The sequence below is a fragment of the Rhipicephalus sanguineus genome, chromosome 1 (genome assembly GCF_013339695.2).
Source record: "Rhipicephalus sanguineus isolate Rsan-2018 chromosome 1, BIME_Rsan_1.4, whole genome shotgun sequence".
Lineage (NCBI taxonomy): Eukaryota > Metazoa > Arthropoda > Arachnida > Ixodida > Ixodidae > Rhipicephalus > Rhipicephalus sanguineus.
The window spans coordinates 152,729,254-153,017,611 of record NC_051176.1 but is presented as its reverse complement, the minus strand read 5'-3'; the positions used below and the strand labels follow the sequence as shown (position 1 = coordinate 153,017,611).

The following is a 288,358-nucleotide window of genomic DNA, read 5'->3' as shown; positions in this document are numbered from 1 at the left end:
ATTTACTCAAAATCAATTGGTATGGCACACTCGGTAGTTACTGCGGCCGCCGCGGTAGGCCGCCACCTGCCCGCGCGCGCGTGCGATCGCAGTGACAGTACGCCGCACGTTCGAAGGGAAAAAAAATAAAGTGCTCAAGGTCACGAGCACTTTGCTGGTCATATGCTGTTTTCAGGTGTATGTTTACTTCTGCTACCATAAATGTTTGACGATGATCATGGACGTTAGTCGTCGGGCTGGAGAAGTGCCCCTAGGCGTGAACGTGGGTGCATCCACGTCAAACGGTGCTATAGCTGCCAAACACCAATAGGCATTGTACAAGCTCATATAGATCAATGCACGCTAAAAAATCAACTACTTCTGTGAATGCATGGTTCACTTTCGTGTTATAGTGATTCCTATGACGGAGGTATCAACCTTTTTTTTACGATAATGGCGCCCGAAGGACCCCTGCGTTAAAATCCAAGAACTGTGCACTTCACATGTTTACTCCTGGAAGGCCACGAACCAAGGGAATACCATTGTGAGAATCCCGTCATCGCTTGATTTTCATTTTGTCATCCATTGTGAAGCATGGTATGTTTTGGATACGACTAACAGGGAGGGGGGGGGGTCTGCGATGCAACTCCCCCCCCCCCCCTAGCGACGAACCCTGCGCACGACTGTGCTTTCACCGGAGGATGGATGGCTTATCTCCGCACTGTACAGTGCAAAGTAGCAGTCTTCTGCTACCTTCACCGTGTCCTTGAAATTGCTGGCAATATTGCCATGCTTATCTTTTAGTGTAGAGCGAGTATTTTGCTCCGTCTCAAAAATTTAATTTTAGCTGTTTTGATGTTGCCGCCTTTTTTTACTGCTGCTTCTACCTCCTTGACGTTGTAGTTCCTCATGTCACTGGCCTTCTCGTTGATCAGCTTTGCTTGCTCAGCGAATTCTATTTCTGATTTCGAGTTAGTCGCTTTCATGTGTTGTCGTTTCCTTATTGAGCCTTTTGTGGTTTGGGAGATTCTGCCTGCGCCCTTCACTCGGTGCTTTGCCTCCAAATTCTATCATTGCTTCAGACATCAGTCTACTTATGGTTTCGTGTGTTAACCCTATGTCAGTATTTTCTTCTTCGTCTAAAGCTTCGCATTCGTTCTCAAGGGTAATCTTAGATTATTTTGCCATTACCCTGCCTTCATATAGGACGACCTGTTTTTTTCTTTTTTTCCCCTTTTTTTTAGTGGTTGCCTTTGCTCTCGTTCTTCTCAGATTGAGGGCTATTCTCGCCCTCACAAACCTATGATAACTGCATTTTACCTTGCTTATTACTTTTATGTTCTGTACTATTCTTGGGTTACCGCTTCATATAGAATCTATTTCGTTCTTTGCTTCTCCGTCCGGGCTTTTTCATATACACAACCTCTTACTATCTTTTTCGGGAGAAGGTGTCATTATGCGGAGTCGAATGGGTTCTGCGAATTACATTACCATGTCTCGTATATTATTCCTAGAGTCAACACCAGAGTTACCGGTTGCTTGTTACTGATTAGGAGGAGAGAGAGATAAACATTTTAATGAAGCTGGAGATGTTTGCCTGGCTGTTCGCCTGGCATGCTACTTCAGGTGCTGGGTGACGATTATGATATATACAGTGATAACCACATAACACATACAGTCACACAAGTTTCTTGTGTGATTAGGAGGAGAGTTACCCTCCTCCTAATGATCTAAATGGAGGCTCCAATTCTGCTCCATACCTTTACTCAGTCGGGCCTTTCACGTCAATTTTTAATGCGCAGGGTTATGGCAGCGCATGTTATTATTGTGATAGTAGTTATATGGACACTTTTGGCGGGTTTTTGCCGTCGGCTTCATGTTCCGTATATATATATCAAACCTGCTACCCCTTGCTCCGTAGCGCACCGCGTTAAACTCCGCCACGCAGCGTGCGTCCTCCAGCATACTAACAATGAGCTATTTATATACACCATTTGCCGCTAGGTGGTGCTTCAGTGCGGCAGAGGCTTGTTCACTATCACTCACGAGATAGCGCGAAGGGCGCGCTTTAAAGGTCGTCGCCCCGCTCGCGTTTCGCCGTGGTTGGGATGCGCGCCTCCGACCTGTACTTTGACCTACAGGGCGTGGTCGCCCGTGCGTGCTCGCGCATTCATCTCGTGAGGGGGGAGGTTTCTACGTGTTGTGCTTTCACCGCAAAGGTTGCGTTGAAGCTATAGACCGCACAAAGGTCACTTCGCTCGCTGCAGCGACCGCATTTGCGAAAAAAGTGAGCTGCTAGCTAGAAGAGCCAAAGTAGGGGCTATTAACCTTGGTTGGTCGTGCATATAGACACTTGCAGCGCACTGCTCAAATACAAAGGACTAACAACTGTGACAGATGTTAGTTCGCGCTCATCCTGTGCATACCTGTGTGTTCTTTCCGTGCGTCCTTCTTTGTGTTTGAACAGCGGGCTGCAAGTGTCGAACTGTGATAGTTTTTATTTCGCGCTCGTCCTGTGTGTTCTTTTCGTGCGTCCTTTGTGCTTGAATAGCGCGCTGCGAGTTTCGAGCTCCTTGCCGTTCTTTGTGTGACATTCCAAATTGTTGCTATCGCATTCATTGCTTCGCCCTTGCGGTGAAACTTACAAGAGCTGTTTACATTTGCCCGGATAGGCCAGGGACCAATGGCAGGCCTTCGTGAAAAGCACGTCATCGCTTTATTTTTATTTTTGCATCCATTGCGGAGCTTGTTTTCTTTCGGACTCTACCAAAGGAGCAAGGGGCAGGGGGCAGCTGTAGTGAAACTCAGCCCCCCCCCCCCTCCATCCCTTATGGAGAACCCTGCGCCGTTGTGCCGTCTTGTCCGGCCGCTTTTCCCTGAGCGTATCTTGTATGCCCTTTCTGACCTCATCGATAGCAGGCGTGGGACATCATTCTCCTGTTCTACTTTTATTTCACTGAACGTTGGATAGCATTGCGAATTACACAGTTCGGAATAGAAGTCCTCTGCCACGTCACTCTCATTGAAACAACTGATAACATTGCCCTGCTTATCTGTCACTGCGTATATCTTACGCAGTAAAATATTTATTCATTGTGTTATTCAGCTTACCTCAACACTAACTGGGAGTAGGATTAGGTCGCCTGCCCTTATCTGAATAACGTACCTGTACCCCAACTCTTTCTTTGCTGCCACGTGTTCTGAACTAATTATTCAACTACTTCGCTAAGTTGTGCTTTCGCAGATGTCCAGAAATAGCGAGGCTCTCACTGACTGCACAAATTGCGAAATTTATTACGCTACGAGAAAATTTCACAGTGGCTAAGAAAAACAATTCTTCTCTAGTTTTGTGTGCTCCATTAATTCATAAAAAAAGTGATCGCGCTAGCACTGCCATTGATTCCTGCTCAAGTTTAGAACAAACAAAATAAACAGTTCTTCTGAAAGACATAGTTTTTTTTTTCGAGAAGCTGATGCGGGTGCATTTCATAGCACAATATTGCAATTAGGTAGCATTTTAAAAGCAATGAATCAGGAACGGGAGTCATATGCAGAGAAGCACACAGAACATGAGCGGAACTAACACCCGAGATTTCATTTCCATCAGGGTTAAGTAAGTTCAAACAGCCGATCTGGGTTGGCACCCTCACGCTATACTGGTATCTACCTCGTCTTTCGGTTGGTTTGGTTTGGTTGGTTTGGTTGGTTTTAATGGTGCATAAGCAACTTACGCTGTCATGCACCAAACGCATGGTATGGTTCTCTTAAAATGTCTGAATACCTCGCCGAGTCTTTGTCTAGGCAAGGGCCCCGAGGAGACCAACAGGCTAAAAATACCTCGATCTTCTTCTCAATACTGAGAAGCTCATCGAGGTGTCCCTGTGTATTTAGACGGCACAGGCAGTGGATTTATAGTTTGTCTAAAATGCCTACTTCTCTTAGGAAGCCAAAAACATGCGAGTTATCAACGAGCGCGTCTTCACTTAAGAGCAATGCAGGATGAAGAGGTACATGTTCTCTGTAAAATACGGTAAAATGTTTTGTTCTTAGTTCTTCCAGTTTAGTACATGACAGTAAAATGTGATTCACTGAGAGCTCACCTCCGCATATCTCACACATAGGTTTGTCGTCTTTTGCCAGTAAGAAATTGTGCGTGAGGTGTGTGTGCCCAATGCGTAGGCGACATAAAATTACTTCTATGAAACGCTCCTGGTGTGAGCATGATTTCCATTCTTCTATGGTGGGTTTTACAAGGTGGAGCTTATTATTTGCTTCTAACTCCCATCTAGACTGCCATTTGCTTCTGAGTTTGTGGCGGACTGATTTTATGACGTCTTTGTAGGGGATGCTAACATTCTTGATTTCTTTATGTCGTGCTTTCGCTGCACATTCATCTGCCTGCTCATTTCCACAGATTCCTACGTGGCTCGGAACCCAGCAAAGCTTTATGTTGCGTCCTTTTTTTATAACTCTTATTATGTTGTGTAGGATTTGGCCTAGTATTGGTACACTCGCGTTTCTGGGCTGAAGTGCTGTTAGTACGCTCAACGAGTCTGTGTAAATTATACTGTTCTCGATATTTTCATTTGTTATTTTTTCTAAAGCCACTGAGATTGCGTAGCTCTCTGCGGTAAAGATGGATGCGCAATGGGGTAGCCGAACTGTTTTTTCCCAATGATTGTGTATTACCGCACTTCCAACGTATCGTGTTGATTTGGAACCGTCGGTGTAAAATGCTGTGTGTTTTGAATATTTTGCCTGAAGTGCTAAGGATTCCTCTAATATATGCTCGCGGGGTGTTTGCTTTTTTTGAAATTGTGTCAGCGTGAAGTCACATACAGAGGGTAGACAGTACCAAGGTGGGAGCGCATTGGGTCTCTCTGCGATCTTAGGCAATGTGTCCTGTATATTTAACTCTCGGCACATCTCTTCAAAGCGAAGACTGAGTGGTCTTACTGTTTGGGGTTTGTTGATAAATAGTGTTCTAGATGGGCAGTGATTTACTATAGGATGACAGAGGTGGTTCGGCATTGAACGAATCTTTAGCACATATGAGTATGTGAGCATGGTTCTTCTGTCTGCCAATGGTGGCTCATTGCTTTCTACGTACGGACTGTTTATGGGTGACGTTCTATATGCACCAGTTGAGAGGCGGAGGCCGAGATTGTGTACCGGATCCAGTCGTTTCAGATATGAGTGTCTCGCTGACCCATATACTATGCTGCCATAATCTAATGAAGATCGTACTACTGAACGGTAAACTTGTAGTAGGCTTGCCCTATCTGAACCCCAGTGTTTGCGTGAAAGGACTTTCAATGTGTTCAGAGATTGGGATGTTTTTTTTTTCTTTAGCGCATTTATGTGTGGAAGAAATGTAAGCTTCTTGTCAAAAATTACACCCAGAACTTGTGTTCATTTTTTACTGGTAATTCAATTTGGTTTAGATGTAAGACAGGATCTGTCTGTATGCCGCGTTTGATAGAGAAAAGAATGGCCACTGTTTTTTGCGCAGAAAAGCGAAAACCGTTTCTGTCTGCCCATGTTGCCAATTTATTAATTGTTAACTGTACCTGTCTTTCGCATGTTGATGTGTTGCAGAATGTGCTAGCTATCTGGAGGTCGTCAACGTAGAGTGAATACATGATTGACTTCGGTATTATTTTGCTGATTGAGTTCATTTTCACGACAAATAGCGTTGTGCTTAAAATGCACCCTTGTGGTACTCCATTTTCCTGCGTGAAATTTTTTGATAGCGTCGAGCCTAGGCGTACATGAAATGAACGGTTAGATAGGAAGTGTTTTATGCAGTTCAACATCCTACCACGGATTCCTAGCTCAGCCAGGTCCTGGAGGATTCCGAACCAAGTGGTGTCGTATGCCCTTTCTAGATCGAAAAAGACGGCCAGACAGTTTTGTTTGTGTACAAACGCTTCACGGACAGTATTTTCGAGGCGTACTAGGTGGTCGGTTGTGCAGCATGCTTTTTTAAAACCACACTGATGAATGTCGAGGAGTCTGCAGGAATCTAACACGAATGACAACCTAATATTAAGAACACTTTCAAAGGACTTCGCTAGACAGCTGGTGAGAGCTATAGGTCTGTAGCTACTAGGATCTGTTGGTGGCTTTCCCGGTTTCGAAAAAGGCACGATAATGGCCTTCTTCCAGGCTTCAGGTAATTTTCCAGATATCCACACTTTGTTAAAGAATGTCAAAAGTGTTCTTGTGGCAGGTTCGGAGAGATGGGCTAGCATTTGATAGTGTATGTCATCAGGTCCGGGTGCAGTCTGCTTACCTGCAGCCAATACAGAGTGGATTTCTTGAAAAGTAATTAAGCAGTTGTAGGGTTCGTTTGTATTGCCGCTTGTTGGAAGCCCTTGTTTTTCGGCTGTATGTTTGTGTTTCAGAAATGATTGTGTGTAATGAGATGAGCTGGAAACAGCGCAAAAGAATTCACCCAGTATATTTGCCTGTTCTTCAATACTTGTCTGTACGCCAGGGGTTGTGAGCAAGGGTACAGCGAATGGAGAAAAACTGCCGTCTATCTTTCGGATCCGTTCCCACATTTCTTTTGATGTGCAGGTGCTGTTTATGGAAGAGATGTATTTTTGCCACGACGATTTTTCAGCGCTGCGGCGGATGTATCTGGCTTTTGCTCTGGCCTTTTTAAAATTTACAAAGTTTTCCGGTGTTGAGTACCTGCGGAAGGTTCCCCAGGCTTTGTTTTGCTTCTTTTTTGCTTCTCTGCATTCGTATGTGTACCATGTTTTGTGGTTTTGTTTCACCAGTCCAGAGGTCTGCGGGATGGATAGGCGCGCAGCTGTAATGATACAGTTTGTGATACACTCGTTTAGTTCATCTATGTTGAGGTTGTCTGACTCTATATTTTCTAGGCTAGCCTTTTCTTGAAAGAGGGCCCAGTCGGCTAAATGTAGCTTCCAATGTCGTGGTTTTCGTTGGATGACTTCAGGTGAGGTTGTTAGGCTGATTACTATGGGTAGATGATTGCTTCCGTATGGGTCATTTAGGACATCCCATTTGAAATCCATAAAAACAGAAGGTGAACAAAAGGATAAGTCTATGCAGCTCATTCTTCTTGAGCTAGGAGAACAGTATGTTGGTTTTCCTGTGTTTAGTAGACAAAGGTTATTGCTTAATATAAAATCCTCAGTTATTTGGCCTCTAGTATCAGTTTTTTCACTACCCCAAAAGCTGGAGTGCGCATTAAAATCTCCGACTACCAGGAAGGGCTCTGGCAACTGTTCTATCAGGTGTTCTAAATCGCAGATAGTTATTTTAAGATGCGGCTCCAAGTATACGCTGCACACTGTAATCGTTTTAAATACATGTATGATGGCCGCCACGGCTTCTATTTTTGTTTTAAGTTTATGTTCCCGCGCTGGAACTCCACTCCTTACTACAATAGCAACACCCCCTGAGAGCCTACTTGCCTGCTCTCGGTCGTGCCGGAATCCATTGTAGTTTTTCAAGATGTTTCTGTGTTTAGGACCTAAGTTCGTTTCTTGTAAACACAAGGCTACTGGTGATAGCGTGGCTAGTATGTCCTTTATGTCGCTTAGGTTATGTAGGAGTCCCCTGCAGTTCCAATGTATAAAAGCCATGTTGTATTATATGGGTAGGGTAAAAACCTAGGTTTTCCTTTCAGGCCCAGTAATCCTGAGCTTGTCTTTTTTCCGATCCAAGGAGTCCCGTCGTCCTTCTGACGTCGACGGCCCAGGACTACCTTGACTCGTGTCCATCGCATCGCCTGACGCGCTGGACGTCCGTACTGTATGTACAGATTTGTTTGCGTTTAGCCTCGCCACGTGGGGAGAGGCCTTGGGGCTCGCTGACACTGGGGTCCGCACAGCCTGCATTCTAGACAGTGGTGCAGCGCGAGCTGCGTCCACTTTGGGCGCTGGATGCCCTGCCCCGGCGTCACTAGGTGTGCCCTGGGCAGGCGCTGTAGGCCGCTGTGTTGCCGCGCCCTGTTGCAGCACAACGGCATAGCTTCTGCTTTCAATGAGCGAAAGACGCTTCCGCGCTTCTCTGAAGCTGATGTTTTCTTTAACTTTGAGTGTGACGATGTTTTTTCTTGTTTCCATGTTGGGCAAGCTCGCGAGTAAGCAGGATGACTACCCTCGCAGTTCACGCAGTGGTGTGGTTCAACTTTGCAGTTTTCAGAAGTGTGTTCGTGAGAAGCGCACTTAGCACATGTGGTTTGGCCTCTGCAGCTCTGTGAGCCGTGGCCGTATCGTTGGCAGTTAAAGCAGCGTCGCGGGTTTGGTATGTATGGGCGTAGTTTGAGTTTGATGTAGCCAACCTCCACAGTGTCCGGTAGTATGCTCGATGCGAATGTCAGAACGAAGTGCTTTGTTTCGATTTCCTTGTTTTCTCGTTTGATTTTTATTCTGTACACATTCGTGACGTTTTGGTCCTTCAGTCCATTTTGAAGTTCTTCTTCAGTCATATATTTGAGGTCATCGTCAGAAATGACGCCTCGAACGGTGTTTAGTGATCGGTGCGGTGTAATGGATACTGGAATGTCTTCGAAGGCTGTGATTTTTGAAAGGTTCTCGTAGTGATGTTGGTAGAGCACTTCTAGAAGAAGGTCCCCGTTGGCTAGCTTCTTTATTTTACATCCTTGCCCTAAGGTGTCTGTTAGGGTTCTGGAGACCTTGAAGGGAGAGACCTGTCTAGCTGTTATTTCCGAATGCTCGCTGTGAATCACGTGGAATCTGGGGAAGGTGCTTTTGTTGTTCGTTAAGAACTTAGCTGTTACGTCGGTGCGCGTCCTCTTCTGAGGGTGGCGATCAGGTGATGAAAGCGAAGTGGCCATCAAATTTGTATGTGTTTCAGCCGCGGTAGCAGCCGCCCACCACGGAGCCCAACGAGGGGACGGGACAGAAACTCACGAAGAAGACCTGCCCGCGCCAGCCGTATACCGCGACTATAAGCAAATATGGCTGACCTCAGGGTGGTTAGCCACACAAGGTTAACCCTTGCCGCCGGGAACATAGGAAATAAACTGAAGATACGAGAAGACAGGAAAGATTAAAAGTGGGAGAAAAGACGAAGATGTGAGGGGAGAGAGAGACAGGAAAAGGCGACTGCCGATTTCCCCTGGGTGGGTCAGCCCAGGGGTGCCGTCTGCGTGAAGCCAGGGCCAAAGGGGTGTGTTGCCTCTGCCGGGGGGCCTTAAAGGTCCAATCACCCGGCGTCGGCTCAACCCCCAGGATCCCCTTTTCCCCGGACACGGCAAAGCCACGCATGGCTAGGCGTGGGAGGGGGTCGAAACCCCCTCGTCACTCGGGTCCGTGGTGTCGCTACACACCAAACGCCTGCTTGCGCAGACGCCCCTGCGGGGACCTCGTCTTTCGACGGTGGTGGATTCGCAATCAAACTGGTTGATCCATGGGATGGAAATTCAACGCACATGCTCCTTATGTGCCTGATAATGACATACGTTCTTTGAAAAAATTGTGCGAAAACCATCGACAAACATTGTCGATGCATGCCATTAGCCATACGCTTTCAGAAAACCATTTCCTATGAATAAACGCTGCTCATGCATGACGGTATATATTTGTTGCGGTGAGAAGCACATCGCAACCGTTGAGAACAAATGAATTTTGGACAGCTTATCGACTGTCTAAACCCATTTTTAGACAGTCTATAGACTGTCTACATACATTTTTGTATGGGAAGCACATAGCAGTAGCATATACAGACAATATGCGCGCCTAGAACACCTCTAACAATTTTCGTGCGGCCACGAACGCGCTCCGAAACATGTGCGTTTCGAAGAGTTGTAACAGCTCGCATTCGGTGACGAACGCGCCTCGAAACACGCATCATCTGGTGTTTCAACCGAATACATTAATATGGTATGCCGTCTGCGGTATGGCTTTTTCTTTGTTCCAACCGAATAAATTAATACGGTATACCGTCTGCGGTATGGCTTTTGATTTGCTGTGACATTGGCTACAGAATCAGCGCACTAACTACAGTTGGCCGGTAGTGCAAATAATACAATACTAAAGCGACACATTACTGGTGACGGACCAAGCAGGCGCACCAAACCACAAAACCCGGTAAAGGTCCTAGAGAAGTTTGCTTTGTTAAAGGAATTAGGCTTTTGACGAAAGGTATTTCTTGCACTCAGTTTGTTCGCTACCGTTAGTTGCTGAACTTTGTAGTTGTTTGGAGATCGCAGTGAGCAACTAGCGCGTTTTTGGGTACGTTAAATGAAGAAACACATAAACCGCACGCGTACGCCGTTCAGTGCACGTGGATCCAGCGTTTATGTCGTCTACAGTAGAACCTCGGTGATACGATCACGGCTCGTGAATTTCTGGGTGATACGAATTTTTCTGTGGTCCCGGCCAAGTCCCATTAGCCTGCATTGTATTGGAATACGGTTGTTGCGAACTGATTTGCACCCCGTGACGTTTGATATGAACGTACGCTAGCGCACGGGTACGAACAGGTGCAGCCCGCGCTGTCGCGGAAGACGCGGTAGTCACGTGCGGGCGCGGGCATGCGCGCTCCACGACCATCAACAGTGCGTCGTTGCCTCCGAGATAGTTCGCGCGAATCTTGGAGGCCTTTAGGCGCCTTCTCACTTAGATTACAGATGACGTTGGCGTCGCGCTTTATTTTTTTTTTCCCGACACGTTGACGCGTGCTCCTGTGCTCGAGGCAGCAGCGTCTTTGTACTGTGTTAGCACGTGCCTGCCACGTCGATGCAAGCCATGTCCCCGCAATCACACGTCCTATGAAACAAGACTGAAACTTGGGCTGCGGGTCCGTCATGAAGTCCCATTAAAGGTGGACGAAGACCCCAAGAGACGAAGCGGACGGTCTTGGCGTAGGAGCTTGGCCTCTATCTATCGAGTGCAAAGCGCTTCTTAAGTCACTTTTGCCGCAGTACTCTGGTGTAATTCAAAAAAGCGTAGTAAGATTAGGAAGGGGCTACTAGCGGTCACGGGGCAAAACACATCTGGTTTATTAATTACACTCGCGCGCATGCACCGTATATATACGAGTACAAGTATGATCATTGACGTCTAAAAACTTTACTGGCAATCATTCAGAGCTGTTCATGACGTCGCTGCGGCCCTGAGAAACACTTAATCTAAACGTATGCCAACTTTCTTTTGTCGCATACTAATTTTCCATATTTTCTGGTGATACGAATTCAGATGATACGAATGTTTTTGGTAACCCCGCGAGATTCGTATCACCGAGGTTTTACTGTATACCGCGGCGGGCACGCAACGGGCAGCGCCCTCTGGTGCTTTTGGAATGAATGGAGCTGCTAATGATATGACGTACGGCACTGATGTGATGACGGCGTTTAATGAGAACAGCGAACGCAAGCAAACATTTACAATCAAAAGTGGCGAAAACCGCTGAATCAATGGCGAATACTCAGTTTGCTATCCAAGAAGGGTCATACCACGCCAAACGTCCCAGCCATTTTGGCGACCATCTCAAATACACTCGGATAAAAATCATGCCGATTTCTTTCATTGAAAACAGTGAATTTCTAGAATATTTCGGAGATAAAAAAAAGTTTGGTCATGTGGGAGCCTTCCGAATTTTGCAGAATATCGTATGAGTGTTTTTTGTTGGAAATATTATTCTGAGATAATCGTTTCTTGTTTCAGTACCAAATTTAGCTTAGATATTAAGCAAAGGCATTTTTCTGAAGTGTTTTCGAAGCTCAACAATATTACAGCAATTTTTCAGTCATATACGCCTCCAGGAAACTTGCCAAAATGTTCAATGTTTGAATTTTTTTCCTTGTAATATCGCGCTATGTATGAATATATCAGTAATGAATACTTACTCTACAGAGGGTATATTTTGCGTCAAAAATGTTTTCAGACCACTGATGTTTCTAAAGTTTACGAAAAAAAATAACAAATTTGGGAAAATCATCATTTTTCTCCACATTGAGACGCAATTCACACCACGTGGTGCTCCAATTAAAAATCAGCTTAATGCCTCAATCGAAAGGAAATAAATAGTTCTCATGTATCAAGTTCTACCATTACAATTTTCGTTTTACGGAAGAAAATAATTTTTGAAGCTTCCCATTGACGGCTATCTTCCCATTTATTTGTTCATACGGCAGCTTCCTTGCTGAAGTTCCCCATTGCCGTTAATGCGAAAATTAAAAAAAAAATTAAGTTTCCCATTATCAGTAGTCTGAAAATATTTTTAACGCAAAATTTACCCTCTGCAGAGTAAGTATTCATTACTCAGATATTCATATATAGCGCAATGTTATAAAGAAAAATTTCAAACATGGAACACTCTGGCGAATTTTCTGGAGGCGTCTGCGACTAAAAAATTGCAGTAATATTGTTGAGCTTCAAATACCTTAGACAAACGCCTTCGCTTAATATCTAAACCGAATTCGGTACTGAAACGAAAAACGATACTCTCAAAATAATTTTTCCGACAAATGACAACACTCAGGCAATAGTCTGCGATGTGACCAAAATATTTTTTTCTCTCTGAGATATTCTAGCAATTCACTGTTTTCAATGCAATAAATCAAAATGATCTTTTTTTGAGTGTGTTTGAGATAGCTCCCAAAATGGCTGGGGCGTTTGGCGCGGAATGACCCAGAAGTGTTGTTCGCGACGAAACAGTTTACATCCCCATGAAAGACAATGCGCTGACCGATGCGATTACCGCGTGAATTTAAGAATGTTGTTGTGCTGGCGTACCATTTTGTTAAGGCACTTGCCACTCTGTCTGATATCCACTATACTGCACGACAGGGGAATGTTGTTAACCACGCTATAAACACAAATAACAGGACAGTTATATACCGACTACAGGTTTTTTATTTATTTATTTATTTATTTATTTATTTATTTATTTATTTATTTATTTATTTATTTATTTATTTATTTTTGCGACTCCCCTGTTGTCGTCATCGGCTTAAGAAGAATACTAGGGGACTTGATGTAATTTTTTTTTTTCAGCTCGGCAAAAAGTCAGACGTGCCTACGAGAGAGCTGGACTGTACGCATTTTCCCCCCGATTGCAATAAATCAGTTAGTTGTTAGTTCAGCGCCTTTCTAGTGTAGTTTTCTGCCTTGCGTGTCGTCCCTACTTTACAAATAACCAACAGCTTCGACCAAGCCCAGCCTATCAAAGGAGATGTTTGAATTCATACACGGGCACAATTATCGACTGCTTTTATTGGCCTCACGCCTAAGTAATTTCTCCGACGACAGAAGCCTCCCTTATACGTGGTTTATAGACTACATAGCTTCAGGACATAGCCAGGATATTTTCGCAGTGTCGCAGTACGTTTTTATTTCCAGGTTCCTTTCGCTAACTGGCGCATGCGCCGAGGTGTCCATACGTAATCATTATTATGGAAAAAACAACCTAATGACTGCCTTTATACTTTCAACTTCATGGCCATCTCGAGCAGCGTGCTTTGCAGCTTATTCCACCGGGCCATGTCGCAAGGTGCTCTGCATGACGACACAAGGAAGAAACATGGCAGTTGTTGCCGGCAAGACTAGCGTCACAATCCTAATTATCACTCTTCTGTTCCTATAAATCCTGTTGTTAACTGGCAATGTATGGATAAAGGTTCTTCAATTCGATTATTTCGTTTCGACTGCTTCGCAATCTGCGGCTCGCTTTTCACAGCAATTCACAGCATAGACAGGATGCGCCAACACATCCTGTTTATTCCACTGATAGCCACTGAAAGCCTGGAACGCTAACCAACTCATTCCCTTTATTATTTTTTCTTCAAGCAAGCTTCACGCCAGAAAGCAACGAAGGCGCTAATGAAGTTTCTGCGAGCGACCCGCCTCGTTGAACGATTGTGACACTCCTGTGTGTGTGTGTGTGTGTGTGTGTGTGTGTGTGTGTGTGTGTGTGTGTGTGTGTGTGTGTGTGTGTGTGTGTGTGTGTGTGTGTGTGTGTGTGTGTGTGTGTGTGTGTGTGTGTGTGTGTGTGTGTGTGTGTGTGTGTGTGTGTGTGTGTGTGTGTGTGTGTGTGTGTGTGTGTGTGTGTGTGTGTGTGTGTGTGTGTGTGTGTGTGTGTGTGTGTGTGTGTGTGTGTGTGTGTGTGTGTGTGTGTGTGTGTGTGTGTGTGTGTGTGTGTGTGTGTGTGTGCGTGCGTGTGCGTGTGTGTGCGTGTGTGTGTGTGTGTGTGTGTGTGCGTGTGTGTGTGTGTGTGTGTGTGTGTGTGTGTGTGTGTGTGTGTGTGTGTGTGTGTGTGTGTGTGTGTGTGTGTGTGTGTGTGTGTGTGTGTGTGTGTGTGTGTGTGTGTGTGTGTGTGTGTGTGTGTGTGTGTGTGTGTGCGCGCGCGCGCTTCCCTCCCTCCCTATCCCATCCCTCTCTTTCTAACTTTTCTGTCTCCCCTCAACCCTTCCCCAGTGCAGGGTAGCAAACCAGATATGTTTTCTGGTTAACCTCCCTTCCTTTCCGCATTACATTTTTCTCTCTCTCAAGCAAGCTGCAGCATAACCAGTTATAGTTAAGGCTTCCGCATACATTCCAGCATATTACACACAAAACGGGGAACACCTCCCTTGAAGCTTCTTGAGAGCCAAGGCTATAAATAACACTACTTGAACTTAACTATACCCCCGTCCACCATGCTTCATGCACCTAAGTTCCCCCCGCTGTAACGTCTATATCGTACGTATAAGTGCAAACCTTGCCTAAATATGATACGGAATGCCATTCGTTGAGCAGGCGCCATGTTTTAATTAGCTGCGACGTAGAAAGCACCGACCGCGCTAATTACGACGGACACCAAGCTAACCAAATTCGCGAGTCTGACAGGCGCGCCAAACTACGCCAGACGAGCTCCGACTCTTTGCACTTCTTTTTCGGGGCAAGGCCGAAACTCAGGTATATTTACGTTGCTTCTTTCATTTACTGTATTTTGTAGCGTTGACAACAGTAGCTTACAGAGCGAGCGAGAGAGAGATGCTTCAATGAAATGCTGGCGATGTTAGCCTGGCTATTCGCCTGACATGCTACTCAAAGTGCTGGCTGATTATTATAATATACACGCTGGTAAACACATGGCAATACCTACAGTCACACACACACACACACACACACACACACACACACACACACACACACACACACACACACACACACACACACACACACACACACACACACACACGCACGCACGCACGCACGCACGCATAGTTTACACTATTTACAAAGTTTCGTTAGGGCTCGCGGCCAGCAAGAACGTCAACAGAGCTTTCGCGGCGCGTAACGCACAGGTGGTGCTTTGCGATGGGCCGAGAATATGCCACATTTCTAATGATGGTGTTTAACGTCCCAAAACCATGATATGACTATGCGAGACGCCGTAGTAGAGGGCTCCAGAAATTTCAACCACCTGGAGATTTTTAACGTGCACCTAAACCTAAGTACACGGGCCTTGAGCATTTTCGCCTCCATTGAAAATGCGGCCGCCGCGGCCGGTACTCGATCCCGCGACCTGCGGGTCAGCAGTCGAGCACCATAATCACTAGACCACCGTGGCGGGTATGCCTCATTTCGAAGCTAGAGTCTTGTCGAAGGTGTAATGCCGCCTTCAGAGACTGCCTCTCTGGTGCGTATCGCCTGCATGCAGTCACACAGAACATGTTGCAGGCCTTCTCTGAGCCCGCGGGCGCCCTCGCTCCAAGGGGCGCTCCCTCTCCAGGCTGCGCTTCCAAGAGTTTCCCAAAACCTGGGCGGAACGAGCCAAGCCAAGTCCGGCACAGCAGCCAGCACAGGTAATGCACGCGGCACTGCCAGAGCAAAAGGAAGATCCTAGGATCGCATTTTTACTTCATAGAAACGCCAGCTTAAAAGCTCAGCTTCATCAGATGAGGGTTGAGTTCGAAGCTCTCAAAAATTCAGCACAGGCCCCGGTGCGGCCTTCGTCAGCAGAGCCGCGGCCGGCTAAGCGAAGGATAGGTACGGAAGGAGAGGTTGCGGCGGCGTCCGACTCGGCCTTCCTTGGAGCCATCAGGGATTTGCAAAAGTCGCTAGCGCGGCAAGCGGAATGCTTTGACCTCGTAGCATGTAAAGTCGCAATGATCGAAAGCAGGCTTGGTCTAGGCGAGAACTCTTTTGTCCCGGTGACGCCCGTCTCGCTGGTTTCCCCGGCGTACCCCGGTATGCCACTAGCTCAGGCCCCCGTAACGAAGGACGTGCCGGGAAGTCGGCAAACCAGTGCTAGTAGTCATGGCTCCCAACGCAAATGAGTTTGTCATTTGGCAGTGGAACTGCGCGGGGTTTAGGAAGCGTAAGGCCTCCCTCCAGCAGTACATTGCCCCATTGGCGGTTAGGCCGCATGTAATTGCTTTACAGGAAACCATTGACGCGGCGGTTGCCTTGCCCGGCTATCGATCTGTATCGGTTAAGGGAGACAGGCAACGTGGTCTGGCTGCCTTGGTTTCAAGGAACTGTGCGTTTTTACAGCACAAGCTTGCGCTAGGCAACTCTACTTTGGAGGCCCAGCTCGTCGAAATCATTCCGAATAATTGGCTTAAGGGCAGCATATTCGTACTGAATGTTTACAGCACCCATCGGAATCACAAGCAGGCGTTTTCCTCTGTGGTCGCAAAGGCGGCTACCCTAGCGTGCAAGTCGCCGCTTGTAGCTGTCGGGGAATTTAACGCCCTCCACTAGGCCTGGGGATATCCAAAAACCACTGTTAAGGGGAGAAACCTTGTTCAAGCTATGACGGACTGTTCCTTGGAGCTGGTCACGGATCCTCAGTTCCCCACTAGAGTGGGTAATTCCGTTACGAGAGACACCACTCCGGATCTGGCATTTACCAAAAACGCGGTGGGAGTACAGTGGGCTAACTTGCAGGAAAGCCTGGGAAGCGATCACTTTATCCTCTCGGTCACGCAGGAAACCCGGGTGGCTCCACATAAGGAGTACAAGGTGACGAACTGGGACGAGTTTAGAAAGCGCCGCAAGGCTGATCAGGCCAAATATGACACGTTGGAGGAACTCTTCTCGCTATTAGCGGAGGATGCGCTCCTCGCAACCAAGACGGTCCAGACTGACCTACAGATGGATGCAATGGACTCGCGTCTTGCGCATTTGTTGGAGGCTAAAAAATCGCTGGTTGAGAGATGTCGCACACAGAAGCTCAATAGGAGGCTGCGTAAGCGCATAGCGCGCCTCAATAAAGAAATCGAGGACTACAGTCAGGAGTTATCTAGGCAGCAGTGGAATGAAATTTGCTCAAAAGTAGACGGGCAGGTGCGCACAGGTGGCAAATGAAACCTCTTGAAGGTACTCCTCAATAAAACTAACTCGAAAAGTAATTAGAGGTTGGCAATTCACCGATTAGTCCGAGCACAGAGGAGCAGTGGAGTCGATGACACGACTGTACTTAAGGAATTGGCAGAACGATACCTTCCGATTGGCCCCTCCGGGAACTGGGATTACCCGGACTACCGGGGAGGGCCGCTGGAACAAATCGACTCGCCCTTTACGAAACTTGAGATCGAAGAGGTCCTTCATGCGCTTAATAGTCGCTCAGCCCCTGGTCCTGACGGAATTACGAACAGACTGCTGCGTAATCTCGATGCTAAGTCCATCGATAAGTTAACCGAGGAGGTCAATCTCCTCTGGGCGGAAGGCCGAGTGCCGGAGGCCTGGAAGACCGCCTCGGTGGTACTCATTCCCAAGTCGGGCAAGGCACTCGCCAAGGAGAACCTACGTCCCATCTCCCTTACATCTTGCATAGGGAAAGTGATGGAGCATGCGGTACACAGTAGGGTCTCTCGGTATGTCGAGGATAAAGAGCTCTTTCCACACAACATGGTAGGCTTCCGGCCGGGTCTGTCCACCCAGGATGTGATGCTCCTGATTAAGAGGCAAATTATCGACCGAAAACCCTAGATGTTCGGGTAATATTGGCCCTAGATCTCGCCAAAGCGTTTGATACTATTTCACATAAGTTCATCCTGAAGGCGGTCGAGAGCATGGGGTTATGAGCAAGGTTCCACGCCTATGTTCGTGCCTTCCTCAGGGACCGCAAAGCAACCACAAAAATTGGGCAGTCAAAATCGGGAACCTTCACCCTGGGTGCGAGGGGCACGCCGCAGGGAGCGGTCATTTCACCTCTGTTGTTCAACATAGCCATGAAAGGCCTCTCGGAGCGTCTTTCCACTGTAGCCAATACAAACCACGCCCTATATGCCGACGACATTACTGTCTGGGGCATTGGAGGTTCGGATGCTGAGGTGGAGGAAGCGCTCCACTCGGCACTGTCTATCACAGAAAGTTTTCAGGAGGGTACGGGGCTTCGGCTTTCGCCCTCCAAATCGGAGTTGCTTCTCTACAGACCTGTTCGGCGTGGGAGGAGGCCCCACTCACCGCTTGATCAGGTGCAGATTACGTTAACCACAAGGGACGGGCAAGCAATTCCCAGAGTGAACTGCATTCGGGTATTAGGCTTCCTTCTTGAATGCAACGGCAGAAACACACAGGTTTTGGCCCGCATCACCTCCAAGACGGAGAACATGATTCGGCTTATTTTACGGGTTTCAAACCGCAGGGGAGGGCTGAGGGAAAGTAATCTCCTTCGGCTCTACCACGCGTTCCTCATGAGCCATATTAATTACGTCGCATCATCTCTAAATTGGTCTAAACGCGAGGAGGATAAACTCGACACTTTAATGCGAAAAAAATCACAGCATATCCACGGAGTGAATGATGATGAGTGGGCGAAGCTGCGGAGGTTCATCGGTAAACCGTGAATCTTCCGTGAATTCTGCCCAGTACATCATCACCGACGTGAGATCGGGCGCGTTTATACTAAAGGTTAGATGAGTTATGACGACTTGCAGCTCACTTTAATTTTACATGTACGCTGTGAATTTTCATTGTTTAGAAAACCATTGCTTTCGAAAAATCTGGCGTCTTTCGTTAAGCAGCTGGCGTCTTTTCGTTTTGCTTTAGAAACATCTGGCGTTCTTTCGTTTCGCTTTTACAAAATATCTGGCGTCTTTCGATGGTTTATTTCATCAATCAACGGCGTTTTGAACAAAATTTTTATTGTTTAATCACGCACAGGAGAAATCTCACCAGGCACTACCTTGGAGGTAAACAATGGCTGCTAATGGGAATGAGAGACAGAAGAAGTCGGCTTTTAGCTAACACTTACACTTCTACTTCTACTAACGTTTCCTACTGGAACATGCCAATGGCTGCTGATGGGGAATGAGAGACAGAAGAATTCGGCTTTTAGTTAACGCGCATGCTGCGAATTTTTTATTGTTCAACAACGCACAGGAAAAATCTCCCACCGGCACCACCTTGGAGGTCAAAGCGTAAGACTTGTTACGGACTACGGCTACTACTACTGCTGCTACTACGACGACGACGACTACGAGGGACGAACGGGTGCCGCCCTAAGGAGCTTCGCCCCTAAAAGTATTAAAAGGGTGCTAGGACTCCCCATGAGTACCGGCACGGACAGGCTCATGAACTTGGGCATGCACAACATCCTCTCGGAGATGATTGAGGCACAGCAACTAGCTCAGGTCGCGCGGCTCTCCTCCACCAAGGCTGGGCAGCGTCTCCTACAGTCGCTTAGATGTCATCACACGGGCAGTGCTGAACAGAAGATATTTTTATCACAAACAATGGAGGGTACATACGAGGTGGAACCTTCCCGCGTAATGTCCATCCGTGGTACAATGTTGGCCGGCGAAGGGCACGGGCCAAGTCTCTGCTTGACTTCGTAGCTAAATCCCCGGGAAAGGTGGCTTTCGTCGATGCGGCGCAGTATGGCCGCTCGGACAGCTTTTCGGCCGTGGTTGTTGATCATCGCGGTCGCGTACTCAACTCATCTTCCGTTAGGAAGGTGTCTGCCTCCGTATCAGAGCAGGTAGCGATAGCTCTAGCTATGAAGGACCCTTTGCGTCCTGAGATATTCACCGACTCAAGGGCTGCCCTCCGGGCCTTCGCTTCGGGTGTGATCTCAAGAGAGGCTGCCGCTATTCTCAGTTCGAGGGGTGTAGGAGGCTTTCACACAATTACCTGGTTCCCGGCTCACATGGGCTCAGGGGTTCATCCAACAGTTCCCAACGTCAACGAACTTGCCCATAACCGTGCGCGAGAAATCACGTGCCGCGGCGGTCCAGGCGGGTCCGGAGGCGGCTTCACGGAGAGCTTCAGGGATCCACTTGGCACCTTCAACGAAGTTACTTCGCAGGCGGCGATACCCCCTCCCACATTCCAAGCTTACTAGGCCGCAGTCGTCGGTTCTCCGGATGCTGCAGGCAGGTTCCTTCCCGTCTCGCAGCACATTTAGCCACTTCACTGAAGACATAAATCCAGGATGCCCTAGCTGCGGGGCGGATAATTGCACACTCGCTCATATGCTCTGGCAGTGCCCGGCGTTACTTAGCGCAAAGTTCAGCACAGAAGAGGACTGGGAGAGGGCTTTTAAAAGCCGCGAACTCTCAGTCCAGCTGTCGGCAGTCCAGGAGGCCTGCGAACGGGCGGAGGGCCACGGTCTTTCAGTACCGGCAACTGCGGCCAGCAACTGCGCCGGACCCCCCTTCGGGGGTTGTCTGATCGGGGTTCTCCAGGACCAAATAAAGTTCATTTCATCATCATCATTGGCGAGTCAGACAGCTTAATCTTGCTCTTGAAGTAGTTCGTGTAGGCGACGTTTAATCTGATGTGGTGTAGGCATGTTTGATCTTGTCTTTGAAGGTCGCGCGCAGCATGTAGAAGTCACATGATGGATCAGTTTGGTATAAACGTCCGTACTGGTGACTTGAATCTGTCCAGGGGGATCACTGGTAGCGCCAAGCGTGTGCTGATACGAGGGTGACCGCGTCTTTTTTCGAGAAACAGGACAATATGTGAAACGTGGTCAACAACCTATGATCTCGCTTGTAAGTTGGAAACGGCCGCAAGTGACGGTGAATATGCTTTCTTGAGAGTTTGGCATACTGCAGACGTTGCCGTTGCGAATCAGAAAGCATCACCACCACCCGTGAGTGAAAGATGACGAAGGTGGTCGTCCAGGCAAAACACCACGACGCGCAGAAGTTGACGAAGCACCGAGAATGTTCTAAGGAACATGACGACGCCTTGCCGGTGTCGAATGTGTCGACGGCAGCAGAGACGCCCCCTCTGGCACCGTCAATTGGAACGGCTCGCAAGAAGAGGAAGAGAAACAAAAAGAGAACGAGCGAGCACCGCAAGAAGGGGCGCAAGCGCGACACGATTTAAACAGGATAGGAGGTTGCATTTGAACGTTTGAAGTGTTTTGAGTTCGAATATGTTCTATTGTTATCCTGCCGACGTGCTACGTGCCCGGCCCATCTTGATTTCAACTATGATGTCCTTAACCCCCGTTTGTTCCCTGACCCACTCTGCTCTCTTCCTGTCTCTTAAGGTTACACCTATCATTTTCCTTTCCATCGCTCGCTGCGTCGTCCTCAATTTAAGTTGAACCCTCTTTGTAAGTCTCCAGGTTTCTGCTCCGTAGGTAAGTACCGGTAAGATGCAGCTGTTATATACCTTCCTCTTGAGTGATAGTGGTACATTACCATTCATGATTTGATAATGCTTGCCGAATGAGCCCCAACCCATCCTTATTCTTCTAGTTATTTCACTCTCATGGTTCGGCTCCGCGGTTACTACCTGTCCTAAGTAGACGTACTCCTTTACAACTTCCAGTGTCTCGCCACCTATCGCAAAGCGCTGTTCTCTGCCAAGATTGTTCCACATTACTTTAGTTTTATGCATTAAGGTCATTAAGGGTAACTGACTGGATTCCAAGAGATAGCAAACGCGTGAGGGGGAGACAGAAAATTAGGTGGGTAGATGAGATTAAGAAGTTTGCAGGTATTACGTGGCAGCAGAAAGCACAGGACCGGGTTGATTGGCGGAACATGGGAGAGGCTTTTGCCCTGCAGTGGGCGTAGACAGGCTGCTGATGATGATGATGTTCTATTGTTATATCCTGTGTCATTTGTGTATGGCTAGTGAGACCAAGTGTCGTATTCGTGGAATTATGTGTGCTATTGATGTAACTGTATAAGCGTTGTAAATGAAGAGCTTTGTTTTGTGCGTTCGCATTGTTTATATGAATGTATGTTGGTGTGTTGTACTTATGTACTTTAGTTTATCTTTCATATGTCGAGACATTGGAATGCCCTATGAATTGTATTAAGAGTTCTATTATGAATTTGATGCGCATTGTTTGTGGACTGAGTTATGGACTCTGTATGTGGGACATTTTTGGTTGTGTATGTGCGCGCTCATTTGTGTTGTTTGAATATTATGCGAAAATATTCTTGAAGTGGGGGCAGTGTCACGAACGAGCGCATTGTGTAAGCGCGCGCGGCCGCTTTCAAACGGCAGCAGGAGAGAACGGCGTGAGCCGCTCGTTCAAGAAGCGCGAATGACGAAAAAACAAGCATCAAAAGACGCCGACACGCCGCATCCTCCTCGCCCACTGGCAATCTCAGATCAAACGCCCGGCAAAGCCTGGATGTTTCTAGAGGGAAGGGGTGACGCATCGCCGAGCGACGCCGCCGCGATTCGAACCTACGAGAAAGCTCTCGCCCTTTTCCTAGCTTTGGCTGTGCTACACGCCGGAGAATGCTCCCGACGCTTCTATAACCCTGGGGAGAGGAAATAAAAGAGTGCGACGACGACCAGTGAGTGAGTGAGTCAGTCAGTCAGTCAGACGGCCCGGAGACGGTGAAGTTATGCTGAGTGTGGCTCTGTCAGCCAGAGAAGACGTGTTTATGATGATGTGCGGTCAGTCGATCGTCGATCTGGAAGAATCCGATGACGACGTCGTATGAGCCGTGACAAGTTACGACGACGGTTGAACTACGACGGTCAACGCTGGAGCTGGCGTGAATGTTTCCTAGAAGAGAAGCATTCGATTACCGTCCAAGAATAGTGGACTGGACACGCCGTTGTATATTGGGGACTTTAACTGTCCTTGAATAGTTGTAATGCATGCGATTGCATTTGTAGCGTGTGATCTGTTCGTTTAGTTCCCGTTGTGGTAACACCGTGTGAGTTATATTGTGAAGCTGTTACTGGTACCCGCCGAGTGTGCATGCGTTTGTGATATTTGTACTGTCTTAACTGAGAACCTATTTCGTTTGTGTTATCGACTCTCGGCTCTGACTCAGTCTTTGGAACACAACCGGCGTTCGCTGGCGCACTAAAAGGACCAACTCTAAATTGTCCGCGCTTTCGTGGTGCGTTTGCGGAGGGCCGAGACGCCAGCCCTTGGAATCCGCCTGGCGATTGCCATCCCCATTAACGGGACAAGGGACAGAAGGATACAAGGAGTGAAGGTGCAAGGGTTCTGCCTTTGCAAATGTGGAAACGGTCGGAAACACGAATGAACTGCATTAAAGGGCTTATTTGCGCCGGTTGGTACATGTCCATAAAAAACGGGAAACAGCGCGAACAGCAAGATAGAGATGGACTAAGCGCTAAAAAATGAAATGTTCATTCTAGCTGCCCAACAACTAGCGCTCTACCAGATATATATGCGATATCCGGACTACATACATGTCTATACAGATGGCTCCAGTGTACCAAAATTTTCCACTTCGGCATTTATTATACCGCACCTCAAGGTACAACATTCATTTAAATTATCTCGCGTTAAGGAGGGTGTCAACTTGAGCTTGTTGGCATGGCTTCATCTTCGGAAACAGCGCGAGCACACGGGACAAGAAAGACAGACAGGACTTTGCGCTGGCTAACAACATGAGCGTTTATTTCGTGCGAGCACATATATACGCTTCCTTGGAAATAGATAAACAAGAGAGGATGAGGGAAAGGGAAAGGGGAAGCCCTACGCCTGCGCCGTGACTAATGCATGAAAAAGCAAAGATCAATCACGGAGGTAATTAATCTCCTTGTTGGTTAGTGCGATGGACGGTGCGCTTACACATGATGGCCCGATGGAATGAATCGCGAACGCTTCATATATTTCCCGGGTGTGGCAGTCACGATATCTGCGTAAGATACGCGTCTGATCGAAACTCGGAGTGCAACCGCACTCGGCACAGTGGATTGCCAGATTGCTTCCAGTCTTGTCCTTGAGATTGTTCTTGTGCTCTCGCAGCCGATCATTAACGCAACGCCCTGTTTGCCCAACGTAGCGGCCACCGCAGGACGTTGGTATCTCATAGACGACCTCAGTCCTGCAGGGCACAAACCGCGTCGCATGTTGCTTCTTGCAGATGGAAGGATTTGGGAGAGGGGCGTTCACTTTTCTGCACAATGATCCTAGTTTGATTGGCGCAGAGAACACCACCCTCACGCTGGCACGTGCGGCAGCCTTCTTGATTTTGTGCGAAACACCGTGCAGATAGGGTATGACCGCCACTCTTGCCCTGTCATCTACAGCCCGAGGTTTCGCCGGCTTACGGTGCTCCTTGAGGATGACTTCGGCCAACCCCGACAGGAATTGGTCAGAGAAGCCAGCCTTCTTCAACCTGCACACTTGATTGGTGAAGCTTGAGGCGATTTGATGCTGACATGACCTAACAAGAGCATTCTTCATAGCGGAGAGCGCGATGGCCCTTTTGACAAGCTTAGAATGATGAGATGAAAATGGAAGCAAGTCTTTCTTTGAACGAGGTGAATACTCCCAACACGTGTGCTCTGCACTAAACTTCATCTTGAGGTCCAGGAAGCGTAGTTGACCGTCCTGCGGAAGCTCCCTCGTAAACGAAAGTCCAGGAAAGTTAGCACCAAAGCACTCGAAGATCTCTTCAACCTTGCTACGGCTTTCTGCCGAGTTCTCACGATAAAAAATCAAGAAGTCGTGAGAATCGTTTATCGTGAGAACTCGGCAGAAAGCCGTAGCAAGGTTGAAGAGATCTTCGAGTGCTTTGGTGCTAACTTTCCTGGACTTTCGTTTACGAGGGAGCTTCCGCAGGACGGTCAACTACGCTTCCTGGACCTCAAGATGAAGTTTAGTGCAGAGCACACGTGTTGGGAGTATTCACCTCGTTCAAAGAAAGACTTGCTTCCATTTTCATCTCATCATTCTAAGCTTGTCAAAAGGGCCATCGCGCTCTCCGCTATGAAGAATGCTCTTGTTAGGTCATGTCAGCATCAAATCGCCTCAAGCTTCACCAATCAAGTGTGCAGGTTGAAGAAGGCTGGCTTCTCTGACCAATTCCTGTCGGGGTTGGCCGAAGTCATCCTCAAGGAGCACCGTAAGCCGGCGAAACCTCGGGCTGTAGATGACAGGGCAAGAGTGGCGGTCATACCCTATCTGCACGGTGTTTCGCACAAAATCAAGAAGGCTGCCGCACGTGCCAGCGTGAGGGTGGTGTTCTCTGCGCCAATCAAACTAGGATCATTGTGCAGAAAAGTGAACGCCCCTCTCCCAAATCCTTCCATCTGCAAGAAGCAACATGCGACGCGGTTTGTGCCCTGCAGGACTGAGGTCGTCTATGAGATACCAACGTCCTGCGGTGGCCGCTACGTTGGGCAAACAGGGCGTTGCGTTAATGATCGGCTGCGAGAGCACAAGAACAATCTCAAGGACAAGACTGGAAGCAATCTGGCAATCCACTGTGCCGAGTGCGGTTGCACTCCGAGTTTCGATCAGACGCGTATCTTACGCAGATATCGTGACTGCCACACCCGGGAAATATATGAAGCGTTCGCGATTCATTCCATCGGGCCATCATGTGTAAGCGCACCGTCCATCGCACTAACCAACAAGGAGATTAATTACCTCCGTGATTGATCTTTGCTTTTTCATGCATTAGTCACGGCGCAGGCGTAGGGCTTCCCCTTTCCCTTTCCCTCATCCTCTCTTGTTTATCTATTTCCAAGGAAGCGTATATATGTGCTCGCACGAAATAAACGCTCATGTTGTTAGCCAGCGCAAAGTCCTGTCTGTCTTTCTTGTCCCGTGTGCTCGCGCTGTTTCCGAAGATGTATCTCGCGTTACATCGTCTTCAACAGCTGAACTATTCGCTATTCTAAGTGCTATAAAATTTATCATTTCTGTAAGAGATGCTCAGAAATGGGTAATTTTCAGTGATTCGCAGGCGGCACTAACATCACTCTGTAGCACAAAAGCAGAAACAATTAATAATAGTCTGATCTACGAGACACTTAAAGAGCTCACCAAGGCCGATCAAAAGCATCATGAAATAATGTTCCAGTGGATACCGGGACATTGCAACATTCCTGGCAATACAGCAGCTGATGAAGCAGCACGACAAGCACACCGCAAAGATATCGTTTCTATCCCAATATCGAAAAATGAATTGCGAAGCATTTTAAAGACACAATCTTTCAATATGTGTAGAAATGCGTGGTTCGACGAAAATTCTAAAAGCTGTGATTTATATCATGTAGATCCACTTATCGAATTTGAAATTCCGTTGTCTTTAGACAGAAGTGTGGAAACCCTTATTCACCGATTAATGCTAGGAACTGCCTACACCAAGCATTTTTTACACAAAATTGGCCGCGCTGAAACTCCTGAATGTGATTGTGGATTCGTAGATGAAGACATATATCACCTCCTTCTAGAATGCCCACACAGCACGATGCACCAAGACGCCGACTTCAATCATCGTCAATAACATTAGACCGCAGACCACTAAGTTTAAGCAAACTTTTGGGCCCGTGGCCAACAAGAGGCTTACAGAAGTGTGCTTTAAAAGCATTGAAAATTTTTCTTGGAGAGAGTGGCATCCTTGGCCATTACTAGCGCATTTAAACTTTGTTTTGTATTAACGGCAGAGTGTATATTTATGCGTGTTGACTATTTTTGTCTTGGATATGTTATACAACAGTTGCTGTTCTTTTTTTTAACACCACCGTGTGTACACATGTATGTGATTGTTGAATATGTTGTTTTGACTGTTATGTTATGTCTTGACTGTTACGCTAAGTTGTATATTGTATGTACTACGGGGTAATTGTGATTAGAAATTTGGACACTATGTACTTTGTGTTTATGAACCCTATGTACTCTAAGAGCTAAGGAGTAGCCGGCGCCTTATTTGTGCGCCAACATCTCCTTACATCATGTCAATAAAAAAAAAGCGCTGACTTGTAAACCCGTCTCTGTCCTGTTGTTCGCGCTGTTTCTCATCTTCAATGGCCGAAAACACGTCACCTTACCGTAAGCCACAGATACCGTGACCTCCGGCGCACCATCTCCAGGCTTGGAGAGCGTAGAGGGCGGTCTGTCACAACGCACCGGAAGTCGCTTTTAACCGTTAAGTTTGCGCGGAGCGCAATCTGCCGGCTAGAGCTCGCTAGAGCTCTTTAGCTTAACGCATCCATTCACTATAGCGGCGGTGGCACAGGCGAAGTAGCGCATGCGCTGTGAGTCCGAAGCCCACACCAGTATTGTTTTCTCGCTCGCTGCTGTGCTCCTCATGCTTCCGCTTTACCGTCCTCCGTACTTTCCTCGTCTCGCTATTTTTGCTTTCGCTGTCATTCGATCAACTCAGCGTTCTGCGTTCGCTCTCTTTCATCCTCCCCTATGCCAATCGTTCGATCGCTAACGACGAGGACGACGCGGAGCCCACGAACGGGCTTACAGCAGCTGCACTCTAAAACACGCGGATGCCGCTACATCCGTCAGAGATTCGAAGCTTTCAAGAAAGGGAGCTCTGAAGAAAAGAAAAACGCGCTCGTGGGTGCAGCTGCAGGCTTTGGCGGCTCGTTTCCAGCACCGTCACATCGGAAGCCTGAAGGTATAATGCAAATATTTGAATGTAGGTTTAGACGTGGGCAGTGATTGATTCTCTGGCTTAACAAAAAAAAAAAACTACTTGCTTCAACAAGCGAAAGTCTTTGCGATATCGGCGACCAGTAAGGATACTTGCGATTCACGCCCGTGTGAGTGGACTCATGAATCCGGCAGAAGAATTTCTCATCCACGTGCCCCTTTCTAAAGCTTGCGTCTTTCCCGTTGGCTGTGCCGGTGCAATGCCATCGGTGTTTGGCCTCGCCATGACACATTGGTTCGTATACACGGACTGTCTTACACAATGCGGCCCGCGACGCTGCCACGAGATGAGCATTCTGTGCTTTCTGCTTCCTGTATCCCAGCAAACTCCCTATACCAGTCGCAGCTTTAGTGAAGATGAAAAGCTTTTCAGATTCCTTTTGACCATTCTGAATATTATGATAAGAAATTAGTACAAGGAAGCGTTCCACAAAAGGCTTTAATAAGAACACCAACCTCGCAGTGTTTTATTTTTTTTTTTTTCTGTTGCACCGTCAGTATTAAAAGAGTATTGCCGTTGGACAAAATTGCGCAATCACATATGATATCTACGACAGAAATAAGACGCACCAATGTCAATCAAGTTCATATTAAGGTTTGGTGCACCATATGACGACCTTATGAGGAAAAAAACTCTAGTTGGCAAAACCCAATAAAAATTAGAACGCAGAGCAGCGGTGCATTACAGCAAAGTGACGGGTTCCAAGAAATCCCACTGCGTAATCTTCAGACGTTACACCCCAGAACTTACTTGAGTGCGCAGATGCCTCAAAAGCCGTTTGTTTCACGTCATCGAGCCACGGAATGCGCGGCAAATCTCATGTACTACTCTGCATTTCTAGCCACTGAGAGTTGCGTAGATGTAAGTTGAAACATGTCTCAAGTTCGTCTTGCAGCAACGCAATCTTCTTGTTTTCGTTTTTATCATTCCCGTCCTGTATTTCCGTGTTTACGCTTGAGCTACTACATAAACCTCCACGTCCCTCTACTAGTGATGCAGAACTATCGGTAAATTGACTATCGATAGCATGGATAGTTTTTTTTTTAACTATCGATAGTGTAAACAAACTATAGTGTAAACAAACTATCGATAGTACTACTATCGACAGACTATCGACAGTGCAATCGCTAGTACCATCGGTAATATTACTAGCGATATTACTGCCACGCGTGTTTATTGCTTTGTTTTTATGTATTTGGGTTCCACCCAAAAAGACTGTTAGCAACGTTGGACGCAGACCGCACCACAATGTTTGAGAAGCTTCACGATTGTTTGAGATCATTCTCTTAAGATTACGCGCCGGACGCAAGTAGTCAGGTTAATTCGAGAGCTTACGCTAGCACCAGCGATAACGCTGCAAGGTTTCTTGACTGATGTATAAAGGACGACACGTTCCACCGATGATCGGATTATCGACGGCCGACGTTCTCTTCCCCGATATCAGTGTACAGCGGGTATCGCTTGTATTTTGATTTCTGATTTCCTGGGCACAAGTTCGCACAAATAAAGAGCTCCGTATTTCCCAGCCTTGCTGCCATTCTTCACCGTCACAGCCACGTGACAATATGTTCATTAATAAATTCATATTCAAATGCAACCAGTTACACCTCACAATTAACAAACTTAGCCCCTGACTTTTTATTATTATTGAAATCTTAAAATGTAATATAAATTTGAAGCCGCGCAGTTTCACCACATGTAACGGCTTCCTTTCCACTACAGCTGAACAGTTTAACTTCATGATCATGTGTCAGCAAAGCACTCTTGTGAAGAGCGTAATCATATCACCTTTCTTGCCCTTCAGCCTGCTCCTCCGGCTCCCCCATATTTGCCAAGCGCAGGGAACCAAGTTTATGCTTCAATGAGTTCGCGCTGTTGATCTTCTAGTATCGATAGCACCATAGAATTTACTATCGAAAGCGCTATCGATAGTATTTTTTACCATCGATAGTTTGATAGTGACTCAGCTATCGATAGTATTGATACTAGTACCATTGATAGTTCGGCATCACTACCCTCTACTCTGTATAGTATTAACCGATTGGCTAATGCGTTCCTGAAATGCTTCTCAATGCTTGTGCGCGCCACCATGGCAATTTCCTGCAGATGTAAATAGCGAGAGCTTCAGTGCCTGTGAAGGCATTTCTCTGTTTTCCAGACGTAAAAAAAAAAGAAAATGACAGGCTTCTAGCGGATAATCGATTTGCTTGACCACAATACAATCAAAAGAAAACATTACAACACCTCTGCCGTTTTTTCAGTGAACAGATGAAACGAAGACTCGCCGATGCTTTTTAAATATGATTTTTAATCATTAAATTCACTTAAAGAACCCCTGATTATTAAAATTTATAAAGTATTATGAGTTATTTATTGCGTTTGCACAGTATTTGGACAATGAGTTATTGTCGATGTATTCGAATAAGGACATGTTAGAAATTGAAGTAGCACCCAAGTATTTGTAAAGTACCACAAGGACAATGATTATTGGAAATGGCTTAGCTGGAGGAAGTTTAAATAAGAGAATATGCAGCGGAAAAACGGTGGCACCAGCTTTGATTCCACAATCAGGACATTTCATTTTTCTCTACTTTCTGATAAACCCGGAAACCCGCTCATATTTTCTCTGTCGTTTCGTCTTACTTAAGGGCGGATGACAATCTCGTTTTTTAAAATAATTTTCCTCATTTCAAGGCTTTCGCAGAAGTCGCAAACTTTCAACTTTTCATCCAGTTCACTGCTCACCAAATTTATGACTCATGACTACACTTGACGCAGCTGTACACAAGCAATTAATGAAAAAAACTTTTTTTTTCAGTCCGACAAGCCTCAAAATACCGGTGGCAACACATCCCCGTGGTACGAGCATAAATATCGACTTCCAATGCTATATCGATCTTAAGCGGATACCGTTCATGTCTGTCGTGCTTTCTCGGCGTTTCACAATGCTTCTCTGTCAGCCGTATCGTTCTCCTAGAAGTGAATGATATTTTCTTTAGCTAACTTTATCTCGTATTTTGCTGTAGTCTCAGCTTCTTCACTCCTTCGCTTCCTATTTTTGTTTTGTTTGTTTTTTTCGATTTCATTACATTTCTTCCCGCACCTTGGCTTACTCTTTCTTCTATTCTAAGGAGTGCAAAACTTCAATCTATCATGTGTCATGGGAAATCTTGACTGAGATTTTTTTTTTTTTTCACGCATGTAATTGAACCGCAGCCGCGAAACCGAGTGGTTTGGTTCTTTTCCAGGGTCTTGCGGGGAAATTGCTTCGACGACTTTATTTTTGCTAAGTTCTGCATCTTCTTGGCACGTCTCTCGCACGCTCTCCCACAGCGCAGATATCAGGTGTGTGATGCATCCTCCTTCAAAAACTATGACGTCTGTTTTTCTGAATTCTTTGATATCAGGCTGTCAGCTCCGGCACACGGCATCCTGGACTAGGGACGCCACCCACCTTGAAAGACTCTGCCGTCGACTCGCTCTAGTGAAAAAAGTTTACTCCTCCTCTTTTGATATTGTTCGATCTCCGTATTTTTAGTATACTTGTTCATTTCTCGTGCAGTGGTCTATGTCATGAAAAAAAAAGAGGGGGGGGGGCTTTATCATGGCACTGTAAGCTAGAGATACTGTTGCATATTTTCTTCACTTCTGGCATATACACCCCGGCACTGTAAAATGTAGACTGGCATGTGCACTTCATTTTACGTTCGTGCAAATGCCAAGGCGTGCTGTCCTCGGATCGGATTTTTATAGTAACGTGTGTCCTGCTGACTCCTCTGCGCTGCTCGTGTGGGTTTTGTCATTCTCCACTCGCCCTTCGTGTTGGAGGATCCCGAAATGAATTTTGTCGGCAAGCGTCCTATATCACTCGAATGAGCAACTTTCATTTTGTTCGCCCCCTAACGGCTAGTGGGTGCGGAAAGATTGTTCGTGCACGTTCCCAGTATATCATAAGTGTTCGGAACTGTCAAAAACCAGTAGTGTAAACCAAATCTAAGCCACTAGGCTTTTGCAGGAGAGCGAAATCCCGACATACAAAGAAAAACGACCCTTTAAAAGTCACCTTCTTTCCCTCATTCATAGCGAGGGTCTCGTTCAGGCAGACTTGGTGCCTTCAGGTAGTATGCGAGGGATTATTGGTCAGCTGCCAGCTCGTAAAAAAAGGTCACTTGCTACGTGACGCCAAAAGGCAGAAAAAGAGTGTTCCACACTCGCCGCCATGGCTGTGATCGGCGCTAACACTCCTAGGTTTAAATGCACCTGTGTACGCTATGAAGTGGACGGGGTATGACCGCCGCCGTAGCTCAGTGGTAGAGCATCGGACGCGTTATTCGAAAGTCGCAGGTTCGGTCCCTGCCGGCGGCAAGTTATCTTTTCGTCCACTTTACTTTCTTCACATTGATATCCCAATTATTGCAAATAACATCCTCTATACTTTCCTTGGCATTATTGTCTGTTAGTTCTAATTAATATTGCGGGAAATAGAGTGACATGAGTTTCTGCCTCCCGGCTAGAAAAAACAGCAGCTGCGCCAGTATACTCCGCAGGTTTTACCTGATCTTTGCCTTAACACGGCGCCGCTCACACCTTTTCAATTGTGCGTACATCCTGAACTGTGAGCGCTATCTAGTCTACCAGACATTACAACATAAATTTCGCGACTGTCCTTCCTTCTCACAGCAGAAGACGGGGGCCTCTAGCTGAAAGCTGTATTTCTCCCTAAATATGCGACCATACAGTATTGCTAAATGCTACAAGGTCACTTCTTCAATAGTAATTCACTGGATGCTAGACGTTCGGTAAACCGACGCGTAAAGTTGCGGATTACATAAAGGGTCTATAAGACCCTTTTCACAATTCGCGAGTGCGCATTCCTGCGCTACATTTTCTCTCAACTAATGGCAGCAACTTTCGTGCTTCAAGAGGAGACGAGGTCGTAGTTGCGCATGCTGGCGTTTGTCTATTATGCGTGTTCGTGTCAAGAGAGCCGAGTCTACACTTTCCGCGTCCCAGCGCAAGCAAACCGCGCTTGGACACTCTGTTTGAAGAAGTGACTAGCTACCATTAATTGGGCTAACAGCATCATAGGAAAGTTAGCTCAACAATTATGAAAATGGTATATACCCTATAAGACTGACAGTTGGGCTAGTTGGTATACAACATAATAAAAGATGGTTACTAGCGTCCTTCTCCTCTTTACGCTAGCAAACGTGTATATTATGTATATACGGATTACCTACTCATCTCCCCATCATCGTACTTCATCACTCTTTTTGCCCCGTTGCGTTTTCCCTGGTGCAGAGTAACAGGCAGGGGCGTACTAGCTCAGGCCTCCCTTTCTGCCTTATAATATATTTTCTCTGTCTCTTTCATTTTTAAACAATATTTATTTGCTAAAGAGTAAAACAGAACGGCACTAAGAACCAGTGAGGAAATAAGCAGCACATATTACAATGCCGCACTTACACAAGAAACGAGTAAAATCTGAGGGTTGAATAAAATACAAAGAAAGTTGCGATTGACACTACAGGTGACGAAAACTACTCGTTTATCAAATGTAAGCAGACATCCGTTTATGCGGCAACACGATGAAACACCGCGGCAAAAACCAAACACGAACAAAGTAAGCTACAAGATGTTGCCCTGGCACGTATGAAATTTACAGGAAAGAATAAACTTCTTTGTTGAAAGTTGGCGAATCCATGTGCTGCTTACTTTCTCAACAGTCCCCTTTTGTTTTGTTTCATGGGGTTGCTGCTCCGAACCACATGCTTTTTTCTACAGAGCGAAGAAATGTCAGTTGCCCGAGATGCTCGGGCGACAACCGACACCTCCTTTGGGTCGCCACACATCCAGCACGCGAAGAGAGGCGCTCGGATGCTACTGACGTTGCAGGAATTGGCAAATACTCCATTGCAACGTCAAACACATGATCTAGGCCAGTTCGCATGCTGGGCCAAGTCTCAAGTGGGTTCGGATTGGTGCGGCGATCGACTACAGGGTTACTATAGTATGTCTTGAACTGAGAAGGCATTTAGTTCATCGGATCGTACTCCAGTGCAACGTAATTTCGTAGAAGTGCGCGATCGACGGCATCCCAAGTAGAACCAGAAAAAGTAGTTGTATTCGGCTTTGCAACTTCCTGCGTCTAAGGATAGCGTTCAGGATCTGCGTCTCAGGATAGCGCGCCTCGCAGTCATGCGCTCCGGCCAAGGGGCGAGGTTGGGGGCGGGAGTGGGGGATGCCGTAATCGATTAATCGAATAGTTTTAATCGATTAATTTATTTAATCGAAAGGCACAAATCGATTATGATTAATCGATTAATTGTGGACCTTTCATCGATTAATCGATTAATCGTTCATCGATTTTACCATCCCTAGACTCACAACAGTGGACGTATTGCATAGAAAGATATCTACCCGGTTTATTCCGCACATTGCGTTGTGCACATGCTGGCGCAACTTATCACATAGACAGCAGCCCATCTGCTCACCAACAAGCATAAAAAGCAGCAAGTGCACAGAGTGCCGCTCCTATACCATCGCTATCGGCTTGTGAGGACGAGAACTGAGGCGTGTTCACAGCTGTCGAGAACATACATTGTTTCTACCTACGGGCCACAAAGCAGTCAGATGTAGCGGTTGCTATACTGTGGTGACCGTGGGGGTGGTGATGTTGCAGCAGGCTGGGTTGGCCTAGAATACATAGCGGGCAATTGTTTATCTTGAGCCTCTCGTTCATCGATCGCGGGGTTGTCATCAGGCGTTCAACAAACCCTTGTCTCGCGGAAAGGCAATCAGCAGTCGATAAATTATCTTTCTGAGTGCGGCAGGTTACTTGCTTTGTCATTCAATATTTGACCGCAATTTTCGGCGATCTCACTTTATATAACAATATCTCACTAACATGTCTCAGCATGGCAACATTAAAAAAGATACGCCCAATAATTTTGCAGTAGCCTACGCGTATAGAAGGATACCAGAGAATTTCATTTAGAGAGAAGCTAACTGACAAAGCTGTTACAAATTACAAAGTAATATTTGGAATGAACGTGTTTAGTGAATAAGAAATAATAGGGCTAATCATTCTCACGCGACGTGCGTCCACAGACCAAGCCTTCTAAAAACAAAACGGAAAAGAAAACGACATGCGCCGATACTAGTAATCTGATATAAAATAATTCGCCGTTTGTCTCCCGAGCAATGCTATTACGTACTATCCGCGAACGATGCAAACCGACCAGACTACACTCGCGAATCTCGCTCTTTTACAGCGAAAGCTGTTATGAGATCATTTCACCGGCCGTTTTTGGCGCCGTAGTTGTCCGCCGCCGCCGCCGGTGTCCGTAACCAGTATCGCTCGAAATAAGAAAAAAACGAAATAAGAAAAAATTTCCAGGATGGAACGAGGTTCGAACCTAGGCCCTCTGCGTGGGAGCCCAGTATTCAACCTCTGAGCCATGCCGGTTCTTGAAACTGCTTTGCAAAAAGGTCCTATACAGGCTTCATGTCGGGAAGGAACCACATTAGCATATGCAATATAGCGTGGTAGAAGTATAAAATAAGCACCAAGCGTTGCACAACGCGAATTCTGTAACCAGGCGTCGCACAATGCGAATTGCGCAACGAGTAGGTTGTTGAATGCTTCCAACCCATTACAAAGGACTCTGCCATAATTCTTCATCGTCATCAGGCACAGCATCAATAAAAGTGCGCATAAAGCCTTACATGCGTTTAGCAGGTACCAACGCTGTCCGTAGAATGACGAGAAATGGCACAGTGCCTGCTGCCCTACTTCTCAAAAATTACAATGATTTCTAGCGTAGTGGGTTCCTCGCAAGTGCACTTGTATTGGTTGCCAAGGAAGCTCATAAGCGCATGATCCACTTCCTCGGGGTCTCAGTAAAGTTCTTCGCCCCCCCCCCCCCGTCTCTCTCCCACGTCAACGTATGTTATACAGCATGACGGGAGAGGGAAATAGCGACCGGGCGTCGCCCAATGCAAATTACATAACTGCTGGGCCGTTTAAAGATTCCAACCCATTACAAAAGGCTGAGCCATAATTCTTCATCGTCATCAGTCTTCGCTTCAAGAAAGTGCACATAATGCCTTACAGACGTGTAGCTGGTGCCTCGCTTATCCGCAGAATGACGAATAATGGCTTAGTAGGTGCTTCCCAACTTCACAAAAATTGTGATTTATGGCGTAGTGGGTACCTTTCTAGTGTACTTGTATTGTAGCCCCAGGAGAGCGTGCTCTAGAAACGCCGCTCTTCCAGCTTTCGCTGTGACTGTGCTGCGGTTTCAGCGCAGGCCTGGCGTTTTCTTTTTTTTATGCTGTGCTTCACCACACTGTTTGTCACTCACGTCTGTACGGAATTTTACTTACAAATTAGTGTGATTGGTAAAGTTTGCTTTTTTTTTATAACTTCCACGTGCTGTATAGTCCAGGTGTATGTACGGAGGGAGAAATATCACATTGGATTTGTGGCACGCTTTCAAATATGATTTGTGCAACGCTTCATTTGGTCCGTACTGTCAATGGCATGAAACTAGAGTCGGCTAATACCTGTGCATAGGCGCTACAACATGCCAAAGTGAAAGAACTAGAGGACACGCTCTGTATATTAGTCGCATTGCATACACTGTTAAACAGTGGAGAAAAAAAAGTGCGCACCGCGTCCTAGTTAGACAGCGCCCCGTTTTATCTGATGTAATATTTCGCTCAAGGTAAAGAAATTCTATGAACAACACAACGCGCACAATTTACAAATTAGCCTTGATATCTTTTATCGTAGTTAGAACTTTCCGCGTTCCTAAAGCATTTTAGATTCTTGATTAGTTTTTTTTTTTTTTTCGTGAGAACGTTCCTAGTTTAAGCTGCAATAAAAGGCGCCAAGTCAAGCTTGTAGATAGTGGATGATGTTTTCTGTATAAGATCAATTTGCCTTGCGTCAAATATATTACGTTGGTCAAACGTAGTGCGGTCTTAATGACACATTCTGCGACACAACAACAATGTTACAATTAAATCACAGATTCCGCTCCCTTTGCTACTCATTGCAATGTCTGCAAATGTGCCCTTGAATTAAATCAACTGACTGTTACTGGAATTCACCATATTAAGCCTAAACGTGAAATAAAATGAGCTGAAGCTATAGAAAAAAAAAAGTCACACGGTCCCTTACGCATTTGCCTCAGACGACTGGAAGGCGAAAGCCATATATTTTTTTTTCCTTCTCAGTCGATTGTATTGATCCTGCCCGGAAGCTTTCCGCACGAAACGTTGCTTTGCACTGCCTCCGGGATCCGAGGAATTGGAAGCTTTCCGCACCTCACGAGGTTCTCGCAGTGCCTCCGTGATCGGCCCACCGTTGACCAAGCGACGATGTCATGTGATGACATCACCACGTGACGTGATGTGACGTCATGATGACGTCACATATTTTGGCGAAATTTGACGTCATGATGACGTCATGTGGTGACGTCATCACATAATCATGTTTTTTGCATCACTCGCGTCGACGGCGCGCCGACGCCGACGGTCACTTTTCGCGTTTGATGAGCTAGACATCTAAGGCTTTCGTCTTAATATGAAGAGTGTGTAAGCTTGCTGTCTTTCGCTTTATAGTGCAAAGAATTGGCGTTGCTTTGTCTTCCGGCCCACGCTCAATGCGTGTCTGTTGTTAGTTCGACGTCATAAACTCATGGCGTCTAGTCTATCTGTGTATTTTTGTCGCATTTTGCCTGCCACAGACGGTCAATGCGACACTTTCCCTGGGATTGTCCATGAGTTATACAAATGCACTGATAGCATTTAAAACGGCGCAGAAGTTAGTAAGATGTGCGTGTTCGAGATGACGGAAGGAACATGTGTTCCACGGTCCGAAAAAATGCTTACACGTTCACTAAATGTAGTTTTAATTGAAAACCTCATATTCATTCATTCTTAGTTCGCAGTTATATCGGAGCTGCCTCTTTTAAAGTCCTCGTGATACATATTGCTTCCTAAAGAAAAGTAAGCTTTAAGAGTGGTTTTAGACAGTAACCATAAAGGTAGTATTGCTCCAGTTCTGCTTATGAATAAGTGCCGTGTAATGTCCAACTAGAATTATCATTTAACACAGAAAGTGATCAAAGAAATTGCACTTTTATCCTTCTGTCGCAGAGAGTTACCGAAACAAGACGAGTAAATTGAAGTACCTTTTTTGTTAGACAGATTCAAGCGAAGCCAACATATAATGAAGCCAAGGAATGAAGAATAAGGAACGTTATTGGTAGTTTTTAGATGAATAGAAATAATTATGACATAAAAGGAAATAAAAGCGCGCAAAAAAGAAAGTTGCCACTGGTGGAGACCGAAACCACAACCTTCGCATTATGCGTGCGACGCAGTACCAGTTGTGCTACAGCGGCGGCCGTTCACCCGTTGACTTTCTTGGGTATTTGTGCGTATGTAAACCCGGTTTGTTAACCAACGCCATTCGTAAAGCGAAGGAGGTGAATATGAAATATTGTTTTGGCCAGGTGGCGTCGCGTAGCAATATCTCTGTTTTTACATTACAGCAGTGTCATGGTCGTACGCGTCGTCATTCAGGGCGGGTGCCGTGTCACGTTTTACCTGTCATCCATTTCCTGTTGAAGGAAACGTTTGCTAGTTGAATTGAGGCAATAGTATCGACATGAATAGCAGGCGACCGTAATAATAAATGAGTGAATAATCTCTCAATGAGAAATTCATGACGATATTAAAAGTCAGAGTACGAGACAAGCGGTCTAAATTGTGATAAGGGGCTATCAGCCATTGAAATGACTGAGAGCACCTTACGCGGTTGCGGCGAAGCAATAGCGCACTTTCTCTGCGAGTGCCCCCGTTTTGACTACCAATGTGAAGCCCTCTCAGCCGCCCGCTCACAAAAAGCAAAATTCTTAGGCACCAGCCTAAACAGACTTCAGCGCGAGTCACGATAACGGCGTTTCTGCACTTTATCAGAGAAACCAAATTGAAGTACACATTGTGACTGTACACTGATAGCATTTTTCTGCATTATTTGGACATTGCTATAATCATAACGGCCTTGTGATGTCCTCAAAGATTGTTCTCCTCTTCCATTCTTTCATACCTCTTTTCCTTTCCCCAAGTACAGGGTGGCCAACTGGAGATCACTAATTAACCTCTCTGTCATTTACCTTCTCTTGTCTCTATCTCTTTCTCGCTTTACTTTGCCAGCAATTAAGAACTCGAAACTGAGTCTGCGGTGCCTGTCTGGCCGTCTTTCCTGTTGCGGCATCACGCTAGAATTTCAGCCTAAACCAACGCATGCTGAGAAAAAAAAAGTAAAATATTACCCTACACCGGCAGTCGCGTTCGAACTTACGCGCCTGTGGCAATGGACACTTGAAAGTCAGATGTGCTAACCGCTGAACTATGTTGCAAACTTTGTGTGGCTTTTCGTGCGCTTTACATGCACTCAGAGTGGCGGTGTCGGTGAATATATTTACTGGAGGCAACCGCAGGCACTATACTGTGACGTGCGGAGACGCTGTTGGGCGCATCGCGAAGTTTTTCTTGGGGCGATGGTTCTGTGCGCTGAGAGAACATGCTGCTATCGCAGCAAAGGAATTTAGAGCAGGGGGAATCGGTAAAGTGGTCTACTTTTGCTGCACGCATGTGCAGATAAGGTGCCCCGTCCCAAAAAGTAACGTTTCTTTTACAGCTTGCCCAAACGATACGAAAAAAAGTATGTAATATAAAGTGAGTGTCGATGCTAAAATAAATCAGGCGAAAATAACCCAGTAATGCAGGCAGTGCTGCCTGGCGACGTTGTTCTTGCTGTGAAAAGTTCGAGACGTGGAAATCGTGTGCCTAGCTGTTTGGCAGCGTAATGTTATGTACCAGGTGGTTAAGCTTTCCTGCTCTGCGTACTTCTCTTTTATCCAGGAGATAAATCTTGCTGCCACATTTGTTTTGACAGGTTCAGTTCGGTTGCAAAGTCCTCTAGCTTGCTTGTTTGTGAGACATTTCGAACAAAATAACACTGCTGAGGTGTGAATGCGAAAGAGCTTGTCAAAGTGTGTCCGAAGTGTTACGCGTACTTGATGTTTGTAAGGTGTGATATCTGACTATAATGTGGTTTCGCGAACGACCGGCGGTTCTTTAAGTGGAAATGCAATCCAAATGCACCCCAGCGCCTGAAGACTTCATTTCCGCCAGTCACACAGTCAGTACCGCAGACCGTCTCAACGAAGTTCTTGATAAGGCATCTGAGTTCGGGTGCCATACAAAAGCTGTGCGGAGGACGTTAAACCGGTAGCGCGTACACTTGGCGCCCGATTTCGAAAAACGGTGCAAGAATGAAACATGGCAACATTTCAGTCTTCGAAATCAAGCAAGATTCTTGCGGTGGAAGAAGTGGACGCCTGAAGCAATGCGTTCCCTTGTATAGTCCCGTCCATCTTCCTTTATTTATTTTCGGTGCAGCTATAGCTTGTACGCTCTTACTCCTGAAAGATCGCCGACTCGATACTTTTCACTGCTTCGTGGCTGCGTCACGACAGCTTAAAAGACGCATGCTATGAAACGTTATTTCAATATTTATATCCTATGTGAGTACGATAAAGGTTGGGTGGTCTGGCACGTTTCCTGTCACTTCGCCTCAATTGTGTCCATAGTGTATATATGTTTTTTTTGTTTTTTTTTTTTTGCGGCATGGTGTCTGGACGACGTGAATGCGCGACTGCACGTCGCGCTAGATTTTATTACGATACCTCCCTGCTCTTTCTTTGTGTGTGTGCTTGTGTGACTGAGTAAAACTTACTAAAAGTTTGATCTGTGTGCCTAGGGGCTGAGAGCAATAGAAAATTTTTTTTGTCGCAGCGCAACTGTCGCGACGACCCACGAATGCTCGCTAGAGAAGTGAGTGTCGCGGCACGAATGCATGCACTTCCGATAAGTTTAGTGAACACATACTATAAAGGACCTTCAGAATAGTGCTTGCCTGAGCTAGTTGGTTGCACACCGTGAGGAAGGTTTCCAGCCAAACGCATTGACCAGGACACAGCAAGCGGCGAGTCGTCTTTCTTCCTGTGTCCTTCTGAGTGCATTTGGCTGGAAACCCTCCTCACGGGGGTTTCGACATAAATGGGGGAAACAATAAGTTTCCCCCAATTATGTCGAAAACATAAAACTATATTTCTTGCATGAAGAGAGAGAGAGAAATGTTTTAATGAGAAACTGGAGATGTTAGCCTGGCTATCTGCCTGACATGCTACTCCAGGTGCTGGGTGATGATTATGATATATACACTGATAACCACACAACTCATACAGCCACACACATAGACTACACTGTTTACAAAGTTTCGTTCAGGCTTGTGGCCCGCAAGAAAGTCAGCAGCGCTTTCGTGGCGCGTAACGCATGAAGATTATTGAACAAAACAGGGGCACTTCCATCTAACCATGGTTGTGCAAGAATGCTTTCATGCTGCCAATAGTGGGAATCCGGTGTATATGAGCAGCTCATATCGTGAGCTACCTCGACTGGCGTCGTCACCTCGCGAAGCCAAGTTAAGCTTAGTCGACACTACTTAAGCCTGGTTGAGTCATCAGCATATGCAGGCTAATTACGCCAAGTTTAATTAAGGCGAGCGTAATTAGGAATAATTAAGTATGATTAAACTTAACTGAGAGCAATTAAGCCTAAGTTAAGCCTAATTAAGTTATTCCTGGTTAAGCTATTTCTAATTGTGCCTAATTAAGTCTTATTGAGCTAACTATAGTTAAGCCTAATTATGCCTAATTATTCCTAATAATAATAATAATAATAATTGTTGGGGTTTAACGCCCCAAGACCAGGATTCGATTACGAGGGACGCTGTAGTGGAGGGCTCCGGAAATTTCGACCACCTGGTGTTCTTTAACGTGCACCTAAATCTACATACACGGGCCTCAAGCATTTTCGCTTCCATCGAAAATGAGCGTAATTATACCTAATCATGCTGAAGAGAGGGAAAGACAGAGAAAAAAAGAGAAAGCGAGAGAAGTAAAGCATACCACAGCTTGCTGTATGACATACTGCCGCTAGTAAAAACACACACACAAGAGAGCCACGAACAGGACGACAAAAGGGCAGCACTTCCAACTGATTTATTTCAGGCATGAAACATAGCGATATATACATGTGACACACACATGCGCAGAATAGCCAGCACTGCCTAACCTACCCACCTCTCAAACAATCTAATCTCAGAAGACCGCAGCTGTATGAACGTGTCACTTATACACTCATATACGTCCATACAGCTGCGGTCTTCTGAGATTAGATTGTTTGAGAGGTCGGTAGGTTAGGCAATGTTAACTATTCTGCGCATGTGTGTGTCACATGTATATATCGCCATGTTTCATGCCTGAAATAAATCAGTTGGAAGTGCCACCCTTTTGTCGTTCTGTTCGTGTCTCCCTTGTGTGTGTTTTTTTACTAGCGGCAGTATGTCATACAGCAAGCAATACCAACTAGGCCAAGAAGTTCTCCTCAAGCATACCACAGCCATGAGAAGCAAGGGGGCGAAAAAGGGAAGTGATGGTGAGGAGGAGGGAAATAAGAAGGGGAGAGGGTAAAGCATATCATAGCCATGTTCACTACAGTATAGCAAGGTGGGAGAAAGGGAAGTGAGGGCGAGGTAAAGGAGGAGGACAAGGCCGCGGCCACCAGCCCCGCTGTCTCCAGTCTTCGCACCGCTAGTACGTAGCCGCCCGAATTTTCTTTAACTCCTCTATGTTTCTCTTTATAATGATTTAACTGATTTATGATTTACGAGGTTATTTAATTATGCTGGCTAACAATGTACCTAAACAATCGAAGAAGAAGCGTATCTCGCTCCGTCACACAATATCTACGTAGCTTCGTTTTCTTTTAGTGCATAGGATTCTTTTCGAACTTACAACAACAACAACAATAATAATAATAATAATAATAATAATAATAATAATAATAATAATAATAATAATAATAATAATAATAATAATAATAATAATAATAATATCTGGGGTTTTACGTGTCAAAATCACGTTGTAATTATGAGGCACGCCGTAGCGCAGAGCTTCGGAAATTTAGAACATCCGGTGTGCGACAGCCGCGACTGGTTTCAACCTTCGTTAAGGTCATCACTGACAACGTATATGCAGCCATGCTTACAGAGTGCGAAAGCGTATTGCTAGAGGTTTCATAATTATGGGACGTCTGATAATTATACTACATTCCTTCAATTCAAAGAGCAGCGGTAATCATTAGCCGCGGCCAAATAATCTACAAGACCTCTAATATTAAGCACTTGGGACAATGCATCTTACATGGAAGCATCTGGTCGTAACTTCGCAAAGCCTCGTATGGCAATCTCTGGCGGTTGCCTAACGCAGCTTATCTGAGCACAAGCGACGGCGTAGTATACAAGTTGGCTGGTGTTCATTATGGATAGATGTTAAGCCGCACTGGTACGCACACAGAAATAACACAAAAGCAGACCGGACAGGACTGTGCGACACATTGGACACTGAATATTGCCCAGCATTCCAGTTCTGACAATAAAAAACGCCTTCTCTACTCGTTAACCCAGTTGAAAATGAGGGCTTTGCAGCGTGACTTCGGCTTTCAGCTCGGTTGTGTAACGTTACAAATTAATAGTACCTATGGAGCCTTGTATTTCAAAGCCCACACACATCCAGAGATTCCTGCCAGACTGGTTTGCCTCGCCTGTTCTTATAGCCCATCCTGTAAAGCAATATGAGCGTGAGTGCGCGGTGTGTGCGTGTGTACTCGTGAGTTCGTCATACACATACATTTCCTAATAGCTGTAACGGCACTACGCTGGACTGGCGTAATAGTCTTGGACCACATGGTGTGTCTGTCTTACAAGAAATATTCCCTTCAAAAATGTATGTCCACTTCACGGATTGCCTGTCTAAGCAAGAAGTTTCGGAGATTAAGCACAACGATCCCATTACCACCATTTATTGATGACCTCTATAGCTGCTATTATACGCATTTCATGTCTATTATCGCCACCTCTGCTGCCATACAGGCGAAGATGTCAAAAACAACGATTTAATGAGTAAGAATTCCAAGGACATGAAATTCCTTGCTCTTGGGATGCTTAGAATTCCTGTTCCTTTCCATGGCGTAATCTCCGTACACTGCTTATTATATAGGGTTCCAGAGCGTCACCCATCATATGACTTGCAAAGCATAGCGATTGCGTGGAACTCCCCATCAGCTCCAGACAAATCGCCAGAGGAGGAAGGCCGGCATGTCGTAGGCTGCAGGCTCCACTTGATGTTTGCGTGCTCTTTACTGACAGCTCAAAATTGCGTTACGAGTACTGACTGCCTTTTATCCAGCGCCTGCATGCCTTCAGTGGACTTCATCTGTTTTAGAAAGCGAAGATCCTAGCGCCAACGCCGTGCGTATTATGCTTGAAGCAGAAACTGACGAGAACATTCCTGAAAAACCACGAGTAAAAAAATTGCCAAGAATATATATTAACATAATGAGTGTAGTCGTGTGCCCGTGCAACTATAGTGCTGTGTGTCTGTCACTCTGTCCCACTTCAGCCATCCTCCGTTGTAAAACAAATTCGTCAGTTCGACGTGCTACACATTCCATACACCGATGCCGACACAAGGAAAGGTAAGTTTTCCTGTCATGTCGTTCTTTCTTCAACAAAAGTGTTCTACGCTAGCCTTCGTGATTATTTACATCTAAACGGGTTTCTTGAAGACATCTTCTTTTCATTGGGCTTTTTCAGGCGTGCACTTAAAAAAAAGAGCATCACATATTTGTACCCCACGTAATAAGCGGACAAAATCAGGCCATATGATTGAAAATAAGTTTGATAAACAGATTAACATTTTCTCAACGTGTGCTTATAACTTACATCACCTGCATCTGTGCGAAGGTTGATGATTCTGTTTATACATTTTATGTATTTTTAGCGTCTCTCAACGTTTGAGATGGAGTGAAGGTGTCCAAGCTAGGGAACTTCATCGACAGTATTTGAGAAGTGAATTAATCGGCAGAATGTCGTACGGCTGCTGTGGAGGTACCGTGGCTACGGTGCCCGGCTGGTGACCCAAAATACGAGTCTTCGATCCCGGCCGCGGCGGTCGCATTTCGATGGAGGCGAAATGTTAGAGGTCGCGTACTTAGATTTAGGTGCTTGTTAAAGAACCCCACGTGGTCGAAATCCGGACAGACCTACTATGGCGTACCTCATAATCATGTCGTGGTTTTGGAACGCAAAACTCGAAGAGTTATTGTTATATTATATCGGAGTCAAGTGTTCACTGATTTTCTTCTATTTTCAGTGGTCGTAACTGTTTGAGGCGACGTTCAGCAGCGCTGGGTGACTCAAATTTGCTTGTCGTCAACTTCACTGAATAGGTATTCTGAATGGTAAACAAATACACCGCTTGGATGGATTTGCATCCACATCGACAACCAAACACACCTACGTGAGAAAATATATTTCCGCATACCAGGTGGCTGTTCTAACCACTGTTGAGCAATTTCTGTTGATGCGAGAGCTTGCGGGATTACTGCCAAACGAAAAATAATGTCTGTGGTGCAAGTGGTAGATATCATGAACTGCCGGACGACGGTGTTACACTGGTGGAAAGGTCGAGCGCTGGAAAACTTCGAAAAATGTTAGGTTTCATATGAACAGTGTGCCTGAAACTCAACGTCTGGCGTGCAGTTGCCTCGTTCTGCAACCTGACCTTTCGACACAAAACCACATTTCATGCTATTTCGTTGAGCCATAGGATTTCCTGATTGCATTATACAGTCAGGTTTCCCGCTCTAATCATTCAACCCCGATGTGCGTTCTGGAACTGCGCAAGTTCATTTCACAGTCTTCGTTACGAAGCTAATTTTGCTTTCTCGTTGTTCAAGAGGAGTTCGCACTTTGGCGGCTTGCTTGTTTTGCTTTGCTCGCTCCGGCTGTTTCGATCGAAGCACGGTAGCGCATGAGCGCAGTCATGTGGTTTTATTTCGTATTTCGCGGTTTTCTTTAAACGCCGGAAAAAAACTCACCACGCAGCATCTACGTTACCTCAAAAAAATTCGTAGGTCTTTTTGGAATGCTCTCTCCAACGCAACGAAACTCATTTTGCCCTGAGTGAATATTAAAATTTTTGCATAATTTATATTAGTTAATCAACAAATTAAGCGCAATATGAAAAATACCCTGGGCAACAAGCGCCACATGCGAGCAAACCATATGTCGTTGGTTGTATTCAGTTTCGGTTGGCCAGCTTTTTTTTTTTAACATTTGATTCTTGCTACGTGAAACACACTGTATATATAACATATTGTGAAATAGCCGACTTCCTATATTTCGCGCATCCCTTATTGTGGGCTTTCTTCCAAGGCCACGTGATCCTGTAGATGACACCACCCTCCTTAATAAAAAATATTGGGGTTGTACGTCCCACAACCACAATATGATTATGAGGGACGCAGTAGCAGAGGGCTCCGGAAATTCCGACCACCTGGGGTTCTTTAGCGTGCACCTAAATCTGAGTACACGGGCCTCTGGCATTTCGCGCCGCGGCCGGGATTCGGGAACCACTAGACCACCGTGGCATTTGACACCGGCCTCCTCCTTCCTCGTTTATCCCCCAGCGTAATCAGAACGAAGCATTGCAGAATTCACATTAATGTGAAGAACACAAAGAGCCGTCATATCGGGCATTTTTTCTTTATTGATCTTACACACAAAGACACTCCAGACAGTTCGGTTAGACGAAAATAGTACCACTTAGAACTGCATGAGGCAGTGAAGTGTGCACATTGTTACGTGAATAAATTGATAGTGTGAGGCTATTTGCTGTTTGAGAGATTGCACTTGAGACAAAAATACATATGGAAGTGAATAACACATATTTGGAATCCGGGAGTGATATTCCACACACAAGTGTCAAAAATATCTCCGTATTTACACAAACTGTAGGTGATCATATTGTACACAATAATATTTTTTTAATGTTCTTGTTCTCTTTTTCATCACCTACAGTGCGCAAGTTTCCGTAAACTATACTGTATGCTCCAAACTGCCACGTTCTTTGATAGTTGTGAGCTTCTATTCTTTTTAAAATATTATTCGTGGGTACCAACGCCATTAATGGGAACCGCCCGGAAAAATATCATTACTCTGGTGGCTGCTGTCACTTGCGCAAGCGCTGAGACAATCGTCCAAGTCCGAAAAAGTGCTGCCACTTAGAGAATTGAACGAAGGCAAAAGTTACTGCAGCAACGCTGTTTAAAACAACCACTAAAACCCCCTTCCCAATAAAAAAAAACGGCGTTGTGCTTTACACTAAATAAAACTAAACTTTAATTTAAGAGCTCATTCCAACGAATGGCGAAATAGGTCCTTCTTTACGTACATACAAACAAGAGCAAGAAGTCAACTACAACAACCGACAAGCCGGACGCCGTCAGCAAAACATTTAAAAAAAATAATGTACGTTATGTTTTATTGCACAAATAACGAAGCCACACACTGTTTCACACAAACTATGTCCCGGTGAAAACTGAAGTTAAGCTTTTAATTCGCTATTCATCGCTGCAGCAGAAATAAGACCGTACGTACCATAAGCTGAAGTTTTGAAATGATAATGTGCCTTAACGTGTAATTCACGTTGCTGATGGATGACGGTCAAAGTATGCCTTTACCTTTGGAGGTTCCAAAAACTGCTCGTCTTAGAACAGCACGACCACATTCGTTACGCAGGCACTTTCTGAGAGAACGCTGTCAGGTTGACACTAACCACCAGGGAAGCAATATCTGAAAGTCAACGACTCGCGCCTAGACGAAACTACCAAAGCTACTCACACTCTCGCTTGAGTTACTGTGCTGCAAGCTGCCGCGTGAGCGATATCATGTGACATTTCGTATCACACGCATGGTCCCTGAGGCAATGCACCACGTTTACGTCTTTTTATGTTGTTTGTGAAAATAAGATCGCGCTTCTATCAGAAACTAATCAAAACACTCAAGTAGCCTGTAACAAGCCTTTACATCATTAGAACCTAGCTTCACTCTCGTGATGATGTTAAGTCTTCGAAACAATTATGAATACATGTGCTGCTTAAACAAAGGTCTTGCACTTTCAAAGCCCGTCATATGAATTTCAATAAGTGTTTAGATGTTCCATACAGCAAGCATCATATATTCCTTATTGCATCCCACTTTAAGCTTGAAACGTTCCGTACATCTACATGTATACTCTGCCATGTCCCATGAGCTATGCAACACGCAGGCTTCCCCATGTTCGTGATGACTCTCAGGAACGTTAATGAACTTTTTCATCGTCGTCGACGTCATCGTCATCACTACCAGCTCACGTTTACGTCCTCTGCAAGTCGAAGGCTCGTCTCAACGATCTCCGATTGCTCATTTCTTGAACGCACTGGTTCCATTTTATACGTGCGACTTTACAAGTTTCATCACGTCCCCTAGTTTCCTGCCGCCCTTGAATGCGTCTACTTTCACTTGGTACCTATTATGTCTTCCCAATAGACCACCATTTATTTGCCTTACGCCGTGCACAGCCTGCCTACCTCCACTTCAGCTGGCGTAGCCACTACTCCCCATCAATGCTTTCACCCAAAGCACCGTCCTCCGGTCTATTAACTTCGCGCCTAACAAATCCCGTCCTGTTGCGTGGTCCTAAACTTGTTCTCAGGTTTCTTAACCTCCATAGGTATGAACCTAAGTATTTTGTATGAGCTCTCTTGTAATCATCAATAGTGGATGTCGCCCCCTCAAATAAGACTGAATAGTTTTGAACAAATAAATATTTTAATCACGATTCATTATCGCCTTTTGCAAGAAAAAATAAATTATGAGCCTTTCTATAGCAGCCTTTACTGTCGTCCAAGAGTTCAGCGCAGCTGCTATTTCAAACTTAAGTTCACCGAAAAATTGTACCAAGTAAATGCGTTTCTTGTGGGTTTTATTTTTTTTTTTTGTTCCGTAAAACATTTTACAATTCCTGAACTTGATTTTAAGCGACATTTCTTGGTCACCACCTTAAGTGCCCTCGTCACATGGCATGGTTTCACGATTGCACACTTGCTCAATCTTTCTTGAATGTAGAACAAATAGCGAATATGGAGCCTTGAAGTCAAACGATAGCTTGACAGCAGACTAGTCAGTTGGACTAAGATTCCAAATTGTCTTGTTCGAGTTACTCTAGGCTTTCTTCTGTTATTTGATTAATTAGAGAGCAACCTCGAGACTTTTAGTCATTTCGTCATCCATTATTTGCATCCCGGCTTGAAGTTTTATGACATTAGACGAGTACGTTGACTTCAGTTGCAACCCCAGCTTAATCATCTGAAGCTCTGCGCCATGCGAGGACAAGCTTATGTCCAAGCATGTAATATAGTTTTACAAAATTACCCGCAGTTTGGCTATACCTATCTCTAGGTGCAGTTAGTGGCGCTGATTGGCCAATGCGAGCGATACCTGGGGCTCGGATTCGTGCTAGCTAATGAGGCGAGCAAAATAAATTGCAAATAATCGTTGCAAAATATGCTACCCTTTTCGAGTTGTTGCTCCCGTAGATTCACATCGCTTTGATGTTCGGTGATATATAAACGTGTCGACAATATTGATGCGTCATGTACATGACTTCATACCATAAAGGAGTGATTACGTTGCCACGGGAGCGTCAAGCGTAAATGGTCGCGTTCAGTCCCGTGTCTCCCTCAAATTATTGGAAAGCCGGAATAAGCGAGTCATGCTTGTTATAGCGTTTTCCAGCATAGCGGTTAAGGTAGATGCTTGCCGTGTGTCGTAGATAGAAAATTATCGTCAACATGAACTAGCACGCGCTGGCTTCGTCCTCTTCTTCATCGCCTTCCTCTTCTTCCTGTTGTGCTTCGCTCCCAGAAGACGTGCGCCTTTTTTGTGCGGCATGAGATGAAATAACTCTGATGGGCGAGAGAACGAGCACAGAGAGAGAGAAAGAAAGAAAGCGGCAAAGAGAGAGAGAGAGAGAGAGAACGAGAGAAATCCTTTCTGAACAAAATTTCTTGGTGAGACGAGATTCGAACCCGCGTCCCCACGATCCGAAGGCAAGTGTCGTAAACACTCGGCTATCCAGGTACGCTAGCAGAGCGTAGCATAGCCTTGTATAGTATAGTATAGCAAGGGGGTTGGAAAGGGAAGTGAGGGTGAGGAGGATGAAAAGGCGGAAGAAAGAACGCGTACAGAGAGAGAGATAGAAAGAAAAAGAAAGACGTAGACAGAACAAAAGGGAGAAATAGAGAAAATGATAGAAGGTGACAGAATGATTACAGAGAGACAGACACAGAACGAAAGAGAGAGAGAGAAAAAGGGAAGAAAGAGATGAAAAAGTAGAAAGACAGAGCAAAAGAAAAAGAGACCTAAAGACACAGCATAGCCATTTATAGTATAGTATATGAAGGGGTGGGAAAGAGACAGGTGAGAGGGTAAAAGCCTAGCCAAGCCAGGACCAGTTGGGTACCCACCAGCTCTGCTGTGATCAAGTCTTGCGCAACCTAGTGCAAGCTAAGCTAATTTTGTTCGTCAAGCTTCTGCTGGCTTCACAGCACATGGCTCCTCTCTGGTGTCATTGTTTGCCTTAGAAAAATGGTATATGACACATTGCGTTTCGCGTCGTCACAGGCTTCATGTTGGAAATATGATGCGTTACACTTGTCGATTTGTCAGCAGTCACAAAAAAAAAAAAAAAGACGTTCGGCGATGACGTGTCCTTGAACGTTGTAGGGACTGAAATGCTGAAATACAGACATTCCTTAAAACTGCTCATTTGCAGTGACTGCGCAGTGCAGTTTTTGTAGGGCTAAATTTTTTCGCCCCGAGAACATATTTGCACAATGTCAGTGTATATGCACGTTTTTACTTGTTGGGATTACGGTGAGCACTATTTGTGCCGGGGGTGTTTTTTTTTTTCACATCTAGATGAAGGACTGGGTGCACGACTAAGCGTTTTAATAACTTCATTAGCGAAGAGGGCAATGAATGAATGAATGAATGAATGAATGAATGAATGAATGAATGAATGAATGAATGAATGAATGAATGAATGAATCGGAAATCTGAGTAAATGATTGGTATCAATGAAAGATCGGTGAACGATACCCTGAAACAAATAACTGTCGCTGCCTTCATCCGGGTACAGCGAAATCCAATGACTCGGCACTGACACGAACGTGACCAACGGCAATGTGGTAAACTTCGGCTAGCATTTTTTTTTTTCTTTTTACAAGTTCACTTATTTCATTTGTTAAAGCATGGCACTGAACACTGTGGAGACTTGACAGGCAACGAGTTGCAGATAACACAGACGGCACAAACTCCACAGACTGTATTATATCGCTCTGTGTTCGAACAGTAATACACAAAATGTACTTGGACGATATTCCGTCCACTTTTCACTCACGTAAAACGTTGTTGCGCTGCATATTTACACGTTTGACATATTCACATGCACAATCCGGAATTGCCTACCTGTCCTTTTTATTTGTTAAGCATAAGTTAAATAAAAAAAAGAGAAGTAAAGAGTAGTCTGCACTGAGAGGCATTTGAACTTCGATTATACGCACAGAAATGTCGTAGAAACAGCAATTAAAAATATCCTCAAAATATTGAGACGTGGAATGTTACTTGTAAGGTTTCTTTCACCTTGAACTTGAGTATTCTGTATATATTGCTTTTAACGCAAAGCCTAAAGTTCTGGACAAACGGGCAACTAACTGGTGTAAGTCGACCACTTTCAGAATGATGGGGCAAAGAACACTGCCTTGCTAATGTGAAAAATAGAGTGCCGACGTTCAGCGAGCGATTGTTTAAGTTGAACGTGAGTTAAATTTTCTTCCTTTCATTCTTCTATTTCATTCATTCCTTTGTAAGAATAATGTTTGCAGTTTCAGTGTGTACTAAGTAAACTGCTGAGACTCACCTCATTTTCTCGCCATACTTTACAATATACGAAGTGCTTTCAGTAATTAAGTGCTGGAAACAGTCATGCCTTATAAGAATTACTGGTGCAAGAGCGTAGGATTCTGGAGAAAAGTATTAAAATATTATTCCAGCAATTTTCGGTGTTATTCACGGTAGTTTTGACTGAATACGCATAGAGAATAACTTCCCGCCTCGGCAACTGCTGAGCTGGTACTTGAAGTGGCACAAAATAGTTCAGCCTTGAAGTACATCCCGTGACCATTGTCCATTAAACCCTTATTCTATTAAACAATAAAGTTTTCTCATTATTGTAGCTAACTAAACCCGTCAGTAACTTTCACAACCAATCACCTGAGACCGTCTACGTACGCTTACAAAAACGCCACATGTCAGACAAGCAGGGCGCATATTTTCCCCTTGGCTGCAGGAACAATATGGGCGCCAACTAGCTTCGCCGCTGTTGAACCGCTGTTCAACCGCTGTCGTGAGCACAGCATCATGTGAGCAATGTTCGAAGTAAAAAAAACACCGCGGTCTGGCAATGCGACTAACACGTCAGCGTGCCGTGTGGTGCCTCTATGACTAGAGGAAAATGGAGCACGCTCTGGAGCCACTTCGACACAGCACCATCCTTCGAGACACCGCACACGTGAGTTTTAACCTACACGAGACGACCAGCCCGTCTGCAGGAATGCGCAACGTTGTCCGAGCTCTTTTTTCTTTCTTTTTTTTTTCTCCATTCACACAGTATGGCTCGCTCGTTCGCACTCTGAACACTTGACGCAGCGCAACTTTTCAAGCCTCGCTACGCAAAATAATAACGCAGAACAAGCGGCATGCCTACAAGCGTAAAGCCTCCGCGCGCAGGAAGTGCGATTCGACAGCGTTCAAGAAATGTTTTCCGCTTTCTAACAGTTTGCATCCCTCGTTTCCGAAAACGTTGTGTGGCGTCTGGGCAGACAAATCACACCATGCCTCGGAAATGCGAAAAGATGTTTGTCGTGAAGCATATGATCGACTATATATTGCGATCAACTAGCCCGATCTACGACAGAAAACACGCGCACCTACACGTGTGCACGTGCACGTTACATCTTGGTGCGCTAATACATTGTATTATATCGCTAAGTCACCGTTGTCAAACGAGGCTCAACCAGAATCTGTGCCTCTGTGGCAATGTCAACCCTCTGCATTAGGGGTGTGCGCGCGCATTCACATTTTCTGCAGTGAAGTAGCAATCCGAGTAAGTTGTTTACGTTCTCGAGTTAACAATGCATAATTATTTCGTTAGTCGTTGGATGCAGAAGACTTGGTAACATCCTTGGAAGCTCCTGTGACTACATGGGCTCAAGTGGCTGTCATATTAAGGTCGGCTCCCATCTACTCGTTACTTCTCAACTTACCGTGCCACCAAGCGACAAGCCGCCGTTGTCGCGCGACGGTTCTGCGTGTCTAAACGAACCTTGTTAGACAACGAGTATGGTTAAGAGAGGCATCTGAGTTAGATTAGTGCTCTAACTGCTTTTCAAACTGACAACTCGCCAGTGATTTCCGTCATAGATTCTGGGAAACTAAGCGTGTTGACAGGCATGTCACAGCACGCCTCTCGGATGATTGCCATAAAAGTGTTTGTTTTGTGTAATTTTGCCCAAGCAGGCAGCAGTGCCCTAAGGAAAAATCTCAGTAGACGATGAAAACAGGATTACTTGGCTCCCGCGTACAGGGATACTTTGGCAAACCTTTATAGCCCCTTGCTTCAACCGATATAAAACGGAAACCTTTTGGATGTTGCTAATCAAGACTTTTAGCTTACATTGCTGCTGCGTCAAGGAATTTTCTTTAAAGCAGAGCCGAACCTTGTCAACGTCCCGCATTCCTGGGGCATGTGGCGCTGTCATCACCTGCGATTGCTCTACGCATACGCGACATCGAAGCTCGTTTTTTGTTGGCGGAGCGGCTAGATCACAGGCCTCCAAGAACGACCGCGGTGTTTTTTCGCACGTTTCAGGACTGCAGTCGCACAGACAGCTGTGTCATGATAGATGAATGTCCGTAGACGATCTCTTCATGGGGTCGGCGAGCGCAGCAGCGGATGCGAGCCTGAAACTCGGCGTTGAATTTCTCCTGCAAAATAAGAACAAAAAAACATAAGCAAGGGTCAACACAAACGTCGCACAAATACTGATAGTACTGTTTAGATGACTTGTTTTTGCTTTTCCACGCAAAATTATATTTAGCAATTGTGGAATTGTCTTGTAGAACGTGCCCGCTGCTATGCAACCATTATCAAAATCAAAATGGATTCGAAATCAAATGAGGAATCTCATCGTTTCCATATATATATATATATATATATATATGATGGTCCTAAAGATGGCGCCACGACAAATCCCGACAAACTAGAGGCAAACAACTTCGTTGTAAAAAGTCGTTTGGATTGACTTGAGGGAATAGACATGTTCCTATTGTTCGAAGCGTGCCCGTTTCCCTTGGAATCGCGCACTTTTTTTTGCTCCTTCTCTTATCGCGGCGCGTGTAATAGAACAAGTAATTGTTGCAGCAACCCTCTTCAGTACTGCAGAAACGTCGAGATTCATCGAGCGATTTGGTTAGTGCACTATATCGCAGGCTAGATTCACTTGGACGTGCAATGTCATTGAGCAGCGGACACTGAATCTGCTTCGCAGTTTTTCTGCAGCGAAACCAGGCCAAGTTCCAATAATTCTTGAGTTGGCTATAAATTTAAGATACGAAGAAAACTACGGATGATTTTTATTGGTGCCACTAACTGATGGCCATATTCGATGTCAGACAGCCTAATATTGCCTCGATTTATACTAAGTATATGTGCAGCGCAAAGAAACGAGGACAAAGGGAAGACACATAAGCGACTTCCCCTGTCTCCGTTTCTTTAATAATAATAATATCTGGGGTTTTACGTCCCAAAACCACGGCATGATGATGAGGGACGCCGTAGTGGAGGGCTCCGGAAATTTAGACCTCCTGGGTTTTTTTAACGTGCACCTAAGTACACGGGCCTCTACCATTTCGCCTCCATCGAAATGCGACCGCCGCGGCCGAGCACCGTAACCGCTATACCACCGCGGTGGACTTCGCTGCGCTGCACATACTTAGCATATATCGAGACATGTACCAACTAGCCCACCAGCGGATTCTTCTAGCTTCATATTGCGATTACAGCCCACGGGTCACGTCGTGAGTCTGATAACTCAATGTGGTAATGTGTGCAAGACATTGAGGATTCCGTCAGCATAAACATCTAAATGTTGATACTGAAGAAAAATTTCCCATTAGTTATTTCTTTTTATTATATCTAAAATGTATTGTCAAACTAGTGAAAAAGTGTCGTTTTACGCTTGCGCTATCTCTTACACTTGGCGTCTTGCATAAAACAGTTTTTCTTTAATGCAGAACCTGTGCGGGAAAGCACAAAACGAGTTTTGAACTCGGGTGAAAGGAGCAAGGCATACATGCATGTGAATGAAGAAAAATCGCCGCTAATAAATGTAAACTACGGTAGCTGGTACAGAGGCGAACAAATTGATTCGTTGTCTAACGAAGAATGAGATGTTTTCCTTGGTTCGCATTTTCGTGCAAACACTGAAACAAACAAGGAGGGCATTGAGGGAAGGAGCAATGGAGAGACTAAGGCGAAGGCGGGAGTAGGAGGGTGGGGGCGATTTAGTGAGATAAATGGGCAACTTCGCGCTAATACACGCGCGACGCGAGACATCCATATTCAGAGCACTGCACGCACTATAACAATGTTACAGACGAGGGCAACAAGGAAAGGCGTGATGCTACTTCCCCTAATAAATCTTCGTCCCGAACAATGACAAATGCCGTAGTATACAAAGTAAGCAGGCGCTCTGTACGTGTTCTAATGAGAGCTACGTGGTGACTTGTGCTTGTCGTGGGCACTTTGTGTGCGTTGTCTGTTCTCTGTTTTGTCGTGCGTCTAATATGCCTCATTGTGGTCTCCCGATCGCAATGTACATATTTTCCCGCTTAGTACCATTAAATGATATGACAAAATGTATACTCAGAAATCATTCCGCTTCGGCCTGCTGTGCTGATAGAAATTAAAGCAAGCTTGGAAGTCAAAAGGATAAAAGCCGACTTCGCCTAAACTTCGATTGATAAATAATCAGTGAAGTTGCGAAACATTTTTTTGTCTATAGGAATTTGTCTCCTAGTGAAACATTTTGCCCTACAACACTCTTAGCGACGACTGCGGCAGCGAGGGGACCTTAAAATACATCTTCTGCCACTACCCTCACTACAATAAGCAGAGGCGATCGCTCGCCATGGCTCTAGCTTGCCTTGACCACAGGCCGATGTCGGCAGCAACCATTATTCAATGTTGCTCCGAAAAGTCGTTGTGGATGAAAGCGACGAAGACATTGTTAGAATTATGAAAGAAAACAGACTTGCACAAGTGGCTGTAGGCTAATAGCGATGTCGTATACCGCTCAAGACTTACTTACTGTGACGCTGTGTATGTGCTCCCTGTATATATATATATATATATATATATATATATATATATATATATATATATATATATATATATATATATATATATATATATATTGTCAAGACGTTTATTAACGGGCACTCAGCGACGGCGCACGGCAGCGCCAGTCAAAGCGGGGCCGACTCTCTGCACGAGGAGCGTGCTCTCAGAGAAGAGAACGACCCACTGGAAGGCGCTCGAGAGGACGACCCATTACTGAGTAGGAACGCTTCGCTACAATTACCCCGGCTACGAAAAGGGAGCCGCCTGGCGACCTAGCAGCTAGTCACTATGAGCGGGTCATGGTAGGGCTTCAGACGCGCCACGTTGACAATGTCGCGCCCTCGACGGCGCATGTCCGAAGATGGGTCGATGGGTTCGATCAGGTAGTTGACCGGGGATGTGCGTTCGACGACACGGTAGGGACCTTCGTATTTGGGCAGTAGTTTGGAAGAGAGGCCAGGTGCAGTGGTTGGGACCGAGAGCCATACGAGCGCTCCAGGAAGGAACGTGGGCACAGAACTGGTGGTGTCACCGCGAATGCTTTTCTGCCGCTCTTGGCTATGCGTAGTAAAGGTCTTGGAGAGCTCGCGACACTCCTCAGCAAGTCTGGCTGTGGCAGAAATAGGCGCACATTCAGATCGATCCGGCTTGTAGGGAAGGATTGTGTCGATGGTGTGCGACGGGTGCCTGCCATACAATAAGAAAAATGGTGAGAAACCAGTAGTGCTCTGAGGAGCGGTATTGTAGGCGTACGTGACGAAGGGCAGAATGACATCCCAATTCGTGTGGTCGGCGGCGACGTACATCGAGAGCATGTCGCCTAGCGTGCGGTTGAAGCGTTCGGTGAGGCCATTCGTCTGCGGGTGGTAAGCAGTAGTTTTGCGGTGAACAACGTTGCACTCTTTGAGAATGGCTTCGACGACTTCCGACAAGAAGACACGGCCTCGATCACTGAGCAGCTCCTGGGGTGGACCGTGACGCAGCATGAATCGGTGGAGCAGGAAGGAGGCCACATCGCTCGCTGTAGCCGCAGGGAGGGCAGCAGTTTCAGCGTATCGCGTGAGGTGGTCTACAGCGACGATGGCCCAGCGGTTACCAGCGGACGTCAGGGGAAGTGGCCCATATAAATCGATGCCAACGCGCCCAAACGGTCGGTCAGGGGAAGGTAGAGGTTGCAGACCTGCCGGCGACAGGTTCGTTGAAGTTTTGCGGCGCTGACAATCGATGCAGGAGCGAACGAACTTCTCCACGTAGCGGTACATTCCTCGCCAAAAGTAACGTTGGCGAATGCGGTGGTATGTTTTCGATACCCCAGGGTATGCACACTGCTGATCAGAGTGGAACGACTCGCATATATCATAACGCAGAGTGCGGGGTATTACTAGAAGCCACTGGCGGCCGTCGCCGTTGTAATTGCGTCGGTGGAGCAGGTCGTCGCGAACGGCGAAATGGTGGGCTTGACGACGCAACAAGCGAGTGGATGGTGTGGCCGATGGATCAGTCAGCAAGTCTATCAGTGAGGCAATCCATTGATCCTTGCGCTGCTAGGTAGCGATGGTGTGAATATCGATGGAAGAAACGACAAAGTGAGACGCTCAGTTGTGGGCATTGTCGTCAGGCAAGGGAGAGCGCGACAGGGCGTCGGCGTCAGCATGCTGACGTCCGTTGCGGTACAGCACGCGGATGTCGTAGTCTTGTAGGCGAAGTGCCCAACGGGCAAGACGGCCTGAGGGATCCTTCAATGACGACAACCAGCACAGTGCATGATGGTCGGTGACGACATCAAATGGGCGACCATACAAATAAGGTCGGAACTTTGTAAGGGCCCAAATGATTGCCAGGCATTCTTTCTCCGTGACGGTGTAGTTGGTCTCGGCTTTAGTAAGCGTACGACTTGCATATGCGACGACATATTCCGGGAACCCAGGTTTGCGCTGCGCAAGGACAGCACCGAGGCCAACACCGCTGGCGTCCGTGTGTACCTCTGTAGGGGCCGTAGGGTCGTAGTGGCGTAGAATGGGAGGAGAAGTCAACAAACGACGGAGCTTTGCGAATGCGTCGTCGCACTCTGACGACCACGAATTGAGGGGCCCGTTACTTCCAAGGAGCTTCGTCAGCGGTGATAGGATAGTCGCGAAGTTTCGGATGAAGCGCCGAAAGTAGGAGCATAGTCCTACGAAACTGCGCAGTTCTTTGACGGACGTAGGTGTGGTGTTCGCGTGTGTAATCGGTTTCGGTTTCGAAATTCCATGTAAAGATGCCAGGGGGCGCCGCTCTGGTGTCGTTATTCAACCGGCGCACTTGTAAATAAAGTCAGTGTGTGAGCAGTACTCGTTGAGTGCGGACGTCTGTTCCTTTCTTCGGCGCGCGGCCGGCGGGGACGCCGTCCAGCCCCGAACACGCGGGTTGGCGCGAAGCGCCGAAGAAAAGAAGAACGTCCGCTCTCAACGAGTACTGCTCACACACTCTTTATTTACAAGTGCGCCGGTTGAATAACGACACCAGAGCGGCGCCCCCTGGCATCTTTACATGGCATTTCGAAACCGAAACCGATTACACACGCGAACACCACATCATGCCCTCCTCGAAGAAAGTAGACATCAGTTAACCTGCAATGCGGCACACAGAATGCACCTTATTACATACACGGAATGTACCTTAATACAGACACTGAACACAGCACTACACATTGTCGATGCACATGGATAATACAGTTCACATTACTTGAATGAGTGCTGAACACTGCGCGGAATGAAATGCACAGAATGAAATGCACAGAATGTGACAACAGTGTACAGAGCATTATTGCATGAATAATGTACATGGAGTCAGTCCACTGCACGTAATGAAGATTACATAAGAAAGAACCTATTATGACATTAACTAATAGTCCTCATAACGTCGAGGCTTGTGACGCTTCCGCTTCGAGCGGCGCCTTTGCGGTGTTGAAGCAGGTGACTGGGCAGTTTGGTCACTTGTGCTCTGATGTGACGGCTCTAAAGGAGCGTTTGAATTCGAGGCATCAGCACTTGGTGTATTTGTGCCAGCTACACCTACTGGTAAGTCCTCCCCCCTTGGCGAAGAAAGTGTTCCACACGCTGAATGTTGAGGTGCAGGTGAGGCAGGCCTGACTGGCGGACGCGTCGGCGAAGTGGACCGAAGCACAGGAGCCCGCACAGCGACAGGCATGGCTGGCAGATGCATTTCGGAAGTACACTGAAGCACAGGCACACGCACAGGGTGCACCGCACCAGGCGAAGCACACACATTCACAGGTCGATCCGGCATCGACGAAAAAGATGTCTCCGACGCCTTAGGCGGTGACGCAGTGGACGGCGCAGAAGCCGTGGGACTGGAAGACTGTGAAGCAAGAATGGTCGACACAATCGACGAAGGAGATGGCGTTGGAGCCGAAGACAGTGTAGCAGGCATCGTCCCATTTGGTACCGGAAGAGTTGTCTGGGATTTAGAAGAATAACTTTGCAGTGTAGCACCGCATATGGTGATGCCGAACAACCGAATGGCATCAAGGCCAAGAAGAGATCGGCCACATGGTGTTACAAAGAATGTTATCGGAGCCTGCACTCCTGCGTACGTGACGTTGGCCGTGAATTGGCCGAACTGGCGAATGATCCCCTTTGAATATGAGTGCAGGACGGTAGACGAGCGTGCCAACTGCATGTGCGGAAATGAATGCTGAAAGTCGTCGGCGTTGATTAACGAGACTGAAGCGCCTGTGTCCACCAGAAAAGACAACGGCACATTGCCCACTGAAGCTGTAACACGTGGCTCGGAAGAAGTGTGGAGACCATCCACGTTTAGAACTGTGACCGTATTGGTCTGAGCAGTGCTCGAAGGAGCAGATGAAGAACCTGGTTCAGGAAGATTTACTCGACGGGAATTGCATACGGACTGAAAATGCCCGATTTTTCCGCACGCAAGACAAGTGCGGTTTCTCGCCGGACACTGCGCAAAGTTGGCTAAATGCCGAGAAGATCCGCAACGAAAGCAGTGTGCGGTTGAACTATGTGAAGAAAAATGCGGACGCGAGCCCAAAGCTCGATAATGATCCGGAAAGAATGAATTCGGCGACATGGGGTCGCCATGTTGACGGCTTCCTCGACCCCGCGACGCGGAGGGGCCGCCATGTTGACCGCCACGAAAGGACTGTGCAGGCGGGCGGCCATGTTGACCACCGCGCCGAGACGAAGAAGAAGGGCCGCCATGTTGGCGCGTCCCGTGAAACAAAGGACCGGCGCCATGGGCCCCCGCAGCAGAAAGTTGCTGCACTGAGTGCGGAGCGAATTGCTCCAACTGCACACGGACAAGTTCATCCTCTCGCGCAATCGAGAGGGCTTCTGAAAGAGTGATGGACGAGCCTTTTTGGAGAAGTCGGCAACGGACATTCTGCGACGCGACGCCAATAAAGAGCTGCTGCCTGATCATGTCATTTTCGAACGCGCCGAACCCGCAAGACGCGGCTAGCGACCGGAGACTAGCTATGAAGTCTACCACGGGCTCACCGGGAAGCTGACGACGCTCTTGGAAGCGGAGGCGCGCGACATAATCATAGGATGCGTCTTTAAAATGGTCGTCGAACAATGCGAGTGTGGTTTGGAATACGTCAGACGACGCAGGCGTCTCTGACGCGTTGACGGAACTCAAAGTCCGATAGAGTTTCAGGCCGGCGTGGCCCAACGCGTTAAGCAGAAGGGCCTTTCGCCGCTCCGGTTTGCGGGCGTCATGCCCGATAGCATCCACGTAGCCTTCGAAAATGAGCTTCCAATCAGCCCAAGGGATCGGCGGATCCCCGGGTGTGGAGAGAAAAAGCGGTGGACATGGGCGTCCGGAGGGGGGTGCAAGGGGGGGCAGCTGCCCCCCCTTGGAATTTCGGATAATATTTTTCTATGCAGTTGCGATAAGCTACACAGCTGGATTAGCACACTCAGGTCCTGGCCTTCAGGTTTGCCATTCAATTTCGCAACTTACAAACTACTGACTAATCTTGCCTGTCATGTCACGGCAGTTAAAGAAACGCTGCCAGTGCTGAATGAACCCCCCCCCCCCTGCGTATGCACCCCCCTGCAAAAAGTTCTGCGGACGCCCTTGGCGGTGGAGGTATGGGAGACGCCATCACAAGAGAAAAACTCTACACGAAACGAAGAAAAGAAGAAAACGAGAACGAACGAGAAACACCAACGCGAAAAGGAAGTCCGCAGTGTTCACGAATAGACGCGGAGCCGCTCGATGGGGAAAGGCAGAAGAGACGCGACGCGGCGGCCGCTACGGAGAACAAAGAAGCGATGGCGGGAAACGCCGAAGTAGCGTCGCAGCAGAATGGAATCATTGAGGCGGACCGGCAAAAAGGAATACGAAGGAAACTGTTCGTACTTCACCTCGTCGCCATTACTGTGTCGGCGGCTGGTGGTCCCGACGAAGGAAGCAGGCGAAGACGACCGGCTTGACGAACGCGGCCGGCGGGGACGCCGTCCAGCCCCGAACACGCGGGTTGGCGCGAAGCGCCAACCCGCGTGTTCCGCGTCTATTCTAGAGCGGCTCCGCGTCTATTGCCACGTCTATTGCCACTCCGCGTCTATTGTCTAAGTGCCACCTCTCATACTTATACTTATACGGCAACCAAAGGCAACCACTCCTTCAACTATATATATATATATATATATATATATATATATATATATATATATATATATATATATATATATATATATATATATATATATATATATATATATATATCTTTTCCCTCAAACTTTCAAACTCCTCTATCCCTTTTCCCAATGTAATGTAGCATACCGGTTATCCTGAACTAGTGAACCTCCCTACATTTCCCCTCTCTCCTGTTTCCTTCCTTTCTTCCTATGGCTCTCTTGGCAGCCATATCGCTGACTCGTTGTAGTTGCATAAACTGCGTACACACGTACCGATGAATTCGAGTACTTTCCTTTTACGTAGGCTAAACAACTCAAATTTATACTATAGCAGACGCTAGCTGTTGCATTTTGGTGCGAATATATTCATAAGTGATTGAAATGCGAAAACATGTCCAGAAGTCGCAGGCGTTCAAGGAAAGCGTGCTGCTCGGCAGAGTTGTTCGTTATTTGGGTGAAAAGCCTGGACACTAGAGCCTGGTTAACTGGTTAGCTGGCGAGTGTGTAACACCATCGCTTTCTGTGAATCTATATGTGTGAGCAGTTATATTTGGCGAATCTTTTTGCGAAAGCAACGTCGTGTGATTACACCTTACTGCAGTAAACGAGAGAGAGAGAGAGAGATTGGAGGGGGTGCTAATTCGGTAAGCTTGTCGTTCTGTGGTTAACATAATATAATGAACGGAGTTCACTCAAGCCAGTCGTTTTTAAAAAGCGCAAAAGTGCCTTCATTGCCTTCTGCGCCCATAATTGGTGGGGGCGTTGTTTCGGTAGCGTCTGTACAGATAGTGGACGATCGTCTAGTCCTGGTGATGCGCTGGATATTGATTTTATTGCATTTTTTATTTTGTTTTTTATTTCGAGAGTTTGCCCAACGGCATACATACTTAAATATACAGATAGAGATACAGATACAGATACTTCCAATCGATGACAATGGCACAATAGGCACTCCACTTTAGCGATTATGAGGAGATGATTGAACGCCTTCTGTCCCACTGCCCGTCTTACCAGACTGGCCGACGTGCTCTGGAAGCTAATCTCCATCCCCTTGATGCAAAATTACTTTCGGAAAACAGTATCCTGGGACCTTGGCCTACGCCTTCGTACATGCACAAGGCCACAAAAGCCCTATTGCGCTTCTTGATGTCGACCGGACTTGACGAACGTTTGTGAACTGCTAGCGTGTTTTTGTGTTCTGTGTATTCAAACTAACTGCGCATTTGTTATTTTTCCTACTTTTATTTTTCTTCTCTATCTGATCTATTATTCGCCTTTCCCCTTCCATACGTCAAGCGGAGCCAACCGAGCACGTGCTCGGTTAACATCCCTGCCTTTCTCCTATATATATATATATATATATATATATATATATATATATATATATATATATATATATATATATATATATATATATATATATATATAAAATCAATTATCATTTGCAGTTATCGACAGTTTTTTTAAAGCAGCGGTTGCCCCCAAACCTAAATGCATAACGCACGTAAATCCTCCCTGCGCATGCTCGTGTCAGTTGTCAATATCTGGTTTCCGAGGTTTACGAATACGCTATGTTAACGTATGTTACTTCGCGAGTTTAGCGTACCTAATGTCCGTATACGCTAAAAAATAACGCTGTTGAACATGGCGGCACCCATGGCTCCCGCTTTATCCTCAATTTCTCATTTTGCGTGAGCAATTATATGGACACTCTCGACGGGTTTTTGCCGTCGCCATAATGTTCTGCATAAAGTAAAAAATCGATAACATCGCTCCGCGCATCGTATGTTCTACGCGCGAATAAAAGCACGCGGGCGGGGGCGACGAACGCTGCTGACGCAGAGGCAAAGCGAGCCGGCCATCTCCTTCGCACGCGGGGCGCGGCGATAACATCACCCCGCGTGCGAGGCATGCCGTCGATTGCTGCTCAAGTAGAGAGGAAACGCCCCGCCCGTCTTTCCTCGGACGAAGGAGCATGACGCCGGGGAAAGCTAGGGGTGGGGCTGCGTCGCTCAAGTAGCAACTGTGAACTTTCATCAGAAGGGCGCGCGCGCTATCTCCGCAGAGATCACCAACCAGCTCGTATACCCTTCTACGTGCTGTGCTCTCACCGCTTCACGTTGAGACAACAGACTGCACGAAAACCATTTCTTTCCCTGAAGCGGCCGTATTCCCTTAAAGCAGCGTTTTACATCGGAGCTGTTAAAGGCGAGCTCAAATGGGCGGAGTATCGCCCGCAGCCTAGCGAAGGAGGGTGAGAGGGAGGAAAAAAGTGAAACATAGCATTCGCAGCATAGCGAAGCAGAGTGAGGAGGAGGGAAGAGAGGAAAGCATAGTGTAGTCATGTATAGTATATTATACCAAGGGGATGTGGGAAAGAGGAGTGAGGGTGACGGGTAGTGATGTGAGGGTGAGAAGGAGGGGAGGTGGTAAGAGCATAGCATAGTCATGTACAGTGTAGTATGGCAAGGGGTTGGAAAGGAAAGTGAGGGCGAGGAGGATGGAACGAAGGAGGGAAAAGGGTAAAGCAAAGCCTTGTTTACTATAGAGCAGTGGTTCTCAGCCATGGATGTTTCGGGGACCCCTTTTGGACTGGTGGAAGTCATGAGGGACGCCTTGCAGTGAGAGAACAGGAAGGGGGGTCACAAATTACAACATGCAGCGTGAGATAGGTGTCATTTGTTTCTCCCTGGCAAGGAATGGTCAAATGCCAATTCGACCTCAACAGCTAGTCAATAAGTTACCCGCGTACCCTCGATCCGAAGGCGAGCGTCCAAACTACTCGGCTATCCAGGCACGCTATCAAAGCATAGCATAGCGCAATATAGTATAGTGTAGCAAGGGGGTGGGAAAGGGAAGTGAGCGTGAGGAGGAGAGATGTGATGGTGAAGAGGAGGAAATCCCACTACTCACCACTGGTTCACTAAGAGAGAAAAAGCTATAGAAAGAAAGAGAAAGAGAAAATTGAGAGAAATAATGGGAATAAAGACATAAGTGATAGAAAGACTTCGCACGACTAGTACGAAACTCCCATAATAGGGAGCGGGAAAGGCAACGGTGGCTGCGAGAAGAGGCCGGAGCGATGGAAGCCCTGCGCTAACGGCGACGTGTCCGTAGATCTATGAGAGGTGCAAACGCTCGGTTCTGGAGTTTGGGCATCCGCGCCGTGACTAACCTAGCTGAAGCCTAGCAACAACTTAGAAGCAGCCAGATTAGACTCTAGAATCTTCCAGTTTCGCTGTTTCAAGCCTTGTGCGACTTAGTACAAGCTTAGTCGATTTTTTTTTTCGATAACGAGTTTCGCGGACCCCAAAAATGGCTTAGCGGACCTCTTGGGTCGGCGGACTCCCATTTGAGAACCACTGCTATAGAGTAACGAGGGGTGGGAAAGGGAGGTGGAGGTGAGTAGGAGTAATGTGACGGTGGGGAGGAAGGGAAGGAGGAGGGAGTGTATAGCATAGTGTAGCGGAGGCGAGTGGAGGAGCGAGATAAGTTGGAGGTTGGTGACATGCAGGCGGTCAAACGGAGAGAAAGTTCCTTGAGTGCTAAACCATGCCCATGTTCACCTAGCTTTGCATCACATTGCATTTCATCGTTGAGGCTTCCCCTCAGCTCCGCTGTACATTGGCCTTTACGACCTTAAGTCAGTTAAAGCCACGCATTTATTGTAGAGTTACGCGAGATCGAATCCAAACGAGCTGGCTGCTAGCCCTACTTCGTATACATCACAGTTTGTTGCTATCGCATTCATTGCTTCGCCCTTACGGCGACACTGAGATTTTTTTATGCTACGCTCTGGCTATCACTGATCGCCAGGAGCTATTGAAACGAGCCTTCGATTCTTGTAAACTTGCCTGTAACGTTAGTTATGGGGAAACAGCCCATCCATTTTCTGACCTTGTTCTGTGATTCAGGCGTCCGTAGTCCTAACGGACGGTTGCTAATGGTTGCTAATGAACAGGTTGGTTGTCTTGACTTGGACGCCTCTGGCACGAGCCATTAGGTGGTGCCCTGTTTTTAACTGTTTAGGGGCTCGCATTGTCCGTTGTCCTTGATGTCACGCTCCCACCTGGTATCCAGATAAGATTTCCCACGGTTTCCCCGCTGTGTGAAGAGAGGGCACCACAGCCTCACAAAACTGAACGCTGGCGCGGCTCAGAGCGAGCCAATGAGCGCGCGCCAGGAGGTGAGAAAGAAGAATGGAAGGAGAAAAGAAACAAGAGCGCGAGCTTCAGGCGGTATTTCCCGCCATGGTTTCCGTTCGGGCAGGGGGCGTGAGTGCGCTCGCCTGTGCCGCCCAGGACGCAGCCACCCAGCAAACATCCGATACTGAACGTCAGAACGCAAGCGCAAGCGCGCTCGCGCGGGAATGTAAACGCCGGCGAAGTGTCAATAATCCCTCGGTGCTCGCTAAGCAAGCAGCAGTGCTACGCCAACGAAGACAGGCTGATCCCGAGCTTAGGGCGGGAGAAGCGGAGACGCACTGTAAGCGTTCAGCAGCAAATGAGAGTCAAGAAGCAGAACGAAGGCGTCAGCGAAGGCAAGCGAACCCTGATATACACAGGAGACAAACGGAGATGATATGCAAGCGCGCACAAGAGAACACCAAGGTACAGAGAAGAGAAGCGGATCGGAAACGCCTGCAAAGAGCGCTCCTCCAGACCGTAGGCGCAAACGCCCGTTTCAACCGACACTTCTTCGGCCGCTCCTTTGGGCACATCTGTAGAGTTTGTGACCACCTTTGGTTCGATGACAATTTAATTTGTATCAACAACGTTCTGCCCATGTGAAATCTGAAGAAACAGTGGAGATGCTCTTTTCCGGTGTTTCCGTAAGAAACGTGAACCGCACATCATAGGTTACCACAACGTAGTACATACGTAAAAGCAAGAGAATAGAGAATACCTGCAAAGAACAGAGGATACAGCAGAACCACAGCTTCGCTGTTTCTTCAGATTTCACATGTGTGGAACTGGGTTCAACTTTTTTAACATGATTTTTGCGTTCCCATATGTGTTTTAAGCTAAAAATCTTGAACGGACGCGCACTGTAACGTCCCTCAAAGGTGCATGCGCTGAGCATCCCTAAAGTTACAAACGTTATTATAAGAATGTCTTTTGTCAACCCTTCCCATTTGCACTTCACAAGTTCTCGTGAAGGCAACCCTCAAGGCCTCAACCACAACCAGAGAGGCGTCGTGTCTCTTCAGTCAGTCGATCTAAGTTGCAGCGAAAGGTTTATTAATTTTAGCTTATGCACTCTGGTATGCCTTATCGTATTCGCCTTTTCGGTCAGTTTCAAGATTGCGATAGCAGCAGCACGTGTTGCACCCCAAGAAACTTCCGGTCACTTCAATTATCACTCTAACGCCAAAGCAGAAAGCATGTTTTTTAAGTTGTGGCAGAGTAAGGAAAGACTCTTTTTCCGCTTTCAGGTAAAAGGAAGGCGCTTAATGTTAAGGACTAACTCTTTTAATGTTCTGTGTGGATTAAAAGAATATTTATTTTAAATATTTGGCCAGACACACGGAGAAAATTGTTGAATATGTGCGGGCTACTCGCTAAGGCATTTGTTCCCCGCCAATGCTGCTAGGCTACGCCGGCGCACAAAACTGGAAGCCGTCCAGGACCTGTTTTTGTAAACAGCGAAAGGGTCTATATGGAGTATCCCTAAACGGTGAATGTTCTAGAAAACTGAGCTGTATATTCAGCTTAGCGCGATACTAAGACATCAAATAAAGCTAATAAACAATGGCCACAGAGTTCGCCGTGATTGATTGATTGATTGATTGATTGATTGATTGATTGATTGACTGATTGATTGATTGATTGAGTGAGTGAGTGAGTGAGTGAGTGAGTGAGTGAGTGAGTGAGTGAGTGAGTGAGTGAGTGAGTGAGTGAGTGAGTGAGTGAGTGAGTGAGTGAGTGAGTGAGTGAGTGAGTGAGTGAGTGAGTGAGTGAGTGAGTGAGTGAGTGAGTGAGTTATCATATTAATACTTCATTTAATTAGAGATAGCCGCATTAACAAATACTTCAAAGCAAGTCAAACCGCGGTTTTCAACTTGCTCGACCTCATTCGAGTAAGAGTTCAACAGGAAGTATGCCGACTTTCTTCATGCTGCATTAACCAGCCGCCGTCGCCGCTCTTTCACTCACGTGTCGAGGCTTAGAATGTTTAATTAAACTCTGCAGGCTGAAGGGCCGAAACCACGGTATGTTCTGAGGCACAACATAGTGGGAGACTAATTTTGCTCACCTAGTTCTTTAACGACTTCCTAAACAAATTTACGCGGACGTTTTCTGCATTTCATCACCCCTTATTCAATCGAAACGCCGCTGTCGTGGCTGGGATCCAGCATGCACTTTCGAGCTCAGCAGCGCTTGCGTCGTATGCAGTAAGCTGCCTCGGCGGGTATCTCGTCATGAAAAATGGTCACGTCGGCAAAATGCAGACAGGGTGTCAAGAAACGTTTTAATACCGGGCAACCAAAGGCAGCTAAACACTTAATTCACTTAGGACGAATACGTCACATATTAACAGCCAGTTATTAGGGGATAAGGTGATCCTACAGATTTGATCGAAGTAAGCGGGAACATTGCGCTGACTGAATGGCCCCTTCCACGGCGACTTTGAGTGTTCTTTATAGTCTTGTTTTTCAATATTCTTAAAGCTTTTATCTTGTGTGGGTGCTGTCTGGGATTGGGTCATCGCCACGGTCTTCGTATCGTTAATAGGTAGAATCGATGTGTCAGGTATTGAGAAAGTTATCTAACTTCAGAGAAGTTATATGCATACAAGTCCTGTGCGGCGTTGCTTATATGACAAGACTTAGTCGAATACAGACCCCATACTGCATTGCGAACAGAAGGCGGTGCTAAATACTTACACTGTAGATGGCGTAGATGAACGGATTGTAGCACGAGTTGCTCATGGCCAACCAGTGACAGCAGAACCATATCACGTTGATGTAGCGATATCTGCATGAGTAAAAATAAGCGAGTCAGCAAAAACGGGAACTACAATCACGATGTCTTCTTTCGAAGGTTCAAAGAGTAATTATAGTCTCGGCGTATTTCGTAGTGAAAAAGACACCATGAAAATTGTCACCATGACCTATATGGCCACGGCATAGTTTTCGCGTCACATTACTTGATTTACAGATATAATAAATTGCCAGTGATGCCAGCTTATTTACAACCTTCGAATGCGACACAGTGCCTCTTCAACAGAAGCTTCACTCGTACCTTCGGACAATACACATAACCTGTACGTACAATACCAGTGTTTGGTGATATAAAAACAAATACCTTCATTTAGGTACTATATATAAGCAGTTCATTATATGTGAACACGAAATTTCTGATAAACATTTTAGAGTTGCACGTTATTACCGATATCTGTTCCGCGATACCCTCCTCGCTCTAGTCGCATGCGTCATGCGACTAATGAGTGTCGTGCAAAATGGATTCCAGAAAAAATGCGCCGCTGCCCGGACCAGTTCAAGCCCATTTATTTATTTTTTCACTGTTAGTTTTTATATTTCACTTGCAGAATCCCTACAGATACCCCATAAAAATTTACGACTTCCTCTCATCAACAAAATCGTTCGGCGTTTCTATACAGACAATACGCTTTAACGAACAACGTAACAAAGCGTTTCACGTCATACGATAAAACAGCGCTGGATTGACCCTTGGCATGATGTAAATTCAAGAGCACAGATGCCGTAGAAAAACTTCCAGCCTATCATTCACATCCGGCATACTCAAGGCGAACTGCATTAAAGTCTCATCAGGTGAGGCATTTGCGTAAGGCCGACATCCGATGGAGCTGGTAGGAATGCACCACGAGTCAGTGTAGCGCGGCAAACGACTACGAGGGAAAAGGAAATATACAGCAAAATATTGTGCGATTTCCTTGATTTTTACTTTATCTGTCGAACGGTATTATAACTTATAAAACATCTACTTAATAGCGCATATAGTGTATAGAAAGTTCAGCGCGTTATTCAGATGGAACTGAGCATTTGGTTCCAGGTACAGTCGTTAGCTCTATCCTGCGGTTGCTTCGTCAGTCTTTCCTTTCTAAACATCCCGTGTATTGTATTAACAAATGTACAGAAAATACATCTCATTCGTTCTGAATTTCTCATCCAAATGGCGCAGCAATGCAGGTAGCGCCCATCGAAGCTTGCGGCATACAAAAAAGAATAGGCAGCGGTTGTCGTTTCTCAATATAGTCCTGCCTTTCCTTTAGTGTTCGAGGCAAATCACTTATGAACGCTCAATATACAGATTGAATCGCCGTGTAGTTACATACAAACGTTTCTGCGCTATTTTTAGTAGGATGTTTCAGATGTTCGATCATATAGGTTGCGCCGGCTGCTCTCCTCTGAAGTTGTAATTGCGCTCGAAACAATGATCATAATATAAGCGACAGTTAGAAATTATCAAGTGATGTCATTTGTAACGTTTACTGTGCAAAGCAGATGCTGCTGGGAGTTCAGAAAGTATAAACCGTCCTGTTCTTGCAAAAGTGGTCGCTCTCGATTGCCACATTGCAAGCATGACCCCGGCGAATGCTGACTCATTATAGCCACGGACGCTAAATCTGACGCTTAATTGTTCATTGGGGTCATCTGCGCCGCTTCGGGTGGAGTTCAAGCGGACTCTTTCGCCTTACTCAGCAAATACTCGAACACAACTCAGCAACGCTGCGCAACCACATGCGGACTGTTCGCGAGCCGTCGTGATATCTGCTCACAGTAATACTGGCAATACGTCGTCCGTGGAGACGCATCCACTTCTCGCGGCCTGGAAAATGGACTGACGCGAGCTGTGACGAATATTTTTTCTTCTAGCTGAGCAGTTTAAACTTGCGAAGGCCGTTTATTAAAAACGAGTTTCCGGCGGCATCCATGCCATAACGACGAGACATTTCCAGCACGTGCGGCTTAAGTGATAACGCAGATGGCTCTTGCGAAACGACCTGGCGCATCAGGAGAACAACAGCTCCCGCCTGGGACAAATCGCCCAATAGCCCACTGGCTTGCGTGTCATGACTGTTTGCCAGTAGTTATATCTTCCGGATGTGCAATATGACAGGAATTTTTGAACCATCGTTTCTGATGCGCTTGCTCCATTTTTTTTTTTGCATGTGTGTTTTTCTTTTTCTTTTTTTTTTTTTTTTTGAGAGGACAAAGGCTCTGACTCACTGGCACGTGTACCCAGTACAGCCAGAGTGACTGTCGGTGCGACGGTCTGTACGACGTTACGAAAATGTAGCTCCCAAATGTGTGCTCATAAGCTGGCCGCTTGAGTGACACGCGCTTGTAGATTCGTAGATTCATTATGGTGACGTCTTTCGTAGGGGTTCCTTTTTTTTTTCGCTGTGATATATTCTGACTTTATTATGGGACATGCTTTTGAACGCAGCAGCTATCGCAACTTCCTAAAAAAGGCACAAAAGGAATGAAACTATACGCCTACAAAGCGCAGCACATATATTCTGACGCAGTACTTCCATAGTAGTGACAAATAAAAATATCGCACTTCAAAGGAATAATAATAATAATAATAATAATAATAATAATAATAATAATAATAATAATAATAATAATAATAATAATAATAATAATAATAATAATATTTGTGCGGGTTTAACGTCCGAAAACCACGATATCATTATGAGGGACGCCGTAGTGGAGGGCTCCGGCACTTTCGACCACCTGGGGTTCTTTAACGTGCACCTAAATTAAGTGCACGGGCCTCAAGCATCTTCAAAGGAACAACAGACACTGACGACAAAAAGCGCATGGTATTATAAACACCGCTAGTACTAAAACTATGGCGTGACGTCACTGATGCTCACACGGACACCAACACATGTGGCAGAGCCACAAACACAAAATCGCTCGTTTCTGTTCGCAGCTCAAGAAGCTAAAATCACCGAGCAAAAGAAGTAAACATGATGCTGAACACGAAGGACTTCGACTTAGTTGCCCGTTGCAACAACCCAGTTTTCATAAGCGTTTTTTTTTTTATCAAAATATAAAATAAATGAAGGAGTTGTTGTCACCATTGCTTGGTGACGGCTACCCCTTTCCACATAGTTGTTAGGATAACAAAATAAATAAAATACAGTCCTACAAGTTCAAGAACTCAGTAGCCATCTCAAATATTAGTATCTTCTTTCATTCACCTGGCTCGGACAGAGAAGAGGCTCTTTACTGAGGCTCCAGCCTTTTAAAAAAGGCAGAGCTTTGCCTGAACAAATAACCCTTACTTTAAAACAAGATAAACGAGGGAATGTCGAGGCTATCACGTGCACTTATTCTGAACATGACATGTCAGTGGTGTGCAAGGCCTTTGAGCTTTCCAACGTCCGGGTACGAGCCTAAAACAATCGCACCACAGCGCCTTATCTCCCTGCGCATAAACTGATCTTCTTTTGTTGCCTTCATGAAGTTACGGAGAAGTGATCTTAACCCATATATGCCCAGTGTCCTACAAATAGGACGCTTCTTTGATGCACTCTAACATCGCTTTTCTTTAGCTGATGACTAGCGCCATCTACAGCACATCAAGCAGCCTTCATTCTCAACAGTTGCAAGCCTAGACATTGCTTGCTTTTCATGCTGCCACGTGCCGACCGCTTTCTCCGGGCAAACGCGTGCTTTGTATGAAAGACGCCATCGAGAGGAAGAAGTGCAATGTCGGTGTGCACGTGAAATGTTTCAAGGCTTACCACACCCGCACATAGCACCCCTAATGTCCAGTGTCCTATATGTATAGGACGGCTTGAAAAGCAGTGTTGCGTTTACCTGGCAGTAAATGAAGAACTTGTGCTTTCTTTTGAGGGTAGAAATACACTTTTTCTGAAAAAAAAAAATTTGTTTTGTCGTTTTTTCTGAGTTTGGGCCACGGTGTAAGAATAAGTTAGGTGCTGACACTCACCCCTCCGCTTGAGGAGAGGGCGCGGGCAGATTGTGTTCGCCGATGACCTTGAGCCACGAGTAGTTTTCGCGGCGCGCGTTGAGATGGCGCTACAAAATTGCGTCTCAGGGGCTCGCGCTGCGCTCATTCTGAAATTCGCGCGAAAAGAAAGATCTTCCTGAAAGGTTTTAGTGCATGGCATTCTGTGATTTATAAACGCCTTGCCCTGTCCCGTGAGCCCTGTCAGTGCATTTGTTTTGCTGATTCGCGTATTGTGATTGAATGTACGTATACCTCGACGCTGTGTATGATGCCCAGTACCCTTTAGCGGCACTGTCGCTGGCTGCGCCTCGAAATGGGCAAAAAATGTTTTGTCCCGAATTTCAAGGCTTGTACGGAGCGTGTGTCGCTATTCAAGGTTCTGCGTGAAACAGAGCGCTTAGATAAGAGAGACGACAGGTGATTCCGAGAGCAGACAGAGTTTTGGAGCCTACTGACCATGTGTGCGCGAAGCATTTCCCGGAAGAAGCGATCTCTGCAACATATCATGCAGAGTACAAGGGAAATGTCCTGTTGCACGCCCGAAAGAAACCTACGCTCTCTTCGGATGATGTGCCTAGAATTTTCCACGGCAGCGCAAAATACATGACCGTGCAGCAAAGAACCAGGAAACCTCCGCGAAAACGGCAGGCTCTACTGCCGACTTCTCTGAAGCGACGGGGGCCAAAAGGTTCAACTGCTTCGGAAGTGCCTTACCCAACCGCTGAATGTACGCCAAATTTATTGCACGTAGAAACAGCGACTCCGCGGCATGGCGATGCTGAATCAGCGGGCACGCAACGCAAGAGGCCGGGCTTCGACTTCTGCAGCGACGAGCCCCCTCCACGTGAAGAACGGGAGACTTCTGAACACAACACTGATCGTGTGAGTGGCCTATGCGCCTCACGTCGTCATCAAGCCGGAAAGGTAAATTCTTGTTTTAAGTTCAGATGCCACTTTCTGAGCTGCCTCATCTACGCTTATTAGGACCAAGAAACATTAAATGTTGTGGAATAATCAGTGAACAGATAGTTTCGTGATACATTGGTTGAAACTTGTCTGAAGGAGTTTTTTTTCGTTAAGTTTGCTAAGCATGCAACTAGAGCGCAACAGCGATATCTCACACTCACGACACTCACACACATGCGCGCACACACACCACATACACAAACACGCACGCGCACAAACACGAACGCACGCAAATGCACACACCAACGCACATGCCCTCGCGCACACACACGCACGCGCGCATGCACTCACACGCACGCAGACACACACGCGCGCGCAAGCACACACGTACACACATACATACGCACGCACACAAATGCACACAGGCGCGCACTCATACGCACGCACGCAAATGCACACACACGCGCGCACATACACACGCTCACACACGCGCGCGCGCGAGCACACACCCGCAATACACACACGCGCGCACACACACGGGCACGCACGCAATACACACACATGCACACGCACGCACACAAATGCATACACACACACGCACGCAAATGCACACACACGCACGCACATGTCCTTACACACGCGCAAGCACACATGCACTCACACACACACGCAGGCACAAATGTACGCACACACATGCACACAACACACGCTCACACATGCGCGCGAGCACACACTCGCAATACACACACGGGTGCACACACACGAGCACGCACGTAATACACATACGCACACACATGCACGCGCACGCACACAAATGCATACACACGCATGCACACAAATGCACACACGCACATGCCCACAGACGTGCACACATACGCACGCGCGCAAATGCACACACGCGCGCGCACGCACTCGCAATCGCAATACACACGCGCACGCGCGCACACGAGCACGCACGCACACTATCGCCTGCCTTATCGCTAGCGTGCCTTCGCTCTTCGGTTGACACTGCCTGCCGCAAGGTAGGCCAAACCGCAAATGCCCTCCAGCTGCTATCCTTCGAGCTGCTATCCTTATTGCAACTACCTCGAATTTTCACTCACGGCCAACGCTGCATTTTTGCTCAGAACCAAAGACGCCGACGCCGCCGACACCGTCGATATCGGAATTAAGCGAAACGAGCTCTTTAACGCGGTCGCGTCAAAAATGCGACCGCTCTCCAGACCAACGTTTGCTGCTGTCGGAACAACACCGTGGTCGGAACATTTATATGAGAAGAACGCTTTTGGGAAATAATTTTCATATACAATTAGAAAATAAATTTCGTTACTGCAAATAAATTTCGTTACTGCAGAATCCCAGTGTACTAATTTATTCACATCTATGTGACATAAGTATATCGCGCGTAATAAACAAGCGAGGCTCCGCAACAATAACCTACTACGCGCGGATCGCCGCCTTTCCCCAATGAGCCCCCGTCTGTTTGCGCTACCTGTCGCAGCCAAAAGGAAACAGCCAAGGCGGCGAACATAATCTGGACGCGGCGCCGGTGGTAGAGTCATCACCTAACTTATTCTTACACCGTGGTTTGGGCATATATGGGTTAATGGCGCAGGTCCTAGAAAACGCTATTCTATCACTGATACCCCGATTGCAGTATTGAAACCATTTTACTGGATATTTCAAGACATGGCTCAATGCCGAATTAGACTTATTTTGCCCTTTTGCCCAGATTTCGAAGCACTGAGCATACTGCGTTCCCCGCCACGGTGGTCTAGTGGTTATGGCGCTCGGCTGCTGACCCAGAGATCGCGGGATGGAATCCCGGCCGCAGCGGCTGCATTTTCGATGGAGGCGAAAATGCTTGAGGCCCGTGTACTTAGATTCAGGTGCACGTTAAAGAACCCCAGGTGGTCGAAATTTCCGGAACCCTGCACTACGGCGTCCCTCATAATCATATCGCTGTTTTGGGACGTTAAACCCTAGATATTATTATTATCGATTGGTGCGTTGCTGGCACATGATGTTCTAAGCGGCTAGTGGTGATATCTAATATATTCCCGGAAAGTTCAAATCCAATGCGAATGCGCCAGAGGATCGGTCGGATTTTTACCGGTACTGATGCGCAGTCGTAGCCAAAAGAGCAGACGATGCTCTTGAGGGGAGGAAGTGGGTCCAAAGTAAGTTGTTTTTCTTTCTTCTTTATTGCGATCGCAAATATATAAACACTTTCGGTGGGTTTTCGCCGTCGGGATCGCCGCCGCCGTGATGTTTCGTATATACTCCGAATCGATAACACCGCCCCGCGCGTCGTATGTTCCGTGTGGGAATTAAAGCGTCCGAGAGCTGCTGTTGATCGCTGCTCTAGCAGAGAGGAAACACCCCGCCAGCCTTTCGTCACGCCAAAGGCGCATAGAGATAGGAGCCGGAGGGTGGGCTGTGTGCCTCCGGGAGGAAAGGCGTACTTGGACTTAGATGCCGTAGTTGCCCGCAGTGGCGCTTGTATCTCTAGATGGTATTAGCAGGTGGCTCGTACCTTTGCACATGTTGTGCTCTCATCGCAAAATTTACGTTGAAGCCATAGACAGCACGAAGGTCACTTCACTCGCTGCAGCTGCCGTGTTTCCTAAATGAGGGAGCTGTTCAGCCTTTTTTCGTATAACGATCCAATTTATTGCTGTCAGATTCATTGCTTCGCCCTTGCGGGACAATTGTGGCTTTTTTAATGGAATGTATAAATGTAGCACCACCGTCATCGACGCGCGAAACTACACGCGTCTCGTCAGAAACCCTACCATAGCGGCGTGGAGTGCGTTTTCAATGTGTGAAATTTATTTTGGTACCATTTCAAACTCCCTTATTGCGGAAACGAGGTCACTTCAAACGTCGATTTGATGAAATATAAAACATTTTGAATTCACCTCACAATTCCGCGATGTGCCATTTCTTTTTTCTTTCGTTTTTTTTTTCAGACAAACGTCGAATGCCATTCGTTTTAATACTTGAGCGGTTTCGCTACATATATGTGAGAGCCGATTTTATGCACTAGTCACGAAAAGTTGCTGCGCTTTGGTTACTGCCATCCCGTGAAGCAGCAATAAGCACGGAATGTTTGGCACACCACTTTGCAAGATCTCGCCCAACGCGCCTGTTACATACGATAGAGCATGCGAGATGCCGTGGCTACCGGCATCACATCAAAGTTTAACAGTGTTGACGGTTAGATAGCGCATATTATGCATCTCGACATGATGTAGATTATAATTTAATATGAACGAATGGTTACTCTGTGTGCGAATTACCGCTGTTTTGAAAGAAATCAGTGTCATATAAATAATAATAGATATAAAATATTACCTCTTTCCGCTAATCAGTTGATAGTTTTTAACGTTATTGGGCACGGCAGTTTTCCGGGAAGGTAATGGGGTTCGCGGAGCCAACGGAACGAAGTGGAGGAATGTCGCTACCTCGAAAACTTGTTCTTTAGAGGGACCTTACTTTTCATTGCACTGAGACCCCTCATAGTTACGTTGCGAGAAACTAAATAGTCGTCGTCGAACCACCCTGACGGCAGACCGGCAAGCTACATCAAGCGAGCTGAAATGTATTGTTGCGTACTTCTGAGATGTTTAGTAACATTCGTTTAACAGCAAATTACGCCATCCGTGTGGCGAGGAGTGTTGACTAAATCAAGAGGCCCCGACGCGTGCGCGGTCCTTGCATCGTAAACGATGGCCCCTGCCTCGCGAGTCTTTCCGACGATGTGAGCGAAAGTCACCTCTGGCATCCACGGCTGCTGCTACGCTGACACCAGCGAATGTGTGCACGAGCAGTGCCACAAAAATATAAGTAAAGAAGCGACACTTAATCGATTTTCGTCATAATGTTATAGTGCCGTAAACGCTGTGGTAACCAGACTGTACCACAGCGCTCTTGTTATTTTGGATGTAAACTAAACATGTTCTACGCCCGGTTGTAAATAACGTTGCGCGATTGCTCGTAGAAAATAAGCGAAGTGCTCGTGAGTCGTGCATCATGCATTTTGGCAACACTCACGTGTTTATTTCCGGGTAGATCTCGGTGAGGATGTTGTATGTCTGGTATGGCAGCCAGCACAGCGCAAAGATGGCTACCACAATGAACATCATCTTGGTCACCTGGAACGAAACAACAAAAAAAAATGTTCGTTAGAAGCTGGGGCATTGAGCTCACTGCAACTCCTTCCGTGTTCGCTTTCTTTCAAGAAACAAACATCGAAGCATCTATCTCACAAGAAAAGACAAGGACAGAGTTAAAAACCGACGAACACGGGCGCTAAACGAATATACCCCACCAACAATCTCACGCTGAACGCGAACAGCATCGTGGGACCCCGCGTAAACGTTGCCCGATATTCGCCATTCAGTGTCAACTGAAAAACATTTATTCTAGAAGTGATCAACAAAGCAACGACGTTGACGCAGTTTCAAAAGCTTTATTCAACTCTGGGGCACCTACACATCATAAAAAACATGCAGTGAATGGTAGTTTCAAAAACCTTCAATATACGGCTTAGAAATTTCGCCGCGCCAGATTGCTTTTGGGTGGTTCCTGCGTGTGGCAAACACTTGCTTTTCTAAAATCAGTGGCTTTTCTCTATCGCACCCCTGAAACGTAAAGTGTCTGCGCTTCTGGTTAGCAGCCTAGAATGGCTTGAATGAAGCGGCAGCAAAGCCTTTTTAGTTCTTGTGGAGTAAACCAAGCACACGTGGCTGTCGTCCTGTAAAGTCAGTGTTAGATCTAAAAACTTTAATGCGCTTTTCTTGAGGAAGCTCAAAGCTAAAGTTTATGTTGTCAGAACGTTCTTCAAATAAGAAAGAACGTCTACCGCCACAGCTTCCAAGCAGTCTCAGGGCAAAGACCATAAAATCATAAAGTCATTTACGTATCGGAAAGGGCGAAGCACTCTATCGTCGTTTGCTGTGATTTATTTTAGATTTTGTTCAAACTTAGACAGAAAAATCATACATAGCATAGAAGCCACAGGTAAGCTACTGCAGATAACTTGCTTCCGAATAAAGTGGCAGTCTCAAAGATGTCTTCCCCCTCTGCTTGTCAGCTGCGGCGGAAGACATTAAAACTAGGGGTGTGCGAATAGTCCATTGTAGAACCGAATCGAATGTGAATCGAATACCGATGACTCCGAATCAAATACGAATACGAATCGAATACTATTCGATTAGTTTTCGAATAGTAGACAACCATTTTCAAAGCCACCCTAGAATGGTAACGTAACCATTTTTGAAACAGCCTAAAAATTTCAGAACACTTTATCTGCAACAAATATTCACCACCTTTAACAAAATAACCTTATGATTACTTTTAACGGCCAAAAAGAAACGCAATTTTGTAAACTGGGGCAAGCTTGTATACAGCAGCAACTAGAGCCTTAAAATTTGGTAACAAAATGCAGGAGTGGCTACACTACTCAAGGTGGCATTTTGTCAACAGCTTTTAAATAAAACTTATGTATAAATATTAGACAATATTCATGAGTCAACGTCATCCTAACTGTCATGATGAAGATAGTGGATTGACGATTTTGTCGCTTCGGCGACACTGGAGTTTTAAGGGGACACTGGAGTCACAAGAGCATAGGACGATCGTTGAGGCCCTACATGTCAAGCTTAAAAGGAAAAACCAAGCAATTCTAGAATCCGACAAAAACAAAAGAAGAAGAAAGGTTCATGTGATATTCGTAGTTTCGCAAAATATCAAGAAAGTTGTTGGGAAGCATGGAGCACAAGTAGCGTTTACCGCTCAGCGCGAGCTGTCAGGCATGGGCACGCGCATAGCAAATGCGGGAAAGAATGGTGCCTGCAAAACGAAGCATTTGAACAACTATGTAAATTGTTCAACAAGAGGCCGTTACATCGCTCTCTTTTTACATAACGTGGCGAGATCCCCATTCGCAGTAAACGTGAACATTGGGTAGCACCAGTTTTGCTCTGGAAAAGATGGCATTGGGGCACCAACAAAAAAAAAAGAAAAAAGAGACTCGTTTCGCCTACCAATTCAGAGGAACGTGTTGCTGGACGAGTTGGTGTTTGCTAACAGACGTTTTGTAGCGCTGAAGCACGATTACAAAAAAGGAACACAAGACGACAGGACAGGCGCTTCAGGTCTGAACAGGGGCTTCCGCGCGCGCGGAGTTATATGTAATGTGAAGAAGAAGACGCGTCGCCGGTCAGCAGTATCGCCAACGCTCGCCTCGCGCTGCTTGTCGCTGGCATCTTTCTGGACGGTGCTCTGCCCCGACTCGCTGTGTTTGTTCAGAGCGTCACCACAGGAACGCACCGCCAATAAACCTCTTCTCAATTGGTGGAGGGTGCTGAGGGTCCCCGTCAACTGAACCTGGAGCTGCGAAGCAGAACACTTCCGCCCGTCATGACAACCAACGTCGACCAACCGGCCCCGTCCGCCCAGTCCGGCAGCGGCACCGGAGTTCCTCGGCTGAGGGACCCCAAGGTTTTCAGCGGTGCCGGTGAGACCGACGTAGAAGACTGGTTCACAAACTACAAACTGGTGAGCGCACACAACAAGTGGGATGACGCCGACAAGTTGACACACGTCGTGTTTTATCTCACTGACGTTGCCGAAATGTGGTATCACAACCACAAAAGCGACATCCCGACATGGTCAGTATTCAAGACGTCTTTCGCTGAAGTGTTTGGCCGACCCGCTGTCCGTAAATTCCGCGCCGAACAACGCTTGCGCAGACGAGCACAGAAGCCGTCCGAAACGTTCACAAGTTACATTGAAGACATCATCGATCTTTGTAACCGTGTCAACGCCGCCATGCCTGAGTCGGACAAGATTCAGCACATCCTCAAAGGGATCGACGATGGCGCATTTCAGATGCTCCTGGCCAGGAATCCTCGCACAGTTTCGGAAGTCGTCACTTTATGCCAAAGTTATGACGAGTTGAGGAAGCAGCGCGCCCTGACTCGGCCATTTTCATCGCACGCCGACTCGCTCTCGAGTCTTGGTACTGTTCCCGAGCACTCGCCGACGCTTCAGGAGATCAAGGACTTCGTGCGCGAAGAAGTTGCTCGTCAACTTTCCTTGGTCCCCTTCACACAGGAGCCGCCCTCTCGTCTGCCGCCAACGCTCCGCACTGTTATTGCCGAAGAGGTCGCTCAAGCCGTTCCCGTCGCTCACCATCAGCAGTCCGTGGCCGCGCCTCTTACATATGCGCCGGTTATGCAGCCCGTAGCCTCACCTATTACGTATGCCCAGGTGGTGCGTAGGCCTCCCCAGCAGCCTTACCCACCTATGCAGCAATATGCCCACCGATCTGCACCTCTTCCTACATCTTGGGCCGAGCCGCGAGTCAGCACTTCTTGGAGGACTCCTGACAATCGCCCCATTTGCTACGCCTGCGGTACTCCAGGGCACGTTGCTCGATATTGTCGCCGTCGCTTTCAAACATCCAGCGACGCTACCCGGCCGTTCCAATACGGAGCTCATCCCATGCGCCCATCTCCTACCGGACCCTCACCATCGGATGCTTACACTGACCACCCTGACTTTCCGTCGCGCCGCTCACCATCTCCTCGACGGCGATCGCTCTCCCCAATGCGTCGCCGACCCGGACCCTCGAACCAGGAAAACTAAACGCCGCAGTTCAAGAGGCAAGAACTGCGCCATCTTCGAACTGCCCAAGTCCTCGCACTTCCCCTGCTAACGTAGTCGCCGTATCTGTCGATGGTTTTCCTTCATTTGCCCTTGTAGACACCGGCGCAGCCGTTTCTGTTATAGCCGCCAAGCTCTGCCGTTCACTACGCAAAGTGACCACGCCGCTCTCTGGACTGTCGCTACGCACGGCCAGCGCACAGCACATCACACCTCTCGCATCCTGTACTGCCCGCGTATTCATACAAGGCACTATGTACGTCGTGGAGTTTATTGTTCTTTCTGCCTGCTCGCACGACGTCATCCTCGGGTGGGATTTTCTATCACGTCACAATGCCGTCATCGACTGCGCACGCGCTGAAGTTGAATTTTCGCCGCTGTGTGCAGAGCCATTCCACGACGCTCTTGTTCAGCTGCCTAAACTCGTCGTGCGCGAGGACACCGACATTCCGCCTGCCTCTCTTGCCGTTGTCCCTGTCTTTTGCGGTGGCCTCAACGATGCTACGGTCTTGTTCACACCTTCCGACACCTTCATGAGTCGCAGAGCCGTCCCACTGCCTTTTGCTGCTCTTGACATCGCTGCCGGCCACAGCAATATTTTTGTCTACAATTCCCTCTCCGCACCGGTTACGTTGCTTGTCGGCGAATGTCTCGGTCGCGTGGAAGAGCTTGACCCTTCGTTCTTTCTGAACGTGCCAGACGAATCGTGTCATACTGACTCGAGCGACCTTCTTGCCCTTTCAACACAGGAGGGCTCGTCGAGTGAAATATTCACGAGTTCAATCGCTGATACCCTGACTGCCGAAGAACGCGCCGCGCTTCTTCGACTTCTCCAACACTTCACGACTTCGTTCGATGTTTCTCAGCCGCAGTTGGGCCGCACGTCGGAAGTCCACCACTACATTGACACCGGTTCGCACCAGCCGTTGCGTCAAAGACCGTACCGCGTCTCTGCTGCAGAACGTCACGTCATCAACGACCAGGTCGAAGAGATGCTACGCCGTGGCGTTATTCAACCATCCCACAGTCCTTGGGCATCTCCTGTCGTGCTAGTTCGCAAGAAGGACGGGTCTATTCGTTTTTGCGTCGACTACCGTCGCTTAAATAAGGTGACGCGGAAAGACGTCTATCCTTTGCCGCGCATCGACGACGCCCTTGACAGCCTCCAAGGAGCAGAATTCTTCTCGTCCTTAGACTTACGTTCTGGCTACTGGCAGGTTCCGATGGCTGAAGCTGATCGCGAGAAAACTGCATTTATTACACCTGACGGGCTGTACGAATTTAACGTGATGCCCTTTGGCCTTTGCAACGCACCTGCCACGTCTGAACGACTCATGGACAACACATTGCGTGGCCTCAAGTGGTCTATGTGTTTATGCTACCTCGACGATATTGTCGTTTTCTCTCCCGATTTTCCTACCCATCTACATCGGCTCAGACAGGTTTTGACGTGTTTAACCAACGCTGGACTGCAACTCAACCTTAAGAAGTGTCGCTTCGCCGCGCGGGAGCTGACCATCTTAGGCCACATAGTATCTAAGCACGGTGTTCTACCCGACCCTGCGAAACTTCGTGCCGTCGCCGAGTTCCCGAAGCCTGTTACCATCAAAGAGCTTCGAAGTTTTGTCGGACTATGCTCCTACTTCCGGCGCTTCGTCCGAAATTTCGCGTCCATCATGTCGCCGTTGACCCAGCTCCTACGCGGCGACACAGACCTCTCCTCCTGGTCTCCTGAGTGCGACGTCGCGTTTGCTACGCTCCGTCGTGTGCTCACTTCTCCTCCCATCCTTCGCCATTTCGACCCAACAGCTGCAACTGAAGTGCATACAGACGCTAGTGGGGTCGGTCTTGGCGCTGTCCTCGCCCAACGTAAGCCCGGCTACTCCGAATACGTCGTCGCCTATGCGAGTCGTACGCTGACAAAAGCAGAGACCAATTACAGCGTCACTGAAAAGGAGTGCTTAGCTCTAGTATGGGCGCTTACCAAGTTCCGCCCGTATTTGTACGGTCGCCCGTTCGACCTGGTAACGGATCACCATGCCCTTTGTTGGCTCGCCACGTTGAAAGATCCGTCTGGCCGACTAGCCCGTTGGGCACTCCGAATTCAGGAGTACGATATTCGCGTCATCTATCGCAGCGGACGCAAGCACTCTGACGCGGACGCCTTGTCTCGTTCGCCTCTACCTCCAGACTCGGCCTGCGCAACGAACTGCACACACTCAGTCACATCTCTCGACATTGACTCCGTAGCTACTGAACAACGCCGTGACCCATGGATCGCTTCTCTTTTCGGCTATCTGTCGGGAGCCTCGACCACTCCTGCATCCCGATCTCTCCGCCGCCAAGCTGCCCATTTCGCCATTCGTGATCGGCTGCTACACCGACGGAACTACGCTCCCGCAGGCCGTAAATGGCTCTTGGTAATTCCCCGAAGCTTAAGATCACAAATATGTGCTGCCTTCCACGACGATCCACAATGTGGCCATGCCGGAGTTTTCAAAACCTATGAACGTATTCGCCATCGCTACTACTGGCGCGGCATGTACAACTTTGTACGAAAATTTGTTCAGTGCTGCCCCGACTGTCAGCGTCGCAAATCACCGCCTTCACGCGCGTCTGGAGCCTTGCAGCCACTTCCGTGCCCTGCCAACCCCTTCGACCGCGTCGGCATAGATCTCTACGGCCCACTTCCAATGACACCGGATGGCAATCGGTGGATCATAGTCGCTGTGGACCATTTGACACGCTACGCCGAAACTGCTGCTCTGCCAAGTGCCACTGCGCGGGACGTAGCGTCTTTCGTCCTACGCCAATTCATCCTTCGACATGGCGCACCTCGGGAACTCCTTAGTGACAGAGGTCGAGCCTTCCTCTCGGAAGTCGTCGAAGCGCTGCTTTCCGAATGCCACGTTGTTCATCGACGGACCACGGCATACCACCCGCAGACTAACGGGCTCACCGAACGATTCAACCGCACCCTCGGTGACATGCTCGCGATGTACGTGACATCTGATCATGGTAACTGGGACCACGTTCTTCCCTTCATAACGTTCGCATACAACACCGCGACACAGGCTACCACGGGATTCTCACCTTTCTTCCTCCTGTATGGCCGCGAACCTTCGCACACCATCGACACTCTCCTACCATATCGTCCGGACGCTTCCGAATGCCCACCTGTGTCCGAAGCTGCCCGACAAGCGGAAGAGTGCCGCCAACTCGCGCGCACCTTTACATCCCAAGAACAACAGCGCCAGAAGGAAAATAACGCCGACTCACTTCCAAGTCCCAGCTATTCCCCTGGATCTCTTGTATGGCTGGCTGTTCCGTACCAAGCTCCTGGGCTTTCCTCAAAGCTCGTCCCAAAGTACGAAGGGCCTTACCGTGTTTTGGAGCAAACATCCCCGGTGAACTTTATAATTGAGCCAGTTTCCCCATCTGACGACATGCGCCGGCGTGGACGTGACCTCGTCCACGTGGCACGTCTCAAGCCATACCACAGCCCTCTGCCTCCAGACTCCTAGGTCGCCAGGATGGCTCTTTTCCGGCGGGGGCGAATTGTGAAGAAGAAGACGCGTCGCCGGTCAGCAGTATCGCCAACGCTCGCCTCGCGCTGCTTGTCGCTGGCATCTTTCTGGACGGTGCTCTGCCCCGACTCGCTGTGTTTGTTCAGAGCGTCACCACAGGAACGCACCGCCAATAAACCTCTTCTCAGTAATATTTGCTTGGAATGCTTTCAATACACCGCCTTTATTGATGCTAACTATTTGTGCTACATAGTCGAACCCGCATATATCGAACTATCAAACAAAGCGGGAATTCGATATATTGCATAATTCGATATAAAACTTCGGAAAAAATTTGCTGTATTTTCGATGCGAATTTCAGTGCGCAAGTTGTCTTCACGGTACTGCTCTAAAATAATGCAAGTGAGCCGACTTCATGGCAATACGCGGCATTTTTTTTAGTTTTTATTTTTACGTGTTTTCTAGTTGGGGTGCCGGTTATATGCAGAGGCGGGTTATAAGAGATAAAATGCTGTATCCATGTAAACAGCGCAGTTGTGCATACTCGGCGGGCGCTTTGACCCTATTGTCGGCCTTGTTCTTCAATATCGTACTCGGTGCGCTTCTTTGGATGCTGTACGCAGTGGTGACATCAGACATCTGTTCTTCTACGACTTGGGGTTCACAACACCATACGTGAACTAATTGAAGCGCATTTTAACAGCCAAATTGAACGTCTGCAGCGGACAAGACAGGGTTGTCTCATTCTCTCTCGGTTGGGATACAGCGTGCCAAACAAACCGCAACAAGAGCCCAAACATCTTTCACTAGATATCAGGAGGAAAATTCAAGTAGCCCCCATACCCCGCAATATGCACCCTGATCGACATAAAGGCCGGAGACGAGCAAGAGTAAAAGCTCTAATGCGAATCGTAGGTGACGGCACATCTAACGCACCAGTCCTTTACACTGATGTGGCCCGATATCCACAAAAACGGGCCATGTGTCTGGTCGTAGTGGACAACACCGATTCTGTAACGGTGTCGGCTACACTTAAAACCCTGGACAGCGGCACGGCAGAGGAGGCTGCTATCGCCCTGGCTATTCTACACGCTTCACAATTACCAGCACCGGACGAACCAATTACCGTGGTTACCGATTCACAAACTGCCTGTCGGAACATAGCGAAAGGAATGGTCACACCCTACACACACCGTATCCTGACATCAATACACCCCACTTTGTTACACAGGGTGCGTATCGTCTGGACACCTGGACACGCCTCTCTCCATGGCAATGAACGCGCTAATGCGGTAGCTCGAGAGCTCACAAACCGGGCGCCATCGGAAGAGCTGTCCAACCCAGACAATGCACCAACAGCACCACTCAACTACACTGAAACGCTACAACACTACCGACAAAGCCGCATGTACTTCCCACCACCACACAAATCACTCAACCGAGAAGACGCTGTTGCCTGGCGGCAGCTTCAGACTAATTCATTCCCCTGCCTTTACATCCTTCATCTCTTCCACCCCACACAATATCCCTCATACTGTCCCTATTGTGGAGCGAAGCCCACGGTGTATCACTGCACCTGGGAATGTCCACAACCACCGGGCTGCCGCCCTATTCCTTCACCCTCACAATCCTCTTGGGAGACTGCGCTGACCAGCTCAGAGCCGCAGGAGCAGCGTCGGCTGATCCAGCGGGCACGTGGTGTGGCGCGAGCCAATGGGGCCCTGAACTAAGGGCTCCACCCAACGAGGATAATCCTTGAGGCCTTCACAAATAAAAGTTTTCTCTCTCTCTCTCTCTCCACGTTCGACTGTGGTGATTGCAATCTGCTTGGCGGAGAATAGCAGGTTCACGGCAGCCGTCGCGTTCCCAAAGGGAGCGGAGGATCGCGGAGGAGCCAACGGCGACCCCGGCGGCCGCGCGCGACGACGAGGAATTATGGGAGAAAGCGCGTGACGACAAGCGGTAGTTTCTACTCGCTTCGTGCGGCGCCCTCCTAATGACACCTCTCGCTCTCTGAAAGTAATGTGAGACAGTCCCCATCCGTGAGGAAAAGCCAACTTCTTGGAGTGTTTTGCGTTGCCCGATGTCCGTCATATGAAGTGTTCCGGCTATTTTTGTTTGTTGTAGCCGTAGATTTTCCTACGCATCGACGTTAAACCATCATCTTGTTCGAAAATAGTTCGATGTAAAGAATAATTTGATTTACCCGAGTTTGGATATAGTCGAGTTTGACTGTAGTGTGAATATGATAGGTTATCAAAGGGGGGCCAAATGGAAACCTTTGCTGGTTGAATATTTTGTGTAGTAGAGCCTAATTTGACTGAATATTCCGCGCAGTCATGAGCCATGGATAGCATGGAAAGCTATGGAAAGCTGTTTATAACCCCAAAGAGCCTGACGCCGCGTCCGAGAGCCCCCCACCGGTGGTGAGCACCACCGAACGCGTTTTTTCTTACCTTTTATTAGCATTCTTTCTTTTCCGCTGTAGAACTAGCAAAACGAACGGGTTTGCGTCATTTCTTTTTCTTATCAGTATACCCCGTGGTTATTCTGTTAAAAGCTACCACGACGTCTTGAAAATAAGCAGTGAACTAGTACCTCATTTCCCTGTAATCGATACCTGGTTTGAAGCATGTTGCATCTCCGGCGCCCACCGACGCACACTGCTGCGCGCTTCATGGCTACTACCATCTTTTCGTCGACCTAACTTATACACCGACAAAAACCTTGTTATTCAAGCGTCCTTTGCATTCAAACTGTGAGACAGTATTCGATACTTGTGGTGACTCGTTTTTTATTCGACTCAAAGCATCACCACACACGGCCAAGTGAGGCCACTTCGCGGAATCGCATGCACAAACCGCGCTGGTGCCATGAAAAAGCAAACATATATTCCCACCATTTCAAACCGACGGAACAATGTATCTTTATTTTACACCAAAACATGCTTCCAACCGCTTAACTCATTGCCGCAATTACCTCGCATGCATGCCGCTGTGCCCTTTCCAAACTAAAGGTGAACGCTCAGCAGATACCTGCCTGGTAGGCGACAAATGGATTAAAGAAAAGGAGGGCCCCGTCGAAGTTTTGTTTCTTTTGCATACCTCGACGTTTCGTAGTCCGACCGGCTCCTCTTTGGGGGTGAAATGGCGTGGGGCGTAGCAGCATTTAAATGCGCTTCTGACGCTTTGACGCTATGAAAATGTCCCGAAAGCGACTCGTACCGCCAAGGCGGTCCAGAGATATCAGGCCTGAAACACCCCCGAAGCATAGTCACTTAGCCAACTAGTCCACGTTTCCAAGTTATGTTAGGAGAATCACGGGTTCGAGTCACGCTTTCGAATAGATTTAGGCAGAATATACATCTGCGTTCTAAATTAGCATGCTCGAGTGAAATGCAGACGAAGTTCGCGCCTTGGAGATGATCGCCTTTCGCTCAGCTCCCAGGTAGACATTTGCATAGGCAGCGGAGATCGCATAACCGTTGCACAGTAACCGCAAAGGCATGGAGGCATCTTACAGGCAGTACTGCTATTGGCGTTGCATAAGCGGCGAAACACAGGTACGGTAAAATGGAGTCTGCACTACTAACATAAATGCCGACATGAAGCAAAATCTGTTTATTGAAACACGCGCATGTGAACCCGGATAAGGAGCAATTAACATTCTGTAATATCTTAAGGACAGTTCCTGGATCGAGCGTAAGCTTTCTTCGCGGGATTCGCACACCTTCAGCGTTCGTAATGCGCGCGCAATGCAACGCGCCTGAAAGCGCAGCCCGGAAACCGCACACTCTTCGATGAGTGGAGTGGCGGTTCTGTGCAAATTCCGAGCATCGCGAAATTTTTTGCAAGATCGCCCTCAGGAGCCTTAAGCATGAAATGTCTTGGTGCAATTTCGGCGCGCGTGCGTATCCACTCTTGCACCATGCAGCGTAGCAGCAGTTCAGACGTTTATCGAGGCTCATAAATGCGTTAAACGTGCTTTAAAAAATGTTCTGCCGGCGTTATACACTTGTAACACAAGAAGGCAAAAGCCTTTCTGCACTCATGTAAGACGAGATGAGCCACAATGAGCTGTACATATGCATTACAATAAAGTGGACCCTTTGAAAGCCTTATGCGAGCCCTTTTTCGTTCACGAAGTTTTACCCTCCACAAGAATTCCGCATGGTGGTTAGCTAACCTCATCCAAATCGGCGTGCAGCTGCTTCTGGCGGCGACCGTCACGAAGAGTAAAGCTAGTTGTGGCTGCTATAATTGTGGCCAGGCGAAAGCTGATAAGCCGACAACAGCGTGCAATATTAATTTTGCTTCTTACACAGTGTTCTCTTCTGAAGGCTGAAGCATTTACGTCCAGTGTTGCTCAAAACTTAGTCATTTATTCGTGTTTCATTTAATGAACCAAGTTATGCAAATTATTTGTAGCCTCGTTTGCAGGAGCATTACTCACCCATAAAAGCATAAAAGTGGTACTTTCAAAAGTGAGCCTTAAGTGTGGTTTTTGAAACTTTCCCGAAATTTATCTCGAACTTTTCTAGTTCTTTCATAAGTAAACTTCTCGCAAAAGTTAAGTTCTCGTCTTGAATTCGGGGTTTAAAGCCTTACAATAAATTGCACCCTTTACGCAGAAAGCTTAAACAGTTCTGCTAATGCTCCTAAGGACTGGCTCTACCGCAGTGCTTCTCAAATGGGGGTCCGCGAAGCCATTTTTAAGGGTCCGCGAAACCGATCCTTGAAAAAAAAAACAAAAAAAAAATGCGTTTTCTGGAGGCGCACTAAATCCCGTGCCAGCGGCCTCTTCTGAATTTTTTTGTATGCTTCACCACATAACAATCTTGCATTGCAGAGGAGCTGACTTATGTTTCCCCTTCTCCATGGCTGTAGAGCTTTTGTTGCAGTTTTCTGCGACATGTTCACGCAAGCATGCTTTTTCCAGGATTGCATACATGAAGAGCATACATAGCTAGAAACAAGCTGAATATGGACGCAGACCTCACAACTTATTGACAAGCTGGTGAGATGCAATTGGCGTGGCACTTTAGTCTGACCATTCTTTTCCAGGGAGAAACAAAAGGCAGCTATTTCGCGCTGTATGTCGCGTTAATTTATGACCCCTCCCCCCTTTTTCTTTTCTTTTCTCTCACTACAAGGGGTGTCTGATCACTTCCACCAGTCCACAAGAGGTCCCCGAAACATCCATGGCTGAGAACCACTGCTCTGCCGACTCAGTGCGTTAATACAAATTTGTCAGTACCGTTTCAGGGTCCGCGTGAGACGTCTCTGTTTTTACGGCTTTTATGTTTTTATGGTCTGCAAAATAAACACCATACTTTCATTGCTTGCTATGGTTACTCGAACTACTCTTCACACCGACTGCGTTCACAAAAGCTAAGCTGTAAAATAAACGGGTCTCTGTTCCTTGCCATATCTGCGTTGTCTGTGCTCTCCGGAGATGGAGTAGCCTTATTACCAAGTCGTAAATAGTCTGGAAAAGCTTAGTTGTATATAAACCGGTTTCATGGACCAGTTCTTTCCATACACCAGTTCTTTCATTGTCACTAGGTTCCTAATGAGGAACCTTGGCGCATAATACAAAAGTGTGACCACGTCCGCGGGCAATATTATTACGTTCACTATACTCATTTCTCATGGAAGCAAACTTTGTTAAATTTGTGCGTCGTCTGCTTTGGAAGTGACTGACTGACTGTTTCTGCATGCTTCGCAGATCTCTCAGCTGTTAAGACAACACAACCTGGCCTAACGCTGGCGCATCGTCGTCGACCTGCGTTCAAGCGCAGCTGGGATGAGTGAGCTGGTGCGTGTTTCTTACTTGCCTTCGGTGGTTTGCTCTATGTTTCCTGAACCCTGCAAGTCAGGACTGCTCGCTCAACTTAGATGAATACGGCTTGTACCGTCAACAGCTGTCGTATAGATATTATAAATTTTATTTTATTTCAGTTTGTACACATCATGGAATTACACTAAATAATGGTGAATATTCCGGAAATATTCTCGGAAAGAAAACCTTAATTTTTAAGAACTACTGTGAAGGATGCCTGCAAATGGGTTATTCATGTTCGTCATACAATCACGTCGCGCAATACCAATTTTGGTATATATCAAGCTAGGAAAACGGCCGCGAATGTATCATGAGTGTGGCTTGCAAATCATGTCGTACATGATCTGCATGTCATGATTTTCATGTTACCACCTCTAATTTACGTTCGTCATACAGTCGCGTCGTGCAATACCAATTTTGGTGTATATCGAGCCCGCAAAACGGCCGCGAATGCACCATGAGCGTGGCATGTAAATCATGACATGCATGTCATGGTTTTCATGTTACCACCTGTTATTCATGTTCTTCATACAGTCACACCGCGCAATACCAATTTTGGTGTATATCAACCTAGCGAAACGGCCGCGAGTGCGTCATGACCGTGGCATGTAAATCATGACATACATGACATGCATGTCATGGTTTTCATGTTACCACCTGTTATTCATTTTCTTCATACAGTCACATCGCGCAATACCAATTTTGGTGTATATCAAGCCAGCGAAACGTCCGCGAATGCACCATGAGCGTGGCATGTAAATCATGACATGCATGTCATGGTTTTCATGTTACCACCTGTTATTCATGTTCTTCATACAGTCACATCGCGCAATGCCAATTTTGGTGTATATCAACCTAGCGAAACGGCCGCGAGTGCGTCATGAGCGTGGCATGTAAATCATGACGTGCATGACACGCGTGTCATGATTTTCATGTTACCACGTGTCAGTTATGTTCGTCATGTCGAAATGTCTCGTCGTACCAGTTTTCGTATATATCCAATCATTTAAACGGCCGCGAAGCGCCCCGAGACCATGTCATGTAAATTATGCCGCACATGACATGCGTGTCATGATTTGCACGTTAGGGCCCGTCATTATGTTCGCCATGAACTCTTGTCACGTCATACCAGTTTTGGTATATATGAAATTACCGGAATGGCTGCAAGAGCCCCAAGGCCGTGGAATGTAAATCATGCTGTTCATGACATGCATGTCATGATTTTCATGTTATGACCTGTTATTTATGTTCGTAATACGATCATATTATTCCATACCAATTTTGGTAAACATCCGATTAACGAAACGGCCAGGAGAGCACAAAGTCGTAGGCGGCTATAGATAGAGATAGATAGATAGATAGATAGATAGATAGATAGATAGATAGATAGATAGATAAGATAGATAGATAGATAGATAGATAGATAGATAGATAGATAGATAAGATAGATAGATAGATAGATAGATAGATAGATAGATAGATAGATAGATAGATAGATAGATAGATAGATAGATAGATAGATAGATACGCTCAAACTCGCAGAAGTTCGCTAAGAAATGCTTCGCATTTAAAAAAAACTGGAGGCAGGTGGGTTACGAACCCACGTATTCGCAATGCTGCCCACGTAGCAGGTGATGACTGCGGTACACAACATACCACATCCACCGTGAAAGTCACCGCGCTAAAGGGTGATTATGTATTCGCTTCATATGAATGGAGCCAACAGAAAAGAGCCAGGCTATTGATCTGTTCCACTATTCTCGTTCATTACATGGCCATGGTCCCGATTCGAGCGGCTTGAATGCCGGCAGGAAGCACACGACCAATTGCCGTCAGTGCATGTTCTAGCCCCACCTCCCAGGTCACAAGTGATGGCACCGGCAAGTATTAACAGGGGTATATTTAACATACATAAATGTCCAATAAGCTGGACTGACAAATAGCGCCGTGGTAGCTCATTTGATGAGAACATCGCATGCATAACGCGAACACGTGAGTTAGAATGCCCCCTGTCACGTGTCAATCGTTTTTAAATGCGAAGCAGTTCTTAGCGAACCGTAGGCACTTTGAGCGTTTCTATCTATCTATCTATCTATCTATCTATCTATCTATCTATCTATCTATCTATCTATCTATCTATCTATCTATCTATCTATCTATCTATCTATCTATCTATCTAGCCGCCTACGTCTGGGGGCTATCGTGATCACCTCCTTAACTTGTGTAGACGAAAATTGGCATGGGAGGGTAAGAGGATTTGACGAATATGACTGTCGGGTCATGACGTGAATAACGTGAAAATCCTGTCGCGTACGTCTTCAAACCCTTTCCTTCAGACACGTGTGGCACATACCCGTTTACCACGGGCCGCGGTGTACGGGTATGCGCAACAGGTGATTGAGAGTTTATATCTACCCAGGAACGGCGCGAACAGACATTGGAAATTTAAATGCGAGAGCGTTAGGAAAAACCGACATCGGCATGCAGCGTTGATCCGACGAATGCAAAGAATAAAAAATAGGATCCCAGCAGGAATTGAAACCAAGCATTCTGCGTGGCAGTCAGGCATTCTACCACAGAGCCACGCCAGGTCTAGAAACTGCTTTGGAGACACACCCTATGCAGGCGTGATGTCGGTGCAACGTCAATTGTAGTTGTGGTGCTGGCTATCTAATTTTATAACAAAGAAAATAAACACTACATATGCACTCCTACGATACAGGCGTCATGTCAGGTTAACGTCTGTGGTTCCAGTGTTGGCTCTGCTTTTGTAGCAGTCTAATAAACATTACATTTGTATTCCTATAATTCAGCAAGCTATATTCAAGCACCGCTCGACCCCGGATGAATACGCTAACGAAAGTTACGTATGATATTCACATCATCGCACCGTAAAGTGCACTTCGTTTCGATAATACTGACGTATGTGCTCTAACATGAGTGCTGACGTTTCGTCGGACCATAAGTTACCCTTTAAACGCCAGTGTTGTCGACGTGCCTGGTAAGCCCACGATGCGCAAACAACTACTTTTCTTACAAAAACACGTCGATACACCTCGTAACGCTTGACTCAAAGCAAAAAAAAATGCAGCATAGAACTACTCGCTGACTGCTCCGCATGAAATCGATTCCCTCCCGCAAGGCGTGGGATCTGCCGATTTTTTTCCCGCTCTCATTGCTATTCACTTTAATATCTCAACTAGTTTCAACTCAGTAAACAAGCAATCTGTCATACTCTTCCCTCGGTTTCAAGGGTTCGTTCGATTCATACAATTGCGTAGGACATGTGGAGAGAGCAGGGTACGTTTCTCAAGAAACTTGAATAAATATATTAGAGTCCCCAATGAATCTGCTCTGTCATCTTTAACGCTCACTGGCAGCGGCAACCCCCGAAAAACTCAGCGCCGTCTTTGGTCATCAATCATCCACTCTAAGAACTTCAAGAATTATTTACATGGTTCCAGCGGGCCATTAAACGGGCCCAATATTATGTTTTCTGTGAACGACTCGTTCTGATGTAAACTTTGGATGAAATAAAGCCTAGCAGACAGAGCCCCGATCAACAGACATGTGCTCAAACAAATATCCGTGTCCAAAAACGTTGGTCCTCTTCAATATACGCTGTCCCACTGTGTAAAAATGGATTGTTGTTGTTGTTGTTGTTGTTGTTTTCCTTCTGTGTTCTTATGATGCAGGAAGAGAGAGAAACCCAGGCAAAACTCGCACTAAGCTCCTCGAAAACCTTCAAGGATGAGTGGTCGCCCTCTTTTTGCAAAAAAAATATATGTGTGCGTATTTGCATGTGGCTGCAAGACATGTCACAAATATTACAAAAGAAAAAGAAAATTTAGTTAGCACCAGATTTTCGAGAACACCTCGCGCTGTCATGTACTCCAGAGCATTGTCCTAAAATGTAAAACAGTGCTTGGTGCTCCGTGTGTTGACGTAAGCCGTTACCTCACTTTAATTTAGTGTCCTGTTTCAACAAGGATGCAGGGACGCACGATTAGGCAGCCATCGATCAACGCTTGGGAAAGCGTGCAGCAGCTTTTCTGGGAGCTTCTGGCTGTCATTGTAGAAAAAAATCCACGCATCTCCACGAAGCGAATCATGACGAGTGAGCGAACTCTGGGTATCGTATGGGTAAGTAACCGTATGTTACCCGAGCGTTACCCCATATAATGTAAATTGAGTGACATAAAGTGACATAAAGAGTCGACGACAAAGCTCGGTCCTAAGGTCCATAATGTGTACGTTGAAGTCGCCGACTAGTACCAAGGGTTTGTGCTTGTAGGCGTGGTATATTGCTCTGTCACAATTATGATTGATGTTCTTCTATTGTAAACCTTTTTTTTATTCACATACACACATATGTTTCGATTATAGCAACAGTTTTCTATATACCGTGACAGCCGACAGTGAAAGTCGACAACAAAGCTAGATCCTAAGGTCCCTCATGTATTATGTGGAAAACTGTGCGAAAAACGTAGACAAAGGAAGAAACGGACAACACAATGCGCTTGTGTTGTCCGTTTCTTCCTTTGTCTATGTTTTTCGCGCAGTTTTCCACATAATGCATTACCAATTCGCCCAACAGTCTGTTCTTCTAAGTCCATAATGTGTCAGTTGAAGTCCCCGACTAGTATAAAGGGTTTGTGCTTGTAGGTGTTTTATATTGTTTCGGCGCAATTATGATTGATATTAGTACACTGTTAAACCTGGTACTTCGATTTTACACGGTGCTGTGCCGGGAGCACGGACAACGCACAACGTACAAGCCTCGACCCTAAGGTGCTTCGCCCCTAAAATAAGAAAATCTTCCTTTTCTGCCGGATTTATAAATGCACACCTCCGAGCGTAATGAAGGCTCATATACCGAACAATAAACAGATGCGTGCACGTTCAATTCGCTGCCCACATTAAAAGCAAGGCGAATATTCATGAGGCAGCCCTGAATTTTTTATCCGACACGCATTCAAGGCGGAAAGCGTAGCGTCCAGTGTTGCTTAACGCCATAATACACTTTGGACTGTTGGACACACACTTTGTGGGAAAGAGCGAGAGATTCGTGCCATACAGTGAATTCCGTCTTTTGAGGATAATGTGGCGCAATTGTTTCCCTCAAGTGCTTGTAGCCACCAATCCTGTGCTTTTCTTTTTCATTGTTTGCATCCACACGTGCCCATAATAAAAGAGCCATAAGGTAGCTTGCAACTTTTCTGTAGGACAACCTAGCCCTCAGGCGAACACACACACACACACACACACACACACACACACACACACACCACACACACACACACACACACATACATATATATATATATATATATATATATATATATATATATATATATATATATATATATATATATATATATATATATATATATATATATATATATATATATGGGAGAGGCCTTTGTCCTGCAGTGGTCGTAGACAGGCTGATGATTATATATATATATATATATATATATATATATATATATATATAATATCGCATTTCCCTGATTTTTGAGGATTTGGGACACATTTCTTGAAGCACCATATATATATATATATATATATATATATATAGAGAGAGAGAGAGATAATCATCAGCCTGTCTACGACCACTGCAGGGCAAAGGCCTCTCCCAATATATATATATATATATATATATATATATATATATATATATATATATATATATATATATATATATATATATATATATATATATATATATATATATATATATACATATATACATATATATATATGTATATATATATATATATATATATATATATATATATATATATATATATATATATATATATATATATATATATATATATATATATATATATATGGTGCTTCAAGAAATGTGTCCCAAATCCTCAAAAATCAGGGAAATGCGATATTTCTTCGATGCCTTCACAGTTCCTTCTGGTGTAGCCGCAGGCATCTTACGGTGGCTAAAGACATCATTTAGGACAGTAATTAAGAAAGTTCAATTAATTTTTTTAAATAGTGGAGTTAGGTGGTTATGTCAAACGGGAGAATTGAAGTCGTTCATGCGAAGAACCCATTGCAGCTTTGAGATTTCGAAGAAGCGGCCTCTAGCAATAATTGCGAAGCAATGAAATTCACCCAAATTCCGCGGCTAAACCAAAACCGAAACGCGGAAAAGCGCAACTGCATACTCTTCTGCGACGTCCAGAATGAGTGAGCGTCGTTATATGAACCATCAACCGACTTCGTTGTGTTGGTGTGCAGGCTGCGCCTGCAACTATAGCACGCATGGGGCACATACGAGGACGAACGCGGAAGAACTACACCTCTGTAATCGTTGTCTTGAACAGTGACGTCATTCCGGTCGTCTGCTTGTTGCGCTCATCGGTGCCTCGATTTCGGTTTCGCCATTGAATTTGATTGAATTTCATTACGCCACAATAATTATCACAAGCCGCTTTTTCAATATCTCAAATCTGCGATGGGGTCTTCGCATGAAGGACTTCAATTCTGCCAATTGCCATAACCGCCTAGCTTTATTAAATAAAAAGTTAATTAATTTAACTTTTTCATTACTGACTCAAACGATGTCTTTAACCATCTTAAGGTGTCGGTCGCTATAGAAAATGTATTTGTGAAGGCAGCGAGCAAATATCGCATTTTCTTGATTTTTAAGGATTTTGGACACATTTCTTGCAACACCCGGTATAGCCGCGCCCCCTTGTTTCTTTATTTTGATATGATCGGGTTCCACCCACAAGTACTGCTAGCACTGCTCGGCGCAGATCACGCCGCTATGTTTGGGAAGCTTTGTGATTGTTTGAGGTTGTTCCTTTAAGATTATGCGCGGGACAAGAATAGTCAAGTCTTTTAGGAGTTTTCGCGAGCACCAGCGATAACGCTGGAAGGTTCGCTCACTGAAGTATAAAAGACGACGCGTTCCGTGGATGACCAGATTATTCGACGACCTACGACTGCGTGAGCCGATATCGTCGCACTTTGAGTGTAATTCTTTTTCTGGGCATAAGCTCGTCCAAAAGAGTTCCATCTTTACCGGCTGCGATTCCTTCCTTCACCGTCACAACCACGTGACATCTGCTGGAGGTGCTGGTTCGTTCATGTCCCGGAGGTCCACAAAAAGCCGTGAACCAAGCCCGAGCCGTGAAGAAGACTCTAAGGACATCCCGGATCGTCGAACTAGCCGCAGGCAGCAAGGACCACCACCCCAAAACGGACCTCTTTCCGAAAACACCCGGCAGTCCAAGTCCTCGACCCCGACAGCAACCACGATGACCGCCCCAATGCTTTCAACATCAATCTTGATACAGCAAGCCAGGGAGCCACAAACTTTCCGCGGGTCGTCCCTCGAAGATCCGGAAACCTGGCTTGTAACGCATGACCGTATCGCCGCCTTCAACAACTGGAACACGGAACACAAGCTGCGTCGCGTCTACTTCTACCTGGAATAATATTATTATCTGGGGTTTAACGTCCCAAAACCACGATATGATTACAAGAGACGCCGTAGTGGAGGGCTCCCGAAATTTCGACCACCTGGGGTTCTTTAACGTGCACCTAAATCTAAGTACACGGGCCTCAAACATTTTCGCCTCCATCGAAAATGCAGCCGCCGCGGTTCTACCTGGAAGACGCAGCAAGGACCTGGTTCTAAAATCGGGAGTCCTCACTTCAAACCTGGGCTCTCTTCCGCAGCGCATTTCTGGACACGTTCACGAGCGTCGTCCGCAAGGAAAGGGCCGCTTCTTTGCTGGAGGCACTGGTGCAGCTAGCGAACAAAAACGTCATCCTGGCCGACACTGTCATGCCCGAAGAGAAAAAAGTTCGCCTGCTTATGCGGGGTGTAAAACAAGAACTGTTCGCAGGACTTGTACGCAACCCGCACAAGACGGTCACCGAATTCCTCACCGTGGCTACAACGATTGAGAAATATATGTACGGAACATCATGACGACGGCGAAAAAGCGTCGTGAGTCTCCATATAATAAAGTTGTACGTTCATCACCGTTTAAGTGCGTGTTAAATAGTCCCGGATGCTTGACGTCGTTTCTACCAGGGCAGGTGAATGTCGATGGCGATAAAAAGGGGAAGAATATAATTTTTCTTCTTGCATACCTTCCGTATTAGTAAGACGCAGACAAAATCGTGCGAGTAGTTACCGGTATTCATGCAACGTTTGTCACAGCGCTGCCGTTAGGCATACTGCACGCTTTTTTTTATGTTGACGCTAACATAAGTACACAAGTCACCTTGTGACCGCAATCAATCAGTCAATTAATCAATGCTCTACTTTACAATGCTGAAAGATGTGTACAAGACTACTTCGGCAAATAACCTTTCCCTATAGTATCTGGTCCAATTCAAAAAGACCACTGTAGATCACCCACCGGCCTATTAGAAACATACATTTGAACAAAGGCAACTGAAATTCGTTTCACCGTTGATATTCTCGCTTAAGCTTGCTTGGTGAGTCGCTCTGGTAACTTGTGCAAATTAATAGCAATGAAGACGAAGAAAGAAAATACGCATTGACGGCGTTCTTCCTCTGTTATTTCTTCGTCTTCGTCGTTCGCGTTGCCCGTTCCACTGAAACGAAATCAAGTCGCCCAGTGTTCCGTTCTTTTGCACTGATTGTGCTGATCTCCCTATTTATCTTCCTTGAACTTTTGTTTCGTTGGCCACAAAAAGCTGCACAACGTACTCTGCTGTTGCTGTGGATTTTTTACATCCCACGTACGTTTGCTAAAGCTAGTGTGTTACATTAATGGCTCTCATCACCGTACGTTATCAACTTTTAATTATTTTATACTTGTTGAGGAGCCGGTTACAGTATAAGTAAAACCTCGGTGATACGATCACGGCTCGTACGAATTTCGGGGTGATACGAATTTTTCTGTGGTCCCGGCCAAGGCCCATTAGCCTGCAATGTATTGGAGCACGGTTGTTGCGAACCGATTTGCACCCCGCGACGTTTGATACGAACGTACGCTAGCGCACAGGTACGAACAGGTGCTGCCCGCGCTGTCGCGGAAGACGCGGCAGTCACGCGCGGGCGCGGCCATGCGCGCGAATCTTGGAGACCTTTAGGCGCCTTCGCGTTTAGATTAGAGATGACGTTGACGCCGCGCTTTTTTTTCCCGACACGTTGACGCGTGCTCCTGTGCTCGAGGCAGCAGCGTCTTTGTACTGTGTTAACACGTGCCTGCCACGTCGATGCAAGCCATGTCCCCGCAATCACACGTCCTATGAAACAAGACTGAAACTTGGGCTGCGGGTCCGTCATGAAGTCCCATTAAAGGTGGACGAAGACCGCAAGAGACGAAGCAGGCGGTCTTGGCGTAGGAGCTTGGCCTCTATCTATCGAGTGCAAAGCGCTTCTTAAGTCACATTCGCCGCAGTACTTTAGTGTCATGCAGAAAAGCGTAGTAAGATTAGGAAGGGGCAGCTGGCGGTCACGGGGCACAGCACATCTGGTTCATTAATTACACACGCGCGCATGCACCGTATATTTACGAGTACAAGTATGATCGTTGACGTCTAAAAACTTTACTGGCAATAATTTAGAGCTGTTCATGACGTCGCTGCGGCCCTGAGAAACACTAAATCAAAACGTATGCCAACTTTCTTTTGTCGCATACTAATTTTCCATGTTTTCTGGTGATACGAATTTCGGATGATAAGAATATTTTTGGTAACCCCGCGAGATTCGTATCACCGAGGTTCTACTGTATTTATGAGAATATTCCTGTCAGATACAAATAATAGAAAACAAGCCCACCTACAACATCTATATTTTTGTTTCAGTCAAGCTTCAACACGCATCTTCATCAGCAAAACACCGCTTCTTCAGCAGGTAATTAAAATCGTCGTAGAGAGTTATTTAAGCGTTGCGGTTGCGTTTAGCAGTAACACTTCCGTTCACTCTGTCCCGTACGCCAATAAAAAGACGAATACTACCCAAGTTTTAGGCGCTTTAAAAACCACTGATTTGTGCATTTAATTAGAGAAGGACTCTCATGCACCCAATGAAAGAACTTGCGTCGTTACGTAACTTTCTGTACGCCCATAACCTTGAATGTGCTACAATTTCTGCGACATCGATCGCTAAGCTAAATTCACGTTTGTTTCTTTTTTCTTTTTTTTTTTTTCGTGGTTTCACAAAGTCGCGTCTATCGCCTGTCGGACTACGTTTCATGAAGCTCTCCATAGCAACCGGACCGATGAACGCCTGCAACATGCTCTCTTTTTTTTTCTTTTTTTTTTGCTTCCACAGTACTAGAAGAGCAGGGGGCAGATTCTCATCGTAGCATTTTCGTTGGTAAGGTGTCCGTAGATGAGATTTATTTCCACTCTCTCTCGTCACCACCATCACCGACCGACATCGCTACACGAGCCGTACGTTGCGCAAGCTTGGACACCCGTTCGTTATCTGTGGACTGAGAGGCACTATGGGCCGACGAGGGCTTCCCTCGGATCACTGAGTAGGGTTCATGAACTGCTCCACCTACTTTTAATTCTTCTATGGAGAAGTTAGTAGGCATGGAGGCATCATCAATTGAATTAAAGCCCACTGCAGTACAAAGACCTCTTTTAAAGGCCACCACAGAAAAGGAGACATATTCTGCCCCACGGCCGGCCGCTGAATGCAAACGCGCATCCAGCGGCCGGCGCGTGTCTTTTACATGGTTGTTTATTTGCAACAGCGACCAATTACAAGGGTGTGAGGCTTAATGCTATCTCATGTCTATGCAAGTGTAGTGGACATTGCTCGACAAGCTTTTGTTGGACAGTTAAAGTGCATAATTCCGCTTTATCTCGCTGAAGAAGCTCAGAACTGATAAGACACGAAATCATAAAAAAAAGAGCTTAAGCATACCCTTAAAGTTACAGTGCAAAGTAAGATATATATAATTAGAATATGGTGGCCTTTAGGGAGCGTCACCGCACACTACATTTTGTGGGCAACATGATATAGGGACGAATTCGATTACTCAGTGACTGTTTAGGCGACGAAGTCAAGTAGCGAAGTGAACACATCACAACGGGAATGACTGCACTCCTACGAAGGCAACTCTATCACAGCAACAATTGTAGAAACAAAGGGGCCAACAAAGGCGCATTTCAGTTAACCACGTATTATCTTTTGACCGTTACCGCTGCTATTGCATATATTGCATATATGAATTCAAGAAAGCTAAGTGCACGTTTAGCCGCGAGAGAGGCAGAGAGAGAGGAAGCTCTTTATTGATACGCAGAATGACTAGCCAGCGTATATTCGCTTATACTTGCTATCCGTCAGGGACCGGGAAGGGATAAAAGGCCCTAGGATAACGTGGGAAGAATAAAAGTTTTGGCTGGGACATGCAAGCTGTGCATAAAAGAACCAAGTAACTGTAGTCTGCTTCATTTTCACCTACACAAAGCGTGTCATGGACGGCTGTACACAAACCAACCACAGGATTCGCAACAGCTCGAGATATCGCGTCGCACTGCATGGCGAGTATACCGCAGAAAACACGCCGCGTCTAACTCTGCCCTAACATTAACACCAAAGACCAACATTAGTTAGATCTAGCTGTGGAATATCAGACGGAGAGGTTAGGGGCATTGCACTTCCTGCTGCTTCATTTCTTATCTACAATATTGGCTAAGGAGATATAAGTGATAAAAGTTACTTGTAAAAGCGCCTATGGGTATGAGAAAAAAATCAACAATTGCAAGGGCGAAGTGATGAATGCGATAGCAATAAATTGGAATCTTATACAAGTAACGCTAGCAGCTCACTCCTCTAACATGCAACCTGGCGTAACTCAACAAAACGCTGGCGTAAGGAAACGCGGAGCCCCTCCATGGTGGTCTAGTGGTTATGGCGCTCGACTGCTGACCCGAAGGACGCGGGATCGAATCCCGGCCGCGGCGGCTGCATGTTCGATGGAGGCGAAAATGTTTGAGGCCCGTGTACTTAGATTTAGGTGCACGTTAAAGAACATTAGGTGGTCGAAATTCCCGCATCCCTCCACTACGGCGTCCCTCATAATCATATCCTGGTTTTGGAACGCTAAACCCCACATATTATTAAGGAAACGCGGAAGCTGCAGAGAGCGAAGCGACTTTCGTCCTGTCTATGACTTCAACGAAAACTTTGCGATGAGAACACAACACGTACAAAGGTATGAGCCGTCTGCTGATCACTCTCAAGATACTGCGCGCGCGACCGTGGGGGACCACGCCCGGCCGGTCAACGTACGAGGCTAGTGCCGGGGCCCCGCAGCGGTCCCCTCCGTGCGTCTTTCGCGCGGAGACGGCTGGTGCGTTTCCTCTCGGCTTGAGCCGCAATCGCTGGCAGCCCTCGCAGGCTTTCACAGCATATAGAACACCCGACGCGCGGAGCCATGCTATCGATTTGGACTTTATACGGAACCTCACGGAGGCACCGGTGGCGACGGCAAAAATGCGCCGGCTTTGTCCGTATAATCGCAATAAAAAAAAAGCTGGGTGTAGCTTGCACTAGTGACACAAGGCTAGAGACACAGTGGAGCCGATCCGCATGTAGCGGGCCCTGGCATTTCGAGGTTTTGCAAAGTTTTTGCTAATTTTCGCGAGGCTATGGTAAGTTCTGTTAAGTATTGCGAGGTTACGCTAAGTGTTGCTAGGCATTGCTAAGTTTTGCTAAGTGTTGCCAATTGTTGCGCGGCGATGCGCAGACTCGCCAAGTCCCACTCTTCTCACTCTAAGCCAGCCTTTAGCCTCGGTCGATGCCCCGCATGGGAGACGAGTGCAGAGTTGCCGGGTGGTAGCCAGCAGTGCTCAGCTTCGGGTCAGGACCAACAAGGTGGCGATCAGCTCCGCTGTGTCTCTAGCCTTGCGCCAATAGTGCAAGCTACGCCCAGCTTTTTTTTTTAGCCAAGTAGCCGGCCTTGAGATCGACGGCTGGATAGCGAGATAGCGAAGCGAGCGCGAAGCTATGCACAGATGCGCGACGGGTCGCTAGGCAACGCGAGGTGACGTCATCGCCCCGCGAGGTTTTTTGTCCACAACAGACGGACTTACGCTCGGGTTAAACAGGTCCGCTGTTAAAATATCCTCAGTTCCTCTGCGTCAAAAACGAATAACCGTTTACTTCGCAATGCGCAGCCCTGCCCGACATCGAGGCTGAGTGTCGAGCCTAGAGGACGAAAAGGCAGTGAAGAAGCCATGAAGCGCTCATATTGTACTGCACGCCTTCCCTCGCAAGTATGGCATCGCCCAACTTTGATTGCTATCCTCGAAACAGAATACCATGGTGGAAGCTTCAATGCCCGAAACTCATCCAACCTTACCCGACCAGCGAGTTCCCCTATACAGCCAGAACCAGGTCAAATAATTCCCAGGTAAATAATCCAGCCACTCATGACATGCGATACATCAGTGGTAGTGCCGCAATTTCCGAAGTACGATGGCGTCGCTTCGTCGTTATATGCAAGTGAGGCTACTCCCGTGAGGTGGTGGGGTGATACTTGATTCTTGTGTTATTTACATATGTCAAAGCCAACTCGAACTCGCTGGCGTGATACTTGATTAATGGCGTGATACTTGATTCTTGTGTTATTTACATATGTCAAAGCCAACTCGAACTCGCTGGCTCCATTAAATCAAAACGCTCACGAGTCAAGATGCAATAAAAGCTATACTAGCATAAGTCAGACGAATTGTTTGCAAAGACAGAACTGTTTATAGCGATGAAAAACGCTTGTAGCACTTAATCAATGTTTATTATTTCAACATTATCAATGTTACTATCGTTTGTATGATTTACTGCAGCGGATGAGATAGTTTGAAACGTAAGAGGGTTAGGAAGCTATCTGTAAGGGTTAGATCGATTACCAAATCATGTACGATGTAAATTCAGAGGCACACGCTTAGCATTTCAGTAGGAGGTCTTAATAGCGAGCGATACATAGACGTCCCTCTGTTTCGTAGTCTTACACGCGGAAAGGTTTCTTTTTTAAGAAAACTGGACGATACGTAGACGGCCCTCTGTTTCGTAGTCTTACACGCGGAAAGGTTTCTTTTTTAAGAAAACTGGACGATACGTAGACGGCCCTCTGTTTCGTAGTCTTACACGCGGAAAGGTTTCTTTTTTTTTTTTAAACTGGTCAATGCCTTTGTGCTCTCCCTGTAAATAGAAAATCGACATGTGATGACGACGTGATCACTAGATTTTGTTGATCACGGCGTTGCACATTCCCCTGCGTTCATAACAAATACAGTGCAAATTAAACTCGTATTGCTTTAAATGGGCAGTCTGTAGTCTGTAGAGGACGTCTCTCCTTGAGTCAGTCCGTGGCGAGGTATATGTACAGTAAAACGTGGTGCCCTCCGCGCTGAAAAGGCTGTAAAAACGACGCGCGCGCCCTGTCTAGCAAGTCATCGGCGGTGGATCAGAGGGATGAGCGCGCAGAGGGGGGTGAAAGCTTCCCGTCACTGTCTCCGCTGGCATCTCTGGATCACCACGCGCCTAATGTTGCAGCTCGCGTTATCTGAAACAAGCGAAAGGCAACTTGCTCACTCTCGTTGCGCGCAGATGCTATGCTCCTTAATTTAATTAGAACGCGAATGCTTAGTGTCACATACAGGATGTTCTTTTTTTTCTGACAACACAGATTTTTGATAAAAATCATATGATAGTCAGTCGCCTATCGTCTCCGCACACGAACTCCCCGTCGAGGCGGAAATACTCCCCAGCTAAAGTGACACTGATGCGGCTTAATAATAAAAACTCGTTATTTACTTTTTATTTATTTACATTAGGGCACTTGTCTATATTCGGAAGTTGTAGTCCGGGGCAATTTATGTTATACTCATTTTTTTTTTAGAAATCACAGAAGTTGCACGTATACTTTGAGATATTCATCACTTAATAGCTATACACATAAAAGAGCAGTGACTTGCCGTTTCCTCATGAAGAACAGCGAAATATTTTGCGAACGAGCCGCGTGATTTGGCCGCTGTAGGAGGGCCAATATACGTATACAAATAAAGAAAGCATAGAGTGGAATACCAGAGAAACGACTTCTATGGGATGGAATTCACTCAACAAGAAGAAGCAGCAACGGACGTATCAATCTCGGCCTTCCGGAAACACGATGGGGGAGTAAAGGTAAGTTCAGAAATTCTCAGCGTAAAGATAGTAAATAAACGGCGGAAAAAAACGCGAAAGAAAATCAGCCAGGAGGCATCCTCTTCTCGAACATATTGACGTGGAAACAAGTGACATACGACGGTATGCCAGAATATCTTCGGAACGGATTCCATTACACACTCTTTGAGCTTTCGTTTTGCGACGACCACAAAATGAGGCAAACATGTCTGATGGCACATTATACGATCCAGAGCGAGGCGCAGCATGGCGTAACAGACATGGAAGAAAAATTTCCACCGGCGAACCTTTAGGCATTGTTCGCCATTGATATTTCCCGTGTGTGAGCTCCTGCCGGCAGCTCTTTCACGGTTGGTCGGAAGCACCATTATTGCCTCTCCTGGCGTCTCAGCTGCTCCGCTATCGAAATGGTTCACTATTTGCACTTTCTTAGACCTCGCGGCCAATTTCAACTCTCGAACACAATTTTCTGATTTGGCAAAATGCCACACGGGCGAAAATCCCCTCCTCCTTGACGCGCTCACATAAATGCTCATATCTGTGCGTACTCTAGACGACATCATATGCAAAAAAACATATCAAACTACCCGCCAGATACGACTGGAGAATGCGATGCGACGCTAGAAGTCCTGCTCTGCAAATTATTTCTAAACGACAAATGCCAGCGGAATTAGAGCGGCGTGCTTCCTTTGTCGTGTGTCCGCAGCAGCAAAAAAATTTTAAAAATAAAGTGCACAGATGGCAATACGAATCTCGGAAGGACCTCAACAACATCATGAGAAATAATTTTGCAGAACCAACGCACATATTGGAAACAATACGAGTCCTATACCTTCAGTGAACCGACCACAGTAGAGCAATATGAACAAGCGGGAAGAGTACTGTTGCGTTAATCCTACGCAACGCGTAATTTCGTGCCACGTATATGTTTATGTAACTGCACAGGTCACAGAAACAATCTCATACAAAGTTTAGGCGTAAGAAAAGAACAGAACAAAAACGCCAAAGCTCGGGCTGTGGGTTGCATTGAAAACATCATGAAAAGCAAACTGGACACAACGCAAAATCGAATGTACGAAAACTCGCAATATATAAGTGCAAAATAAGGCAATATATTACATAGGCTAGACTTTCACATGGTCGTTAAGTAGCTGATCGAAATTCACGGTTACCCTCACTGGAACTCTGTTTTGTAAATAGCTCCACTCTGCGATAGCGATGTGTAAGAAAATGTTCATTAAAAGGAAACGCTGCCGCTCAGTGCTACAGGAATTAAAATGGCGGCAAATATTCGGTTCGGCGGGATAAGAAGCTTTCAATGTAGTCGAGCGTAGTTAGTTATAGTATACTCGGTGGGAAGGCAAAGCTGGGCATTATTTTGGCAGAGTATACCAATGAACTTTGGCCTATAAGGATAATTTATTCGCACTAATCCTTTGTACATGGACATGTCTGGAACGGATTAATCTGACAGCGAGATATTGTATATATTATAGTGCCTATTAAGCAAACTTGGGTATGGCTCCAGAAAGCTTAGGCGTACATCAATTTACTTCCAGTGAAAGTTTGTGTATGAACTTTTATTCAAAAGCTACTTTATGGCATAACGGTGTAATAGTAGCGCAAAAAAAGACGAGGACAAGAAAGTGAACACCACAAGCGCTTACTCACAACTGAAAGCTTTATTGCTTGAACAGAAAATATATCTAAACTTGACGATCGACTAATTCCCGCGCATGCGCATCATGGGCAAGGCAAAAGGCAAAAACCAGAACAAAAAACAAATCACCTTCAACCCTCCGCCCCCCAACAGGCTACCCCCTTTCCTTGAGTAGAATTACTTCCCTCTCCGATATGGCTAAAGAAGGATGGCTAACGCACGTAGACGCCCTCGTGCTAATATGAAAAGCTTCTGCGAGTTCTCGTGTCGTGCGATCGCGGTGTTTGAACAAGACCTCCGTTGCGGGGAATTGCGCTTCGCACCGGCACTCAGCGCAGTGCATGGCCAAGTGCGTTAAGGGTCTCCCCTGCAAGGAAGACTGGTGCTCCCTTAGACGTATGTTCAAACATCGGCCTGTCTGGCCGATGTTTGAACGCACGAGGGCGTCTACGTGCGTTAGCCATCCTTCTTTAGCCATATCGGAGAGGGAAGTAATTCTACTCAAGGAAAGGGGGTAGCCTGTTGGGGGGCGGAGGGTTGAAGGTGATGTGTTTTTTGTTCTGGTTTTTGCCTTTTGCCTTGCCCATGATGCGCATGCGCGGGAATTAGTCGATCGTCAAGTTTAGATATATTTTCTGTTCAAGCAATAAAGCTTTTAGTTGTGAGTAAGCGCTTGTGGTGTTCACTTTCTTGTCCTCGTCTTTTTTTGCGCTACTATTACACCATTATGAATCAGTACCAACTAGCTCGCCTTTCCGTTTTGCTTCACTTTATGGCATAACATTGGTGTGGATGAAGGGCCTAACGCGAGGGTACAGTCGCGCGCGATTTGAAGGTGATCGCGCGAGCGTCGACCAAGAACTACAACAGCGCCACGTCCCAGAATACCCTTTCGAGGAGAGGGAGGCAAGCTTCACTCACCCTTTTTTGCTGTTCCTTAAGCTGCGATCACTCCCGTCTGAGGAAGAGACATACTCATTTTTTTTTAATGAAAACGTCATATATTTTGTTAAACTTAACAAGCCGCTTAAACGAAGCAGCGCCAAGCACCGGCTTTACCATATCTTTCCCAGCAAGTTTGCTATCGCCCGCGGAGATAAGAGCCAACGAAGAATACACTTGATCGCAACAAATAGAGAGAAAGGGTGCAGAGTTCGTCGTAGGGGCGATTGTTGCGGCATGGAACAGCCAAGCATAGCTAGAAGAATGCGTAATCTTGATTTTCATTATTCCGAAACTTGCCGCTAGGCCCCTTGAACGCTAGACCGGTCGACGCTCGCGCGATAACCTTCATATCGCGCCCGACTGTACGTCTGAGTCACGGTGCAAGAAATACTCTAGATGAGCGAACGCCAAGACTGCCCGTTGCGCGATAATGTTCTGCTTCGCAAGAAGCCCGAGAGATGGCGCTGCCAACTTCGACCCTGGGGGTACCTGGGAGGAATACCTCCGCCTCAAAAGAGAAATGCGGGTCCTCGTACAAAGCAATATAGCTCAGCATAATAACAAACAATTGCGAGCTATCACAGAGGCAGGACGTAACGGTGCAAACAAATTTTGGAAATACGTGTCTTCGTTGGATCGCCAAACACCGGCACCTGAAATTCGACACCACTCCAGCAACCTACCGGTCGCCGACCTCGCAGCGCACCTCACGACCCACATGCAAGAGCTCTTCAGTCCCACACATGACGAATCGACCTCAGCAGTAAACGGCGACCCAGATAAGCCTCACCATGCAGCCAAGTGAAGAGGACCATTGGCAGATAACGAGGATCGCTCTTGAGCGTGCACTCCCGCGTATCAGTGCAAGTACTGCTACCGGACTGGACGGCATACCGGCGGGCCTTGTGAAATGCCTGGGGAAGTCTGCTCGTGAACACCTCGCGGGAATCTTCAATACCATCCTCAAGAACGGCCCAATTCCATCCGACTGGCAATGCGGCAGAGTAAGCCTCGTGTGCAAGAGAGGAGGCGACGCTGGACTGCTGGGCGACTATAGACCAATCACGGTGACGAGCGTCCTATATAGACTCTTCGCTCAAGTCTTGAAGGGCTGGATGAGCGGCTGGGCGGAGAAGAGGGGCATACTGTCTGAACTCCAGAATGGCTTCCGACGGAACCGACGCTTGGAGGACAATCTTTTCGTGCTCACCCAGACCATCGAGGTGGCACGGAGAGAAACCAGGGGTCTGCTTGGATGCTTTCTGGATGTCGCCAAGGCTTATGATAGTGTGCCACACGAGAAGTTTTCCACCAGTTAGACCAACGACAAATGCCGAGCGTGTGGACAGACTTTCTCCGGCGGCTCTATGCAGATAGCTCAGTGGTAGCATGCTTCAGAGGCACCAGAACACAGCCTGTGAAGGTGACAAGAGGACTCAGGCAGGGCTGCCCTTTGTCTCCGCTGCTATACATGCTATATGTGGCGGGACTCGAGCAGGCACTCGTGGAATCGGGAGTTGGCTTCGCGTTCCGACCCATGATTGGCGGGGTGGCGCAGACATGGACGCTGCCCGGCTTGGTGTTCGCTGATGATCTAGTACTACTGGCTGAGCGCAGCAGTGACCTTCAGAGGTTGGTAACACTGGCGGCCGACCACCTGAAGAGTCTGGGCATTCACTTCAATGCCAAAAAATCGGCCATATTGCAGTTTTCAGGCGTGGAGACCATTGATGTGCAGCTTCCCGACGGAGGAAGCATTCCGGTATCAGATAAGTACCGGTATCTCGGTGTCAACCGGTACTCTATGACAAGCAAGAGGAGCACGTTCGACAGGCTTCGGTGAGGGCCGCCAACGTATTGCGACGGCGGAGTCTGTGGGGGTGCAACCGGTTTGTACTGGTGCGCGAACTGTGGAAGGCAGTACACGTGCCAGTGCTGACATTCGCCAATGCCGTCGTCTGCCTTTCCGCAGCAACACGCCAGTGGTTGGAAAGAGGTCAGCGGGAGGTTGGGAGACTGGCGCTGGCGTGTCATGGACGTGTAGCTGTCGAAGGTGTACAAGGTGACCTCGGATGGTCAAGTTACGAGGCACGAGAGGCAAGGAGCAAGGCGGCCTACGAAGGCCGTCTTCGCCTCATGAACGACCAGCGGTGGGCCCGTCGTGTATTTAGATACACAGCTAGCAAGGGCATGAACACACCATGGCGCAGGCGTCTCCACAATCTGTGCCGCAAGTACTCCCTTTTTACTGACCCAGTCCAGGAGGACAGTGAGAGCAAATGGGCAGTAAGAGTACGGAATAGAGTGCAGGAAGCCGAGACGTCGATGTGGCAGGCGGCTGTGGAAAAGAAACCTAGCCTGGCCCTATACAGAGCCCACAAGACCACCATCTCCGCCGAACGATTATACGACAATAGTGTCGGCAGTGCGCTTCTGTTTGAGGCCCGTGCTGGAGCGCTCCGCACTCGGGTGTATCGGCGTCACTTCGACCCGTCGTTGGCTGACGGCACTGTACAGTGCAGGACATGCGGGAAGGACGAGGAGAGCATTGAACACCTGGTGCTTCACTGCGAATGCCTGTGTCCTCGTCAGACAGATGGCGCCACACTACCGGAGGCACTCGGCTTTGTGAAAGACTGTGGCGCACCGGATGGAGGCTGCAGCCGCGATACCAACGTGCACCCCCTGGCAGCGACAGCGACAGCAATAACAAAAGCAAGGCTTCTACAGTGGTGGTCAGGGAGACGGTGAACAATTGTGATGTTCATGGACCTGGTGTGATTTTTCTTTCTCTTTTTTTTTAATTTATTTGTTTTTCGTTCCGGTCAGGACACTAAAAGGTGCCCCCCCCCCGGTATAAAGGGGAAGACCACAGACATCATCATCATCATCATCATCGGTAGGCTGCCTTGACAACCGCGCGCATCGAGGCACTCTACGACCCGTTCAAGCGGACTCAACGACACTGTGTGCACAGCGGCCGGAGCCTGCGCCTACTGTTGAAGCTCTTCCAGTTAACCAGTCATGGCGCTCACGGCCGTCATCCCATGTTTCTCTCTTTTTTTTAATTTTTTTGTACTATATGGCTTGCCCTTACGGTGCAATAATTTGTGTGTATATGTGTATTAGATGTGTGCTGTAAGGCCGGTGTTCTGTCGATAAGAAGTCACCTTGGCTACGAGCTGTTGTAATCTGATTGTTGCCGTCGTCTTATTCCTTTTAGTTGCCCGACCCGCTATACATGTACATGGTGACGATTTTGCGTAACACGTGACCCTGAGGAGTTGTTAGAGCTTTTAAGTGGTGCCCGCATCACCTAAGGTAACTGCTCCTTTTCACACATACGATTATTTCGTGTAAATAAAATCAAGGCAGCACTGAACGAAACAAAGATCACAAAAAAAAAGAAAGAAAAACGTCCGTAAAGTGATGCCAACGTATGCCAAGTAACATAGGAGGGTAACACTGCGCTGGCAGCAGGAAGCAAGTGGCCAGTCGGCAAGTGCAGCCTTGCACGGTTGTTTAGCCTTTCATTCCTGCCAAAGTGAGCAATGCGACGAAACTGAAATACAAAGGCACAGCAAAGTGTTAGCTATGAAGCCTTTTCTTGTGACTGGAGATGCTTTAAACGCACTTGAGAGTGTGCAACCCCCTATATATTGAATTCTAATGGCGGTGAACAAAAAACTGTTTTTTTTTTATATATATATGGGTAATTCCACGCCAACTGTCCCAGCCTTGGCGCTCGACCATCTGCGATTTGAATGAAAAAAATCGAGGACTATCTATCCAAAGCCAGAAGCCTTCCGCCAAAATAGTTTTGGCAAAAAAAAATTTTTCAGTGCCGCAAACCCTATGTGAAGTTTTTCGGAAAGCTCGAAAGTATGGCTCGGAAAATGCGTTTTCAAAAAATCTCTTCTTCATATATTAGGCTAGGACAAATTTTTACCTACATGACGATCGTAGGCTTCTCACTTAAAATAAGTTTCACGAACGTTTGGGCTGTCGTGGAGTTTTCAGTTTTCATGCGGCCTTAAATATTGACAATATGACCCATATTGGGGATTTTTTCATAGAAAGGCGACATTCAGTGAAATGTAATATTTTGATTTAACTGATTGCCAGAAAGTTTTACTGTAGCCCAAAAATAGTTTGAGACGTATATGGCGTGAAATGATGTGTAGAGCTGGCGACAAAGTTGCAAGTTCATTTTTGCACATGTTTAGTCGTAAATTTAACATTGACGTGCTCCTAGTAAAATTATGCTAAATAGCGCATTTACTAGCAAGGTTAGTTGTATACTGACTGAGAAAGTTTTATCAAATTACTTTTTGTTTTAAGGAAGAAAAACATTTTTGAAGTTGTGTTCTGCCAATGTCTATTTTTGCTCGTGTTTTCTCTTCGCAGAAACGCGTCCAGCGGTTAGTACAACCTACATGGGCGCGAGGTTCGCAACGGAACAGCTAGACAACATAATAATCTCTGCCCGTGCTTATTTCAATGCTTTACTAGTGAGTATTGGCCTAAGTAAAAGAGAAATACGAACTCCGCTAGAGTGAATTTAACCACATGCAGTTGTCCATTGAAGGTCGGCATAGTGAGCTTATGCAACAGCGGGAAGTGACACCGATGCGTGCAACAACCCGTTACCTGCGCAAATGTTTAAAAGTAGCAAAAGGAACAGATTAGTTGCTTTAACAAAGCAGATCAGTTGCACTTGTGACGAACGCAATAGTATATAAGCATAGGCGTGCGCAGGGTTCCCCATCAGGGAGGGGGGGGGGGGATGCGAAGGTTCATCCCAGCGCACCCCCCCCCCCTACTAAGTGAATGTACGAGGCAGTTTTTGCGCCCCCCTCCCTCTTGGGTGACAAGGGGGTGAATGTATGCGGCAGAATTTGCGCCCGTTCTCTTAGGTGATTGGGGGGGGGGGGGGGCGGCCGCCCCCCTGTCCCCCCCTGTGCGCACGCCTATGTATATAAGTGATGATGTTTGACCAGGAACGGTGAATTGGTGCAAAAGTACAACATACGTTTCATATTACAGCAACTGAATTTTTCCTTAATCGTAGTGTTCTCCTCACTTTTATATCTGTGCACAGGCAACGGAGCGTTGCACGCATTGGTGTCACTTCCCGCTGTTGCGTAAGCTCACCATGCCGACCTTCAATGGACAGCTGCATGTGATTAAATTCACTCTAGCGAAGTTCATATTTCTCTTTTACTCAGGCCAATACTCACTAGTAAAGCATTCAAATATGCACGGGCAGAGATTATTATGTTGTCTAGCTGTTCCGTGGCGAACCTCGCGCCCATGTAGGTTGTACTAACCGCTGGACGCGTTTCTGCGAAGAGAAAACACGAGCAAAAATAGACATCGACAGAACACAACTTCAAAAATTTTTTTCTTCCTTAAAACAAAAAGTAATTTGATAAAACTTTCTCAGTCAGTATACAACTAACCTTGCTAGTAAATGCGCTATTCAGCACAATTTTACTAGGAGCACCTCAATGTTAAATTTACGGCTAAACATGTGCAAAAATGAACTTTCTTGCAACTTTGTCGCCAGCTCTACACACCATTTCACGCCATATACGTCTCAAACTATTTTTGGGCTACAGTAAAACTTTCTGGCAATCAGTTAAATTAAAATATTACATTTCACTGAATGTCGCCTTTCTATGAAAAAATCCCCAATATGGGTCATATTGTCAATATTTAAGGCCGCATGAAAAATCCACGAAAGCCCAAACGTTCGTGAAACTTATTTTAAGTGAGAAGCCTACGATCTTTATGTAGGTAAAAATTTTTTCCTAGCCTAATATATGAAGAAGAGATTTTTTGAAAACGCATTTTCCGAGCCATAGTTTCGAGGTTTCCGAAGAACTTCACATAGGGTTTGCGGCACTGAAAAATTTTTTTTGCCAAAAATATTTTGGCGGAAGGCTTCTGGCTTTGGATAGATAGTCCTCGATTTTTTTCATTCAAATCGCAGATGGTCGAGCGCCAAGGCTGGGACAGTTGGCGTGGAATGACCCATATATGAACAATTCAGTACAGAGCAACATTCTCTGGATGTTTGGCACCCAGTGCACTTGTTGTTGTCGTCCTCACTTTAGTTCTAAGCAACAGCAAATCAATATATTGCGACCTCCGAGTTTTATTCGTCGACCGATCGTTTCCCTCATCCTCAATATGGCGATCGTGCTTCATCTTTCGCGTAGCCCTACATACATAATTGAACGTCAACAGGGCTTGTTGCTGAGCTAGTTGGTTCATAACTTGAGGAAAAACTGTAATGACGCAAAGAAGACGGGGACGAAGCGAAGACACGAACAGACAGACACGAACACGAAGACACGAACAGACGTGTCTGTCTGTTCGTGTCTTCGCTTCGTCCCCGTCTTCTTTGCGTCATTACAGTTTTTCCTCAAATACATAATTGTTTACGCCACACGTGTCGTGATCGCGGAGAATGCGCCACCGTTCGCTATTTTCCGCTTGCCATTAAAAATATTACGAGGGCACGAACAGATTCAGAGTCTGTTGAAGCACCCAATGCATACGTTTTATCTCCATTTACGAGCCCGTAGGATTTAATACCAATATTGGAGCTCGCATGCAATAAATTTCCTTTCTGCGTCATGCGGGGCTATTTGTTGAATTCTTTTTCTTTTTATTATTATTTTTTTACGGGCTGAGGACAGATACCGACGTGTTGTGGAAATGAGCGTGTGCCATGCGTTCTCCCTTATAAAGGTCACCGCGTCACCTCTAAAAACGAAGAAAAAGACCAACTAAAACGTCCTGCTCGAGGAAGAATTTGCTAGCGAATGCGGCCGTTTCCCTTCCCGTATAATTCAGAGACGTAAGACGAAGTTACAAAATTCCAGAGGTGGCAGTGCTCATTCCAGAACGCGTTTTTGAAACTATCGTTTGCGATGAGCGGATGGGCGAATAACGGATTTGTCGGCATTATTTTGTGACCTCGACTTTTTTTTTTCTCTGTGATAGAATGTCAATGTACTACTTAGTCACGTGGAAAAGATTTTCCCTGCATCTGTACATTTATTCAAAGTTTGTCGTTCTACGTCTTTATCTGTTTTTTCTTTCTTTTTTATTGCGATAGCAATTATATGGACACTCTCGGCTGGTTTTGCATATATATATATATATATATATATATATATATATATATGTGTGTGTGTGTGTGTGTGTGTGTGTGTGTGTGTGTGTGTGTGTGTGTGTGTGTGTGTGTGTGTGTGTGTGTGTGTGTGTGTGTGTGTGTGTGTGTGTGTGTGTGTGTGTGTGTAAAGCGACAAAGAAAAGTAACTCATTTCGGCTTCAGCGTATCGCTGGTAGCGGCTGCTCGCGCCGAAGCGAACTTACGCCATGCCGTGCATCCAGATGTGCAACAGGCCTATTTTAATTTTATCATCTTGTTTCTCCGCCGAATTTTGAGCTCACCCATGGTACCTCTGTTTCTTACCCTGCGCTACGATCAGAGGCCAAAAGCTTTTAACTACGACACGAATCAACACAGTCATCGATGTTTGTGCTCCCCTCGTTCTATGAACTTTGTACTGCAACGTGCCAGACGGAACCAAATGGTCTGTTAGGGATTAGAGTTACGTTGAACTTGAATATTCACGGCAAAGAAACCCGAGAGTCACCTTAAACACTAGTGCACGCACCTAGCGTGCAGCCAGACAATGGCCTACGTGTTCGCTCGTCTCCATTTACGTTTCACCGACTACTTCGAGAGTTGCCCTAGAAGTTAGGGCTATTTTATAGTGCATATTCCACGAACCCCACAAGGCCAGCTATAACAAAACATTCAAAGCAATTACCAATTTACACGTACTGCTTAAAGGGGTGGTGCCACCAAATTTGTGGCTTGGGCGTTCTTTGCTGTAAGCGTTTCCATAGATCCAGGTAACATGATACAAGCAACAAGGTTCATGCATTCTCGCTAAATAATTTAATATTGCCTTTTTATATGTACAAATTTCGGTTTTCGTTTCTGGGCGCCGAGGTTGGGCACTGACGTACATGGAGGAAGGAATACTAAGGAGAGGCCCTATCGTATTTCAATGCATTGCGAAAAGTGTGGCGAAGTGACGTCAGATTTATGGGGCAAGCAAACCGGTATGGGGCAAACAAAACAGCAGACGCCCCGCGGCGTGCTCTCCGCGGTGATTAGCTTCTGCGCAGATTTGTAGTCCCGGTGTAAACTTAGCGCGTATTGTGCGGTTCGCACGCAGTAAAATGTTGCAAGTAGACGTTTACCAGGCTGTTCGTGCGTGACAGGCCCGAGCGCTGCGTGCTGAAATTCTTCGTGGAGCGTTTTTGTGCAACAGTACAGAATACCAGTACGTGCCGTGATCAAAAACGTTCAGCCCCTGCATCATCGTATTCGAACTCACCTAGCAGTGACTTACGCGTTCTGCTGGGCGTTAGGCCTTCCCTTTCTCGTAGCCCGATTTCCCGATCTGTTGCCAGATTAGCGGTTCTTTGTTCGTGTATATGGAGTGAGCGTAGTAGCTATTCGGCGCAACGCCAACCTATTGTTGACGTAACTTCACGTCGAAAAGAGGACACCGCTGTATTGTATACGCGATCGTGCACGTAAAGTTTGTAATTCCAGTACGCACACAACAACAAGCATGCAGCGAACGCACACAGCGCAATACATACATCACGTATTCCGATAACAACAACTTAAGTTTATTGCCCTTTCGTTGAACGACACAGCCTCTAATAATATATAATAATAATATCTGGGGTTTAACGTCCCAAAACCACGATATGATTATGAGAGACGCCGTAGTGGAGGGCTCCGGAAATTTCGACCACCTGGGGTTCTTTAACGTGCACCTAAATGTAAGTACACGGGCCTCAAACATTTTCGCCTCCATCGAAAATGCAGCCGCCGCGGTCGGGATTCGATCCCGCGACCTTCGGGTCAGCAGTCGAGCGCCATAACCACTAGACCACCGTGGCGGGGCATCGACACAGCCTCTAAAAACGTACGATGCCTTCGGCGCATGTTATGTACGGCGCGTCAGACGCCAAAAACAAAAGTTCACGTATGTTCTGAGTTGACACAATGAGTAAGAAGCAACAGAGCGCACATCCGAGAGCTTCGCATGCAAATACCATGCATTAGTGATCAGCAATGAAGCGAACGTGTACGTACACATGAAAAGTGACACCCGGTACTTTCCGCAGCGCACGCGATTTGCGCCAGGTATACGCAACGCAACAGCTGGGCATTGCGTAGCTTTCCTAAAGAACACACACAAGGAGCAGCATGCGTGAATCGACTGCGCCGCGGCGCCGCTTGCACGGCGAAAAAAAAAAAAAGGGCTCGAATCGCGCATATGGGCCCTTCAATACTGGCCTATCGCGCATGCGCTTGGAAACGACACGGCGGAAATCGCGAAATGTTTCGAGGCTCCTTCACTAGGAGGCGATGCGGGCGTTTGCGATGTGGAGGCTTCACGAATATGACGTCAGGGCCTCTCCTTATTTTTCCTTCCTCCATGCTGACGTAGCAGTGTAGGGGGCTTGGTCACGTGACCACACAAGGCTGTGACGCACTTAGCCAGGAAGCGATCGAAACTCGGCGAATGATGTAGCAACCGACGCTTTGCCGCTATACGTTGCGGAGGTGGCGGAGGTCCGGAGGTCACTCACGTCACTACAGCAGATCTGGTGCGACGTCACCACAACGTTCGTTGCCCCTCCTATAGAGCTACGTCGGAGTTGGCGCGCTGGTGATAGGCCTTGATCGGGAGAATGGGCATTTAGGTGCACTTTGGAAGTGAATTAAAGTATATTCTAAAGTTTGATGTGTCCGACCCTTCGTGTGGAGTGTCCTTGCATACAGAGGAAACCCACAACAGGCTTCTTATAGCCTCCAGATTTGATGGCACCACCCCTTTTAAAACTGCATTGGCATTCTACTCATCGTCGGCGCTACTGTGGGAACGTCTCGTGGGCCGCCGCTGCTTGCTGTTTCAGCCATTTTGAAGCTCACAGCTTAGCGATTACTTACTAGCGCCTTTACACTCGCGAAGCGTTGCTGTCTTTTTCCCGTGTACCGCGAAGGACAGCAATACCTTGTGAACTGAGCGTATACGCTGCATACACCGCCGCGGAATCCCACACACCGGAAGGGCGGCGAAACATCGCAGACGCTAGATGGCGCTGCGGCGGTGAAGTGCTTTAAAAATGGCAGCCTCCTTGAGAAATTGGTGTATACCAACTAGGCGCAACGGAAGTTTTTCTTTTTTTTAGTCTTTTTAACGGCGATAAAACTTCGTGTGCCGCGTAACTTTAGTTTGGATTGAAGCTTTCGAGTCACGTCTCACTCACATTTGCCGTTGCACGCTGCAATCGACATTTTTCTGCTTCATGGCTCTCTGCGCCGAAGTACGGCAGAAAGAATGTGGATACAGGTGGTCTCGTCATTGCAAGTCGAAGCGCCGCGCGACCATGGCCTACGCTCTTAGCTTCGAGCTGCGAATCCGTCGAGTGACCCTTGTGCCGGCGAACGGAAGAACTCTATTCGTTATGCATTATTGGCGTGCCGAGTAAAAATCATGCAGAACAGATGGAAACCTTAACTGTTATCAATCGGGCCAGCTGCACTAACACACGGCTTCACGCATCAAAACACAGCAGATGTTCCCTGACATAAGCGCTAACAGCGCGTAGCTTGCTTAGGTTGGTAGATTAAAACTGATTACTACCGTCAAATATTGCGAGCGTCTCAGGGTCTGGCAACGTTTGTTTTGTAGGCGGAACCCATGCGGCTATAGGTTTCAATGCATGGGCCTTATGGGGAGCTTTTCCTCTAGAGTCAGTATATTAACTCTATGGACTAGGCCACGAGAAGTATGTCTTTCAGCATGCTAACGGCGAGCTATTCATCAGCTATACATCATTTACTTCAGCTTGCTTTCTTGGTCACCAGCGAGATGGCGCGAAGTGCGCGAGGGGCGCGCTTTAAAGGTCGTCGCCCCGCTCTTTGCGATGCGCGCGCGCTTCCGGTGCACTTCACCCTACATGACGTGGTCGCCTGCGCGCGCGCTTATCTCGGGGGAGGGGGGTGGGAGGTATTATGTCTTGTGCTTTCCCCGCGATGTCCGCGCTGAAGTTACAGAGCGTACGAAGGTCACTTCGCTCGCTGCAGCAGCCGCGTTTGCGAAAGGAGCGCGCTGTCCAAACAGAAATAAGTAACAACTGTGACAGTTGTTAGTTTGCGCTCATCCTGTGTGTGTTCTTTCCGTGCGTCCTTTGCGCTTGAGCGACGCGCTGGAAATTTCGAACTGCTTTCCGTTCTTTGCGTTACATTCCAATTTGTTGCTATCGCATTCATTGCTTCGCCGTTGCGGCGAAACTGTGACTTTTTATTGTAGAAAATTAGCCGTTGTGGTCTATACATTGACTACACTGTTTCCACAGAACGTGCCTATTAAAAGTTAGAAACAAGTACAAAAAGAAATCCTGTGGCTCTGTTTACGTGTCAAAACCACGATCTCATTATCACGATCTCATTAATGGGGAACGCCGGGTAAATATTGTGCACCTGGGGCACTATAACGACAAATGTATCTATACGTGTTTCTATTCCGTTCTGCCTGACGTAAAATTTTTATCATGGAGAACGAAAGCATCGCGGAAACTTTCTGAGCGCCCCAATTCAATGCTCGTTTTTTACAGGAGGACTTTTATTTTGAAAACGAATAGCAGTTTTTGATCTGATGGTAGTTCGTTATCTTCCCGGCTTGCATGAGTCGCAGAAGAGGCTTTCAGTGATTGGTACGAGATAGCATAGCGATGACAGATCACCAGGGGAGGGTTGTTACGCCGGTGTCTCTGAATGCGGCAACGTGCCGCTGTGTATTAGAGCTAACGGCTCCTTAGCGTAGAAGAGTTGGCGTATCAGTGTCGTATACGTGCCCAAAAGCGCTCATCAACGTTGTATTGTCAAAACATTTATGTATTATAAACAAAGAAAAAAATTATCCTCGCCGGCAGCTACGAGGAACCAACACCAGAGATCGGCGGGCAGCGACCTTCAATTCCATTCGGGACTGGGCGCTCTCTGACCATTCTGAAAAGGCGTCAGTTTTGTTCGGAAGATTAATGCACTATTCATTGTGCATGCGTCGCGAGTTTTCACGGATTTCTTATTTTGCATGACAGTTAGGGGACGTCGGCTCGGCCCGAAAAGTTTTTACCAAGAGGGAAGGTATAATGGCAGCAAAGCCGCAAAACCGGAACGGATTTAGTCTGTTCGACCTAATTGTGGCTAAGCAACCTGAACATGTCATTATGGAATGCGACGTCATCGCGATTTTCGTTACGTTCCGTGGAAGGCAAGCATAATGGGCATGACACGAAAGATTTTAGCAATCGCGGAGGGCAAACGGCAAACTCGGAACGGAAAATATTGGAACAGTTTTACGTTATACCGACCCAGCGTTGTACTTTTAAACATGCATTCAAATACAAATGCATGAATGCTTTTGCATCCATCGAGATTCAACTGCCTCGGTTGTGTTCAAGCCGGTGAAATACGAAATGAATATTCGCTCAAAGCGAACTCGAAACACATTCGCTCATCCAGCAGGAGTTTCCAGCAAATACATTTTGCAATCGAACAAAGAAATGGGACACACTAGCATGCTATTGTCAGACTTTTGTTTTCTATCTCATACGGAGTGCTTACGCAAGTAGCCTCTAACTGCTATGAAAATATATATGCCACAGAAGTGCGCTGGAAAGATGGGCAGCAACCACGCGACCTACACTGGGCAGGCAAGTGTGAACAGGGCGTACCTTTTCGCTTGTTGTTATGTCCCTCTCTCAACCATTCGCGCAAACGATATCTAGTGAACCCTTCCACAAGACAAGGTCATGCAATGTGACAACACTGGTCATGCATGCCATGAATTAATGTCTGCGCTTTATACCACAAAGGCACTCCTTACGACGTTAATAGCTGCTTTCATTTGCCACACATTCTCTGTATACCAACTTTCGAGCTCCTGTCCTGTATACATGTTCCCGTGACTTTCTTCGCGATACCGTTGTTTTAAAGACGAACTGCGCAGAAACCCAACTCAGAGCATCGCGTCTTCATTCGCGGTTTATTCCGCAAAGAATACGCCAAGTCGCCTTGCGCTCTGGCCTGTTTTCACAACGCTCCAGTGAGTAGCACTTCATCTTGATTCCTGTAAGCGAGTGAACTGCAGAATTATGAATACTGTGGACGTCAGAATTATGACATATAAACTCCATCATCGAAGAGTGCCTTGGAGAGGACGATGTCAAAATAGTGGCATGTACATTTGCTATAACGGTACCTACGAGCTCCGAAAGCGGAAGACACCGAAATGCGTAAACTTCGTTGCACTGATACCAAAAGCTTCCGCTGTGGTGCTGTCATATTCTGACATTTCCAGATATAAGAGCGTGATGTCTGTCGCTCTACACTCGAAATGCAAACTTATCAAACAGACAGTTCCCTGCGTTCGTGAAGGAGACATTGGTAAGTGAATAAAGGTCGTTTCAAGACAGCAAGTGCGCTCAAGGAAACACGTACTGACTAATAAGCCTTTTGTTGTTCTCCCTTACGCGTTAAACATTTAGTAAAAAATTTAGCTTTCACGAAGGCGTACTCTTTTCGCGTAGGAATGGCAGACACCTCAAAATGTGACTCGTGCAATAGCAACGAAACGATATAACATCTACTCTGTTTCTGTGGACGTTTTGTGAACGAACGAAACGTTCTGCGCGATGCGCTGAACAAGTTAGACGACAGACCGTTTTCCGAAGAGAAGATCCTCGGATCGTGGCCCTCCGCATCGCAGGCCAGCAAAGCGACGCGAGCATTACTGCTGTTTTTAAAATCGACCGGCTTAAACGACCGCTTGTAGGCATTCAATGGACAGGTGCATATGTACCCTGACAGTGCCTTCTTCCCTCTTCTTTCTTTCTTTTAATCCCTTCATTCCTTTCCCCCAGCGTAGGGTAGCAAACCGGACGCGCGTCTGGTTAACCTCCCTGCACTTCCTTCATTTCCTTCCTCCTCCTCCTCCTCCTCCTCCTCCTAGTAAAATATCATTCACGTGCGTTGCGCGGGCGAATGGTTCACTTTATAAGAGGATAGATTGCGATACGACGGACGTTCGATAAAGATTTACCCAGACCCATTTCGACTACGCGAAGGACTTTGAAACTGTGTATGTGTGCAATGTTATAAGCCTTGTTATGTTGCATTCTATTTGCCAACTCTGAACAAATAAAGGTCTTGCTTTTAAACGTGCTCAAGCGATCCGGGGTGTCGCTATAGAACCAGTAGAATACAGTGCAGCCATCAAGATTCCTTACTTCAAAAGCCATGCACAAAGGGAGACATTATATGAGACGTAAAAGGTTGATGAGGAGGATTCCCCATCATATGATGGAGTATAGAACTGGCATCGTCAAGTCAAATGTAGCCCTACCCGCCGCGGTGGTCTAGTGGTTATGGTGCTCGACTGCTGACCCGAAGGTCGCGCGATTGAATCCTTTCCGCAGCGGCCGCATTTCGATAGAGGCAAAATGCCAGAGGCGAAATTCGATAGAGGCAAAACGCCCGTGTGCTTATATTTAGGCGCGCGTTAAAGAACCCCAGGTGGTCGAAATTTCCGGAGCCCTCCACTACGGCGTCTCCCATAATCATATCGTGGTTTGGGGACGTAAAATCCCAACAATTATTATTATAAATGTGGCCCTACTTTTCTGCAAATGATCCAAATTGCAGGGCAACCCCAATCCACGTTCAATGAACACGCTACCCAGCATGTGGAGTCCATCGTTCTGGAAAATCGCCGTGTAAGCATTCTAGACCTAGCCAAAATGCCAAAATTGATGCAGGGTCCATGTAAAAAGCCATTCCAGAGCATCTTCACATGTATAAAGTATATGCTCGCAGAGTTACCCGGCTGCTCGCAGCATTCCAGAAGTAGAAACGAGTCGAGCGTCCCCAGGCATTGTTGAGTATATGCCACGGAAGCCATGCTTTTATGGACTGATCAGAGAGAATTAAACCTGAGTCCATCGCTATATGATCTGGAGGTTGAAATCTACTCGGTGCAGCATTTGGACTCGCCACTAAAAAGAAGGCGCATACCAAACCTTCGGAAGGCCAGGTCATTCTCGTTGTCTTTTGGGACCAGCAAGGAGCAGTCTTGGTGGATTTCCTAACAAAGGACACCATGATTACCGGGGCATTCTATACATCAAATCTCAGCTGCGAAAGCTGCAAGAGGCCGTCAAACTCGAGAGACAGTGCATGCTCACTAAAGACGGCTGCCTTCGGCAAGGCAGTGCCCCACTCTACAACGCATAAGTTGACATGAGGAAAGGACGCTGCTCCAATTTTGAAATTTTACGTATCTACCTTATTCAGCCTACCTCGCACATCTTTCGATCAATAAAGTCATTTCTGAAGTGCAAGCACTTTCCACATGATCAGACTCCGATTTCCGAAGTCAGAACGTAGCTTTTTGAGCAACCTCCCAATTTCTAAAAACGAGGTGCACAAGGTTGCACAAGAGATAGAAATGTGTGTCCTTAGATGGCATCCATAGAGAGGACAAACATAGCGTGAAAACTAAGGTTGCTTTACCGTAAAACGCAGAAACATAAGCTACGAATTTATAGGTCCTTTTTTTCTGTAGGAAGAAAAACTTAATTCAGGTAAAAAAGGCAATAAGCTGGATCTTTAAAAAACGAATTGAGCTTGCTAGCGTACAGGTTAACAGCCCGTTATAAAGAGGACGCTCATAGCATCCGTCCATCCATCCATCACTCCATTGACTGTGCCATGTTTATTTGCTCTCGGTCCAAAGGAAGTTAGGCAACGGAGGTCTTTAATGAACACCCCTCATACGTCGACGGACCGTTTAGAAACTGAGCAGCTTAATACTATACGGCCGCTGGTAGCCGAGGCCACTCCTAAAGGACAGCAGAAATTACGACATAGCAAGTTCCGTACACGAGCTCAAATAGGAAAATTAATTTTCGGACGTTGGCCTTCAAGAGTACTCGATTTTGGCATGCTTCCACGGTATCCAATAAGAAGCGCTTTCAGAAGGCACCGGTCTGTTCAATGCATTATAGTGTTCCAAGAATGTCACCACTTGCTTCCAAACGCCTTCCAACTCAGGCATCACAGCGGTCTTTTTATGCCCACTGCCCAACGTGTAGGCTCGCTACTGTTAGAAGGACGACTGTTGTCCGGTTTCACTTCATAAAAAAAAGCGAAAGCTTGTTACTAATGGCCGCCTTTAAGTAGCAATCTTTCGCTTTCTTTCTAAAGTGGAATCCGGACAACAGTCGGCCTCCCTACCTTTCTATTGATATTTAGCATTTCACCTCTCTCTCTCTCTCTCTCTCTTCGCTCTTTCTTTCTTTAATGGGTTCCACAACAGGATTCGACATTGCAAACAAACAAGCACGGCAAGTAGATCACTCAGTCGCGATCGTGACCACAAAGTATGGAACTTCTGCTTTGTCGCGAAAACAGTTGAACTTTCAAACAGAAGGCGGCGCGCTATTTCTTTCCAAGGAGGCGCTAGAGATGGTGAAAGCCATATTCATTCATCCCTACGTAACAGGCACTCCTTGGAACTCACTGACCATGGCACGGGACTTGGAATTTTCATCTAATACAAAGCCCGCAATCTGCAAATTCAAATGCACCGCGAAGCAAACTACAAAATGACGAGGGAAAGAAAGAGGCGGGACTCGTAACGTGAACATGACGCGTTCCCTGACATCCGGCAAGAAGGCGGAAGATGTGTGCCGTTTGTGGACGTTTGTCCAGACTATGGGGGGAGTGTCTGTTGACAACGGTTCTCACCTCCTGGCGGCATGGTAACAGGACAGTTCAATTTCTTCTAAATTCTACAGTAACAATTCGATTTGAATATTTCTTCGGTAAATTTCTTCCTAGATGGTACTTTACAATTCCAATGCGCAACCAAAATTTGCAATGGGGCCTGGAGAGAGATCGTTTAAAGGGCCCCTAAACCACTCAGAGTACAAATACGAGACAGCCGTTTCTTTCTTGCCGTCACGACCCTTCCTGTAGGCGCTACCTCATCGTCGCGATTTATTTATCCAGAAAACACGTGGACAATGTTAACAGTAAGCGTTGAGCCTACCAGAAGTTCGCTCTTACACGACGTTATCTCCGCTTGCGCAATCGAAAACGCATGAAACGAAGCGAAATCAGTTCATCGCGTGATCGTCCAGCGAGACGAGGCATAACAGATGTGCGACTGTATGCCAAATGGTGGTAGGAGCAAATTCACAACTGATATTTCTCGCACATCGTTAGCTTGTACCCTAATGACGTCACGTGAATCACCCCACTGGCGTCACGAAGTGCGCCGGAAAGACGGGAAACGCCAGGAGAGAATAACGCGCTCGCTCTTTGCATTTGCAGAGACTGTTTAGGGGCCCTTTAAATCAAAAAGACGGCGCGAAATACCCTAGTCTGGAAGATTATTTCCTCAGATTATTATTCTCTGGCACAAGGACCTCCGTTATTCGTGGAGAGATCGAGAATCGATGAGCTTGAAGTGACATGTGTCCTCATTCGTGTCATACGCGTGTATCTCTAATTTGCGGAAATGCTGTACGCACTGAGTGTGGCAAATATAGATTCATGGTTCCTATATACGACAATTTGCTTCCCCCAAATGCAAACTAGTGTTCCAGGAGTGGCATTGTGACAGGCATATCGTAAGGCACTGCGTGGCTATGGGACTGGCTACTGCACCGTATTCTCACAATGGTAGCGAGAACTCCTGCGTAGTGACGCAAGATATGTGTACAACTGTCAGTATCACCAGTGTCTTCTTTCTGACGCGGTAATGGTAACGTTAGGAGTTCATCATCAGCCTGTCTACGCCCACTGCAGGGCAAAGGCCTCTCCCATGTTCCGCCAATCAACCCGGTCCTGTGCTTTCTGCTGCCACGTTATCCCTACAAACTTCTTAATCTCATCTACCCACCTAATTTTCTGTCTCTCCCTCACGCGTTTGCCATCTCTTGGAATCCAGTCAGTTACCCTTAATGCCCACCGGTTATCCTGCCGACGTGCTACGTGCCCGGCCCATATTCATTTCTTCTTCTTGATTTCAACTATGATATCCTTAACCCCCGTTTGTTCCCTGACCCACTCTACTCTCTTCCTGTCTCTTAAGGTTACACCTATCATTTTCCTTTCCATCGCTCGCTGCGTCGTCCTCAATTTAAGCTGAAGTCTTTGCAAGTCTCTCTTTGTAAGTCTCCAGGTTTCTGCTCCGTAGGTAAGTACCGGTAAGATGCAGCTGTTATATACCTTCCTCTTGAGAGATAGTGGTAGACTACCATTCATGATTTGATAATGCTTGCCGAATGAGCCCCATCCCATCCTTAATCTTCTAGTTATTTCACTCTCATGGTTCGGCTCCGCGGTTACTACCTGTCCTAAGTAGACGTAATCCTTTACAACTTCCAGTGTCTCGCCACCTATCGCAAAGCGCTGTTCTCTGCCAAGATTGTTCCACATTGCTTTAGTTTTATGCATATTAATTTTCAGACCTACTCTTCTAGTTTCCGTATCCAGTTCGGTAATCATGAGCTGTAATGTGTCTCCTGCGTTACTCATCAATTCAATTAGGAGTTCACTGTTAGACTATATCGATCTGTTCGAACAGCACGGACCGGGCAGCAGATTTAAGCCATGGGAGGCTCAGTCGTCTGCAAGGAACATTAAATTTTCTGGAGGGAAGTGTTTTGCTATCTAAATTGAAGTTTCCTAGAAACCCTAATTAGTCTGGCGAGCGGCGACGCTTACTAGTTCTTGCTAATTGCCACCAATCGCTTAGCGCAATGTAACGGGCCTGTTTGCTTTGTCAAGGCTGAACTTCGTGGACATGGAGGCCATGACACTTTCTCTCCTGTTCATCCCTCTTGGCAACGTCGTTGGTACGCTACATGTTTACGCCTCATTTCACGCTGCGACGTGTTTAGCTCCACACAAGCCGAAAAGAAACACTCGTGCGAATGGCAGGTCTTTGTAAGGCTGTAGCTGGGACTGTAGCTGACACCATTCTCACCCTCCCACACCCCCCCATCCTCCGCATCTATGCCGTCCCGTGTATCGAAGCAAAGCAAATAGTCGGCATACGATGATGACGGCAAGCTTTCATCTTTGTTTTTTGTAGGGGGGGGGGTATTAAACTGGCGAAGTTTTTGTTGTCTTTGTTCTTAAATTACGTTCGAGCAGTCCGGCACTCTTTGTCTTTTTAGACGTGACTTTTATTTCCCCCTTTGAGCAATCTTTCCTTTCAATTCTTTCCATCATCAGCATCTGAAGTACTAAGTAAGCCCTGCTATTTCTGCTGGTCTCTTTTCTTTTTAAGTCGTGTTTTTTGCCTCGTTTCCTGAACCTATCGCTGCCGCGGCGGTGGCATTTCGATGGAGGCGAAATGCTAGAGGTCGATGTGGTTAGATTTAGGTGCACGTTAACTAACCCCAGGTGGTCGAAATTTCCGGAGCCCTCCACTACGGCGTCCCTCATAATCATATCGTGGTTTTGGCATGTAAAACTTCAGCAATTCTTATTATCTTTTTCCGCGTAAGCAATTCGTTATTATGAAAGCTCCTGTGTCTACCAATGCGGCTGAATAGCAGAGAAAGGCCATTTCTTCTACTTTTGGGGGAATAACAAAGGGAGATTGACAGAAGATAACTTGGCAGGAATGAACATAAATCATGTCCGCCTTTGTGGTATAATGGTTGCAGTGCTCGACTGCCGACATGGAGGTCGCGGGTTCGATCCCGGCCGCGGCAGTCATATTTCCATGGAGGCGAAATGCTAGAGGCCCGTTTATTGCGCGATGTCAGTGCCCGTTAAAGTCCACAAGATGATCGCAATTTCCAGAACCCTGCACTACGGTGTGCCTCATAATCACATTGTGGTTTTGGAACGTAAAATCCTAGCCATTATTATGTAGATCGTCTTTTGCGTGCAGTGTACCTGGTCTGTTTCAAGTGCATTTAGAATGAAGAAAATGAAATATTCATTTCCATCATGTACAACTACAGACATGGAGGACGACGGGAAATAAGCTGCCAATAGGCGGCGTGACTAGTCCGCAGCCCAAAGTAATGGCTGGCGTGAGGGCAACAGCAACGAAGAACAGTTAATAAACAAATGAAAACATATAACATGATCGGGGCAGAATAAAATTAAAACGCAATAGACCTAAAAAAAGAAAAATACGAAGCTAGGATAAGTGAAATCAGTTTTCTTTTACAAACATTGATCTAAGTTTAGCAGTGGAACAAATAAACAAATCGAAATTAATAGATTGAAGAAAGTTTAACGATTATTGTATATAATAACACCAGCGTTCCATGCCAGTGATCCAACGGACCGTGACAACAATCCCTTACTCACTATGTCTCGCACTGTAACAGTGTTCATTTACTTCTAAATGTGCTAGAGTAAGAGGCAAGCGTGAGCAAGGAAAAAAAAAGCAAGCAGCTGCGCCGATGAGAGATGTTTCAGAGCCCTCTAATAATTGTATGTTCACCAAAACTGACAAAAACAGGGGGACAAAACGTATTGTAAGCGTGACGCACTGCTAATACTAAACGTGATCAGCTCTTCAGCAAGCCTTAAGGCTGCCGCAATATATTGTTACAATATCAATATACGCCGAATACGCACAAAAGTCCAGACCACTTTACAGTATGTTTACACATATCGCACAGATTCTAAAGGGAACCCAAGCTCAAGTTCGGGCGCGCGACGACCGCGCCGCAATGACGCTCGCGCGGTCGAGCTATGCGTAACTGGGGATAGACGCTGCCGGCGAAGGCGGTTTGTCGCCGGATTTGGCAGCGGCGGCGGCACAAACATGTGCTCGCACGCGCTCCTCATTTGTCCCGGAGCACTGCGACATCGCGGCGCTGGAAACGGGGATGAATAATTAAGAACTAGGTACTTTGTTAGATGCGTGTGATTACAATAAATTAGTTTATTTCCGTAGATTACACTTCTTAAAAGCAAAATTTCTGCAACTTCATGCAACACTCTAAGCCGCAAAGGTGCGAAATGGGAGTAAGTGCTGCATTTCGTCCCCGCAACCGGTAGTTCGTCCCCGCAGGGATTAACTGCAAGACGAGGGTGCCGTGTACAAAGTGAGGGAGGAACTGCTAGACCACAGGGAGCAACGTTTACTCCCATGGAACTTTCCGGCGCAGTGGCGACCTCGAACGAATGGTCAGCATGCGCATATTCAGAGTCCGCTAAAGAAATGAACTGTTAACAGTTTATTTAAGTGTAAAATGTCTTGTCAACTACGGCAACTGCGGCAGAAGTAAAGTAATATCGTTCATATGGCATAATAATAAACAAATGTGAAAAAGCTTTCACACACACACACAAAAAATGTGCTCGCGCCCAAGCTGTATCAATGCGCGGCGTGGTGTTCTCGTCGTATGCACGGCAAGCTAGGACTCGGCGGTTTTGCGGTGTGTTGTGGATGTGTCCTCGTTTCGTGGTTGCGATTGCTGTCACTTGTGGTGCACTGAATCATCTTCGCGTTGTGGTAAACGTGATCTGCTACTGGAATGAAGTGCTACCCTATCGAAATGCTACGCGCCGACTGGGATATCGCCTGAGAGGTGAGTGTAAACAAGGCTGCCATCACTCCGCGTGATTTTACCTTTGTGCAGTTGATATGTAACGATCACCGCTTGTTTAACATTCACGTTCTGCGAGAACAAAACACGCATGATTGATGAGCTCGCACGATACAGCGTCGCGAGTGCGCCCAGCCTGCTATAGAATTACAAGCATGATGGTTGGGCCTTCGAAACATGGTAACCTCGGTGAAGGCTCAACATTAGCTGTAGCAAGTACAGCTGTTCAAAAATAGCTTTGTTTTCAGTGCTGCCCAAATAAGCGTTGTTTATCAGAAATATTCGCGACTTTTTAAAAGAAAATTCACGTAAACTCCGCACAATATCTTCTATAGCAATGTAAACAAGTCATTTGGGAAGATTGGCTGTTAAAATAGTATGTCTAGCTAAAGGCTTAGCACCGCTAACACGGGCAGTCGGCGACGGCATCGGCGATTTCGCTCGTTTGTAGCGATGCTAGGAATCATTTATTTTTATATCTCTCAAATAAAGAGCGAGCTTCATTGATAAGTGGGCCCACTAGCGTGTCGCTGTGAAAGCGTGAAACGTTAAACTCGAGGACGGGTTTTTCGAACTTCGTAACACATTCTGAACTGTTCCATTGCACTATATGACAGGTTTTGTGAAAGAGCACTTTTCGTCTAATTTTTACGCATGCAGCATTTCTAACAGACGCCTTGTGACGTAACTGCAAGTGCACGAACAGTTCTGCCGGAAATATTAATGCTTCTGCAATTACTTTTTCAGGAAATCGATGAATGAGAGCGTTGCGCCTCCTGAGAAACGTCTTCAACATCTTGCAGCTATGAACACGCTCTCAGCAGCTGTCGATGGTGCTGTTGCACTTCCTGACGTCGGCTGGACAGCATCCATTCGGATAAAACATTGCACTTTTCATTGTCTCTTCTATAAAGCAGAGAAGCCATCCTATCTTCCGCATTCAACAAAGTTGTTCAATTTATGTGTACACACGATGCTGCAGAATTGACACGAGTCGTTGAATAAACTTGGTTGTTTCTTTAGACATTTTCGTTTTTTTGTCACTAAACAGACATTTTCACTGAACGATATAACCAACCGTGTTCTGTACAGTGAGAAGCGAGCAAACTTGGCACGTCGACGGGAGCATACATGAGACCATTTATATATACATACATTCATCAAGCGCCCAAATTCGCTCGAAAGACGCGCGCAGAAAAACCAATCGAACACATTTTACAATTTCATGAACGTGATCACCGAATGGTTGCTTGCGAAACACTGAAGGCTGAAGTCTAATATAAGGAATCTTGCTACTTTGACTAACATGGCAGAACGCGCAGCTTCCAGGCGGTGCCTGTACATATATAGCCCCGGTAATATTCACTCTGCTGCGTACTGGCATGTGGTATAGTGGTTAGCGTACGCGACTGCTGATTCAATGGTCACGAGTTCGAATCTTGTGTGTTTGTTGTGAATTTTCTGTAGTTTACTTCTGAATTTATTTCTGTATATTAATTGTGTATGTCGTCAAATGCGTGTATCAACCTCCAAATTCTCGGTAATTCAACCAGAAACTAATAAATTGACTTTTTTTTATCCAGAAGGAGCAACTGTTAGTCCCATCAGGGGTAACAGTTCGTCCCTACGCAGCTACCATGCAATAAATCAGTTACTCCCTAAAGGGGTAACTTTTACACCCCGACATTTCTTCCCTCAAAACAACTGAGGAATAACAGTTCGACCCCTGGCAGTTACTCCCTAAAGGACGAATCGTTCATCCTTTAGGGAGTAATGGTTGTGGCAGTGCAGTTACCCCCCAAAAGGACGAACCACAGACCCTTTTTCGTCCTTTGCGGCTTAGAGTGAAGCGCTAAAGTGATTTGACAACTGCAATTTTAACAGCAGAGCTGTTTAAGTGCGAGGTTAGGCCATGCAGAGTGAACAAAAAACTATCATGATCGGCCTCTACCTTCTAGCGCGTTGCTCGGCCGGCGCACGCTCTCTTCGTCCCCTTCTTCATCTTCTTAAGACATTGTTAATTAAGTTCAATAATAAATAAAACCTTGGTAATTAAGAGCATGCTAGTTGCAAGCTTGATAATTAGGCTTTTGATAATTAACATCATTTCAATGAAGACATTGGTAAGTAATGCCTTGATAATTAAGGACTTTTTAATTAAGAACTTGCTAATTTAGGTCATGCTAGTTCGGACATTGCTAATTAAGACCGGCATAATTAAGAACAACTAATTAATCGTTCACTCCACGTCGCCACGACGACACTTCGCCAAGCAATATACGCTCCATATAGTCAAGATTTGCTATGCCTAGCCAAACCTTTTATGAGAACCCAGCGTTTTCTTCATTCCCAGCCCATGCGGCGCACGGCTCATTACATTGTTCCCGGTAAAGAGATTGTCATTTATCTTTTCAACGATCCCCGCTTTTACAAAGACGCAAACTTGTATGGGCGAAGACGAGCAACCGTTCTTGGACCCTCTGCTCGTAACATACAATTCTTCGATGGCTAATCGGTCGGTCAACGTTTCGAGGGTAATTTAACAACATCGACTCCTTAGCGTCCGGCTAGTCAGCAATAGTTACATTGTGACGCACCACAGATGCAATCCAAGGGCTCTGCACGTGCGCGATAGCGGGAGGGCAGTGTTGTTTCGAAAGGAGACGCGCCGTGGATATTCGCCATAGATGGCGCTTCCCGCCAAGAGCAGTCGCGCCACTCGACGTTGCTCTGGAAGCATATAGGCTTCCCAAGCAACGCTTAGCGGCGCTGCTGCTCTTGACAGGCATCGCCATCTCTGGCAGAAAAAGAGAAACTGGGGTGTAAGCAGCGCGCGTCTTCCCTTCTCTCCACCGCGTTGTTGCTCGCTTCTGTGCACGTGCAGAGCTCTCGCGGTGCACCTGCGGCGCCTCACAATGTACCGCTTGCAGTGCGGCTTCAAAAGGATTTTCAAGCTTGACTGGCACTTCCGAAAAGCGAACTTGATAAAATGAGAAAGGCTCGTCAATCACGTTAACGGTGAAGAGCAGACGATCGACAACAACGACGCCCAACTCAAAGCGAAATGCATTTCCCAAGTCGCGAATACACCGTGTAGGACGTATACCTCGAGGTAAGTCTCATTCTGTCATGTTAAAGATGAATAATGGTCCACATGCACTTCAAAATGAAGCCGTACACGCTATCGATGTTCTGCGGCGTGGACTACGAATCATATGATTGTTGTTTTGATATGGCATGCTCACAGTAGCAGCCGTGTACTTTCGTGAACAAACGTTTGCGGCGTGCGAAAAAAATATTATACGGCCATGGCACTGCTTCCTGAGAAGGTTAGAGTCAAGTCCTCCGTGCCGCTGGAGAATCACCCGCCTATTAAGACGCGAGGCAGCTAGCTGAGCTTTAACCACTGTGAAGCAAGATGAACTGCTCGCCACGTTTTTTCGGCTCTCGCGTCATGCTTGCAGTCTCTTTTTATGATATCGACTTGACAGGCGTATAAAACCTGCTGCGTGAACGCGGCTAGAAAATCGCACAAAGTCAGAAGGTGGTTACTTCAAGGTTGCAATTGCAAAGCATGTATTAAGTGCCAGTTATATTTAGCGGCTTAAATGTATATCACCCTAATAAAGTGACAAAAACAAAGCAAACCTGCAGAACGATGTCAAAGTTTGCTGCAAATGCACAGACGTCCGTTCCGGCGTGATAAAGCAGCCTTCCCGACGCGTGAAATGCAGGCGCCGAACTTCTGACGATGTGCCGAGTTCAGTTGAATTCAACCAACCGCGCAATGCTAACGGTATAACGCGAATGTCAACGTTCAACAACGACGGGTAGGTCTCACGAACACAGGGAATTAAAAACACAAAGTTGCTTCATCTACAACCGTAACTGGACTTTAACAATACGAGAAGACAGCGAGTAATCATTAATGTAGTCGCTGCGTGCATGCGCCGCGTTACTTACCGATTCAGGTAGTCGGAACGAACGAAAGCGATGAACTCAGACAGCCAAAATAGAAGGCGAGACAGCGCTGTCAGCTATCCACGCTTGCCGCCTTTATTTCTCGTACGACACGCCCGGGAAACGATACAGTTTAACACGTGAATCGTGTGCCTTGGTGTTGACTGCACTGTTGTGGCTGGCCACTCAACCGCAATACTTCGGACCACGCTTTCGCTTCCGCGGGGTCGCCTCTGCCATCGCGGAAATGCGCAGCTTCGCACAGCAAGCCTCTCGGTTCAACGTACCCAGCTGACGGCCCCCCAGTTATCCGCACCGAGAGAAGAACGCGTGCGCACGTGCGCTACCGCTACTGTGAAAGGGGCTGAATCGGCCGCGCAGAAGGTTCAGAGCTTTCCGACAGAGCCGCAGCACGGCTGGCGCGGCGCTGTCGTCGCGCCGCAAACTTAAGCTTGGGTTCCCTATAGCTTTATGAGTCCTTGGGTACAGTGCATCCTCTGTATGGAAACAGCAACCACATTGTACGGCACCGTGCGTGATTTGAATACATGAAACGACGAAGCACGCGGGACAAATACCGTCTGTCATGCCCAGAAATACTTTTTTCGTCACCGATTCATACGTTGTCGCAGTAGTGCACATACATTTGTGTTTTCCAGAATCGTTATTGCTCTCCTGTTCCATGAAACAGCAGGCGCAGTATTCTTTTAAGGCGAAAGCCTTAGATGCCTCATCAAACGCGAAAATTGACCGAAAATTGACCGAAAATTGTCCCACGTCGGCGGCGTGAACACGAGTGATGCAAAAAAATCACCATCACGTGATGACGTCACCATACGACGCCATCCTGACGTCACAGATCGCCAAAATTAGTGGTGTCATTATATGACGCCAATATGGGGTAATCAGGACGTGACGTCACGTGATGCCTTCATCGCATGACGTTGTCGCTTGGTCAAACATGGGCCGATCACGGAGGCTGTGCAAAACCAGGTGAGGTGCAGGAATCTTGCACTGCCTCCGATCCTGGAGGCAGTGCAAAGCCAGGTTAGGTGTAGAAAGATTTCGGGAGGGGGAGGGGGAGTATCGATACATCGACTGAGAAGAAAAAGAAGATGCTTTCGCCTTCGAGTCGTCTTAGACGAATGCGTAAGGGACCCTGTGAGTGTTTTTATTCCACGTGCATGAGAAATGACGCCTATTCAACGCTGCACAAAATACATATGATGCAGCGTCAGAATTTTAGAGATTTTTTTACCTATGTCTATTTCTTTCACAATGTGCTCAATATGTTCATTTGACAAAAGATAACTTTACGTGGAATATTATTCAATGCTGACCAAAACACTTTAAGAAGGCCTTTATCTTATTCGGTAAATCGATACACTGTTCTGCCCAAAACGCTGGACTTGTGGTGAGATGCCTCCACGTGGTTTTCAGGAAAGGCTTGGAAGGCCCACAAGCCTTCACACATATAAAAGTGCAGTTCTGCTTCGAACTTCTCGAGCTGCTTAGAGCCCGCGAAAGTAAGATTAATGGGGAAAATACGGTGCGCGTGAAACATCGAAGTCTTCACAACCGCACCTTAATCTCGTAACTGTCGTAATACCTGCGCATCCTCATTTCTATTATTTATGTTCGCTTCTGGTACGGATCCCCTGTACAGTTGCAAGCGATCTTGCAGATGGGTTGATACTAATTTGTGTTTGTAGTTTTTTTTTTTTAATTGCGACATAGTTAGTAATAAATGACACGTCCACTGCACTAACATCGTGCGATCATTGTTTATTCGTGTAGTAATATTACAGATGTGCAGAGCGACGCATGCCTGTGTAAATTCATTGCAAAACGAAACACGAAAGTCGTACTGAAAGTGAAAGGCTGTTAGTGAGCACATGATGCCTGTTTCTCTTTTTTTTTTCAATCCTTTAATTCTTTGTGCCCACAAGTTGTGTCCGCGCCCATAGAGGAGTTTACCAGCGAAAATCATCCAAAACAAACTATGCCATGTTTCTAGCAGTTCTTAAGCCTCGTTGAAGCGGAATTTCACGCACCGTTGCTTATTGTGCTGAGAGAAAAAGAATGTACTCTCGTGCTCTCTGCTCATTTTGTTGTTCCCTTGCCGGACCCGCACAGCTTGCCCTGCTTGTGGACAATAGCATTATTTGACAGAGGAGACTGCAAAACATGAAGGCAACGTAGGTATGTTAAGCAGGCGACGCACGAAATGCGACTTTCTTTTTCACATAGAAATGTGACGCACCACATTTCTTATTCTTTCGCTTGTGCAACACGAATCCAAGAAACAAGTGCTAGCTTCTGTTGCTGCGGTCCTCTGTGTATCGCAACCGAAGAAAACATTCCATTACGTGCAAGTCTCTCCGGAAGGAGCAGACAACGGCTTGCGGAAAAGCGGCTCACGGTATGTAAAATCATCCCTTTCTTGCTACGTCACGACTCTCCGGACAAATTTTTTTTCATATTTTGCTTTCTCCGCATTTTTTTTTTCTTTTCTTACCCCAAGTTAGAGCAGCCATACAAAGAGCTACTCGTAAACTTTTTATTTATGTGATCTATTGGATATTCACGCCGGCTGTATTCTTATTCGCATGACAAAACTATAAGCACGAAATAGACTGAAATAATCGAAAAGCACACGAGACCGTCAAATATAAAAAAAAAACTTTGCTTAGTTCCGCAGACGAGTTTCGTAAACAAGTTAAAGATCGCACGCACTCACACAGTTATGAAACCATGTTAAGCTCCACAAAAGAGCCTGGAAACAGCCATGCGTGTTCTGCACACATTACAAAACACACGAGCAACACATAAAAAACTCAGGCTTGACTCACTTCTCGTCTGCAATATACTTGACCTTAAGATATATAATTCCGGCCTTAACCTCGAATGTTTATATCATGCCGAATATTTTTCTATTTTCCAAGGTAAATTTTAAGAGTCATAACTCCTATTGTGTGTAGCCTCACTGTTTACCGCCATGGTCTGAGTGTGTGTGTGTGTGTGTGTGTGTGTGTGTGTGTGTGTGTGTGTGTGTGTGTGTGTGTGTGTGTGTGTGTGTGTGTGTGTGTGTGTGTGTGTGTGTGTGTGTGTGTGTGTGTGTGTGTGTGTGTGTGTGTGTGTGTGTGTGTGTGTGTGTGTGTGTGTGTGTGTGTGTGTGTGTGTGTGTGTGTGTGTGTGTGTGTGTGTGTGTGTGTGTGTGTGTGTGTGTGTGTGTGTGTGTGTGTGTGTGTTTTTAACAGTGAGAGGTTCAAGGTTCAGTAACAGTACATAAACTTATAGTTTAAGCGTCACCGTATCGTGTCGTGGCTCCTCTAGAAAGATGTGTTTTACGTCTTCGTCCACATGACCACAAAGACGCTGCATAATAGCGACACGTCGAATTGTTGAATTGTGGATATAGGGTGTGGCGTGTGTATGCTGTGCCAAGCCGCAGGTAGTACAATGAAGCAATATTTCTATTCTTCGCTCAATTTTGATGAAATGGATAATTTGTTGTGAGGGTCTGTGAATAAATAGGCCCGAGCACCTCGGTTTCTGATCAAACAGGGTGTTTGTGTTAAGACCAAGATATGTTTATCAGTAACTGGTGGTCTTCCGCGCGTGTTAAACGGAGATCTATATGGTACGCTCATTTTAGTGCACCCTTGTTTACAGTATTGTCCGCTGAAGCGTTTGCGGTCATTTCCAGGAATACTGTAAAAAATCTTGGAGAACGCTTGAGCTCCGCCTTCAAGAGTAGAACGCGACAGCGTAATCGGACCCTGTTCGCATCGCCTTCTCAATTGCTAGCCTTCCTTCGCTTCTCGGTAGACACCTAAACCATGCCGCTAGGAAAGGAACGCCTGGGCGCCTGCAAATTGGCATTTTCAAACTATCCTAGAATGCCTACTGCAAGCGCAGTTGCGAAGTGCCCGCTACGCCATAATTGCGAGTCGGCGAGACACCCACTAGGGTCCGTAAGGCAATACGCGCACCCTCGCATGCACACGTTGTTGGTGCTGTTGCTGACAATGATAATTATGCCTGAGCGCTTTGTAATGGGTGGGCCTTTAAACGAACAACTCGTTGCGCAATTCACATGTTTTAACGCCTGGTGTAATTCTACGCTTCTGCCACGCAATATTACATGTGTTAATGACACTCCTCGCACTATATAACATTCATATAGTATATTTTTTTTTACCGAAGCAGTTTCAAGCAATGACATCGCTCTGTGGTAGAACACCTGCTTGCTACGTGAAAGGCTTGGGTTCGATTTTCACTCGAACCGAATTTTTTTTATAAATTCTTTGTTCGCATCTATCTAGAATTTTCGCTCACGGACAACGCTGATTTTTCGCTCACAACCAACGACGCCGACGCCGACGCCGGCATCAAGCTTGCGAAACAAGCTGTTTAACGCTATCGCGTTAACATGTTCTAGTGTCAAGGCATCCACTAATGGTCTACAATCTTATTATCTGTGTTGGCTTTTGTGTATTCATTTAGGGTGTCACATGTTTTTGTTCAAAGCATCTAGATATCTGCTCTCTAGGGACATGCGGGCGGCTTTTTTATCACTGACCGATTTCTCTGCAATTTCTACTGACGCTGGTTCCGTGTTGGTGACAGATGTCAGTCTACATAATGTAGACGTTTTTCTATCTATAGAGACAGGTATAATAAATTCAGATGCCAAAGTATGATTAATGCGCCAGTATTATTTAGCTAGCTCCCGAAAAACCCAACTTATCACCCTGCAACAACAAGACTATGTACATTCGTGGACCCAAAATTCTGAAGCATTATGCCACACGTGGCCTGTTAGTCTGCCTACCTTTTTTTTTTTTTTTTTACACGTATCGCCTCCATACACATGAATATTTTGCAGATATAAGCAGTAGATCTGGAACAGTGCAAGTTGCTGCGTGGCTGTTATGTGAACGTATCTCTCGTGCATATGATTGCGTCGTCTGAAAATGCCAAGTTTGCTGTTGTCAAATGTAAGAAGGTGTAAAAACCGGTTACTAGTTAATCTGGCTAGCATATCAGCCCTTAATATTTCTCTCTCTCTCTCTCTCCACACACACAGACATATATATATATATATATATATATATATATATATATATATATATATATATATATATATATATATATATATATATATATATATATATATATATATCCGAAGGTTGTCGAACAATTCCTTCGTGAATCAGAATGCATAGCGTAGCCTTCCTGAATGCATATGACACCGAGGAGCCTAACAGAGAATGTTCGATAAATTAAGACATCCTCGGTAACATTACCGCGCTATTGACAGAAAAAAAAGCAGCTCCTAAACTTTGTGAGACACCGCAATGTTAGTAATATTAATAGCTTGCACACTGACAACAGAACGTCGTGCGCCACAACTTACGTAAATATTGCTGCAGCATTGTTACGGCGGTGCTAGCGCTTGAATGTGACGACAGTGGAGTGAACGAAAGAAGGGGAATTTTAAGGCCTCGTTTTTCTTGGCTAGACACAACATTAATTAAAACTAATGGACAAGAAGCCAAGGAAAGTATAAGGGAAATTATTCTGCAATGATTGCGATGTGAATGTGGGGAAAGTAAAGGGGACGAGAAGATAACGTTCCGACGGCAGGGACCGAACTTGGGGCCTTTGAATAACGCGTCCGATGTTCTACCACTGAGCTACGGCGGCGGTCATCCTCCCGTACACTTGATGGAGTATATGTGTGCATTTAAAGCTAGGAGTGTTAGTCAGCGCTGCTAGTAGCCATGACGGCGAATGTGGAAAACTCTTTTTCTGCCTGGCTGGCGTCACGAAGCACGGGATCTTTTTACGAGCTGTCAGCTGACCTACTAGCGGCGCTGACCAACACTCCTAGGTTTAAATGCACATATATGCCCCATAAAGTGGACGGGAGGATGACCGCCGCAGTAGCACAGTGGTAAAGCATCGGACACGTACTCGGAGGTCGCAGGTTCGGTCCCTGCCAGCGGCACGTTATCTTTTCATCCACTCTACTTTCCTCACATTCACATTACAATCACTACAAAATAACTTCTCCTATACTTTCCTTGCATTTCTTGTCTGTTAGTTCTAATTAACGACAGTTGAGTAGTTATTTGAGCGCAAAGACGACGTTTTGGAGGAAGGCTACGCAAGCTCTGATCGCCTCTGCATGTTGATACCGCTGTACATGTGTAGCGCTGAGCATTTGAAACGCGATAATCGGCCCAAACAGCAGCCGGCGTTCTTTTTTTTTTTTTTTGCGACAGGTGAGCGTTGGGTGATCGCCTGGGTTCAAACGCTGCCACGAAGTACAACAAAGGATCCCAGTCTAATTGCACACCGCCAAACCCCCATATATCAAACTATTAAAAAAACAGCACTTAGCTCGATATATCGCATAATTCGGTACAAACTAAAACAAATTTCCGTATTTTCGGTACGAATTGCGGTGCGAAAATTAGCTTTACGGCACTACTTCGCAATAATGCGAGGAAGGCCGCTTCACGGCAGTACGCGGGGATCTTTTTAGTTCTCAGTTTTACGTGGTTTTAGTTGAGGGTGCGGATCATATGCAGGGGCGGGTTGTACGCGAGAAAATACGGTCACACCGTAAACAGCGCCTCATCATCTCCATGCGCAGCTGTGCGTGCTCGTCGGGCGTCGGAAGCCCACTTGGCCATGATGTCGGCCTTGTTCTTCGATATCGTAATCAGCGTGCACCTGGGGATGGTGTGCGAAGCGGCGACGTCATCCTTTTCTCCACGTTCGACTGTGTTGATTATCGCTAGCTTTGCGTAGAACAGCAGGTTACGCACGACGGGCGTCGACGAGTCGTGGGAGAAAGGACATCGTGGCAAGCGCTAATTTCTACTCGCTCCGCGCGGCACCTTCCTAATCACAACGCTCGCTCTCCCAAATGCATGCTGTAAAGCCCCCTTTCGCGAGAAAAAGCCAACTTCATGGGGCGTTTCGCGCTGCCCGATGTTTGGCGTATGAAGTGTTCCGGCTATTTTTGCTCCGCATAGCCGTAGATTTTCCTATGCATTAAGGTTAAAGCATTGTTGTGTTCGAAAATAGTTGTATATAAAGGATAATTTGTTTGCCCGAGTTTGATATAGTCGGGTTTGACCTCCATAATGAGCCAGCTGGATGTCTCTAGAGCTCACTGCTGTGCGCAAAAAAAAAACGGCCTGCATGGCGGCCGATGATGGCGCCTCCAATGCAAAGCAGCAAGAATCTTACTCATATATACAAGTGATTTCTTCTTACGCACCCGTAAACCTCGTGCTCGTACAGGCTACTGCTTTCTGGCGTTTGCCGCTTCACCCACAAGACGTACAGCAACAATTGCATGCATGCCTTCTATATGACGGTGCAAGGCGAAAGAGCGAGGTCGTCACCGAAATTATGTGCGTGTTTCCAATCGTACTGTTTTCCGGCTGCGGTGGTTTTCTATGCCAGGTCGAGCAAGTTTTTGTATTGGGACGCAAACCGTTTTAATTCCGAATAACAGTTTGTCTTGCTATGCAATCTCTCACATAACTGCCGACGAACGCATTGGTCATTGAAATCTGCAGCACATGTCTAGTCCTATATAGAGCGAGAGATACAAGAGAGAAAGGCAGGAAGGTTAACCGGAATTACATCTTATTTGCTGCTCTACACTCTGGGGAAGCGGAAAGAAGGATGGAACGAAAAGTGGAGAGAAGTAGGCGTGAACACACACAATAAAAAAAAATAAAGGTGAATAACAGGAGCATTATATAATGTCTAATAGGCCACTACTCCGTAAAAAAAATTCAATAAAGCCTTGGTAGACTTCTATTGAGACGACAGTTCGGGTCGGCATTCTAAGATTGCTGTTACGACAGAGGCCATCAAGGCGGACCAACGTCGGCCGCTAACGACAGCCTGTGAGCGCCGTAGCGAGGACAGAGGCAAACAACCTGTTCGCTGGTTTCCTCGCTGCCACAGTGACTGCATGCAGCACTGTCACTTATGCCGATCCGGAAAGCAATAGGCCTCGTAAAAGCGACACCAAGCCACAGTCGGCAAAGTACCGTTCTCTCGAGTCGGCAGAGTCCAAAGCAGTGTGTGTGTGTGTGTGTGTGTGTGTGTGTGTGTGTGTGTGTGTGTGTGTGTGTGTGTGTGTGTGTGTGTGTGTGTGTGTGTGTGTGTGTGTGTGTGTGTGCGTGTGCGTGTGCCTGTGCGTTCTTTTTATAAAGTCTGAACGAACCACGGGAAGCAAGCATTACCAAAACAACCACCAAAGGGCAATGTTTCCACTGCTGGCGTCGCAAGAACGGTGAGAATAATGCCTGTTGCTTCGTTGTCACAGCGACGCCAATGTTGTCAACGTGCCGGGATGTTGACTTCCCGATTGAGCACGCGCAGCACAACGACCCGACTCTGCTTAGCTTCAAACTCTCTCTGCAAACTTGCAGGGCGACGGAATAATAGAAAAGAGAAATGAGGGAGTACTCGAGATCGTGTATAGCGTGTGCACTGAACGAGATCGCGCTCTGTCTGCGTTCTTCGAGCACATCCCGCAAATTAGGCACCAAAATAGCACTAAGAGTGAGCGATACGTGAGCGTACACAGGATACGTGTTTACTTGCACGCAACAGGGAATTCGCTGAGAGCGGGCAGGAGAAGGCAGGAGTGGCGGCTTGGGGGATTAATGGCGAAGAAGAGGGCCTGGTGGTAAAATAAGAAAGCACAAGTAGTCCGAGCTACTCTATAGGCGCACATCGCCACTTTAGAAAGATGGAGGCTCACGGGTACCAGCCAAATGTCATCATCCATCGCACAGAATGCCTACAGGGAAGAAATTCTATGCAGCTTCCTTTTTCGTATGCGACGAACACATTCTTAACACGCGAAAGCTTTTGAGCTTCCCGAATGCGCATGGTGGATATTCTTATCATTATTTTTCTTTCGATATACTTCCCCTTCTTCGCAGTCTCGTTTAAAAAGGAGAAAAAGCAAAAACAAACTGGTTTATTAGCTGTGAATCCGATGATGTGCCGTATAGCATAAGTGCCCTTTCAGTTCCTGGAAGCGAAACACGCTCAGCGCGCCACGTATCAAGCTAATTTCCCAGTGGCACTCCTCCAAGGAAGCACGCCTAAAGAATTCATTGAGCAGACACCGTCTTAGAACTCTGCTAGTAAGCTTATCCATTACCAACCATCTCGAGTTCTGCACTTCCTAAGCCTTCCTTTCACCCACCCACCCTTTCTCCGTCGCATCCCGTTCCCATATACTGCGTTCTGTCTCGGAATGCTTCAGTAGCACACTGCGAAGTACACATGCAGAGGCTTTGCATTTGCGAATTTGCGCGAGAACACGAGAGCAACGTGATGTTCGGCAAATGCTGTATCACTTTTGCTTGGCTCTGCAGAAGTATGCTAAGTGTGCATGCTCGTTTACGTGCTCGGCGTACTTCAATCGCGTTTCCGCCCATATTTTATCGTCTACAAACAGCATCAGCTCAAAAGGAATATTCCTTATGGATGGCTAGGTTCGCCGTACAATAGTCCTTCTACATCAAAGCAGTTAAAGTTACATGAACGGCAGAGATAAAGGAGTTTTCACAAATATCCGAGAAAACTACGAAAAGGAGCATACCAATTACATTCTATGCGTACCGCGTACATTCATCACGTTTACTGTGGATACTGTGCACATTGTGCAGTAATTTGCGCCTGCAGTAGAAGAGGTCTGTGTGTGCTGACGGAAACTTTCACACTGTGTACATTTCGAATACTCTGAGAATACTCTATGCACAAGGTCAACATCGTATGTGTCACATACACTCCGGTGGATCAAGAGTCACGTGGTATCCGTGAAAGCCACTTTAACGAGAGATAAAAGGCATTAATAATCATAATGAAGTGCTTAACAACAAAGCCATGGCTACCGTCAGGGTTACCACTGGTGGCTACCTTGCGCCAATTGGCTACTGTACGGCAATGTCTGGCGTTAAAAGTTTCAGGTTGGCGCCTTGGCCACTTTCTCGCTAATTTGATCTTCTATTTGGGTGCATTTACTAGCCATTTTCGTTATTATTTGCAGATAAAATAGCAAGCAAGCCTAAACAATAGCCATTGTTTCCAAGCTTTTCCGCCGTGTAGGCCGCTGCGTGTGCATGTCCTCCCCCCGCCAGCGGGTTGGTGTGCATCGAGGCACCCAACGTGCGGCACGACTGCCGACATGGTGTGAAGTTGCGCGCATGTAAGCAAAGGCGTGGCTAGCGCACTGCTGACGCTGCCCACCATCAATGCTGACGCTGCGCACCAGTCTTGAATGCTGAGGCGCAGCGAGTGTTCTCGTGTGAACTTGACAAAAAGATATCTGCAACACAATAAAGCTGGACTGGGGTGCTATGCAGAATGGCCCGAGCTTCTCAGGAACACGAGTCTGCTCCGAGCTCGCGCTACAGCGGTCATAACAGCAAGACAGTACGGAGCGCGCGATAGCAGCGTTGATAAAAACGGCTACAACGACGAGCATGGCGTCAAAGCGGCGGTTTTCAAAGGAACACCGTGTGCGAACGCGTTAGCGCCGCCACTCGGTCAACATTCCAACAATGCAGCGACGTCAGCGTGATTGTCGCGCTATCATTTTGCCAACATTGCATCTCCCACAGGCGTGTTGTAGGCGTTTGTCCTCTTTCGGGCAAGTTCTTTCGGTCCACCGGATGCACGGAAATTTCCACCCTCGAAGGCATCAAGGGTGCCCACGCGGCACTCTCGTGCAGTTCTCTGCTATGGAATATTACAGATAAATAAATGGACAAGTTACTGCTACTTACATTACGCGTCTGAAGATTTTTCTGGAGTAGCGAATAGATAGAAACAATGTCGCCACAAGTAAGTAAATAGTAACATTTCGCACCGCAAATTCCACCAGGAGCGCTTGCTTCATGGCTGTAAGAGGTACATCGTGAGCGCGCTTAAATTGAATGAGAAAGGTCGTAGCCACGTGATTATGTAACATTTATTTTTTCGGGCGTGTGTGCATAGTATATGCGATTAAAGGGACCTTGCAACACTTTTCCAAGTAGCCATGGAATGGCTTCATTAAAGGAGCTTATTGCCTCACGAATCGAACGCCACCAAAATTTTTTAGAATCCGTCCAGTACGAGCGGAGTTACAAAGATTTGTCGCCCGCGGTAATTGCTTTCTCTCGTCCTGACGAAAGCGCTGGAAGCTGAGAAGGGAGATGTGGTGGCACGGGGAAAGAAGGTACAGGGTTGGTCAAAAGCACGTGGTCAAAAGTTCCCAGGCCGCAACGCCCGGCCACGGAGCAGCAGCTCGCTGCTATCGGGGCGCTGTTATCGCAACCACGCCTTGGCGCACGCTGGCGTCGAGCGTGTGCGTGTAGGCGGGAGGGGTGGGGGGATGCCACCCTCTCCCTTTCTTGCTCTCGTTCATAAGAAATCGTGGAATAAAGATGGTGCTTCATATTCCCTCACTGCCCGCTCTTAGATTTTTTACTACCCATCCACCCTTTTTTTACTACCCACCAACATTTGAGGGCACTAAAAGCGCCGCGCGTTAGGCGACAGTCAAGTGGTATTTTTTTTTAATTCGCTCTCTTTAAAGAAAGGCTGGAAAAAATTAAGCAGGGTAGTTATCTTAACATAGATTGAAAAATTCAATTTTTCTGAACAAGCGCTACGACTTTGGTATTAAAGATTTTTCTATAGAGTAACTATTTAAAAAGTTCTTTAAGCAATCTTTGTTAATTGTCGAGCTTGGCGGATTGGAAAAAGTATTCTGACGCGCTCTATATGGCTCAGAACAATACTGCGCTGATTGGAGACGAGTAGCGCCTACGTTTAATTTTTTAATACTTGGTGCTTCTTAGCTGAAACACACTGTATGCTGCTAAATGGCTACCAATATAAAGTTTACATCTCAATGCTGACCTGCATGATCTATAGCAACGAGTGCCAATCTTAATCTTAAAGAATGAACCAACTAGCCTACACCAATGTTTCATTAACAATGTGACGAACTGACAAAGGAACACAACGCCTTGTTTATTCCCTTTGAGCCAGCCACCGTTGTGACTCGGGGGCTAACAGCCGCAGACACTTTACTGTTCCCGGCGTCGAAGTTTTGAGGCCTCCTCTATAGAACGCAAACAACCTCCTCAGTAATAAAACTTGTTTGTTTTTAATAGCCGTATAGAGCATTAAGAGGCACGAATGTGGCTCACATTATACCAATTCTACTGGACGTCAGCTCGATGTGGATCAGACATACAAAACGTAAGCACGAGCCGTGGATGCTCGCGACAACAGTTTTCTTTGTTGTTCTAGTCAAGGCACGTTGGAAACTGCAAACACAGCTTGGTTTGACTCAATATGACGACTATATTTTGTTTTTCACAGCAAGTTAACGAGCGTCTTAAACACTTTGCCTGAGACGACGCGCGGAAAGCACCACACAGACAGGCAATTTATGATTTGTCTTCTGTGTCTGGTTGTTCTGTGTGCGCTATCGGAAAATACGCTTAAAGTAAGTCTCGTCAAGGTTGCGAAATTATCGACGCGATGCTGAAATAGCGGACGAAAATACACCATGTTCACTGGGAATATAGTGACGCAAGCTAACTGCTGTTGCAATAACTCCGCTGGGCCATCGACTCGGATTTTCAGTATTTGCGATAATATAATAATCGAAACAGATTCGAGCCGATGAGTTACGCACTCCCGTTTGCAGCAGGTTGGTAAATTTTATTTGTTCATTGAATGATGGAATCTTCAACCCGCCACACATGGGCACACCGGACAAAATATTTTTCGTCCTCTATAATAACACAGTGCATCCTCTAAAATGCTGGCAACCAACTTATTCAAATGACGGAAAAAGCATACGCCTCTGTATTTTGATAGCTTGAATTCTTTGTAATTACGCACTCCGCTACGTCGAGTCAATAGGATGAAACTGTTTTTGTGGGCTGTGGGTAAACATTTCACGTTCTGGAAGTGCAACATCACCTAAATCTCCGTTAGTGGAGCGCATATAAAAATAAGCTCTTCCAATTAAACGGTTGGTGTCTTCATCTAAGGACTGTGTTTCTCTAAGCTCCGCATTTCTTCTTTTGATCTCAGATTTCCTGCTTGTATCTTTTTCTTCTTTTACACGTTTTTGTAATCCATGAGTGTTCACAGATAGAAGTTTGTTGCAGCCTTAGTGTGTATCTTTTGCACAAGAAGAACTTGTGACCTCTCAATACCGTCATAAAGACGGGCGCTTATCGTTCGAAGAGCAAACGGCAAGTGCATAGGCGTGCGCAGGGGGGGGGAGGCAAAATCTGCCCCGTCCATTGACCCTTCTAGTTACCTAAGAGGGGGGGGGGGGGTCGCAAAATCTGTCCCATACATTGACTTAGTATGGTGGGGGGGGGGGGCGCTGCGATGAACCTTCGCCCCCCCCCCCCCCTGATGGAGAACCCTGCTCACGCCTATGGGCAAGTGGACTGTCTACCTGTACGCCATCTGCAAGTGCGCATTGACGAATGCTGACTTGCTTGCGTGCATGTCAGTGTGCCCAAGCGGGCGTTCAAGCAACGTCTTGAGCAACACAAATATACCACAAAGGATCGCACCCCGAAGTGCAGTGGCTTACGATGCAGGCAGGAGGGAAAGAGAGGAGTGAGACTTCGATAAACAATTATACCAAGGGGAAGGCTCTAGGGTAACACGAATAAAACATTAGTTCTAACTTGGCCAAACGGTCCTGTAGCGTAGGACGTCAGAGCTTTTTTTTAGCCCTTGCTTGTAAGCAATACAAGTGCAATTGCCCCCGTATCGCATGGAAAGTGCTAATAAATATCCGGTGAGCAAAGCGAATACAGAGAAGGAAGCAGCCAAAAGCAGGAATACTGAAAAGCCAGAACCTAATGTGGCAACTTGCTTCTTTCGAGAAGCCTGTCGATGGAAAGCAGAGGTAAACAGAGCAGTAAATAAAGCACCCGCTAAAATTCATCCTGTGGTGAACTCTTCAGGGCGAGAAATTTCGAGAACAGAGGAGTATACATTCGATAGCTACTGTAGATGCTAAGACATCTGCAAGTACGGAAAAACTGGGCCAGGAGCCATCGCGTCGCCATGATCGTTTGTTTGTTTGCTTTTCCTTCAGCACTATTGCACATACCCACACCGGGGGATTGGCCAAGAAATCGTAGTTGAACATTTAGAAGTAAATTTGAACAATGTTGAATCATAAAAAAGATTAATAAAAAGGAAATATTAGGTAATATATCAAATAAATATTGCAATTACATTGCTATGCGATTTCGCTAGTAGACCAGACTGCCGTATTAATCTGATCAGAAAATTTTCTAGTAAATTTGGTAGATTTTAGCGCATTTTTGTTTTACGAATAGTTGACGTCACGATTAAAACGGTGTACGTTTAGTAGCTAGGGTGAAATTACACACCGCATTGAAAGCTTCCCCGTGGCAATATCCCAAACCGGAGGCACCGAAGCTTAGCACAATTTCTGCAGTTAAGTTTAGGCCTATCTTTGAAAGCGGATTAATGAGAAGTCTTTTTCTAATAATTGAATATCTGCGACATGACAAAACATAATGTTAAGTATTTTCTATTTCTTCGCTGAATTGACAGAGGGGCTATATCGTCAGACCAGCCCTGTGTCAATATAGGTTTAAATCGAACGTGTTCACTTCTTCTTCTTCTTCTTCTTCTTCTTCTTCTTCTTCTTCTTCTTCTTCTTCTTCTTCTTCTTCTTCTTCTCGTCTACCTTTCTGACTGGCTGCGTTTATTTATCATTTTCTACGTCCTGCCCCGCCCCCGAAGCAGTAGGCAACTCCAGTCTCTGCAGCTTGGACGGGCCTCGTGAGTACTTTGCCGTTATGTGTTTTGATGGAGCAAGCACGCACTAGTCCACCTTGACCTAAACTACCAACTTCGTTGCTGCATTTGAAGAACATTGCAAGTAATCTTCTTATTTTCTGCGTTTTCTGGCTGGCTGCGTTTATTTATCATTTTCTACAGCTACATTTACTTGCGCGGTACGCTGCGTACAAGTAACTCATCAGCCGTACTAAAATGAGGTGCCATGTTTTGTCAGAGCATATGGGTTTCTTTCTGAACAACTAATTTAGTAACTCCCCTATACTGCTAATTTGCGGAGCGATGTCGCGTACCTGAGCGAAGTATGACGCAGGCTCATGGCAAGGTGCACATATCCAGGTGAAGGAGTAGGTCAGAAGGCTCGGTTTTTTTTGCATTCGTTTGGCCTTGTTTTAAGACTTCTTCGTTATGTCCCTTACATAACATCATATATATCAGTGCGCGTGTGATGTCAAATGAAATTTGGCTTTGAGGATGAAATAACGACCAGGTGCACGTGAAAGGAGAACTCGTGACCAGCGTGATTCAGAAAGAGCCTTCCACTGCACCGTTTTAAGGTAGGTTGCATCATTTTCTTTAACAGTGGATTTTCTTTAATACAGGCCCATATGTCCTTGAGAGACTATGGCAGTACGTCGCGGCGCTTCAGCGCTGTCTTTAACGAGAGTGCTAAAGCTAAACATAATAGGCAAGTCTAAATGCAGCTGCCTTTATTCAGAGCTTCAGCGCAAGACTGGTGGATTAGACGTCAACGAAACAGCTCCAATTTCAAAATAGGAACCTGCGAATAACCGGCGTATGTCGCTCCCTTTATGTCAGCCTCCTCCCCAACAAAAAGCTGTCTAAATCAATCTTTTGAGCTTTACAACTAAATTCGCATTCGTTGAAAAGTTAAGCAGGACCACGAAGAGAAAACTGGCATCTTTCATCATTAGTAAGCTATTAGGTAAAAATAAGGCGACCTGGCAATGGCTTCGTGTGATCTGCTGTCAAGGTGAACAGTGCATCCACGCAGCGTTCTAAAAAGCAGATGTGAAGCGTTCGGCTCGTATGCATAACGTTGGTTCAGAACACGGGCTTTGTAATAGAGAAATTATTTCCGAAAGAAGTAAGTAGGTACATTGACATTCCAGCGAGACCTTTCCGTTGTCCTTTCATTTCGCGCGACGTGCGGTCGCAGTTGACACAATTGAAGCCGTAATCTTGACGGCTCCAGAGACAGCAGCAAGTCGCAGCTAATTGTTCATTACACTTTACTTTCCTGCCATGAGGTGCGCTTCCTTAATCAATTATGCCAAATGTTTACCGCCCCTATCAAGACGTCACGGAGCTGACGCCTAGACAGGCGGTAGAAAGCGGCGCGCTTGAGCTCTTCGCCGCACAACAAGAAACGAGACAGCGTGGTCATTTCCCCCCTTGTGTGTATACGCGCAGTTTCCTCACGGTCCCTATTCCGCACTCCTCTTGAGACAACTGGGACGACGAAGCCGTCCGCTTCCATTTCTCTCGACTTTCTGTTATACCAGTCCCGACCATGTCAACGGCAAAGCCTTCTGAAAAGCAGTTAGATCCGGCTCTTTTTAGCATCAGCGTGATAAAAGTGCCATTGACAGAAGAACGAAGCTAAGAAAGGAACTCGGGCAAGAGAAAGATCTGTGTCCTATACGCGTCGATGGGGGCAACGAGTTACGGATTGAGATTGTATTACCTCTACTGCGGATGCTGTTGCTATGTCAACAGCTGCGATAAATTCCCGGTTGTTGGTGTCGACGATGACAGCTGTCGCGCTGAGAGCAACGGCGGCATTAGCAACAAACACTGGCGCCTGCGTACACACTCGTGGAGTTCAGGGGCGTAGGGACGAAAAATTTCGGGGGGGGGGGGGGGGGGGCTGAAGCCCCATAAGCCCCCCCCCCCCCCGAAATTTTTCGTGCTCTCATACACCACCAACCAGCGGCGTCACCGGTGGTGGGAGTTATTGGGCTTCAGCATGATTATCATTTATTTAATTATTTATCTTTTTCTGACCCTCAAAATGTTAGCAGAAGCAAATTTGATATCGGGCGCTACACAGATGGCTCAAAAGTGGATGATGACACAAAACATCAACTGCTAGCTTCTCCTTGGATTCCTCCGCCATGCTATATGTTTAAGTCTATGAACGATTTTAAGCAGAAACGAAGTTCACGTGGCTTGGCTGGACAGGTACCGATGGCTTAGCTACTCAGCGCTTCAAGAGGGTGCGTTTTGCTGAGTGCGTGTCCTTTCTAGCAGAAGTGACATGGGCAAGGGCCAACATGCGCGCACTAAGGCCCTCGTACCCAAGCCATTTCAAAAGTGGAAGCACGCCCTCGAAGTCTTTGGTGCACATGAAATCACTAAATATCACACTGACGATCCTCTGGTAGCCGATAGTTTTCTTCAAACCTTCTCAGGATGTGTGCCCAGTGTTGTTGATCAACTGGACCATGGCAGGCAAATTCAAATAAGAGAGACCCGAAGGAAGTTACAGCCTATTGTTGAGACAGTTCTCTTTTGCGGGCGGCAAGGTGTGGCTCTCCGTGGACATAGAGACAGTGGTCCCGTGGATTCAAGCACAGCCTCCTCTACAAATACAGGCAACTTCAGAGCGCTGCTTCGCATGCGCGCGGATTGTGGTGACACAGATCTAAAAAATCATTTCGAAAGTTGCCCAAATAAGGCCTCATATTTTAGTCCAGATGTACAAAACCACATTATAGAAATCTCTGCTGCAATCATCAAGGAAAGCCCAGTCGCAAAAGTAAACGCTGCAGGCTGCTTCTCCGTACTTGCTGATGAAACGACGGATGTTGCTGGTATCGAGCAGCTTACTGTTTGTGCAGGGTACCTTAATAAGGATGCGAACGGAATCGAAGAAGTGTTCTTAGGTTTTGCGCCAATTCAGGACCAAATGGCCGGGCCCTCGCCGACACCATCATAAGGCTCCTTATAGAAATGGGAATTAACATGCAGCATCTCCGTGGTCAAGGCTACGATGGTGCAAGTTCGATGGCCGGCAAAACGAATGGTGTTCAAGCTGCTGTTCGTGAGAAATATCCAGCCGCACTCTACACTCACTGCGCGTGTCACTCCCTTAATCTAGTTGTGTGTGCGGCATGCTCCATCACAGACATTCGAAACTGTTTTGGGACTCTGAAGGCGACGTCAGTCTTTTTCCGTAAATCTTCTAGCCGCTCACACGTTTTGCGAAAAATGATAAGTTTGAGCTGTCCTGAGTCTACAAGGCAGCGCCTTTTGGGACTATGCGAAACGCGCTTGGTCGAGAAGAACGATGCAGTGCTTTCATTTGTGAGCCTTTTTGAGCCGTTGATCGCAGCACTAGAGGAGACTAAGTTTAACGGAAATGGCGAAAGTCCAGTGCAGGCAAACAGTCCAATGTTGGCACTCTTTTCACCAGCGTTCCTTGTAAGCCTGCATGTGACGGAGCACGTGTTAGCACTGACTTTGCCACTGTCAAAGAAGCTGCAGACGAGGAGTATCGACATGAGCGCTGCCACTGTCGACATAGAAGTGGTACAGCAGACAATTGAAAGTGACCGCAAGAACACGAATGCTTCTTTCTCAAAAATATTTGCACAAGTGCAGGCATTGGCAGAAAAACTGAATGTGGAGATCACCAGCCGTCGAGCCGGTGTCCGGAAGCAAAAACTTGGGAGCAATGCATTCGAAAGCGCGGAAGAATATTTTCGCAGAACCCTGTTCATTCCGTTCATGGACCACGTACTAGCCCAGTTAAACCAACGGTTCGAAAAGCACAGGGCACTTCTAAAGGACTTTTCATTAATTGTACCATCCGCAATACCATCAATGCAAGATGATCGGGAGAAAGGAGCAGAAAATCTCCTGACCGTTTTTGCGCATGACGTCGAAACGAGGGCTGGTTTTGGAGAACTGCGACTATGGTGGACAAAGTGGGCGAACAAAGCAGCAAACCAAAGCCCCGGTACTGGAACCGATGCCCTCTCTCATTGCGACAGCAGGTTCTATGCGAATGTGTACAAGCTACTCCAGATTCTAGTCACCCTTCCAGTGACCACTGCCAGCGCAGAGAGAACGTTTTCAAGCATGAGGTTACTTAAGAACTAGTTACGCTCCACGATGTCTGAGGAACGCATGGTTGGCCAGGCACTTCTACACGCCCACAGAAATGTCGATATCAGCATGTCGGAAGTCATTGACCACTTCGCTAAGCTTCTTCGTCGTGTCAACTTTGTCCTTTGATACCGAGCAGGACAAAAATCAGCGCAAACGAAAGGAAAAGACACTGCTGTTCCAGTGTTCAGGTCAATGAGCCCGTAATTCTGACGCAATATTATTGTTCACCACCTTTTAAAGCCGTGAGGATTTTGTACCTTTTAGCAGTTAACACTGTGACGAAATATAAACATAAGAATACGGGCATCAGGTGGACATTACCAGCCAATCGACAGCTTCACCTTGTTCACTGAGAGGTCGGCATACGCGGCGTTACCAAACAAATTCAACTATTGGGAAGCCGTACTAGCAGCATTGTTTGTTACTTTCATTTGTCGTTTTTGTTCTTCATTGCTTTTTGAACTAGAAGCGGCAACCTTCCTTTTATATTGAGTGCACAATAGTGGCTCGCACTTTTAAAACAGTTTTGAAATAGATTCTTCCGTTATTTCTGCGCTCTTCCTTTATAGTTCTGTCCACATGGTGCGTCCGAGAGAGCAGCTTGGCCCAAGGGCATATCAGTTGGTCATTATGTATAGTGATCATTGCTTAGTTCCGTTTATTGATTCCATATTTAAATGTACATTTGTGAAGTTTTGCATAAGCATACTGCGCACTGTTTCCGGTGACTTATGTTTTGCCCGTATTCGAGGTGTACTTTCCCATTCTTGCTTTTTCCTGGCCGCATCATTTGTGCAAAAAGATGAACATTTTGCGTAAACAATCTACATTAAAATATTTGATCTCGTCCTGGTTATTTTGTGGACTTCATTTTTTGTGTTATCAGGCGCTTCTTCAGTTCAAAACTGATGCAGTTCTGAAGGTTACGTGATATTTGCCGTACCTGTTACACACACAAAAAAAAATATTGAAAAGATTGAAGACAGTTATTCCTGGAAAGATTTTGCGGGCATGCCAACATAATATTTTTACGAAAAAAACACATTTCTTACTCGTTCTTAACAGAGGGCAGCATTCAAGAAGTGATTTGCAGCATCTAATACAAATTATCACTGGTAATATATGTTAATGGTAATACCAGTGAAAATGTATGTACATGGTAGTACATGTACATACCCACGCCTTTTTTGGAAAATTATGAAACCGGACGACAAAACCACAGTCTCTCTTTGTGACACTTCTGGATCCCCCGTTGCCGATTGCGACGTTCCAACCGTCAACTCTGCATTTTGTTCCGTCTTCACTAACGAACCTAACAACAAACTTCCTGATTTTCCGCATTTTCTTTTCCGCCAATGCCAAAGATTGAATTCAATTCAGAGGGAATAGTAAAAGTTATTAACCAATTAAAGAACTCTTCGTCATGCGGTATAGATGGCATAAACGCCAAAATTCTGAAAAATACTAAACATGTATGCAGTTCCATATTGTCAATCATTTTTCAGCAGTCACTCGACACAGGTGAAGTCCCATTAGACTGGAGAGTTGGGAAAGTCATTCCGGTCTTCAAGAAAGGTGACCGCTCATTTGCAGGTAATTACCGACCAATCTCGCTCACTAGTGTTTGTTCAAAGATCATGGAAAACGTCATCTTTTCTCATGTTGCTACATTTTTATCATCCGTAAACTTCTTTCACCCAAACCAACATGGCTTTCGTAAAGATCACTCACGCGAGACCCAACTAACATTATTTCTGCACGACATTCACCTTCATATGGACCGTAACATCCCAACTGACACACTGTTCTTAGATTTTGAAAAAGCCTTCGATAAGGTACCCCACTCCCGTCTCCTTCTAAAAACCTCGCGTCTAAACCTTCATCGGCGTGTTTTTAACTGGATTAAAGCATTCCTAACAAACCGTAAACAATTCGTGCATGTTAATGATCACTCCTCCGACCTCCGACCTCTCCCATGTCTTGTCCGGCGTGCCCCACGGTATCGTCCTAGGGCCTCTTTTATTCCTAATATACATTAACGATATTCCGCTTTCCGTTGAATCTAACATCCGTCTTTTTCCTGATGATTGTGTCCTCTACCACCCTATAAATAACCCCACCGATGTCTCCCCTCTACAGCATGACCTCTCACGCAGTGGTGTACCACCTGGTTGATGTTCCTTAATGCGAAAAAAACATTACTAATCTCTTTCCATCCTCGCCGAAAGCACACGCCGGCTACTTACACAATCAACAACTGTCATATAGCTGCTGCTGACTCGGTTAAATACTTGGGTGTCCATCTTTCGAGTGACCTATCTTGGGGCGACCATATAAATCACATAATTCACTCCGCTAACCGCGCTCTCGGGTATATACGCCGTAACATTTCCATGGCACCACCTTCCGTTAAACTACTCGCTTATAAAACCATTGTCAGACCAAAACTTGAGTATGCGTCTGCTGTCTTTGACCCCCCCCCCCCCCCAAACTAATCATATCGAAATATTTAAGTCAGACAGAACCGAGCAACCAGATTCATTGTTTCAGATTATTCCCGCTACTCGAGCGTCTCCGCCCTCAAATCCCAGTTAAATCTTTCTACCTTCGCTCTTCGTCGTCGTATTGCACGTCTCTGCCTTTTTTCACAGATTATTTTATTCAACCCCGCGTGACAGCCACCTCATCCAGCCGGTCCATCGAGGTCATCGCCCAAGTCACCCAAATGCAGTGATTCCGCCACGTGCCCACACCACCTCATTTCAGCAGTCCTTCTTTTTGCGCACCGCCCGAGACTGGAATGACCTTCCGAACGAAGCAGCAGTCATCCGCGATTTTGTGCGCTTCAAAAATGTCATCCAGGAAGCAGACTCAACCACATCCTAACATACACCTTCATCGATACCGCCATTTTATGACGCCCACTCCTCACGTAAAGTCCCATACGGGACCTTTGAGGATATAATAAATAAATAAATAAATAAATAAATAAATAAATAAATAAATAAATAAATAAATAAATGTTATTCATATACTTAGTCGTTCTAAAAATTCAATGAGGAGGTCGCGCTGCAACGTGAGCCCCCCCCCCCCCCCCCCCCCCGAACAAAATTCCTGGCTACGCCGCTGGTGGAGTTTTCAGTTCGTTCCAACAATTCCCAGACATTTCTCCAATCCTCGCGTCAGGAGGCACAACGATCTCGTTATCGATTCAACGGTGTGTCAACCAAAGTCGACGCCAGATAAGGCAAGGTCGACGTATACGTATCTATATGTGGTGAAATATTAAGGAAGATGCAATTCGCGATGCGCAGCGCCTATAGGGGCGCCACTGAAAACCGCGTAGCGGCGGCCGTTGGAACCACTGGCGGGTCGCGTAGCAGACGCCTCCTTTCACTGCAAGCATGACGGAAGTGCGCGCGTGCGATTTGCCGCTTGTGCGCGTCCCAAATAATTACTTTGCGGCGATATTGTGCGCAAAGGAGCTGCACTTTATAATAGTGGACATGTGTCCGATGTCACAGCTGTGTTGGACGACAATGTCACCATACGTGCCAAGTGTTTGCCACAGACAAGCGTCAACGAGCTTCCCTACGAAGTGGAGCTCATCGTAAGTACACCGCTTTCTTTATAACGTCCCGATCACTAATGCCTGCATGCGTTGACGCGTGAACCAACGTTTTTTTCTCGACACAGTAGCTTCGTTTACGTGCCATGTATTTATATTTTTTGAGGGAGCGCTGTCGCACCGGCGCATGGATTTCACGGGTATATACACGCGTATATACACGCACACATGCAAACGCACTCACGAACATACATGAAGTATGGTTGAACCCCACCCCAAAAAAAAATTTCTGGCTACGCCCCTGGGTAGAATGTAGCCGATTTCGTGCAGCACACGTGTGATTCCACGGCGCTTTTGTAAAGGAGCCGTCACCTGCCCCACATTCTCTGGCATTGCGCTTCGCACCATTCGTTTTTCAAAAGAGCCTAGGCATCGCGTCTTATCAGTAATAACAACCCCATGTGCATCGTAGCGTCTACAATGCAGGCGAGGCGACCAAGTGTAAACGTAGTAGCGTTCGCTGAAGACGTAGCGACATAAATGAAGAAATAAAAACACGGTAATCGTTCTAACACTCCCGTAAACAAAGCGCGAGTGCTTACCTTCTACGTCGTACAACCGCAATCCACCACCGCCGTCGCTCTCGCTCATGAAATAGCAACGGAAACCTGTAGAAGTGCGTTCCTGGCGATTTTTTCTGTTTGTTTGAGCAGCCGACAACGCAGCAGTTATTTTTCGACATCGTTGAGGCCCGACAGAGTCGTTAAATCACGATGAAAACACATCCATCCGTGCACTCGCGTAGACGCTCGCGGGAGCACCGCTCGCCGGGACCCATCAGCGATTCCGAGCCGTGGCGGCAGATGGCGTCGTCGGCGCTTTGCGCATTGCCTATAATGTATATTTTCGTGCTAATCTTGCCTTAGTTGAATCATTTTCTTCATTCACTTGTCAAAGCTTGTTATTTTCCGCACCCTTTATTTCCTACGATAAACTCCCACTCAATCTCCTGTATCATCTTGGTGATGGTAGCCCGCGATGAATGCCTTTAGTTCATGTAATGTACCACTTATTCCGCTCAACCATACAGATCCATAATCTGAAAGAACCATTTTTGCCCAGAGCCGAGGTGGTCGGATCCCGGATATATCCAATCAGTGGTGCAATGCGGTTAATTTCGGGCTATATGGGCGCTAATTACGCCCGTACCGTTAATTTAACCGTCTCTGCGACTTTCTCTCGTTGCTTCGTTGAGCCCAATATTTCGACGCCTTTTGCGATTCACAATTACTTGTGCGAAATGGCTGAGTGTTTTTTTTAATACCAAAAGGTGAGATAGGTACACAGATCTGTAGTCATCAAAGAAGGTTTTTGTTTTCAAGCGTAACGGCCATACTGGGCTGCTGGGTGTATAGGAGGAATAAGCCGATTTTTCTGCATTGCTTACCAAACAGTGCGGGACCTCTTGCAGTGAGCTCTGGTCATAAATTTGCGAAAGTGAGAAAATGAAAATGGCGAGTGCTTCAAATGAGCTTTTCTTTCTCTCCCTCTTCTAATATTGTCTTTCGTAATTTAATCCAATTGGCCCCATACCTGGGGGGCTGCGTCGCTCGAGCATCAAGTGTGAACTTTGACCATAAGGGCCCGGTCCCGAGCGCTGGCGCGCGCGCTATCTCGGCAGACAGCGCCAAATGGCTCAAAACAGTGGTAATCCGGGCTAGCTGCTATGTTTTCACAGTAATAAACAGCGCGAAAACACTGGAGACAAAAGGGAAGAACAACACGGGACGAGTAATAAATATTTCACTTGGCAGTCAGCCCTAGTCCCGTGTTCTTCTTCCTTTTTGTCTCTGGTTTCTTCGCGCTGTTTATTACTAATGGCTCGTATGCCCTTCTACGTGCTCCGTTTTGCCAAACAGCTCAACTGCAGCAGTTGTGACACCGATCAAAGCCACAACAATCAAATTCAAGACCTCCGACCTTACGACAACGACGGCAGCAGAGCTCGCAGCGCTTCGTGTCGCCTTACATTTCATTAGTGACGAACGGGCACAAAAATGGACTATGTTCAGTGACTCCAAGGCGGCACTGCAGTCTCTTCTGTCACCTTTACGACGCGGCCCGCACGAACAACTTGTATTTGAGATTGCAGAGGAGACTGCAATCTCAAATTCAAGTTGGGAAGGCTGCTTCATCACGCCGGAACGGACGTCTGTGCATTTTCAGCAAGCTTTGACATCGTTCTGCTGGTTTGCTTTGTTTTGTCACTTTATTAGGGTGATATATATTTAAGCCGCTAAATATAACTGGAACTTAATACCTGCTTTGCAATTGCAACCTTGAATTAACCACCTTCCGACTTTGTGCGATTTTCCAGCCGCGTTCGCGGATCAGGTTTTGTACGCCTGTCAAGTCGATATTCTCAAAAAAAGAGAGTGCGAGCATGGCGCGAGAGCCGAAAAGCGAGCAGTTCATCTTGCTTCACAATGGTTAAAGCTCAGCTAGCTGCCTCGCGTCTTAATCGGCGGGTTATTCTCCAGCGGCACGGACGACTTGACTCCAACCTCTTCAGGAAACAGTGCCATGACCGTATAATTTTTGTTCGCACGCCGCAAACGTTTGTTCACGAAAGTACGCGGCTGCTACTGCAAGCATGCCATATCAAAACAACAATCATATGATTCGTAGTCCACACCTCAGAACATCGATAGCGTGCACGGCTTCATTTCGGAGTGCATGTGGACCATTACGCATCTTTAACACGACAGAATGAGACTTACCTCGAGGTATACGTCCTAACGGTGTAATCGTGACTTGCGAAATGCATTTCGCTTTGAGTCGGGCGTTGTTGTCGTCGATCGTCTGCTCTTAACCGTAAACGTGATTGACGAGCCTTTCTCCTTATATCAAGTTCGCTTTACGGAAGTGCCAGTCAAGGTTGAAGATCCTTTTGAAGCCGCACTGCAAGCGGTACATTGTGAGGCGCCGCAAGTGCACCGCGAGAGCTCTGCACGTGCACGGAAGCGAGCGGCAGCGCTGGAGAGAAGGGAAAACGCGTGTTGCTTGCCCCCTGTTTGTATTTTTATGCCAGAGATGGCGCTGCCTGTCAAAAGCAGCAGCGCCACTAAGCGATGCTTGGGGAGCCTATATCCCTTTCTTCATACAGGCGAGTGTCCCTCACCTCTGCCACCTGCAAGACGAGAGGATGGCGCTAGCTCGGCCGGAGTGGATGCCAACCCAACTCCAGTACTTCACGGAGCAGCAGACTAGCTTCAGGCGCCATCGCTGAACAGCTGACTCCATATCAGATGTCGTGGCTACCTTGAAGGATGCGAAGGCCGCGGGAGGTGTGGGAATACTGGTGCTTCTGGACGTCCGGAGTGCCTTTGACGGACTTCCCCGTGCGGTCACCGAGGCCTGTCTTGACATGCTAAGCCTGAACAGCTGTCTCAGGGGATCCATTTCCGCCTTCCTGACCGAGGGAACCTTCGGGGTGCGTGTTGGACAGGATAAGCAAGCCTACAGATATCACGATTGGCATTCCACAAGGCTCGGTGCTGAGCCCCTTGCTGTTTAACGTGACTCTCGCGGGCCTTCCCGTATCCCTCCCGGTGGACTCTCGGTTTCCTGTTCGCTGTGCCATTTGTGCTGACGACGTGGCGCTCTGGAGCCGGGGGCCGAGGAAGTCCATGCCTTCCATTCTGAGCTCGCTGCAACGGGTGCTAGACACAATGACAGCTTTCCTTGGCAGAATTGGTCTTACCGTGTCCGCAGCCAAGACCGAGGCCATGCTGGTTCATCCACTGGCCTCCGCTCGGCGCTACACCAAGCAGCTGAAGATTGCTGGTCGCGCGCTACCTTGGCAAAAGCTGATCAAGTACCTAGAACTCGCCATTTACCACCGGCTCACGTGGATTCCAGCAGCCAAGGCAGTCACTTCGAAGGTGCGCCGTGTGCAGGGATCTGTCAGCAAGCTACAGCAACGTGGCCATGGCTGCTTCACTAAGTGGGCGTTCCGACTCAACCAAGGCGCAGCAACGTCCGTACTGCTGTATGGCCTCCCATTGGTCGCTCTCACACCGTCCAAGAGGGAGCAGCTGGAGGGACTGCAGAGAGGTGCTATCAGGAGTATCCTGGGTCTCCCAAAGCACTTGCCGGTCGCTGCAACTATGGCAGAGGCTGGTGATTGGCCGCCCTCTCTGAGGATGCTCGAACGAGCCCTGGGGCACATCGACCGCCTTCACCGTGCTCCGAATGGCGGAGCGCTGCTGGCCAGACATTGCAGCCAGCCGTCCTCCCGGATAGGAGGTCTTTGTCGGCTGTATCAGCAGGTGATCACGAACCCCCCTGTGGCAGTCACACTGCCTCCCCCGCACCACCGCCCAGCGGACGTCCACCTGTCGCTCGGTGGGGCGACCAAACGGCGGACACCAGCTGCTGCACTGCAACAGGCTGCTGCCTGCAAGCTCCATGAGCAGCTGGAAAGAAGGCTTCTGGTGTTCACGGATGGATCAGACCGGGCTAACGGATCCGCCACTGCAGCCTGCTCCATCCGGCTAGAACGGTGAACCGACAATGGCAGCTCCCCTTTGCTGCGAACTCCACCGCGGCAGAGCTAGCGGGACCTAGCTGCTGACGTCCTGGCCGACGTCCTGACAAAATGCTAGAGGCGCGTGTGCTTAGACTTAGGTGCACGTTAAAGAACCCCAGGAGGTCAAAATTTCCGGAGCCCACCACTACAGCGCCTCTCATAATCATATCTTGTTTTTGGGACGTGAAGCCCCAGCAATAATAATAATAATAATAATAATAATAATTATTATTATTATTATTATTATTATTATTATTATTATTATTATTATTATTATTATTATTATTATTATTATTATTATTATTATTATTTAGTCCACAATTATTGTTTTTATCCGAGCTTTGCACTGTTTTGACATAGTATGGCACAATGTACAAAGTCTTCCCTTCTCCGTCTTTCCGCATAGTTGTATATATGCAATCTAATTTTTTATTCCCCTTCAATATTTCTCATAGTGTCTTATTTTACTCCTCTCCTTTTGTGTTCATTTCTCCTTGTCTACGTGTTTTTGCTCTTTTTATTTCTGCAGACTGTCTGTATTGTATTGTTTATTTTTATTGGTTTTTTTTTTTGCGTGCGCCTGCGCAAAGACCTCACGGTTGTTCCTGGGCACGTTAAATAAATGATTGATTGATTGATTGATTGATTGATTGATTGATTGATTGATTGATTGATTGATTGATTGATTGATTGATTGATTGATTGATTGATTGATTGATTGATTGATTGACAGCGAATCTTTAAAGCTCGCAGAAAAAGGTCCCTGCTCCGCAAAAAACTATCATCATCATAAACGGGTGTGTGTCACAATATTTGGGCAAATCCCACTACTCGCCGCTCCGGCGGGGCCTGTAATGCCCTGATGGGTGAGAGAACGAGAACAGAGAGAGAGAAAGAAACAGAGAGACGGAAAGAAATAAAAATATAAAGAAAGAGAAATTCTTGCCGAAGAAAAATTCTTCACGAGGCGGGATTTGAACCCGCGAACTCTCGATCTGAAGGCAAGCGTCCTATCCAGTCGGCTATCCAGGCGCGCAGACAGAACAAAGCGCAGACTTGTATAGTATCGTGTAGCAAGGAGGTGGGAAAGGGAAGTGAGCGTGAGGAGGAGAGATGTGATGGTGAGGAGGAGGGAGAGTAAAGCATAGCGCAGAAAGAATGAGAAATAGAGAGAAAGAAATGCAGAAAGAGAGAAGATCAACGAAAGAGAGAAAAAGAAATAGAGAGAAAATAAGATAGAGAGAAAAAGGAGGCAAGAATCGTGCATATAGCGACCAGATACTGCGCCACCTGGCCAAGCCGCGCATGCGCGGTAGCTTAGCCACGCCCACCGACGAAGATATCGCGCGCAACCTCCGCTCTACAGTGCATAGCCTGGCTGCGCCCGATCATGCCGAGACAGTCATGGGGCGTCCTAAGAAAGTCCCGAGAAAGAAGCCGCGCTTCTCGAAACTAGGCGTGCCGGTCAGTTCGAGCGGCGATGGGCCCGTGCTTCGCTGCGCCAGGCTTTTCGTGACATAGTGCAATCTTCCCGCGTTTTTTATTATTACCAATTATAATCAGGCTTTTCATTCTCACTTTAACTCTGATTTGTCTAGCGGAAGTTCTTGTGCTTTCTGCGAAATGCTCGGTGCCCTAACTGTGCTTCTTTTTTTTTTCCATTGTCGAAAGGGAAGGTAATGCAGGCGAAGAGCCAACAGCGACATAAAATAAAAACATGTCATAATAACCTCAACCAAGCTATACAAGGCGCTAAGTTCAACCATCTAGTAATGTATATTTTCTACAGTTATATGCATAATGGTTGTACGTCTTCGCATCTAAAAATCGCGTATCAAAAGCTCTTCTGCATCTGCTGTAATGCAGTGATATAAAGTATGTAATGGAAGCGATCGATAAAAAATCGAGCAGTATGATAGAAAAGAAGAAAAAAGAACTCTTAGAAATGAAAGAAAGAAATGAAGCCCGGTCAACCCGCAAGTTCCTATTCCTAAAAAAACGTGTTGACAAGGTGAATTTTTCGAGCAATTGACTCGAGCGGTCGTATAAAAAGGTTAAACCGAAGCAATAAAAAAAACATGCGTTTAGGTGCGCCGCTACGAGCGCCGTATCAAGCAGTTCTTCGATTATTGATGATTAAAATGATAAACGATTATAAAAGTAACTGCTCGGAGGCCGCGCCTGGCCTGTGTGATGAGCTATAGAGGTTTAATGCGATAGTCTTCAATGTTGTGAACGTGGGTCAGATTTTTAGGTGGCTATGATTTCTTTTTCCGTAATGAAACTGGTAACCGGCTGTGTGAAGATAAATGCGTGAACTCTGCAATACTAGACAAATACAATATATTTAAAATGTATAATATTCTGGTATCGTTCGTGTTAAACGTGCGGGCAGCTGGAAAAATATTTCGCGCAGCCCGGTCTTTTTCTATCTTTTTTTTTCCTCAAGATATAATGGAATCGCGAGTTCCTCAAAGCGCTCACGTCAGGACTTGAAAATGGAAAGGGGGAAAAGCTGCAGGCCGAGGGGCCATAGTTCACTGAGTTCTCCAGCTCACTTATTATTCGCCAATATTTTCGTACAGATTTAAAATTTCGGGAGCATCTCTCTGGCTTTACAGTAAATTTTTAATAGTTTTATTTTTGCCCTGGTCGGTACCATCAATTCTCTCTCTCTCTCCCTCTCTATTTTCCTGTTAAACTCTGCGCTGGCTTGATAAGCACTCTGTAAAATATATTCTCACGTCCGCCTTGCAGGTATCAGCGAAAAAGGAAAGTATGGAGCAGATTTTCCGGTAATTTGGCAGGCACGAAACTTGCGGTGAGACTCCCCGCTTTTGAGAGCCTGTAACAAAGTGTCGAGCCTTTAATGTTCTTCAAAAATTCCTAGAAGCGGAGTACCTCAGAAAAGGGTAGACTCGTGTCTGCCGTCACGTTCCATCTTTCTCGTTGTACTTGTTTCTTTTGTCTTTATGCTTCTTATTTTAAAAGCCACGGCTCTTCTACTCTCCCAATTCTCCAGATGGTAGATTGCTGATTAAGAGCGCTGTCTTCTTCTTCTTCTTCTTCTAGTAATTTGCAGTTTTCTAAGATGTCTTCTGCCATGTGAATAAAAAAAAAAGGGCAGAACGAGGAAGCACACGAGAACGAATGGCCGTCCTGTGTCCATGCGGCCCGCTTTCCGTTAGCGCCCGATTCGTAACGCAGATTTATGGAGAGTCGTTAAATTGCTCTTACCGAATCGCAGTGTGCCCAAGGCCGGAATGCTGTGGCTGTCCGGGAAGCCACTAGTTCGAAAATAATCACCGGAAGAAGCAGGGCTGTATATTTTGTTTTCGCTAATATTGCCAAGTACACACGATTCACTCGAACGGACAAGGTACAGCTATTGCTGCAAACTAATTCGGGTCAATTTCACTCAGTACTAAGTTTGTTTGTTTTTCTTAAATCACCCGCAGCAACTTCCGGTCAACGCTACACGACCACAATTTCACCCCAACACGAACCAGACCGTATTGCGTTTTGCGTTTCATAAAAAGCGTGCAACTTTGTGGAAGTTACGCAAGAAGTCCGGTGAGCCAACTTTTTCAACCGCAACGGTTGACCGCAAAATGCGCGGCATTATGATGCTAGTGCGAGCTGAGCACGAGCCTGCGCGTGAGACGCCGCGGCGGACTGCGAGTGAAAAAATTTGCCGCGCATCTGCGTGCTTCGCTGCAAATGTCCTCTAAAGTCGATAGAAGAGGCGCTGCGTGAGATATGGACGCCATCTGGCAATACGTCGGGAAACATGAGTGCTGTGTTGCGGGCTGGTAGTCCCGGCGCAGCAGCAGGCGAAGACCGGCGGTGACCAATGCGACCGGCGGGGACGCCAGCCAGCCCGAACACGCGGTTCGGCGCGAAGCGCCGAAGCAGAAGAAACGTCCGCACTCGACGAGTACTCTCCACACACTCTTTTATTTACACGTCGCCTGGGTAAAACAGGAATGCCAGAGCGGCGCCCCATGGCATTCGTACAGTGCAATACTGAACCGAAACCGAAACACAACAATGAGCTCGTGCAGAGGGCACGAAGGAAGGCAAGTTTCAGCGCAGTCGCATTTTCAGCGCAGCTTAAGAAACTAGGGTCTCTAGAATTACGTATCTATGTATTTTCTATTAAAGGAACACACCATCTAATACTTACCTAGTGATGTTGTGCCTCAGATATGCGTAATATTTGCTTTTTGATCAACAATGTACACAAGTATGAACCTAGTCAGCCGTTCAAGATGGCTGGCCCTTGGGCAAGTGGTTCAACTGGTTCAACTTTGGCTGGGTGGCTGACTCGAGTGACGTGGCGACAAACAGACAGAAAGACAGACCGAAATTTCTGCGTTTAAGTTCCCCAAGAAAGGCTATCGTCTTTAAAACCCGTAAAGCAGGGGTCTCAAACTCGCCTCAGCTATAGCAGGCCGCAGTCACGAAACTTAGTCCCGCTAGGGACGAGATAGCGAAAATGGTTGAAGCAGGGGGGAGGGGGTCGAGAGTTTGAAGAAAATGTCACCTAACATTGCCATTTGAAAGAACGTCTTTCCGATATCTCATACATGGCTCATTTCTGAAGGGGATTTGCCGTCAGGTTTTGAGAAACATATTGATATTGGTCTTCACACTGACTAAAATCTGCAATATAGAGTTTTGGTTCCACGGTGACGTTTCAAGTCATAGTGACCGCATGGTGTGCCTCGCGATAAAGAATGCTTGAGGCCAGTACGGTCTCTGTGGCTTACCCGAACATAGCGTTATTATTCCCCAATGCGAGCACCATTTAGCACCAAGTCACAGCACATTATTCCTTGTGGAGCCGCGGGCCGCGTGCTTGAGACCCCTGCCGTGAAGGAACTAAACGAAGCGTAATATGTCCAAAAACAACGTACTAAGAACTTCACAACACAGTTGGTTCCTTTCTAAGGGTAGCAAACCGTCTTCGCTTGTTACGCACCTTAAAGAACAATTTCGCCTTTCGCTTGTAAAAGCACCACACTATTTCTCGTTGCGAACGCAACTACTACAAAAATTCCCGCTAGCGTCCACATTGTCGCACGCTGCGTATAAAAAAAAATACAGGCTCTCCGCATGCATCATCCAGCCCACTTAAGAAGATTCGACATTCCCGACAAAACGCAAAATCCGCTCTAATATTGTTAACACAGAGGAACTCGTACGCCCACGCGTGCCAACGTCAGACAGACAGCCCGAATGCGTTGCTGCCGTGCGCAGTCTATTCCAAATTAGCAAGTGAGAGGAATCTTCTCTGATGTCTCTGAAGGAGTCAAAGCTTCCGCCTACCCACCAGCGTAATTGCCCCGGATAAGATGCTGGTATTAACGCGGCTACTAGATCCCGAAGCACCTGCAGCTATTTTCTTCCCACAAATCACATCGTCTGCCTCCCACAACTTTGCGCCTCTCTTAATTTACTGTGATGTAAGGTCGAGGCGCCCTTGGGGTAAAGCCTTTCATCAATCAGGTAGCCTCACTTTAAAGCTTTATTTCAGCTCTTTCGCATATTACAAACTGAATCATGGGTGTTGACGTATGCATACTGCTATTCGCCTCGAGATCTTTGAGTTGTGCCCTCTCGCGTGTGACGTCAGAGAGAGGACTGGGGTGCCGCTCTTCACGCACGCGCTCGCTCTGTGAAGGCTTCTCAACGCTGCCGGCCAGTCTGTCTTGCTCGAGTTATTGAAACAGTAGTGGACAAGTTCATAAATCAATTTGTACTGAATGTTCGAGCAAAACGCCCCACGAAATCGAGCGGACTTGCCGTCAGGAGCACGCTCAGTGTCGATTACTCCTGGTGTCGTCTGCTATGTGTACATCTGCATGTATGGCGACGATTTCTTTTCGCGACTTTTCTATGGCCGTGGCGCACTCAAAATGACTTTCCGGCCCGTTTTCTACCACTGACGTCAGCGTTCGGCTTCCGTGTCTGCGCTAAAGCGCAATATACATATACCGCGTGCTGCGCGTGTTGGGTTGCCAAGCCTGCACCTTCGGCTCACTCCCTTTGGTCGGAGTTTTAAGCGCATGACAAACGACGTGTGATGTCATTCAAATAAATTAAATGGTCCTTACAGGCAACAATCTTTGATTAGATCCAAGTTTTCAGCAGCTGCCGTGTAAGCGCGTCGTAAGTACTTGAAATTTAAACAATAAATAAAAAGGATGAGAGCACGTGTCAAAAGGGGATGCACGAGGTGATATGAAATATTGGTAGGTTGTCCGGAATTGTTGTTTTTCTTTTCTGCAGCATGTTTTAATCCCTAAGTTAATAAATCAACGTTTGATGACTCGTTCACGGTCGTTTGAAAGTATGCTGAGTAGAATTAGTGTAATCATACTAACGTAGATAAATACAAAGCTTTCGCATCGAAAGTCGTAATAAGATGTATTTGCAATATAGTAGTGTAAATCACTCTCAACGGTCGACTGCTGATAGGGCGTGAAGCGGTCACTGTACTAAAAAGACTCACAGGGCTCCATATGCATTTGCCTAAGATGACTCGAAGGCGAAAGCCATCTTCTTTTTCTTCAGTCGATGTATTTCTTTGATTGCGATAGCAATTATATGGACAGTCTCGGCTGAATTTTGCCGTCGCCGTCGCCGTCATGCACCGTATATGTATATGTATATATATATATATATATATATATATATATATATATATATATAAAAGCCCCAAAGAAAAATAATTCAGAAAAATGCTTTCGAAGCGCGGAATCGAACCAAGGACCTCTTGCTCCGCAGCGAGCGGCGCTAACCACTACGTCACGGAACGCAGGCCCTCCACGTAGCTAACGGCGAGCGTTATATACACACCCTTTACCGCTGGACGGACTCAGAGATGGCCGGCGCTTAGAAGCGTTTCGTCATTACCAGCGAGATGGCACTAGGAGCACGGTGGGTGCGTTTAAAAGTTGTCGGCGAGCTCGCTCGCTTCTTCTTATATTTGAAAAGGTGAACCTTGGCCTTCTGCTGTCTGCTCGCGCGGTTTTCTCGTGGTGAGGGCAAGAGGGATGTTTCAAGCTTTCACCGTGATGTCCGCGCTCATTAGTTTCTTGCTATCGCATTCATTGCTTCGCCCTTGCGGCGAAACTGTGATTTTTTTCTTCAGTCGATGTAATCGATGCCCCTTCCGAATGCTTTCTGGACGTAACGTGGTTTTGCAGAAGCTTTCAACACATCACCTGGTTTTGCATTGCCTCCGTGATCGACCCACCGATCACGGAGGCAATGCAAACCGAAGATGTCATGTGATGGCGTCATCATGTAACGTGACGTTGTGGCGTCACAAATTTTGGCGGTCTGTAATGTCATGAGGGCGTCATAAGGTGACGCCATCATGTGATCATTCTTTGCATCACTCGTGTTGACGCTGCCGACTCGAGACGCCGACGGCTAATCTTCGCGTTTGATCAGGAATCCAAGGCTTTCACCTTAAAATATTCATTCTTGTTACAGCGCGGTAAAGAATAGCAATAACCAACCAAAGGGGCCAAAAGAACGGCGGGTAAGAGCTCTCTTTCTTCGCTTCCTGGACACATTCGCCGATTTTTACTATCGATGACAAATGAAAAAAGAGCAGCGGAGCGAGTTCCCTAAGCATTAGGAACTGTATAATTCGCGCCGTCCTGCCATCACCATTGACAGGCACGCGCACCCGATTAGGCAGCACTGCGCAATAAGCATGAATCTGGCTCACGAGCGGCAAACAGCAAGGGCGTATTTATCTCTAATCATAAGGGTGCGAACTGTACCACGCGCGCCGCTGCTGGCGTTTCATTCGGAGTTTTAAAGTGCATCCAACTCGCCCAATCTACGCTAGTTGTCCGCAGAAACCCGCTGGTCGATGAAGTGATCAATTTATTTCGTCGGCAAACGTTTTGTGTACACAGGTCCAGATGACTACAATTGGGAGTGGAGTGTGAATTTTCGTTCAACTTAAGTCTGTTTACATGACGCTCACTTTTGCGAATAAGCCGTAAAATTGATCGCGCTTCGCTTCCAAAGCAGAGTAGACGCTCTAACCCACTTGTCGGGACATTCGCGCTTTCACTCAAGGTATTTCAACGCCATCCAGCCCAGTAGTGAGTGACGCTACGGACTCGGGGGTATTATCCTGATCACGATGGCTCTGTGCATATAAAAGATACGTTAAATGTTAACGTTTATTAACATCCTGTAATGTTAGCAGCCATCTAAAGAACTATCATTACAAGAAAATACAGCTAGTAGTCGAGGAACGCCGTGCGACGCGAGCGAACTATAACGAAAATGCTGCTGTTCTAGCCAGAGCCTAAAAGATGACAAAAGCCGAATCCCCGCCTTTGCGTCACCGGAGCGCTGTTCGCAGCGCCGCCATCGGTGGCACACGAGGCGGATTGCTTCCCAGATTCGGTGCGGTCATTTTATGCAAAACAAGTCCTTATGCAAGCCATTAACATTAAGTTCCAAGGCCGTCCTATGAATCTGTGAGTGACAGCCTACGAGTGCTTCTCTTCCGCCGTTTTCTCGGGAGATGAACAATATAATACTACTATAAGGGGACGTTAAAATACAATTTACAACGTGGAACTTAGGCCCGTATTCTGAAACGCTCCTTACCTCGGACATTTTCTTTACCTTATGTAAGGAGCCCTTCATGCCTCCTTATCTTAAGGAAGTCCTTGAGGGAGCCAGCGTATTCTAAAAGCTTCCTCCAACCTTCCTTTTCTTGGAAAACGCTGGTATTTGTGGAAAACGATGCGTAACAATCTCACCATTATGAAGGTGAGAGCCGTCCGATAGAAGCACAATGTTCTATAGAGGATGCATTAACAAGAATAATGGCCTCAGACAGGCTGCCTCCTGTTAATACAACTTCTATAGCACACTGTCTCACCATTAGTGCACTTGAAATCTGTGCACACCTTACATCAGTGAAATTTGTATCAATGAGAACTTTTCGTGAGCGGCTTTCGAGAGGGTGCTACGTACTTTTCTGTGCATTTATTCTGTGCACTTGCTGCTGCAATAATTTGCACATGTCTGCAATCTTTGATTTTATATTATGATGTTATTTGATGTTATGATGGTGTTATGATGTTATTTGATGTATATTATCAACCCGTCAGCAAACGGTAAAAACTCCCCTGTTTATTATACAGCGGCGCGGCGTATGGCTAGGGTTCCGTGTAATTTTCCTGCGCGTCAACAATAACGTATGTACCACACAAATTGGGCGAACCCTATCACTCGCCACCGGTCCACTAAAAAGGAAGAAGAGAACACGCGGGCGGCAAACGCCAATTAAACAGACCCTGAAACACTTTTCCAAGTAATCATTGAATATGTCTCCATTAAAAAAAGCTTATTCCCTCACGAATCGAGTGCCGCAGAAAATTTTAGAATCTGTCAAGTACGAGCGGAGTTACGGGGATTTGTCGCACGCTTCAAGCGCTTTCTCTCTCCTTTCGTACCAGCGAGCGCGCCGAAAGCTACGCAGGGAGAGGATGACAAGGGGGCAAGAAGATTCACCCGTTCGTCAGCACGCGTCATGACCTTGAGCAGTTCCTTTTTTTTTTCTTCGAGTGAGTGAGTGAGTGAGAACTTTATTGTGGTCCAAAAGTGGCAGAAGCTGAACGCGACTGGAGGTCCCGCTAGCTCGGCCAGGTGGCTCCACCCAGGAAGGTGCCGGAAGCTGGAGCCTCTCGGCGATGTCCCGGGGCCCTCTGGACTGCCAGGAGTTGGTTGTTGAGTTCCATGCTGCGCATGGCAGCCTCCCAGGAGGGTGTGTCTGATAATCCAGACCCCGATCGCGCGCGCGGGTACGTGGCGGCATTCCGCGGCCGCCGCGGTAACTATGCGGCTCACGATGCTCAAATCAGCCAATGGCAGTGGACTTTGGGTTTATGGCGCGATAATTTGGGTTTATGGCATCATTTGTCGAGAGAAGAGCGAGTGGTTTCTCGCTGACTTTGAGAATTAATTATAAATTCCAGGCCGCGTGCTGCGCTATAGTGTTTGGCTCGCGTGTTCTCAGGAGCCTCGACTACCGATCGGCAGGGTTTTTTGAGCACGCTGAAAAAGTGTTGCAGGGCCCCTTTAAGATCGCGCGCGAAATGCCAGGCGCATGCGTAAAGCTTGACAAGACGACGCATGTCGCGAAACGGAGAATGTGGCAAAAAAAACGCAAGCACCATGCTGCTCAAATGGAGAACTTTAGAGGAGCATGCGCGAAATTCAGAGGGGACCTTCTGGACAAACATTTCATATTTAGTTGCGGGGTGTGTGCTCGGCTGTGGCTCGAAATCTTGTGTCACCTCTGTGTCGTGTGCTAAACGGCTCCGCTGGCCATCCACCATCACAGAGTGGAATCATCATCATCATCATCAGCCTATCTACGCCCACTGCAGGGCAAAGGCCTCTCCCATGTTCCGCCAATCAACTCGGTCCTGTGCTTTCTGCTGCCACGTTATACCTGCAAACTTCTTAATCTCATCTACCCACCTAATTTTTTGTCTCCCCCTCACGCGTTTGCCATCTCTTGGAATCCAGTCAGTTACCCTTAATGACCACCGGTTATCCTGCCGACGTGCTACGTGGCCGGCCCATATCCATTTCTTCTTCTTAATTTCAACTATGATATCCTTAACCCCCGTTTGTTCCCTGACCCACTCTGCTCTCTTCCTGTCTCTTAAGGTTACACCTATCATTTTCCTTTCCATCGCTCGCTGCGTCGTCCTCAATTTAAGTTGAACCCTCTTTGTAAGTCTCCAGGTTTCTGCTCCGTAGGTAAGTACCGGTAAGATGCAGCTGTTATATACCTTCCTCTTGAGAGATAGTGGTAGACTACCATTCATGATTTGATAGTGCTTGCCGAATGAGCCCCATCCCATCCTTATTCTCCTAGTTATTTCACTCTCATGGTTATTTCACTCACTCTCACCAATTAACCCTCGGCCCTCAGTCCCCAGCGGCTGCGAAGCAACTGACCAAGGCGGCGGTCAGACCTGCGACGCAGCAGAGGGTGCTAAGAATCTCTGGGTCCGGACAGGCCGCCATTGGAATCTGAACTTGGCTACATATAACGCTAGAACTTTATCTAGTGAGGCGAGTCTAGCTGTACTATTCGAGGAATTAGAGGGTGTTAAATGGGATGTAATAGGGCTCAGTGAGGTTAGGAGACCACAGGAGGCTTATACAGTGCTGAAGAACGGACACGTCCTATGCTATCGTGGCTTAGCTGACAGAAGAGAACTAGGAGTGGGGTTCCTTATTCATAAAAATATAGCTGGCAATATAGAGGAATATTATAGCATTAATGAGAGGGTTTTATGTATCGTGATTAAGTTTAATAAGAGGTACAGGATGAAGGTGATACAGGCCTACGCGCCTACATCGAGCCATGATGATCAACTGGTTGAACGCTTCTACGAAGACGTAGAATCAGCAATGAGTAGGGTAAAGACACAGTATACTGTACTGATGGGCGACTTTAATGCAAAAGTAGGCAAGAAGCAGGCTGGAGATCATGCAGTTGGGGAATATGGCATCGGCTCTAGAAATGCCAGAGGGGAGTTACTAGTAGAGTTCGCAGAACGCAATAATTTACGGATCTTGAATACCTTCTACAGAAAACGGACTACTCGTAAGTGGACGTGGAGGAGTCCTAATGGCGAAACTAAAAATGAAATAGACTTCATAATGTGCGACCACCCGGGCATTATACAGGATGTGGAAGTAGTTAACAAGATCCGATGCAGTGACCATAGAATGGTAAGATCTAGAATTCAACTAGACGTGAGGAAGGAACGGCAGAAACTGATACGCAAGAAGAAGCCGATTAATGAACTAGCTCTGCAAGAGAAAATACAAGAATTCAGAGTTTCACTTCAGAATAGGTACGCGGCTTTAACCGAGGAAACCGACCTTAGCGTTGACGCAATGAATGATAATCTGACTAGTATCATTAAGGAGTGTGCAGTGGAAGTCGGGGGTACAGTCGTTAGACAGGACACTGGTAAGCTATCCCAAGAGACGAAAAACCTCATTAAGAAACGTCAAGCTATGAAAGCCTCAAATGCAACAGACAAAATAGAGCTGGCGGAGCTTTCGAAGTTGATCAATAGGCGTAAAGTAGCAGACATAAGAAATTATAATATGGAGAGAATTGAGCATGCTCTAAAGAACGGAAGAAGCCTCAAAGCTACGAAGACAAAACTGTGCATAGGCAAAAATCAGATGTATGCATTAAGGGACAAGGATGGCAAGGTCACAACCAATATGGATAGAATAGTTGAGGTAGCGGAAGAGTTCTACAGAGATCTGTACAGCAGCCGAGACAGTCAGGATGATAATGTAAGAAGCAGTAATATCCCAGAGGAATCTGACATCCCACCAGTATTAACAGGAGAAGTAAAGAAAGCCCTAAAGGGAATGCAAAGAGGCAAAGCCGCTGGTGAGGATCAGGTAACATCAGACCTGCTGAAAGACGGTGGAGAGATTATGTTAGAGAAACTGGCCACCCTGTATACGAAGTGTCTCTCGACAGGGAGGATACCAGAATCTTGGAGGAATGCCAACATCATCTTGATCCATAAGAAAGGGGACGTCAAGGACCTGAAAAATTACAGGCCCATCAGCTTACTGTCCGTTGTCTACAAGCTATTCACAAAAGTAATTGCTAACAGAATTAATAGGACATTAGAGTTTAATCAACCAAGGGACCAGGCAGGATTTCGTACAGGATTCTCAACAATAGACCATATTCATACTATCAATCAGGTGATAGAGAAATGCGCGGAATACAACCAACCCCTATACATAGCCTTCATAGATTACGAGAAGGCATTTGATTCGGTGGAGACATCAGCAGTCGTGCAAGCACTGCGGAATCAGGGCATCGACGAAGCCTATATAAACATAATGGAAGCTACCGACTGAGCTAGCTGAGCTAGTCTTGTCATCGAGTACAAGAAGGGTAGCACTAACACAGTTGCTGACGCACTTTCACGTGCACCTTTGTCTATTGAACCCCAGGTCGAGCCGGAAACAGTGTGTGCGGTTACGACACCAGCTGTGACAATGCAGTCACGTTGGGGTACTTTGGTGAGTAAACAGGAGCTCCTTGCAGCACAGCAGGGCGATGGCCTTTGTCGTAAGGTGTCAGAAAAGCTAGCGGCTCGTGATCCAACTGACACCGGAAGCAACGAGGAGACCGACTGCTACCTGCTCGGAGAAGGAGGCCTCTTGTTCCGGTACTTTCCTCAGGTTGACGATGGTAGGGTGGAGTCACCGTTTCGAGTTGTCATTCCTCGCAAACTTCGCAAATTGTTCGTAAAGTACTACCATGACAGTGCTTTAGCTGGTCACTCTTCAGGGCAGAAGACTTACGAGAAGCTGTGTCGTACGGTAACCTGGCCAGGGTTGAAACAGGATGTATTACGCTACGCGCGTTCCTGTTCAGTGTGTCAAAAGGCGAAACCGCGTGGGGGTTTACCGTTAGGAACAATGCAGTCAGTTGAGAGTACATCGCCATGGCAGATTGTTGCATGTGACGTAATGGGCCCGTTTCCCATGAGTCCGCGGCGAAACCAGTATCTGCTTGTTGTGACTGACCATTTCACGAAATGGGTTGAATTGTTTCCTTTGCGCAAGCTCACTTCGCAGAAAGTATGGGACTGCCTTCTCGAAACCTTCACGAGGTTCGGATTCCCTGCCCAGCTGATCACGGACAACGCGACGTACTTCACCAGCAAGGTGTTCACGGATTCCTGTGACGCCTTGGGAATTCGTCACAAGCGCACGTCTGTGTATCACCCGCAAGCCAACATCACGGAACGGGTAAACCGAAATGTGAAATCTATGCTTGTCGCGCATACTGAGCGTCATAAAGACTGGGACCTGAAACTGGCAGAAATAGCGTTCGCAACTAGGACGACAGTTAATCGCTCAACAGGCTTCACTCCTGCTCAACTTGACCTGGGCAAGGAATTGAGCTTTCCGCAGGACAGTGCTTTGACATGTGCAACCGCTTCTTCAAGGCCTTATTCAAAGTTTGCAGGGGACCTGAGACAGAGGCTGACCGACGCGGTACAACAAGCCAAACAGCACCTCGATGTGTCCCGAATGGAACAGGCAGGACAGTATGACAAGCGTCGACAAAACGTTAGCTTTGAGGTTGGGGAGTTGGTGTTGAAGCGGACACACCCGCTCAGCGACGCCTCGAAAGGTTTTGCCGCTTCCTTAGCTAACAGGTGGGACGGACCGTATAGAATCACCCAGAAATCCAGGCTCTCGTACATGCTGAAAGATTGCTTAACTAATCAAGCGTGTGGCCCTATTCATGTCTCAGATCTGAAACCATTTTATGCACGGCAAGACTCAGCAGCTGATGATCCAGATATGCCTCACCAGGGCTTGGCCACCCAGTCACCCACACCACTAAGCAAGTGGTACAATCTGCGTCCCCGGTGACGGACAAGAGGGGGTCCCTGCAGCCGGCCTTTCCGGACCATCATCCGGTCCCCACCACGTCATTTTGAGGGGGGGGGGGATGTGTGGGAACCACGCCCACCGGCTATCGCGAGATAGCGCCACGTGCTGCGCAGAGGCGGTGCGCGTGGCCCAGCTGCGCGGCTTAAAAGGGGCAGCCTGCGCGCCGCCCAGGGGAGACGTGCCTGGGACGCCAGGAAGGACGGATGCTGCCACCCGCATTGACCGATTGCTGCTGCCGCCGATCATGGTCGTCGCCTTGTCGTCTCGTGTGCCTGGACCGACCCCGCCGTATGCAGCGCAGAGTTAAATAAATTGTTGTTGTTGTTTGTTGCGAGTTGAAGCCTCCGTCTTCCTTGCTTTGACTGCGGACGGGACGCAGCAAGCCCAGTACCCACAACATCTACAGCGCATCCACAACCACTATAGTCCTTCATAAAGAAAGCGACAGAATCCCAATAAAGAAGGGCGTACGACAGGGAGGCACGATCTCTCCAATGCTATTCACCGCGTGTTTACAGGAGGTTTTCAGGGCCCTAGATTGGGAAGAATTAGGGATAAGAGTTAATGGAGAGTATCTCAGTAACCTGCGATTCGCTGATGACATTGCATTGATGAGTAACGCGGGAGACGAATTACAGCTCATGATTACTGAACTGGATACGGAAAGTAGAAGAGTAGGTCTGAAAATTAATATGCATAAAACTAAAGTAATGTGGAACAATCTTGGCAGAGAACAGCGCTTTGCGATAGGTGGCGAGACGCTGGAAGTTGTAAAGGAGTACGTCTACTTAGGACAGGTAGTAACCGCGGAGCCGAACCATGAGAGTGAAATAACAGAGTGGAATAGCTCACACTTTTTCATCTCAGTTTTTTAATAAATATAATTTTGCCACGTACACTCTGCAGCGCCAAATTATATGGGCTGGGTCAGATTTAAAGGCTGGAAAAACGTAATTTCTGCTCTTCCGCTTCATTTCTGAATGGTTAATTTGCTATTTATATTTTGTTTTAAATGCATTTATTGAGTTCGTGCGCATGGGCGCTGTCAGTACATCGAAAGTAAATGGCAAGTATCTCAAAATTCTGTATAACACACAGTGCCCTCTTCGCACAGCATCGAGAACGCCAGAAGATCAGAATATCTTACAAATCGTTGAATGCCTCGGTTCTCCCATCTGGACGCCTCTGCACGTCTCAGAGGCATAAAGCAGGCCAGTGAACATGCGACATCTCTTCATGTCACACGTACGTGAAGAGTCATGGCTCAACGTAATTCATCGTACGTGCGGTTCAAGTGAAGGATACTTCCGGGCCCTTTACCAGCCACTAGAAAGAGGGGCTCTACTTGTAGTCGAGTCATTCGATGAAACAATGTTTCGACATTTCTGGATAACTGAAGTGGCACTTTCGTTTTCACGTCAAGTGTATAGAACACGGGCCTAATTTACAAAAGTTCTTCGTCCGCAAATGCTATATCTTTGACATCGGATGGCAGCGTTCGCTGATATGTCTGACATCAGCGTTGGCTGAAATTTGTAGCAACGAACAATACCAGCATGTGTGCTCTTAGTGAATACGCCCTTACGAACCAAGGCATCGAAAGGCATAGAGCATGGAGAAGCGTTATTCTGAACTAGTCCAGAAGCAGGGACTAACATACTCGAGAGCTGCCTCTCACCACGAGAGTAACAAGGTGAACTGGAGCACCTTCCTCAACATTCTCCCCTCCCCCATATATATATATATATATATATATATATATATATATATATATATATATATATATCACTATTCATTCTACGTGTATGGCCTGTAGAAGGTTCTCTATGTGTTCTGCAATTTGCAGTGCAAGCGCGTGTGTAAAGTCAGATATTAAACTTCACATGTCACATCCAGAAATGAAAGTTCTTGGGCCTTAATGTGTGTGTGTGTGTGTGTGTGTGTGTGTGTGTGTGTGTGTGTGTGTGTGTGTGTGTGTGTGTGTGTGTGTGTGTGTGTGTGTGTGTGTGTGTGTGGTGTGTGTGTGTGTGTGTGTGTGTGTGTGTGTGTGTGTGTGTGTGTGTGTGTGTGTGTGTGTGTGTGTGTGTGTGTGTGTGTGTGTGTGTGTGTGTGTGTGTGTGTGTGTGTGTGTGTGTGTGTGCGTGCGTGCGTGCGTGCGTGCGTGCGTGCGTGCGTGCGTGCGTGCGTGCGTGCGTGCGTGAAAGAACGAAAAGGACAACAGGGGTGGTCAGGAGTTCCCAGGCCCACCTCCTATGCTATGTAATCCTACATATGGCAGCGCGGCCTGGCAACTCTTCACCACCCGTGCACGTGTTCGCACGAATTCCCCATTGTACTCAGTTCCATTCCTGTCCGATTATTTCCGTTATTGCACGTCTACTCTTGATCTAGCCCATCAAATCGTTAAGGGGTCTACGTTCGCGAAGAGACACAGTAGCAGCAGGAAACAATTCGCGTGTCAAAATTTTCCTAACTGTCATATTGGCAAAAAAAAAACTTCGTATTTAGAAGCTTTAATATACATTCTCGTGATTTATCCTTTTTGTGTTATCACTGCCCTGTCTTTACTGCATTTTGTATTTTTTTCGTATTTTTGTAATTTAGGATCAGCGAAAGAAAAAAAATCCACATATATAGGATTGTCACCTGACCTCGATTCTGGTGACCACTTGCGCAGCACATTGATTGTTTTCTAAGCTGCGTAGCTCCGAGAGACTTTTTTCTTCTTTCACTAAGCTTCAAGAACCCTAGTTTTTCACACTTGGTTATGCAGTAATCATTCATCTAATTAGTATCGGCCGACAGTTTTCAAACACAACGTAAAAATATAATTTTCGAAAACCATTACTGGGGCAAATGTTACTGTTCAAATTTTAGCGGCAGGCAGACTGCGCCTTCATACGCGACGAGGCGACAGGTATATGTGAAAGTGCTAATAGTATTACTTGCAGATAATTATGTGACAGTGGCTTCAAAAAAGAATTGTTCAAATTTGCACGGCACAGCAAGTGTGCCTGGAAATATGCTAAACTCAAAATAGCTGTGGTAGGCTGTGTTGCGTTTGTCATTTTTCGTTGCTGTATTGACTAAGACGTTCCAAGAAGTTTCGTATGTCAATCACTATTTTCGTGGTTGGTCGACCATTTCAACCCCAGACTTTTCTCAAGTAATGTTAATATAACGTTCTTGTTAATATAACATTGTTGTCACATATGTGTGCTGTTCTTATGTACCGCTCGTTCATGACTTCCTGCGCGCAACTACCCGAAGCTATATCGTAATGTTGGTGCCGGTGAATGTGACCGTTGTGCACACGGGTTGAATAAATTCGTGTTAATAATGGTTGCTACCTTTTTTAGGTAGGAAAGTTCGTATACACTATACTACGATAATGTACGTAACGTTTAATTTATTACCCAAGTAGTAATAGTTACTGCCTTAAAGTTGGTTTTTACAGCTACATTTGTTTAGGAGTTTACACGATAAGCGTGGTCGCCCTGTCTGTCATTCTCTGTGTGCCCGCGTCCGTTTGCACAAGTCTATTAATACGCGATATCGTTTTATGCTCGTACTGGCTCATAGCCGAGAACTGCACGAATCAATATCAGCGTACTGTCGCCGAATCAAATTCCAAAGTTTCTATGCATAGTGGTTTGGTCATTGCTCTTCTGGGCCAGATGATCAATACCGGATAGCTGATGACGGCAAACGTGCAGGAGTGACAATTTGTAGATGCGAAGCAGCTTTTGCTCGAGGCTATGTCCGTCCTTCCATTGGCGACCATTGTCCGCTCGGGCGCCATGTGTGCTGGCACGCGCTAGCGCGTTCGGGCCTGTGTAAGGGGCTGGGTAAGACGCTGTGGCCTCTCCCCCTTACACTCTCTCAGCAATCACGTGATGCCGTCGGGGAATGATATTCTGCAGACGCGAGATGAACGGACGTGCTCCCGCGTGGCCTGGCGATGAACCCGAGAGGCGTGCTCCAACAAGAGTTCGGGACGAGTAACAGCAACAGCAACTACACTGAATTCATGGTGTGCTCAACTTGGGAGGACGCATTAACATCGGGCAAGGTGCCCGTGATGAACGGAACTTTAAGTCGACCCATGCGCTGCTTCGCATCCCCCCTTTAGTGGGAGATGGTGTAATTTTTATTGCGATAGCAATTATATGGACAGTCTCGGCTGAATTTTGCCGTCGCCGTCATGCACCGTATTTGTATAAGTATATATATATATATATATATATATATATATATATATATATATATATATATATAAAAGCCCCAAAGAAAAATAATTCAGAAAAATGCTTCCGAAGCACGGAATCGAACCAGGGACCTCTTGCTCCACAGCGAGTGGCGCTTAACCGCTACGCCACGAAACGCAGATCCTCCACGTAGCTAACGGCGAGCGTTATATACACACCTTTTACAGCTGGACGGACTCAGAGACGGCCGGCGCTTATAAGAGTTTCTTCATTACCAGCGAGATGGCGCTAGGAGCACGACGGGCTCATTTAAAAGTCGCCGGCGAGCTCGCTCGCTTCTTCTATTTGCGCAGGGAGAACCTTGCCCTTCGGCTGTCTGCTCGCGCGGTTTTCTCGTGGTGAGGGGAAGAGGGTTGTTTCAAGCTTTCACCGTGATGTCCGCGCTCATGTTACGGAGCGTACGAAAGTCACTCGACCTCAAGGGACACCGCTAAACGAACAAGCAGAAGATGAGCGCGAACTATCAAATGTCACAGCTCGACACTTGAAGCACGCTAGTTTCTTTCGCTGCTTCGGCCGCCTTTGCAACAGGAGCGCTGTTCAAACTGAGAGTATCCATTGGCGAGCCTCACTTCGTATAGCATTAGTTTCTTGCTATCGCATTCATTGCTTCGCCCTTGCGGCGAAACTGTGACTTTTTTTTTTCTCTGCTTAGGAAATTCACAAGCATTGTGGGCGTACGTAGTACATGTCACATCGAGATGTGGCGCTTTCGCGGTTTTCGTTACGTCGTGTCACAGACAGGCATTGTGGGCTGGGTTGTAAAAATTCGAACACTTATGCAGCGCTAATCGTTGAGTTTGAATAGAAACAAAATGTAATGGCTTAACATTACAGCGCCCACGCCCTGACTTTTCATGTTGCGGCAGCCGGCGTGAATGGTGGAGAGACTGATTATCTGGTAATTCCTTTCTGACGTATAAATGCGTAACCGAACTTTCTGCACAAGTACACAACGCCCGGATTAAAATTCTTTATTCCCTTAACGAGGTAAAACATAAAAAAAGTCACAGTTTCGCCGCAAGGGCGAAGCAATGAATGCGATAGCAAGAAACTAACGCTATACGAAGTGAGGCTCGCCAATGGATACTCTCAGTTTGAAGAGTGCTCCTGTTGCAAAGGCGGCCGAAGCAGCGAAAGAAACTAGCGTGCTTCAAGTGTCGAGCTGTGACATTTGATAGTTCGCGCTCATCTTCTGCTTGTTCGTTTAGCGGTGTCCCTTGAGGTCGAGTGACTTTCGTACGCTCCGTAACATGAGCGCGGACATCACGGTGAAAGCTTGAAACACCCCTCTTCCCCTCACCACGAGAAAACCGCGCGAGCAGACAGCCGAAGGGCAAGATTCTCCCTGCGCAAACAGAAGAAGCGAGCGAGCTCGCCGACGACTTTTAAATGAGCCCGTCGTGCTCCTAGCGCCATCTCGCTGGTAATGAAGAAACTCTTATAAGCGCCGGCCGTCTCTGAGTCCGTCCAGCGGTAAAAGGTGTGTATATAACGCTCGCCGTTAGCTACGTGGAGGATCTGCGCTTCGTGGCGTAGCGGTTAGCGCCACTCGCTGCGGAGCAAGCGGTCCCTGGTTCGATTCCGCGCTTCGGAAGCATTTTTCTGAATTATTTTTCTTTGGGGCTTTTATATATATATACATACTTATACATATACGGTGCATGACGGCGACGGCGACGGCAAAATTCAGCCGAGACTGTCCATATAATTGCTATCGCAATAAAAATGGATTTACTACAGAACTAATATATGCGTCGTGTGTGCTCTTCTTTACACAAGACGGTGGTGTGCGGAGGTGAAGAGACTATACAAAAGGCAGTGGCAAAGAAACTATCAATTGAAGCGAACATTTATACAAGAGGTGCAACTTTCACACGTCTAAGCACCGTAATGATTCGACGTTGGAGGCCAAATTCGCGTAGCTTCTTTTTTCTTTGCAAAAGCTGTCTGTCGTTATCCAACTGAATTAACAAATATTACCGCTAACATATCTGACTCATGCTTGTGCTTACGAATCGCTGTATGGGATGTCAACTTCGTGAAATGCTAGCCACTGCTAGCCAGCGGGACTGGACCTCTATACACACTGCTTATGAACTTTGCTGATGTCACGCGTCTGGGCTTCTACGAAAATGATTACTTAATACGCGAAAAGAGACGCATGTTTAACGCGTTCATCGACTGATCGCGTGCGCTTGATGCTCTCAGCCTTTGCCAGCGCATAAAGCACCCTGCCCGCTGGAGTGCCCGTGCCCGCGTCTCCGGCCGAGTACTCTCCTCTCTGATCAATTTCATTCATAAGGAAGCCTGAAGCTCGCAATCTCGTGATGCACGATGTCACGTGGTATGGAGGAATTATTCATGCGCTACTAATATACACGGTCCCTCAGCTAACTTACGACAAGTACTAAAACCATACGCGATACGCGTCTCGAATGGGCGCACTGTTATTGTGAGCCACATAGAGCGCGTCATGATACATTTTCCAATCCGCCAAGCTCGATGATTAAGAAAGATTGCTTAATGAACTTTTTAAATGGTAACGAAAAAACAATACAAAGTTGTAGCGCTTGTTCAGAAACATAAGATATCTTTCATCTTTGCTAAGATAACTGCCCTGTCTCGTTTTTTTTTTTTCAGCATTTCTTTGAAGTGCGCGAAATTTTTAAAAATGCCACGCGACTGCCGCCTAAGGCGAGCCTCTTTTAGTGCCTTCGTATACAAGTTGAACGAACTATCAAGGCCTGCTCCGCACAGAGAGGTCGACTGAACATGCTATCGGGGACTGCGATGAACTTTAAGTGACGAAAGGGGCGTACACTTTTACGAAAAAGAATTCTTCAACGAAAAAAAAAAGAACTGCAGATCCCATGCGTTGTACGAATCGGTTTCATGCGAAGCAGTCAGCGAGTACTTATATGCTGTATTTTTTATGGCTTTGAGCCGAGCGTTACGAGGTGGATGGACGTGTTTTTGTAAGTGTAGTAGCTGTGTGCACATCATGGACTCACCAGACACGTCGACAACACTGGCGTTTAAAGGGTAACTTATGGTGCGACGTAACGTCAGCCCTCACGTTAGAGTACATATATATACGTCAGTATTATCGAAACTAAGTGGACTTCATGGTGCAGTCATGTGAATGTGACAAGTAACTTTCGTAAATGTTTCCTCCGGTGTCGAGCAATGCTTCAATATAGCTTGCTGAATCATAGGAATACAAATCTAGTGTTTATTAGACTGCTATAAAAGCTGAGCCAACACTGGAACCATAGACGTTAATCTGATATTACGCCTGTATCGTAGGAATACATATGTAGTGTTTATTGCTTTCTTGTAAAATTAGATAGCCAGCACAACAACCGCAATTCACGTTGCACCGACATTACGCCTGCATATGCTGTTTTTCCGAACGAGTTTATAAACCTGGCGTGGTTCTGTGGTAGAGTACACTCTAAGAAAAAAGAGAGTCAAAAGAGGGTCATGGAACCGTGACTCTCCTCGGGTGTCCATCTGACCCCTTTTGGAAGGTACAGGCAGAAAAAAAGAGTTCGCATTTGGGAAGGAGTCACTGGACCCTCCTGAAGCGCGTTTCGATTGGCTTCGGTATACGGAAGAGCCGCCATATACGCCATACATATCGCACGCTCGCCCTTTGGCGCCGTTGTGGCGCATTGCTCGGCGACGCAGACGGGGTTGGCGCCGGGGTGGCGCGCCGCTCTCCTCTCTCAGTCGTCTCAGTTCTCAGTCTCCTGGTCTATTGGAATGCGTTGCGTGGATGAGTTGGTTGCGCGTCTTCGGTGGTACTGACGCCGGCTCCGTGCACGAAGTGACGCTTGGAGGGCGGAATATTCATGGAGCTGTGGATACGGACAACGGGCGCCAGTTAACGGTGAGTGTACTGCTTTCGTAGGCACTAATTATACAGTTTTAGCTGGGCGTCTGCAGCAGCTCTGCGGAAGTTATCTGCCAGCCATTTCCAACAGCAGCCTGTGTCCGCCGGGCTGTTGCGGATGGCCAACTATAGCTGTCAGTTAACGAGTTGCCACCGTTATGCGCGTTGCTGTACAAGCTCCCATAAAGTGAGCGATGCAAACAATAATCGAGGGTCATTTCTTGCTGATCGCACGTCGTGTCTGCACTACTGAAGGTGCAAGATGTCGTTTTGAGATGCCCTTTAGTCTACTTCATAATAACATTTCCATCGACCTTGAGTGTGCGGCGTGCTTCCACGCGTGGGAACGTGAAAAAAAAAAAGCCTGTGTACAGAACGCTCAGACGCACTATATGTAATGGTTTTTGTTGGCTGAAAGACGGTAGTTTGAGGTGCAGATATAGTACGGTGGCTTCCAGAATGTACGCGGTAGTCATTCAAGTTGGACACGCCTCGCCGGTGAAAGTGAAAGAGCTCTAGACTTTCGACGGCGCGCGTTGTTGCGGCCGCCGGCGTGCACTCTTTTCCCTCGTTTCTGTTTGCTGTTTTCGTGGTTTGCATACAGTGCGATGACGTTGGGCGCTATAACAGAATCGAGTGAGTGTACGTGATTGTGGGAGTTGTGCGCGCTAATTCTAGCATATGACATGTCTGATCTCGACGTAGACGGCGTACGCACGCGCTGGGTATCGTTCGGGCCCTAGTACTCGCATCTGTTTTTCTGAGTATTTAAGGATGGGTTACGTTTGTAAAACGTGCGGTCAATAACCGCTCACGGCATGCCCCTGGCTGCCGGAGGATGTGCTTTGTTGTTTTGTTGTTAGCCTTTATTATGTCTGTGTGAACCACTTATTGTGTAGGTTGTGCAAACCTTTACTGCAATTTCATTTTCTCATCATAATATCACGTTCTGCTTTTCAGATACCGTTTTTCATGGTGCTCACGCTGGACAGGAGCGACAACCTAGCAAGCCACAAGTCTGATGCTTCCAGCCGTCACCACTTTTTTATTTATTCTTAATCACAAGGAATAAATATGGAAACATGATGGCAATTTCTGCTGTTCATTTAGCACTATATGACACTGTGCACATCACAGTCACACATTTTAGTTGGCTATACTCATAGAAGCATGTGAATGAGGAATACCCAAACTTCTTAATTGGAAATCACAGACCATCTTTTCGCGCTTTCTATATAACTTTGTTGGAAAATGTGTGTTGTTTTGACGAGTTTTATTAAAATAATGCTAAAACTGAACTATTCTTTTTTTACAGTAGCTGGGCAGAACGGCAAGTATTATTGGACTTGTTTAAAATGAATACTCCACTATTTTCAACAGTCGCGCAAAAGTAGGGCAAGGATCAAATGAGTAGCTTAAAATACTTGTGGAGTCGCTTGATGCTTCGGTGTGGGTCCCTTGACCCCCCTAGGAGCGGTACCGGCAAGAGTCGTCTGACTCCCTATGAGTGATAACGTGATCCTCCCGATGAGAGTCTTTGCACTCTTCCTAGAGGGTCAGGGGACTCTCCTAGAGCGAGCCGACCCTGACCCACCAAGAGAGTCACCGTGACTATTTAAAGAGAGTCGTATACGTGGCAAGTCAGAACTCTCCGAAAAGAGTCACGCATACTCTTTTTTTTCTTAGAGTGTACCTGACTGCCACGCAGAATGCTTGGGTTCGATTTCTGCTGGGATCCTAATATTTATTATTTCCATTCGTCGGGTCAACGCTGCCGATGTCGGTTTCTCTTAACGCTCTCGCGTTTAAATTACCAATGTCTGTTCTCGCAATTCCCGATTACTGTCAATAGCCTGTGGCGCCATAAACTGTCAAACTGTCAATAACCTGTGGCGCATACCCGTACACCGCGGCCCGTGGTAAACGGGTACCACACGTGTCTGGAGGAAAGGGTTTGACGACGTGCGCGATAGGATTTTCACGTTATTCATGTTATGACCCGACAGTCATATTCGTCAAATCATCTTACCCTCGAATGCCAATTTTGATCTACAGCAAGTTAAGAAGGCGATCATGAGAGCACACAGACATAGATAGATAGATAGATAGATAGATAGATAGATAGATAGATAGATAGATAGATAGATAGATAGATAGATAGATAGATAGATAGATAGATAGATAGATAGATAGATAGATAGATAGATAGATACGCTCAAAGTGCCAAATGTTCGCTAAGAAATCCTTCGCATTTAAAAGCGGCAACCACGGGCAAATGCCTTAGGAGGCCGAAGGCTGTATTTTTTTTCTTCGGACCAATTTGAAAAACGCGACGTAGGGATAGAGGGTGACAGAGTGATGCTAGGACGGAGATAAAACGCTTTTTCATTGGTCCGGAAAGAAAAGAACAAATGCTGCCTCCGGTCCCGTGTGGCATTCGCACGTAACGGCCGCTTTTACAGCAGAGCTGTTATGCTCGAGGTTTGCCGTGTGTCGTAGATGGAAAACTATTATAATGAACCAGCACGCGCTCTCTTCGTCCTCTTCTGCTTCGCTCACAGAACACGTGCGCCTATTTGTTCAGCCTGGGACGTAATAACTCACATGGGCGAGAGAACGAGCGCAGAGAGAGAGAAAGAAAGAGACAGAGTGAAAGAGACAGAAAGAAAGCGATAGACAAAAATTACAGGCGAAACAAATATCTTGGCGAGGTTCGAACCCACGTACCCTCGACACGAAGGCGAGCGTCCTAACCACTCGGCTATCCAGGCACGCTAGCAGGGCATAGCATAGCCTTGTATAGTATAGTGTAGCAAGGGGATGGGAAAGGAACGTGAGAATGAGGAAGAGAGATTTCAGGGTGAGGAGGAGAGAAAGAAGGAGGGGAGAACGAGCACAGAGAGAGAGAGAGGAAGAAAGTGAAAGAGAGGCATAGGTAGAAAAAAAAAAGGAAGAAAGACTGAAAAAGACAGAAAGACAGAGAAAGAAATAAACAGCGAGAGAAAGAGATAGAAACAAACAGACACCCAAAAAAAGATAGAAAAAAAAGAGAGAGAGCAGTCATAGCCATGTACAGTATAGTATAGAACAGCAAGGAGTGGGAAAGAGAGAGGTTAGAGGGCAGGAAGGAAGGAAAACAGAAAAGGAGAAGGCAGGGAGGTTAACCAGAAACACTTCCGGTTGGCTACCCTACACTGGGGGATCGGGGAAGGGGAAGAGAAAGACGGGAAATAGCCTAGCCAAGCCAGGACCAGGTAGGTGCCCACCAGCTCTGCTGTGACCCAGCCTTGCGCGACTTAGTGAAGGCTGCGAAAATTTTTTTCGTCTGTAAGCTGTACGTCCCTACCACCACTTGACGTCCATCACAGAAAGTGAGAGAGACATTTGGATATGTCTCAACCTGCGCCACTATTGTATCGCAGCAGTCACCGATAGCCTGTTCAGTCGAACTCTGTACGCGGAGCAGCCTTCGATGATTCGTTCAGCCTACATTTGAGGGCACTAAAAGCGCCGCGCGTTAGGCGGCAGTCACGTGGCATTTCTCTTTCTTTACTTTCGCGCATTTTAAAGAAAGCCTGAAAAAAAGAAATGAAACAGGGCAGTTATCTTAGCATAAATGAGAGAAATTCGATGTTTCTTAACAAGCGTTACAACTTCTGTGTTGGAGATTTTTCTCTAGAATTACTATTTGAAAAGTTCATTAGACAAATCTATTTAATTATCGGGCTTGGCAGACTGAAAAAAAATATCATGACGTAATCTATATAGCTCAGAACAACACCGCGCCAATTCGTGACGCGTAGCGCCTATGTTTTTGTTTTTTTAATGCTTGTCGCAAGTTAGCTGAATGACCCTGTATCTAACTGCTAGACTGCGCGTCATGTGGTTGCTTTTAGAGCCTAAAGCTCAAACGCAGCTTTGCTTAATACTTAAGAACCATACTGATTCACTAAAATTTTTATAATTTCAGACGAAACCTCTTTTATGTAAGTGCCATTCATGACGGGACGTGGCGCCGAGATGGGTGTGTCATCCTCATTGTTATCATGCGTAGTGAGAAGACTAACGCTGTTGTATAACGAAACCATAAAGCATTCATAAAGAAACGTCACCATATATGTCAAGGCACAGTGATGAAACGACAACAAAATGCTGTGGCACCCAACCAAGACGAACATGTATGCCAATGCTCTTTTTAGTCATAATATAAACATGTTGAACATATTGATTGGAAAGCAAGTGCATTGTGTGAATGAAGATGCGCCTTGGCTCGTTGCCTTTGCGCCTTTGCGCGCTGCGGGGTAATCTTAGAACAAAGAAACGTGAACTGAGCAACCAGTTTCACCTAAGAACGTTATTGTGAATAAGGGTTCCACTTTATTTCGGCACTTTTATGTTGCAGTTAAGCCCAAACAAAGCATGTTTGACGTACGAAGAATATCTGTTCTGCATATACGCAAAGGCGTAAATTTTGTCACTCCTTTTGAATTTTTTTTCAAGCTAGTTCCTTCTGCAGCGTAAAAAAAATTCCTACATTGCAAACACGACAATGTGCGCACATCGCTTCAGAAATAAATTAACACGTCTCGTCGAGCCAAGCGCAAGAAAACAATCAATCCCTCATCAGAGTACTAAATAATAGACCCTGACATAAAACTATGCATTCCATCAGACTTGAGAGAAAATAGGAGATTTGAAGCATTAGTCCACCGCCTACGGCTTGGCACAGCATTTACGCGACACTTCCTACACAGGATAAAACGTGCGTCTAGTACAGAATGTTCCTGCGGCCACCCTGACGAAGATGTACAACATCTACTTATCGAGTGCAAAAAATATGAATCACAACGAAAAGTATTACGAGCAAGTCTACTACTTTTAGATAGAAGGCCTTTCACATTGACGAAAATACTAGGTCCATGGCCAACGGCAAGTCTTCAGAAAAGAGCGCTTGTCGCCTTGAAGAAGTTTCTTGAAGAATCGAATATTTTATGGAAATATTGACCTACTGCACACGATGTCGACTTCCCTTCATACTGAAGGAATTGTGTTATGTTTGTGACAGTGTGTTTCATTTTATGTGTCATCATTTGTGTCAGTGTGTTTTCCTGTGCATGTCAAACAATACAGAATATTTGAGTTTGAGCGTTACAGGTGAACTGACTTTTCCCATTTGAACTTGTCATACAACACTTGTGTACATATGAACCTATTAGACGTATATGAACTGCCATGTGATGTTCGGCTGTGCGTATTTTGTACATATGAACCTATTAGACGTTTTAGAGGTTTATGAACTGCCATGTGATGTTCGGCTGTGCGTATTTTCCTGTGTTCTACTGTATTGCATTTTGTGCCCTTATTAATCTTGTTACTACATATTCTGTATTCTAAGCGAGAAGGAGTAGCCGGTGCCGCTATAATGGCACCAACCTCTCCTATTCCATCATTTCAATTAAAAAAAAAAGACAAAGATTCACTGGGGAGATGCAATGGGTCGACCAGCACAGCGGTGTGTGAGGTGCCCTTCTGTCTCTGTTTCCCCAAAGACATAGCATGGAATTCTTTTCCGTGAAACCGGACAGCGACATAATCAGTTGTTTCCTAGGGGAGCGCGTTTATTGACGCAGCCCGAATTGCATACGTGTACCATTCATCTAGATTGTCGCTGACGCTCTCCGGGCCGTATTGCTACAAAGATTCCGAAATACCGCACCGTGTCTTAAGACTGCTTTCAAAACGACCAGCTCGCACAAACACCCTTTACGCTTCAACGACGACGCACGAAGTTTATTTCCTTCTATGACTTTCTTTTTTTTTTCAGCATCGATCATAAACCGTCGTCCCATCGATGTCCCGTCCGGAAGTTTTTTGTTGCACCACTTCCTGTAAGGCTAAACCTGGCGTGCAGCCAAAGTTTCGCAAGTAAAATTAATGTGGTCGTTTGTCGGGTTTGCGCGCAGGAATGCCCTCTAGAATGAGGAGGCAGGAAATTAAATTCGAACGCACCTGTCGGACCCCGAAAAACGCCGCGATCCAGTTTGCTTTCAATTTGTTCAATCTGTTTACTTGGTTAGCGTTGCATTTCTTTGAATGTTCGATTATTTTGTTCCGCTGGTTTTCTCTGGATAACACAATGCGTATGTCAAATACTCTCAGGTACTAAGCCTTTATATGCGCAAAAGACGGTTCGCCACCCGTTTCTTGATTGGCCACACCGACGTGAAAGTGTTGATGAGGACGAAAATTGCAATTATTTAGAAAATAATAAAAGTCTACGTAATTCTGGGTGGAAAAAGTAAACTTACACTCGACTGGCAGTGCCTGGCATGGCAGCGATAAACCGCTTAACACACACACATACAAGTTTAGTACAACAGGAATATTTTTTTTCTTTATGCAACAGGACGTGTACAAATATTCGCTCACAAGAGAGAGAGAGACGAAAATCAAAGGCGTGAGGTTAACGAGATGCTAGCACAAGCAGGGCAGTCACAGGAATGACGCTATAGGTCATCGATTGTAATCATAAACACTTTTTCGAGGCTTCAGTGCGCTACACAGACAAAGAGACACAGTGGCTGATGCTTAAACCAGCTTCAAGAAAGCCTCTAATTATAATTTTGCAAAGTTCCATCGAACATAACCGCATAAATGTATAGCTTTCGCTAATTCAGCATGTTATGCACGGTCGTCATCCAGCACATTGCTGCCGATAACGAATATTTAATATAACCTATAAACTACAAAATGCAAAATCATATAATGCCAACAGTGTCTTACAATGAAACAACAACGCCAGAACAGCCTTGTGTAGGCGTCTTTCAAAATAAATAAAGTTACCTTCAATCTTCGCGACGATCACGCAATTATTGGGAGAGCGCTGCAGAATCGAATCGGCAAGTTATTGCTGCGCCTCTTGTTCTGCCTATAAAGCAGCACTGTCGCCGGTCTGCTACTTTATAACATCAGATGAATTCAATTGAAAACAACTTTACTGGGTCCTGCAGAACGCGACTGGGTCGCACCAGATGACTTTATATTTTATGTAAGGACACGAAGAATAGGGGCGGGGGCAGAACGCAACAGTTTGTTTCAATATTCCCAACAGACTTCCCGCTGCTCAACCTTATGCATATAAGTTTATAAGAGGTAAAAGCAATTGAACTAAAAGCTAATATACACGCACTGAATGCACTCGTACTCTCGCGGCCCTCTATCTGCGGAGCTTGTACTCCTCGTCCCTGTAGTTCGCCGAAAGCAATTTATTTATTTATTTATTTATTTATTTATTTATTTATTTATTTATTTCAAATACCCTCAGGGTACAAATGTACATTGAAGAGGGGAGGGGCAAAGGTTAACACATAATAACTACTTGGTTATAGGTACAAAACAGAAATAGAACTATCACGATGACACTTTTAACAAATTTCGGTTACAATAACAAAGGCAAAAGTAAAATTAAAAGTACGCCTGGTGAATAACACATCAACTGAGACACTTAATTTAATTGGCACAAAAGTGTTAGAAGATGAGGTCGTTGACTACACTGCTAAGAGAGTTACAATGGAAAACATAATGTGCAAAAAAAGTAGCCATTCGTAAAAACTAAATTTCGAGCAGCGTAGCGAGAACATACAGAACAATCAAAGCTGTAAAACAAGCACTGAGCGATGCTAACTTGAAAAGAAACTCTGTAGTGCGATTTTGAAGTTATTGGTGTTAGCTATGCTTGTGAGTGATGCAGGTAGATTGTTCCAATCTCTGGTCGTTGAGGGGAGAAATGAATGTGAAAAACCGACGGTGTTGCTGTGCGGAATGTTTACTTTTTGACGGTGATCGATGCGTGATGAAATGTACGACGGCGGTTAAATGAATACGGAATGTAAATATGAGTTGTGGTAATAGATTTTATGGAAAAGACAGAGACGAGAGAGTTTCCTGCGGTGTGATAGTGGTGGAAGGTGTAGGATGTCTTTCATGTTAGTAACACTCGCAGTTCTTTGATAGTTGTTTAGAATGAAACGGACTGAGCGATTTTGTATTTTTTCTAGTGATTTTATGTGGTGCTCATATCCGGTGTCCCATACTGACGACGCATACTCAAGCTTCGGACGAATGAACGTTGTGTACAGAAGTAGTTTTAGTGATGATGGTGCTTGCGAAAACTTCCGGCGAAAGTATCTTAATGTGCCAGTGGCCTTGTTGGTTATGTGATCAATATGAGTGTTCCATGATAGGTTACTGGTAATATGAACACCCAAGTATTTGTATGATGTTACGCATTCCAGAGGAATGTTATTAAGTGTGTAAATAGGGGATGTTACTTCAGAACGGGAAATTCTCATACTTTTACATTTTTTAACGTTTAATTCCATCCGCCATAATCGACACCACTTAGTTATGTTATTAAGATCTTCCTGAATTAGTGAAATGTCAGCGTTATCAGTCACTTTTCTATACAAGACGCAATCGTCTGCAAACAGGCATATTTTAGAGGATACATTAGTAGGCAAGTCATTAATATAGATTAGAAATAGCAATGGACCAAGCACAGACCCTTGCGGGACCCCGGAATCAACAGGAACCAATGAGGAGTTAGCGTCGTTAGGCGCTAACTCCTCATTGGTTCATTATTGGGCGACCGCCGAATCTAATCGGCAAGTTATTGCTGCGCCCGTTGTTCTGCCTATAAAGCAGCACTGTCGCCGGTCTGCTACTTTTGCCCTCTTTTCCCTCTCTGTCTGTCTTGTTTCTCCTTCTTTCCTTATTATTCATATTCGCTGCTGACTTAGGGGGATTCATAAATCCATCCCGGTGAAGTGTTTACCAGCGATTCTGCGGCGTGCGCAAACACCTCCGAATGACAGTCAGGCAAACTAGCCAGCAGACGTGCCCGAGAGAGCTGCGTAGATCAACGACTTCTCGAAGAAAGGCCCCTAAGCCCCTCGACGCCAATGGCAAAGTAAGGGCGCCTCCCATTGACGCTAATTAAAGCGCGTCCGCTAGGCAGTACAGCAACCCATGTTTAGCGTTGTTTGTTAGCTCGTCACAGAGCGATCAGTGCAGAAATATGGTGGTGCCAGAGGCGCTAAGGTTGTGCAGGACATTACTAACGGGTACACTGTTGCATTTTGGCACCAGGTTTCCTCAAGCTGCTGTGTCGTAGTTGGCGTTTTGCACCCACCGACTGCAAATCGTGTTCCCTTCACTAGACTCTATAAATAACTTGGTATTAAGTTCTCGGGGTGAGTTATCTGGGGGAAAATTCAGCCGAAGCAAAATATTGATGTCCTAGTTGCTCTTTCTCTGTAGATTTATCGCTATGGTTCCGCTCATAATACTGCCAGGTGCTGGGGACGTCCGCGCCACGAGGAATCCAGGAATGTAAACAGAATATCTTCGCCCGCTGTGAATGCAACAAGGCTCCTAGTTCCTTCCTTTGTTTACTGAGCCGGAAAAAAATTGTCTCAGATGGAGCCTTGAACATCAATCATCGACATAATTTGTGAGCATTGTAGAGATATAGAAGTACTTTTTTTAGATAAGAATTGAAGATGTTAACGTGCGAGGTGAGCTAAGAATGTCATTCTCTACGAAGGAAGAGAAATTCTGCGGACAACTTCATTTACGAACCGAGGTTACCGTAGAAGCTGTGGCAGCTGAGTGCCACGGGAACAGTAAAAGCAGTCACTAATAGATTTGCAACTTTAAATCAAATGCATATTACACGTGGTCGTCAGTCTGCATAGTTTAGGCCACTAGACCGGTCCCAGCGTTCCTTGGTCGCTATATTGTCGGCCTGAAGACGCAACCAACAAATATTTCCGTTGAATTATTTACCGCCATCGCAGCCACCGCGTCTTAACGAGGCGTGCAGGGTTGTTGCACACGTCTCTGAAGCATAAAGTGAAGTTTAGCCGCATAAGCTCCCGCGTCTATACGATGCCTCGGCATGCCACAAGGTACTTATAAGGTCAATTAACGCGATCCAGCATTGATTCAAAATAGGGAGGGGCACGTAGTCTGGTCTATATATCTTCCCAGAAGCACTGCCAATGCGAGTTCGTGTCGGCATGAACACGCACTTTCAGCGTCCTTACAATGCATCGTGCAATCACGCGCTAATTTACCACTGAGAAAGAATATCTGGACTTTCCGGATACTAGGGATGGTCGATTAAAATTTTTAATCGATTAATCGTTAATCATTAACCAATTTAGCCTTTAATCAATTAATTGCTTTCGGTGGAAAGTTTTAATCGATTAATCGATTAATCGACATTTTTTATGGGTGCTTTAAAACCGATATGTCTTTGTTTGAGAGGAATCGTGCGTGCTTGATATGGACCCAAATCTTTTTATCAGACGCGCATGACGATCGAAAGTTCGCGCTTTCGAAAGTGTCGACGATGGGCCTCTTGTGTCCAGTGTGCGAAAATTCCCACTTTCGCACACTGGACACAACGGACCCGTCGTCGGGAGATGGCTGTTGGCTAAATAGCGAGATACTGATAACTTACCTGAAGAGGCGGATTGGTGTCGTCAGGATAGGGTTCTTCAACACTGTCACCTTCGTCGTTACTACCTTTCTTTGAGAGATGGCTCTTTGGCACGTGAATAGAGTGGGCGTGCAGCTGGTGATACCTTAGAGTCTCCGTCGCTGGCTTCGAGAAGTGCTTGCCACATTTATTACACTTTGCAGTCTTCGTTTTCTCATCTTCAGCAAAGAACGACCACACTGCGCTAATCTTCCGATTGCCCGGCATTATGGCATCCCAAAGGTAGCAGTATAACCACCAATGTGTAATAATTACACAATATAACACGCAAGCAACGCAAGCCCCACGTATACTCAGGCGACGCTCAACCAGCTTAAGGGAGAGGAGGTGAAGGCAGTAGCAATAGTAGACTGAAAAACCAAAAAGACGCGTAACATCAAGGAAAAAAGTAAGGACAGGACAGAAAGGGCGTCACTCGCAACTAACTTTATTCCCAGAACATCAGCATCATATATAACCACAGCGACCCTGCGCGCGCACATCGCCTCACAAGCTCGTCAAAAACCCGCGATAACAAGATTAACTAATCGAAAAATGAATCGATGAAACTAAATTCACCCCCACGCAGAGCAACAGATGTGTCACTAACACAGCATTCTTTCTTCTTTCTAATATAGTATGCTTCCATAATTTCACGCGCTAAGATATCGTTACTCTTTCCAAGAACGGAAACACTGGCAAACTCAGGCTCACACTTGCAGGAACCACAATGCACGGGCAAATGTACTGAAAGTTTATTTTTCACCGAAAGTTCGTGCTCCCTCATCCTGTCGTTTATGCACCGGCCTGTTTGGCCGATATATACCCTACCGCAACTAAGCGGGATCTCGTACACCACGCCAACCGAGCAAGCGACAAAAGGCCTTGCGTGCCTCTTCCCACACGGGGAGGGCCTCGGTGCAGAAGAAATGCGTGGGCACAGGCTAGCCAACTTGCGGGGCGCCGAGAACACCAAGGGTACCTTGTACCTGTTGGCCACATTCTTAAGGTTGTGAGCAACCTTGTGCACATATGGCATAACCATGGGCCTTTTTTCCATCGGCTGCCTATTTCTTCTCGATCCCTTCAGTTTCTGAAGGAGGGTTTCCGAGACTGCAACAACGACAGAACCAGGGTAGCCGGCTGAATACAGCCTCGTGACCTGATTATTGAAACTTTCCTGCATTAGATGAGGACAAGATTTCACCAGCGCTCCTTCCAGGCACATGGAAGCAACGGCCCTCTTGACAAGTTTCGAATGCGAGGCATCATAAGGAAGAAGTGCCTTGCGTGAACGTGGGCAATATGCCCAACATATGTGCGTCTCCGAGAAAGTGAGACTCAGGTCTAAAAATTGCAGCACACCACCAACAGGAAGCTCATGCGTGAATAAAAGACCCTTGGCGTGTTGTCTAAAAACAGCTAAAACCTCATCCACTGAGTTAGTGGTTGTCAAAGAAGGGTTAGCTTTAAAAATGATTAAAAAGTCATCAACATACCTAAAAATCTTCACTTCAGCATCGTCAATAACCTGAGCCACTTCTCTGTCAAAATCCGCTAAAAATATGTTACATAACGCAGGTGCCACGCATGAACCTATACAGATTCCTTTTCTTTGAATATAAAACTGATTATCGTGACGCACGAACGTGGAACATAGATAAAATTCGAGCAACGTCATAAAGTTGTCAAGGGAAATGCCAGTGGCGCGCTCAAAGGCAAGAACACCGTTCTGCTCAATACAGCTTCTAACAACTAAAAACAACTCTGCGTGGGGAACCGAATAAAACAAATCTTCAACATCAATAGAAAAAGCATTGCCACCTTCGTTTAGGCCTATGAAGAACTGTGTAACATCATTTGACTTCTTAACAAGAAAAGGGTCATCCACAGTAAGCGCATTAAGATGCTTCAGTAAAAACTTGCTCACATTTTGTTGCCAAGATTCCCGTTCGCTGACAATACACCTGAATGGCATGTCGACCTTATGAGTTTTTACACTGAAAAACACAGACAGCGCGGTTCGCTTCGAGGAACTGGTGGCTTTTGAAAGAGCGTGAAGCTGCAGATCCTTGCAGAGCAAGATCGCCTTAGCTGAGTCTCACTTTCTCGGAGACGCACATATGTTGGGCATATTGCCCACGTTCACGCAAGGCACTTCTTCCTTATGATGCCTCGCATTCGAAACTTGTCAAGAGGGCCGTTGCTTCCATGTGCCTGGAAGGAGCGCTGGTGAAATCTTGTCCTCATCTAATGCAGGAAAGTTTCAATAATCAGGTCACGAGGCTGTATTCAGCCGGCTACCCTGGTTCTGTCGTTGTTGCAGTCTCGGGAACCCTCCTTCAGAAACTGAAGGGATCGAGAAGAAATAGGCAGACGATGGAAAAAAGGCCCATGGTTATGCCATATGTGCACAAGGTTGCTCACAACCTTAAGAATGTGGCCAACAGGTACATACAAGGTACCCTTGGTGTTCTCGGCGCCCCGCAAGTTGGCTAGCCTGTGCCCACGCATTTCTTCTGCACCGAGGCCCTCCCCGTGTGGGAAGAGGCACGCAAGGCCTTTTGTCGCCTGCTCGGTTGGCGTGGTGTACGAGATCCCGCTTAGTTGCGGTAGGGTATATATCGGCCAAACAGGCCGGTGCATAAACGACAGGATGAGAGAGCACGAACTTTCGGTGAAAAATAAACTTTCAGCACATTTGCCTGTGCATTGTGGTTCCTGCAAGTGTGAGCCTGGGTTTGCCAGTGTTTCCGTTCTTGGAAAGAGTAACGATGTCTTAGCGCGTGAAATTATGGAAGCATACTATATTAGAAAGAAGAAAGAATGCTGTGTTAGTGACACATCTGTTGCTCTGCGTGGGGGTGAATTTAGTTTCATCGATTCATTTTTCGATTAGTTAATCTTGTTATCGCGGGTTTTTCACGAGCTTGTGAGGCGATGTGCGCGCGCAGGGTCGCTGTGGTTATATATGATGCTGATGTTCTGGGAATAAAGTTAGTTGCGAGTGACGCCCTTTCTGTCCTGTCCTTACTTTTTTTCCTTGATGGTACGCGTCTTTTTGGTTTTTCAGTAAGCATGTACCAACTAGCCCAACAAAAAGTTCTATTAAGCAGCACTAGACTATGAGCCGGAACGAAGCGGGCAAGTTCATTTCTGCCTCGATGAGGTGGAGCCGCCTCCTGTCCGGGCTTGAAGCATTGGGCAGTGCTTGGAGTTCAGAGCAAGTTCATATCTCTCTCTATGGGGTATGGCCGCCGCCAGCTCCTGGCTCGTTCTGCTAGCGCAGAAATATGCGCTGCAGTGAAAGCAGTGAAAGAGAGGCGATGTGCACGGCATCTGCGTCTCAGGATAGCGCGCCTCGCAGTCATGCGCTCCGGCCATGGGGGGAAGTTGGCAGCGGGAGTTGGGGGTGCCGTAATCGATTAATCGAACAGCTTTAATCGATTAATTCGATTAATCGAAAGGAGGAAATTGATGACGACTAATCGATTATATGTGGACCTTTAATCGATTAATCGATTAATTGTTCATCGATTTTACCATCCCTACCGGATACAAGTCGAGGTCACCAGCGCGGCGAAGGTTTCATAAAGACGGTGCGGTCGGATAAGCAGCGGCAGGCAACGCACACTGCGCGATGCCACTCCCCTGAAGAAGCGCAGTGAAGTCTCGATGATACGATCTTCGCGGGAACCGGGAAGCAAAATGCATCATCGGAATATCGCATTATTCAAAGCAGGCTCCAAAATGTGTACGGATAGGCGTGCTGGGTGACAAATTCAATTGCAATAGCTTGTATGGTGTCGAGCGATAGTGCTCCGCATTACACGTCACCAACCAGCAGGCAGTGTGACAGTGGCTCCTTCCGCGCTCTTCCGGTGGCGATTTCTCCGCGCTCCTGCTGCACACTGTATACGGATGCCGGCATGTAAGAAGTTGTTCGTGTGTCGTTGGAATAGTATTTAAGCTAGTACATGAGAATACAAAACTACGGGATTTATAAATGCCAGTAATAGTCCAGCTGCACCGCATTTTCGATGGATACGAAAATGCTAGATGCCCGTGTACTTAGGCGCAAGTTAAAGAACCCCACGTGGTCGAAATTTCGTTTTCGTTTTTCTCGTATGAAAAAAAAAACATTGCTCCTAAGTGACATTGGCTGGGAAAAGAAAGACCGTATTATCCTGAAAAAGCGTATTGCGTAGAACCATATCCATGAAATTCCACTACACACGACGCCACGTACGTTGGGCATGTAAGACTGCAGCAGAATTGTGAGTAGAAGGTCACTGATATATTACAAAAGCATTTGTGAATCTTTAGAATCTTAACTCATATCCTCCCGGGCAACGTACAACATGAAACAGTCGCATTTTGATAGCGCGTCTTGTAAAACCTGATGGAAAAAGAAGTGAGAGGCGGAGTCCCTGTAGTAAAGTTTTTATATGTATAAACAAGAGCGTGCTTATTGCCCTATACATTCCGCACTGAAATACAGGTCAGTTCTGTTTTTCCCTTCGAATCCGTCGAAGTTAGCAAAGTTTTGTAGCAGGTGCCACCGGCTAGCGCATTACTTAAGCTCACAGGCACGGAAAAGTTTCCCGACTAAATAGGAAGACTACGTAAAAAAGTTGCCGGGCTCGAGCTGGCTGCGAAGAAATGCATGAGCGGAACGCCATTCCTAGCTGATCGAAAAGCTTCCGCACCTGCGGCCATAGGATTTCGCCTCAAATTTCGGGATGAGTACTAATTGTTCGAAGCACACATGGTGGAAAATTTCCAGACAACAGATGCTGCAAGGGGTCAGTCAATAAACGACGGAAGATCGCTTGCGCTCGCCACTTGAGCAAAGAGACAAATCATGACAAATGTTGATGAAAACGATAACTTTGTTTTCCATATGGATGCGCTGAATAAAACGTTCCTCGGACTATCACAATGCGCGAACAACACTTTCGATTGCAAAAACACTGCATTCCAAATATCTGGCCGCATAAAAGTATTAAGCAGTACATTGAAACGCGCGCACACACTGTCCCTTGAAAGTGACTGGTTACGCATAATTTTAGCTCGGGGATTGTTATAAATAATTAAACGCACAAAAACCACTTCACTCGAGTGCCGACGCTGCAGCGAACTCGGAAGAGCCCCGGAGGCGCTTCTAATAAATCTATCCCGTTCCTAACACTCGCGGTGAGGTGCTGATTGTCGATGCCCCAGTGCCTGTCGTAACGACATAATTTCTTCATTTCTTCTCACGAGCTGTTTCAAAACACGAACAGTTCCACTTTGAGTGCAGAGTCCAAATTAATTCCTGTCGGAGAGGAAGCTGTGAGGTCAGCATGAATCGGTTCGTACTGGCCAACCGGCTATTAAGCACTGGGATTTGATTAATGCGATTGAACTGAATATACGAGAATAGTGATGGTAGCAGAACTTTGCGCAAGAAATTATCGCGGTAGCCCTCGAAGCTTTCTCAGCAGTTACTGTGCATGAAAGCACGGCCGCATCCATCGCTCTTAAAAGGTGTGATTGTATACAGGTGTGAGCTGTGAGCGAGAGGGGTTATTCCTTGTGCCCACCGTCCTCGGGTAAAGAAGTCAAAGCCATGCAGGGCTCCGCTGGCTAAAGGTGTTGTTGTGACAAAGAGTGTCGGGGTAGCAAGGGAGACGCTGAAAGATAATGCTGTACCCTTTGTATTCCCTAGGAAGTTCAACCTATCTCATTTAGGACAACACATGCTCGTTGACTGCTCGACGATCAGATGACTGCAAAATGTGAAGGGATGTTTTGAAGCTGTACCAGCCTACGTCCATTTCCGACATGGTTTTTCGCATTACATATTGTTTATTTCATTAAAATGGTGCGGTGGCCCGTCACAACTCTCATTATACGGACCAAAGCCAGTCGCATGCGCGACTCATCGCTGTTATTCGTTATCACTGAGTTTATAGAACGCGCGAGCTAGGGCTTTGTTACGGGTCATGACCGCTCTTTCGTTCCGGCGCGTTAGACCCGCTGGTTATCGTTTCCTCTTACTTTATTTTAGTGAATGCACGCGGGCTCCACGTGACAGAAGCACCACGCAGTCTTGCATTGTCGAACACGTCCGCGCAACGCGCTGAGGTCGCGCCGGTGCCCTGCGCCTAATAAACCCTCGCTCGCTGGCGGTGAGAATACCGCGTCAGCGGGCATTATCACTGACGCATGAAAGCACGGTAGCCTCTGGCACATACGCGCAGTTTCATATATGGCGCAGTTTATATTTCTGCGAATTTTCGACATCCCAGAGATGCTCTGTGTGGGCTGACATTTCGCCAGCCCACACAGAGCATCTCTGAAAGAGCCCTGACAAAAGACGAGCCCGCAGGCACTACTGCTCGCCGTGTCTGGTGCCCTTTCGCGAGTACGGCATTGACAAAAGAAGAAAAAAAGTGCTGCAGAAACTCCGCTGGAGTTGTCTAAGTACGCGTAAACATTGTACCGTTTGCACATCCCCGTTGCGCGTGATGTCGCTGCTGCTGTTGTGTTTTGTTGTCAGTGTCTTCGTTTTGATTTGATAAAACGGCAAGACGTACGCGTGATAAGCAAGTAGAAGAACGCTTATGCTCTGTGTCTTTGTTGTTCCTTTTTTCGCCGTAGACACTCGGCTTCTGAGCTTGAGGTCGTAGATTCGAATCTGACCACCGCCAAGGACTTCCTTTATTTATTTATCTCTTTATGAAGCGCAATGGTTACGAACTACGGACGGAGGGGCGACATATTTCCCGAGTGACTCGACTAAGAATGCTTAAAAATGCGTGGGACCGAGTATCGAATAATCGTGAGCTGCTGATATCTGGAATTACTTCGCGTCATTAGACATTCCTGGCAGGAGCGTTTACTGTCCACTCATCATATATGACCGACGTATCCTAACAACTTGTACAACATATATACACTCAAGGGGAGCGTTAGTGCGCGTGCGCAGAACGCTGATATCGACGGCGGAATGTATAGAACGCTGTTCATGCTTCCCTACGAAGCCCGAGTGAGCGTAAGGGTGCATGAGCGCTGAGTAAGCGACGCTCTGCTAATAAATGTCTATTCGTTAATGAGCTCAAAACGTTTGTGCTAATCGGGAATACTGCAGCTGAGGTGCCTCCGGGCGGTACAATGCGAGCGCTTCTCTGTGTATACTCAGCTAGATCACCCACTGTATGCTATTTGCCGGGTGTGCTTTATTTTTCAGACAATACAGAAGTTTTGAAAATGACGTGTGGCAGAAAGCATAACTGTATTCGCTGAGCTAAATGACTCCAGGCGGCGGACATTACTTGCACGAGAAATGCAAACAAGTACTCGGCTCATAATCGACTAATTTTTTTTCTTTAGCTACTATTACGCCACATATGAGATTTAGGAGTTGTATCCCGTGAATTCACAAGGTATACACACACTCTGAACGACTTTTCAAGCTGACATCAATTTCGATATATTCACTCCCCAATGTCTACCGCAAAATACACGGGCACTTTATCTTATAATTTAGTGCTTCTCAATGCGCAAAACGTCGTTTTGGAGAAATGAGTTGAATTGCAGAGTTCAGTAATTGAGAAATTAATTATAGTGTTCTATTCAACAAAGTCCCATGATCTTGATGAAGAAAAAGATGGTTTTTTTCTCTCTCTCTCTTCTAAGTGTATCATAGAGAAAAAGAAAATTACGAGTGCTCGCCCTCATTATAACATTAGCTACAAGTTGATAAAACTTTAAAATCACCCTTTTAAATTTGGCATAATATACTGCATTAGAGCTGAAAACAGAGCTAGTTGGTAAGTATTTATCTTTTAGCTGGTACAGCGCTCACGAAGCCGAGGACCAAGTTATGCAATGCGCAGGAAGTGCCCCTTGCATTTCTTAACATTTTAAGAAATGAGCGCTCCAGCAACCAAACGTTGGCGTGATATCTTAGAACAGTTTGCAGAGCTTCTTGTACACATCTCGCCCAAAAGCACGTTCTAGCCCCTCTTTCAAGTCTTATATCGTTAGCGAAAGCCTCAAGTTGGTGGCAGTTTCGACGAACCTATATAACGCGTGCATTCATAACGAGAAAAAAAAAGGCCTTAATGAGCGTTGGATACATTAATGAGCGAAGACTCCAATGCTATAATTAGGCAGCTGATATTACGTTTCATGTTTGTCTTGTTAGTGCATGTGGATAGACAGCGACTTCTTTTGCATTTTCAAAGGTTCGCCGAAACAGCCTTTTGTTTTCTTTCTGTACGATGTGGAAAGTGTCGATTGACTGTGACGCAGTTTACATATAATACGTGGGGTTTAAATAATGTTACGTTACAGTGTTACCACTATTAATTGCTTCAAAAAAAATTACGGCAGCTTCGCACTGGTGGTGCCGAGCCTGAAGGAAGAGCGCAGCTGGGTGGCCTTCCCTGTTTCTCTTTATGAAAGACGATAGTCTTTCTTAGGGAACTTAAACGCAGAAATTTTGGTCTGTCTGTCTGTCTGTCACCCGATTCAGCCACCCGGCCAAAGTTGAACCACTTGCTTACCGCCCACCTTGAACTGGTACGGCTGTTCATACTTGTGAACGTTGTCGATCAAAAAGTAAATACTGTAGAACCCCGCTGTTACGTTCCTCACTGCTGCGTTTTCCCGGCTGTTACGTCGTTTTCCGCCGGTCCCGGCATAGCTCCCATAGGATACAATGTATTGGGAACCCCGCTGTTACGTCGTAACTGTCGGACCGTTCCCGTATGATACGTCGCGAAGTGCGCCCGGAGCCGACCGAGTGACTACCAAAGAGAGCGGCCATGACGCATTTTCACGCAGCTTGGCCTCGTTTGACCGTAATATTAGCCGCATGAGAGGCGCAAGCAACAGAATATTTCAATTGATGCAAACAAAAGCATGGCCTTCGAGATTCAAATTGCAAAGATGGCGTCTATGACGTAACTGCTCGCGAAAGCAAGGCCTTCGAGATTGGCATTTACTATTGACAAAAGCATAGCCTCTGAGATTTGCATTGCACAAACATGGCGTGTATGACGTAATTGCTTGCGAAAGCAAGGCCTTCGAGATTGGCATTCACTTCTGCCATCGCGTTGGCGTAGACTCATCATCATCGTTATTTGTCAGAGAGGAGGAGTTCGAGCTGGTTGGAGCTCACATGGTCGTGCGTGCGGTTCGCGGTCGGACTCGCCGCGCCGGTCGTGATTGCGTGTGCTTAGTTCTTTCATGCCTACAGCTGTTGGTGTTAAAAAAATCACATACGTTGATTACATTTCTGTGGATAAGGCCGTCCTAAGCTCCGCGTTTCTATTCATCGACTAGATCGCGGCTGAGCGCGCCAATTTTCGTGCTGCTCATAAGAATTGAAATAAAATTCTGTACCACTAAATATTTTGCCGTTTTTCCTGTTTTTCGGCTCTTACGTTTCCCGTCTCTTACGTTTATTTCCTACGGTCCCTTCAAAAACGTATCAGCGGGGTTCTACTGTATTACGCATATCTGAGGCGCAACATCACTAGGTAAATATTAGGTGGTGTGTTCCTTTAATAGAAAATACATAAATACATAATTCTAAAGACCATAGTTTCTTAAGCTGCGGCTGCGGCTGCGCTGAAAATGCCATGCTATGCCAGCGCCTCCCCTGGCTATGCGCGCCGACGAACGCCGTCTGCCACGGAGGAAGGAAACCCTCTGCACAAGCTCATGTTTCCCGATGTATTGCCAGATGGCGTCCATATCTCACGCAGCGTAGAGTTACTGTATATGCTACCTTTAGGTAGCAGAGTTGCGCATAGGTCGGGCTAGCAACCACAACTATGCGGTGAAGTTGCACTCCGTTTTTGCAGGCGACATGCCTAGCGTGTCGCCGATTAACATTTCTAGCGTGTCGAAGACCGGCGATTAGCATTGGCTGTCGATGACTAGTGTTAATTCAGTTCACGCGGCCAATTTTTTCTTTTATTTCCTCTCTCTCTTCTCTTTCTCTCTGTTTCTTGCGTCTCTTTTGTACCACTTGCTTTCTATTTCTTTCTTTCTCGCTCTTTCTATATTTATTTCTCTTTCTTCCCTTTATTTCTCTCTCTCTCTCTCTGCTTCTTTCTCTATCTCTCTTTTTCTGTCTTGCTCTGTCTCTATTTTTTATCTCTCTTTTTTTGTCTGTTTCTTTCTTTCTATTTCTCTCTCTGTCTATGTCTTTCTCTGTCTTTCCATCTCTTTATGTCTTTTTTCCCTTCATTTATCTCTATTTTTCTCTTTCTTTCTGTCTATCTCCTTTCTCCCTCTCTTTCTCTCTTCCTATGCTCTCTCACTCTCTCTCTCTCTTTGGCGTGCCTCACGTGCTCCACTTCGGCGAGCAAAGTTTTCGTTTAACGCTCGCACCTGCCTCGTATTTCTGTTTCTGTTTCATTCTTATGGATTGAACTTAAGAATGAGTGTTTGATCTATACGAGATACTTTTAACAAGGAGTGCAATTTTATGCGATTTTTTGCCATGTCGGTGCGCTTCCCTATTTTTTAATTTCTATGAAAAAGAATTGTTGGCAGCACTTAAAGGCGCCAACATCTAAACGTAATATCCATAAAAAAGAACTTACATTGTTTGGCGACATAAAAAAACATGGTTGATTCCTCCGTCAGAGGAATCGGTATAGCACGAAAGTGAACCGGTGTCTTCACAGGAGTAGCTGATTGTATATTGTACATTGATATATGAGAGCATGCGCAATGTATATTGGTGTCTGGCAGCTATACGCGTAGTGCGCCGTCTATAGAGGCGCCACTGAAAGCCACCTAGCGGCCGCCGGCGACAGTACACTCGGGGAGCCGAGCAGACGACGGCGCATTGCATAGCATTGCTGCAGGGGATGGCTGAAGTACGCGGCTGCGATTTTCCCTGCGTTCGGGTGCCTGACAGCTACTTCTGCGGTGACAGCTGCAGGAAAGGCGCGGCCCTCTACAAAAGTGGCCACGTGCACGACGTCAACGGAATTTGGGACAACCCAGTGCGTATACGTGCCAAGTGCGTCCCGCAGACCAGCGTGACAAAGCCTAGCTATGAAGTGGAGCTCGTGGTAAGTAGCCGGTTTGTTTTGTTCACTGATACGACGCCTCGTTCAGTCCTCGTTGTTCTTCAAATTCAACCTTTGCTGCAATGTTGTTTCTGTACCTATTATTAATAAATACACATCGTATGGGCGGACTGATAATTAAATGTTCCGAACTCGCATGGCGAGATGCCGGCACATGTAGCGATCGTGCTACCGCTGATTACGCGTGCCATCGCCGAACAAGTGCCACCAAGAAAATAAGTTGTGGCATTAATATTGCAGATGGAATGCCCTGGTGTAGAAATCGCCATACTTACGGGTGAATAAACTGAGAGATAGCGCCGCACCGCCTATGCCATCCCGCTACGTCCGTCGATCTGCGCTACCCGCTGCAGTTTTAGCAACTTGAAATTCTCTCGCTAACCTGCTTCAAACTGTACAAAGCTGTAGTGCGAGTACGTTAGCGCTTTAGTGTTACAGAAAGAATCCGCACAATGTCTTTAAAAGCGGAGAAGCGCCGACCACGTTAGATAGGCATGTCAGCAAGGCCGGAATTTGTTCCGTCGTTGAGATGCAAGTAACAATAATTACGGTAGTTTACATAGATACTCAAGAGATTCGTCATGTTTTACACGATATTTCGTCATAGATGTATGTTAAGTATGCCTGCAATATCTTACATTGATTTAGAGCTCTATTGACCTGCGTAGGTTTCAAATTGTGCTACTTGCATCGAGGACACGGTAGCAGTGTTTTGCCGGCGAGCATTGTCTCAGCCATCCGTGAGAAAGATTTTATTGTGTTATCGTCAGCATGCACCAAAAGTATTTTTAGTTTTTCATGGGTCACAATTGTGCTGCATGTTTGTAATGTTCGTTTTCATTTGGGGGGCATGCACGCTCTTGATCTTACTAACCCGAGAGCCTGTCGAGTTGCGTGTGAAATTGTGCGAACTGTCACCAATCGTCAAAAAAAAAAAGAGGGGGAAGGCGAATAAGTACATGTGTTGCTGCTACCAGGAAACTGAAAGTCTGAGAGCAGGAGATTTCAAATTGTGCTTGATTTATGTTCTGGGATAAGTGTGATGGTAGATGTACAAAACGGCTTGCATGCGAAAGGAAATCCTGCAACTGCATTAGTAACCTTTAATATTTTTTGTTTACTTGCCAGGCATCAGTACCAGACTTCCTGCTGCAAGATGCACTCTGCACCTGCAAGGCAGGTAAAGGAAATAAAGATACGAAAATAAAGATACTGTTAAAGAAGAATCGGTCTGTAATAATTTCGGAAAAAGAATGCGTGATTTAACTTCATTACAAACGAGGAGAGGCAAAGACACGAAATTAAAAAACAAGAGTTATTCATGGATGCACCCACGTTGACGCCTTGTGGGTTATATCCATCCCGACTAGGGGTGTGCGAATAGTGAATTTTAGAACCGAATCGAATACAAATCGAATAGCGACGACACCGAATCGAATACGAATACTAATCGAATACTATTCGAATAGTTTACGAATAGCAAGGCAACCATTTTCAAAGGTGCCTTAAAATGCTAATGTAAGCATTTTCGAAAGCGCCCAAGAGTTCCACAACATTCTATTTGAAACAAATATTCAGAAGGATTGACAAAGGAACATTACGATTACTTTTAACCAACAAAAATACCACACTTATGTAAACTGGTGTAAGCCCGTATACAGCAGCAGCTAGAGCGTTAGAAATGTTTTGTAGCTGCAGGTTGAAATACAGCAGCGACTACAGTATTCAGGGGGGTACTTTGTCAACAGCTTTTAAAGAAAACTGATATATAAATATTAAACAATATTCATGAGTTAACATCATCATGAATGCAATGATGAAGATAGTGAATTGATGACTCTGTTGCTTCGGCGACAAATGAGTTTTGAGCAGAACACTCCTTCATCGTTTGATCAACGCAGCGTCGATAGTCGCGTAAAACTTTGGGCTGTATGCATATTGGTTATTCGATGATTAAAACAGGAAACGTTACCCCTCTATGTTCCAACGTTTCGTTCCTTTGAGGTTTTTTCATCGGTGCGTATTATTCCAAAAACATTCGAAAAATATTCGGCATTTCTAATATGCACTATTCGACTCGAGTAACGAATCGAATAGAGCACTCTCGATTCGTTATAAGAAATTTTAGAATATTCGCACACCCCTAATCTCGACAATTAACGTCCATGATCATTATTTAATCCTTGTAGTAGTTCAAGTAGTTAACATACACCTGGACCTGGATACGGTGAATCCCGCGCAAAGATGTCATCAACTAGCACATAATAAACACTGGCACCTGATATGCACTCATTCAAAGCGTCGTCACTAGATGAGAGAAACGCCAAGGTGTGCGCTCCCCAGTAATAGGGTAATTATATGCCTGTGCTCAAGCATATACCACACAGTGTTTCAGGAACGCGAGAGACAGATTTTGTAGCTTGAGCAGTGAACGCAGAAAAGCGTTCCGCTTCCAGCTGGCGTGTCTCTGCACCAAAGCACTCACTGCGTGACGTTCGCCCGTCGGCGCCATCGACTTCCTGTGCCGCTTATTGCAGCAGTTTTATTAGTCGGTGCTATCCCACTCGAAGCAGTAGGCGGCGGAGAAACACCGTTAGCGCATGCGGAAGCTGCACTAATCTGGCGACGGGGCGCCACGCGCTAACACTACGCGAAGGGCAAAGCACCTACGGCGTCTTCACCGAACCTAATCACCGCGTACGGCACATTTCACCGACCTTAGTTTCCTGCAGTAATGCACCGAAAGCCTCCACTGCGCTGTAGCTACCGAAGCGCTCCCTGTCGGCGCTCGTTAGTGTCATGATGCAGTAGTTCACTTGACCGCTCCCAGACGGCGTAACCGTCCCCGCCTGTGCGATCAATGTGAGAGGTATAAGGAGCGTTTGTGACGCCTTGTGCATGTGCGTCGGTAGCGCAGTGGTTAGAGCGCCCGGTTCCAGTCGTAGCAGACCGAGAGTTCGTGGTTCGACTCCCGGGTCACCCAAACCGACGAAACTCTTCTGTGTCACCTGTTCGTGTGCATTTTACCGACGCCACTTCCGTGACGGAAATGATGTCAGCGAAGTCTTGGTGGACCCCGGGATAAAACAGTTTTGTGCTAAAGCAGAGAAATTAAAGGTTCATTCGTCTTCATTTTAATGTTCATTTTTTAGGAGCTTGCTCGCGAAGCTTCTTATGCTCGCGCCTTGTCCTCACCTCTGTGACCGTCGCCGCGGCGGCCCACACCACGCTCGGCGCAGCTGCGCTCTCTCCGGTGATTTCAAGAATGCTCACTAGATGGCGCCGCCGCTCAAGGCGGTACACACCACGCTCGGCGCAAGCGCTAGTTAAATGACTGCTCGCTGGCCGCACCGCTCGTTTCGCTGGCTTCCTTTCTCTTCGCCGAGAGCTCACTAAGTGAACTCTCTTCGTTGCCGCTCCGCAGCATGAACGGCAGCAGCTCGGGAAGATCTCGCCTTGCCAATAACCAGCCAACACATGATGTCACATTACGCTCTCCGATGCGTATCGTACGACTGCAAACGTCCCACCACCATCAGGGGCACTTGTATCGATGTTGCCTTCTCGAACTTTCCATTGCGTCCCATCATCGATGACCCCTTGGCAACATACTTTACTGATCATAAAGCAATCATCTTTAAAGGGAACCGAGTCCCCAAGCTCATCGAGGGACGCCCTTCTTGTACTTTGTAAAAGAACATCTCTTGTGTATATGTAATGCATATAGTTCAACCATCATAAAGCAATCATCTTTAAAGGGAAACCAGTCCCCGAACTCATCGAGGGACGCCCTTCTTGAACTTGGTAAAACAACATCTCTTGTGTATATATAATGTTTATAGTTCATCCAAATGCATATATACTTCATCAAAATGTATATAGTGCATCCAACCGTAAATTCAAAAAAAAAAAAACATTGTGGATGTAATGTATGTATAACAACGTTGTCACGTCTATATATGATGATAGAGGAATGTGCACGGAGCATTCGCGGGTTACCCGATCATCTCCGAGCAAGCTCCTCTAACATCATTGACTTCGTGGATATGGCGGTGAATTTTATAATCTTCCTGTTGTGCGTTTTCTTAATCTGCCTCCTTCTGTCTGAAACAATGTGGGTGTTGTGGCTGTTAAGGTAATTCTAATGTGATGAATAATGTTGCGCGCTGTTGGCAATAATCACAGGTAATGTTTCCATGCATTAAAAAGAAAAGAAATGGGTGTGTAGCCCAGTGGCTAAGACACTCACTCTCGGAGCGTGGTGGACCGGGTTCAATTCCAGCTTCGCAAAGAAAATTTATTTTGTTCATTCATTTCTGAAAGCATTTTTTTTGGGTGCACAGGAAATATACCCGGAACCCTAGCCATATACAGCTTTGCTGCAAAAACTGTCCGAGCAAAACGTAAATGATTAGTTATTCGTAGTTCTCAGGTATCAGTCCCACTCACTACGCTAGTGGCGGCTTGCTACATGCCACATTTTCTGAACTTAAAAAAAAAAGAAAAGCTAGGTCCCAGTTCCGCCAGAAGGAGCAAGCATTTATTACAATTGCAATGCATCAGACAGCTATATGAAGTATGGATGGTAGTTTTACGAGGCCTGTGTATTGTGGTAAACATTCGCACCCATTAAACCGACGGTCATAGTGTCCTGTGGGCACGGGAAAACACAAACGCATCTTGCTCGATGGCTTCGAACACTTGCTTTCACGACACTGCAGTGATGAATAGCGCGAAGGGAAGCGAGAAAACGCATCTCGTTGCCTCCGGCTTCTTGGAGATGACGTGAGCCGCGGCATTAGGCGCGCGGAGACAGAGCCCACGAAGCGATCAGCTAAATCGGCTCCCTCCGCCTTGAGCTTAGACGAGCGAACCATTCACGGAGCGTCGCTACCGAGAGAGAAAAATGCAGAGGGTTTCGCCATGCATACGCGACAGGAAAGTGTGAACTACAACGACCGCAAAATTCGCACGCAGGCTGCGTGTGAACTTCGGCGCACACAATATGTGGGAAGAGCTTAATATAACGCACCTGTATCAAACGGCTGTGGGAGCAGTCGCTTTCGAAACACCTAGGTGGAAGAAACATTCTTCGCACGAAGCAGGTTCCCAATTTTGGATTCGATATTGCGAAAATCCGGCCAGGCCGATGAGCACGCACTAAAAATGGATCTTCTGAAATTGAACGCCGCATTAATACGACGTAACGGCGCTTCAACCTACCACATCTTTTCGGATCAATGAATTTTCGTCGCCTTCTTTCTTTCTTTCGCTAAAGGCACGCTAGCGCGCATCAATACAGCGGCAAAAGTTTCCATGGACCAGTATATTTTCTAAGCGAACTGTAGTTACACCCTTTTGCTTTTCTTCTGTGGTGCGTGCCATGAAAAAGAGAGAGAGAGAGAGCGAAAAGCTTTGCAGTGGACATGCTCAAATACCAAGTGCACTTGTGCAAGTTATCGCATTGCGCGCGCTTCTTTAAAGTATTGCTGGCATAAAGCACCGCATATTTCAATATTATCCAGGATGGGGGAAAAAACGAATAAACGGAGTGCAAGTCATTATTCAAGTCATTATTCTCAATGTGCATTAACCTACGAATTCGATCGCGTCCTTTTCTTGACCGAGTTGTACGTGGCGCTATAAAGGTTATGCTACTCAAAATTACATGTTGCTAGTTTACTTTTTCATCCTTAGATAAAGAAGGGCATTGAATTAACGTTGGGATATGCCTTGCTGCATTTATGTGTCACGAAAAATATAGCAGAAGCGCAGGCGCTTGCGAAAGTGTTCTCTTGCTTTTTTTTCCGTTTTTTTTTCCTAAGCTGTCCATCTTACAACACCGATAAACTTATTTCGAATCGGTCCTGCTCCACTCATGGATTAGTGCGCTCCTTTCGTCTTCCTTTTCTTTAAAGACAACATTTACATGCAGCTGGTCTTCTTGCGGGTGCTCATTATTCAAACTCGCGCCGTCATCGAAATTAAACGCTGACATCTCACTTCTCTAAATAAAGAGTAACTGCAAACTGCGAAGACAATTTTGTAACAAGAAAATATTTTAAAACGCGCAATTCTCGAAAGGGTATCCGCCGTGTCAGCAGCGTGAGAGTGCGAAACAGAAATAAACTTTCCTTCCAAAGTGCACTGTCAGGACAGAGATGTCCTGGCATCTCTGGTTTCGGCACGTCCCCCAATTTGTGAAAAATCGCTGCCGATCTCCACATGCGCGGAAAGCGCTCTGTGGCACGGCTGCGCCACCGCCATCACCACTCTCTTTTCCAAAACACGCCACAGTGACGACGCTCTGAGTGAATAGTGCATTATGGGATTTTCTTCTTTCTGTGTGAGTGACCTCCCTTTCTTTTTTTGCATTTATTTACTTATTTTAGAGCGTGAGAACCACTAACTTCGACTGGCTTTCCCGCGAGACTGTTACACATATAACGCGTGCTTCTCCGAAGACTGCATAAAATTCCATAATATAGAGAACTAGATAAAAGTGCAATTTTCACGGCGAAAGCCTTAGATGCCTCACCAAACACGAAAATTGACCGTCGGCGTCCCGCGGCGTTGTCGTCAACACGGGTGGTGCAAAAAAATGGTTGGTTGATCCCTCCGTCATAGGAATCGGTATAACACGAAAGTGAAACGTGTCGTCATAGAAGTAGTTTATTGTTTATAGTGCATTGGTATATGAGAACTTGTACAATGTCTACTGTTTGGCAGATATAGCACCGCTTGATGCATTGCACTCACGTTGACGCCTAGTGACACATCTTCGTGCCGACGACAAACGCCCATGATCATGATTTAACCCTTGCAGTAGCTGAAGTTCTTAACATATACGTGGACTCCGCATATGGTGAATCCCGCGCAAAGATGGCATCAACAAGCACATAATAAACACTAATGCTCGATATGCACTCTTCAAAGGGTTGTGAAATGCGAAGAGAAACGCTACGCACGTCGTGTCTTCCCTGGCCGTAACTTTTCACAGGGCGAGCAGGTAACGCGGTGCGACAGCCAGGCGAGCGTCGGAGAGCTATTTGTCGATATAGATGGATACTATGAGCGAGGCTTGCGCTAAAACCGCCACCTCACGGTGTGTTAAAGCGTTGACGAAATTTAAACCTGTATTGGAAACGCGCCGAACGGGACGGTCGTTGCAACGGCGCGTCTTTTTTTTTTTTTCGAGCCTGGTGGCACAGATGTCACCGCCCCGTTATAAAGGGGACGCTCATAGCATCCATTCATCCATGATCACTGCCAGACGCAAGTGTGAAAGATAAAAGGCGCGTTCATGTCACCTCCGCAATGCGTTTGGCGGTAGCTTAGTGGGCTAAACGCCCGCCAGCCATCGTCGCGGACCGAGAGATCGTGGGTTCGATTCCCGTCATCGGAACTTTTTCTTATAGATTTTTTTTCTTTGTCATCTGACGACATTCATTTTGCTGACGTACTTCCGTGACGGAAATACGCCATGAAAGTCTTGGTGGACCCCGGCATAAAACACTTTCGTGTTAAAAAATCACCACGTGATGACGACACCGCATGACGTTGTCATGACGTCACAGACCGACAAAATTCGTTATGTCACAATGACGTCATTATGACGCCACATAACTTGGCGTCACATGACGTTGTCGCTTGGTCAAATGTGGGCCGATCACGAAGGCAGTGCAAAACCAAGTGAGGTGCAGAAAACTTGCAATGCCTCCGATCCTGGAGGCAGTGCACAGCCCCGTTAGGTTCAGAAAGATTTCGGAGGGGGCGGGGGAATGTCAACGCATCGACTAAGAAGAAAAAGAAGATGGCTTTCGCCTTCGAGTCGTCTTGAGCGAATGCATAAAGAGACTGATTTTTTTATCAACTCATCGACGACAACGGACGACAAAAAGCAAGGTATGCATTCTTGTAAGGTAGGTACGCCAATTACCTTATTTACTTAGCGTAGTTACGCGAATACTGATAATCGAAAGTTTTGTCACCACAGCCAAGATGATCCAATATCAGTTTCCAAATCACGCAAGGAGTCGTTTCCTCCAGGCCCTTTACTACGAGGAAGTTTCTCACTTTTTTTTTATTGCGCTGGAAAACTGAAACTGTTTGAGTAGCGCTTGTAACCACTTGTACAAGAAACGCCAGCTGCTGACATCTCCTGACGTCTCCCGGTGTCTGATTACGCAAACAGGATCACCCGCTTTACTTCGGCGTAGTGTAGCTGCACTCATTGTCGGTGCGCCAGTAAAGCAGCGGCTTGGCCACGCTTATCTAGAGATATGCTTGGTGAAACGTGGCATGTGCGCATCCTTTTTTTTTTTAGATGACAAAAATCAATTCCGTCGTTTCTCTTTTCTTTTTTTTGTTTTTTTTTTTGCGTGTGCCAGTCACTTTTAATTGAATAAATGACAACCGCACCGTTTGTGACCATTTGTGCTCACATATACGATAATCGTCGTATTTTCTGTAGCATCCGGAGCTATTTTCTGCTTCGGTCGGTTTGACATGTGTAACAGTGCTTGCAATCCACGATATGACACTGTTGCACCATCACTGAAAAGGAATGCGTCGTTCAGATAATTGGACTGAGCGGAGCACGCCCTGAGAGATGTAACGTTGACAGCAAAAAAAAAAGGGGGGGGGGAGGGGGGGGGGGGAGTGAAAGAGCAGCTCACTCCTGAGTTAACTCCGAGCTGCGAGATGGCCCACGAACAGGATATTCACTTCGGAAAGTGATATCGAAACGACATTCACGAAGCTATGGTATCCATGTGTTCCGTAGCTGCGGCGCTGCAGTGAAGCCGAGAGCACGAATGCAAACAGAACCTCTAAATCAGAAAGGTGGTTCGTTTCGCATACAAAGCCCTAAGACTTTAGCGGCTGACGCTTTTTGTACATGTGATTTGCTGCGCTCCTCAAACACTCATTTTTCCAGCGGAAGAGTGAGAAACTTTCTAGTGCTACACGGCCTGCAGGAGAAGCCCTTTCTGCCTGACTTGAAAACGAATAGGAGATCCTCTCGTAAGCAGACATTCCGTGGTCAGTAGCCGCGTAACTGCTTTAATTAGATAGCTTAATTAGCATGTTTTATTTATTTATTTATTTATTTATTTATTTATTTATTTATTTATTTATTTATTTATTTATTTATTTATTTATTTATTCGTTTGTTTATTTACTTACAGGCCCTATGAGCACGGGCAGGATAGGAAAAAAAACAAAAATTAAAGACAGGAAGCATAGAAAATGTAGAACATTGTGGCAAGGTAGGCAGAGTGAGGAACACATATGTCTTAGCCCGGTTACTCAATGTTAGCGTTTGGTACATGTTTTAGTCTATACCATTTTGTTATTGTACAAAAAAGTTTTTGCACACATCGTTTCTGGCGTAGTGCGGCGCTAAGGAATGTGGTTTGGCATGCCGTAGTGGTGACAGGTACTCAATGGGGTCGATAGCGAGTTTGTCAGACAGAAGCAAGGATAGGGATTGAATCACCTGAGATTTCTCTCTGCAAGTGGAGTGGCGCGATATGTAGGGAATCATGACAGGAATATTTGAAGTGAACCTAAAGTCTTTTCTCATTTAGCTAATTACCTAGAAAATATACGGACTTAAGTTCTCTTCTGGTGTTCTGGTGTGCGCCGTTTCTTTATATATATATATATATATATATGTGTGTGTGTGTGTGTGTGTGTGTGTGTGTGTGTGTGTGTGTGTGTGTGTGTGTGTGTGTGTGTGTGTGTGTGTGTGTGTGTGTGTGTGTGTGTGCGTGCGTGCGCGCGCGCGTGTGTGTGTGTGTGTGTGTGTGTGTGTGTGTGTGTGTGTGTGTGTGTGTGTGTGTGTGTGTGTGTGTGTGTGTGTGTGTGTGTGTGTGTGTGTGTGTGTGTGTGTGTGTGTGTGCTTTTTTCAATATGGCAATGTTATCTTAAGTGCTGTATATTTAGGATATTTTGTCTTCGGTGGAACACCCGGTGTAACGTAACAAAAACGTAGCTCTTCCAGTCACATGAAAAGCAAGTGCACGCGACGCAATTTCTGTGAGGCTCGCACTAATTTACAGCATTCAGCAAGAGACCCTGTAACAAGCAATCAGAAGCGATCCCCTTCGCGCCATTGCTCCTATTTTGTTTGCGGAGAAGACTACCAGCATTGGGACACACGAAAACGTCCTTTGCGGCCACCCTCGCTGGGGCGGAAGCCCCAGCTGCTCGACCACGCGCTGCACTTATTTCGGACAAAGCGAGGGCCTAGCGGAGAAGAGCGCCTTCTCGCGCAAAAGCCCAGAGGCAACAGGCCACGAAATAATCTCCATTTACGTTGCCCCGAGCCATCGAGCACCCGCCGTCAGCGCAGATAGGAACGCATCCCATTACGTCCTTCTTTCGGCGAAAACAACGTCCGCGTCCCGCATGGCCTCGCATGAAGACTGCGGTGGTTCGTATACTGGCGGACACTGTCGCTGCCGCGCAGCTGAAACGTCATTTCCCCTGTTCCTAGGCAGGCGCGTGCAGTTACGCGATATTACCGCATTTTTGCGAGAACACGGAACGCTGCTGGGCGGCGCGCCCGTGAGCTCGTCAGAAGTACCCTGCCGAACATCCGCAATGTTAATCCTGGAGATGCTGGCCATGGACGACGATGCGAGCCGCTATAGCTTGTGAACATGTCATGGAACGCGCACCTCCCTCCGGCCACTCGATCTGGCCGACATTAAGCGCAATAATGAGGGGGCGTCCGTTGTCTTGCGCCTTGTCGCTAAATGCCGACCTGGCTTTTCGCCTAATTACAGATCTCATCCTGTGGATGCCGCAGACTCAGCGCAGCATAAACAACCATAGCCGTCTTGTTTGGTAACTACGCTGCGACAAACAATGCGATTACTACATTACGACTAGCAGATATATACATGAAACCTGCACGCGGTTCCATATATAGTGCGTTGTTGGTGAGGGTTTCGTGCTCTCCATGCATCTTTCTTGAATATCCTGCCTAAAACAGTGGACTATGGCACTTCTCCTCACCAGCTTCCCTTCGAACACAAACGAGTTATCTTGAAAGAAGCGCGGAAAATCGTAGCTGCATTAACGGCGCCCTGACTCGCTGTTAGTTGGTCCTCGTAACTTCTTAATTAAGCGCGTGCTGCTATTGCACTCGGTACACATGAATGCAGCGTATACTTTTTGGCAACACTAACCTCGCGCGAATACCACTGTTCTGGTTCGAAGCGAAGTTCGAGTAAATGGTAGTTGATATCGAATAATTTCAACGCGTATTCGAACACTAGTAGGAGTTCCATACGGTGGCCAGATTTTAACAAATCTAGAAAAAAAAAAGGTTTGTTCATTACTTCCAAAAAGATGTCAGGTTCATATCTGGGGTCAGCTTGTTTTTCAAAGTGCTATCGTTGAGATATTCTGACGCAGAAACAAAAGCTCGACATTTCTTGCAACTAAAGCAGCACACAAAGTTCATTTACGGGCTCTTCGCTCAATGTTGTGATTCAGTCACACTTAAACTATCCTGGCGCTTCAAGGTAGCGAGAGCGTTTTCCGTTCAGCTATGGTGTGTTGTCCCGCTGCTGGGAAGTAAAACCCAGCACTTTGTAACTAGTTTATGCTGCTTTACGCTATCCTTTCCGTCTGCGCGAGAGCTAGCTAGAATCGTTCCACTATCCCCATCTCCTCTCTCCGTTACCTTCTTGGTTCGTTCTCTGAATTGGTTGCGTTATGCAACATCAGTTATGCAACACCAATTCGCCCAAACTGTCAAAAAACGGAAGCGGGGGTATGAAGTACAACCTAGCATAATGGCGCTATCCTTACGACCGCCATTCCTAACTATATCGTACGCAGATACGTCAGAAAAATCGATCTAGGTACAGCCTCCGAAACATACTTAGGAAGCACTTATTTCCCACTTGTACTCACGCGTTTTCTCCCGGTCTCTTGTAAATATAAATCTGGCAAAACATGTTACACCTTGAAGTTTAACGTGCTTAATTAACCCGCATGACCGAATTTAACTCTTTCAAAATAGTTTAATTGTGGGGGATCACACAATCTCGGGACACAAAGTTTTGAAGGCGGCATAACTTGTGTGAGAGGTTTGTGTGGACACACACATTAGCTACAAAATGCCAACAACTTATATAGCCTAGAACACATTTAAAATCAGTTTTAAAGTGCGTGCCACACAACTGCGCGCGAAACCAAGCACTTCGTAACATCGACATTAACTTGGCTTTAATGTAAAGAAGTAACAACCATCTACGTCCCGAGATTGTGTTGACAGCCATGCTCGTTGGGGGCACTCTCTCCCGCAGTTGTCAACGCGGTGCTCACGAGCACGCGATGCCGCGCGCGGCGAGCGCGTCACTGTTCTGTGTGCTCACACGACCAGACCTGTGATAGCAAAAAAAAAGGGGGCGGGAGGGGGGAACACACTGCGTCCCGCCTCCCTCGGTTCTCTCTGAAACCGAGACTGCGACTGGGCCCTTTAAAAACGTCTCCAAATAATTAGCCGTCGTGGCCTCGAGTAGCCGAGGTTTTCAACTGTGATAAGTGGGTCGTTAGCTACTTATTTCAAGTGAAAATACAAGATGCAAAATTTTTGTGTCAGTACTCCTTTAATATGCCCACAACTCCTTGAGGTGCAGCTTGAGTCACGGCAGCGCGAATGTTCTCGAAAGGTTACTTCACGGCATAGCGATCTTGCGCTGCAGTGAAATTACCTTTTCGTGCATGTAGTACATACACGCGGTTGTTCCTTTGTCTCGCATACTTCGAAATTTCTAAATTTTAAATTCGTGTGGAAACGAATTCGAAGCGCTCGAATGTTCGCACAAGCCTAAGTAACACCACACGTAGAGTCGACATTGTGAGACTGGGAAAAAAAATCCGGCAGATCCCACGCATTGTGGGAATCGATGCAGTGCGAAGCAGTCAGCGAGGAGCTGCATACACCGCGTTTTTTGGCTTTGAGACTAATCAAGGCATTCATGCCCTGACATGTTGCTCAATATCGCATTTCTGCCATGCATGCATGCACGTACACATGTAAATCTGGTATACACAGTGCTAACGAAACGTGTATTCTGGTATATACAATGCATGATCTGTCATTTATGTTCGTCATACACTCATGTGATGTCATACCAATTTTCATATATTATATCAAATTAATGAAGCAGCCGTGAGCGCACCAAGACCGTGGCATGTAAGTCATGCCGTACAGGACATGCATGGCATGATATTCATGTTACGACCTGTCATTTACGTTCGTCATACACTCATGTCATGCCATGCCAATTTTGGTATACATCCAGTACACCCAGTTAATGAAACGGCTGCGAGCGCACCAAAACAATGCCGTGTAAATCATGCCATCTTTCACGTGGTAAAATAAAAATACTGCGCTATAGCTTGGCGAATTGTGTTATCAATAATGTAATTTAGAAAATTCTTCTCGTTTTTACTTGACCTCCCTTATAATGTCTCAGAGTCAGTACGGAATATAACGCACTCCTTTTCAACTTTGACACCAAATATCGCCTGTTTTCTCGATATTTACAGCATGAAATTAATTTATGGCAAAAATTTATGTATTCTGTGCATAAAAGTGCCACATATCATAACGCTTGCGGCAAGGTGCCTTTAATTCATTTAAGAAGTTATATGTAGGACGACTTTTGGGAGGGTTCTATTAATTTTTATCAGCATTATAAATGCGTGAAATGGCATTTCAGTTGACGACGCCGTTTCAAGTTTCTATAATGCATAAAAACTGTTTCGAGAGTAGTGAACAAAATAAGCGATTTTTTCAGGAATGCTTGTCCATTATCAAGTTAAGCCACTGCGTGCATGCTAATCTTACTTATAAAAAGTACTTTCAGCATAAATATTCTTGCTGAACACTTTCCGTCATAGAGAATCCGAGTTATCTTTTTGTCCTAAAATGGGTCGTGTACAACGGCTCACAGCGGCTCACCGACTTTTGTTGGCTGGGGGGCGAGCCCTTCACGATTGCTTTGGCGACACGATGCGTACAGCTGGTGCGGACATAGGAACCAGATGCTTGGGGTTTTGATCACCTCCCTCCTTGATTCCATGAATTATACAGACTCCTTTGTTCACTCAGGAGATATTCCATTAATACGAGGGATAAATGTCAGTGACTACATATTGAATTCAGTGAAGGGGACCATTTACAACACCGCTCAAGCAGCTGCATCAAGTTGGACATGGTTGACGATCCCTGTAAAACTTCTATCAGTAAGGCGGCAGACAGCGCAACCGTTTTGCCGCGACCGTCTTAATGAACTGTTTATAACCCGCGAGACGCAGCCCTTCGAAGACAGCCGAAGCAGCTCCGGGAAAGCTCTTGGGCAATGTTCTTGAGCTTGTTAGACGTTCATAAAGGCTCGCTGAACATATACCTTCCACGCCCTCGCTCGAAGCATTTCGAAATCCTAAAGCAGCTTTGTGCACTGTTTTGAATCCCTCGGCAAGAGTGCCGGCGGAGCAATTTACCGACCGCTGTGCACCTACAGTTACGGCACTTCCATACATAGCTTCATGTAGCCTTTATGGGAGAGAACACAAAAAAAAATCTACTACAACCTACATGATGGCGGTGTGGACAGCGCAGGATCGAGTTAGGAAAGCACAGAAGAGAATGAGAAGAGGCGCTGACTTGCAACTGCTTTATTATCAGAGAACGCATAATATAAAGTATATGTTGTTTATCTATAATAAAACGATTCTTCTTCGCCATGAGTCAATCGAAGTTGATACTTTGGCGTTATATTTAAATACACGTCAGCTGGCAGCCTGCTGTTAGAACTCTGTGCGAGTAATTTGGCGCTCCCTTAAACTTTGTGACATCATCGATAAACCGTGACAAGGGTTTCGATTAAATAGCGGTACTGCTTGTACCAAGCAGCAGTGCTGCACACTTAGCGAATATTCTTCATCGACTGCTGGTTTCATGTGCAGAAGCAGCATCGAGCGCAACGAATGCACTTCGCATTCGTACAAGTATATTCACTTTGAATATAACAGTCTAAGCTTTTTAAGCCCGCCACTTATGTCTCGTATATATGCTAAAATCAATTTGATTTCATTTAAGAACCTGAATTGATTTTCATGGCTCTTCGACCATAATAGGCACTCGACGATCCGCACAATGCATTGTTTTGCATGGCAAAGATAAACGACCTATGAGCCTTTAAGCTGGTCAAAGGATCATTCACCACAAGCCTGTGTCGAGCCAACGACAGCTCAGTGAAAATTGAGCTGGTTGGAATCGCGAACGGTGAAAATGGCGTCTGCATCGTTAAGACCCTGAATCTCGCCGTTGAGCGAACAAACAACCGTCCAGGCTGCTTGTGCCCTCAAAACTGCAGAGGCGAGAAAGAAGAGTTTCCCGCAGAACTGCCTTAACTGACCGAGTTCCTCATTGGTAATTTATTTTCGGATTTTGCGAAAGTAAACAAGGACGCTTCTGTTATCCAAGGTCACAGTCGGTGTTTTATAAGGGCTCCTATTGTTCGACACGATTCCTTCGTTATGACCCGCCGTACATGACGTGACGATCCCAGTGATAACGCGGGCGGGGCGCCCCTCAGATCACTGACGAAGCGCGAAAACGACAGGAATGTATTCATTATATTATTGGTGCAGCAGCTCGATGACACCTACCACTCGATGACATCTACTACTCCCATTTTGCCTCAATCCATCGAAGAGTTGACACCATATGGTAAACTTTGAGTACGTAGGAATAATATGAAAAATACATTCGATGCATCCCGCGTCCTGTAATTTGTCCTACGCTGCACGAATGAAGGAAGGGAATTTTCGAGGGCTCGTTTCTTTGTTTGACACAACCTTAATGAAAACCAGCAAATAACGAAGCCAACGAAGGTATAGGGGACGTTAATTGTACTGTTTTAAGTGTATTGTAATAATTGCGATAGAAAATAAAGAGGGCGAAAATACAACTGGCCGCTGGCAGGGACCGAACCTGCGACCTTCGGATCACGTGATCAATTATTTTGAGAAGCCTGGCAAAACTTTCCTTATCATTTTGACAGCCTTTTGACTACAGGGAAACCTCGAGATGATACCGAAACAACGAATCGCTGTGAAGAAAGTGTATAAAACGAAATAAATTCGAAAGGAGAAACGTTGGCAGTGGTTGGGTTCGAACCTACAGCTCCACGCTTAGAAGCCACGTGTCTTGCCCACTGTACAAAAAACCCACCCTTGCAGAAGGTGAACACACAAATGGGCTCTCTCCCCGCGCGCGCCCGCGTCGCGTCTCCTCTCTAGCCCGTCTACGAGATCTGAACCACATGAATGTGTTGTCCCGGTGGAATTATACAGCAAGACGCTGACGAACGCAAGAAAGAAGAGGAAAGACGCCGCGCCGATGCCACCCGACAAAGACGTTCCAGGGAAAGGCCGCAAAGCATAACAAGCGCGTGAAACTGTCGCTGCGTGTCGTACGATGTCTCCTTGCGTGTGTGTCCTCGTTCTTTGCTGCGCTATTATAAAGTGAAAATGACGTACAAACAAGCCGGCATCGCTACCCTCGCGTCATACTCGACATCGTCGGGAACACAACACGTGCGCTCTTTAGCGCAGACGTTGTGTCCCTCCTCCTTCATCCTTGTGTTGCTTATGCGCTCGAAAGTCTTACCACGCGTTACCAACAAGGCCGAATTTCTACCCTTGTTAATATTAGTCAGTTTATTAGTACGTCCTGTACAAGCGTTCGAGCTTGCACGCATCGTGCGCATAGCTTGCGGTCGAACTGTAATGTGCTCAGTGCGTCGCGTATAAGTAACCGGACACGCCAGATTTTACACACCCCATCTAAACCAGAGAGAGAGAGTGTGTGTGTGCGTGCGTGTGTGCGTGTGCGTGCGTGTGCGCGCGCGCGCGCGCGTGTGTGTGTGTGTGTGTGTGTGTGTGTGTGTGTGTGTGTGTGTGTGTGTGTGTGTGTGTGTGTGTGTGTGTGTGTGTGTGTGTGTGTGTGTGTGTGTGTGTGCGTGTGTGTGTGTGACTCGTTTCGCCTACCCCTTATTGCTGGACGAGTTGGTGTTTGCTAACAGATATTTTGTAGCGCTGAAGCACAATCACAAAAAAAGAAGAAACACAAGACGACAGGACAGGCGCTTCAGCTTTACAAAATGTTTTTTATCGCCTATACCCGTGTATTCTCGGGTGTTTTCAGGTGTTTTATCCGTGACTATCCCTGTCCTCTCTTTAGCACATTAGGAAATAAGTACAAAAAAAAACTAATAAGCAATCTATCATTCTACTCGGTATGTGAAGTTTCATCCTTTCCGCACTCATTTTTATTTATCTGCTTTCTTCGTCTTGCTCACCGCATGGGTTGCTCGTCGATGATATCTGGATAGCGTGCACTGAATCAAGTTTTCTATTTCTCACGCTTCATCGTTTCATGAAAGACACCAAAGACGATACGCGTTCGGGGCGCTGCACGCGGTGCATCACTACGGCATCCTCAATAAAAACATGGAGATAGAGCATGCGCGGGCCTTTTTTTACTTTATTTATTTATTTATTTATTTATTTATTCATTCATTCATTCATTCATTCATTCATTCATTCATTCATTCATTTATTTTTATTTCACAGGTGCAACATTTCTGTTCCTAGATGGTCTTCGCCATAAGCTTAGAAAGTGGTTTGGCGTTAACGGGACAGGAACGCCGATCCTGACCGGGGCCTTGTTATCTCTAGGTTATTGCCGGAGGTGATCTTCGCAATGTTATTGTACATCGTTTCCCCTCGGTGTTCGCGGCAGCAGAGTGGCGGGTTAACCGCATGTGGAACCGGTCGTAAAGAAAAAACGGAGGTATACGCGCGCAGGCGCCAAGACTTCCGGGAACGCGGTCGCGCTATGGATGCATTTCGATTGGCCAGCAGCCTCCCGTGGTCAAACGTCTTCTGTATATGATCGCTTTATTTGCGCATCTCTTGTGCGCACGAACGACTCCTGCATTGTTCTTGCTTATCACCGTCTTACTCGCGACTCTTGGCTATAAGAAACATCAAATACCAAGTGAATCACTAAAACACGACTGTTTTGTTCATCCATTTATTTTTACACTGTAGAGAGAGACTGTGAGACGAGAGGGCTGGCAGGGGCGCTTTTTCTATCTGAGTGCACGCTATCTCAATATTATTCTGCAAATAGCTGTTAAAGAAGAGAGTCATGAATAAGTCAGCGATATGTCGGGAAAGGAAACATTAAATAAACGATAAGCCTTCTCATTAATCAGCTTCATCGTGCATATGCGTACGGTAGCAGCTCGAAGAACGCGCAGAAAAGAGCCTTATTCGCCACTGTCGGCATTCGATTCGGCGCGTGCGTCGCGCCCTATTGCGCGCTGCGCGTGAAGTGCAGCCATCGGCTGGTTTATTCCTCCGCCAGAACAGAGCATCCTCAAAGGTCGATCCAAAAGCTTTGACAAAGTGGGTAGGTGTGGCTCGTGAAGGGCACGCTTCGGAGCAGTGTTTTGGGTACGCTTCGCGTACCCAAAACACTGCTCCCTGGCCGACAGAAAAAGCGCAACGTGGCTTCTGCTTAATTTTGAACGCTTAGTATTCTTCGATGCGCCTCAAAACCTCTGTACACGCGCGTTTTCTTCCTTCCGTGAGATTGCGAAGGGCCTTCAGCAGCTGAGAACCATGGCTGCGAGCTCCTTCCTGAATACCATAATGCGACAACCACTGGTTCGCGGCACCGGGCTTTCTCCGCGTGACTAGATGTGCCGCTTTGGCGGTTGCGTGCATTGCCTGCACGGGACCCGCCGGTGTACGATCCGACGTGCTTGCAATAGAAAAGGCAGAGCAAGGGCTGCAAGTGCAATGAAATGGCTGCTGTGACGCAAGGTGCGCTCCTCCGGTGCTATACGCATCCAATAAAAGGCACTAAGTTGGGCAAGTGATTAACCAAATATGTGTTTTCTTTTTCTGTATATACAGTGACTGTAGTTTCGGCCATTATCTGTGAGCAATATACCTTAATGAGGAGGAAAATTACTTAGTAGCGGTACTGTAAGAGCAGTAATGATCACCATAATGAAAAACGAAGTATGCATAAAGAGGCGTATTTCTTGCCTGTGGTTACCACAAATGCCTCTTTAAAGATAAACGCTTGCAAAGCTGTCATGCGGCAAAAGTAAACCCGCCAGCAATCGACATTTTCACATTGTCCGACTTCTTCCCATACTCTCTTTCCCTTGTGCAAAGCAAACTCCAATCTGCCTCAGCTTCGGTGACCTGAGAAGCAGGACATTCAGCATCAAGCGGCCCATAACAAAGTGTGGCTAACAAAAGAGAACGTAAATAATGAATCTAACGATGAGCATCGAGATCTACTATTACTTGCATCTTTATTTTGGCCTTAGCTATTATTAAATCGAATCATTCCTTAGCGAACTAAAGGCACTTTGATCGTTTCTATCTATCTATCTATCTATCTATCTATCTATCTATCTATCTATCTATCTATCTATCTATCTATCTATCTATCTATCTATCTATCTATCTATCTATCTATCTAGCTAGCTAGCTAGCTAGCTAGCTATCTATCTATCTATCTATCTATCTATCTATCTAGCCGCCTACAGCATTGTGCTCTCATGGCCGTTTCGTTAATTCGATCTATACCAAAATTGGTATGGTATGGCGTGAGCATATGACGAACATGAGTGACAAGTCCTGACACGAAAATAATGGCACGTATGTCATGCACGTCACGATTTACATGACACGGACTTGGTGCTGCCGCTGTCGTTTCATTAACTTGATATACAATAAAAAATTAACATGTCATGAGTATGACAAACATAGATGACAGGTCATGCATGGTATATACCAGAATGCACACGGATGCATGGACGACAAGCATGCGATAGTGAAGGACATGTCTTGACTTAGGTGCCTTGACTTATCTCAAAGCCAAACTATACGACGTACGCAGCTCCCTGTTCATTATTCGCATGGCATCGATTCCCACAGCGCGTGGGATGTGCTGGATTTTTTTTTTTTTTGTCACGCATTCCTATAAGTCTAAACTAGGAAAGAAACGGGCATCATGGTAATTCCTAGTATATTTCAGCACCACAACATACGTAAGGAGCGCACGATTCTGCTGACGCTTCTTGTCGCAGTTTCACTTGCGACGAATTGGATTACTCAATTCGCTTACATAGTGTGTTATGACAACACTAACATTACATCAGCACAAACACCTTTATCTTCCTCGACTGCGTATTAGTCCGCTCCACGTGGACGGTGCTGATCCATCTCTAGCAGAGCACTCATTTATTTGCGAAATGCATTCTGCTATTCCAAGTGGAGGAGGCTGGTAGAGCTGCAGATCATATATTTAAGGGCGAAGGGGGGCGAGGGGGGGGAGGAGGGGGGAGAGAGCTCCCTATACAGTAACTGCACTCGTTTAACAACAATAAAAAAGACATCCTTAGAGCAGCTAACAGCACGAAGAAAACCGGTGTCCTGACTGAGTGGCTTCGCGCGATGCGGCGTACATGTGGCCAAACTAAGTGAAAACTTCCCGGAAGTGCCTTTCGAAGGCACCGATTTGCATATCGACCATACTGGAAGGTGTTTTGTCGTTGCGCCACTTGCCGCCATTTTCACGAGATTTGTTCACTTGATATCATTTACAGATTACGTACGCAACCTAGACGCATTCTGAATGTGGCAAGAACGTAGCAGCTGCCGTAGCTACTACTTTTTTGCTGGTGCCCTTTTTATATAGCTATATTTCCGCCGGAAAAATACACCCTCAGCGTGTGCAGAAGACTGCGTCGAGCGGAGTGTCCGTTCAGGCGCTTTCGTATATTATTTAGCCTTCAGTTGCAGAATAATATTGCGTAGAGCCGAAAATAGAGCCTCTTCACCGCCTCCTCTCCGGCTGGCTCAGCGTGCAACCCCCGCCCCCCTCCCGCCTTTTTTTTTTCTCTATCCTGCCCACAACATTCGTGTCTCAATTCGAGCGATACTGAGACGTTCCTGTTTATTGGGCAACGTTCCAAAGGAACGTGGAGCGCATCTCTTTTCTTTTTTTCTCGCTGTCCGGCTAAAGACACGTGAATCCGTGCTCCCTGCGTTTTGTATATTACTCTGGTTGCTGCACATATTAGCCAGGCACCTGTGGCTGTTGCAGTTACACACTATCGCGCATGCAGGTATACACTATCACGCATGCGCATCAACATAGAGCTAATGGTTTGGCTCTGTGTTGGTGCGCGAACGCTTATACCGTCGAGGACGTGTGGACAGTCCGCCGTGTACATTCGCGCTCAATATGACTTGCAACACGGGAGCGCGTGGCCTGGTGAATACAAATGTTGTGCATTCCTTCAACTTGTTCTAACTTTCACAACTAAACGTTACTTTCTTACTTGGGATCATCGACAAGTGAGAGAACGGCGTTTACTTATGGAAATAAGGGTCAGTGGAAGATATGCGAAGTCTTTGAAGTAGTGAGGCCACGCGCTCCCGTGTTGCAAATCATATTGAGCGCGACTGTACATCTTGTGGCTCCTGCGAGACACTTGAACACCTTTTATTACAGTGTCCCGCGTTTCTTAGGCAACGGGCATTGCCAATTAAGGAATATAGACTAATTGTATTCAAGTGTGTGACCCTTGACACTTACTCCTTTCCGAGAGGGTGTGCTGCTGGACAAACGTGACCATGCCTATCGAGCACGGCTGACTTTTATGAACCAAACGGCCCGGGCGGCTCGTTTATAGACATTTTTTCCGTGTTTTTACTTATTTCTGTCCGAGCCTCCGCCATATTGTTTTTTTTTTCTTTCCTATTCTCTTCCTTCTTCCTTTCTTCCCATCCTAATTTCCTTTATCTATTCCCTCCTCCCGAAAGAGTAGGCAGGCATTGTGCCCCGCAAGGTGGCAGCTGTCAGCCTGCTCTCCATGTACCACCTCCATGTACCACCATGTACCACCAAAATTTATGACGTCATCATGACTTCACATAACGTGACGCATCATGATGACGTCATCACATGAAATCGTCGCTTTGCATTGCCTTCGTGATCGGTGGGCCGATCACGGAGGCAATGCAAAACCAGGTGATGTGTAGGAAGCTTGATATGCCTCCGATCCTGGAAGCAGTGCAATACCACGTTAGGTCTAGAAAGCATTCTGATGGGGGCGAGGGAGGAACAATACATCGACTGAAGAAAAAGAAGTTGGCTTTCGCGTTCGAGTCGTCTTAGGCAAATGCATAAAGGACCTTGTGAGTCTTTTTAGTAGAATGATCACACCACGCACTTTCAGGAGTCGACCGTTCCGAGTGATTTACACTATGCTATTGCAAATACATCTTATTACGACTTTCCGATGCGAAAGCTTTGTATTTATCTACGTTAATATGATTACACTAATTTTGTTCAGCGTACTTTCAGACGACCGTGAACGAGTCAGCAAGCGTTGATTTATTAACGTAGAGATTGAAATATGTTGCAAAAAAAAAAAAAAATCCGCACAACCTCCCAATATTTCATATCATCGTCGTGCATCCCCTTTTTCCTCGTGCTCTCAACGTTTTTATTTCTTTTTTACATTTTAAGTTCGACACGCTTACAAAGCAGCTGCTGAAAATTTGGATCTAATCAAAGGTTGTTGCCTGTAACGACCACTTAATTTATTTGAATGACATCACATGTCATTTGTCATGCGCTTAAAACTCCGAACAAGGAAATTCAACCCAATGAGCAGGCTTGGCAACCGAAAACGCGCAGTACGCGGTATACATACATTGCGCTACAACGCAGACACGGAAGCCGAATCCCGAACGCTGAAATCAGTGATTGAAAGCGGGCCGGAAAGTCATTTTGAGTGCGCCGCCGCCATAGAACAGTCAAGAAAAGAAATCCTCGCCATACATGCAGATGTACACACTGATGGCCAGCAGACGACAACAGCAGTCGACACTGAACGTGCTCCTGACGGCAACTCCGCTCGATTTCGTGGGGAATTTTGCTTGAACATTAAGTACAAACTGTTTTATGAACTTGCCGACTAATTTTTCAATAACTGAAGCAGGACAGACTTGCCGGCAGCTTCACGCAGTCTTCACGTAGCGAGCGCGCGCGAAGAGCGGCACCCCAGTTAGAGTGCACTAGAAGATCCTTCCAGTACACTCTACCCCAGTCCTCCCTCTGACGTCACACACGAGAGGGCGCCACTCAAATATCTCTGGGCGAATAGAAAAAGTCACAGTTTCGCCGCAAGGGCGAAGCAATGAATGCGATAGCAAGAAAAGCGGCCCGTGATGGACGCGCTGCTACGCTGCATAAACATCTGCCCCCCCCCCCGGCAGCAGCTATATCCTCCTGAGACCGACAGTGAATTTAGGGTCATGGATTTTTGTTAAACTTTCAGAACTGCTTTTTCTGAGTGCAAAGGTGAAAAGTGTCACGTAGTTTTTCAATATATTACGTTACTTGGCCGCAGCACGTTGTCCAATATATTGTACATTGGGACTCTAGGGGGATGTTTTGGGGGAACAGATAGTAGGGCGTAGTTGAGGCCAGTGACCAAAAAAAGGACATCTCGCAACAGAAATATACTTTTATTTGCTGCTTCCAAACCGAGAATACAATTGTTAATGATCGTGTAAATTCCAGTCCGCAAATCTTAGTTTAAGATGAGTGGGCATTTTCAAAGCATCGCCGTTCCTTCGTGATGCAAAGAACAGTTGGCACTTTCCGCAAAAAAACTTTGTTTTCATGTTGCAACCTTAAGTTCATGAAGTAAACACGAAGTCTTCAGCAGAGTCGTCATCACTATCCGAGAGGTCCAAGTCTGAGGTGTCCCGCTCTGCAATTCTCTCCAAGATTTTCTCAGCCGTGGCATCACTCACACGGGGCCTATTACCTACAAAAGAAAATACGTGAAGTGTAAATGTAATAACGAGAGAACTGCAGCGAAAAAGGTATTACTCTCTGTAGAGCGCAAAGAGAGCACACGCGCGTACTGTCGTGTTTTTGTTGTCATTGACACCCAATGTCCATTATATTGGACATTGTCAAATACGCAACGCATGCAAAAAAGACTACCCCATTTTTTGCTCAAATATGAATTTCTTTGTGTGCTCTAACGTCTTACGAACACAAATCAATGCTTAAATGCGCTTTAAGACATCCAAGAATGAATATAAATCTACTTACTTCTTAGGCGGCAGCCATAGAAATCGTTCGTGCTCAATCCCGCCATTTCGAGTGCTCCTGAGAGGCGGGAAACACACCGACATTGACCACATTCACTAGATGGCAGCACGGGTCCCACAAGCAGCCGAGGACACGCTTTCCGGGAGGAGGCAAGCGCTTGGAATGCCGCGGTGCGCTGTGTTGCAATGTCCAATATATTGGACAAATTTCCCATTGCCGGGTCTCAGGAGGATATGTGCGCGGACAACTTTTCTTGGCAATGAAGCGAAGGCTACAGAGCCACAATGCACGTATCCTACCGCTAATGAATGTAGTCCCACAATTGCGTCCGTATTTTATGCGTGAGATATATAAAATACTCCTTTGTTTTCTACATGTAGGTTTTTGAGACGGAACGCAGCGCTCACAAGCGAGGTACATGTATTTCTTTCAGTTATACGTTGTCACTTTGCGTTTTTGCGTGCGTGAAGTCGCGCCTTTTACCCGTACCTTAGACGCTGAGCAGCGTTTGCGTCGAAATGCAACGCTAGCCATCATTTTCCACGGCGTTACGAGACGCGCGCCAAACCGGACTAATTCGCGTAGCAGTACATGTGCAGACGCTCCGCCCCGTAGCTTTCCCTTCATTGCCAAGAAAAGTTGCCCGCGAGTATACCGCGCGAGCAAACAGCGGAAGGGCAAGGTTCTCCCTGCGCAAATATTAGAAGGAGCGAGCGAGCTGTCCGACGACATTTAAATGCGCCCGTTTAGAGAGCCTTTATGTGCGCGCCTCCGTGCCCCCGTCGGAGGCACGCAGGCGCGCACATGAAGGCTCTCTACGCCCGTTGCGCTCCTCGCGCCATCTCGCTGGTAATGAAAAAATGCTTATAAGCGCCTGCCGTCTCTGAGTCCTGCCAGCGGTAAAGGGTGTGTATATAACGCTTGATGTTAGCTACCTGGAGGATCTGCTCTTTGCGGCGTAATGGCTAGCGCCACGCGCTGCGGATCGAGAGGTTGCTGGTTCGATTCCGCGCTTCGGAAGCATTTTTCTGAATTATCTTTCTTTGGGACTTATATATATATATATATATATATATACGGTACATGACGGCGGCGACGGGGACGGCGAAAACCAGCCGAGACTGTCCGTATAATTGCTATCGCAATAAAATGTCTGTACAACGCCTGCACTTTCGAACTAAAGAGAGCAGAAGATAACACGCGTGCTTCACTTGCATGCCGGAAGCTAAATCGAAGAACGCTGTGTAGGCGGTGCGCCCTATACGCAGAGTCAAAGCGAGGACGAAAGTGCTATTCCAAGCTGAACATGTGTAAGGGCTGACAGCCATGTCGAACAAACTAAATGTATCGATTCCCGTCGCTCGTATTTTTTTCATTCGTGCCACTCACTAGTCACTCATTCTTTTGATACCGCTCAGATCAGCGACGAAGCTTAAATAAAAAGCGGCGAAAAATATTTCAATAAAATGGCTACATTATCCCGGCGATATTTTCCCATTAGCTCGGCGCAGTTCACATGCGCTCTGTCGTTCTTGAGCTGAGTAACTGCATGTTATGGCAATATGAAGTCACATATTGCCATACCGTATAGAGAGTCAGGTCTTACGAAGCCTTTGACCTCGCGGAAGTAATTTGTATTAGTGTTCCCTTAATGTACGGTCGCCGCAGAAAAAGATTAGCACAAGCGATTATTGGCCTTAACGGTCACTTGTGCTAATCTTTTTTCTGCGGGGACTATACTCGCACGTTTCACTAATTGTTTTCTTCGCCGACTTCAGCTCACACTTCAAACAGTTTCAGGTAGCTGACAATCTGAAACGTCATAACGGTGAAAGCAAACACGATAAAGACTTCTATAGTCAGACGCCTACCGTATACACAAACTTTGCAGTGAAAAAGGCCGCGGCTTATCGCGAAGAAGACTTAACAGCGAATGAATGGCCTGCAACACAGCCCAGAGGGAAATGTTAAAACATGTCATCTGTTTTAACAGATGACATGTTTATAGACATGTTTATATAGATAACACAGTCGTTTGTGCAGTGCGTTTAACAGAAACGAGCCAGAGCCGAGACCACGATCCAGAGAAATGCTTTGGCCTCGTTAATTCTCTCATGGACAGCTGCTTCCACGAGACTTGCGGTAGCGGTGGACGTTTAGCGGTAGCGTCCGATGGTCGTTTATCTTGCGTCTGTACATGTAAATGAGAAAGCGCTCACCTTTTTCTTGTTCCTGACGACGATGGCGTCTCGCACAGACTCCGGGTTTCCGGGGATGGTCGAGTCCTTGAGCAGGCGGCGAATGCGCTCGTACACGTAGCAGATGACCAGCAGGGGTGCGAAGTACTGCGAGCAGACAAGCGCATTGTTGTAGACGCGCCAGGCGCTGGGAGGCAGCGCCACGTTGTGGCAGAAGGGGCGCGTGCGTTCGCCAGTGCGTTCGTCCTGGACAAGGGTGACGCGCAGAGCGAACGCGTACGGCGCCGCCGCCATGGCCGACGCCACCCAGATGACGCCGATGAGGACCCGCGCAGTCAGGCGGGAATTGAGGCGCGCCTTCAGCGGGATCGTGATGGCCCTGTACCGGTCCACGGCAATCGCCGTCAGCGTAAAGATGGACACGTTGACTGACAGCACCTGCAAGACCATGGGAAGGGCGAAAGAAAGACCAAGCTGGTGGATACCAACTACTCGATCAAGCACACAGTCGAGCAGAAATATATGCTTTGTATGTCACCGCGGCTGTTTATGTGCCCCGTATACGGGCGACTGTATACTCGCAGATTGTTCTCGTTCATCAAAGTGGAGTGCATGGCTAGTTGGTACAGCACGTTACAAAACTGTCGCGGCCCGCGAAAGATCGTGAAGCCTCTCCCGGCCCCTTTCGGGCCGTCGTAAATGCTCCTGATCCCTCCCGTTCGAAAACATCAGTGCACAGGATGTACGTAGGCTGTTTCACAGTTAGGAGAAAACTCGGAGCGTATTGCCATGTGATTTGAGTTTTCCCCTAAGTGTGAAACAGCCTGTACATGCAGCCACCCTAGCCTCTTACTGTACCTCGTGAAATGGGCTCCATCATGACTGCATAAGAAAACGCGCCTTGGTAACTGCAAAAGCTCACGTCTTCCCCACACCTTTTGACCATTATGTTTCTACGGTGTCTCGAACAAAATTCTAGCAAAGCTACTTCTCTATTTGAGGAATCGCATAGGATTTTTTCTTCCTTTTCTGGCACCAAAGTGTCGTATCTAACACGTGTAAGTTGTCCGCCGCGGTGGTATAGCGGTTACGGTGCTCGGCTGCTGACCCGAAGGTCGCGGGTTCGATCCCGGCCGCGGCGGTCGCATTTCGATGGAGGCGAAATGGTAGAGGCCCGTGTACTTAGTTTTAGGTGCACGTTAAAGAACACCAGATGGTCGAAATTTCCGGAGCCCTCCACTACGGCGTCTCTCATAATCAAATATTGGTTTTGGGACGTAAAACCCCAGATATTATTATTAACACGTGTAAGTTCTTGAAGCTCATCCTAGCGGTCGCTCAATCTCTAAGAAACCGCATTACACGCGATAATTAAAGAACGCTAGCCTTTATGCGCTGGCGTCGGATAAAATCGCTTTCAACAAACGAGGTTATATTCTCCATGGCTAACAGCGCGAAAAACACAGACGAACGCGAAGACGAGAAGCGCCAACGCGCCAACTGCACCAACTCACCCAGTATTCCATCCCACTTAATGCTATTTCTATTCTTCCTTGCACTCTCGCTCACTATATATATATATATATATATATATATATATATGTATATATATATATATATATGAAGGAGCTTTTCCAATCGGGCAAACGTACTTGGGAAGAGAAGAGACACAACTAAGCGGTTGTCTTAATTTTATTTGCCAACGGCTTCGACCGGAGGACCGGTCTTCGTCAGGGCTTGACGAAGACCGGTCCTCCGGTCGAAACCGTTGGCAAATAAAATTAAGACAACCGCTTAGTTGTGTCTCTTCTCTCTCTCTCTCTCTTTCTCTCTCTCTCTCTCTCTCTCTCTCTCTCTCTCTCTCTATATATATATATATATATATATATATATATATATATAATATATATATATATATATATATATATATATATATATATATTATATATATATATATATATATATATATATATATATACGAGGGCTATTCAAAAAGTAAGGGCCATTTGGTAATATTCAAAAAGTCATACATTAGAATGCAGATTAAATTGTGCAGCCCCATCTGTTAATTCTTCGCGAAGGTACTGAAGTTATTGTTCTGACTCAGTAATCGTCTGCTTGTCGGGGAATTCAAACGACAATGTCTGCGAAAGTCATCGCTCGCGCCTGCTGTAATTAAATTTTTCCTTCCAAAAGGATCATCAGCTTCTCAAATTTATGCGGAATTGTGCCTAGTTTATGGACATGAAGTGGTGAGTCAAGGAAAGCTAATAAAATTGTGTCGATACTTCACAAATGGCCGCACAAATGCGCACGACTAAGAGCGGAATGGAAGGGCCAGAATCCAGACCAATGAAACTGTTTAACAAGTGGACCGGGCATTGCGATTAGATCGACGACTGACAGTTAGTGGCCTGTCGGATGAATTTCCTATTGTCTGCCGCACTACAATTTGCACGATTGTAACTGAAAAGCCCAGATATCACAGTGTGTGCAAGGTGGGTACTAAAAATGCTTACCGACCAACACAAACAGCAAAGTATTCCCAGGCGGCGAACTCTTACGCAGAGGGACTAAAGAAACTGGTAAATATATATATATATATATATATATATATATATATATATATATATATATATATATATATATATATATATATATATATATATGTGTGTGTGTGTGTGTGTGTGTGTGTGTGTGTGACAACACTCTGACCGGTGTCTTAGAGACGGAACTCTATAGATGCTCGCGTACAAGCAAAAGCAAAGTTGAGAGGTTTTCTTATATATATATATATATATATATATATATATATATATATATATATATATATATATATATATATATATATATATATATATATATATATAACCTCTCAACTTTGCTGGTATGGTCAAGCGTGTACGCGAGCATTGCTGAGCATCCTCCTAAGGGTGTCAAAGTTCCGTCTCTATTTTTTCTCCAGAAGTACACGTAAATATTTATTCCCTTTTCCAACCTTTTATCCGGACGAGAAGATCGATAAGAGGAAGGAAACGTGGCGGGTGGACATTCAGCCGGAAATTGCTCGAGCGCACCCTCCTTCCGTCTCTATAGCCGAGGGACTCGCCAAGAGTGGCTGGATGGGGATGAGGTATTTGTTGCCGCAATTCCACGTGTGTCCAGCAAACGTCTTTCGTCTTGGTTTCGCGGGCTTTCGACACCAGCAGCCGTTTGTTTCGCGTTCCTGGACCTTCAGTAAACAACGCCGTCTTATATTGCCCGAGCGAAGACGACACTTTGTTGCCCTTTCTGTTTTCTTAGCGAAGGCGAAGGCGTTGTCATACGCAGACATCGATACGAAGATATCGGGCCAGTTGCTGAACGCGGTTTTAAAGGGACCGACAACTGGCCATAACGTGTGATTAGATCGTGGTGCAAATTTAAAGACGGATTCAAGCATCCTTATCGTGATCTGAGTAGTATTTACATTTTTAAATAAAAGTCACAAAAAACCGGTATGTCGCGCACTCTATAGCGGAAGAACCTTGAAGCTGGTTTATGGAGTCGTTCAACTTGCTGTACGAAGTCTAATGCTTTCATGCGCACCATAATTAATGCTTAAAATTAAAGCGTATTCATGTAATTATCCATCCCCACTCTATTCTGTTGCACGCTGAGAAAAGTTGCACGCTGAGAAGCGGCGCTGCCTTCGCGGCAACTATAATGGAACATGTCGAGCGGCGCATGCGCGCTGAGTGCAAGGTGGTGGTGGTAGTGGTTTGAAGAGGAAAAGGCGCCTAATTTCTGCAGCCCGGTCGGGAGCACGGCGCAGACAAGGTGGAGTGCACGCATGCGCAACAAACCACCGTGCACGAACGAACCGCTCTCGCGCTCACCTCCCACTCTTTGCAGCATGGGTTGTGTCAGCGCCTCAGGAGGCGCTGGTTGTGTGCATACGATTTCATAGTCGCCGCAGATCGAAAATTTCGATTATAAACCTTTCACGGCGTTTCCTGCGTTACCATTCCGTGATTAAAACACTCTGACCGGTGAGCTTCTCGTTGCGCTAAACAAAACAGGTACCACAAAAATTGGTAGTCCGTCCCTTTAAAATAGTCGGTTTCATTTTTCATATTTTTTTACTCGGACACAGTACTTAAGTTGGTTTGCTGTGCGTTCTTTTCATTAAGTCTTCGTCATTATATGCACTTCTCACCAGTATCTACGTCGTCGTCGTCAGGTTATTCCTCATCCTCTACTTCATTCTCGACGTCTAGCCGAGAAGCAAATGAGAGGACGCTTAAGCTTTGCATTTAAGAGTGGAACGCGAGAGTGGTTCGGGCCGCGTTCGGATCACCTTTTCATTCGCTTACCATGCTTCGCTTCTCGCTGGACACACAAACCATGCCGCGAGGAAATGAATGTCTGTGCGCGTAACATTGGAAGTTCTAAACTCTCCTAGAATGCATTCCTATTGCAAGTGCAGTTGCGAAGTTCCCTACTGCGCCGTTATTCAACATTTTTCAAACTATAGCGAAGTGCCCGTTGCGCGCCTGTAAGGCAATACGCTCGCCTACATAGCCGCAGCACACATTGTTGATACTGTGGCGGCTTCTGGTGATGACGTGGATGACGATGACGAATTATTGCTGAGTCCGTTGTAATGGGCGGGCAACTTTAAGCCACTCGCTCGTTACGCATTTCACGTGGTGTGACTTCAGGTGTGATTCTACTGCTTCTGCCACGCGATATTACGTCTGTTCACTAGTGATGCAGAACTATCGGTAAATTGACTATCGGTAGTATCGATAGCTTTTTTGAAACTATCGATAGTGTAAACAAACTATCGATAGTGCTACTATCGACAAACTATCGATAGTGCAATCGGTAGTACCATCGTTTATATTACTAGCGGTATTACTGCCACGCGTGTTTACTGTTTTGTTTTTACGTATTCGAGTTGCACCCACAAAGACTGTTAGCAACGTTTGACGCAGACCGCGCCGTAATGTTTGAGAAGCTTCACCAGCGATAACGCTGGAAGGTTTGATGACTGATGTATAAAGGACGACGCGTTCCCGCCGATGATCAGATTACTCAATGGCTGACAACTGCTCCCGCCGCTATCAGTGCGCAGCATGCGTCGGTTGTATTTTGAGTTTTGATTTTCTGGGCACAAGTTCGCCCAAATAAAGAGCTCCGTATTTCCCAGTCTTGCTGCAGCATTCTTCACCGTCACAATCACGTGACAATACTATCGATCGTGGTGTGAATAATGATGCGGTTGCTGGCCGGCCATATTGCCAAAATATTTGCGATAGCCTATTACCAGCTTCGCTTAATTTATGAGCAATTTTTGGCAGAGAAATTAATTATTTCCGCAGTGAAAATGGCGGAATATATCCATCAATAAATTCGTATCCAAAAGCAACCAGTTACACCTTAAAATTAACTTCCTGATATTTTTTATTTTGAAATCATAAAATACAATATCAATTTGAAGCCGCGCAGTCCCACCTCGTCTAAAGACTTCCTTTCCGCTGCAGCTGAACAGTTTGGCTTTATGATCATGTGTCAGCAAATCACTATGGTGAAGAACACAATCATGTCAACTTTCTTGCCCTTCAGTCTGCTCTTCAGGTTCCCCTATGTACCACGTGCGCGGGGAACCAAGTTTATTCTGCAGTGAGTCCGCGCTGTTGATTTTATACTATCGATAGTACCATCGAATTTTTTACTATCGATAGCGCTATCGATAGTATTTTTTACCATCGATAGTTCGATAGTGACTCAGCTATCGATAGTATCGATAGTACCATCGATAGTTCTGCATCACTACTGTTCACGCGACTCCTTGTCCTACATGACGCCTGTATAGTGCATTTTTCCAACTCAGTTTCAACCACTGGCGTGGCTCCGTGGTATACAACATTTGACTGCCACGCAGAATGCGTGCGTTCAATTCCGGCTCGAACCCCGATTTTTAATTATTTACGTCCATCGGGAATTTTCGCTCACGTACAACGCCGATTTTCCGCTCACCGGCCACGGACGGCGACACCGCATTTTCTGCGACACTGGCTCTTTAACGCTATCCCGTTTAAACAAAGTGTCGCCCACCACTGTGTTCGATATCGTGCCGCCACGGTAATATGCATTTTAAGTATGTGGGACCGCACGAACCATTTCATTATCACGCCGCCACAGCGACTCGCAATTTATGCGAGGTTCTTGCGCGCCACGCAGACTCGGGAAGCGGTGGCGTCCTCACTTGTATTTTGGAGGCGCCAGAGTTCTCTCCTGTTGACCCGAAACATTCTCTCCGCTCAGCCAACGAATGGACTGGAGCGGCAAGAAGCACCTTCTTTGTTAGCATTTCAGTTTCCCATCTCTTCCCTGTCATTGACAAACGTTCCTCAGTGTGGCATACAAATATTCTCATTGCCCTTGTGTTCCAAAGTTTCTCAATGTCATAGTTTGAGAATTTCTGCACTCGCCTCAACACGCTTGTGCCGCGCTAAGTTGAACCACGGAGGATAATGCCCGAACAGATACGACAAGCCATTGCCACTCATTTATCAACTCATTTATCACTCATTTAGCACTCATTTATCAACTAGAACAAATTACTAAAGGGTCCACAAAAACTTGAAATACGCTTGAGCTTCGCCTTTAAGAGTATTTGTAGAACGCGATAGCGTAATCTGGCCCCGTGCGCATTGCCTTCACCCGTGCCGCAAGGAAAGGAACGTTTGTGCGCGTAACATTGCACGTTTCAAGTTATCCTATAATGCATTCAGCAGGTACAGTTGCGAAGTGCCCACTACGCCATAATTCTTCCTTTTGCAAATTGGCGAAGTGCCCACTACGCGTCCGTAAGGTGCTACGCGCACCTGCGCAGCTCCACACTTTATAATGGGTGGGCACCTTTTAACCACCCACTCGTTGCGCAATTCACACGTTTTGACGCCTGGTGCGATTCCATGACTCTGCCACTCAATATTACATGCGTTAATTAGACTCCTCCCACTGCATGACATTCTTACAACGTTTTTTTTACGAAACAGTTTCAAGCACTGTCGTGGCTCTGTGGTAGAACACCTGCTTGCCACGCAGAAAGCCCGGGTTCTATCCTCACTCGGACCATGGTCCCTCAATACTTTTACTGGTCATGAAACTCCCGCGTAACTCAATGGGAGAGCTTCATATACCGCCCGCACTTTCCGTGCCGCGGCGCTGGCGTAGCTAGAAGGCAGGGGCGTAGCCAGGGGGGGGGGGGAGGTTGGGGGGTTCAACCCCCCCCCCCCCGAAATTTTTCAATTTTGCTTGCGTACATATACACGCACGCATACAAACGCACGCACAAACATACATAAAGTATGGTTGAACCCCCCCCCCCCGAAAAAAATTTCTGGCTACGCCCCTGCTAGAAGGCGGACGAGGAAGCCGGCTGCTGCTGGCCGTCATTAGCGGAGAGTGGGCGCGGAGTGGTGTTGTGTGTGCTGGTTGCACCCCTTTTTTCTTTTCGCGGTCACCTCGTCGTGACAGCGATGCCCAACACCTGCTGTGTGTCGGGCTGTCGCTCGGGATACAAGGGCACAGTCGAAAAAGTCTCCTTGTTCTGTTTACCAGCCGACGCAGAACAACGCGACAGGTGGAAACGTGCAATCCCGCGACAGGAGACTGTCGGATTTTCGTTCGACTCCAAGTACGTTCGCGTGTGCGAAAAACATTTCGATGCAAGTGACATTATACGTGCGGACATGTGCACAGTGAATGGAAACATCGTTTCACTGCCTCGAGATCGACCAAGACTGGTGGAAGACATCGTGCCTAGAATTGTTTGTGTAGTGTGTGTGAGTGTTTTTGGAGTTTTATGTGAAGTGCGATGTTCGGAGTGTGTGCGTTTGCTTTCTGGATAATGATAGAAACTAAAAACTGATGCCGTGGGCCAAAATGCAATATTTTGTTTTACGTTGATAGTACTGTTTGGCGGTGCTGTCGCTTAATCGAGAAAAAATCTAGAAAGGTTTAAGAAGAGTAATGCAGATGATTGATCAGTTTAAGCTGAATAACTGCGTTGATGGAAGCTCCGAGTCGATCTCGATTTGTGCTGGTTTACATAGAAGGAACAGAGTGGTTAACTGGAACGCCAACTTAGAACTCGTGGTCATTGCGACAGTATATAGGAATGGATAAAAAAAGAGCCGCGTATATTAGAACTCGGCAGTATTATGAAATCTGCATGCGTAAAATCAAAACCTTTCGCTTGAAAATTGCACATATATAGTGCCCATATCTAGCAAAATCAGCTCACAGCAGTTTCACCTCATTATTTTTGTTAATCTTCAAAATCAAAAGCGCAAATTGTGACACCAAAGAAAAAAAAAGGAAAACAACACGAGCATCCCTCTCCGTTTTGTGGTATCTCAATGTGCGCTTTTGATTTATCTACACCCAGTTAAAGTGTTCGGTTTAAGACCGAAAGCGACTATGCAGGAATCTAGAAATGTAGGAACGTCACGAACACACGCGTCACTTGACAGACACCCTCAGTCAAAACATTGCCAGCAATCAATGACTTGGGCGATTTGACAACGCGCATCATGTACCATGTTGACAATACTAATAACTGCTATCATTTGCTAGCGAGAACACGGAGAATGAAAATATCTGAGGAAGTGTATTTGACGGCAAACGCTTCCGCGAACGCGCAACTGCCCTACCAAGCGCGGCAGATCAATGCCCTTCTTACGGTGGCGCCTCTACTGAGCACCTTTGTCCCTATATGAAACTTTCGCGGGAGTTTAATGACCAGTAAAAAGTATTGAGGGACCATGCTCGGACCGAACATTTTCTATTATTTATTTATTTGCATCGATATCGCATTCTCGCTCACGGACAACGCCGTTTTTATGCTCACAACCATCGACGCCGCCGCCGACACCGACGTCGACATCGGAAACTCTGCGAAACGATCTCTTTAATACTATCGCGTTAAAATGAACGCACAGACGCGACAGGCCAAAACCACGGATAACAGCGACGCGGCGTCATCAGAGCCCACCATAGCGGTGCGCGAAAGGAATTGAAAATGAATTCGGGGATTAGTACAAAATACGGGCGGCCATTTCGTGAATATTTTTTTTGTGGTAGCGGCTGCTAGGGTGTCCCTCGTGGATCCCCCGGCGGCTTCAACTCCTCAGGACCTTTCAATAAGGTTCTTGACTGACTGACTGACTGACTGACTGACTGACTGACTGACTGACTGACTGACTGACTGACTGACTGACTGACTGACTGACTGACTGACCTGACTGACTGACTGCTGACTGACTGACTGACTGACTGACTGACTGACTGACTGACTGACTGACTGACTGACTGACTGACTGACTGACTGACTGACTGACTGACTGACTGACTGACTGACTGACTGACTGACTGACTGACTGACTGACTGACTGACTGACTGACTGACTGACGACTGACGACTGACTGACTGACTGACTGACTGACTGACTGACTGACTGACTGAACTGACTGACTGACTGACTGACTGCTGACTGACTGACTGACCTGACTGACTGACTGACTGACTGACTGACTGACTGACTGACTGACTGACTGACCTGACTGAGACTGACTGGGATGACGGACTGACTGACTTGACGGACTGACTGACTGATGACTGAACTGACTGAATGACTGACTGACTGACTGACTGACTGACTGACTGACTGACTGACTGACTGACTGATGGACTGACTGACTGACTGACTGACGGACTGACTGACTGACTGATGATGGACTGACCTGACTGGACTGACTGATGCTGACTGACTGATGACTGACTGACTGACTGACTGACTGACTGACGACTGAGACTGACTGACTGACTGACTGATGACTGATGACTGACTGACTGACTGACTGACTGACGACTGGACTGACTGATGACTTGACTGACTGACTGGACTGACTGACGACTGACTGACTGACTGACTGACTGATGATGAATGACTGAGACGACTGACTGACTGACTGACTGACTGATGACTGACTGACTGACTGGACTGACTGACTGACTGGACCTGACTGTGACTGACTGATGACTGACTGACTGACTGACTGACTGACTGACTGACTGACTGACTGACTGACTTGACTGACTGACTGACTGACTGACTGACTGACTGACTGACCTGACTGACTGACCTGACTGACTGACTGACTGACTGACTGACTGACTGACTGACTGACTGACTGACTGACTGACTGACTGACTGACTGACTGACTGACTGGACTGACTGACTGACTGACTGACTGACTGACCTGACTTGATGACTGACTGACTGACTGACTGACTGACTGACTGACTGACTGACTGACTGACTGACTGACTGACTGACTGACTGACTGACTGACTGACTGACTGACTGGACTGACTGACTGACTGACTGACTGACTGACTGCTGACTGACTGACTGACTGACTGACTGACTGACTGACTGACTGACTGACTGACTGACTGACCTGACTGACTGACTGACTGACTGACTGACTGACTGACTGACTGACTGACTGACTGACTGACTGACTGACTGACTGACTGACTGACTGACTGACTGACTGACTGACTGACTGACTGACTGACTGACTGACTGACTGACTGACTGACTGACTGACTGACTGACTGACTGACTGACTGACTGACTGACTGACTGACTGACTGACTGACTGACTGACTGACTGACTGACTGACTGACTGACTGACTGACTGACTGACTGACTGACTGACTGACTGACTGACTGACTGACTGACTGACTCGCTCGCTCGCTCGCTCGCTCGCTCGCTCGCTCGCTCGCTCACTCACTCACTCACTCACTCACTCACTCACTCTCTCACTCACTCACTCACTCACTCACTCACTCACTCTGGTTCTGTCCACTACTTATTGCTTGACCTTTCTAGTGGCCGACGCCGGCGACAGCGAAGAAGCGGCATCTTACGAAGCGAGGTCGAATGTCGAATCAATGAAACACAAAGAATCCTTACAAAATACGAGCTCAAAATCCTTCACATTAAATGAGAGGGGATTCACTCTTGACGCCGCTTCATGCAGCGTTTTACGAGTCCATAAAGTCCCCCTATATACGGTGGAAAAAGCTTCCTCGCCAGTTGTAGAGTAACGAAGAAACGACTCCTGTACGCGAAATTTATTACTTTCGTCAATTAACGCGGCAATTTCGTGGGCAGAAGCTCCTACTGTCACTTGCGGAAAGCTTTCTAACGAGGGTAAGATGGCCCGCAAGTAAACTGCTTCGCTCAGGTGACCTGATAACTTCAGGTAAAAAATCAAGCACGGGCCCTGTCATATTAACAAACAGATGCCGAGAATAAACATGCTCCGGTTAAGGAGAGAGAGATAAGATACTTTAATGAAATGCCCGGAGAGGTTAGCCTGGTTTGTCGCCTGGCTTGCTACTCCAGGTTAGGTAACCACCGTATCTATATGGATGAAGCGTTGCGGAGCCCAGAGCAGTCACTCTACCCACCGCGGTGGTCTAGTGGCTATGGTCTCTGCTTTCTTTCGCTTTTATGGTACCCTTACGCAACCCCACAAAACGAAGCATGCTTTTGCGATTTAAACTGCCGAATGAATTTTTGCTTAGAGGGCTACGATAACTGTTCCGGTGCCATTACAAAATAATTTGAGGATCTAATTGAGAAATAACCTTCTAACATTCACTAGAAGAAAAAATATAAACATATCTAATGAAACGAAATTCATTCAACTTGGTCTAGCGGTTGCTTAGCGACACAATTTTTCCCTTTCACGTGCATTTCAGTAGGGAATTAGGAAGGCAACGACCTAAAAACTTACCCTTAAGGGTCTTCCTTTCCTCAGTGCTGGCTCCCATTTTTCTGTTGAAATGCACTAGAAACGCCGAAACTCTCTCCATGATGACAACCTCACCAAGTAAAATTTGTTGGCTTCAAAACAGAAACCCGGATTATGCCATCCTAACAAGGACAATTTTCTTTCAGGCCCTCTTATATTCTTAAGCAAGAACTGCCGAAGAAGTTGTCTCAATTAGGCGCAGTGGATGGCAAGTGAAACGTTTTCTTCGTTCCTGAGTATTAGCTTCCTTTTAAGGAAATGCCCCGTACTCACTTGTTTCCCGGCTGCATCGTCCTTCGAAAAGAGACGCCGTAATGAAAGCTAAAAAAAAAGAAACAATCGTCGCACGTCTACCTGAGCGTAATAAAATCTGCGCTTTGCCTGAAACATCTTCGTGAAAAAAAGGGGGAAAAAAAACAAAGTTTGGATAACTGATATAAAAGAGCAACGCCTTTGTTTAACAAGAGGCCAAATCGTGATAAAAGAAAGGGGAGGGTGGCTGGGGGTGTTGCGAAAAGGGGCATTATTCAAGTGTCCAACAGACACGGTTGGCTCAAAACGAATTATGCAAAAGTGGAATAAACAGCGCCATGGAAATACGGACAACAGCATACACGAAATAAGCAAGACTATGCGTCGTCTTTACTTCCAATACGGCACCCTTTTTCATTCCTTTTGTGTGACCCAGGTTATCAAATTAGGCCAGCTCCGACAGCGCGCAAAATAAACGAAGTTGCGCAGTGTTTTTCTTTTTCTTTTTTTTTTTAGGACTGCATCCTCGCGACCGCACACATAACCGATGGTTCGCGAATTGTCCTCTCTCGTTCGATTTCTCTGATTGGAGAGGACAACTTTGAAGCGCATTCGAATGAGTGCTGTGACTGTGAACCTGACACGTTTGTAGGTACACGGAAATAAGAAGAAAAAATTGCGCGAAAAGTTAAGCCCATACAGCGTGAAAAAAGACAGAAAGGAAAACGTGAGGGCCAGAAGGATAAAACGATAACAGTGAGGCCAGCGCTCGTACTATACCTCACGTTTTCCTTTGTTCTTTCTTCTTACCTTTCCAAACGTGTACACCGAACACGAATACACACAACACATATTAGGCGAATGTAATACGTGTTCTCTGAATACGCGGTCGAGCTTCGTTCCGCAAAGAAACGCAACTCGACCGGGAAAAAAAAAGCTTGATCCGACTCATAGAATTTTCTGCAATAAGCAGAACCTGTACACAGAAAAATTTTCGCAAGCAACGACTGAAACTCTAACGACAAAAAAGAGCAATAAACACCCGCTAAACGTCACTATATACTAGAGTTTGCAATGCGATACTTCTGCGTAAATACTCCATAAATGTGAAATGCCCTTAAAAACTAAGCGTCCACGGTTCAAGTTTGCCCCGTATACTCGCAGAGACCGGTCGAAACTGAATGGCAGACCCACATTCTAGCGCTGTTTCGTTCGCCCATGTAATTCGTTCAGGCACTTCGATATTGCTTGACTTACGTGGCGGGAGAGAACAGCATTCACTGCGTTCTTGAACGCGTAAACGTTGCCGTATGATCTTTTTCCCTCGCACATTCTAAGTCAAAACGCTTCGACTACCTCTCTGCACTCCAGTTACACGACATGAAGCTAGAATTTCTTTGTTAACAGGTCAGTGGAACTTTTATCCCACTGCACAAACTCGAAGCAATGATTTCAAGTAGAATTATTTTCCCAGTGGAACTTTTCAAGTGCGTCGGACACTTCTGAGTTGATAACAATTGGCCCAAGAAAAAAAAATTATCTGGCCAACTTCGCCGGTAATTTGGCTCTGTACCTCAGACTCGTACCGACCCTTTCTCTAGAAACCAACAATTCTGCACGAGTAGGTGCAGAACGGTCGCTAGTACGATCTGAAATCATTGGCAAGAAATCATACAGGCAGAGAGGTATGTAGAGCACGAGTTCGAGCATTTTTGCGATCGTTGTTATACGGCCGGTTAACTCTATATAGAAGTCATCTAACGTTTAAATTTAGGTCACGGGAAAGTTCTGGTATACAGCGATATCCAGCCAGAGCGTTCCCGTAAAGCTTTTATATACCGGCTCGAGAAGACTACCCTACGGCTGCTTCTGTACGCACCCTTGTTCAAGCTTTTTTTTTTTTTTTTGCATCGTAATGCGCTAAAGCTATATATTTTCTCTTTCCAACTATGGTCGAGGTCGCTGACCTGTACGAAGGGGCAGAAAGCGCACATGAAGCGCGGCAGGAGCCACCGCTGGAGCAGCGCAGCCTGGAAGTGAAACGGGATGGAGAACAGGCCGATGATGATGTCGCTGATGGCCAGGTTGGCGATCAGGTAGTTGGTCTCGGTTCGCATGCGGCGCGACGTGGCCACGATCCAGAGCACGAACGTGTTGCCCACTACGGCCACCAGCGAGATGGCGCCGTAACAGACGGACAGCAACACAATCACCTCGACTGGCACCTCGTAGAGCCGGTCCTCGGCCACCGAGGAAGGGTCAGAGGCTCCGGCCTCGCCGTCAGCCGGGTTCATCGGCGGCAAGCCCCAGCTCACGTTCACTGTCAGCGTCTCTCCCTGCCCGGAGGAGTAAGGTTCAAAGTCCGTCGGGCGACTCAACAGCAGCGAAGAAGCCATGCTATTTTTTTTTCCTGTAGTTCTGATTTCACGTGAGAGAATCGAAGAAAAATAAGCACGAAAACAAGTCTATACCAGCGACTCCATTGTATTTTGCCGCCTACTGTGAGGGTTCAGCAAAACGAAGAAACGAATTCGCCAGACTGTCGAAGTCACTGTTCTTCGCACTTCACAGTTCTCGGCGACGTTGTCAACGACGCGTGTGCTCGAAAGTGGTTGAGAAGACAGGAACTCACGGAACCACGTAGCTTATGGCTCGCGCCTATCGTCCAGTTTCACTTATTTCGTTCACAAACCCGAGGGTGTAACGAGTTCAGTGTTGACGTCGTCGCTTCGTTTGGTTTTCGTCTTCTTTTGGTCGAGCGTATTCCACGCGTCGCTTCATCCCATTTGAAGAAGGGAGAGCGAATTCCTAGCGCCTTTGAAATTAACGCGCAGAAAATGTCTCAGGCGCCGCACCTGTTGAACCGAAAGCTGGCCGCACGACTTTGCACGACTTTCGGGCTAGATTGGGAAAAAAAGCGAGGAAACGGGACACGCGCGGCCGCCGCGAATATCTTGCTTGCCACGGCACGCCGCAGGATTGGCCGCCGGTCAATCGGCGCAAGCGATCCTTTCGTCGTCCGGTCTGGAGGAAGAAGTTCGGGATGCTTCGAAAGAGAGAGGGACGAGAGAACACCGCGTCCCCGACGCACCCTTTTCGACCGCCGAGCTCCTTCTGCGACCTGACTCCTGGGAAGTTCGATGCTGGCGGCCCCGGACCCAAACCACGTGACGCACGCCACGACCGCGCGCGCGCCGCGCGCGCACACGTTGGTGGTGGCGCTTCGCTACGGGCCCGGGCCTAAAACGCAGCTCGCCCTTCGTCGGCGCTTCTCTCGCGTCACCAGAGTGTTGTGCCGTCGGCATCAGACGCGCCACGAAGCTGCTGGAGCAGTCAAAGCTGCTGTGTGCCGCGGCTACGTGCGTGGCTGTACGCGCATCCATCGTGACCCCGTCGCGCGTTCACAGCTTCATGGGACCGATCAGGAAGATACCTGGTACGCGCCTGCAAGCGCCTTGGGCAGACCATTGTTTATGCCACGCTTTGGCTGCGTCGCGCGCGTCCGCCGCAACCTGACCTCGACCGCTGCTTAGGAAGGTTGCAATCTCGTCAGGGTTTCGTGCGTCCCACCGACACGAGACTTCTGTTCAACATCGCTCCTAGGCGGGGATATTTGCTTGTTGAAAGTGTTGTGTTTTCTTTCTAAGCACGCTCTATACGACTATATAGCTTTTACCAGCTATCTAGCTGTATAGATGCTCTCCCTCTGTTGCTGTTTGTATACTCACACCAAAATAACCTGATAAGTTTTGCGTAACAGCATCTCAGTGTGAACATGTGAGCTTATATTTAACTCGCGTTAGCAAAGGCCGGGTTTGATACTGTATGAACTTTCTTTGTTATTTCTTCTTTGGCGCCTCACTTAGCATTACACGAAAAGAGATGCAGTTATGCACTGAAGGCCAGGTTCATTGCAGGAATCCCAGGATGCGCACAGGCTCAAGTGCAGAAGGTTGTGTCTTCCTTCCTGACGTATTCGGTTCTCCTGCCTATGCTTTCTGGTCACGTCCTCAAGAGACCAAAGAGGTAACGAGGCATCGCTCCACGCTTGAAAAAATATCGCACTTCGCGACGTCACGGTTCCGCAACACGCTTCGGTTGGCAGGCAGCACCTCATTATGGCAGTCGAACGTGCATGGCGGTAACTCAACCGCACAGGATATAATCTATTCGATGCCTTTGTAAAAGGTTTCCTCACGCGTAAGACAACACGCATACGCCAATACAAGCACGCTGTAGCAGCGGACCATCGCAAACGCTACAAGTACGTCTTGGAATCACTATATTTCTCGCCATTTCAACTGCCCTAATCCGAAGTGGCCGTACCCCACGCTGCCCGCGCGCACTACGGAAGGATTAAAATTATCGGCCGCAAACTGTGTAATCCCATTAGTCTCGACAAACTGTAGGTCGGATACCTTTCATGCTGCAGTACGAATGCGCGAAACTTGTTGTCTAGTTGGAAAACGCAAAAGTGCTATATTGTCTGTTAGTTGTCAATAAAAGTGCTATAGTTTTACTGAAGAGCCTCGCGTGCAAGCACGACATACTAAATCAAATGCTCTCGGTTTCCGCACCCCGACACCTGTATGAAGCCTATTGACGCATTCAGCGTCTTTTTTTTTTTTCTTTCACCTGTCTGTGGTATTATTTTCTTAAACTTTTTTTTTTTAACGGTGTCTGAAATGTATGTTTTCTTTAATATTCGATCGAGCTCTTATTAAAATTAGAAAAGAAGGGTTGTTCTTGGCTGTTGACCCACCCTGCGACATATGCTGTTTGCAAAAACACCCTCGAAGCCGTCGATCAATCAAAAGAGCGCGCAACCTGTGCGGCAAAGCACGGGGGGTAAGGTGAATAGGATATTGGAGGATGACGGGATTCGCTGCTTCTGTATTCCCACACCATACCGCAGTTTTCAATCAGCTCGGTTTCAGATTACCTTTCCATGCAGTTCCGTCCACTCCCTGTTTTTTTAAAAAGTTATACCGCACGTGTGTCTCAACTAACTCGGATCAAGGTGTAAAAAAAAATTTAAAAAAAGAATAAAACCTACGCTATAGGAAAGTTGTACCGGCTGTATATTAGTGGTAGTCGTGTGTACTTACAACCTGTAAATTTTTCATTACTGAGTATAAATAATTAATTCACTTTAATTAGTCAAGTTCTTAATTACTGCTTGAATCAGTAAAATATTAACCTTAGTTGTAGGCCGCCTCAAATGACCTCTGAATCAAGCATTTATTTTGTGCTGAAATCTGCCTGTTTGTTTGTTTGTTTGTTTGTTTGTTTGTTTGTTTGTTTGTTTGTTTGTTTGTTTGTTTGTTTGTTTGTTTGTTTGTTTGTTTGTTTGTTTGTTTGTTTGTTTGTTTGTTTGTTTGTTTGTTTCGAGGAAAAACGACCAAGCACATTGTAATATAGAGGTCTTGAGTACACACGACTACCGCTAATATATCGCAGATGCAACTTTTCTAGAGCGCATGGTTTTTTTGTTTTGTTTTGTATTTTAATTTTGTTCCGAGTTAGCTGGGACACCCAGTGTATGTTAGGATGCAATTTTCTATGCTTTTCTACAACATTACATTTACGAAATCACCATTCGAGATCAAGAGGACACAAATGCAGAATGTTAACGCATAATAGTGCTTGCTATATGCTTTCGCAAGCTGTCTGCAGTGCTTACAGCACTCTGGCGCAAGTCCTCTCTCGAGAAGTAGTGCTTAGGTGCGAAAATAAAACAATTAACTGCATTCGTGACTTTTCTGTGGCAAATATTCTCATAGAAGCGCGTATTCTTTACATGAACAGAAAGCTATAGTCGATGGTGCACTGTTCACTTTGATGGCACTGTATGGCGCAACATGATGAGCGTGGCATTTGGTAGCCATCGCGAGCACCGTGTCACAGCTTGAGGCGGCCACCTCGCGTGATGCGTCCGCGTTGCGTTAAACCAAGAAAACGCAACCGGCGATAGCGGCGAACGGAGAGCACCTAAGTGCGACCTACAGACCACCGCCGGCGCATGCTTTGCCCGGCTTTCCACTCTATACAGCAGAGAATGATGGGACGTCGATTGCGTTGGTTACATATGATACATTTTTCCTCGCTCGTCCCTCTCCCATACCAGCTCTCTGGACGCGCACTGGATTACAGTGTTGGATCGAGTGGCCCGTCTCACTTCAAGTGGAGCAGATGTGCGCGTTGTGCTGGCTTACCAGAAACGCCGACAATACAATGACGCCTAAAAAGGAGGTTATAGTCGACGTGATGGCCGCACTCGCGCACTAAACCCCATTACACAACACTAAGCAACAGTTGGGAAACTAGGGCATGGCTTGATTTTACGCGAGTAAACACGGTACATGTCATGGCATATCATGGCATATGAATATCGTGTCGTGTTATGTCATTGATGTCATACCATGTACATTCAGATATCCTAGCTAAAGAAATGAGGGGCAATGACACGTTGTATTTTAGGCCATTCATGCCTTGCCACACATGACACTCACAGCAGGTCATTCGTCACTATTCAAGTCACCTTTTCAAGTAATCGTCGGACGGCTTCGTTAAAAGAGCTTATTGGGTCACGAATAGAGTGCCGCAAAAAAATTTTAGAATCCGTCAAGTACGAGCGGAGTTACAGGGATTTGTCGCACACTTCATGCGCTTTCTCTCTCCTTTCGTACCAACGAACGCGCTGAAAGCTATGCAGGGAGGGGGATGGCAAGGGGGCAAGAAGATGCGACCGTTCGTCAGCGCGCGTCATGACCTTGGGCACTTTATTATTGTTTTTTAAGCCTTAGAAATACTCACAGCTACAGCAAAGAAGAACTTACCAGAAACGTTCATCGTTTGGACTCCGGGTAACGAGTCCCTGATGGGAAATGAGGCAGCCGACGCTTCCGCCCGAGCTCATGTTCACCGAGCCTTCCCACAGGACGCACTTAGGAAGAAAGATGATGTACCCAAAAAGTACAATCACATCTTACAACACTACAGGCTAGGCCGAAGAACTTATCCGCCAGCTCACCCCAGCCTTAACTAGGGAAGAGGCAGTAACCCTCAGGAAGTTGCAAACACTTATGTTCACGGTATATTACTTCACTGTATCTCACCGACTGAGCACTCGTACATCTGCAAGTACTGTGATGTCTCGGACACTCTATGCCATATGGTATGGGGATGCATACAAAGCCTTAGCACCGCTACACTAACCGAAGAGCAGTGGGAGGCCAAGCTATCGGACCCAGACCTGAAGAATCAGCGAAGCCTGGTTCAACGGGCACGAGAGATGGCGAAGGCCCACGGCTACCTGGATTAAGGAGGCCGCCGCACAGTGCGCTTGCTAAAAATAAACGTGTATCCTCTCTCTCTCTCTTTCTCTCTTTTACAGCGCAGCTGTTATGATTTCCGATATGTGGTTACGCTGTCGCATAAACTATCATCATCATGAATGGCATCTGCCTTTCTAGCGCGTGCAACACAATAACTCGGCCGGCGCGCGCTCTCTTCGCCCTCTTCTTCATCTTCCGATTCAGTGGGGGTGGCGGTAGTGGTGGTGATGTTGCAGCAGGCGGAGTTAGCCTGGCCTTCATGGCCGGCAATTGTTCCGCCTGAGCGTCTCCTGAATTGTAGGTGTCTGTCACCACGTGTTGGAAAGCCCAGTGTCTCGCAGGAAGACCAGCAAAATTCGTTGCACGCTCCTCCTCGTTGCCGCGGGCCCTTCAGGAAAAATGATGTCTTCAAATGTCCGGTGCCTATGACCATAGGCGTGCGCAGGGTTCCCCATCAGGGGGGGGGGGGGGGCGAATGTTAATCGCAGCGCCCCCCACCTATACTAAGTAAATGTATGGGGGAGATTTTTCGCTCCCCCCCCCCCTTAGGTGACTAGAAGGGTCAATGTACGGAGCAGATTTTGCGCCCCCCCTCTTAGGTGATTAGCCCCCCCCCCCCCCTGTTCGCACGCCTATGCCTATGACAACCTTTTTCAAGGTGCGGAACATCTTCGCTCACCGATCTTGTGAGCCTGGCGCGCGTTCTCCCGTTGTACCGATTTGTGTGGCGTGGGATGCAATAATTTAGATGGGCGAGAGAACGAGTACAGAGAGACAAAAAGAAAGAGATAGAGAGAGACAGAAAGAGACAGAACTTGAAAGAGAAACATTCCTGGTGAAAAAGTTTCTTGACAAGACGGGATTCGAACCCGCGCACCCACGATCCAAAGGCGAGCATCGTAACCACATGGCTATCCAGGCACACTAGCAGAGCAAAACATAGCCATGTATAGTATATATATAGTATAGCAAGGTGGTGGGAAATGGATGTGACGTTGAGGAGGAGGGAAATGAGAAGGGGAGAGAGTAAAGCATAGCGCAGAAGGAAAGAGACAAATAGAGAGAAACAAAGGGGAAAGGCAGAATGAGAAAGAAAGACAGCAGAGAGAGAATCAAAGAAAGAGTGAGAAAGATACAAAACAGAAAGAGGAAAAGAGAAATACGGAGAGGGAGAGAAAGAAACGGAAGAAAGAGAAAGAAAGATAGAAAGAGCGAGAAAGAGAAAGAAATATATGGAGAGTGAAAGAAATAGAGACAGAGACATAAAAGACAGAAAAAAAATAGAGAGAAGAAGAAAGAAAGAAAAGAATGAAGAGAAACAAAGAAGGCCACCTAGCGCCGCACCTCTTTCAGGATTGGCACCGCTAGTGCGAAGCTGCCTTACGTTTTAGAGCGCAGCTCTTAGGCACCCGTTCCTGCGTTGAGCGGCGTCGGCGTTGGCGTTCCGTCGGCGGCGTGACAGATAGAGCAAACGAGGACGAAAGCGAACGATAGCGAACGCGGAGTCTGTCGATATCAGGAGCCACTGGCTTCTAACCTCGCTTTGTTCCTCCGTCACGCGCGCTGGCACCTCGGTCGGAGCTCGTGCGCATGCAGGGCTGGCACGTGTACTGCGGCTGGCTTCGCTTGTTGTAACGGGGCTGTTAGCGTTTCGCTTGGTTCGCGATGCCTGCAATGCACAGAGTGGTGTGCGCAGCTCTCGACCGCTGGCAGTTTCTGTGGCAACATGTAACGAATGTTACACTGCTACAACTGCGGATAGCCAAAGCTTCAAACACAGCTGGCGTTACCCCGACACGAAGCTGCGCTCAGAATCCGCATTAGGCAGTAATGTAATCGCCGGTGAATTTTCTTTTTTTTTCTTTTCTTCGAACGCGCGGCTCACTTTCAACGTGATCGCGAGCGAGCGCGGGGGCACGTGGCGGCATCCCGCGGCGGCAGCGGTAACTGTGCATCTCATGATGCTCAAGTGAGCCAATTGCCGTGGACTTTGGGTTTATGGCGCGGTGTTTATGGCATCATTTGTCGAGAGAAGAGCGAAGATTTCTAGCTGACTTTGATAATTCATTGTAAATTCCAGGCCGCGTGCCGCGCTGTAATGTTTGAATCGCTTGTTTCCAGGAGACTCCCTCTACTACCGATCGGCAGCGTTTTCTGACCATGCTGAAAAATTGCTGCACGGCCCCTTTAAGTTATTGAAACGGCGACGAGTGCACAAATACGCATGTGACAGGGTCATTATTTACATGACATGCGTCATGTAAGTCATGACGTCGTTGTCATGACCTTCGAATCATGTTCTATATACGTTTATGTCATGCCGGTCACATGTTGACATACATAATGTTAAAGCGGTGATGAACCACCCCTCAGACTTGGTGAGAAAATAGATCCGGCTGTTAGCAGACACTACTGTGAACATGCTCCTTATACGTTTGCCGAAACGTCGGCTTTAGCACACCTCCTGTTTACACAAGCGCTAAGGCAAGCAGTTGCAGTCTTGAAGAAGACAAGTCCACTTGTCGAAATGTCGGCTCCAGCACACCTCCTGTTTACAAATTTTTCCTCGCAAGCTTCCACCTTGCCCTGACTCCTGTTCTTTATTTATTTATTTTTTTTTTTGGGGGGGGGGGGGGATTCATACGTTCAAGTCATTCTATGCAAGTTTTGGTGTACAATAAACTAACGAAAAAGCCACGAGAGCACACAGTCGTAGGCGGATAGATAGATAGATAGATAGATAGATAGATAGATAGATAGATAGATAGATAGATAGATAGATAGATAGATAGATAGATAGATAGATAGATAGATAGATAGATTTCCTGAATCAGATCAATGTACGCCGTGAGACAGGCCCGTAGCCAGGAATTTCTTTCGGGGATGGGGGGGGGCACTTGCTAAAAACCTTGACTTTTTGAGAAAAGCAGATATTTTTATTATTTATTTTTGGTAAAAACACATACTTCACCAAAATTTCAAGAGGGGGGCGCCCCCCCCCCCCCCCCCCCCCCCCCCCGGCTACGGGCCTGCCGTGAGACACGCTACACTTAGCGTCTACGATATTCTCTGGGACACATGACGTTTTATGGCTCAAAGGCCAATGATAACCAAAGAGCGCCGAAGCCTGGTGTGTAGTGTTCGAAGAGGAAAACGGATTATATAACACGGCAATCTAGAGACCTGATAAGAGTTAGTGTAAATGGCGCAAAATATATAGGTGATAAAGTAATGTGAGTGATTATAGGGGTCTCCTATCAAGACAGCATGCGTTGTGAGAGGATATTTCAAAATGTGTTGCTGCCAGAAGCACCACTGCTTCCCAAGGACATTTGTACGCAAAGACATCGAGGCTCGTGCATAGAGTTTCCTACAATTGCCTGGAGGGAACTCTGGCGCTGCGATCGTTCAGCCACCATGGGAATGATGGGTAGTACACGGATTTGCCTAATCTTTGTGCTTACAGCTTCAAACGCACTTGCGGCTTTGTTTATTGCTGTGTTTTGGCGTTCGTTTCGGATAAAAGAATAGACCGTTGTGAACTTCGTGACCAGGTTTGATTTGGTGAGCCTAAAAAGGTTAAAGTGGTGAAGTGGAACTGCTGACTTTGGTGAACTTCGTTGTACGACAAAGCGGATGCAGGCGACGCTGCGCCAAGCGGAGCTGAAAAATAGACAAATCCGTGTACTACCCATGCATCGTTCCCATGCTGGCTGAAGACGCCATGCGTTCCAGCTCCCATAGACACTATAGCGCCAGAGTTGTGTATCTATAGGAAACTCTATGGGCTCGTGCTCTACTGCGTGCAACCATCGCAGCAACTGCAGAGCGCAATACGCATTTAGTACCGGTAGTTATGGCGCCATAGCAATGGTAGTTGTGTGCGTTATCTGTATACTTAGGTTTAAAATGTTGCATGGTCTTCTCGCAGCTGTATTTCATTTCTCGTTTCTATTTTTCCCTTCGTTCGCTCCTTCCTTCTGTCATTCATTATTTCACTTGTACACTCTTTCATTTTAGGGTTAGCTGAACACATATATGCTCTATGTAGGAGAGGATAATTATAAATGTCAAGCATATGTGCCACCAGTACATAATATAAAAGATATGTATTTCAGCTTGCTATCTTCAGCATAACCGCTCACAGTCAGTAATGCTGAAATCCAAGCAAAAGAACAGGGGCGTAGCCAGAAATTTTTTTCGGGGGGGGGGGGAGGGGGGGGTTCAACCATACATTATGTATGTTCGTGCGTGCGTTTGTATGTGCGCATGCATATATACGCAAGCAAAACTGAAAATTTTCGGGGGGGGGGGTTGAACCCCTTCAACATCCCCCCCCCCCTGGCTACGCCCCTGCAATAGAATAAATTGCAGTCCGCCGCCAATCCCGCCCTGTGAATGTCCCACCCTAGTAAGGCAGCCAAGGCAGTCGCAAGCTGTACCGGCATAACAGTACCGCAGAGCAGCAGTCTGAACTAAATTCGCGGACGCTCGCCTGCACGACCCACGCACTGCGGTGCGCTATCGCCATCTAGCGATCGAGCTGTGAACTTTTATCGTCAGGCGGCATCGCTCGAAGTTGCGTAGCCGCAAAGAAAAGGTGAATATTTTGTGCTGTCGAGGAGAAGGAAGCTATACGCCCATAGCCTGGAAGTCATCGCTTATGGGATGATGAATTTTAAGCTTAAAAACTGCGCCTCGTTCATATAACGAACGTTGTAAATGAGACCTCCTTATTTTTATCGCCTCAGCCGAAATTTCAAAGTATGGGCATGCTTTCTTTAATTTGCCTTACAATGACGATAGTGCTCTCAGTTAAACGAGGACAATGAAAAATGGAGGTGAAAGACGGGGAAGCATTTAAACGGCTGCGTTGGGGATGGACGCGGCAATATTGCAAGCGCGTGCCGTACTGCATCATTCGTCAAAGCTGCAATTTTCTTTGCGTTTGCGTTTCTTATATGTACGTACATCGTATTTCCTATTTATTCTACTTAGATGGGGCATAGTCAAAACCGCGCAACACAACGCCTTCGATGCTCGGGTATAGTCTACCATATAGTCATTTTTCGTCCGATCTTCTCCTTCACATTGGATCTTACACTGCATGTATCAGTTCAAGAAAATTTACTCAGTAATGTGATTCTTCATTTATACACCCTTGCGTTATCCGCGCGCATATATGCAAAAATACAGTGACAAAGACTGAAATATAAGAAGGCACTTCCACCTTAGTTGCAGGGCAGATGTTTGTCCTTGATTCTGCTTTAATCCGGGACTCGGGGATAATTTATAAATACAGGTATTTCGGAAATTATTTGAGGAAGTGTCGTGGAAGCAGGAAGCAGGCACGGAGATGTGGAGGGGCGTAAATCCCTGCAGTACAGGGTCTTAGCTCTCAGCCTAGACGAGCCAAGCGGCTCACTTATATATTTAGTTGATTCGGTTTTTATGGCGCAAAACTTATACACTGTCCAGCTCATCTGTTATTTCTTGCCTGTTATCACTCTGCTATCTAATTTACAGTGTTGTACGGAACGGCGTTCCAGGAACTATTTCTTTTTCGGAGGGACGCCACCGTTCCGTTGAGAATCGGTGGAACTCTAACGGTAACTCGTTACGTTTACGTAGGAACGGCATAGGGAAAGGCGTTCCTTCTGTAAACGTTCCACTGCATAGAACAGGCGCCCGCACACAGCACATCATGCAGAATAGGGTGGGTGGCGACCGCATGAAGCGCAAGAATCTACCGCTCGCCTGTCACTTGACTATGCTGCAAGTTTTCACTTTAAGGCGCCCGCGCGCATCGCGCGCAGGAAAGCGCGCGATGTCAAGACCGACCACGCGCGGGAGGAACCGCTGATTTTTTTTCTTTTTGTCTGAGCCAATCTGACAGCAATCACGGGCCGTTCTGGAGTGTAGACACGCCTTGGAGAACATTTACTTGTCATTCGAGAATCATCGAACCTCATTGTAAGGCTGCCGCCAGGAAAGGGCACAAAATTTTTTTATCTCGGGGACTTTATTGTTCGGCCAACTCGAAACTAGCTAGTGTGTGTGTGTGGGTGGGGGGGAGGGGGGGGGGGGGGGGCGCTGCGTATTCGGGTGGTTTTACTGCGTGTCCCCGTGGCCTTGTCGGCGTAGGGAAAAGTGGGGGAGCCGACTTGCCGTAGTCGAGGCGCCTACGCGTGGTTCCGCGGTGTTTTTGAACGGCGCGAATCATCGTCGCGGATCTGGTGTTTGACGCGCATGGGACAGAGGAGCCAATCACAACGCCAGTAGCCGCAGAAAATGAGTGAAGCACCGACGTGCTAACCACCGAAATCCCGCGCGGTGGCCTCCCACTGCGCATGAATGGTCTTGGGCTCAACGTAAAGGTGGCGAAGTTTCACTTTGGTTCTACCCCTTGGGAGCGAGCGCCTTGCCGCGTGCAGCGTGCTCTTCCGACGTTTTATTGGTTTTATGTCCGCGCCCTGCCGACTGCGAAGCTTCGGCCCAGTTCCTGGGAATGTTTCTGTCGTCGCGTGGTCTTTAGCCGCTGGCTCGATCATCCCTTTAGTATCTCGTGCATGCCGCCGACAGCTATCGACAAATCTGTCTTCTGACACCCGGTTGCGTGGATAGCGGGGAAGAGGACCGAAACGTAGTGGATGCGGGTGCTGCAGTGGCGCCTGTCCGCTGCCTTCGATGGTTTCGTTTGGGCAGGCATCTCTTCAACATGCGAGTTATGTCCGCGGCTATAGCTTTTATTATAGTTCAGTTCGACAGCCGCCGCACCGATAACGTCTGTCATGCAATAAACGATATATATAGCGATTCTTAAGGAAAAGGAAGGGGCGCTCATTTCTTTCTACCGATCGGTGACACGGCTAAGCGCTATAGAGGTAGGGGAATGGAGCAAAAAAGAAGAGTAGAAAGAAATAGTAAAGGAAGTGATGGAAGTCGACAGGCGCGACAAAAGGAGAAGACAGGAAAGACGGGGGAGCGGTTAGAACAGTTCATGGACGGGGCCCCGATCGGCGAGCGGTCTTCGGCTTGTCCCTATTTGTGTACAACACGGCAGTACCCTCAAGCACTTGATGGAACGGATCTTCAACATTGCCAACGAAATGCTGACGAGAAAACAGATTCCTCAGTCGGATACCAACATCGAGATTCAACTCTTGCTGAGTGCGAACAAGGGACTTTACTAAGTTGCGATTGTGTATCCTGGACATTATTTTCTACTCACACTGCGATATTAAATCAGCACTCATTAAACGCCTATGTATTGTTCTTTTCGATGTGAGAGAGAGAGATAAGATTCTTTAATGAAATGCCCGGAGAGGTTAGCCTGGTTTGTCGCCTGGCTTGCTACTCCAGGTGTCGGGTGATTATGGTATATGCAATGATCACATATACACCATATACACACAAATAGTACATACAGTCACAAACACACACACACACACGCACACACACACACACACACACACATATATATATATATATATATATATATATATATATATATATATATATATATATATATATATATATACAGAGTCCTTCACAGGCTTTGGTTAAGCTGATGTGGTTTCCTGTGCAAGAAACTTACTTATATTGGTGCATGTATGGGACTTTCTATTTGAATATTTAAAGCGCAGTATTCCGACGGCGCATCTGAAGACTGACGTGGAACGTGTCCCGTGTGTTGCACTTGCAATAGACGAGCACGAAAGTTGCAGTTAGACATATGTCTTTAGTATGGCCGGTGGTCTTCAAAAAGTTCGTCTAGGAGAGTTTCTTTAGATTCATTTTATCTACATATAACCTACTGCCGGCGATGTCAAATTCGTAAAATATATGTAGCTCAATGTTAGCTTTAAATTGCTCACTTTATTCCGCCTCGGGGTTTTGATCAAAAATTGATCAAATTTTGATCAAAAATTCAAATGTAACGTTAATGTAACTGGAGCGAGTTCCTTTCACGCTAAAGGAACTTGTAACGGGAACTCGTTCCAAGATTGGGAAGGAACGAGCCTTCGTTCCTGTTTTAGAGGAACGTGTACAACACTGTGTCTAAATATCAATGTTTACTCAGATAAATAAATGCGAAAAAAAATTCTGTACAACCGCGTCAAGCGCATGCAGTAGTTGTAGATTCAAAGGTAATGACTCAGAATTACTAACGAAAATAAGGGCGCTGCACTTTTTCAGGAACTTTTTATTACAGCAAAGCTGTTTACCTCTGGTCCATGTGGTCCATGCGTTCACAGCGGAAGGGCTCACGTCCGTATGTAGACGCCGTATGTAACCAAAAACATATAGTGTAATAACCGACGTGGACGCCGCAGCAGCTTTTGCAAGAATGCTTTATTGCACAACGATACGAGTATATGTAGGTACGGTAGGTTGCTTTATCGATTCACTTGGTGGTGCTGGTTCCAACACAAGACATGCGCAGTACACACTGGTTCACTCAGTTCATGCTGCTATCACATATAGACAAAAATGGAGACGGCGGAGAGCGCTCACGCGGCCGCGCTTGCCTCGGCGTTGTGTGATTGCGCGATAACGTAGAGCACAGCGAGAAACCTCAGAAGGCGAGGCGCCGAGACGGCACAGCGCTTTCACGCCGAAGAAAAAAGCTAAAAAGCGGAGAGGCGTCGGCAGCAGCAACGCGAATAGAGACAGCGAAAACGGGACCGGGCAAAAGCGTAGAATGCGTCGAACGACCACGGGTCCGAGGAAGAACGTCAAAAGAGTGCTAAGCCGGGCTAGTTGGTAAGCGTTCATAGTGAATTTACAGCGCGAAAAACGAGAGACAAAAGAAGAAATACTTCACAGGACAAGCGACTGCAGAACGTCACCGTCTGCAGTCGCTCACGCCGGAGAAACGAGCGGACAGGCGTCCACAGCAGAAACGCGAATGCATCTTCGCTAGTAATTCGTCCCATATTAATGCTGTGGAGCCACGATATTTTAGAACATGCGCTCAATAATTGGCAAACGTGCATTAAGCGTGTCAATAAGGACACATCAGGGTATGTTTGCACATGTGCAAGATGAAAAGTGAAACTTGATTTTTGTAATAAGCTAATTAATGCCGGGAATCAGTATATATACTGTCCAAGCAGCCGAGCCCATACAGCACAACAGATATTAGGCTTCTTTCAGCTTTCTTTTTAGATGATTTCTGACGGTCAGAAAGGCGTCTCAAGGAGCAGTAAAATGCCGCATTAAGTAATCAAAACTCCTCTCGTACACCTTCACTTAGCGTTAGGAAGGTCGTCAGTCACCGATGGCAAGTGTGAGCGCTTAGCGTGAAAGCGCACCACGCATAAAACAGGCGTGCAAAAAAACGCCTCCACTCACGCTTCGCAAGCGTTTTGCATCCCGGGAGTCATGCTTAGGAAGCGTTAATTTTCAGTGTGAAAGCGCACCACGCTTAGAACAAGCGTGCAAAAAAACGTCCTCACTAACGCTTACTACGCGTGAAAATATTTAGAGTGTATCCATCTATGTTTATCCTGGCAAATTTATCACACCGTCATCTTAAGTTGTCTCTCTTCTTTCACTTTTTTTTTATTTATATTACCATAGACATGAACATTTTTTTTCCTTGATTGCGCGCTTTCTCAGCACACTTAGCGTAAAATATTTGTATTTGTTGGCGTGAGCATATGTAGTCTCTTCGAATTTTGGGCATTCAAACTTCCGTGTTAAACAAAATACAAAACAAACCTTATTTTTTAGGACGGGTCTTCTGTGATTTTATTTTAGCGATGCTGTGGACGTAAGGCATGTGTGGACAGTGAAAGTGAAACGGCAGAAAAATAAGGATGGCACCTATACGGTGTCACGAGAGGCTATGTGGAGGCAGCAGGGAATGAGATGGCTAAAGTGAACGCTTATCTATATATGTGCGATACGAGAGTACTTCATATATTGAGTAAGTACAAGCGCTCGCACACACACCACAAAAAAAGTTAAAAACTCGCTCCTGTGTGTTTCTTTTATTTATTTAGTAATATGCGTATTTGTACTTGCTTAATATGCAATATTACACAGGCCAGGTACTCAGCAAGTCATTTTATTTGAATATGAGCAAATCACTGGTCTGCCTGCTCGTTCTTTGTGCAAAAATTCTGCTCCAAGCGTCAGTGTTCACGTCATTTTAGATAACAAAAAGAACAAAGTTGTTTGAACTACTGTAGAGAACTACTATAGTTGATTTTTAATAATGCTATGTAGGTACGGGTGATGCTTGTTACAGTGGAATAACACCAACCTCACAACCAACCTATTACTTTATTTGCGCGTGTGAAAGCCTTGTTCAAAACATGTCTAAAGGCAAGCGTTACCCGTATTTGTTTTTCTTGCCAAGTATATTTCTGAGCAGACACAAAGCGACGCACAAGCTTTTTTTTTTCTCTTTCTGTCTCTTTTTTGCAACTCAGCATATAACTCATGCCACCGGCTTTCAAATGAAGGCGAAGGCCAAAACCGCAAGCAGCACTGCTAGACCGACGTAATAACTACACTGCAAACCGTTTCACACCCTTATAGGTGTATTTGCGATAAAACGCCTATCATACACCCTTTTTTCTGTCAATATTATCCGACAGGGTGTAATGTCTTCTTCGCACACCCTTTTTTTATTTTTGGGTGTACAATGGGTGTATGTTCTGTTAAACACCCATGGGTGTTCTTTGAATTTTACACCTATGGGTCAATTCACGCAGTGAATTGACCCATAAGTGTAAACAAGTATCGCTGTACTGCTGAATGCAATTAACTGAGACACTGAACACCACGGGCAACGCCTCCTGAAACCACGGGTCACCACCCTGTTCGACAGAGCGTCTTGGCACAGGATACTGTTTCACGAGGCACCTGAGTGTGAAGCTACCTGCTCGTGAATCAGTAATGGTTCACCTTGGTCTGCTAAGCTTGCCACTCAATTTTCATTCTTTTAGTTGCGCATCACAAGTCTGCTGTAATTGCAAAGACGCATGTATTTGCCTACTTTATTAGGCAAGTGGTAGTGAAAATAAAATATAGCGTTGTCGTGCCTGAAGTTCTGAATGCAGTGAGTCAACTGATGTTACTTATTTTGAGCTCACATATATTTAAGCCTTTACATCCCGATTTATTTTTGAGAAATCGTTTCCAAGATAAATTCATTTATTGCTTGATTGGATTGACACGTTGAATGAATGCCCGAAATACATTCGGAATAATATATGTATTTGTTTAGCATTCATAAGCATTTGTTCAGTTTAGACAGTTGGCTTCACTGCACTGTGATCACCGCAAACACCTCTCCTAACGCTTAATCTATAGCACATATATGTATACAGTGAAATCTCGTTGATACGATTCTGCATAATACGTTTTTCAGCCTAATACGCTTTCGTTTTTATTCCCTGCCAATATTCCTTGAAAATAATGCATTTTCATGCGTTTAATACCATCACATTTTTGCCAAAACTGGATAATACGACCGCGAAAGTGGATCTTGACCGATATATCGAGAAATCCTGCGTTTATTCTTCGCTATGCCAGCTCGCACCGCGTTCCAACAACCCACGATTTGCGCGTAGCAGAGCCGCTGAGGCCACAGCAGCATCCGTTTAGCGGCGAAAAGATCGCTGCTAGGCGATCTTTTCTTTGAGATTATATATATACATATATATTGCCGCTTTGTGAGGGCCCCCCCCCCCTCCAGTGAAGGGAGACTTTAAGCCCTGCTTGTAGTCATGCAGCCCTTACTGTGTCGTCGCAATGCTTACTGCGATTCGAATACACTGTGTAAAGCATAACAAAACATAACACTGCTGCAGAAAGAAAGCTGCGCCCACGCGACCCAACAACGGCCGGGGCGCCACCTCGTAGGCCGGCGCAGCCGCCGCGCGTGCGCAGCGCGCGGAACAGCTCTATCACTACGTGACTTAAGCAACGCGCTCAGACACGCCGCCGGACGGCCGGACTCCATCGTTTTCTGCGTGTGTTATGCATCGCCTCCCGATCGGTCGAGTTTTGCAATCGGTGTGTTTCGGTTGTTTGAAGTGTGCCTGCGCTGTGTGCTCGTCCTTTACCTTCTGCCAGTGCTGCTTATTACGAAGATGCACTATACTCAAAGGGAGACCTGCAGCTTCATATCGTGGAGCACTCGAACTGAAACGGTAGGTACCACTATCACGTTGCTACGGCCAGCGCTTTCTTAACTCCGAGAGCGCGATCTAATGCCGTTCACTGAGCTTTTCTTAACTGGTTGACGATCGGTGAGCATTTGTTAACGTAGCGAGCATATGTGAGTGTATTGTTTCATCGGGATGAAGGCAAAGTTGTGTGACATTAGGCGCGGGCAAGCTTTGCTTTGTTTGGTGTAACGCCTCCTCTAGAAAGATGCCTGCCGCGTGAGCCATAAACCTCCTGCCCTACCCTTTCCCTCCTTCACCGTTTCTAATGAGGGCAGTAGCTGGCGATCCTGGCGGTGGCCGCTTGCAACACACATTTGCGCATGCGCACATTACACCCCTCGACGTCACACGTCAGCCCCATTGAAAACAATAGGGGAGAACGTGGCGCCATCTCTCGATAAGCGACTACAACTCAAAGCAGGACGGCTACAATGGGATAGCCAGCGACGCCGCAGGCATGTTTCTAGAGGAGGCGTTGTTTGGTGTTGAAAGCAGTGTGCGCATGCGCGGCTGTGATTCGGAGGGGGATTTGAACGCAGTTGTGGCGGTGCCCTCCTGTCGGCGGTGGTGTTGGAAGGGGGCCCCGCTCTCGATGAACCGCTATTTTTATTTAAGAATAGTTGGGTTGGGACGGCGCCTGTTACCTCTGTCAAGCGTGTCTAAGGCGCGTATGCTTCGGCCTGTTGGTAATCCAAGTGCATTTTTTTTTCGCACATGAAAAAACAAAAAAATAAAACCAGGACAGAAAACAACGACGTGGTGTCCGCGTCGTTCTTTTGCGTCCTTGTTCGTTTTGTGCGCTAAATCTACCGTGATGCTCGGGTCGATGCGTGTGGGTCATTTTAACGCAGCATGTTGCTTCGTGTTAGGTACGCCGCGAAGCTCGCCTAAGTGCTAATACATTCCGTTTCGTTAAATTTGTACCGACGTTTTAATTCAACGGTAACATAGGCTGCCTGATAATGCCGGCACCCGTGCATGAGGAGCCGTTCGTTAAACTTGACTTGTGTTCGAATGAATTTTTCATGTCTTTGTGTGGCCGAATCGCATTACCTACCTGAACTGTGCAAGCGCTAGTTCGAGCATCAGTGTGCACTTATAGACGTGCGCAGGGTTCCCCATCAGGGGGGAGGGAAGTAGGAAGGTTAATCGCTGCCCCCCCTTCCCCCGCCTTACTAAAAAGTCAAAGTATGGGGGCAGCCTTTGCGCCTCCCCCCCTCTGTCTGAATTGACTGGGAGGGGGGGGCGCACCGCCCCCCCCCCTTCGTGCGTACGCCTGACTGCCTGCGTTCGAGCACAATTTATGTTATTCTGTTTGTTTCCATTATGTCTAGCTTTCATTATTTTGTTGTGGTTATTAAGAGTTATATGCGCCTCGCCTCGCTTTGGCGTTGTAACTTCGCTAAATACTTTTACGTGTACAAACATTAAAAAACGCAGTTTGTACGACCACCTCCAATGATATTATTTGGTAAAAGACAAGCCTAATGATTTATCAGATATTTTAAATTCTCCAATCATCTTCAAGGCTGCAAGTTGCAGCCTTGAAGAGAAGTCCTTGTGCATAGTTTTGTTTTATATGCTTTTTTATCGATGTGCAGGAATCCATCATGCCACTAAAGAATGCTCCTTTTTCTTTAAAAATGCGGATGATATTTGTCAAATAGTACTTTCTCTTTCCCAAACAAGCTAATTGCACGTAGAAAAGCTGTTAATTCTCTCCAGTTACATATGGGGCATGTTATGAGCTTCATATTTGGATGGTACTATCGTGAGCAATATGAGCTCGAACACGCGAGCGCGTGGCGAACAGCCTTGAACCTTACGTCGGCTGATTCGCAGCAGCGGCTGTCGGAAACAAAGTGGAAAAAGCGCCGCGCTTCCACTAGCTGTTGACCCTCCCGCTTCGATATTGTTGATGCGAAACAGCATCTTAGAGAGTGTCAGTGGCCGCTAGCGGTGATATGAATTCACATCAACGCGAACAGCCACATCAGACTAGGTAGCTGCTGAGATATCGGCTGTGACGTAGCCTGCCACGATGCGCAGGCCATGCTTGCGCATCGGTATCGCGGTGGTGTCGGCTGGGGATTTTGCTGCGCCTCATTTATTTATTTTGTTATCATTGCTAGCGGTCATTGGCGCGCAATCGGCGACATCTCGCAGCAACGCTAGCGAGGCGGGAGTACCAACAGCCAGCGGAACAGCGCCCCCCTCTCCCCTCCAGTTTCGGCAGCGCCATCCACGTATCACCCTATCTCAGTTTTGAGGCTATATTCCACGTGCTCGCATGTTCGAGCTCATATTACTCACGATAGTACACGGCACAGAAACTGTTATTTACTGAAACAAATAATTGAAGTCTGCGTAGCGCTTTCTAGACAATGACTTTTTTTTTATTTTTTACCATGCAGGGAGAGAGCGTTCCAATAACACCTTGCATTGTGTACGATGGCCCCAATCTTCCTTATGCAAGCAAGCTTTTCCTCCATGTGGACAAAGAACTGCTCTTCAGTGTGTCCAATGCCGAAAAATGAGTAGCTGCACTCATGGCAGTACATTGGCTGTTAAATATCGACTGCCATCACAAGGCGTTCAACGTTCTCGTCGCTGTTGAATGGCTCCTTCTTGGCCAGTGGGTAATGACTCCGAGGACACAAGTAGTAAAGCTCCTGAACATTTTCAAGAAAGCCTAGAAAATAGGCCTTAGCTTCTGCTTAAACTATGTCGCCACCTGTGATTAGCTCGAGCTTAAGCCATAAAGTTGTATTTTCACATGGTAACGAGTAGTTATTTGTTTTACATTATATAGAAACGAATACTATGGCGGTACTAGTATTTCATTTCAATTTCTTGCTCATTTTCTTGTGACATTTTAATACAAGCCATTTTGTCTCTGCCGATTTCAACATGTTCTCGCAGGTCATTCCACTTTGTGGTTATTCGCTTAGTTTTTATATTCAAAGGACTTTGTGACTTTTTTTTGCAGTAGTTTTAATAATTGAGATCTTTTGCTATTGAAACTTTAGCATAACAAAACTGCCAGTACTTGTCAGTGAAATCAGTGCATTGAATATTGTTTTAAAATTTATTTTTGAGCTATATGACAAGCTTTAAGTTTTGTCAATATTTTTTAAAAGAAATAAATACTCGTTTTATTCAATTACCAATGATTCTGTTGCCTTTGCTTGGAAAGAGATAATCTTTAAATTTCTCTGAACACGCCCGTGTAAAATTTGATTCTACTGTTGTTATGTAGGTAATGCTCTGAACACGCCCGTGTAAAATTTGATTCTACTGTTGTTATGTAGGTAATGCTTCTGCAGTGCTGTCGTGGTCATAACGTCCCTATTCCCATGCATTTCCTGCATATTACCGCATTCAGCATGCGCTGCAACTTGCGCGTCATGGCCCGATTGCTCACTTTTTTGTGTTGGAGCCACAATCCATTGCTTTTGAGAAAGTGGGAAAGATTTCATAATTTCAGCAATGTGCACAGTTTTCTACTTCACTCATGTACTTTCCCAGAAAAGAGATAATATGGAGGCCTGCTGTGGAAAACGACATTCTGAGTCCTTATAATGTTGCGTGAGTTGTCACGGAGCATTGATGCCCTGCTCGTGTATCAGCTACAGCTGTGTGATGGCAGTGTTTACCCTACTAAGAAAGTCGACAACATGCTCAGTAGTGTGGGCACTGCTGGAATTTTGAAACTTTATCAATCCACTTTCTCATCAAGGGATTGCACATTTCTGAACTATCTCCTTAACAGGAGAACGATCAGACCGTACCTTGTGTGTTCCCGATGATTCCAAACACATACACTGATGTTATGCAGCCCATTTAAGATGATGGCACCTTATTTTATCAACTGCATAAGTGCAGGTATAAGAAGTAGCACCAATATTTCCCTTCTCGGGAAGGGCAACTACAGCGGGAAAATTCATTCTGGGTGCGCCCAAAGGGACCAGGTGTCTGTAGTGCCCCAAGAGGGCTGACAGGGAAGAAGGTTCATTTGTGCTTCTCCCTGTAACTGCTACCTTTTCGAGGGCGTTTTTATATATTACAACCCACTCGCACGGGTGTCGCTTGTTCTAAGACCCATACTGCACTAAACGGCTGTGTTACAATGAAGCATGTTAAATTGAATTCCTCTTTATGAAGTGGAAATAATGCCCTTGCTTCATATTTTGACACAAACACCTTGGTCATTCGTGCTCCATGTCATTTGTGCTCCTTGTTTGGCGGCATACGCGATGCCGTTCTGCACACTCGAGAAAGGTCATTGAATACCATAGAATTTGTCTCGGATGTACGAGCTCTGTGTTTATTAAAGCTTGACTTTATTTTGTACTATTGGATAATTGTGTGAACATCTTGCAATATGTGTCAACACATTTTAAGTAATGACTTTGTATTCAGTCACGATCGCACTGTATATGTAAGGGCCATATATGCCGTGCTTCATATGCACCATAATATCAGTGCTGCTGCCAGAATTTTCCCTCTGTGGCAGGAGCCACTACTACACAAAGACATGAAAAAATCATTCGAACACAAGTCAAGTTTAACGAACGGCTCCCCGTGCACGGGTGCCGGCATTATCAGGAAACCTATGTTACGGATGAGTTAAAACGTCGGTACGAATTTAACGAAACGGAATGTATTAGCACTTAGGCGAGCTTCGCGCGGCGTACCTAAAACGAAGCAACATGCTGCGTTAAAATGACCCACACGCATCAACCCGAGCATCACGGTAGTTTTAGCGCACAAAACGAACACGGACGGAAAAGAACGACGCGGACACCACGCCGTTGTTTTCTGTCCTGTTTTTTTTTTTTTCTTGTGCGAAAAAAATGCACTTGAATTACCAACAGGCCGAAGCATACGCGCCTTAGACACGCTTGACGCTTAGAGGTAACACGTGCCGTCACAACTCAACTATTCTTAAATCAAAATAGTGGTTCATCGAGAGCGGGGCCCCCTTCCAACACCACCGCCGACAGGAGGGCACCGCCACAACTGCGTTCAAATCCCCCTCCGAATCACAGCCGCGCATGCGCACACTGCTTTCAACACCAAACAAAGCAAAGCTTGTCCGCGCCTAATGTCACACAACTTTGCCTTCATCCCGATGAAACAATACACTCACATATGCTCGCTACGTTAACAAATGCTCACCGATCGTCAACCAGTTAAGAAAAGCTTAGTTAACGGCATTAGATCGCGCTCTCGGAGTTAACAAAGCGCTGGCCGTAGCAACGTGATAGTGGTACATACCGTTTCAGTTCGAGTGCTCCACGATATGAAGCTGCAGGTCTCCCTTTGATTATAGTGCATCTTCGTAATAAGCAGCACTGGCAGAAGGTAAAGGACGAGCACACAGCGCACGCACACTTCAAACAACCGAAACACACCGATTGCAAAACTCGACCGATCGGGAGGCGATGCACAACACACGCAGAAAACGATGGAGTCCGGCCGTCCGGCGGCGTGTCTGAGCGCGTTGCTTAAGTCACGTGGTGATAGAGTAGAGTTACTGTAACTCTATCATAGAGCTGTTCCGCGCGCTGCGCACGCGCGGCGGCTGCGCCGGCAGAGGAGGCGAGGAGGTGGCGCCCCGGCCGTTGTTGGGTCGCGTGGGCGCAGCTTTCTTTCTGCGGCAGTGTTATGCTTTGGTCCGCCGCGGTGGTATAGCGGTTACGGTGCTCGGCTGCTGACCCGAAGGTCGCGGGTTCGATCCCGGCCGCGGCGGTCGCATTTCGATGGAGGCGAAATGGTAGAGGCCCGTGTACTTAGATTTAGGTGCACGTTAAAGAACACCAGATGGTCTAAATTTCCGGAGCCCTCCACTACGGCGTCTCTCATAACCATATCGTGGCTTTGGGACGTTAAACCCCAGATATTATTATTATTAGTGTTATGTTTTGTTATGCTTTACACAGTGTATTCGAATCGCAGTAAGCATTGCGACGACACAGTAAGGGCTGCTTGACTACAAGCAGGGCTTAAAGTCTCCCTTCACTGTAGGGGAGGCCCTCACAAAGCGGCAATATATATGTATATATATAATCTCAAAGAAAAGATCGCCTAGCAGCGATCTTTTCGCCGCTAAACTGGTGCTGCTGTGGTCTCAGCGGCTCTGCTACGCGCAGATCGTGGCTTGTTGGAACGCGGTGAGAGCTGTCATAGCGAAGAATAAACGCAGGATTTCTCGATATATCGGTCAAGATCCACTTTCGCGGTCGTATTATCCAGTTTTGGCAAAAATGTGATGGTATTAAACTCATGAAAATGCATTATTTTCAAGGGATGTTGGCAGGAAATAAAAACGAAAACGTATTAGGCTAAAAAACGTATTATGCAGAATCGTGTCAACGAGATTTCACTGTATATGTATGCTATAGATTAAGCGTTAGGAGAGGTGTTTGCGATGATCACAGAGCAGTGAAGCCAACTGTCTCTAAACTGAACAAATGCTTATGAATGCTAAACAAATACATATATTATTCCGAATGTATTTCGGGCATTCATTCAACGTGTCAATCCAATCAAGCAATAAATGAAATTATTTTGGAAATGATTTCTCAAAAATAAATCTGGATGTAAAGGCTTAAATATATGTGAGCTCAAAATAAGTAACATCAGTTGACTCACTGCATTCAGAACCTCAGGCACGACAATACTATATTTTATTTTCACTACCACTTGCCTAATAAAGTAGGCAAAATACATGCGTCTTTGCAATTACAGCAGACTTGTGATGCACAACTAAAAGAATGAAAATTGAGTGGCAAGCTTAGCAGACCAAGGTGAACCATTACTGATTCACGAGCAGGTAGCTTCACACTCAGGTGCCTCGTGAAACAGTATCCTGTGCCAAGACGCTCTGTCAAACAGGGTGGTGACCCGTGGTTTCAGGAGGCGTTGCCCGTGGTGTTCAATGTCTCAGTTAATTGCATTCAGCAGTACAACGATACCTGTTTACACCTATGGGTCAATTCACTGCGTGAATTGACCCATAGGTGTAAACAGGTATCGTTGTACTGCTGAATGCAAGTGAATTGACCCATAGGTGTAAAATCCAAAGAACACCAATGGGTGTTTAACAGAACATACACCCATTGTACACCCAACAATGAAAAAAGGGTGTGCGAAGGGTGTGCGAAGAAGACATTACACCCTTTCGGATAATATTGACAGAAAAAATAGGTGTTTTATCGCAAATACACCTATAAGGGTGTGAAACGGTTTGCAGTGTGTCATATCGAGAATAGTGGTAGCGCATGCGTGAGCCAACCGTCGATTAACTTGCATAAAGACAGTTATCTTCCATGTAGACCGCCACGCGTGCCGGATTAGTAGGTTCGCCTGTTGCATGGGCATGCGCAGATAAGTTTTCGTGCCTTCTTTCTTTTCAGCCGTTGTGCGTCTCTTCAGTTGTTAGTCGGCGTTTGTGGTGTCCTGACTTCTTTCTTGTGTCCGTGTTTGCACGCCCTGTCTCTTTAGAATGAATCACAGTTCGTCATCTGCTGCGGTCCACTCAGGTGTACCGCAAGGGTCAGTTCTTGGTCCACTTTTGTTTCTAATTTATATTAATGACCTCACGTCTTCACTTTCTTCTAACATTCATCTTTTTACAGATGACTGCGTCATTTTTCGTGAAATAACCAGTAATAATGACAGTTTAAGCCTCCAATCTGACCTTAACACCGTAGCAGCTTGGTGCAGCACATGGCGAATGGACTTAAACATCGCTAAATGTAAGGTAATGCGCGTAACCAGATCTGCTAACACCCCACCAAAATACTACTTAAGCAACGTCCCGCTTGATCCAGTTTCCTCGTATAAATACCTGGGCATTCTCATCACATCTAACTTATCTTGGGCACCCCACATCGCATACATTACTAATAATGCTAATCGCATGTTAGGCTACATACGTCGTAACTTTTCAAAAGCACCATCTGCACTAAAACTATTGTTGTATAAAACATTAATACGTTCCAAACTTGAATATGCATCATCAGTATGGGATCCTTACCACGATAACTTGGTTACTTCACTTGAGCTCGACAGAATAACTCCGCCCGTTTCATACTTTCTAACTACAATCGCATCGCCAGTATTAGTTCAATGAAATCCAGCTTAGGCCTTCCTTCCCTTGCATCCCGTCGGAACATATCTCGTTTGAGCACATTTCACAAATTATTTCATCATCCCACCCTACATAACCAACTAATCCTCAATCCTCAGTACATATCTCATCGCATCGATCATTGTCATAAGGTTGGCATCGCATCCTGCAACTCCCAGTGTTTTTATCGGTCATTCATACCTCGTACATCAGTTGATTGGAACCACCTTCCCGAAGACATCGTCACTATTACTAATAACAATATTTTCCGTCAAACATTACTCAGTATTGTATGAGTTAAACGTCACTCAAAATTGTATTATGATCACCGTCGTTGCACAGCTACTATTGTATAATCTTTATTTGTTGCATTGTTTATTCTCCTGCTGTATTTTCTCTGCTGTACATTCTGCTGTATAATATGTATTTTCTATGCTGTATATTCTCATGCTGTATTTTCTCTCTTTTTTTTCCTTTGTTTTTTCATGTAAACTTTATTTCCACTCCACTCTATAATGCCATATGGCCCTGAGGTTAAATAAAATGAAATGAAATATGTCTTTACCAAGGAGGTTTAATGGTCCTTACGTTGTCTGTCTGTCTGTCTGTCTGCTTGCTTGCTTGCTTGTTTGTTTGTTTGTTTGTTTGTTTGTTTGTTTGTTTGTTTGTTTGTTTGTTTGTTTGTTTGTTTGTTTGTTTGTTTGTTTGTTTGTTTGTTTGTTGTACTTCGAGCAGTTATTGTGGCACCCATCATAGTAATCGCCATCATGCTTTCAGTGCAGAAGTATCCCAGAAGCTCCACTTGTCTCCCATTCAAGCGTAGATACTCGGTCAGCAACGGGTGATCAATTGTGTCGTTGTTAGTGTCGTCGTCATGCTTTTGCCCTTGCGCGTTTAGGCAAGCCACTGACGTTGTGGCCAGTTACGCGTCCTTGTAGCGACCGTCCTTCGTTTCTTTCTCTCGTTCCCCGAAGAGTCAAGTGAACCACTGGCGTAACCAGGAGGGTGAACAATGAGCGCATCGACGGTTTATAGTAAGATGCTGTAATTTATCAATAACTGATCGTGAAAAGCTAGTGTTCATTTGTTTTGGATAGCTTTATAGGTTGTGATAAGCTATTGTGCAGATGGTCGAAAATGTTTGCCCATGCACGCAGGTATGCTAACTTGTCTATGCTTGACCGTAACTATTATTGCTTGAATAATCAGGCGCAAGTCTTCTAGCACTCATTTTTATAACGTATCGTGCACCCTCCTCTCGCAGTTATTTAACAATTGCATGCAGCGTTAGTAGTGTTTGTGGGATGTCTGTGTTAAATGAGTAGTATATGAAAGAAATATGACGCTGGCAACTTTATTAATTGGTCATTTACAGGCCTATGCATGTTACTCCAATATGATTGTCTGGCGTAGGTTTGCTCGCTCAAGTGTAGCGATGATTGCTTACAGAAAGTACCTGCGTTTGCATATTTAAGTGCAACATCACACCAGCGGCGTCATGCTGTTTTTCTATAAGTATAGATAACAGCACTCTCATCTAGGCGTATTGTTAAAGGGCGATGGGATTTTGAATTATTCGTCACTTGCAATTTCAGCGCATATACTTTGCTTTGGTTAGCTCGAATATCAACTTCAGAAGCAGGAATCTGGGGTCATTCCTCTGATTGCGACCTTTGTTTCGTGAATGATGGCAGTGAGTGGCCTCACGCACAAAAGTTGTCTAGGCTTAACTCTGTTATCACGATGCTTCAGTTAGAAAATTCAGTGGCTCCCAAACATAAACACGTAGGACGGATAGCATTCTCACTTATGTGCGGACTGAGGGGCTTCACAGTTTCTGCTCTTCGACTACATTAGGAAGAATCGAATGGTCCAAACTCACGCTATATACACGTAAAAAACGCATGTCGAGAAAGCCGTTATTTTTACTTGGAGGGTACCATCACATAAACATGATGATGGAATATTCATTAGAGCTGTGCACGGGCCGTATTTCAGAGCCCGAGCCCGGCCCGGGCCCGCTGACTTTGTCGATGGCCCGCCCGAGCCCGACGGCAAAGGGCTGCGAGCCCGCCCGGCCCGGCCCGACGTATGAAAACACAATCCCGGGCCCGGCCCGGCCCGGCTTTTTAAAGGTTCACTGCGAAAAGAAAACATCGTTTTCCAGTAATTTGTCATTTTATTGAGCATATGAAATATGATCACACGACACACGACGAACAGTCCCTATTACACAGATTACAAATTACAAGTAGACGGCCTCATTCCAGCAACAATGGAGTTCGCTCGCCAGAGCCGTCACGTGTATTGGGTATGCCCATGCAAGCGTCAGCTTGCACGAAGGCGATCTACGTCGGGTCGCTCGTCGCTGTCGCGTGCATTTTCACTCATATGGGATTTGGCCTTAAATCTAACGCGAACAGTCGCGTGGCGCCGTCACTAGCTCAGGTGTTGTTATTTCTCTGTTTGTCGGAGTGCAACAGAGGCAGTGCTTTACCTGCTCCCCTTTTGTTTAAAGTAGCGAATGGAAAGGAAAAGCGGTAAAGGGCGGTCGCGGAAAAGGCGCTGTATGCGTGCTGGAAAACAATTCCTGCTCATTCTCTATATTTCGGGCTTGAGTCGGGCTTTGCGCCGGGCCCGAGCCCGGCCCGATAAAACTCCAAGTAGCCAGAGCCCGGCCCGGGCCCGAGGTGAAAATACGTCGGCCCGCCCGAGCCCGGCCCGCGGGCCGGGTCGGGCTCGGGCTTTCGGGCTACCCGGAGCCCGTGCACACCTCTAATATTCATGCCACCTTACACTGACAGCTAACCGTTCAGGTTTCGATGAAGAACCAAACAGGCTACGTACGTACGCTTGGTCTACGAGGGGAGTAGAGCTACAAGTTCACTTCGACAGTTTGTAATCTGAGAAGGGCACGGTGCAAACAAAAGAAAATCCAGCAGCTGTTGGACAAATTGCAAAAAACAGCGTCGGAAGTGGCGCGCCGCCGATCGACGTATATACGACCATGTCAACAGCTGAAAGAACATACACGCCCCCTCTGTAATGCCGCTTACCACTGCAGAGAAAGCAAGATCGACAAACACGTGGCAGTACAGCAGATCCCGATTTTTAGCCATAGATCATTCGCATTAGTGACTGCAAACGAAATGGGAACTTAGAAGCAATTGTTGCGTGACACTATGTCAGATAAGTAGAACGTAACCATGAGTAATCTTATGCTAACCGTAACGGCACTCGATCCAAATACCTCTGCAAAAGTTACTTCAGGTATATGATCTAAATCTGGGCACGCGCGCATCACATTCTGCTGACGGAAGCGTCCCCAAATATTGACCGACAGTGCCACCACGATTTCTCGCTGCCTCATTGTCACACTGCGTTATATCAGATGCCGGAAGTAATAAAATGATAACGCGGCGTAAATACTTCGTGCTCATGCTTCCGCGCTACGCTACATACTTTATGCGGAAGAAAGCAGGCAATAATTGTGACAAGCGAGCGAAGTAATATCGCCCAACTGAGCCTTCTCTGATCACTGTAACGCAGTGTACGTACATACAATGAAAAGCATGCCGTGAAACGAACCCATAGCATGCAGGGTTAGGACGCTAAGTCCTTATGGCAGTGAAACGTGCGTAAGCGCGGGCGAAGCATCAAGCAGTCACTTGTTTTTTATCTCCGTCCTTCTTTTATGCTGTGCTGCTACTTCAATGACAGAGAAAAGAGTGCATCTAAAACGTGTCCGTTTTCATAGAAAGTGCATGTAACTGAACAAAAAGCGCTTCGAACGGTCATGTCGCCCTAAATCAATCCGGACAAAAGAGAGATCCTCCTTTGTACAATGTCCACGCGTTCCACATAACTGTCAGTAAGCTCATCTTGGACAAAAGGATGCTGGAAAAAGAAAACAACCCACGCCGCTGCGACATATACCACGACTTTCGGGAAACTCCCGAAGAGGCACGCGCCGTAAATTACGACTTTGTTCCGGGTGATCAAAAAAAGAAAAGCTTACCAAGAGCGCGAGGCAGCGGCTGGCGGTGGCAGTGCGGTGCATCAAGCGGTCGCCGAACCCGCATCATGGCGCAGCCGTGCATGTACGGCAGTTGTATTAGGCCGCGTGTCCGATGCGCTCCTCGCCTCCAGCAGCAAAAGTTATACGACGCGTAAATGGGGCTTTATATAACGCAGCACGGGTTCACTGGCTGCTGCTCGCCGTATATATACTCACTGCAAGAGGCGAAACACGAAGGGCACGTTGAATAAATTGGCGTAGTTGCAAGAGCACAGTGGCGCTTCGGCCGCCACTTACGTGCAGGCTGCCGCGAACGTTGGCAGTGGCGGATGCGCTCTTTTACATATACCGCGTATACAAGTGTATCGCATTGAAAAGCTTCTTGGTCATACGAATGCCCCGTTGTTCGCACAGTTAGGGCTTGAAATTTGTACCTGAATCGAGCTCAGGCGTACAAATGTGGACATGCTGAAGATGACATTACATGGTCTGAAACGAATCGTGAGCACTGTCGTCATTTGTTTTCAAGCAATACTTATACCTCGTTCTGAGGTATAAGGTTCTCACAGAAATGACTTCTCATCATCACATACAAATAGGCAAAAATACACGTTTTCCGACAAAGTGTGAAAATAAGGAGAGTCGCAAAAATGAATATCGTCAAAGTCCTATGTCACTGACACGAGTCACGTTATGTTGAGACTTCGTGCTTAAAAAATATAGGGGGAAAACTACGGACTCTCTAAAGATTTATTGAACAATGAAGCGTCATTGTTCGACCTGCCAAGCTATCACCCCTAATTGGGAAAGAAAAAAAATATGGCAGGTCCGACGCGCTTCATGTTTTTCAATTTAAACATGGCATGCAAGAAGTCACAACCGTTGTAACGCGAGTGTTCACCTTCTACGCCGCGCTCTGGAACCTAGCGATTATGTGCGTTCCCACAAAGACGCTGACTCGTATGGCGCGACCCGCGTAACCGCAGATTACAATTTCTTCGGAAGCGACCCGATTACGATTACACTATCTCCGATATTGGCCCGCTTTACTCTGTGAGAAACTAACCGAGTAGGCACGTCATACCCCGGGATACATGACAAAGTGTCACTTTAATGAAGCAATCCCTAATCAATATTTATTCGTGCTGCAAAGGGTCGGAAGGAGGGATAAATAAAAGCCACCGTTTAGGCAGCCTGACGGGTTCTCACGCCTGTAACGTGATTGTATCGTGAAATTAATACAAGGCATGCGGCTGTAAGATGTTATAGTGGGCGTACTTAAATGCTGGTTGTTGTTAAATTGCGTAATTCGGTAGAGGACAGAAACGGCCCCTGGCACATCTGTGCATACTAGGTGATATATGGATTGTATATATAATATATGCATAGTATAAGGATATTTAACGGAAAGAATGAAGGGAGAAACAAACTGAAAGACAGAGAGGCTAGCCAGTTTTCGGACTGGTTGGCTGCCCTGTGCTGGAGAAAGGAGGTAAGGGGAATAAAAGACAAAGGGAAAGAGATAAAAAAAGGAAAGAGGAGGAAAAGAAGGAGCGAGAATACGGCACGGCTTAAAGTCTGTCTCTAAGGCCATCGTGAGGAGTGTTTCCAGCCTCACGATGTACAACCAACTAGTTCAGGCAAGCACTATTCTCTAAGACCAGTTGTGTTCATAAGAAGCGCAACAGTGCGTTCAAAGCCAAGGAACCTTTCCGCCGGCAAGGGGCGATTGTCGAGTCTGTCTAATGCATTTGAAAGTTATTTTCTAGGCTCACTGAAACGGGAGCACTCACAGAGCATATGACGAATATTTAAGTAGATTCGTTACGCGTGTGCTGTCCTTTGTGTGAGCTACATTTCGCAAGAGAGCAGCAGTAAAAGAACAGCAACCACGGTCATCCATGTCAGGGAGGGTCCTCGTGTAAAGCTTCGATTTAAATAGGTGACAAGTTCGCCAGATAAGTGAGTTTATGGTTCGTGCATGCCTTGCACAGATCGGCTTTCCTGGCAGCAACGCTCGTGCATTTTGTGCCTATATCAGGCGACTACAGATAGCCAGAATTTTCTTTTTTTCTTTTCACTTGGTCTTCGAACTAAAGTAAGGAACACACGTGGTGGCAGCACCCGGGGATTGACAACCCCCGCTTATCAAAGCTCGTTGGTCTGGCAACAGGGGCGTAGCCAGAAATTTTTTTCGGGGGGGGGGGTTCAACCATACTTAATGTATGTTCGTGCGTGCGTTTGTATGTGCGCGTGTCTATATACGCAAGCAAAACTAAAATTTTCGGGGGGGGGGGGGGTTGAACCCCCAATCCCCCCCCCCCCCTGGCTACGCCCCTGTCTGGCAAGGTGTAGGGCTTTTGACATTGCTGGCGAAGCAGACCTAGGTCATACCCTCCTACCTCTCACTTTACTCTTTAGTGCGCTCACGTAGACTGCGTTCTTCCCACTTTATTCTTGTCGCCGCGCGAACTATACAAGAATTACTTGCCAAGACCCCCTGTTCCTTGGATCTTTCTGATGCAGGAAGTATCGGCAAAGCCGTGAAGAACGTCAATACGTTTATTAGCCCGCTTCGTAATACTTTCTTTTTGCGTTTGTCAGCGCTTCGGAAATTTGGCTCGGCACGCATAGTAATTATTTATTTTAGTTTCAACCGTGCAAACCTGTATCTTGTTGCTGTTCACTTGCGTCTCTCATCCTGGTTCTTTCCACACCTCTACTGGTATGTCAAGCTAGCAGATTTGTTCTAGCGATATAGTTCTGCCTGACTGTAAGTCATCGTTCCTCCATGAATATAAAATTTCAATCTGGGCTACATCCATAGCTCAGTGTCGTCTTGTACAACAATATTGTCATTGATTGATTGATCAAAATAGGACAAGAAGTGGGCGTGGCAATATCTGTAATCGGCCTTGGTAGCAAAAGTTATGGGTTCCAGTACCCCAAAACAATACACGGGTTATGAGAGAACAGGAGGTGATGCGGGGTGCGGGTGTGCGATTTGGGATAATTTCGACCTCACGGGGTGCTTTCTTAGGTATTCCAAAGTACGTTACACGAGCATTTTTCTGTTATTCCTCCTATCTTCATATTTCTTACTTAACGATTGCTCTCCGTTTAGAAATAAAGAGCAACGGTGGAACAAATCTCATGGGGTCATTATTTGCAGTGCCATTAAGTGCTTCGCGTATACACAAAGAGCGCTTCCTCCTTTGTGTGTTGCCACTAAGACAATAAGACAATGACGACTATCTTGCCCTAAAGCGGACAGTCATACGATATTTCCTTCTCTCTTTTTTTTCTGTCTGCGGAGGCGTAGTTAACTACACAATAGCCCGTGTGTTAGTGAGTGTTCAATCGGTGGTTTCGTACAACGCTCTTCGACTTTCTAGTTAAGTTGTGTGTGTGTGTGTGTGTGTGTGTGTGTGTGTGTGTGTGTGTGTGTGTGTGTGTGTGTGTGTGTGTGTGTGTGTGTGTGTGTGTGTGTGTGTGTGTGTGTGTGTGTGTGTGTGTGTGTGTGTGTGTGTGTGTGTGTGTGTGTGTGTGTGTGTGTGTGTGTGTGTGTGTGTGTGTGTGTGTGTGTGTGTGTGTGTGTGTGTGTGTGTGTGTGTGTGTGTGTGTGTTTGCCATAAATTTAAGACTTGCCAGGTTGGTTATTGAATCTTGACTGCAATGCAAGTAGTTAGAACACGAAAACAGTGCGATCTGGTACATAGAGCACCAACAATGTAATTATGTCGTCTCCTCCTACAGTACTTTTCAGTAAATAAACTGAGCAGGAAAATATTCGCCCACTCAAATAAAACGGCAAGCAGGGTGAGTTGGTAATTAAACATACTTTTGCGATATGGACAGCGCGGCCCGGACGGAGGATTAAAAGGAACGGGCACAGACGAGCGCTGACTGGCAACCGGTTTTATTTCTTTCACGCATGTGCTTAATAAACACAAAAAAGGATCGGCGCATTCGAAAGTAGTAACAAGAGGCATAGCTACAACGTGTTTAGGATCCGCTATCAGAAAGCTTTGCCACCACCTTGACAATTTGAGCTTTTCGCAACAGCTTGACCGTCTAAAGAAGGCCGGCTTTCCGCAAACCACGCTGGTCTCATCATATGAAGGGCTTGTGAAGAAAAAGAAAAGGGTACTGCATACGCCACAGAATCAAACAGAAGAAAAATGTACGCAGTAATCCCTTACACTTCATCAGATTGGGCACGGATTAAAAAAGACAGCTGAGCGATACGGCGTGCGAAGCTGTTTAGCACATCGTTCCTTGTCCGGCGAACAAAAAGCTATCATCATCATAAACGGCTATGTGCCACAGAAATTGGGCAAGTATGAACACTCATTATCGTAAACGGGTATGTGCCACAGACATTGGGCAAATCTGAACACTCATTATCATAAACGGGTATGTGCTCCAGAAATTGGTTAAATCTCACTACTCACGACTGGTCCACTAAAATGAAGGCGGCAACAGTTAGCCCAACAAAAAGAAAGAGAGAAAGAGACAAAGAGGTAGAAAGAAACAGCAAGAGAGATAATAAAAGCCTTAATAATAATAAGAACCTCTATCACCTTGCACGATAAAGAAGTACAATTTTTGGATTCTGTAATCAAATGACACCCTGTCACGACATATATACACGCGTCATGTGATCCCTTTTTGTGTTAATAACCACATGTGTGAAAAAAATAAAACCAGTTGTCAGCCAGCGCTCGTGTGTATCCGTTCCTTTTAGTCCTCCATCCGGGTCGCGCTGCCCATATCGCAATAGTATATTCGCCCATTGTGTGTTTTCGCTATAGCCTCTAAAACCTGCGATCTCAGGTAGCGATAAAGACTTCTTAACTGGCTCCTATTTGTAATCGCATGAGACAGATGGGTCGACTAGGGCAATGAGGCTGGTTGGATGTCCTCAGCAAGAAAGAAAAGGTTTATATGGTGCAGTATTTTCGGCCATTCACCGTTCTCTTCCTCTTCGTGGCCGAATGCCATTCACAAAATGGATGGTGAACCTCCGCAGCCGCCATGACAAGAGCGATGTGCCGCGTACACGCCATTTCTACGCCCATCAGAAAGTATACTCATTGGGAAAGGTCTAAGTGCGGAGGATGGGGAGTACCAGAAGGGCGCTATTAGACTAATAAAGGTGGTAAAAGTTGCGGTGAGAAAAAAGGCAACGAGGAAGGGCACCAAATAGTGCGCCGTAAATGTCAACGTCGCGACGCGGTGGCACTGCCCTTTCGCTCGCTGCTATAGCCCTAAAGACATTCGCAAAGAAACTGGGCGAAATAGAAACACATTGCCTAGGCAGCCCATATATAACTTGATGCTTAACGATGAAACGCGGCCAACGACTGTCGCGCCGCCTACAGTCTCTGATGTTGCGGAGCCGCGAAAGGTGTGTTCTCGTTTTCGCTTTTGTCGTCTATAGCTCTTGTTTGTTTTTTTCGTTCTTTTTTTTTTATCAGAAAACAAATTAAAGTTAATGGACGAAGCCGGGATTGCTCTACTTGTGAAATTGATCGTTTTGACCGGCTGGCTTAGCATGGTGCGTTTAGCACAGCTCGCGTCTAACACGTGCCGGCGATAATCTTTTTGGTCGAACAAAATAGTGCTCGTTGAACCGGGACACAAGAAGCAGACGCACGACAAAGGCGCTACATAGCGCCATGTGTCGTGTGTATTTTATTGCGATAGCAATATATGGACAGTCTCGGCTGAATTTTGCCGTCGCCGTCGCCGCCGTCATGCACCGTATATGTATAAGTATGTGCATATATATAAAAACCCCAAAGAAAAATAATTCAGAAAAATGCCTCCGAAGCGCGGAATCGAACCAGGGACCTCTTGCTCCGCAGCGAGTGGCGCTAACCTCTGCGCCGCGAAACGCAGATCCTCCACGTAGCTAACGGCGAGCGTTATATACACACCCTTTACCGCTGGACGGACTCAGAGACGCTGGGCGCTTATAAACGTTTATTCAATAACAGCGAGATCGCGCTAGGAGCGCGACGGGCGGATTTAAAAGTTGTCGGCGAGCTCGCTCGCTTCTTCTTACATTTGCGCAGGGAGAACCTTGCCCTTCCGCTGTCTGCTCGCGCGGTTTTCTCGTGCTGAGGGGAAGAGGGATGTTTCACGCTTTCACCGTGATATCCGCGCTCATATTACGGAGCGTACGAAAGTCACTCGAGCTCAAGGGACGCCGCTAAACGAACAAACAGAAGATGAGCGCGAACTATCAAGTGTCACAGCTCGACACTTCAAGCACTCTTGTTTCCTTCGCTGCTTTGGCCGCCTTTGCAACAGGAGCGCTGTTCAAACTGAGAGTATCCATTGGCGAGCCTCACTTCGTATAGCATTAGCCTTTCTTGCTATCGCATTCATTGCTTCGCCATTGCGGCGAAGCTGTGACTTTTTAGGGGCGTAGCTCCTCTTAGTCTAACCTTGTCACGTCTCCGTTGTCCGGCGTAAACGGATCTCCCGTATGATGCAATAGATGGCGCTATCTCATAGAAGTACATACAAACTGCAGTTCAGGGACGATATTCTAGATGGCGCTGTACACAATCTGTGTCGTCATCACCATTTCTCGTCTCATTTCCTAGACGGCGTTGGTCCAATAGAATTGTGTGCAATATGGCGCTTGTGTGAATCGACACTAGATGGCGCTGGAAGTGCCGCTGCTCTCCGATTGGCTGCTGCGCGGGGATGCGCGGGAGCGAGCGCCTCTCTCATTCTCCTGGATCGTCGCCGTACGTGTCGGATCGTTGGCGGAGCATGGACGATGCGCAGCGGCGGGCGCTCGCTTGGCGGCAGCCAGGCGGACCCCGCGACGGTGCGCGCCAAGGACGCCGCTGCGAAACGGGCTCAACGACAAGCGAATCCCGAGACCATTATTGCTTCAGGAGCTTCGCTCAAGCTCTTCATCATTCACCCGTGGATATGCTGCAATTTTTTTTTGTGTACTTGTTCAGTCAGCGCTGATTTCTTCGATAATAATGTACCAGCAAGCCCAAATTTCAATCGCGTGGAATCTTATCTCTCTCTTTTATTGCGATAGCAATTATATGCACAGTCTCGGCTGATTTTTGCCGTCGCCGTCGTCGCCGTCATGCTGCATATATGTATAAGTATGTATATATACATCAATATGCCAAAGAAAATAAATCAGAAAAATGCTTCCGAAGCGCGGAATCGAACCAGCGACCTCTGAATTCGCAGCGCGGTGCGCTAAGCACTACTCCATAAAGCGTACATCCCTCAGGTAGCTAACGGCGAGCGTTATATACACACCCTTTACCGTTTGCAGTCCTCCGAGACCGAGGCGCTTATAAGCGTTTCATCATTACCAGCGAGATGGCGCTAGGGAGAACCTTGCCCTTGCGCTGTCTGCTCGCGCGGGCGCTCAAACAAGCTACCGCAGTGTTCATGATTCTCAGCAGATGGAGCTACGTGGTAGCTCTCACTAGAGTCACTGGAAAATTCTAGTGAAATTTTCTAGGAAATTTTCTAGTGACTCTAGCTCTCACCGGAAAAACAGTGGGCTAGTTGGTTAAACATTATCGAAGATTTTTGCGCAAACTTTACAAAAAGTGACTGGGAACAGAGTAAGAGCACACAAACGGCACATATGAGCGCAAACTAACAACTGTTTATTAGAACTATGGCATGAAATATATACGGTAACCCACGCATGCGCAGCGCTGCCCTAGCTACGACGCCCCCTGCTCTCCTTTATCATCTTGATTTCCATATCGGTAAGCGCAATAGAAGGCGCGCTTATGCACTCGCCCTCTGCTGCCGTTCTAATAATGAAGGCTTCGACGACCTCCCTTTTGGTGCGCTTGCTCGACGTGTGCAAAATGTCCGTTTCTTCAAACACAGGATGACACGTGCACCTGCTGCAGTGTGTCGCCAGATGCCCCAGAGCTTGCAGGAGGCCACAATAGTGTCTATGTTCCTTCAGCCTCTCATTGACACACCTTCCCGTCTGCCCCACGTAATGAGCTCTGCAGGACAGTGGAATTTTGTATACCACGTTTTTCGCGCACTCGACGAACCTATTTGCATGTTTGGTCAAACACACTGCTTCCTTGTCCCTGTCGGGGTCGCCGTTCACTTTTGCGCATAGTCCGATGAGCTTTCTCGGCGCAGTGAAGACCGTCCTCACGCCGTACCTTGCCGCAACCTTCTTGATTCGGTGTGCCACCATGTGCATGTACGCCATTGTTATGAAAGGAGGCCTTCTGCCATCTTCTGGAAGTGTCTCTTTTGTATGCCTTAGCACAAATGACGACATTATCGATGACACCAAATGACGTGGATAGCCACTCGTTTCAAGGCGCTTCACTTGCATGCCAACCCCTTCTTCGATGGAGTGCTCATATGAGTTTTTAATCGCTTCCACAAGGCATGCTGTGGCTATGCTTCTTTTTACAATCTTTGAGTGTCCGGAACCAAACGGCAAAATCTGTTTTTCACTTCCGCCGCGGTGGTATAGCTGTTACGGTGCTCGGCTGCTGACCCGAAGGTCGCGGGTTCGATCCCGGCCGCGGCGGTCGCATTTCGATGGAGGCGAAATGGTAGAGGCCCGTGTACTTAGATTTAGGTGCACGTTAAAGAACACCAGATGGTCGAAATTTCCGGAGCCCTCCACTACGGCGTCTCTCATAATCATATCTTGGTTTTGGGACGTAAAACCCCAGATATTATTATTACTGTTTTTCACCTCTCGTCTTGTACATCCTGCACGTGTGCTTGCCTTCCATGGTGATTCTCAAATCGAGATACTGTAAGCGTCCGTGCTCCGGAACCTCTGACGTGAACTGAAGCCCTTCATGTTCTCTTTCAAATAAGCGCAGCACTTCGTCTCATCTTCTCAGACATCAGCCCATAGGGAAGGCACACTAGAAAATCATCGACGTACCTCACACACTTCACCAACCCCACTTCCTGTAAACAGGCCTGCAGTTTTCTGTTTCCTTTTGCCATGAACAGGTCACAAAGCACTGGAGCGATTCTTGAACCTATGCAAATTCCGTCTTGTTGTAGAAGCGTCTTCCAGGGGCGTAGCCAAGGAGGGGGTGTTGGGGGGTTCAACCCCCCCCCCCCCGAAATTTTTCAATTTTGCTTGCATATATACATGCACACATACAAACGCACGCACGAACATACATAATGTATGGCTGAACCACCCCCCCCCCCCCCCGAAAAAAATTTCTGGCTACGCCCCTGGCGTCTTCCCACCAAAATCGACGAACAGTGATTCCCAGTCACTTTTTGTAAAGTTTGCGCAAAAATCTTCGATAAGCTCTCACCGCGCATCGCGTACGTGTAGCTAAAAGCGTTTCAGATGTCGTGCACGTAACGTACGTGTACTTTTCACGTTTGCGTATGAGAAGTCCCTACGCACGTGAAATTAAAACTGTCTAGTAGCTGCCGGGTAGTGATGGACGCATGGTAGTTGCAGCGCGTCCATCACGGGCCGCTTTTCTTGCTATCGCATTCATTGCTTCGCCCTTGCGGCGAAACTGTGACTTTTTTTTTTGCTGATTTCTCACCTCCGCCCCCCCCTTCTTTTTTTTTCTTTTTGCATTTGTGCAAGCTATTCCGGGAAAGCAAAACATAGCTCTAAAGCCTGTGACCTTAAAAAAAGTCACAGTTTCGCCGCAAGGGCGAAGCAATGAATGCGATAGCAAGAAAAGCGGCCCGTGATGTACGCGCTGCAACTGCCATGCGTCCATCACTACCCGGCAGCTACTAGACAGTTTTAATTTCACGTGCGTAGGGACTTCTCATACGCAAACGTGAAAAGTACACGTACGTTACGTGCACGACATCTGAAACGCTTTTAGCTACATGTACGCGATGCGCGGCGAGAGCTACCACGTAGCTTCATCTGCTGAAAATCATGAACACTGCGGTAGCTTGTTTGAGCGCCCGCGCGAGCAGACAGCGCAAGGGCAAGGTTCTCCCTGCGCAAATATAAGAAGAAGCGAGAGAGCTGGCCGACGCCTTTAAGTGCGCCCGTCGCGCTCCTAGCGCCATCTCGCTGGTAATGATGAAACGCTTATAAGCGCCTCCGTCTCGGAGGACTGCAAACGGTAAAGGGTGTGTATATAACGCTGGCCGTTAGCTACCTGAGGGATGTACGTTTTATGGAGTAGTGCTTAGCGCACCGCGCTGCGAATTGAGAGGTCGCTGGTTCGATTCCGCGCTTCGGAAGCATTTTTCCGATTTATTTTTCTTTGGCATATTGATGTATATATACATACTTAAACATATACGCAGCATGACGGCGGCGACGGCGACGGCAAAAATCAGCCGAGACTGTCCATATAATTGCTATCGCAATAAAAGCTGTAAATGTAAATGACCGTGAAGTCGTCGATCGCCATACTGGCATTTTATGTTGTGATGAAAAGTACTTGGGCCCATTAATCTAAAACAAACCTCGAGGCTCTGTAGGCGATAATTAATCTGAAATCGGAGACTCGGATTACGATATTTCTCCCACAGAGGCTTATGTTTTTCGGCGCGGAACAAAACCGAAGACAAGAAGTCATACATATTTTAAACGCGCGTGCGCGCGCGTGTTTATTTAGATTTAATGCGCACGTCGAAGAACCCCAAGTGGTAGAAATTAACTTGGAGACCCCAGTACGCCTTGCCTCATAATCATATTGTGGTTTTGCCACGTAAAATCCTAGGAATTATTATTATTATTATTATTATTATTATTATTATTATTATTATTATTATTATTATTATTATTATTATTATTATTATTATTATTATTTTTACACAAGTGCCGTGTAATTTGCATACCTTTTACGAACGGGCTTGTAGTCTTCGTACTAAAGCACTCGAATTCTTCTCGGATGTTAATTCGTCTCCCTTTCCTATTATTGTGATTTCCGAAACGTGGCTAAGCAGTGAAATTCCCTCATCGTACTGCCTTCCCCCGAACTACGACACCTTCCGCACTGACCGGGACTTTAGTGAATCTGAACAAAATGGTGGTGGCGTATTGATGGCTATTGACAGTTCACTGGGATCCGTTTGACAGAAGGATACGGAAACTATTTTTTAATCGATTTGATTAGAAATTAGCCTTGAGCGCTTTGAAAAATTGTTGATTGGATATGTATCGCCTAGCATTTCGCCAATCTTTCTTTATCATTTCTCCTAGTAAAAGTATGATATTTTTGCAGGCAAAGAAAGATTGTTTTTGGTGATTTTAATACCTCATGGAACAACTTCAAAGCGCCAAAAGACAAGGACAGACGAAAAAAGAGTGGACACGACGAGCGCTAACTTGAAACTGAATTTATTACAAAAAAGTGTGCAAAAGGTAAACCCCATTAAATGGCGCACATGCGTGCACACTTGCGCAGACTGCTCACAAAAGCTCAAGAAAAAACACCACAAAATCGATTTGGTATGACGCCAGATTTTTGCAAAAAATTATATTCACTTTCCAGCAGACTCAGTGAAGGCTGGCTTACACACGCGTCGCCTTTCTCTTTTATCAGGAAGGCTTCGACAATCTCCCTTGTTAATTTATTCTCGTGTCTGAAAATGACAGAAGTGTCAGAGAAACCGTGTTCGCATCCGCAATCACGGCAATGCATCGCAAGGTGCGAATAGGCTGTTCCTTAAGGGAGCTGTGGTGCTCTCTAAGCCTTACATTCTAAGCCTTACATTTGATTGCGGATGTGAACCTGGTCTCTCTGACACTTTCTGTCATTTTCGTACACGAGAATAAATTAACAAGGGAGATTGTCGAAGCCTTTCTAATGAAAGAGAGAGGCGACGCGTGTGTCAGCCAGCCTTCACTGAGTCTGCTGGAAAGCGAATGTAATCTATTGCAGAAATCTGGCGTCGTACCAGAGTGATTTTGTGGTGTTTTTTCTTGGGCTTTTGTGAGCAGTCTGCGCAAGTGTGCACGCATGCGCGCCAATAAATTCAGTTTCAAGTTAGAGCTCATCGTGTCCACTCTTTTTCTTCTGTCCTTGTCTTTTGGCTCTTTGAAGTTGTTCCATGATGTCTTACAAACTCGCCCAATCTTCCGTGCTTCTAAGGTTTTAATAC

The 288,358-nt window shown here is 46.5% G+C and overlaps 1 protein-coding gene across 1 annotated transcript; it reads right to left on the bottom strand.

Moving 5' to 3' along the window:
- Positions 1–53,431: 53,431 nt before the first annotated feature.
- LOC119379733 (neuromedin-K receptor) lies at positions 53,432–246,969 on the bottom strand. The gene is made up of 5 exons (XM_049412117.1): positions 246,541–246,969; positions 232,454–232,870; positions 77,942–78,042; positions 68,890–68,980; positions 53,432–53,918 (listed from the first exon to the last, which is right to left on the bottom strand). Exons 1-5 carry the CDS (start codon positions 246,967–246,969, stop codon positions 53,799–53,801), a joined length of 1,158 nt encoding a protein of 385 aa, XP_049268074.1. The 3' UTR covers positions 53,432–53,798.
- Between the last annotated feature and the right edge of the window lie 41,389 nt (positions 246,970–288,358).

What these genes read in the sequence shown, in the direction of transcription:
- LOC119379733 (XM_049412117.1), bottom strand. Translation starts at nt 246,969, where the DNA reads ATGGCTTCTTCGCTGCTGTTGAGTCGCCCGACGGACTTTGAACCTTAC. An exon ending in TCGTCAGGAACAAGAAAAAG is followed by an intron (nt 78,043 to 232,453) that starts GTGAGCGCTTTC and finishes GTTTCGTTCCAG; the next exon opens with GTGACCAAGATGATGTTCAT. An exon ending in ATCTACCCGGAAATAAACAC is followed by an intron (nt 68,981 to 77,941) that starts GTGAGTGTTGCC and finishes TTACTCATGCAG; the next exon opens with ATATCGCTACATCAACGTGA.